Source organism: Microcaecilia unicolor, chromosome 11, assembly GCF_901765095.1.
Source record: "Microcaecilia unicolor chromosome 11, aMicUni1.1, whole genome shotgun sequence".
NCBI classification, from domain to species: Eukaryota; Metazoa; Chordata; class Amphibia; order Gymnophiona; family Siphonopidae; genus Microcaecilia; species Microcaecilia unicolor.
Genome location: NC_044041.1, coordinates 116,551,082 through 116,809,872, shown reverse-complemented (window position 1 = coordinate 116,809,872; position 258,791 = coordinate 116,551,082). Strand labels below are relative to the sequence as shown.

At 46.6% G+C, this 258,791-nt stretch overlaps 1 protein-coding gene across 1 annotated transcript; it reads left to right on the top strand.

Annotated features, from left to right (window-relative positions):
• Nucleotides 1-37,447: 37,447 nt before the first annotated feature.
• RTN3 (reticulon 3) lies at nucleotides 37,448-240,505 on the top strand. The gene is made up of 8 exons (XM_030217330.1): nucleotides 37,448-37,796; nucleotides 111,212-113,395; nucleotides 130,676-130,883; nucleotides 184,586-184,724; nucleotides 227,979-228,048; nucleotides 228,528-228,574; nucleotides 229,402-229,460; nucleotides 238,679-240,505. Exons 1-8 carry the CDS (start codon nucleotides 37,688-37,690, stop codon nucleotides 238,722-238,724), a joined length of 2,862 nt encoding a protein of 953 aa, XP_030073190.1. The 5' UTR covers nucleotides 37,448-37,687; the 3' UTR covers nucleotides 238,725-240,505.
• Nucleotides 240,506-258,791: the final 18,286 nt, after the last annotated feature.

Here is a 258,791-nt window from a genome sequence, read left to right as displayed (position 1 = left end):
ATTGTGCCTGAGCACCTTCCACACTCGTTTAACAGGTGTGGGCTGTCAAAAACCCAGACCTGTCAAAAACAGGGGCTGGAGGTCCATGGGACCACCACACCCCAATTACCCCTGCCCGAGCCAAGTGAAACACAGGTTCAGGGGGGGGCTGGAGATCTAGTGGGTCTCCAGCCCCCCCAACCCCTCTCAACATCACTCAGATGTCCCTGGTGACCTAGTGGGCTGCAGGTGAATCCGCCCCCCCCCCAAGATTTTCTAGCAGCCCTTCCCCACCCCCCTACCTTGTTGGAGAAAGGAGATGGCCTCCCTCCTGTTCCATCGGCGGCGCCTGCAGGAAGCACTGGGCAGGGCTGGGCACTGCCATTTTGCAAGCGGCGCTGATGGAAGAGGAGGGAGGCCACCTCCCTCCTCCAACTTAAGGTAGGGGGGTGTGGAAGGGCCGCTAGACCACCAGATAGGGGGATTCGCCCGCAGCCCACTGGGCCACCAGGGACATCTGAGAGATGTTGGGGGGGGGGGGTTAGAGGGGGCTGGAGACCCACCAGATCTCCAGCCCCCCCTGAACCTGTGTTGGGGGGCAGAAGGACCAGCGGTCTGCCGGACCTCCAGCCCCCTGTTGCTGGGGGGGGGGGGAGTCAGTCGGTTCGGGTTGGGGTTTCTGCAGGGGCTCCTGCATTGGGGAATGGGGGCCTGCTAGCATGCAAATGCATGCTGGACAGGGCTCACCATTCCTCCCCAATGGTCTGCAAACCCTAACTCCAGCTCTTAAGTTGACGTAGGGTTTGCTTCAGCCAGTGAGTTAATCTTTGGGGATTAATATGTTTAGCCCTGTTTTGCTCCACACTCATCTCTCCCTACATTCCTCCCCGGGAACGCTGTTCACAGGGTAAATCTCTCTTATCTGCACCCTTCTCCTCCACCGCTAACTCCAGACTCCGTTCCTTTTATCTTGCTGCACCATATGCCTGGAATAGGCTTCCTGAGCCGGTACATCAAGCTCCATCTCTGGCCGTCTTCAAATCTAAGCTAAAAGCCCACCTTTTTGATGCTGCTTTTAACTCCTAACCCTTATTCACTTGTTCAGAACCCTTATTTCATCATCCTCACTTTAATATTCCCTTATCTCTTGTTTGTCCTGTTTGTCCTAATTGGATTGTAAGCTATGTCGAGCACGGATTGTCTCTTCATGTTCAGGTGTACAGCGCTGCATACGTCTAGTAGCGCTATAGAAATGATGAGTAGTAGTAGTAGTAACATAGTAGATGACGGCAGAAAAAGACCTGCACGGTCCATCCAGTCTGCCCAACAAGACAACTCATGTGTGCTACTTTTGTGTATATCCTACTTTGATTTGTACCTGTGCTCTTCAGGGCACAGACCGTATAAGTCTGCCCAGCACTAGCCCCGCCTCCCAACCACCAGCCCCGCCTCCCAACCACCGGCTCTGGCACAGACCGTATAAGTCTGCCCAGCACTATCCCCGCCTCCCACCACCGGCTCTGGCACAGACCGTATAAGTCTGCCCCGCACTATCCCCGCCTCCCAACATCCAGCCCCGCCTCCCACTACCGGCTCTGCTATCCAATCTCGGTTAAGCTCCTGAGGATCCTTTCCTTCTGAACAGGATTCCTTTATGTTTATCCCACGCATGTTTGAATTCCGTTACCGTTTTCCTCTCCACCACCTCCCGCGGGAGGGCATTCCAAGCATCCACCACTCTCTCCGTGAAGAAATACTTCCTGACATTTTTCTTGAGTCTGCCCCCCTTCAATCTCATTTCATGTCCTCTCGTTCTATCGCCTTCGTATCTCCGGAAAAGTTTCGTTTGCGGATTAATACCTTTCAAATATTTGAACGTCTGTATCATATCACCCCTGTTTCTCCTTTCCTCCAGGGTATACATGTTCAGGTCAGCAAGTCTCTCCTCATACGTCTTGTTACGCAAATCTCATACCATTCTCGTAGCTTTTCTTTGCACCACTTCGATTCTTTTTACATCCTTAGCAAGATACGGCCTGCAAAACTGAACACTAGATGGGGCCTCACCAACGACTTATACAGGGGCATCAACACTCCCTTTCTTCTGCTGGTCACACCTCTCTCTATACAGCCCAGCAACCTTCTAGATACAGCCACCGCCTTGTCACACTGTTTCGTCGCCTTCAAATCCTCAGATACTATCACCCCAAGGTCCCTCTCCCCGTCCGAACCTATCAGACTCTCGCCACCTAACACATACGTCTCCCGTGGATTTCTATTCCCTAAGTGCATCACTTTGCATTTCTTCGCATTGAATTTTAATTGCCAGACCTTAGACCATTGTTCTAGCTTCTTCAGATCCTTTTTCATGCAAGTTGTGTTCAGAGCCCGCAAGCACGTTTCACGCACTCGGGGGCTGTGATCATGGGGCGGTAGCAAACGCAGGCGCTAGTATGGCACTAACAGCCTCTAGCGCCCGCATTTGCTTCTGATCATTGGCCCATTTGTGTCATCCGTAAAAAGGCAAATTTTTCCTTCTAATCTTCAACAATGTCTCTCATTTGTTCACCTGCAGGACAGCTACCTTCCTGTGTCTGCAGCAGCATCACAAAGAAACTACGTCCTTCCCCTCCTTGCAACCTACCCGTTCCCTCACCCGCTGCCTCCCCAACTCTGTAGCTGCACACTGCAAACAAATTGAAATGAGACACGGGGCCATAGCCTTGTGTGTACTGCTAGCAGCTCGTCAGTCCTGCCCCTCCGAAACAAAGTTACATCATAGAGGGCAGGACTGACAGCAGTGCGGGACTGGGGGGTAAAAAGGAGGTCATGCTGAATAGTGGGGGATGGGAGAAAAGAGAGGACAATGGTGGGAGGGAAAGAGGGGTGATACTAGATGTGGGGGGAGGAGAGAAACTGCAATGATGAAGGGAGAGAAAGATAGGGCAATGTTGGAGGGTAGCAGGAGAAAGGCAGAAGGAAAAATGTTGGATGGGGGGGGGGGGGAAGACAGACATGAGATCCTGGATGGGCAGGGGAGAGGAAGGAATAGAGGGCTGATATCAAATAGCAGGGGGTGGGGGGAGACAGAGGCAATTCTGCATGGCTGGGGGGGGGGGGGCACAGAGGAAATGCTACAGGGCTAGGAAAAAAGACAGCGGAGGTGCTGCATGGCTGGGGGAGAGAGAGACACACACACACAGCAGAGACACTGGGAATGGGGAAAGACTGAGACAGTGAAAAAGGAGATGGATATGGAGAGAGAATTAGTAAATGGACAGAAGACCTTAGCAAGAGAGTTAAGGCAGAAACCAGATATCTGGGCCAACATGATTAGAAAGATAAAATGACCAGAAGCCAAAGTTAGAAAGAGTAATTTTATTTTCTGTTTTGTCATTAGAATACGTCAAATTTTGGAATGTACATATACTAGAGCTGATCAGAGCTCGAGAGTACTCGGTTGAAATTTGACTTAAGGGTACTTGGCTTGAAGAAGCTGGGAAAAACTGCTGTAATGCACTCTACAGTGGTCTGAATAAAGGGTTTGCACCAGCTCCAGTTGAGTGACAATGCTGTAGCAAGACTGGTCACAGGTGTGTTCTGCTCTCTGTCCGGATAGGCTCTGTCTACTCAGGAGATTAGCATACAGTTAACCGGAATACAAAACATCACTGTGAAGACTCAGAACTCTTGAACCAAAATCTTCTTTAATGCAACTCAAACAAAGGGAAATAACTTTTGAGCGACTGTCGGCCTTCCCCCCGTTTCTAGCAGCTTTTAAACTAGAAACGGGGGGAAGGCCGACAGTCATTCAAAAGCGCATAGTTTGGGATAAGGTATCTTTCAAAGATATCACCAAAACAGGGAAGATAGGGTATCCTGATAGTGAGGTTGCAAAAGAGACTGTAGTAGATCAGGTGTCCTTCAATAAAAATCAGACAGAAGATTGCAAATTAATACTGTCAAGTAAATGGGAACAACATATACACTGATTCATGGTCTGTGGCAAATGGATTAGCCATGCGGCTACCTATTTGGTATAAAAACAACTGGAAAATTAATATCAAGGATTTTTGGGGCAGAGAATTGTGGCAAGATATTTGGAATTGTGTAAAATACTAATGTTATTGTTTTTTATGTAGATGCTCATTGCAAGGGTGGCTGATGACTGTGGAAGAGCCAGATAATTGCTCAGGTTTGGCAAAATGGGTGCACCAAAAATGTGAACATCTGGGAAGAAAGGCCACTTACAGGTGGGCAACAGTTCTATTCCCGGCACAGGCAGCTCCTTGTGACTCTGGGCAAGTCACTTAACCCTCCATTGCCTGCCGCATAGAGCCTGCCATGAGTGGGAAAGCGCGGGGTACAAATGTAACAAAAATTAAAAAAAAAATAAAATAAAATTAGTTTAATTATGGGTGTTATTAAAATTGTTATTGTTGAATGTCTGGTCTTTTAATACCAGACTAGGCGATCGGTTCACCACATATCTAAGGGGTAATTAAAAAGGGGAAAATTACCTGAACAAATTTGGTAGATGGATTAGATAGGACCTTTACTTAATTTGCAAGGATGTAAATATGTGTGCACAGCAGTAGATAATTATTCTAGATATGTAATTGCACATCCTTGCAGGCAACACTATTAAAACTTTAGAATTGATAATTGATAATGGTTCCCATTTTGAAGGCTAATTAGTATAACAATGTGCCTTAAGTCATAATATAACCTTGTCTTGATCCTCCGATCTGGGCAAGAATGGACTTATGTCCCAGCAAATAAGTATTATAGAGAATAACTGATCTGTATATGCTTTATTCATAGATCCTTGTAACATTCAGTGTAATCCTTCTTACAGTGTCTTTGGGTATGGTTATTACCCCTGGTGGACATTTATGACTCACAGCCAAGAGTCAGGGCAAGCTGATTGGGAGATGGAGGAATCATAGTGAAATTTGACAAGATAATTGCACATGTTCAGCTAACTAGATGTGTCCTGTGGCAACTGTCAACAACACTCAAATATGGAAAGAAGTCCTGTCACACGAATGAGTTTAATATGACTTGCACAAGTCAGAGACAGACAATACAGCATTATTGACCCAAAAATGCAGACATTGTTGATATTTACACCACCAATGTGTTATTAGCAAATGTTTATATTCTTCTTGTGTGAACAATACACCTATGAAGACCTGTGTAAATACTGTAGTACCCTTAATTGCCTTGTAGAGTAAAATGAACTTGGTATGATACACTGTTACGTAGGAGCTTTTAGTACAAGTGTAGAGATAATAAAGGCTATTGATGCTGAAACTTTAGACAAAACAAAATGTATTAGAACTGACATTAATCAGCTTATTACTTTGCAATATGATAAAGTTTTTTTATTATACTCAGATAGTTTACAAGTAGAAATTAATATAGCATAATTTACTACTTGCATGTTGTAACATTTATTTGCCCTTATACAAAGGAATAAGGCTCGAGATGACTAACTCTGAACACTTGTGGAGGTGAATTTCACCGGTGGGTTCCTTCCACAACCTGATTAATCATTTTAAATACTGCCTTGTGCACTGACCTCTTTTGTTATGGGCAAATTGTATAGTTTAATGCAACTAAGCAGTGTGTAAGGATTTGTAATACTGAATTTTGACTTCCTATTAATTTTAGTAAGTTTGTTGAAATTAGTGCTCAGTATATTATCCATTTGTATTATCTGTCTTGTTACTTTTTTTTGTTATTTTATCTGATGTAGACTAATAACTTATGTATGGACTGTCGTTCAGACAGAGTTGAAAATCAAGCGCCCCTCACGACTCACGTCGCGAGGATAACGGGGATGAGCTGCAGTCGCAACTCACGGCTCCGAGCAGCCACTCCGGCAGCGAGACCGACCCGCCTGGCAGGGTCGCGAGGCAGCGGCGAGTTCGGCCACGCAGCCGCACGGTGAGATGGCTGAGGTCCCCCGGGCGAGTGAGGATCCGTGGCGCTGACTGCAGCGGGCAGCGAGGGAGAGTCGAGGCCACATTGCGCGGCTTCAGGCGGTCATCCTTGGCCGCTCCATCCACCCAGCACTGGGATCTTCCCTGTGGTGTTGGCCTCGAGACCTGGCTGGGAGCAGCAGAGCCCACTTCGTCCCGGCGTGCACGGACCCGGGAGGAGGCCAGGGCTCGGGGAGCCAGAGACGACGGACTGATTCCCCTGTGGCGAAGGGGAGGACGAGCCAGCACCAGCACGGATTCGCTACCCAGGGTGAGTGCCGATTGCTGCAGCCGAGCGGGGGGAGAGAGGCAGGTTCCGGGGGCCCAGGTTGCGAGACGGTCTCTTGCGCTGTCAACGGCCCGTGAGCCAATCTCGCCTGGTCCGGGAGCCTACCCTCGGCCGTCGCGCTCCCTGGCAGGAATTGCCCGGGACCGTGTTGGCCGAGAGTTCCAGGTGACCCAGGTGGAGTCGGAGGGGGTTCGTCTGCGGCCTGTGGTCCCGGGCCCAGCTACCCTTCCCGCCACGTGGCAGTGCAGTGACGCGGTCTTCCCCGGGCGGCCTGGTTGCTCTGCTACTTTGGTGGCGGCCCTGCTCGGTCGCCCTGAGACCAGCCCAGCTGCTCCAGCTTTCCCGAACCGGCTTCTCTCTGCCTGCTTGCTTGCTCGCTCCAGGCCGGCAGCTCCAGCTTCCCCCTGCTTGTTCCAGTTCATCTGCTCCAGCCTGCTTGTTCCCAGCTGAGCCCAGCTGCTCCAGCTTTCCCGAACCAGCTTCTCTCTGCCTGCTTGCTTACTCGCTCCAGACCGGGGGCTCCAGCTTTCCGCCTACTTGTTCCGGTTCATCTGCTCCAGCCTGCTTGTTCCAGTCCAGATGCCCCAGCGTGTTCCAGTCCGCCTGATCCCAGCTTGTTCCAGTCAGATGCCCCAACGTGTTCCAGTCCGCCTAATCCCAGCGTGTTCCAGTCCACCTGATCCCAGCGTGTTCCAGTCCGCCTGATCTCAGCTTGTTCCGGTCCGCCTGATCCCAGCTTGTTCCAGCTTGTTCTCAGCTTGTTCCAGTCCGCCGATCCAGCTTCCCCCTTGCTTGTTCCGGTCCAACTGCTCTAGTGTGTTCCAATCTGCCTGATCCACCTGCTCCAAGCTCGTTCCAGTCTGCATGATCCAGCTTCCCCTAGCTTGTTCCAGTCCAAATCCTCTAGTGTGTTCCAGTCCGCCTGATCCGCCTGCTCCAAGCTCATCCCAGTCCGCCCGATCCCAGCTTGTTCCAGTCCACCGATCCAGCTTCCCATGCTTGCTCCAGTGTTCCAGTCCATCTGCTCCAGCCTACTTGCCCCGGTACACCTGCCCAGCCTGCCTGCTCCAGTACATCTGCTCCAGCGTGCTCCAGTCCACCTGATCCGCTGTGAGCCTCTCTGCCATTGACTTACCTGCCTGCCTGCTGCTACTACCTTGTCAACCATTGACTTATCTGCTTGCCTGCCTGCCTGCGAGCCTCTCATCCATTTACTTATCTGCCTGCCTGCTGCTAGCTTGTCAACTATTAACATACCAGTCCATCAATTCCAAACCTCCAACCCAGCTCTCCATTCTATCTATCTGCCTAACACCTTAGTCACCACACAGTCTCCTGCTACACCCAGTCACTACATATGGCTCCTATCCACATTCTCTTCCTTGCCCTGTCCCCTCCTAATCTCTTCTCCTCCCCACCCCCACTGTCCACCATTGGAACTCGTTGCCCTCCCGCCTGGCCCGCCACGACAATACCCCTTTCACCCCCATCCCTCACCACCTCACCATTCCTCTTATCCCCTTCCTCCATCCTAGCTCTCAACCTTCAACACTTCCTTCCTGCTATTAACCCATCCCCATTCCTCCTAAATGCACCCCGTCTTCGTCGCCTTCGTCGCCCATCCTCCCCCTCCCTCCTCCGCTCTCTCTTGCTCCTCCTCCTACTATCCACCGGAGACATTAACCCTAACCCAGGTCCCCCTCATCTCTCCCCGTCCTATCCACGCAGACGATCCCGGGACGTCTCCAATCTCGTCTCTATTCCCCTCCTCCCCCCTTCTTCCCTTCCCTTCTCTTGCGCCTTGTGGAATGCCCATTCAGTCTGCAACAAACTGCCCTTCACCCACCATCTCTTCATCTCCCACTCCCTTCAACTGCTCGCCCTAACCGAAACCTGGATCTCCCCGGACGACTCTGCCTCAGTCGCAGCCCTTTGCCATGGTGGTCACCTCTTCTCACACACTCCCCGCCCAGTTGGCCGCGATGGAGGCGTTGGGTTACTACTCTCACCCTCCTGTAGTTTCCAACCCCTCCTCCTACCGCAGTCTCACTGTTTCTCTTCCTTTGAAGCCCACTCCATCCGACTATTCAACCCGCTACCACTCAGAGTAGCAGTCATCTACCGCCCCCCTGATAAATCCTTCTCTTCCTTCCTTACCGACTTCGATGCCTGGCTCTGTCTTTCATGAACCCTCATCTCCATCTCTCATTCTCGGAGACTTCAATATACATGTTGATGACCCATCCGACCCTCACGCTTCTAAGTTCCTCACCCTAACTTTCTCCTTCAACCTCCAGCTGTGCTCTACCACCCCTACTCACCGTGATGGCCATTGTCTTGACCTCGTCCTTTCCTCATCCGGCTCACCCTCCAATTTCCAAGCTTCAGTTCTTCCTCTCTCCGATCACCACCTGATCACATTCACACTTCTTCACCCCCCCCCCCCCCGCCCCGCCCAACCTTAACCACCACCTCCAGGAATCTCCAGGCCATTGACCCCCTCACCTTATCCGCTAGCATCTCTAATCTCCTCCCATCCATCATGTCCTCCGAGACTGTCGACAAAGCGGTCTCCGCTTACAATGCTGCTCTCTCCTCTGCTCTGGACACCCTCGCACCATCCACCTCCCGTCCCACAAAGCGTACCAATCCCCAGCCCTGGCTGACCCCTTGCATCCGTTACCTTCGCTCCTGCGCACGATCTGCCGAACGCCTCTGGAGGAAATCTCGTACTCATTCAGACTTCCTTCACTACAAACTCATGCTATCCTCCTTCCACTCCTCCCTATTCCTTGCAAAACAGGACTATTACACCCAATTGACCAATTCTCTCAGCTCCAACCCTCGTCGTCTCTTCGCCACCCTTAACTCTCTCCTCAAGGTGCCCCCCGCTCCCACTCCCCCCTCACTCTCTCCTCAATCACTGGCTGATTACTTCCACAACAAAGTGCAAAAGATCAACCTTGAATTCACTACCAAGCCATCACCCCCCCCCCCTCTTCACCCATTAATCCTCTCCCTCAACCAACCAACCCAGGCCTCCTTCTCCTCCTTTCCTGAGATCACCGAGGATGAAACCTCCCGCCTTCTTTCCTCCTTGAAATGCACCACCTGTTCCTCTGATCCCATCCCCACCAACCTACTTAACACCATCGCCCATACTGTCAACCCCTCCATCTGTCGCATCCTTAACCTCTCTCTCTCCACTGCAACTGTCCCTGACACCTTCAAGCACGCCGTAGTCACACCTCTCCTCAAAAAAACATCACTCGACCCTACCTGACCCTCCAACTATCGCCCCATCTCTCTCCTACCCTTCCTCTCCAAAATACTTGAGCGCGCCGTTCACAGCCGCTGTCTTGATTTTCTCTCCTCTCATGCCATCCTCGACCCACTCCAATCCGGTTTCCGCCCTCTCCACTCGACAGAAACAGCACTCTCTAAAGTCTGCAATGACCTGCTCCTGGCCAAATCCAGAGGCCACTACTCCATCCTCATCCTCCTCGATCTTTCTGCCGCTTTTGACCAGGGGCGTATCTGGAATCCGGCGATAGGGGGGGGCCAGAGCCAGAGAGGGGGGGCACATTTTTGCCTCCCTCCCCCCCCCCCCCCCCCGCCGCCACCGCCTCCTCTCTCCACCCCCTCCCCGCCGTCAACCCTCCCCCGCTGCTTACTTTTGCCAGCCGAGGTCCAACCCGCAATCTCCATATTTCGTCTTCCTCCGTGGCCATGTGCTTCAAGGAAGTAACGCTGCAGTGCTGATTGGTTGAATCCAGTTCGGCGTCTGACGTCGCAGCGACGTCAGACACCGAACTGGATTCAACCAATCAGCACTGCAGGCTGCAGCGTTACTTCCTTGAAGCACATGGCCACGGAGGAAGACGAAATATGGAGATTGCGGGTCGGACCTCGGCTGGCAAAAGTAAGCAGCGGGGGAGGGTTGACGGCGGGGAGGGGGGCCAGGGCAAAATCTGCGGGGGCCCAGGCCCCTGTGGCCCCACGCAGATACGCCCCTGCTTTTGACACTGTCAATCATGATTTACTTCTCACCACACTGGCCTCATTTGGGTTCCAGGGCTCTGTGCTCTCCTGGTTCTCCTCCTATCTCTCCCACCGCACATTCAGGGTGCACTCTCATGGATCTTCCTCCACTCCCATCCCGCTATCTGTTGGAGTTCCCCAGGGATCTGTTCTTGGACCCCTTCTCTTCTCTATCTACACCTCTTCCCTAGGCTCACTGATCTCATCTCATGGCTTCCAGTATCATCTTTACGCTGATGACACCCAACTCTATCTCTCCACACCAGACATCACCGCAGAGACCCAGGCCAAGGTATCGGCCTGCCTATCTGACATTGCTGCCTGGATGTCCAACCGCCACCTGAAGCTGAACATGTTCAAGGCCAAGCTCCTTGTCTTTCCACTTAAGCCCACTTCTCCTCTTCCCCCACTCTCTATCTCAGTTGACGGCACCCTCATCCTCCCCGTCTCATCTGCCCGCAACCTGGGGGTCATCTTCGACTCCTCCCTCTCCTTCTCTGCGCATATCCAGCAGACTGCCAAAATCTGTCGCTTCTTCCTTTTCAACATCAACAAAATTCGCCCTTTCCTCTCTGAGCAAACCACCCGAACTCTCGTCCACGCTCTCATTACCTCTCGTCTCGAGTACTGCAACTTGCTCCTCACTGGCCTCCCACTCAGCCATCTATCCCCCCTTCAATCCATTCAGAACTCTGCCGCACGTCTCATATTCCGCCAGAACCGATATTCTCATATCACCCCTCTCCTCAAGTCGCTTCACTGGCTTCCGATCAGATACCGCATCCAATTCAAGCTTCTCCTCCTTACTTACAAATGCACTCACTCTGCTGCTCCACCCTACCTCTCTACCCTCATCTCCCCCTACGTTCCTGCCCGTAACCTCCGCTCACATGACAAATCCCTCCTCTCAGTACCCTTCTCCACCATTGCCAACTCCAGGCTCCGCTCATTTTCCCTTGCCTCACCATATGCCTGGAACAGTCTTCCTGAATCCCTAAGCCAAGCCCCCTCCCTACCCATCTTCAAATCCTTGCTTAAAGCTCACCTCTTCAATGCTGCTTTCGGAACCTAACCTTTCGAACACATAGGTTGCCCCAATCTGTCTGATCTATCTGATTAACTGTACATTTGTCTTTTTAGATTGTAAGCTCTTCGAACAGGGACTGTCCTTCCATGTTAAATTGTACAGCGCTGCGTAACCCTAGTAGCGCTTTAGAAATGTTAAGTAGTAGTAGTAGTAGTAATACAAGTTAATTTTAAAGATTGTTTTTCAACTCTGTCTTGACCGACCAGTGCACTCGGGGTCTGTATTGTTGATTAGAAGTAATTCTGTTTCAAAATTATTGTTTAACTTTGATTGTGTGAAAATAAGTTGGAATGCAGAAGATAAGTTACAGGTCTAATTTGGTATGTGAAGGGGAGGATGGTGCTTGTTTTCGGAAGTTCAACTTGGCCACCTGGACTTGGAAAACATGTGACCATGTTCCCACAGTATGGCTTGTTTACATAAACAGAGAAGCATTCTGTAATTTTCCTTAGCTCTGAACATGAGCTCTAAGCCTAATAAAAAGGGGAGCTTGTTACAGCAGAGTGGGGGCTCATCTGTGAGTGGATGCGCTGTGCAGAGGATCTGTTCCTGGTCAAAGAAGCTCCTGGCTCTTGCTGTGAACCGGGCCCCCACAGCTGATGTTAAGAGCCTGGATGATGTAAGGACCAATGATGTTGTATGTATATAATGTATTATTGCTTCCTTTCCTGGTCTAAGAACTCTTAGCATTGCTTAGATGTAGAGACCAGTGATGTAATGATTGTTTATATAGCTAATCATTGTGTGTATATAGCTAATCATGGTCTATATCTTAATCATTATAGATTTTAGCACCTCTAATAAAGGTTTCATTTATCTAATATGAATCCAAAAGAATCCACGGTAATTATTGAGTAGTCTGTGTCAGTGAGACAGGCTGTAAATCCATAGCAGTACAGGATGTTATAATGCCTTTGTATCACTCCATGGTGCAACCGCACCTCGAATACTGTGTTCAATTCTGGTCGCCGCATCTCAAAAAAGATATAGTGGAATTAAAAAAGGTGCAGAGAAGGGCGACGAAAATGATTAAGGGGATGGGACGACTTCCCTATGAGGAAAGGCTAAAGCGGCTAGGGCTCTTCAGCTTGGAGAAAAGGCAGCTGAGGGGATATATGATAGAGGTCTATAAAATAATGAGTGGAGTTGAATGATTAGATGTGAAGCGTCTGTTTACGCTTTCCAAAAATTCTAGGACTAGGGGGCATGCGATGAAGCTACAATGTAGTAAATAAATAAATAAAATGAATTGGAGAAACTTTTTCTTCACTCAACGTGCAATTAAACTCTGGAATTCGTTGCCAGAGAATGTGGTAAAGGTGGTTAGCTTAGCGGAGCTTAAAAAGATTTGGACGGCTTTCTAAAGGAAAAGTCCATAGACCATTATTAAATGGACTTGGGGGAAAATTCACTATTTCTGGGATAAGCAGTATAAAATGTTTTGTATTTTTTTGGGATATTGCCAGGTATTTGTGGCCTGGATTGGCCACTGTTGGAAACAGGATGCTGGGCTTGATGGACCTTTGGTCTTTCCCAGTATGGCAATACTTATGTACTTATGTAACTTACAATTAGAAGCGCTGGACAAGAGTCTCTGCCTTGCAGACTGGGAGTCTGTTCTCACCAACTCACCCTGTACACCAGGAGAGCTAGGAGTAAATTAAATGCTGTGAATACTTTTAAAATGGTAAAAACTTGGTCATTTACAGTAGCTTGAAAGGGGGGTATGCAACAGGTACAGCAAAGTTAGCTTACAGTTCTTAGAAAACCATGCTGCAAATGCACACTCAACCCTAAAATGGAAAGAGAAGGGGTAGACTCCAGCCCACATGCACAGGGACAAGGCCAACCAATAGGAAAAGTCCCACAAAGCATAGGGAACAGGGGCAAGTGCTCAGGAAGAGCCTATCACAAGAGAACTACAATTATATCACTTGATAGTCCTATCCTATTTACAAAGCACAGGACACACATAAACAATAAACACCCTGCCTCCAGGCAGAACACTCCCCGCCTGGTATTTAAATTCTCAACTTATAAATACCACAAAGTCCATACAAAATCCATAATTAAAACTGGATCTTGAAGGTTGACAACTTCTTGTTTGTCACCGGTTCACTGTTGCTCTGGTGACTTGTCTCGTAGGAGCTGAAATTAGAGACAGGCAACACAAACAGCAAACATAACAAAGAGAGAGAAAAGTCTCTGGAGTGGACTACAGTCCACGTTGTCCTCTTCATGGTGTGGATCACTGGCTCAGTGATGGCTCTGCTGAACAAATTCCTCGTCTTCCAGGGAATTCTTGTGTTGAAGTTCCCAGGTGGTGCCAGTGATCTGTAGTTCTGTATCTCTGATGGCACTTTGGTGGTAGATGTCTGCTGTTTCATCAGCTGGTTGATGAGATGAAGATGCAATGTGGTGGCAAGAATGGTCATCTCTGGACGTATCTCTGTGTAAAAGTCAGGATTTATGAGTTCAAATTATTTCTCTGTCCTGGAGATGTGTGGTCTGGTTTTAGAAGAAAGTCTGGTCCTGACAACCACGTGGTTTCCATTAGACAAGATGCTGGCACAGCTCTGGTGGCACAATCTGCTGGATTTTGGTCAGTAGGCTGTTGCTGATGTACACATAAAATCTCCTGGTCTGGTTATAAATGTAGCCCAAGATGACTTTACTGTAGGTATAGAATTTGATATCTATTTGAATGTCCATTTAATTGAGTATCATTTTTGCTATCTCTACTGCTAGCACTGCTCCACACATTTCTTAGCGTGGAATGGTATGATTGGGTTGTGGTGCTAACTTGGCTTTGCCAAAGATGAAACCCATATGAGATAGCCCATCTGTGTTTGTAGCTTTCAAGTAGGCCTCCGCTGCTATGGCCTTTTCAGAAGCATCTGAGAAGATGCAGATTTCTTTATAAGAGGCAGTACTGATTGCTGCAGGGATATAAGTGTGTGGGATGTGCAGTTGTACTAGAGTCTTTAGCAGTGTGTTTTTTCTAGCAAAAAAGGTGCCGGTACTCAAATGCTAGGTCATCCTTCAGGGGTGGGGTGATCACTGAGGGACTCATCCCACAATAGCCAGGCCCCCTGCAACCTGTCACAGAACCTATGACAACGCAGAATTGGTGTGTAGAGCCTTAGCTCTTTTTTTATTATTATTATTATTGATAGATTTTAATTTTACATTCACATAATAAACATAAATGTATGGCAATTTGAGCACTAATAATATAAGCAATTTAATAAACAGAAACTTTCTTATTCAACTTTGTCCACAAATTGTGATCCAGATACTAGGAAAATAGATAAAAAGAAAAAGGTAAAATGTAAAATAAAACTCATCTTAATCAATGGAGCAGAAGGAGCTGCTAATACTCGCAGCCAAAATATAGCATTCTTTAACTAATGGGTGCAACCAAGGAAAGCTTTCTTTCTTCCTCCTTATTGGTAATAAGTTCCTGTAGTTTCTTAGGGTTCCAGAGGGAACAGAGGTTCAATAAGACCAGCTGTGGTAACAATGGAAGTGCTGTGGGATGCAATTCCAGGTTTGAATTCCTCCCTGCAGCAGATATCCAACTCCTTCAGGGGAGAGGTTTTGGAATTAAAACAAACTTATCAACAACTGTCTGGTAAGATTGAAGCTCCAGTAAATAAAACGGAATCACTAGAATGTGAAGTTAAATGTCTTCAGAACTTTGCATCAACAGTTGTAAAGGATAATAATATTCAAGCTCGTAAGCTTGAATATTTGGAAAATCAGGCTAGAAGGAATAATCTAAGATTCTTTAATTTTCCTGAATCGCCGCTTATTCCAGCATTGGAGATGTTAAAAAATACTTTTGTGAAGTACTGGGCATTCCAGCTGAAGGCTATCCGCCTATAGTTAGCGCCCAGTATATAATGGGAATTCCAAGAGTACTAACAGATCAATGTCAGCCTGATTTAAATTTGACTGAATTCTTAGAAAGTTCTTTAGAAGTTATATCAGAACGGACTACTCTTCTGGTGACTTTTGCTCTAGAGCCAGACAAAAACAATATATTTCGCTCTTACTTTCGCCATATTAATGCTCTTTTTCTGGGATCAAAAATTCAAATATTTCCTAATTTAGCCAGGGAAACACAAAAAAGGAGAGAATTCTTGGCCTTAAAATCAAGAGTTCTCAACCTAGGTGATGTATTGTGTCTCTAAATTCAATAAATTATGGGGGTTTTTATTACCCTAAGAGCCTGAGCTCTTTTTTTAAAACCTGGGGTCCATGGGTCAATTTTAGCAGACAATGGAAAAGGTGGTGGTACTCAGTACCCCTAAGTACCCCCTCAAAAAGAGCCCTGGTCTTTAGAGAATCTTTCTCCCATTCTTGCCACATTTCTGGTGGCAATGGAACATTCCACTCATCAGTACTTTGGGAAAGTTCTCTCAATAGGGATCTTCCTTGAATGGTGACTGGAGCACAGACCCCAGTAGGTTGTTCAAACTATTGACTGTGGGCAAGACACCTCTGCATGTTTATGGTTTCTCTTGGAGAACTTGAAAGGTAAAAATGTCTTTCCTTAGATCCCAATATAATCCAAGGCTTCTCTGAAGCAGAGAAGTGACTACTCTTAGATCCAGGTCTTTTAAATCTTTAGCATGAATCTTCTGCAGGAAATGTTGTAATTACTTCGGTACTGTTGGAGGCTATTTTATGAAGTCTCAGATTAGCCTCTGCCAGCATTGTTTGTGTTCTCTTTAGCAAGTCAATGTCCTCTCCTGCAGTAGGCAACAATTTCAAATCATCATCACCAAGAAAGTCTCTTTCAATGAATGTCTGGCATCTGTGCCATATTCTCTTTCTCCCTCTTGGGCTGTCCTTCCAAGCCTATAGGTTGCTACTGAAGGTGATGGACTGTTACCAAAGACATGAACTCTCATTCTATATTCCACGATTTCCTGATTGATGTCATTGTCACAGTACCACAGGAATTTCAAGTAGTTTCTGTAGTCTGGGTATACGACAAAGCAATAGAATATTTGCTGGACATCTGCTGTTACGGTGATGGAGTCTTTTCTGAAGCGAATCAAGACTCCTATTAGGCTGTTGATCATGGCAGGTCCAGAAAGCCAGCACATTGTTAAGTGAGATTCCTTGAAATTGAACACTGAAATCAAATGCAAATCTGATCTGGCCTGCTTTTTGTGGGTGATACACCCCAAAGGTAGGTAAGTACCAACATTCTTCATTGTCTTAACGGTGGAGCTGGCTCTGCATGGCTATTATCCAGCATGTTCTGCATGAATGTTGTAAAGTGCTGTTTTTTTCTCTGGTTTCCTTCTCAGAGTCTGTTGCAATGAACTGAGATAAGAGAGAGCTTGATCTTTGTTGTCAGGTAGTTGTGTTCTGGGTGTCTGGAATGATAGCGAAGCTACTCAGCTGTTGGATTCATCCTTGTAGAATTCCTTATCCATTAATTCTCAAGAACTCTCTGTCTTCTACTGAAATAGTTGGTTTGTCATCATCCCTGGTGACTTGGAACACCGAATTCCCCAGATGTCCTCCTAAATCTGGTGGAGAGGTGTCCTGACAAATGCTTGAGCCAGGATCTGGTTCTTCCCAACTGTAAACCTCCTTCACTTGCAGATGGTTAGGACAATGCTTAAACAAGGTGGTGCACCCATTTTCCATGACTCACATTTTGTAGACATCTACAGTTGGTCTCCTCAATCTGTTAAGGCATACGCTACCTATTATCTCTCATCCCAGGGCAAGCCAGTAGGCATATGGGGCATTGGGTGGACCTGTACGTGACCCACAAACTCTGATCAATGTTGGTGCATCTTTTCCTAACAAGAGCAAGATCTTGGCCTTTGGGTCCAAAGGCTGCAGATACTCCGCTATAGGTTAGAGATGATGATGGTGTTGTGCAAACTCTGGCATGGGAATTTCTTCTCAGTTATCAGGTATCTGATTACATTCAATAAGAGTCAGTAGATGTGTATTGTTATTACCATCCATCGCTTCTATCACGTATCTACTTGCTTTTCTCCCTGTCCTTTTTCTCATCCCTGAATTGGTCTTGAGGTGGTAGGACTAGCAAACTCCTTGGATATCAAATAGGTCAAAGAACTCCATACATTTTCACTGCCTTTTCTGGTTGCTCTTTTGGAAATATTTTAGTTAGACATAGCTTGGTGCATGACCGCCACCTCCTAACACTTGTGTACAGTTTGGAGTAATGTTCGGTGGTGACATTGCTCTACCTCCTTCTCCCCACCTTGGCTTGACTCTGGGGCTAGGGTTCCTGTAGATTTAGGCTTACTCTTGTCAGGGTGTAAGGCACTAAAATTCTGGTCACTATTGCACTCCGTACACTTAATGACTGCTTTACAGTCTTAAGCCATGTGTTTGGATGAAGAGCAACATTTGTAGCAGGATTCTGTACCTTTTCAACAGATCTTTACATTCTCTTAAGGGTTTATCACTAAAACCTCTACATTTCTTAAAGGAATTAGGTTTCTTGTGTATAGGACGCTGTCTGGATCCTCTGCTTTCTCTGTATTAGGAGGATGATCAGTTGGTGAGATTGCTGTTGGTGACATATCTGTCATGTGTACAGCTATAGGCTTCTTGGTGTTGCTGTATTTCTTGACTGGCCTTTCACTCGGGAAGTAGCGTATCTTGACTGCTTCAGGCACATCAAACATGAAGCTGGAGTCTATTTTTCCTCTTTGCCAGATCCCAGATGAACTTCACAAAGACAGTGAAGGGAGGAAACCTCTCTTGGTGGCTGTCTTTATACTTGGCACCCACTGTGAAAATGATGAGGCTATTGTGAAGATGAAGCTCCCACCTCAGGATCCCAGGTCCCTCTTTCACTCAGGTTGAGCTGGTTCTCAGTATGCAGATTTTATGCAAATTAGTATCCTACCCCTTTCTACTCGGGGTGACCTGGCTCTCAAAAAGGCAAACATAGCCAGGTCTTAACAGGATTTTTCTCATACAAATCTTTATTCCCGCCTCTGGGGCACACTTCTTCTTGCACAGTTCAAACCCAACAGATTTCTTCCCCCTGAGCCCTCTCACACAGGCCTTTGGGCTCAGTACTTCTCATGGGGATCCTTCTGCTTCAGCTACCAGCCCTCTTCTGCAGCGGCTAGCTCTCCTCTTGCCTCACCACTCAGGTGGGGTATTAAGTGGTTAATGGCCAAACAGGACCCAGCCCATAACCTGCTGCACCTGTTTCTATCCCCAGGACTCCCCTCGGTCCTAGCGACCTCCTGCTATACACCCCTTACTGGCTCCCTTTAGTGACTCACCCAGCCCTTCTCCCTGGACATTTTAGGGGAACAGCGCCCTCTAGGGGCCTAACCAGGGTAGGACAGCCTTTTCCTTCTCACACCACTGATGACCATTTTTCTCTTGTCATGTGGCAGCTTTGATATAATCTCATTTATGCCCCAAGCTGTGTCCAAATAGTACAAGACAAGAAGGTTTGGATCAGCTTTGAGTGCTTCCAATTCCTGAAGGAGGTCGCCCAATGCCTGTAACTTGTTATTATCTTTGTGACATTTGGGGAAACTCCGTATTCTTTACATCAGTGCCTGTTGGTTAGCTTCTGGGCTGCCATAGTACTGGTCAAGTCTCTCCTACATTTCTTTCAATCCTCTGGAGGGGGGTCATGCAAATATGCATCTGATATTCCCTGCACACGCTCAGCTGACTCTGTTTCCAGCCATTTTATCAGCATGTTCATTTCATGGTTTGGGGTAGGCTTCATGATTGTCATGGCCTCTTTAAAGTTATATTTCCATCTTCTATACTTTTCAGGGCAGTCATTGAGCTGAGTGAGCCCCATGTTTACCATCTTTTTGCGAGACATGTACATTGCAAAATCTCTCTCTGAAGTTTCTAGCATGCTGCCTGTAGCTGGCTGTGTGCTGGGGTTGGTCTGAAGTCAGGCTTGAAGTGTGGCTGGTCAGGTGGCTCTTGCTTTTCACAGGGAGTTTTGCTGGGTGTAACTGCTCAACTTTTGTCTGAGCTCAGTTCCTGGGTAGTGCCAGAGTCTGTGGTTGAAATGAAGAGTTTCCCTTGGTGTGCTTTCCTGAAGTGAGTGTTAGTGCATCCATTTGCGTACAAGTGAGTGGATCACTATGGTGGTGGTTTGCCTCCATGGTGTGCTTTACCTTAGACTTGCTTTTTTCAAGTGAGGGAGACTCTGGTATGGTGGAACATGCTTGCTCAGAATCTGATGACAATTCTGAGTCAGAGTGTGACTATGTGCTTTTGTGAACCAGGGTATGAGCCTTCACATATTCTGCTGTCCACTGCACAGAATATTTAGCGGTGATGTGGCTGAGCTGACTCTCCCCGCCTTGTGGCATCCAAGTACTTTTACTTGGGGCTCGAGGACAGCTACTTCTTCCTTTCGCTGGAGCAGCTCGAATGCAATGTCTAACTCTACCTCCCTGTGTTCAGAGGCGGCAGCAGCAGTGGCAGCATTAGTCTTAGCAGTGGCAGCAGCAACATCAGCAGCTGCTTTCTTTCTCTCTTCTTCTAATTTAAGTTTCTACATTTTTATAGCTGCTTCTTGCTGACTATAAAGAATCTTTGATTTGGCAGCCACCCATTTGCAATTTAAAAGCAAGAGAGCTTGAAGTGGACCTGCTAGAATGGCTTGTCCTGTGTGATTCAGGGACTTAGAACTTCTAGCACTGCCAGAGTATTGGAGGAGATTCTGCTCTGTAGGAGATGTGTGTTTCTGTGCCTTTAATTACTTCAGCCATTTGGCTTGGCATGTGAGGTGTGTGGTTTCTTGTCTCTCTCTGGGCAAGACTATCTGCTGTATTTTTCCTGCTTAGAAACTGACAGTACTCCTAATGAATTTTACTGATACTGCTTATAGGTTACTTGCAATTGGTCTACATAGTGGCTCTCAGTCTGGCCTCTTTCTGATACGTCACTTATTTTCTGCACTACTTTGAGCCAGAGTTTGTTCAAAAGAGAGACATATTTTTCTAGTTCAGTTTCATACACCTCTGGATTTCACTGTGAGTATGTGTGGTCTTCCATACTTTGAACCCTTTTCACTGTTATTGCTGGGTTGTGTTGTGTGCTGTTCAGTCACTTCAGCCTCCTCAGTTACTTTGAAGGGGGGGGGGGTTGTCCCAAAAGGATACGTTTGCTTGAGACTGAAAGAAGCTGGAAGCCCTATATGGCAATCCTTCTTTTATCTTCCTTTGACTAGCTTTGAAGGCAATGTCTTAGGTCTGTGCCCACTTTAAACTTTGTTTATCTCTATAGCAACGGTGGGAAGGTTTGCTGCATGAATGGATACTTTTGCCATCACTGTGCCAGCTAATTAACTATGCAGCCTGAGCAGCAGTTGGGAATTTATTCACAGATATGTCTATTTACTTAGCGGCCCAGCAACTAGGAGTCTGTTCTCTCCAACTCACCCTGTATACCAGGGGAGCTAGGAGTAGATGCTGTGAATACTTTTACACTGGTAAAATCGTGGTCATTTACAATAGCTTGAAAGGGGAGTATGCAACAGGTACAGCAAAGTTAGCTGACAATTCTTATAAAACCATGGTGCAGACACACTCTAAACCCCAAAATGGAAAGAGAAGGAGAGGCTCCAACCCATATACACAGGGACAAGGCCAATCAATAGGAAAAGTCCCACAAGGCATAAGGAAAAGGGGCAGGTGCTCAGGAAGAGCCTATCACAAGAGAACTGCAATTGCATCACTTTCAGGCTCATTTTCAAAAGAGAAGGGCGTCCAAAAAGTGACACAAAAAGCACATGGTCGTCCCTGTGAAAGAAGGTCATCCAACTCCGATAATCGAAACAGGGCCGTAAAGACGTCCTCAGTGCGAGGACGCCCATCTATGGTCGTCCCCACAGGGGGCGTGTTCTGGGCGGCGTTAGGAGATGGGCGCCTCCAACGTATAACGGCTAGCGAAATGGGTTTGCATGGACCAAAATGATTAAGGGGATGGAATTCCTCTCATATGAGGAAAGGCTAAATAGGTTGGGGCTCCTTCAGCCTGGAAAAGAGACAGCTGAGGGGGATATGACTGAAGTCTACAAAATCCTAAATGGTGTAGAACAGATACAAAGATTAGGGAACACTCAATGAAATTACATGGAAATACTTTTAAAACAAATACGAGGAAATATTTTTTTCACTCTAAGCTCTGGAACTTGTTGCCGGAGGATGTGGTAACAGCAGTTAGCGTATCTGGGTTTAAAAAAGGTTTGGACAAGTTCCTGGAGGAAACGTCCATAGTCTGCTATTGAGATTGACATGGGGGAAGCCACTGCTTACCCTTGGTAGAATGGAAAGTAGCTACTATTTGGGTTTCTGCCAGGTACTTGTGACCTGGATTGGCCATTGCTGAAAGCAGGATACTGGGCTAGATGGACCACTGGTCTGACCCAGCATGGCTATTCTTCTTATGGATGGACCATGCAGGTTTTATATGCCGTCACCTACTACGTTACTATATAAACAGGATGGAGTCGGTCTAACAGGCAGCTACTAAAATGCTCAGTGGTCTTTGTCATAAAGCATAGGCAACAGATTTAAAGATCTCAATATGAATACTTTGGAAGAAAGGCACGAGAGGGGAGATATGATAGAGACATTTAAATACCACTGTGGCATAAATGTACAGGTGAGTCTCTTTCAATTGAAAGGAAGCTCTAGAATGAGGGGACATAAGATGAAGGTGAAAGGGGACAGACTCAGAAGTAATCTAAGGAAATGCTTCATTATGGAAAATGTTGTGGAACAGCCTCCTGGTGGAGGTGGTGGAGACAAAGACTGTATCTGAATTCAATAAAGCATGGGACAAGCACATAGAGTCTCTAAGGGAAAGGAAGGGATAGTAGACAGTGTGGATGGGCAGACAATGGGCCAAATGGTCTTTATCTGCTATCATTTTCTATTTTTCTATATATGATATAGAAGTAGGGAGTTGTGAATTAGGTTAGGAAATAGTTGAGGTACTGCGGATGATCTAGTTCATCTGACTACTTTCTTCACCTGCCTTAGCGGTCAACTCTGGAGGTCACCAAGACCTATATCAAACTGGATTGATGCTACCCTATACTCCTTGAGCTCCCAGCCAGGTACTTAGGAGGATGCAGTTCATCTGCGTACTTTGGTGGTAGACTTCAGAGGAAACCACAACCCACTTGGGCTCCCACCAGGAGGCATGCCCCATACCATTCCCTCAGGGTAGTAGGTTCTCTGTGTTTTGATTTCTTGTTACTCTGCTTAGTCATCTTCCTGATTGTAGTTTATCCCAAACTAATTCCCTCTTGCAGACCACTACTAGCATCAAGTCCACTGTACCCATTTTCTACCTTCTTCACCTCCACTGGTCATCCTGCCTTCTGGCTTGTCTAAGTTGTTTGAATTTCAACATTTTCTTCTCAATAGCAGAATAAGGAGATTAGGAACTACAGGTCAGATAGTCTGACCTCAGTGTTACGTGAATTAATACAATTGCTGCTAAAACAAAGGATAGTGCAGTTTCTGGAATCCAATAGATTACAAGATGTGAGGCAACATGGTTTTACCAGAGGTAGGTGGTGTCCAATAAATTAGTCAGATTTAATCTAAGAAGGTGATCACAGAGTTGCATCAGAGGAGAGTGCTAAATGTGAGGATCTTAGTTTTCAGAAAGGCCTTTAACATAATTCCACATAGGCAACACTGAGTGCCTTTGGTATAGGCCCTAATGTGACTGCCTAGGTTAAAAACTGGTTGAGTGGGAGGCAATAAATGGAACAATAAACTGAGCACACTGAACAAAAGGGTGTGCCGCAAGGATCGGTCTTGTTATATAAGTATTTTTTTCCCCTGTGGATGATTCAAAAATTTGCAACAGGGTAGACATTTTGGAAGGTGTGGAAAACATGAGAGATCTAGTGAAGTCTGAAGAATGATTCTGAATGTAGCAGCTAAGACGTAATGCAAAAAAATGCAGAGCCTTGTATTTGGATTGCAGAAGCTCAAGGGAATGGTACGGTCTGGGAGTAAAGTACTTCTGAGCAGAAGAGTGGGACTTGGGGGTGATTGTACCTGATGATTTTAAGGTAGCCGAACAATAGAAAAGTCAACGGAATAAGCTAGATGGATGCTTGGGTGCATAGGAAGAAGAGTAGCCAGCAGGAGAAAAGAGGTGATAGTGTCTACAGGTCTTACCAAATACCTTATTTATAGTACTGTTTACAGTTCTAGAGACCAGACTTTCAAAAAGATATAAACAGGATGAAGTTTGTCTAGAGGGCAGCTAATAGTCAGTGATTTTATAGGGACACACTTAAAGATGAACATTTATGATTTTGCAGTATAAATACATATTTGTATTTTGGAAGAAAGGCAGGATGGAGAGATATGATAGAGTCATTTCAATAAATCCAAAGTATAAATACATAGCGGTCAGGCCTCTTTCAATTGAAAGGAAGATCTGGAATGAGGGGTCACTGAATGAAAGTGAAGGGAGATAAACTCAAGAATAATTTAAGGAACACTTCTTTGTGGAAAGGGTAATGGATATGTTGATCAGTCTCCTAGGAGAAGTGATGGAGGTGAGTATTGTATCTGAATTTAAGAAAAGATCTCGGAGAGAGAAGGATTGTTGAGCTTCGTATGGACTGGCAGACTGCATAGGCCATGTGGAGGGGCATTTTCGAACTGGGATGCCCATCTCTAAGGGCGCCCAACTCCGAGGATGGCGTCGCAAAGGGGCAGGCCCGACCGTATTTTCGAAATGAGATGGTTGGCCATCTTTTGTTTCGATAATACGGTTGAGGCCAGCCAAATGTCAGAGATGGCTGGCCTCGGTTTTCGCCGATAATGGAAACCGAGGCCGGCCATCTCAAACCCAGCCAAATCTAAGGCATTTGGTCGTGGGAGGAGCCAGCATTTGTAGTGCACTGGTTCCCCTGACATGGCAGGACACCAACCAGGCACCCTAGGGGGCACTTCTAAAAATAAAAAACAAAATAAAATAAAATAGCTCCCAGGTGCATAGCTCCCTTACCTTGGGTGCTGAGCCCCCCAAACCCACTCCCCACAACTCTACACCATTATCATAGCCCTTATGGGTGAAGGGGGGCACCTACATGTGGGTACAGTGGGTTTGGGGGGGGGTTGGAGGGCTCCCATTTACCACCACAAGTGTAACAGGTGGGGGGGGGGGGAGTGTGGGCCTGGGTCCACCTGCCTGAAGTGCACTGCACCCACTAAAAACTCCAGGGATCTGGGTATGACATTTGAGGCTGGCAAAAAAAGTTTTTAAAGTTGATTTTTTTGAGGGTGGGAGGTGGTTAGTGACCACTGAGGGAGTCAGAGGAGGTCATCCCCGATTCCCTCCGGTGGTCATCTGGTCAGTTCGGGCATTTTGAGAGTTGGACCTGAAAAAAAAGGGACCAAATAAAGTGGACCAAATTCTCGCCAGGGACACCCTTCTTTTTTCCATTATCGGCTGAGAGCACCCTGGCATGCCCCTGTCCCGCCTTCACTACCCTTCCGACACGTCCTGTTGAAGTTTGGCCGGCTCCGCGACGGACTGCAGTTGAGGCCGGCCAAAATCGGCTTTTGATTATGCTGATTTCGCCGGCCATCTCCCGATTTGTGTCGGAAGATGGCCGGCCTTCTCTTTCAAAAATAAGCTGGATGGTCTTTATTCTGCCATCATGTTTCTGTGGCTCCACTGGTACTAGAGAATTAAGTGTAGTTTACCTATTTCCTTGACTTTAACCACAATCTAGCTCTTGCTATTTTGCAGAAAAAGGTCTTCTCTCCCTGAGCCCTCTCCTCTTTCCTTCTACTGCCCTCTGGTTCACTTTCAGCTTTTCTTTTAATCTGGGCCCATCCAGAGTTGGTGTTACAAAAACAAAAAGGTTTTGTCAAAAAAAGCAGTAACCACTTTTAGCTATAAAGGGAAAGGACCTCAGAAACCACTGCTGTTGACTAGTCTTCATACATAAACCTCTTGGTATTCATTCGTTCTTACAATATTCTACCAAAAATGCACTATTCATCTCCGTTTTAATTAGTGTTTTAAACTTATTAAAAATATTGTCCCATGCTGAAACATCCTTAGCTGTGGATGATACTTCAAACATAGACGGAACATTTAACAATTGATTTGCTTGTTCATTAGTAAAGCTCATTAGATGCCATCTCAACTCAGTAACTAATACTAAAACCAAAAAGAGATATCAAGAACACAAAGTTCAACAACAACAACAACAAAAAAGGTCTTGTAAAAAAAAAAGCAGTAACCGCTTTTAGTTATAAAGGGAAAGGACCTCAGAAACCACCGTTGTTGACCAGTCTTCATATGTAACCCTCTTGGTATTCGTTTATTCTTACAATATTCTACCATCACTCACCTGCCCTAGATCATCTTCTGCAGCTGCTCCTACATCCCTTTGCACCTTGCTGCCTACAGACACCTGCTTCTTCCTTACCCTTGTCTCCTTACCATGCCTGGACTTCCTTTTCTATCCCATCCGCTCAGTTATTGCCACAAGGAGATCTCTACACTCCCCAGATCCAGACCTCTCTGTATACAAGCAGAGGAGAAGGCAGAAGTCTGTGCGGTGCAGGCAACTGATGTGGTTAGTTAACTGCTTGGACTTCAGAGCTCCACTGACTGCATATACCGCTGCTCTCAACATTCCATGTGCACATTCTCCCCATCTCACTTGACATGATGATAAGAAGCAGAATGAAAAGTTTAGGAGGCAGCTTAACTCAAAGCAGGGTCTGTCTGTCTATGCCCTACAGGCTCATGCTGCAGCTAGGAAGGAGATGAAAACTTCCAGAAAGGTAGCCATGTTAGTCTGAAGCAGGAAAATTGCTAAAGGAGAGGTACAGTGCCTGCGACAGGGCAGAAATTGGGGAGGGAGCTCTGAAGCTTGCCAGCAGACTACGCCTCCTTAAGCTTTTGGCACATTTGGGGGCCAGGGCTGGATTTAAAATGTTGGAATCCATAGACAAGACCAAACAGCAGATCCCAGAGAGTGGAAGGGTGGGGTCTGCAAGAGATTCCACAAGTTGGAGAGCCAGAAGAACCATTCTGCTTCTCTATTAATCCTCATATAAGCTTTTCCAGAGGAAGACCATGGTGTCACAGTGGCGCTCTTTTGAAACAGCACAGGCACATGGCCTTAACTCAGAACAGGTGCAAGGGCAGTGGCCCGCTTGCACAGCATATGAATCGGGTGTAGCCAGACCTCGTGGTGGGAGGGGGCCAGAGCCCAAGGTGCGGGGGGGGGGGCACATTTTGGTCTGCCACCACCTCACTGCCTCCCCTGCCGCCCTGCCACTCTCCACCACTGCTGCAGCAAATACCTTGGCTGGTGGGGATCCCCAACTCCCACCAGCTGAAGTGTTGTCCAGCACTGGTCTTCGGCGACGCCACCGCATTGCCTGCCCTGCTCTGTCTTCCCCTTACGTCCTGCATGCTCCTTTTAATGAAATTGAGCATGCCCAGTTTTACTACAAGGAATGTGCCGGACGTGAGGGGAAGACAGAGCAGGGCAGGCAACGCAGCGGCGCCGGAGACCAGTGCTGGACAACACTTCAGCTGGCGGGGGTTGGAGACCCCTGCCAGCAAAACCAGGGGCCCACAGGAAATTTGGGGGGCCCAGGCCCCTGTGGCCCCATGTAGCTATGCCACTGATATGAATTCACAGCTGTGTCACACATGGCACAACAGTGCAAGAAAACCTTACAGACAGATACTATTCAGTTTCTTATGAGACTCCTAGCTGCTTGAGCTGAGGACCCAACAGTCACTCTCTCACATTTTGCATGCCTGTTCACAAGATAATTTAACCATGCTTACGGTTACCATATTTGTAGAGACAAAAAAGAAGACAGAGAAAAATAAAAATGGTTGCTACTTTTGCTAAAGAAATATTTAATTGTAGCCTTTAGTCAGGGGTGTGCTGGTAAATTTTTAACAACAGGCTCTTTCTCCGGACGTAGCCAGCTCTGGGTGGCCGGGGTGGGGGGGGAGCAACACTTGCCTCTCTCTCCTCCCTCCCTTCGTGGGGCACGCTAGGCATACCTTTGCTGGCAGCCAATAAATGGACTGCCACCACTCCCAACGTCTTGCTCTGAAGCAGCATGCTGAAACTTCTCACACATGCTGGAGAAGTCCCAGCCTGCTGCTCAGAGCTGGAAACAAGGAGTGGGGAGCAGCAGCAGTCTATTTACTTGGCTGGCAGGGATCAGCATCCCCACCAGCAAAGTAAAAGATAATTCAGCAGGGGGCCCAAGCCCACATTTTGGGAGCCAGTTGTTAAAATAGCCATGGAGGGCCCTACTTTAACAACCGGCTCCCAAAATTCTTAAAAACTTAACAACCGGCTCTTGCGAGCCTGTGAGAGCCTGCTCCAGCACACCACTGCCTTTAGTTAATTAACACATATCAAACAGTGACTGACTTGCAGTACAGTAGTAGACAATCTACTTTACAAGAACATCCGGATTTGAGTTTGACTGAGTCTGAGCCTAAGCGTACTTATCAGAAGAACGGATATCCCTCAACAACTTTGGTTGGGTTCTGAGATATGTGTGAAAGTCTTTGTATGACATATGCTTAAATTTGTGCTGCACAAACAAAATTCCTTTGACACATTCAACCAGTAGGGGAACAGAGAGGGGATCAGCATTCAGCAATGCCTTTCTCTCTCTTTAGCACCCTCATGTGTCCAGACTGTCTAACAGGTCAGAAATGGTTTCTCTCATTATGTGGGTAGGTATGTTGGTCATAGGCACAAAAGAAAAAGAGGATATTTTCCTAAAAATTTAAAATCTCGGAGGGCATATCTGAAGACAACCAAAAAGAGGACATATGGCAACCCTATCCATGCTTATGTACTTTCACAATTGCCCTTCACTGACTTTCTGATGATCCATGCCTTACTGAACCTTTAATATTTGCAATCTCATTGCTTCCAATTTATTGTGAACCATTAATACTTGCATTTGAATTGGTAATAGGGTTCCAAGTATTGTTACTAACATGCATTTCTGATGTCCTTTTTCAGTAATGTATTGTTTTTTTACAAGTTATCATGTTTTCTAATAAAGCTGGTTATTTTTCCTTTCAGTGTGCACTTAACCTGTGTTCATGCATAAGTGGGCCAGCTTATCCTGCTGCAAGTGCCAAAAAGGGAACTTACTCACAGTCACAGCTGCCGCTTTTGAGGTACAAGATTTAAACGCAGAGTGGTAGGAATAAAAAGTGGGCTGTTGCGGGAGCTGAGGGTGAGGTGGGGACCAGGGGGCTGCGGCTGGAACTGTGAGCCGGTGGCGGCGGTAAGCATGGCTTGTGGCACTCTCCAGAGGTTGGCGCCCCCCTGCCATGCTTACCACGCTTACTGGGTGGCGCCGGCCCTGCTGCCCACCTGACCGGAGCAGATGAACGGTTACCGGTTGGATGTGGGATTGCCTGGGCTTGCTCTGCAGAGATGCCTACCAAGCATGCTCAGAGGGATTTAAAAAAACCCCCAAAACCACTCACTGAACTATTGGAGAGCATCTCCATCCAATAGGAGACGATGTGTGTAACTTATCCTGCTGTTCATGGAGAACTCCCGTTGCAGGTAGGTAACTTTGTTTTATACATGTGCTCAGAAAAAAGCCGCTGCACATTTGAGAGCTGCCATTGGTTTATGTTTATTTAAAATTTCCTATCCCGCCTTAACTAACTAGGAGATCTAGGCAATCTACAATCTAAAACCATAACAACCAAAAGGAAGAAAAGAACTACAATATAAATAGGAGAGGGTAAAACATTACTTCAGATGCATTCAAAACCCAGTAAGACAGAGGGAGAATAGGGAGGAAAATAGGAGGGAAAGAAAGGGAGATTGGGTGGGGAGGGAATGACACTGGAAGAGACGGATGATGCTAAAACCAAACAGTCCTACATTAACTTATATGCTTGGTGAAAGAGCCAAGATTTTATGGCAGTTTACATTTTTGAACAACAATTCAGCACGGATATCGAGGGGAAGAGAATTCCAATAGAAAGGGGCTGTGAAATAGAAAGGATTGGGAAGAACCAGATGGTATCATTGATGGAGCGAAGAAAATGGATTGGGGGAGTATGGAATAGTAAGATTTGCTAAGTAATGTGGTAGGCCCATTCTAAAGGCCTTAAAAGTAAGTGTCAAAAGCTTGTAGATTATTCTTTGCTCAATGGGGAGCCAATGGTGATCTTGAAACAAAGGGGACACATAATCAAATCTTTTTGCATGACACAGTAACCTAATGGCAACATGGGTGTAGTTTGACTGTTTAATTTGTTGGGGGGGAGGGCATGGCATATTAGTTTATTAATTTGCATACATACATCTTATACATATTCATTATGGTTATTCAAAACACACACACACACAGAAGCCTAAAACACTGAATATGAAGCCAGCATATATATTTTCTTTAACTGAAATAAGCCAGAACCTTGGGAAAATATCTCCTCCTCTCACATTCACATAAATTAACAAGGGGAGAGTGCACTTTCCCTTTCCTCTTACCTAGGCTTGACACCACCCATTTTCTCCTTCTCCAAATCCCAGCTCTTTCTCCCTTCCTACTTCCCCATACCATGCATATGGATAGAAAAACATACCCCCCCCCCCCAACAGGCAAAATTTTTTTCCTTGGGTCATCCACAGGCAGCACTTTTTCCTCCTCCCCCCCCCTCCCCCAGAGGCAGTTATTTTCTTTCTTTCTATCTCTTCTCTCCCAAAGGCAGCACTTACCTCCCAGGCATAACTTTTTTCTCTTGACCCCCTCCACTGACAGCATTTTTCCTCAGGGGCAACTCATAGCAATCTGCTGCCTGAGGCTAGGGATGAGGTGGCATTCCCCTAGGCACCCAAAAGCGAAGGCCCCCTAAAAACTTGGATCAGGAAGGAGGGTGAGGAGCTTCCCTAACATTAAACACTAGATAGGCAGTTGCCCCGAGAAAATAAAAATGCAATTTATATATTTCCAAGCAGTAGAAAACAAATATCTGCTAAACATTGGTTATAATCAACAAAAATTATCTGAGTTAAATTATGTTGCCTGGAACTCTATTATAAAAAAAAAAAATACTGACTCCTGACTTTGCATTGTCACAGTGTTCATAGGAGTCAACTTTTCAAAATTATTGGAGGTGCTAAGCCCAGTGGAAATAACCCATCCCTGGACACATACAACTACTACTACTACTATTTAACATTTCTAGAGCGCTACAAAGTGTACGCAGCGCTGTACAAACACAGAAGAAAGACAGTCCCTGCTCAAAGAGCTTACAATCTAAATAGACAAAAAGTAAAGCATTTAATATTTAAGCAGTCAAGCTCAAGAGAACAGTCACAGAAGGACTGGAATTTTCTCAATACTGGGGGTGCTCAAGAATCCACAGAGCTGGCTTCTACGACAGTGTTAAATGCAAGCATGTATTCTGCATCCACAGGAGCCTTCCTCATGCGACAATGGGTGCAGTGTGAACTAGAGCATTTCTTTTTTTTTTTTTAATTCTTTATTTATTGATTTTTACATTCATAATATATACTTATGAGTGAAAATACACAAAAAGAAATGTCATCAATCAATACATATATATAATCAATTCCTCAAGAATATTTAACTATCGCCCACAAAATTAGGTAATTGATCCAAGAACTAGAGCATTTCTGCCGACTTTATTCCCAGATATTCAATGCCAGGCCATGTCCAGGCACCGGAATACCTGGGCACACGCAGTCAGATAAAGCATAGCTGGTTATGTGTGTATTCAGCACTTAACCGGCTAGAATGAAGCACATAAAGATAGTACTGTGTTTTATGCAGTTAATCCTAGCAGGTTAAGTGCTTTATCCCCTTACAACTCACTAGACAAAAATATTCAAATTGTGATTATCACCTCAGGAACAGCATACGCTCCTTCCACTGCCAGATACTTTGTTTAAAGTAGATGGGTTTTTGTTTGCGTGATCACTATATAAGATGTTTAGATCACTGGTGTTAAGTATATTTATTTTGAGTGGTGGGGGCCTTTGCCCCAGAGACTGTTTTAAAATACGGTCAGACACTTTATAAAATAACACAAAACCCTACAAAAAGTAACTGAAAATCTATAAAGAACACTTAACATACCATAACAGCCCTAACCCACATAGTGCAATAAATATTACACTGGACCCTATAGCACTAATATACCTGCTACTGGGAAACTGGAACAAGATGGATTATTACACATTCTGACACAGACACTACATGCCAGCAGAATCCTTCACCTCAGTTGCACATGCAGTACATAGACAGACCCTCAACCGATACAAACTAGAGGACCACAAAAAAAAAACATGCAGACACAAACTGAAATGGTCTTTCCACCCAAGAAAGTCAGACTCTAGAAGCAGGGCAATACTGGCAAGAGAGAAACAGAAATGTTTTCTTCTCCTGTACTCTGCAAAATACAAAACTAACTAAATAAAAATTTACATTTCACAAAACAGGCACATCACAATCCTTAAAAAGTACTATAGAAAAATAATTGTTTATTTTCTACCTTTTTTTCTGAGCACTATTTTTCTGATTGGGCTGGTCCCACTCTCTTCCACTTTCCATGTGTCAGTTTTCTACATTATTTTCCAGGTTGGCTTTTCCATGTCTTCTCTTTCCTCTTGTCATCTTCCTTTCCTGTTCTACATCTGCCTTGTGCTGATCTTTTGTTTTATCAGTCCTAGCTCCATCCCTGTCTCTCCTTCCTTCCCTTTCCTCCAAGGCCATTCTTCCATCTCTTACCTTATACCCCATGTCACATTGCCTCTCTTTCACAATCTTTTCAGCCCCATTTCCACTCTCACTCAACCCATTCAGAGACCCATCCTCTTTCTCCCATGCCCCTCCCAAGTACCTCCATCTCCTTTCAATGCCTCATCCTCTCTCCAGTCTTCCAGGTCATTCGCATTATGTCTCAACCGTTCCCCACAATGAAACCCTTTTCTCTTATCCCTCATTTAACACCTTCACTCGTTCTCCCAACCCATCAATATACCCCCACTCATACTTAAAATTGCCAAGTATTCACTATCTCCTTGAAACTCCCACTCCCATTTCTCCTATCCATAATTCCCTGCTCTGCTCCCCAACACTCTCCCATTCAATCACCAAGTTCCTCTCATCTTCTGCTCTGTTCCCCTCCCCCCCATACCCCTAGTCCCATCCATTCTTCTGCTCCTTCTCCCTCCCGTCCAACCACACACACCCCTAGTCTCAATCATCTTCTGCTCCTTCTCCCTCCCTCCCCCCACCCACACCCGTGTCCTATCCATCTTTTGCTCCCTGTCCCTCCTCCTCCCCCTACACCCACACCTCCTAGTACCATCCATCTTCTGCTCCTTCTCCCTCACCCCACCCATCCCTCTAGTCCTATCCATCTGCTCCTTCCCCCTCCCTCCCCTCACACCCACACCTAGTTCCATCCATCTTCTGCCTTCAGTTTCTCCTGTCCATTCTCCTCTCTTCGTGTCCACCATCATTCCTTTTGTGTCCCTAGCTGTCCTGCCCAGCACTTCCCCTCTGCCTCTATCCCTATTCCCTCCATATTCAGTATCTGCCCTCTGTGTCCCCATCCTTCCCGTGTTCACGTTCCACCTTCTATCCAGCTCCTCCCTCTTTTTTCCCCTTTCTCCTGAACCCCCACCCCAGGTCCAGAATCTCTCCCTCTCCGCACCCCTGCCCCCTCCCCATGGTACTGCATGTCTCTCTCTAGATCCAGCGTCTTTTCAACACACACACATGTCCCATCATTGTCTACCCCCATTCCAGCATGTCTCTCACTCTCTCGCCACACGCATCCTATTGTTCTCTGCCCCCATTCCAGCATGTCTTTCCCTCTCCCCCACCCCTGTGGGTCCAGCTTCTCTCCCCCATCGAAGCTGTCACTTCCTCCTCCCTCTCCCCTGCAGTCTGACATCTCTCCCTCTTTAACCCCCACCCAGTGATGTCCCATCTTTTTTACCCTCTCCGCCCCCTCCAAATCTGCAGGTACGCATCTGTGTGTCTTCCATCCCTGTGGGGCCCAGTATTGCACCCCCCCTGCAGTCTGGCATCTTTCTCCCTTCCCCTTCCCAGTAGTCTCATCTTTTTGACCCTTCCCCACCTCCTTCAAATCTGCAGGTACACGTATCTGTCTCCCCCCCCATTCCAACCCCTAGGGGCCCAATATCACCCCTCCCCTGCAGTCTGCATCTCTCTCTCTTACTGCCCCCCCCCCCCCCCCCCCGTGGTCTAATTTATTTTACCCTTCCCTGGCCCCTGGTCTCTCTTGCTTCTCCTCCAGCCCCACAGGGCCCATTATCGGCCCCTACCCACTACAGCAGCAGCACTGGAGTCTTCCAATCTGTCTTTCTCTCCTCCCCCACCCCCCCAAATCTTCCAAGCGCCGGCAGACTCAGCAAGAAAGCAGTACTTCAGACCTGTCCCTGGAAGCCTCTCTCCTTCAGCTTCCTGTTCCTGCGTAGGCTGGAAGCTGTGAGGGAGAGAGAAGGGCTTCCGGGGCAGGTTTAAAGCAGCGTGCATACTGCTTTCTCGCTAAAGCTGCTGGCGACTCGGGCGATTGGAAGACTCGAAGGGGGGGGGGGGGAGGGATGGGAAGCGATACCGGGTTCCACGGGGCTGGAAGGAGAGAAAGAGTTGCTGCTGCTGCTGCACCACTCAGTCGGGGGGATGGCAGGCAGAAAAATGGGGTGGCAGTCTAGAGGCTTTTCACTTAGGTGGCAGCTCGTTTGGGGAGGGCAATGCCCCCAAAATTACAGCCCCCAAACTAAACTCCCCAAACTACGCCCACAGGCCCCTTATCCCCAAACTACACCCCCACCCCCACACTATGCCCTAGCCCCCCAAACTACACCCACTGCCCCTAAGCAATGCCCCCCAAACTACACCCCTCAGCCTCCAAACTACACCCTGTAATGGAAGTGAATTTTAAAGATTGTTTTTCAACTGTCTTTGACCAAAAGTAACTTTTCTTGTAAATACAAAAATAAGTTGGAATGCAGAAGATAAGACACAGCTCTAATTTGGTATGCAAAGGGGAGGATGGCACTTGTTTTTCCAGGTCCAGCCTGGCCACCTGGAGTTGGAAATCCTGTGATGACGTTCCCACAGTATGGCTTGTTTGCCTAAACAGAGAAGCATTCTGTAATTTTCCTTAGCTCTGAACATGAGCTCAGAGCCTAATAAAAAGGGAGGGCTTGTCACAGCAGAGTGAGGGCTCATCTGTGAGTAGACGTACTCTAATCCCTTCCTTCACCCTTCCCTCTTTGCTTCACTCATTCCTTCTCTCCATTTTTGACCCTTCCCACTCTTACTGCAGCTCTTCTCCCCTCCCCTTTCATCTCTCTCCTTTACCTCTTCCCTCCCACCTTCTCACCCTCCTTTATCTTCCCCTCTCTATAATCTTTCATTCCCCTCTTATCTTTCTCCCATCGCTCATCTACCCTCTTCTCAGCACAGTTTTTTCGCTCTCTCCTTTCGATTCCTTTCCCCAGAAAACTCTCCCTCCTTCATCATTCCCAGAGCTCACGCTCCCTCTTCTTTCATTCCCAGAGCCCACTCAGTCTCTCATCCTCCAACCCATTCTGGCATAAGTGCTATCTCTGTGGGTGCAGTGCTCCTTAATTGTATCCAGGAGTAACTTGTTTTGTTTAGCACTTCCAGCCATTTTGAAAAGTTGATGCCTATGCCTCCTGGCACAACTTCTCTTCCCTTCTCTCCTCCAAGCCCTCTCCCCTCCCCCTGACACACTCTTTCTCTATCACCAGCCACTGTGTGAAGCAACATGAAACCCTGTCCCTTCTCCCAGCCCCAGCATCAGACCCTTCTAACATGATACCCCCTTCTCTCACTCTACTATCTACTGGTGTTGGCTTCCTTACCTCTTTCCCATTCCAGCATATCTACTCTCTTTTCCCTCCTACTACCAACACAGTCCAGCATCCTCCTTTTTGCCCCCTCCCAACACGGTCCGATATTTTCTCTCCTATCCTCTCCACTCCACTTCCTTACTCCCATCTGGTCTTGCATCTACCCCTCTTGCCCTACCCCAACAAAGTCCAGCATCACCTTTCTAATCTCCTTTTCATACTGTTCCCCTTAATTAACTAGCACCCATCTTGCCCACCCCATGTGGTCCAGCATCTTCCAGCTCCTTTTCTGCCCCCCTCTTCCACATGCTCCAGCATCTGCCTCTTTCTCCCCATCCCCCTGTGATATGGTATATTTCCTAGGGTTACCATACGTCCGGATTTCCCCGGACATGTCCTCTTTTTCAGGACATGTCCAGGGCGTCCGGGGGGTTTTGGCTGCCCGTCCATTTGTCCGGATTTGCGGGCGGGTGCGCCGAGACCGAGAAGGATGCAGGGCAAGGCAGCGCTCCAGGCAGGAAAGAGGGGGTTCTTTCCTGCCCCGAAGAAGTTACTAGACCACCAGGGCAGTAGACAGTAAGGGGAGGGGAATGTGACAGGGGGTGGGGTGTGGGCGGGACAGGGGTGTGGGGAGATGCAAAAAGGGCGGGGTGTGGGCGGGACATGTCCTCTTTTTAAGATGACAAAAAATATGGTAACCCTATTCACACCCCCACCTCCAAACTACACCCCAGCCCCTCTTGCCCCCCACTACACCTCTCCCAGCCCCCCCCCCCCCCACTACACCCATGAATGGCAGAATTCTGGTGCCTTATTTCTGCATGGTTCTGAAAGCTGAGTCATGGTGCCTGTCTGGACCTGAGCATCTGGCAGCAAGCAAGGACTTTTCTGCTGCAAGTGTAGGAGTGTTCTCTTGTGCTCCTATAATAGGTACATTGGTACTTTTTATTTATGCATGTGTAGAAAAGCAAACAGAGAACATGACAGAAAAAAAAATAGCAGTCTGGTTTCACCAACATCATCAGCTACTCGGTTATACTCTATAAACCCTTCACGGGTGGGGGACTTCAGTTGCAATGGGGGAAAGGGAGCAAGTTAAAAAGCCACTAACTATAGGCTTGGCTACATTGGGAAAATCACATTTACCACTGGAACAAATTATGCAAGTTAAGCCTGAAAAAGATATCCTATGCTAGCAAAATCAATTACCCATGGAAAATTATTCACTGAATGCACTCTTGTGTGCTACGATATAATTCTAGACTTACCAACAAAGTTCATTTTGCAAAAAAAAAGAAAACAGGGATAAAAGTTAAACTTGAATTAAAACGACCTTTTTGTTGTGAAAATCTGGAGAGTTCCTTCTTCTTGTTTTTTTTTTTTTCCGGAGATTGGGACGCCTAAACAAAAAGGGAATTTGAGTGGCCGGTAGCGCTATAGAAATGGTAAGTAGTAGTAGGGGACGGTGTAAAAGCCAGATCTGCGGGTAGTAGTAGTAGTTAACCTTGATCCGCTACCTGCTATGGACAAAGGAAGATTATACCTTGCACTAAAATCGGCCCTGGCTTAGCCATTCAGGGAGAAAAAGATCCGGGCAGAGCAATAATAGATATAACTTATATCATATAAGGAACAATAAATATAAGGAAGTAATACTTGCAATCAACCCTGTTCAATAGCCACATAATTCAAATTATATACATATGATTATTTTAATAAAATGTTCACAATTTGACGTGAATACAATCTCCATACCTATGCCACCCCCCCCACCCTACTCCCGAGTCCCAAACCAACTCACAAACCAGTCCACCACCACCTTTTCTCTGCGCCTGCACACTCCCCCCCCCCCCCCCCCCCCTTCATTCAGCCAGAAGATTCGAAGCTGAGGAAATGTGAGGGCGGGCGCACGGCGGCGATTGGGTCTATCGTTCAGTGGGCGTGCACGCTGAGCTGTGCACGGCAGCGGAGGTTGGGCGGTTGGCGGAGGGGCGGAGATTTAGGCGGTATCGTTAGACCCAAAACGCTGTGGCGGTTGGTGGGCAGGGCGCTGAGCAGTGTACATAGCACCGATTGGCCGGTTGACGGGTAGGCTAGTCCACCGTGAAGAGCGCGCGCCCAGAGAAATGGATGGGTGGGGCTACTATGTAATGCGCGCGCCCAGCTGCTAAGGTGGGCGTGTGCAGGCGCATTGGAAACAAGTAACCATCGCGGCCGCGGCGCCTCCTTCCTTGGACTAGAGTAGGGCTGTGGCGCGGCGGTTGTTTGCGTGTGTTTTGTGGTGCTGAGTAAGGGGAAGCAGGGCTTCGAGGGACTTCTTGTCGTCGCTGCTGCAGTTGTGAGAAGCTTCCATGGCGGATAACGCCGCTCAGTCCCCTTATATCTCCTCGTCACATGGAGCAGGTGGAGAGCCCAGTTCGCGGCCTGCCCCGGCTTCTCATTGTGATGCACCATGCGCCGGTAAGCAAGGTCTCCCGGTCTCGGATTATAATTTATAATTATGGTTTAGATAAAGTGGAACCTGAGCAACCTTAGGGGATTACCGTACTATTATAGAAACCTGGATCCTAGTAGCCATATATTCCCCTTATTATAGATCAGTAAAAGGGGGAACTCCTAGAGCCAGAAGGTATCTTGAACACCTTACGCTTCCCAAAACCTACCTTCCCGTCTCCCACTGTAGAAATATCTCTGAATCAGGAGTAAATCTTTAGTAATTTAACTCTTGAAGGGAATTCAAGAAATTAGCCGTCTTGTATCCTTAATTTCAGATTCTGTTGCCCATTTATTTCAGAAATACGTACTGCTAGTATCTCTGAACCCAGTAAGAAGGTCACGCTCAGAATCCTCAACCATGTAACGCAGTCTTTTCCAATTGGTTTAAGCTGCTAAACTATTCATCTGCAAGCTCCTCTCCATAAATGCTTCAGTTCTTTGGTTTTACCTTTGACCCGAGAAAGCCTTGTTTCTGTTTAACAGATCCGGCTCAGCCCCTTAAACGGTTACTGTCATGCATGAACTAGTCTGTTCCTCGATTGTTCAGGGCCCGTAAAACGATCCTACAATCCTCTTGAGCTGAGTAACGAGAGGACGCAGATCTTGAACATCAAAACCCTTTTGTCTCTTCCCCCCCCCCCCCCCCCACTCTATACACACCCTTGACACACCTGAACCTTTTTGCCCTGCCCCACAGAAAATCTTCCTTTTGCTGGTTGCTGGAATTCTTTCTATATAGAAAGCGTATATAATAAACGGGAAAACGTAAGACTACTAATGTGGGAAAGGAACTGATATTGAATAATCTTAAAACTGTTTGTTTTTCACTGGATTTGGGGGACTCTGAATGCTTGCTGTTTGCATTGGCTGCTTTGTTTAGCTGTTAACTTTTTCTTTTTTTGTGTGTATGTATTTCTTTTTGTATGTTATCACTGTATTTGTTTGCTTTATCTGTGCAAAAAACCTGATTGATTCAGGGACAAGATGGACCTTCCCTATGCTTTTAGCCGTGCTGTTTTCCCCTCCTCCCCATCCATTCTAAAGGGAATGACATAATTTGTTTTCACGTTTCCCACCCTATTGCCGTATATGCTGTATTTTAATTGAAAGGATATATGAGGAGTCAGTGAACCCCCCCCCCCCCACACACACACACACACACTCTATTTTTCTTTTTTTAGGGGGCTTGTATCAACTCTGTTTAAAAATCATTCAAAACTCTTCTTAATTCATTGTATCCTAATATGCAGCACAGTACCATAGTCGAAGTATGTCTGACCTAAAAGCTGAATCTTTAGAGAATATTTTTGTAGGGGGCGGGGGTATTTTATGCTCTTGGGTTCTGTTTTGTAGCAGGCAGCTTTAGTCTGCAGTGCAGATCCTTTTCTGGAAGGAGCTCCAGCTCTTAAGGGGATTGAAAGCATTACTATATCTCATGTAAAAGCCAGAGACTATCCCACTGGATTCAGTCCTGAGGAATAGGTTATTTAAACTTAAACATGGATAATCTTGAGCAGTGTATACAAAAACTAGTTTATACAGAAGGTTATTTGTTTTTAGTACAGTAGACTTCCCTGTAAAAACTTCATAAAGTCCAGCTACACTTTTTTTTTAATAATTATAATGCTGTTCCTAGTGTTTGCAGAAATAAACCTGCCTTCATGATGGTCCTTCCTTGTCTGAATAGCCATGTACGCTTCATGCCATATAAGCAAAACAGCAGTATAAGCTTCATGTCTCTGGCCAGGGTGTGGCCTTTGGAGTTTGAAGCATCCATATTAGCTGGAAGGTGTTGTTTGTCAGGATTTGGTTCTTTGAGCTCTTAAGTGTGTACCTTTCTAGAAACAGCTTAGAATTGCAACATAGTTGAGACAGACCATTAGTCAGCAGCTTGATACGAAAGAGGGTTGCTTCAGTAGTGCATCCTCTTGTGTCAGAGCTGCAAAGCCACTGCCTTTCACCCAGTAGCATAAGGCCTCATTGTTCACTGCTCCTAAAGGTCACTGTATACAAGCCCTGCTGTTTTGGAAGCATCTCGTGTATCTTTGTCCTTGAGTACTTTGGCCATCACTTTAGATTCCAAAAGTCAATCAGTGACAGACTTATTTGCCCGTGTCCAAATAAATGTATGCTGTAATGCCCAGCTCTTTCCTTAACTTTTAAGGAGTCAGTTGGTTTGGGAGATAGTTGAAGCTCGTATCAACAAAAAGACCAAGAGAGCTCATGGCTCAGTTGTCTTTAGCAAGGAGACTGAATATTTTCCTAATTTTTTGGCTGCCGTTGGTATGCAAAAGACTTCATTTTTGTTAAGGTAGCATTTTAGGTACGATATTGCTACAGAGAAAATTGGAATATGAGAGGTCTGAGAAGCTCATGTACCATAACACCTATTTTCTTTTCCATTTTAGGTCCTTGAAACTGTGTTGCTGCTTAATACACAAGTTATTTTACTTGAAATGTTTTGCCACTATGGCACTTAATTTCAAAGCATATGGATGTCTGCATGCCTGGAATGTCCAAATCCCAATTTTGCAAAGGTAGAAAAGGATGTGTAGCACTGCAGTACGTCCTAATAGCAAGGGGACATGCTTTAGGTGGGACTAGGGAGGGCCCAAAATCATGATGTCTAACTGATAACTGAACAGGAAGAAATGTCCAAGTCTAAAAAAGGATGTCCTTACCTGTTTCAGTCGTATCTAGGGTACAAAAAGGTGCTCTGAGGAGCTGGCCAATTGAAGGGATTAAAGTATGACACCTTAATCCCCATCTGGTTGCTGTCTTCCCCACTCCCAAAAGTGAGACTAGAATAGAATGCCAGGCTCTGTGACAGTGTCAGGTATTATGGGCATTCTGAGGAGTAGCCTAGTGGTTAAGTGCAGTGGACTAAACCAAGGGACCCAGGTACAGATCCCACTGATCTGTTCCTGTATTAAAAAAGAAAAAAAAAAAAAAAAAGTAAAATACCTACTGTGCCTAAATATATAAACCACCTGCAAGCCCTGAAGGCTGTTGAAGTGGTGTACAATCAGGCACAGTGTATTTCTGTTCCTGTAAGGCTCAAAAAGTTGTGTGATTTTTAAACCTGGGTCCCTTGGTTTGCAGGCCACTGCACTAACCACAAGGTGCCTCTCAGCTCTGCAGAGACGTCTGTGTAGCCATTCTGCTAAGAATGCTGCCAGATAGACATCCTTGTTCTGCTTTGCCATTCATATGTTGGATGTTTAAGCTTGTACAATGGCTGTTCACACTTGGCATCCGTTTTGGATGTTATGAGCTGGATGTCTCTATTTTGGTTTGTATGTCTTTTTGAAAATGCCCCTCCATGTATAAATCTGTGTTGCCCCTTTTTATTGAAAAAGACTTGTACAGATTCTGTAGGGCAGTGTCCCCTAATGTAGAAATCTGTTATTGGAGTGTTTGTCATAAACATAGATGATAAAGACCATATGACCTATCCAGTCTGCCTGTCCATACCAACTACTCTCTTCTCTTACTATAGTTATGAACCCAAACCCTGTGCTAAGTTGTCAAAAATGAGAGGCCAACTGAAACTGCTTTTTTCCCAGTTTTGGCCGAAACTGGCTAACCGGTTTTTGGTTGAAGCTGAAACGTATCACCTGGTTTTGGCTGAAAACTAAAGTTATTTGTGTGAATATGAACTAATGAGGCCCACTGGGGATTGTCAGAGATTGCAGTCAACAGCACTCTGCTAAACCCATAGGAGATTATTCCCAGTAGCTGCAAGCACAGGCTGACAACTAGGAAAGCCATTTTAACAAATACTTCTCAAGTCTGGCATGTTTAGGTTCCCAAATGATTACCATATTTTTGATTACCCAAACTGTGCACAAATTACAAGAGAAGGTAGCATTGAGATTTCCCGTTTCATATTTAGTTAAAGGACAAGCATAATATAGATTCTTACTAATACAGGATAAAAGAGTCCAGACACTGGTCTATGCTTCTCACATTATACCAGCCTGATGCACAATCCAGAATAAAAAAAGCATATTGATATTATTGAGTGTGAGGACTATAATTTTTCAGAGCATAATTAAGAGCAATATATTTCTCAAATTATTTTCTAATATATAAACTTAATTTAATTGTAATATCGTTTCCCTAAAAACACTATAAGCTTGACCAGTACTTGTGCTAGAAAACAATAGCTGCAGGTTCCTTTTTCATAGAATCTAGATTCTGCATGTCACAAGTTTGATGAAAATGCTGCATCTTCATCATACCCAACAGACCCTGGATGATATTTAGAATCACCCAAATAGTATCCAAGCCAGAATATATATAATTTAAATAGAGACCATATTTTACCTCCAAGCAAAATAGTATCTGCACACATAGACTTCAGCTAATAAAAACAAACTAAAAGCCGCAGTGCTTTTACAGTGGCTGACTTTACGACACATTTGGAGTGACCAGTGCCGTAGCGGGGGCGGCTGACACCCGGGGCGGGTCGCCGCTGTGTACCCCCCCCCCCTCGGGTGCAGCACGACGCACCCCTCCCCCCCCGGAGCGCATTCTTACTTGAATTAGGAAGCAAGGGGTGGGCGAGAGGGCCAATCCGTCCCTGAGTGCATGTCGCTGGGAGCTGCGTCAGCTCCGCTGGTTCCCTGCTCTCTCTGCCACGCAACAGGAAGTAACCTGTTCCGGGGCAGAGGGAGCAGGGAACCAGTGGAGCTGACACCCCCCCCCACCCAGCTGCGTGCACCCAGGGCGAACCGCCCCCTCCTTCTTACGCCACTGGGAGTGACAGCTGATGTCTTGTCTCCACAGAGGCTAATTCCTAAGGAGTTTATCCCAAATGTACACACTTAAATTCTTGCTAAAGTCTTGTGTCAAAAGTATTTACCCCAGTTTCTCTTGCCCGTGTTAGCTTTATGCTCAAAATGGCTGCCATTACCTCTTGTGGCAGTCTCGCAAAATTTCTACTAGAGGTCATGGTAGCCGTTTTGAGAGCAGAGGCAGCATGGACGTGAGCAACTGGGGATCACTCCTAGACCGCCAAGGCTTGTAAGATTAGGCCTGAGGAGGGCACCTACAAGTGGACAGGAGAGAAGGGTAACTCCTGTTTGGAGGGGAGTGGGAGGGAGACAAATGGATCAATGCACAAATTTTCAGCTTCCACTGAAAACACGTGGTCAGTTTCGATCAAAACAGAATCCATGGCCTTAGCCTTTTGGCCAAAACCAAATCCAAGCAGAAAAATGATTTGGGGCCAATTTGGACACGTAATCAAAATTTGGTTGGCCTCTATCGGCAATAGTTACCCCACTCAACCTCTGGTCCATAGAAATAAATACATTTTTAAAATTAAATTTGAATTTATATTTAAAAACCTTAACATTTTGTTACAATTAAACAAAAAAATAATTTTACATTCATCTAGATTACTGCAACGCACTCTACGCCAGCTGCAAAGAGCAAATAATCAAGAAACTTCAGACAGCCCAGAACACTGCAGCTAGACTCATATTCGACAAAACAAAATACGAAAGTGTTAAGCCCTTATGAGAAAAACTAAACTGGCTCCCACTCAAAGAACGCATCACGTTCAAAATTTGCTCCCTAGTTCACAAAATCATTCACGGAGATGCACCAGCCTACATATCAGACCTTATAGACTTACCACCCAGAAATGCCAAAAGATCATCCCGAACATTCCTTGATCTGCATTTCCCTAACTGCAAAGGTCTAAAATACAAATTAATGCATGCGTCAAACTTTACCTATTTAAGCACACAGTTATGGAACGCACTACCGCGCAACTTAAAAAAGATCGACAAACTAATGAACTTCCGCAAACTACTGAAGACCCATCACTTTAACAAGGCTTACCACGAAGATCAACCAATATGAATATACACAACTCATCCACACACATTCAGAATTATCTTATAATACACTAAATGTCTATTTTCTAATATATTTCCATCACTCATGATGTATTGTAAGCCACATTGAGCCTTCAGGTTCAGACTTCCGTTAGAAACTGCTTGTTACCTCTGCCAGGTAGAAAATCTCTCTGTGTTGAAGGCATAGACCAATATGATCAGCCTTGCCATTACCGTAACCTGTGTTCTCCGAGGACAAGCAGGCTGCTTGTTCTCACGACTGGGTGACGTCCGCGGCAGCCCCCACCAACCGGAAAAAGCTTCGCGGGACGGTCGGCACGCAGGGCACGCCCACCGCGCATGCACGGCCGTCTTCCCGCCCGTGCGCGACCGCTCCCGCCAGTTCCTTTTTTTCCGCTTCTGGAGAGAGTCGTGCTTTGCCGCTCTCTCTATTCTCAGCCGCCGGAAAGTCGATCGTGTTTACGCGAATCGTTTATTTTTTCGTTTCTTTTTTCTATTTGGTTTGTACACCGCCCGGTTTTCTTTTAAAAAAAAAAAAAAAAAAACCTGAGCGTGTGGAGCACGCGCTCCCCTTTTTCCCTCGCTTCTAGCGGGGACGCCGCGTTGCGGCCTAGTGGCCGCACGGTCGTTTTCCCCTTTTTCGAGGTGTGATTTCCGCCACCATCGACGACTTTGACTTCGCCGACGCGATTTTTCCGTCGATGTCCTCGAAGGTCCCGAGTGGATTTAAAAAGTGTGGTCGGTGCGGCCGGCCGATCTCGCAGACCGACACCCACGCTTGGTGCCTCCAGTGCCTCGGGCCGGAGCACAATCTCAAGTCGTGTCCCCTGTGTCTCGGTCTCCGGAAACGGACTCAGGTTGCGAGGCAAGTTCTACGGGACCGTCTTTTTGGAACTTGCGCCGGCCCCTCGACGTCGACCTCGACGGCATCGGTACCGACGCTCGGTCCTTCGGTACCGGTATCGATGCCCGAGACATCGGCACCGATGGCATCGACCCCAGGAGAACAGGGCCCGCCGGTCCTCCGGTGAGGGTAGAGGTGAGAGGCCGCGTGGGCAGTCGGCCCCGGTCACTCCCTCAGCCCGTGGTCCACGGGACCGAACCCTGTCTGACCCGGCTCCTCGAGACCGAGGGGGATCGTCCTCCTCCTCCTCCATACCTCCCGGCGCCGGTGACGTGCATCGCAAGAAGGATAAGAAGCGTCGTCACTGGTCGCCCTCGGTGCATCCGGACATCGGAGAGGAGGCGACGCCGAAGCGTCCACGTCGAGAGGAGAGGTCCCCGTCGGTTGTGGAGGTACCGATGCGTCAGGGTTCCGGCACCTCGGTGCCGTCTCCTGGCCCCCATCAGCTTCTGGCGCCGACACCCCTACCGGCCCCACCGCCTTTCCCGGCAGCGGGCCTGGACGAGTGCCTCAGAGCCATCCTTTCCGGGGATCCTGGAAGGGCTGATGCGCCAGGCTGTGCCGCCGATGTCTGTGGCGCCGGCGAGCTCTAGCCCGGCGCCGGGGCCGTCGACACCGCCGCCGCTTGCGGCGCCGGTCTCGACTGCTACGCAGGTGGAGTCCCCGTCGACATCGATGGAGGGAGCTCCGTCCCCGCCGGCGCGGGAGTCCACCGCTCGACGACACCGAGACCTCGGTGCCTCGACGTCGAGCCGGGCCCGGTTCAGGACAGCTACATGAGCTTATGTCCGATACCGAGGATGAGGCCTCGTGGGGGGAAGAGGAGGACCCTAGATATTTCTCCTCAGAGGAGTCTACGGGCCTTCCCTCGGACCCCACGCCTTCACCGGAGAGGAAGCTCTCACCTCCTGAGAGTCTCTCCTTTGCCTCCTTTGTGCGGGATATGTCTATCAGCATTCCCTTCCCCGTGGTCTCTGTGGAAGGGCCGAGATGCTCGAGGTCCTCGACTATCCATCACCACCTAGAGAGTCCTCCACGGTACCGCTGCACAATGTCCTCAAGGAGACACTGCTTCGGAACTGGGTGCGACCGTTAACTAACCCCACCATTCCCAAGAAAGCAGAGTCCCAGTACAGGATCCACTCTGACCCAGAGTTAATGCGGCCCCAACTGCCCCATGACTCGGCGGTCGTGGATTCTGCTCTCAAGAGGGCACGGAGTTCGAGGGATACCGCCTCGGCGCCCCCGGGGCGGGAGTCTCGCACTCTGGACTCGTTTGGGAGGAAGGCCTACCAATCCTCCATGCTCGTGACCCGCATCCAGTCATACCTGCTCTATATGAGCATCCACATGCGGACCAATGTGCAGCAACTGGCGGACCTGGTCGATAAGCTCCCGCCGGAGCAGTCCAGGCCTTATCAGGAGGTGGTCAGGCAGCTGAAGGCGTGCAGAAAGTTCCTGTCCAGGGGTATCTATGACACCTGTGACGTGGCTTCTCGTGCTGCGGCCCAAGGTATAGTGATGCGCAGGCTCTCATGGCTGCGTGCCTCTGACCTGGACAACCGCACCCAGCAGAGACTGGCCGACGTCCCTTGCCGGGGGGATAATATTTTTGGTGAGAAGGTCGAGCAGCTGGTGGACCAACTGCATCAGCGGGAAACCGCCCTCGACAAGCTCTCCCACCGGGCGCCTTCAGCATCCACCTCAGCAGGTGGACGTTTTTCCCGGGCACGGCAGGCTGCACCCTATTCTTTTGCAAAGCGTAGGTACAACCAGCCGGCCCGAAGGCCTCGTCAGGCACAGGGACAGACCCAGCGCGCTCGTTCTCGTCAACAGCGTGCGCCTAAGCAGCCCCCTGTGCCTCCACAGCAAAAGCCGGGGACGGGCTTTTGACTGGATCCACGGGAACATAGCCGCCCTCAAAGTGTCCGTACCGGACGATCTGCCGGTCGGGGGGAGGTTAAAATTTTTTCACCAAAGGTGGCCTCTCATAACCTCCGACCAGTGGGTTCTCCAAATAGTGCGGTGCGGATACGCCCTGAATTTGGCCTCCCTGCCACCAAATTGTCCTCCGGGAGCTCAATCTTTCAGCTCCCATCACAAGCAGGTACTTGCAGAGGAGCTCTCCGCCCTTCTCAGCGCCAATGCGGTCGAGCCCGTACCACCCGGGCAGGAAGGGCAGGGATTCTATTCCAGGTACTTCCTTGTGGAAAAGAAAACAGGGGGGATGCGTCCCATCCTAGACCTGAGAGGCCTGAACAAATTCCTGGTCAAAGAAAAGTTCAGGATGCTTTCCTTGGGCACCCTTCTGCCAATGATTCAGAAAAACGATTGGCTATGTTCCCTGGATTTAAAGGACGCATACACTCACATCCCGATACTGCCAGCTCACAGACAGTATCTCAGATTCCGCCTGGGCGCACGGCACTTTCAGTATTGTGTGCTGCCCTTTGGGCTCGCCTCTGCCCCACGAGTGTTTACAAAGTGCCTCGTGGTGGTAGCGGCCTACCTACGCAAGCTGGGAGTGCACGTGTTCCCATATCTCGACGATTGGCTGGTCAAGAACACCTCGGAGGCGGGAGCCCTCCGGTCTATGCAGTGCACTACTCGACTTCTGGAGCTGCTGGGGTTTGTGATAAATTACCCAAAGTCCCATCTCCAGCCAACACAGTCTCTGGAATTCATAGGAGCTCTGCTGAATGCCCAGACGGGTCAGGCCTACCTTCCCGAAGCGAGGGCCACCAATCTCCTGGCCCTGGCCTCGCAGACCAGAGCGTCTCAGCAGGTCACAGCTCGGCAGATGTTGAGACTTCTGGGTCATATGGCCTCCACAGTTCATGTGACTCCCATGGCTCGTCTTCACATGAGATCTGCTCAACGGACCCTAGCTTCCCAGTGGTTCCAAGCCACCGGGAATCTAGAAGATGTCATCCGCCTCTCCACCAGTTGCCGCACTTCACTGCTCTGGTGGACCATTCGGACCAATTTGACCCTGGGACGTCCATTCCAAATTCCGCAGCCCACGAAAGTGCTGACGACGGATGCATCTCGCCTGGGGTGGGGAGCTCATGTCGATGGGCTTCACACCCAGGGTCTGTGGTCCCTCCAGGAAAAGGATCTGCAGATCAGGTTGCAATGTATTACGTCAACAAGCAGGGGGGCACCGGATCTCGCCCCCTGTGTCAGGAAGCCGTCGGGATGTGGCGTTGGACGTGCCGGTTCGGCATGCTTCTCCAAGCCATGTACCTGGCAGGCGTAAACAACAGTCTGGCCGACAGACTGAGCAGAGTCATGCAACCGCACGAGTGGTCGCTCCATTCCAGAGTGGTACGCAAGATCTTCCGAGAGTGGGGCACCTCCTCGGTGGACCTTTTCGCCTCTCGGACCAACCACAAGCTGCCTCTGTTCTGTTCCAGACTTCAGACACACGGCAGGCTGGCGTCAGATGCCTTTCTCCTTCATTGGGGGACCGGCCTCCTGTATGCTTATCCTCCCATACCTTTGGTGGGGAAGACCTTACTGAAGCTCAAGCAAGACCGCGGCACCATGATTCTGATCGCGCCCTTTTGGCCTCGTCAGATCTGGTTTCCTCTTCTTCTGGAGTTGTCCTCCGAAGAACCGTGGAGATTGGAGTGTTTTCCGACTCTCATCTCGCAGAACGATGGAGCGTTGCTGCACCCCAACCTTCAATCCCTGGCTCTCACGGCCTGGATGTTGAGGGCGTAGACTTCGCTGCGTTGGGTCTGTCTGAGGGTGTCTCCCGTGTCTTGCTTGCCTCTAGGAAGGATTCCACTAAAAAGAGTTACTTTTTCAAGTGGAGGTTTGTCGTTTGGTGTGAGAGCAAGGCCCTAGAACCTCGTTCTTGTCCTGCACAGAACCTGCTTGAATACCTTCTGCACTTATCAGAGTCTGGTCTCAAGACCAACTCAGTAAGGAATCACCTTAGTGCGATTAGTGCTTACCATTATCGTGTGGAAGGTAAAGCCATCTCTGGAGAGCCCTTAGTAGTTCGATTCATGAGAGGCTTGCTCTTGTCAAAGCCCCCTATCAAGCCTCCCACAGTGTCATGGGATCTCAACGTCGTCCTCACCCAGCTGATGAAACCTCCTTTTGAGCCACTGAATACCTGCCATCTGAAGTACTTGACCTGGAAGGTCATGTTCTTGGTGGCAGTTACTTCAGCTCGTAGGGTCAGTGAGCTTCAAGCCCTAGTAGCTCATGCTCCATATACCAAATTTCATCACAACAGAGTAGTGCTCCGCACCCACCCAAAGTTCCTGCCGAAGGTGGTGTCGGAGTTCCATCTTAACCAGTCAATTGTCTTGCCAACATTCTTCCCCAGGCCGCATACCCGCCCTGCTGAACGTCAGTTGCACACATTGGACTGCAAGAGAGCATTGGCCTTCTACTTGGAGCGGACACAGCCCCACAGACAGTCCGTCCAATTGTTTGTTTCTTTCGACCCTAACAGGCTAGGGGTCGCTGTCGGGAAACGCACCATCTCCAATTGGCTAGCAGATTGCATTTCCTTCACTTACGCCCAGGCTGGGCTGGCTCTTGAGGGTCATGTCACGGCTCATAGTGTTAGAGCCATGGCAGCGTCGGTGGCCCACTTGAAGTCAGCCACTATTGAAGAGATTTGCAAGGCTGCGACGTGGTCATCTGTCCACACATTCACATCACATTACTGCCTCCAGCAGGATACCCGACGCGACAGTCGGTTCGGGCAGTCGGTGCTGCAGAATCTGTTTGGGGTGTAAATCCAACTCCACCCTCCAGGACCCGAATTTATTCTGGTCAGGCTGCACTCTCAGTTAGTTGTTCTTCGTAGGTCAATTTTCTGTTGTACCCTCGCCGTTGCGAGGTTCAATTGACCTGGGTTCTTGTTTTGAGTGAACCTGAGAGCTAGGGATACCCCAGTCGTGAGAACAAGCAGCCTGCTTGTCCTCGGAGAAAGTGAATGATACATACCTGTAGCAGGTGTTCTCCGAGGACAGCAGGCTGATTGTTCTCACCTACCCTCCCTCCTCCCCTTTGGAGTTGTGTGTTTCATCTTTTTTGCTAGTCATTCAACTGGTGGGAGCGGTCGCGCACGGGCGGGAAGACGGCCGCGCATGTGCGGTGGGCGTGCCCTGCGTGCCGACCGTCCCGCGAAGCTTTTTCCGGTTGGTGGGGGCTGCCGCGGACGTCACCCAGTCGTGAGAACAATCAGCCTGCTGTCCTCGGAGAACAACTGCTACAGGTATGTATCATTCACTAACAATTAATGCCCTGTACATTTGCCTACAAAATTTGCACCAACTCCATTTAATTCAGGATGCTATAGTATGAGTTGCAAGAATATGAACACATCCATGCCCTTCCCAAGTTAAAAACCCTATCTATGTTTAAATCATTTTTCTTGAAACGTTCATCAGTAAATTCCACAGAAGCAAAACAGAACAGACCTTTAAGCCATGAAAAAAACTCCATGTAAATACTATATTATACTATTCAACATGCATGAAAATGAAACCTTGCCCCTTTCCAATATCAATTCACATGCTGTGTCAATTCAAGAGTGCTGCTGGCTGAAGTGTCGTCCAAAACCGCTCCCAAACTCTCTGGAAGCACTCCCCCTGCAAAGAGGAAATATCAGGTGTCTCGTCGTTCCATAGAAAATAGAGAAATCATTTGTGTCATCCACATCGCCAAGGTTGGTGCGACAGGTGATCTCCATTGTTTTAATATCAACCACTGCGCCATCAGCACCAAACAGGCCAGAAACCCCTGTAAATCCTGGAAGACTGGCTTTGCAAGTCGTAATCTGTAAGCAGCCTCAAGGCCTGCATAGGAAACTGCTGTCCGTCTTAAAATTTGTCTCCAAAAGATGCGCACAGTAGGACAGCTCCAAAACATGTAGCCTAGGGAGGCCCTCAGTCGGCCGCATTTGGGGCAAGCTGAAATGACTCTATTTACAACAGAGGCATGAAACTGGGTTCCAGATAAGTCTGCCAACCGAGCACGTGCCACTTCCTCAAAATGAAAATATTCCGTCGTGTACTGCAAGTATTTGTGGTGATATGACGATGACACTCTGTTCTGCAAGCTCAATGTCAACGCCTCTGCACGAGTGTCTTGCACATCCTCCCTCAGATCTTGCCAGGGGAGCCTATGCACACAATGACAGAGCTGGAAATAGGCAAAATAGTCTGATTTAGGTAAGGAATAGGCTGACTTTGCAAATCCAAAAATGGTTTGACCGTCCCATCCTTCGAAATCACATGATAAAGGAATTTGATTCCTGCTGTCTGCCAGTGTGCAAAAGCTGCAGTGTATCCCTGGCGAGAAATCAGGGTTACCTTTGAGGGAGAGAAATGGCGTTATTGCAGATGAAAAGTGGTGTCTCCAACATAACCAATACCATGCAGGTCGCAGAACTAAGTTATGTCAAGTTACACGGAGATCGTCCCCGCATATTATGAATATTCCAACTAAAATGATTTGTAGAGAATATAGTAGTCTTCAGTAGGGTAGCTGAAAAGTCCGAGGTTACCCAATACCAGTCATTTATATGTCTCATTGCACAGCAATCCTAGTCCCCATGATCTTGTGGCTCCTGTAGTACTGAAGTCGAGCGCTCTGTCCCAACCACAATTGTCTGTAGCTCTCTATGTAGCAAGCACTTGTCCTTTGCTTTTAAGTGCAAAGAGAGCATTTGAAACACACAGCCACTGTGGTGCTATTATCGTATTAGATCAATACAACCTAACAATGAGAGGGGATAGCAGCGCCAGAGACCCAATGTACCACGCAGTTGAGAATGCAGTGGGTGTACATTTAATGCATATAGCTTATACAGAGCTATTGGGGTCAACACCCCTAGGCATTTAATATCAGTAGCCCATGACAGAGGGAAAGCCCCCGTCCAGCTATGACATACACTACTTGAGTGTGTGGGGAGAGCCTGAGATTCTGATAAATTTAGTTGGAACCCGGATAATGCTCCATATCCGTCAATAGCCTGAGGTAAAGCAGGTAATAGACTGGGGCTGCGAAAGAATAACCAGCAGATCATCTTTAAAAGCTGGGATTTTAAGTTTCACCCTGAATCTCCAGTCCCTGAACTGCAGCCTTACTCCACAATGTACATATCAGGGGTTCCAGGGTAAATAAGAGTAGCAGTGAGAGGCAGCAGCCCTAACAGGTTCCACGGTGGATGGAAAAGGCCTCTGCGCACACCCCATTGACCAGCAGAGATGCACTAGGACCTGAGTAGAGGGCTGTCATGGCTTGGTAAAACCAGTGAGAAATTTCCACATAGGTTAGTCTGAAATAGGACCACACACCACTCTGTCAAAGGAGCATTCCACATCCAGACTAATCAAGAGAAGAAGCACCTTTTTCCAACCCCTGTATGGCATTGCCAACAGTAGACTACACACATTGAGTACAGATTGGCAGCCTCTCAAATCCCACCTGATCTGTATGTATTAAATCTGGCAGAACCCCAGCCAGTCGGTCTGCCATGATTCTGGAAAAAATCTTGAGGTCCACATTAATAAGAGAGATGGGACGATATGAACTTGGCTGTTCTGGGGGCCTACCCCACTTTGGTATTAGACTGAGTGCCACGTTTTCATATTGGGGGAAATTGTTTATTCTCCACCACAACATCAAAATAGTCGACCAGAGAGCCAGTCAACTTCGTTTGTAGGAGCTTACTCACCAGAGAATCCGTCAGTGCAAGGGGCTGAATATAGCCTTGATGGCCTTTTGGGTTTTCTAGCTGTGATCGACTGGTTTAGAGATTGTATAGCCATATCTGAAAGCTTGGGCATGACAGAACTATGAAGGTAGTTGTGTATCTTGGCTATTGGGGGTGTTCTTCCAACGGGTTCACTGTGTAAGTCCCTGAAGTGAGTAAAGAAAACTTGTGCTATACATTTGTCCACTTGGGCCCTGGATAGCAGGAATAAATTTAGAACCTCGCCAAGTCTGTTGCTTGGGCCAATAAACGGCCGGACTTATTACTGTGTTTAAAACAATTTTGTATTTATGGTATGTCATGTGGGAGGTGCACTCATGCAGTACAGCATTCAGTGTGGCCTGAGTGGCTGCCAGATTTTCAAAAGCCTCTGAGTTAGGATTAATTATGCACTTGTGTTGAATATGCTATTATAGCTCCTCGCATTACGGCCTTAGTAGGCCAAAACAGGGTGGGTGCCTCCGTGTGCTGCTGCTTGATTTACAAATTAATCCTATTGTTTATGCAAATATGCAGAGAGATCCGACAATGAATAAGGGTAATCCAGAAAGTGCCAGTTTGCCCGCTCCTAGAAGCACTATTCCAGCTCCAGATTCAGCCAGATCAGAGCATCGTCAGATATTTCCTCTGGGCCAATTACTGTGGAGGAGAGCTGCTCACAAAAATGTATTCTATTCCTTGTCATCAAGCAGATGAAGCCATTACGTACGGGTTGTGTCCATCAACCAGAAGGGGGAGATAGAGAATACTGAAGAGGCAGTGGAGCTAGCTGGCCATGAGGCACTGTGAAAAGTTGAGTGCTCTCTATCTCCCCAAGCAGGGTGGCTGCAGCTTCTTTGAGCTGCATCAAAAATCTGCCTGGGGATGGCTCCTGGCTTGCCAGTTGTTAGCTGGGGTGTTAGAGGCTATAGCAGCTTCACTTTGAAGGCACATAGGTCAGCCCGTTCCCTGCCTTACCCATGCCCCAGTGGATGTGGACATATTAGCTTGCTTTTCCCTGTCCTTTATTTACCTCTTTTGCCTCTGCTTTCCTCACAGCGTTAAAAAAAATAATAATAATAAAGTCGCGTCGCGCTTTAGCGCAGCGATCTTGGAAAAGAGGTTTTTTTTTCTTGAGATTCTTCTGCAGGACCAGAGCTGTGATACTCGGTCTAGTAAGGTAAGAGTGTTTTCTGACTCCTCCGGGGTGGGCCCGCGATCGGCACATTTTTGGCGTGAACCGCCATTTTTGAATTTTACCGCCGTTTTCAGCGATGGCTGCGGAGACCGTAAAGCGCTGTTCTAAATGTGGCAAGCGCAAATCAGCGGCCCGAGCATGGCGAGCGGCGATCTTTTGCGCTCTGAGTTGGTAGCGGACGCCATTTTGGATTTTCCACATGGTGCGGCCTCCGTTGCGACGGAGAGCTCTGAATCCGGGGGGGGGGGGGGGAGGTTCCTCTGAATGAGGCTAATAATAGAGCTGATAGCCCTGGGCAGGATCCGGATGGTCAGGGAGCGGTTTTCTCCCCTGATTTTGTTTTAATGCTGCATAGGGCATACATGCTTAAAAGAGCTCTTCCAGAGGGATCTTTGGACCTTCTGCCTCCCCCCCCCCCCCCCCCGGTGGATCCTGGCCTTCTGGAGTTGGCTTTGCCTGTTTCTTATCCTCCTGATAAACCCGGAAGGGCTAATTCCCCTTCTGACCTGAAAGAAGCTTACTTGCACATACCAATTTGGCCCCCGCACCAGAAGTTTCTGCGGTTTGCGGTGTTGGGAAAGCATTTCCAGTTTTGGGCCTTGCCTTTTGGCCTTGCCACAGCTCCCCGAACCTTCTCCAAGGTAATGGTGGTAGTAGTTGCCTTTCTCAGGCGAGAGGGTATCCGGGTTCACCCGTACCTAGACGACTGGCTCATCAGAGCAGACTCAGAAAAAGAGTCATCTAGCTACAGCCAGGGTGGTTTCAGTTCTTCAATCTCTGGGCTGGGTCGTCAATATTGCCAAACGTTACCTGACCCTCTCACAATCTCTAGAATATTTGGGGGCTATGTGTTTCTTCCCGAGCAAAGGCGGTGCAAGCTTCAGAATCAGGTCCGTCTGCTCCTGAGGATGCCCCGCTCGCGAGCTTGGGACATTGTCCAGCTGTTGGGATCGATGACGGCCACCTTGGAAGTGATGCCCTGGGCGAGAGCGCACCTGAGACCTCTACAGTATTCTCTACTTCAACGATGGTCTCCAGTATCTCAGGATTATCAGTGCAGACTTTCTTGGCTCCCTGCGGCCCGCCTCAGTAAGGAGTGGTGGCTCTCAGACAGCATGTTGCGGCGGGGAATGCCGCTGGCACTCCCCGATTGGTGCCTAGTGGTGACAGATGCCAGCCTGAAGGGCTGGGGCACACATTGCCAGGGGAAGCATGCCCAGGGTCTGTGGACGCCCGAGGAGTCGGAGTGGTCTATCAACCGCCTGGATTTGAAAGCGGTGTTTCTGGCTCTTCTGACCTTTCAAGTGACCCTGGAAGGATTGGCTGTCCGAGTGATGTCGGACAACACGACAGCAGTGGCCTACATAAATCGACAAGGCGGCACTCAGTGCAGAGCTCTAGCTGCGCAGGCCGAACAAATTTGCCACTGGACTGAGCTGCATCTACATTCCCTGTCAGCAGCTCACATTGCAGGTCAGAGCAACGTGCAAGCCGACTATCTAAGCAGGCATCAGATCGATCCAGCGGAGTGGGAACTAGCAGACGATGTATTCCTGCAGATATGTGCCAAATGGGGCAAGCCAGTGATGGATCTTATGGCGACCAGTTCCAATGCCAAAGTCCCGTGCTTCTTCAGCAGACGGAGGGATCCTCGCTCTGCCGGGTTGGATGCCTTGGCTCAACCCTGGCCCCTGGGCTTGCTGTATGTCTTCCCTCCGTGGCCCTTGATAGGGCGAGTGCTCCTGCGGATTCGGCTGCATCCAGGAGAAGTGGTGCTCATCGCCCCGGATTGGCCCAGGAGGCCTTGGTATGCGGACCTCCGACAGATGCTGTTGGAGGCTCCCTTTCCGTTACCTCTGGTTCCGCACCTGTTGTCACAGGGTCCGGTGGCCATGGAGGACGCCTGCCGCTTTGGTCTTATGGCATGGCGATTGAGAGATAAAGGGTACTCAAATAAGGTAATTTCCACTCTCCTGCAGGCCCGTAAGCATTCCACTTCCGTGGCTTATGCCATGATTTGGCGCCAGTTTGAAGTCTGGTGTGTTTCAAGAGTGCTTTCTCCATTGCGGGCTCCTGTCTCGCCGATTCTGGACTTTTTGCAGGATGGTGTACACAAGGGCTTGGCCTATAATTCCCTGCGGGTGCAAGTGGCAGCATTGGCCTCCCTGCATGGCAAGGTTGAAGGCGTGTCCTTAGCTGCTCATCCGGATGTGGCACGGTTTCTTAGAGGGGTGCTTCGGCTCCGTCCTCCCATGCGGGCACCTTGTCCAGCTTGGAACCTGGGGTTAGTATTGAAGGCTCTTCAGGGGGCTCCCTTTGAACCGCTTCAGCGTGCTTCAGAGAAAGATTTGACACTTGAAGAGTTATGCTAGCCCTTGCTCTCAGTAAAATACAGGCCAATGGCTCATAATAAGAGCTAGGCTTCTTAAAATCAAAATCATCTCTGATAACAAAAGAGAGCTAGCCTGTAAAAATCAGAGATCACCTTTGACACAGTTACATTTCACTGTGGCAAGTGCTGAAATGAGGTAATTGCCCCCACCCTTGCCAGTTCTCAATCTATAAACAATCCTGAGACTGGCACCTGCAAGACATCATGCGCAAGAGTTGCTATGGTTATGTATAGATAGTACTGGGTCAGCTGCACCCTGGGTGAGAACATCCAAAGGGGGGGGGGGGCTAGAGGAAGGTTTGGGAACATATGAAGTCATTCTGATCAACTGATAAGAACCAAGAGCCCTGGTGAGAGACTGGGGTCCATTGAAATGAATAGGGCCAAAATTGTATATAAGGAGCAGTTTGAGGAGTATTAGAGCAGACGAGAGGAGAAGACCAGAGAAGGAAGACTCCAGAAGGCTAGAGAGAGAGGACGTGCCATGATATGCGGTTCCATTATGTGAATGCTTGACTCGCCTGTACTACCATTGGTAAGATTGTAATAAACTATCTTATTATATCTACTACAAACTGGGTTCCTTTCTAATTACAAGGGTCTATACTGCCTTGACGGTGTAAGCCTGTCATGAGCAGATTTAAGGTTGGGGTAATTAAGCATCTAGAGGGGATTTGCAGTTCTCTCTAGGATAGTACAGAGAGCCCATGGCTTCCGCTGCCCAAATGGGTGAGGCAGACCTAATTATAAACACACTGAAGGCCGTCTTTTTAGTGGCCATTACCTCGGCGAGACGGGTGTCAGAGCTCCAGGCGCTGTCCTGTAGAGACCCTTTTCTGCAATTCTCAGAGTCAGGGGTCACGGTTCGGACCGTGCCTTCCTTCATGCCTAAGGTGGTTTCAGCGTTTCACCTGAACCAGCCTGTTTTTCTTCCCTCCTTTGTTGAGGAGGAGTTTCCAGCTTCATTTGGGCAGTTGCACCTTTTGGATGTGCGCAGGACTCTGTTGCAGTATCTGCGAATTACAAATTCTTTCAGGACCTCTGATCATCTTTTTGTGCTGTTTGCAGGTCCTCGCAGAGGGTCTTCAGCGTCTAAAGCCACTATTGCCCGTTGGCTCAAAGAAGCTATCTTTTCAGCATATCTGCTGTCTTGCCAGGCTCCACCTGAAGCCTTTAAGGCACATTCCACGAGCGATTTCCTCTTCCTGGGCGGAAACTGGAGCACTGTCTCTTCATGAGATTTGCAGTGCTGCAACATGGGCTTCTAAGCTCTCTTTTGCCCGACATTACAGGCTGGATGTGGCTGCCAGGAGGGATGCGTGTTTTGGAGTACAGGTGCTAGCGCGTGGTGTGGCTTGTTCCCACCCTATTTAGGTATTGCTTTGTTACATCCCATATGTAATGGCTTCATCTGCTTGATGACAAGGAAGGGAAAATTAGGTTATTACCATGATAATTTTCTTTCATTTAGGCATAGCAGATGAAGCCATGAGCCCTCCCTGTATGATTGTCTGTCTGTATTGCAGTGATTCTGATTTTAGGGGCTGTTCTTGTTTCCTGAAGTTACATTCCTTCTTTGGAGAGTTGGAAAACAGTTCAGGATTCTTGCTACAGTTATAGGAGGATGAGTTCATTCCCTCCAGTTCATGTTTTGGGAGGATGAGTTTATTCCCTCCAGGAGGATGCAAGTATTCCCTCCGTTTATACAAAGTGGAGGTCGAGTATATTCCCTCCTTTTTTGAGTTTATGCCCTTGTTAAGGGGCCATCGTTCGCTGTGGAAAGTTCATGTTATTCCCATTGCGGTTTGCCATACTGCTTTGGAAGCTTCAAATACTGAAGAGGCAGTGGAGCTAGCTGGCCATGAGGCACTGTGAAAAGTTGAGTGTTCTCTATCTCCCCCTGCTGGTTGATGGACACAACCCATACGTAATGGCTTAATCTAAAGGAAAGAAAATTATCATGGTAAGAACCTAATTTTCCCATCTGGGCAGAGTTTTGTGCCTGAGAGGTATGTAAGTAGTCTCTTTCGTCTGGGTGTAGTACCCGCCAGCCGTCCACTACATCTAATGATTTACAAAAATTCACCAACACCCCGTGATTGCCCCCAATCCCTGTTCTAGGTGTTTTGAATCTATCTAAGAAGGGATTTATCACTGTATTCACATCTCCAGCTGTTATCAATAGCTTATCTAGATGTTGCATGCAAGATCGGAGCAAGTGTTGTTGAAAAAAAATTAGTGTTGCTGGTTGTCGGGCCATACACTCCTACCAGTTCATGGCCCTGGATATTGAAGTGGACCCCTACATGTGACCCTCATCATCATGGAAATGTAATTTACTTATGCAATTGTAAAGATTTGCACAGCAAAATCACTAGTCCTCATTCATCAGCAGAAGGAGATTCATGCACTTCCTCCACCCATTGTCTGGCTGACATTTGATGCTAGGTGGATGCTCAGTGAAGGACAGCCTTGTCTCCTGAAGACAGATCACATCTGCTTTGTGGCGCTTGAATGCACCAAGGATCTTGGACCGCTTCAAGGTTGATGTAATCCTCCCCCACATTCCAGAAGAGAAAATATACTGTCCCCTGAGAGGGACTACCCATCAGGTTTCAGTTGCATGTTCAACCCAAAATCCTGTGATATGCTAAGTGCACCGCACCCCCCCCCCCTCCAATGCCCAGCCTCATCTTGGGGGAGTATAAGAACCATTCAATCTGGCAAGCCCCACAATAGTTAAAGGTCTCCCAGCCTAGCAGCTACAGCAGATGAATAAACTACCACCCAATTCCCCCCTTCCCTTCCCCAATACGTGCCTCTTTCTTCCAACCTCCCCACCCCCACAGATTGCCCTGTTGGTACCCCCGCTCACATGTTGCAGGGGAACTGGAGGCTCCCCGTCTCACTTGAAAAGTTAAACCAAGACTTTACTCGTTCAAATTCTGGCAGTACACCTTATAAAAACCCAATCCATAATTAAGACACTTAGAGGGAACAACCCAAAATGTTTAAAATGTCAGTGCTTTTCATAGAAACAGAGAATCATGATGGCAGATAAGGGCTAAATGGCCCATCCAGTCTGCCCTTCCTCAGTAACCACTACTTCCCTTTTTTCCTAAGGGATCCCACGTGCCTATCCCACGCTTTCTTAAATTCTGACACAGTCCTTGTCTCCACAACCTCCACCAGGAGGCCATTCCACGCATCCACCACCCTTTCCGTGAAATAGTATTTTCTTAGGTTCTGCCTAAGGCTATTTCCTCTTAACTTCATCCTGTGCTTTCTCATTCAACAGTTTTCTGGAGGCTTTGGACAGATTTTCAGGATCACCACAATGAAAACATATTAAGTATAATTTGCATACAGTGGACATAACGTTAAGGTCCTATAGCCTGCTACAACCAACAAGTTCTAAGTGGGTAACATCAAGAAAAGGAGCATACTCCAGGTAGTTGCACAAAATGATTAGTCTTCGAGGCAAACAAAATCCTATATAATAAAAAGCACCTCCAACATTCTGAAGCTGACTGCACGGCTGAGGCATTTCTGCTCTCTGTATCCATCTCCTGAATTGACATCACGTACTTCCGGATTCGTCACAAGCAGAAGTGACCAACCACATGGGGTTTCTCGGCTTCAGAATGTTGGAGGTGCATTCTATTAAATAGGATTGGTCAATTCCGTGAAGCACAGCCAGAGCTCAGCGTCCTGCACAGTAACGTTCAGACACCAGAGAGAGGGGGGGAGGTATCTCTGTCACACACACACACACACACACACACACACACACACACTCTCTCTCCCTCTCTCTCTCTCTCTCATATTCAATGTCTTTCTCACTCTCACACACTCTGTCTCACACTGTATCACATTCACTCTCTTTGTCACACAGTCACTCGCACACTCTCTTGGTCTTATACACTCAGTCTCAGAGAGAGTCTGTGTCTCATACACTCTCACACTCTCACATACGCACTTGCACACACACTCTCATTCTCACACACACACTCGCACATACACACTCCGAGGAAAACCTTGCTAGCGCTCGTTTCATTTGTGTCAGAAACGGGCCTTTTTTTTTTTACTAGTCTTTTAATAATTTCCAAAACTTTTAATGTTCTATTTGCTTAAGAGAAGAAGGAAGGGAATCCCAATTGGAGGCTGCCTGGTAAGTTAATAAAGACTGTAAAAAAAATAAAAAAAAAAATAGAGCCTTTCCGAACAGTAGGAAATCCTAACATAAAAAGATCTCTAGTAACTCTTCCATGATTCTTAAGAAAAAACAAAATGATCAATTAAATAGCCTGGGGAGTCTCCATGAAAAGTTAAAACCAGAACCGTAAACTGTAATTTGGCCTCTGCTGGCAACCAATGCAACTGTGACATAAAAGGGGACATAGACTCATTTACTTGCTGAAAAAAAACCCCCTAACTGTGGCATTTTGCACTCTGCAGCTTAATTTTTAAAGATTTTGTACAACCAATGTAAATAGAATTACTATAATCTAATAATGACAAGATTAGACTGCACCACTAAATGAAAGATACTGGTTCAAAAAATGTACAGATGACCCATTACTTTTTGAGCAAATAGATTTACTGACCACCTTATTAAAAATGAGTATTATGACTGTTTAGTTCCACACCTAATATTCTCGAAACTGAATCAAGGCTTAAATCAAAATTGCTAGTCTTAACAATAGAATTATCTTTCAGAAAGGTCAAAGGACCAAGCCAAAGAAACTTTTTTTTTTTCTTTTTAATTTCAGCCTAAATGAACGTACCCAGGCATCAACCGCCTGTAAGCAATGCAATAAATTATCCTCATGAAGTAGATTGGCATAAAAGGTATCAACACTGTAATGTCATCCGCATATCTATAAAACTGCAGCTGTCCAAATAATTTGCTAAGGGTTGCATCAGGATGTTTAGACAATGTGGGTGAAAGGGGAGACACTGAGGCACACTACAGACTGCATCCCATGGATTAGAGAATTCACCCTGGATCTTTACCTTGTATGATCCAGTTAAAAATCCTTGAAACTTGGATTGTTCATTGTCAAGAAGGGAAAGCAAGACACTGATCCACCAGGTTGAATGCACTGGACAAGTCAAATTGAACTAGTGGTTAGGGTGGTGGACTTTGGTCCTGGGGAACTGAGGAACTGAGTTTGATTCCCACTTCAGGCACAGGCAGCTCCTTGTGACTCTGGGCAAGTCACTTAACCCTCCATTGCCCCAGGTACAAATAAGTACCTGTATACAATGTGTAAGCCGCATTGAGCCTGCCATGAGTGGGAAAGCGCGGGGTACAAATGTAACAAAAATAAAATAAAATTCCTTAGCGTCCCTCCGGACCGGACCAGGATTGGACTGATGGGTTGTGCTCGCCTACCAGCAGGTGGAGACTGAGAAAAAAACTCTGACTCTAGAGAGCCAATAGGAGCCCTGGCCATGTGACCTTAGCCCCAGTATTTTCTCAGTCTCCCAGCAGGTAGGAAGTGAGCCCATTAGTCTCTCTCCTTTTCTCTTTAGATATTACAGATATTTGTGATAATTCTTCTGTGCTTGGAATCTTATTTAAAGGCTTGACAGGGTTTCCTTTCTCTTCTTTCTTTGATAGCCTCGGGGGTGTTAAACTCGGGTGTCTCGAGTCCACCCCCCTTCCTCCCCATCTCCCTGGCTTAGCAGGGAAGGGCCGTCCCTTTCTCTGGAAAGGTGTACCGTCTTTGGGAGAGGCAGCCACTTTTAACAGGCAGCTGCTTTAAAAGAATTAAATCAAATAAAAGGAAATTCAAAGAAGCAGCCTTTCTTTCCCCAGACTTCTATGGAGCAGGCAGCTCCAGTGTTTTATTATGATTGAGGGGTTATAAAAAAAAAAAAAAAAGACAAACAGAAGAAAATAATTGTGTCTGTGACTTTAAACAGCGATTTTTCTTGTCAGATTTAATTTCCTCCATTTTCTTGCGTTTTGGCGGCGGCAGTTTAAACAAATGAAAAAAAAAAAAAAGAAAGGTGCGAACCGCGTAAGCGCGGCCACCTGTTTTTTCCGATATGGCTTAAAAGTTCAAACAGCTGCTGTCGGTCAGCGTCGCGCAGTTCACGCAGCCGGAACGTGTAAATTTTGCTCTCCCTTCAAGGTTTCTTCGGGTCCGGTGCTGCCTCCGTTTTTTTTTTTTTTTTTTTTTTTTTTTCGGGGCCTTTTTTGCCGGCTGTTGTTTCTTCGCCGTTCCATTGGGCTCCGCTTGTTCGGAGGTGTCGGGCGCGCTGTCGACGATCGCCACGGGGCCAGTGGCGCGAACGGCGGCCATTTTGTTTCTCCCTCCGTCTTTTCAGTCAGGGATCTCTCTGCTGAAGGTAAGGCTGCAGTTCATAGAGCAGTTCGGCTCCAAGATGTGTACACTTTTGTATGTGCTGAACGGCGTATTCTAAAATGCTCTTCACATCAGCAGGCAATATTTGGTTGAAAAGGGGGCTCCTTTCATATATGGATATATAACAAGCTTTTCTTGTTTTAAATTTCTATGTATCACGGGGCTGTTAACACTAGTTTTTTCTGGTGCTCAGTCATTTTTCATTGCCTGGTGGAAAATCTACATCTTATCATAATATCATAATTCATTTCAAGCATTTTCCTCAATAGCTGTAGTATTATACAGTGTTTTAAGAACTTTGGAAACTTTCTCTATAGGCATAGAGTAAATTTCTGTCTTTCTCATTCCCTGGTGGATAGGACTACATTGTCTAAGAGTCAATTGATTGGTACTTTGCACTTCTGACCATAATATCTTAGTTCCTTTCACGCATTTTACTCCATGCCTATGATGTTATATAGTGTTTTAAGAACTTAACAGACAATCACTCTCAATGGCTGTAGTGTTATACAGTGTTTTCTTTTTCAGACTTTAAGAAGCCTTCTCTAGAGGCATACAGTAGATTGTTCAGATGCCATGGGGATATATCAGCTTTTTCATATTCTCTGAGGGACAGTCCTGTCTACCAAGCTCCCAATCACTCAGCTGCCTTAGCAGGCATGCTTTATTCATGTCTTCCCTTCTTTTCCTACTGCCTTGAAGCCTCTCATATTTCATTTTAGCTTTCTTCTGGGTTTTACAGGACATATGGTCACTTAGAGAATAAAGTCATCCTTTCATTTTGCATATTTCCCACTTAAAGATAGTGGAAGGTCCTCAAACCATCTACTCGTATTTGTCTCTACTCTATCAGTGCAGCATTGGCAGATTATAAACATCCTGGTTTGGTCCAGTATGCCTATACATACCATCTGCTATCTCTTCCTCTTCCTTAGAGAACTGATGTTATATCAAGCTTTCTTGAATTCAGATACAGTCTTGTCTACACTGCCTTCACCAAGTGGCTGTGGCACAACTTCACTTTTTTCGTTACAGGTATTTTCCAAGTTTGTCCTTTCATTTTCATTCTATGCGCCTTCACTCCAGAGTGTTCTTTCAATTGGAAGGGGATTCACTCACTTCCTATGTATTTATGCCATAGGTACATAAGTGTGGTTATGCTGGGTAAGGCCTAAAGTCCATCAAGTCCAGCATTCATATCTAATGGGCATAGGTACATACGTTTTGCCATTCTGGGAAAGCTCAAATGTCCACCTGTCTACAACCAGAACAGCATTAAAAAAAAAAAAAAAAAAAAACCTCTCACGAGAGTATCGAACAGAAATCTCTGCTCCAAAAGCAAGGCTTTGCAGTAATTCTGCAAACTAACGCATATAATATTTGCCATGGCTGTTCACCACTAGGAACACCGGGGACCCTGGGCCTAGGTTCGGTGTTTTAACCTGAAACAAGCTCAACATTCATATCTATTGGGTGTGAGTCTGGTACTACTACTACTTAACATTTCTAGAGCGCTACTAGGGTTACGCAGTGCTGTACAAATTAACAAAGAAGGACGTTCCCTGCTCAAAGGAGCTTACAATCTACATCTCAGTGAGGGAGGACGCATGACCGTGGAAAGTGGATTAGTGGTATGTGAATTAGGGAGATCCAAGAAATTACAGGCCGGTGAATCAGACGTTCATACTGGGACAATTTTTTTCTGTCCGGAGCGTACTACCATAGCTGGTGGACTTCTATATTCAGAACTTACCCAACTATGGAACGCCATAGAGATAGGGTTGGAGTTTGTAGCCCTATTTAACTGGTGTCCTTGGTCACCCTTCCTCTTCTCCTCAGGATCCAGAGAATGGCTAGTTTTTTGCTTATGCATTAACCGGTCATTTTCAGCAGTACTCTCTCTTCCATTCTTTTATAGATCTAAGAGGATGTTCATTGCGCTCTTAGGGTCATTTCATTCTTACCTAGACGACTGCCTAATTGGAGAAAGTCTTATCAGCAGAGTTCTCAGGTCACGCACCGGGTGTTGCATTTCTTACAGTCTCTAGGTTGGGTGGTGATTGTAGCCAGGCCTCTCTTTTGATCTCTCATTTGATCTCTCATCAGATATCTCTGATTTTCTCTTTGTTTAGTCAGGTGGGCGCACAGTCTTTTGTCTCCTCTGCAAACATCCTAGTTTATATTTTTCTTGGTGACCTTGGGCCTTCGGCCATTTCCTCGCTCTATTCTGCAGAATGCAATTTTACTTTCTAATGCCCAAGAAGGAATTTTCCTTCATCCTATTGCGAATCTCAGGGTCATCAATCGCGCTATTTAAGTGTCATCTAGTTATCTCAAGAACCTTAGTTCTGTCATTGGGATGCTTCGTGCAGTACACGTGCAGTACACTTTTTGGCAGAAGCTTGTTTGTATATATTTTTTTCTGGGGGACCTCAGCAATTCGTTTTACCTTCAGGTGAATTTTGTTTTCCCTACTGACAAACAAGGCGGAGAGAGCTATGTTGGTCCTTGCCATGGCAATGGGTTATGTCATCCGCCAAGGAGGAGTTGAGTATACTCTTGAGTTTGTAGTCATTTTTTCTTAGTTGTCTCACCCTGCATTTAGGTGAATGGACTCTCATTTTTTCAGCCTTACTTCCTCACTGTGACACTTCAGGGCTATCTCTTTTTGCCTTCAGGCTCACGAACATTTCTTGCTTCTTCCGTTCAGCAACAGTCTTGACGGAGACAGGGACAGATGCCAACGTCCAGCAGGGGTTTTTCAACCTTCTATATGCATTTCTTCCGTCATCTCACTAGGTGTTCACGCAGAACCAAGGCACCTTTCTACATCCGGACCCCCAGTCACTCAAACTTATGGCGTGGTTACTGGGTCCGCAACGTCTTTGATATTTTCGCAGGAAGTACTTCAAGTTTTAATTGCTTCCAGACAGAAATCTACATTAAAGTCCTATGAATCAAAGGGGCGACGGTTCACTCTGTGGTGCTCCTCTCGCCACTTCATTCCACAAACAGTATCCATTTCGCAAGTTTTGGAATATCTTCTGCATCTGGCGAAATCTGGTATATCTTACTCATCCATTAGAGTTCATTTGGCAGCTCTATCAGTGATGCATGATACTGTTGACAACCGCAAGCTTATGCAGCATCCACTGTCAAAGCGGTTTTCTTAAAGGAGTCCAGCACCTGTACCCCCCGCTTCGTCCACCAGCTAGGTGAACTACGTGAACAGACTCTTAAAGTTCTGATTTCTAGTAGCCATAACTTTTTCTATAAAGTTTTCCTCTTCAAGCAGTGTTTCCTAGTAGCCATTGCAGCAAGTAGATCTATGTGTGGAATACTTCTACGGTTGGTAACTTCTTTTCAGTCTGCTGTAGTTTAAAGTTTTCACCTTTCCCAATCGTTTTTTTCTTATTGGTTTTGTCCTTCTAGCCAGTAGGTGTAAAAGTTTTTCATTGTTTCTAACCCGCTATATCTCGAAGGATCAAGGAAATGAGAATGTCTATTTCTCTTCTCGCTGAGAGGGCAGTTCCACAGAGTATTACAACATATTCCACAACTTCAGAAGCGGGCTCTATTACTACAGCGATTTTTGGTGATCTCGGTGCACATTGGTAAGTTGGCAACTTAGTCCTAGTTTCATTTTATTTTGCTCATTGGGACACACTACATGTTAGTTGTCGCCAGGTGGCCTATGCAGCATGAACATTTCTCTGCAGTTTTCATAGGGTCCCTCCCTTCAGATTACTGCTTTGGTACTTCCCATCAGTCCAATCCTGGTCCGGTCCGGAGGGATGCTAAGGAAGGAGAAATTAGATCTTACCTGCTAATTTGCTTTCCTTTAGTCCCTCCGGACCGGACCAGGACCCTCCCATGTTTTCTCTACTCTTTAGCTTCTTTTATTAAGTAGGAAGTGTATTCATTCCTTTACGATTTGTGGAACAATACTATATATATACAGAACTTTACGTGGTCTATACCACTTCTCTGGTGGTTGCTGGTGAGCTCAATTGCTGGAATCTATCTATAAAACCTTAAATACGCCATACCACTTCTCTGGTGAGAGTTGTGGCTGAGCTCAGTTGCTGGAATATCTATAAAACCTTAAATATGATTTACCACTTTTCTGGTGAGAGTTGCTGGTAAGCTCAGTTGTTGGAATATATATAAAATCTTAAGTGGGCCATACCACTTCTCTGGTGAGAGTTGCTGGTGAGCTATAAGACAAGTGAGCCATACCACTTTGCTGGTGAGCTATATTATACGTGAGCCATACCACTTCTCTGGGGAGAGTTGCTGGTGAGCTATGTTACATGTGAGCCATATCGCTTCTCTGGTGAGAGTTGCTGGTGAGCTATAGTACAAGTGAGCCATACCACTTCTCTGGTGAGAGTTGCTGGTGAGCTGTAATACATATCGGGCCATACCACTTCTCTGGTGAGAGTTGCTGGTGAGCTCTGATACTTGGCATTGCCGAGTGCTTTGTGGCTGCTAGGATTCCATACGGCACAGAAGGTCTTTCTTTCTTTCCTGCTTTGTTATTCAAATACTGAGGCTAAGGTCACATGGCCAGGGCTCCTATTGGCTCTCTAGAGTCAGAGTTTTTTTCTCAGTCTCCACCTGCTGGTAGGCGAGCACAACCCATCAGTCCAATCCTGGTCCGGTCCGGAGGGACTAAAGGAAAGCAAATTAGCAGGTAAGATCTAATTTCTCCATAAAATGTAACCTAAGAGCAGACCACGGTGTCCGTGATGAAACCCCGACAACAACCTGTCCATTATCATGCGCTAAGCTTTAATAAAAGGACCCCCTTCTTGGTGTCTGTTCTGCTGTGCTTAGCAATAGGTGTTGTCCATTCCTACCAGCAGGTGGAAGTAGAGAGAACTGAATTCTGACACTGGGCGCAGATGTGGCTTCCAAGAAGCTTTTGTCAGCTGCCCTTTAGGGACAGTTGCTCTTCAACTTGAGATGTTGGTGAAGGATATGGGGGAGGCGTGGTGCTCTGTCTCCTTGAACTGTGGCAAGGGTGTGCAACGATCCTCGGCCTCAAGGGGGCAGGCCACTTCAGGTCCACTTGGTGCCCTTTAGCCCAGGGCGGGGGGCAGAATAGTTCCTTCAAGCGGTTGTCCTTTCAAGGCCCCAAGTGAGCAGATCCCGTGGATGGTACTGTAGCCCAATGAGGGTGTGCCAGGCCCCTCATTTCCAGTGGGAGGCAGGCTTCTCTTCCGCAATGAGTGGGTCCACATTACCTCAAATCAATGGGTTTTGGAGGTGGTTCCAAATGCCTTTGTGACCTGTCCTGCGGCTCAGTACTAAAGCCACCAAGCTGTCGTCGTTATCCTTCAGCATATCTGCAATAAGGAGCGGCAGAACCTGTTCTGGCGGATTGCGGCCTAGACAGGTACTCCATCTATTTTATAATCCTACAGAAGGGTGGCTTCTTCAGGCCCATCTTGGACCTCAAAGGGGTCAATGCTTGTCTCGGAGTCCAACACTTTCTGATGGATGCTCTATGGTCAGTCATCATGTCGGTGTGGCCAGGGGAGTTTTTGACTTCCCTGGACCTCATGGAGGATAATCTCCCCATTCCCATTGTGATTCATCATAGGTGTCTGTGCTTCTGTGTGCTGGGGCCTTGCCTTTTGGCCTGGCTACATCACTGCATGTTCTCCAAAGTGATTGTGATGGTGGCTGCATGTCTTTGGCGCCAGGGGGTTTGTGTTCACCCATACCTGGACAACTGGTTGATTTGAGCGGATTTAGTGATGGCGGCCAGTCAGGCCGCCGCTCAGGTCAACTCTCATGAAGTCTCTGGGCTGTATCGTGATTTGATACAAGAGCTACATCGCTCATCTCGGCTTCTGGAGTATCTAGGAGTCTGTTTTGACATGAGCCAGAGGATGGTTTTCCATCCAGAGAATTGGGCGCAGAGGCACCAGATGTGCAAGCTTCTGTAGCCCATGGTCTGGGACTATTTGCAGCTCCTGTGCTCCATGGCTGCAACTCTGGAGGTGGTGCTGTGGGTGAGGTTGCACATGTTCCCTCTACAGCGGGCCCTGTTGTCCTGGTGGTCGTCAGCCTCTCGGGACTTCCATCGTTCTCTCATGCTTAGGGCAAGGATCAGTCTGGTCTGGGAACCAGTCCTGAGAACCTTTTGAAAGGGGTCCCTCTGGATCCTCCTCAGTGGGTGCTGATCACCACAGATATGAGTCTCCTTGGTTGGGGAGCTCACTGTCTTGGGTATGTAGCACAGGGCACCTGGTCAACACAGGAGACGTCCTGGTTCTATCAACTATCTAGAGACCCAGGTGGTCCATCCAGCTCTGCAGGAGTTTCAGCTGCTCTTGGAAGAGAGCGGTCATCGGAGAGTGCCACTGTGGTGGTGTACAAGCAGGGTGGAACCAGGAGTCTTGCAGTGGTCCTGGAGGTGGCAAGTCTGTCGGTGGGGGAGGGGTGGGGAGACATCCGCATGCTCTCTCAGCAGTTTGTATTGTGGGCAGTGGGACTGTGAAGGTGGAGTTTTATTTATTTATTTTACATTTGTATCCCACATTTTCCCACCTTTTTGCAGGTTCAATGTGGCTTATATAATACCGTGAAGGCGTTCGCCAAAACCGGTAGAGAAATAATTTAAGGTGTGGTCGAATAAGGTTTATGTGTACAGACACATTTAGGAATCATAAGAGGAACAGAAGTTAGTTTATGACCATTACGAGTTTTGGTTTCATTGTGTTGCAGGGTTCAGGCATTTAAGTTGGGTCGGTAGGGTATGCCTTTTTGAACATATTGGTTTTTAATAGTTTTCGGAAGTTTAGATAGTTATACGTTTTCACGGCTTTTGGTAGTGCGTTCCATAATTGTGTGCTTATGTAGGAGAAGCTGGATGCATATGTTGATTTGTATTAGTCCTTTGCAGTTTGGGTAGTGGAGATTTAGATATGCTTGTGTTGATCCGATTGTGTTTCTGGATGGTAGGTCTATGAGGTCGGTCATGTATCCCGGGGCTTCGCCGTAGATAATTCTGTGAACCAGGGTGCAGATTTTGAAAGCAATACGTTCTTTGGGAGCCAGTGCAGTTTTTCTCGGAGGGAGTTGGCGCTTTCGAATTGCGTTTTTCCAAATAGCCTGGCTGCCAAGTTTTGAGCGGTCTGAAGTTTTTTTATGAGTTCTTTGCATCCTGCATAGATTCCTTTGCAGTAGTCAGCATGGCTTAGTACCATTGATTGTATCAAATTATGAAATGTTTCCCTGGGGAAGAATGGTTTCACGCGTTTGAGTTTCCACATTGAGTGGAACATTTTCTTGTAGATTTCACTTGGCTCTCAAGTGTAAGGTTTTGGTCGATTGTAACGCTGAGGATTTTCAGGCTATCTGAGCTTATGAGCTCTACATGAGGATGCAGAACATGTGGCAGTTTGCAAACAGTCTGCCCTTCTCCCCCCCCCCCCCCCCCCCTAGATCAAGCTGCTGATCTCTGCCAGCTAGTAGCCATCAACAGATTGCTTCAGTTTTTCTTTTCTCTTTGATTGTGGGAAGAGCCTTCTGTGTACACTTTTTCCCATACCTCTGGAAAACTCTTCTGAAACTCAAACAAGATAAGGAATCGTGATCCTCATTGCACTGACTATGACTATGGTTCCCCCCTACTTTTAGAGTTAGCCTCAAGGGATCCATGGAGACTGGACTGTTTCCAATCCTCACCACCCAAAACGAGGGGTGTCTTCTGCATCCCAACCTCCAGATCCTGGCTCTCGGGGCTTGAATGTTGAGAGCTTAGAACTATGCACCCTCCAACTGCATGAGGGTGTCTTCAGAATCCTGCTTGCTTCTAGGAAAGACTTTCACTAAGTGGTCATACAACTTCAAGTGGAAGAGGTTTGCTGTCTTGTGTGAGGGATAAGGCCCTAGATCTTTTCTCTTGCCCAACATAAATACTGCGTGAATACCTTCTGCAACTTTTCTGCAGCATATATGCATTGACATGCAGATGTGTGTACACACACGCAAAGCACTCACAGTACAGATGCAAATAATAAGAGTTTGCTTATGTGCACACAGAGGGGTTGAATTGAAGCCTAAGTCTACACCATCACAGAATGTTTTAGCTTGTGTAACCTAGCTTGCATCTTGTTAAGACTTGCAAGCTTTGCCAAGGTCTGGCTGCCTTTGAAACTTGTGGACACTTCCTTTTAGTTGCAAGAGAAGACAAAAGTGGCAGTTAAATCTGAAACTGGTATCAAATCTTCTTTTTAAATCCTTCTATGCTACCCAAGATGTCGAAAATTTAACGTGTATGCGTGTCAGAAACTCCTCTGCATTGCACAGAATAGTTAAACTCATTACATTTTAATAACAATTGTGGCCATGTTGTACGCTCAACTTCTTTGTTCTGCTCCTAATGTGCTTGCACATCCTGCAGTAACCGTGCAGTTGTCATCACAATAGCTTTCTGCTTTAGCCCCTTGAAAGGCTGAGGGCTATATAGGGTCACTTTGTGAGGATTTTATTTTTCCTTCTCTAAAGCGGGAGATCTCCTTTTATTCAAAGATGAATTTCAGTCTTTTTTTTTTTGTCTGAAATGCTTCATATGCTGCTTAGCGAAATGGGAAGATGGAGTTGAGCTTGAGCCAGTCAAAACTTGATTTGATTTTCATTTGTTAAAACTTGATTGATTGCCTTTCCTCAACGATGATAAAGCTATGTTTGCATTCCATAAAATAAGAGCATAAAAACACCACATTTTAAAAAGTAAAAGGAAGACAGGAATAGAGAGACAACTGCAGAGCTAGTGGAGAGCTGTCCGATTCAAGCGAATAGAAAAGGCCTTTTGAAAGAGATATTTCAGAAGTACTTTGTTTTAACGGTTTTTATTGATGATACAATGCTTGACAAAACGTAAAATTTAACATGTGACCTTGAAACAACATCTTAGACTTGTGTTCAAACATCAAAAATGCCATCATCAATAGTTTATCAATTTCACCCCTCCTCCCCCCCTCATCCCCCCCACTCCCCCCTCCCCCCCTTCAAACAACCCACTAACCTTTATGTACCATATCTTAACCTTTTAACCTTCGTTCCCCATTCTCCCCTCTCCTTCACCCTTTGAGCTTAGTAAGTATTCACTCAGCCCTTGTGCATTTAGCCTTTCCAGGGTAACCCTATTATCCATAATATCCTAGCCTATGTTAACCATGGTCCTTTTCCTCTTAGGACCGTTAATATGGTACCCTGGGACAAAGATCTGCACTCGAATCGGGGGCGGTTTTCCCTGCACACCCCTCGCTTGTCTGCGTCACCCTTTGAGTGAATCCCTCTGTTCCCTCTTACTAAAAAAAAAAAAAAAACCCCTTTCTTTTATAGGCTATTCAATATTAAGCTTCGCGCACGCGGCGCCAGGGATTGAATGTAAGGTCTCCAAATCTCCAGAAATTGTGCTCTCTTCTTCGGGGAAGTTCCCACCATCCTACGCTCATGCACTAAGAGCTCGTGAAATCTGTTTCTCCAATGCCAGAACTCTGGTGGGTCTACACTCAACCACCCAGTCATAATCAATTTTTTCCCCAGCAGGCAGGCCTTGCGCACCAATGTCTTCTGACTTCCTCTTTGGAGGACGAAGAGCTCGTGTTTATCAAAGATAATCCCCATGAAAGAACAGTTGATTCGAGATTCCACTAAGCCCTCCAAGTATTGTATTTTCCATATCATCAAGCTGATCAATCCATAGACTGGTGGGTTGTGTCCATCTACCAGCAGGTGGAGATAGAGAGCAAACTTTTGCCTCCCTATATGTGGTCATGTGCTGCCGGAAACTCCTCAGTATGTTCTCTATCTCAGCAGGTGGTGGTCACACACAGCAGCAGCTCTGGCTAGGCCTCCAAGCCTAATCCTTAGGTTTTGTTGAGGCCTGGGGTTGAGGGCTCTTTTGAGCAAGTGCAAACCTGGTGGTGCCAGGTCCCTCCTTTTCTCCCCCCTCCCGCTGGCTCCGTTTAAAAAAAAAAAAAAAAAAAATTTAAACGTCTTTAAAGGCGTTTAATTCGACGTTTCTTTAAACGTTCATTGCAGCTACTCACTGGGACACCAGTTCGTTACAGCTCGGAGCGGCAAGCAGGTAATTTTACCTTTTTATAGCGGGCAGGGGGTTCCCCGATTCTTCTCCTCGTGGCTTATGGCGTCGGAGGGCGAGGGCGCAAAGGGTCGCTCCCCGGATCGCTGGAGCGCTTCTAGAGGGGATGCGGGGGTTTTACAACCTGATTCGCCCTTGATGGGTGACAGTTTAGTGACCGATGAATGTCCCGGTCGTTCCTCCGGCGTGGCGGTTTTTTCCCGCCATAAACGCCCATCCCCCGCTCCTCGCCTCCGCCATCTTGGCCGGCCACGCGGCTCGGACGGCTTCTTCGTGGGCCGCCCTTGAGGTTGGAGACATTAATGCCATGAACGCCCTTAATTTGGGCGACGGCACAAGCGGCTAAAGTTAAGCGCCGTTCTCCCGCGCGGCTCCTTCGCGGAGTTTCGCGCCGGACGCCATTTTGGATGCGCAGCATGTCTCTCCCCCGCTATTGCGAGCGCCGGTTGAGAGTGCGTCTAGGGCTGTTGCCCAGGCTGCGGAAGTGCACAGTCTGGGGGGTTTCTCCCCCGAGTTTGTTTTGCTGCTGCATCAGGCTTTCCTCATGCAAAACGCTGCCCCTGCTCCCTCTTCTGATAAAGAGGTTGAGGTTCCCAGAGGTAAACGCCCTCGGGTTGATTTCCAGGCCTTGGAGGACTTTGTCTCCTCCGATGTAGATGAGGGCAGCGTGTCTGAGGTCTCCCAACGGTCCTTTGCGGATTCCTTGGAGGAGATAGATCCCCGCTCGGATGGAGCGGATGACCCCTCTGCAGCGCGGCTTTTTAGCCCAGAGGATTTGCCCAACCTGTTTTTACAGGCCATGGACACTTTGAAGATTTCCTCTCCGGAGGACGTCTCTCCCTCAGCCCCTGTTGGCTCTGCCATTATGCTGGGGACGAAGCGCCCGCCTAGATCCTTCCACGTGCATGATGCCATGCACACCTTAATTGCGGCTCAATGGGATGTCCCGGAAACGAGCCTTAAAGTGGCTAGGGCTATGTCCCGCCTCTATCCTTTGGCTGTGAGTGAACGTGAGGCCTATCTGTGGCCTACCGTGGATTCTTTAATCACTGCGGTGACTAAGAAAACGGCGTTGCCGGTGGAAGGTGGCACGGCCCTAAAGGACGCCCAAGACAGAAGATTGGAGGCGGCCTTAAGGTCGTCCTTTGAGGCAGCTGCTTTAAGTTTGCAGGCCTCAGTTTGCGGCTCCTATGTGGCCAGGGCGTGCCTGACTATGGTGCAGCGGGCTTCCCCCTCGGATCTTTCCTTGAGGGCTGATTGGCCGGCCCTGGAATCGGGCTTAGCCTATTTGGCAGACTTGCTGTATGATGTCTTGAGAGCCTCAGCTAAAGGCATGGCTCAGACAGTCTCTGCGCGGCGGTGGCTTTGGCTGAAACATTGGTCTGCTGACCACGCCTCTAAATCCCGCCTGGCTAGATTGCCTTTTAAAGGCAAGCTGCTCTTTGGGGTCGAGCTGGACAAAATCGTGACCGATCTCAGCACGTCTAAGGGCAAGAAATTACCAGAGGTCAGGGCTCGGGCTAGTACTCGTCCCGGTACCTCCAGAGGACGGCTGCTGGAAGCCCGTCGGTACCGCCCGGGCAAGTCGGGTTCCTCTGCCCCCTCTTCCTTCAAGAGGAATTTCTCCCCCAAGCAGCATTCCTTTCGCAGAGACCGCCGTCCCGGAGGTGCTCCCTCCGGTCCTCCCCCAGGGTCTCGTACCCAATGACGGGGCCTTGGTCCACGCCCCAGTGCAGATTGGAGGACGGCTGTCCTCGTTTCTGGGCGAGTGGACCGCTATAACTTCAGACGCGTGGGTGCTGGAAGTCATCAGAGACGGCTACAAGCTAGAGTTTTGCCAACCCTTAAGAGACGGGTTTGTACTCTCTCCCTGCAAGTCTCCGGTCAAGCTGTGGCAGTGCAGCAGACCTTGGACAACCTGATCCGCCTGGGTGCGGTCGTTCCGGTGCCAAAAAATCAGATTGGCAAGGGACGTTACTCCATTTACTTTGTGGTTCCAAAGAAAGGAGGTTCTGTCCGGCCTATCCTCGACCTCAAAGGGGTCAATCGGGCCTTGAAAGTGCGGCACTTTCGCATGGAGACTCTCCGCTCTGTTATAGCGGCAGTGAAGGCAGGAGAGTTCCTGGCATCCTTGGACATCAAGGAAGCGTACCTGCATATTCCCATCTGGCCTCCTCATCAACGCTTTCTGCGTTTTGCAGTCCTGGGACGACACTTCCAGTTCAGAGCCCTCCCTTTCGGGTTGGCTACTGCTCCGCGGACCTTTTCCAAAGTAATGGTGGTCATCGCGGCCTTCCTACGAAAGGAAGGGGTACAAGTCCATCCTTATCTGGACGACTGGTTGATCCGAGCCCCCTCTTATGCAGAGTGCGGCAAAGCTATGGACCGGGTAGTTGCTCTTGTGAGCTCCCTGGGATGGATCATCAACTGGAAGAAGAGCCAGCTGCGCCCGACTCAGTCCCTGGAGTATCTGGGAGTTCGATTCGACACCCAAGTGGGCAGAGTGTTCCTGCCAGACAATCGGATTGTCAAGCTTCAGGCTCAGGTGGACTAGTTCCTAGTAGCCTCTCCTATTCGGGCTTGGGACTACGTGCAGCTGTTGGGCTCTATGACGGCCATGATGGAAGTAGTGCCCTGGGCCAGGGCTCATATGAGACCACTACAGCTATCTCTGCTGCTGCGCTGGACTCCGATGTCGGAGGATTATACTGTGCGCCTTCCCGTGGACCCAGCAGTGCGCAAGGCGCTGAGCTGGTGGACGCAGACAGACAAGTTGTCTGCAGGATTGCCTCTGGTGACCCCGGAGTGGATTGTCGTCACGACAGACGCCTCTTTGATGGGCTGGGGAGCCCACTGCTTGGGAAGGACAGCGCAGGGGCTCTAGTCTCCTGCAGAGGCAAGTGGTCTATCAACCTCCTGGAACTCAGAGCCATTCGGTTGGTGTTATTGGAGTTCATCCCGGTACTGATGTTGTAGCCTGTACGGGTCCTGTCGGACAATGCCACGGCTGTGGCCTATATCAACCGCCAGGGAGGTACCAAGAGCGCCCCTCTAGCCAAGGAGGCTATGAGTCTTTGCCAGTGGGCGGAAGCGAACCTGGAGCAGCTTTCAGCGGCCCACATTGCCGGAGTCATGAATGTCAAGGCGGACTTTCTCAGTCGCCATACCTTGGAGCCCGGAGAGTGGCAACTATCTGCTCAGGCGTTCTTGGACATCACGAAGCGCTGGGGCCAGCCGAGCCTAGATCTGATGGCGTCATCGGCCAATTGCCAAGTGCCGCGCTTTTTCAGCAGAGGACGGGACCCTCGATCCCTGGGAGTAGATGCTCTTCTCCAACAGTGGCCGACACAAGAGCTCCTCTATGTGTTCCCGCCCTGGCCCATGTTGGGCAGGGTGCTAGACCGGGTGGCAAAGCATCCCGGCAGGGTAATCCTGGTGGGTCCGGATTGGCCCAGACGTCCCTGGTATGCGGACTTGATCAGGCTCTCAGTCGACGATCCTCTGCGGCTGTCAGTGGAGCAGGGCCGGTTACATCAGGGTCCCGTGGTGATGGAGGATCCCTCTCCCTTTGGTCTTACGGCCTGGCTATTGAGCGGCAGCGTCTGAGGAAGAAGGGCTTCTCAGACAAGGTCATCGCCACTATGCTGAGAGCGAGGAAACGCTCTACTTCTACTGCTTACGCCAGGGTTTGGCGTATCTTTGCAGCATGGTGTGAAGCAGGCTCACTTTCTCCCTTCACTGCTCCAATTTCTTCAGTGTTGGCGTTCCTGCAAGAAGGTCTGGAGAAAGGCCTGTCGCTCAGTTCCCTTAAAGTCCAGGTAGCGGCTCTGGCTTGCTTCAGGGGCCGCCTGAAGGGTGCTTCCCTGGCTTCGCAGCCAGATGTGGTGCGCTTTCTCAAGGGAGTTAATCACCTGCGCCCTCCTCTGCACTCAGTGGTGCCTGCGTGGAATCTCAACCTGGTGCTAAGAGCATTGCAGAAGCCGCCTTTTGAACCCTTGTCGAGGGCATCTCTGAAAGACCTGACGTTGAAAGCAGTCTTTTTGGTGGCTATCACTTCAGCCAGAAGAGTTTCCGAGCTCCAGGCGCTCTCATGTCGAGAGCCTTTTCTGCAGTTCACTGAGGCAGGAGTGACTATTCGCACAGTGCCTTCCTTCCTGCCCAAGATTGTTTCTCGCTTCCATGTGAATCAGCAGCTCTGTCTCCCTTCCTTTCGTAGGGAGGACTACCCAGAGGAGTACTCTGCTCTTAAATATCTGGATGTGAGACGAGTCATCTTCAGATACTTGGAAGTGACCAATGATTTCCGGAAATTGGATCATCTGTTTGTCTTGTTTGCAGGTCCTCGTAAGGGTCTGCAGGCTGCTAAGCCTACAGTGGCAAGATGGGTCAAGGAAGCCATTGCAGCGGCTTATGTGGCCGCGGGGAAGGTGCCGCCTATCCAGCTGAAGGCTCACGCCACGAGAGCTCAGGCGGCCTCGATGGCAGAGGCCGGATCCGTCTCCTTGGAAGAGATATGCAAGGCGGCAACTTGGGCTTCGGCTCATACATTCTCCAAGCATTACCGTTTGACTGTGGCTGCACGGGCGGAGGCCCGGTTTGGAGCTTCAGTGTTGAGGTCAGGGATTTCAATGTCCCGCCCTGGGTGAGTACTGCTTCGGTACATCCCACCAGTCTATGGATTGATCAGCTTGATGATATGGAAGGTAAAATTATGTATAATCATACCTGATAATTTTCTTTCCATTAATCATAGCTGATCAATCCATAGCCCCTCCCAGATATCTGTTCTGTTTTTATTCTGGTTGCATTTCAGGTTCAAGTTTAGTCTTCAGTTATTTCAGAAAGACTTCGTGTTCAAGTTCTTTCACTTGGATTCTTCAAGAGTTGAGACGAGTTTGTGTTACAGTGAGCTGCTGCATTCCTCTCCCCTCCGTTTTACGGGGCTGGATTGAGACATAAATTCTGCCGGCACTCCCTCCCGCTTCGTACGGCTGTAGGGCAGCTTTGTACCCCTCCCGCTTCGGCGGTGTTAGGGTCAGTCAGCTCCTCCCGCGGTTGCGGTTGCAGGATAAGCCAGATCCCCCCGCATCGGCGGGTGTGGTGTCCCTCCCCCGCTCCGCGGGGATGAGCTGGACGGATTCCCCTCCCCCACTTGTGTGGGGATGAGCTGGGTTAATTCCCCTCCCCCGTTTCGGCGGTGGTGAGCTGGGCAGAGTGTCCCTTCGTGGGTGTAATTCTCTAAGTGCTGAGTCCTGCGGATGGAGCTTTGATATCGACATACTGAGGAGTTTCCGGCAGCACATGACCACATATAGGGAGGCAAAAGTTTGCTCTCTATCTCCACCTGCTGGTAGATGGACACAACCCACCAGTCTATGGATTGATCAGCTATGATTAATGGAAAGAAAATTATCAGGTATGATTATACATAATTTTACCATATTGTGCCAAAACCTTTGCACTCCGGGGCATTCCCACAAACAATGATAAAGTGTGCTCTCCCGTTGCCTGCACTTAGAACATAGTGGGTCCGGCACTCCTCCCATCTTAAATATCTGTAGTTTGGTCATGTATGCACGGTGTAAAATTCGATATTGACATTCCCGTAGTGTCGCATTGATCGATATCTCAGGTATTCGAGATGTCAACTTATTATAATCCAGTACTAAACTGGGCTTCTGCATATCTCGTGCCCAGCGTGCGGTAATTGCTTCAGTTTTTTTCTGTGGGCCCACCGCCCACAGAGCCTTGTGTAGTTTCGATACTGTGAACCTCTCCCCAGTTACTGTTTTGAAAAATTCCCTGATTTTCTTCCCATGCCCACTAGACAGCTTTTCAATATTAAGGGATCTAACATAATGAGCTAATTGCTGATAAGTGAATATGTGACTAGTAGTGAAACCAACCCCCAGAGCACCCAAATTTAACAGATCTCCTCTGGTCCCTAATACGTGTTCCAACCTCGTAATCCCCTGTGAGGCCCACCTTCGGAACACCCTGTTCTCTGACCCAGGTGAGAAGTTTGGGTTACCTTGTAATGGCAGGATATCCGACAAATCTCCCTCCATCCCCCAGTAGCCATTGAGATCTCGCCAAATCGCCCGCATTGGTTCCAATAGCAAACTTCCCTTAAACTTATTGGGTAACTTGTTCTCTGCCTCGTGTAGTAAGTAATGCGGGTGAAATGGCAGGAAATATACCTGTTCCAATCTCCATGGGGTAAAGTCTTGTTTATTTAATAACCAGTCTCCCAGATGCCTCAACAGACACGCCTGGTTATATTTTTTAATATCTGGGAGCCCTATGCCTCCTAATTTCCAAGGGCCTATCAGTATGTCTAAAGGCATTTTAGGTTTTTTCCCCCCCCCATAGAAACTGACTTAAGTACTTATAGAACTGCTTAATATCTTTGTTTTTTAAGCGCAGCGGTAAGACCTGTAGTGTGTAGAGCCATCGGGGAAACTCCACCATGCGAAATAACTGGACCCTCCCATGTAACGTCAGCGACAAGGCCTCCCATTGCTTCAGCCGACCTCTCATATTATCCAGCAATTTAGTGAAGTTGAGAGTGTAAAAAAGCTTTGTGTTCATGGCCACTTGTACTCCTAGGTATTTGAGGCTCTCCCTGACCCACTTTAACGGAAAATCATTCCCCCACTCCATTCTTACGCTATCTGTATCTGTCAACGCCAAAGACTTGGAGTAGTTTATTTTAAAACCAGTAAAATCTCCATATTCTTGAAACAATTCCAATAGGGCTCCCAATGATCTCTTGGGTTCTGTGAGATGCACTAATAAGTCATCCGCAAATGCAGATATTTTAAAACCAACAGAACCCCAGTTAACCCCCACTATCTCCGGGTGAGACTCAATCTCTCGTATTAATGGGTCTAAAGATAGTACAAATAGTAGCGGAGAGAGAGGACACCCCTGCCTTACTCCCCTCCTTATCAAAAACGGTTGCGACCCCACCCCATTTATCCACATGTACGCTTGGGGGTCTGAGTAGAGAGCCTCCACTGCATTCCTAAAAAATCCCCCGATACCCACTCTCTGCAAAACTTTAAACATAAAGGGCCATACCACCCGATCAAAGGCCTTCTCTGCATCAAAACTTATTAGCAGAGAAGGCCTTTGTTGCTCCCTCACTTTCTCCAAGGAAGCAATAAGCGCTCTGACATTACCCACCACCGACCTTCCCTTTACAAACCCAACTTGCGGAGGGGCCACCAAATCTGGCAGCACTCGGGCCAATCTATTTGCCAAAATTTTTGCATATAATTTGACATCACAATTTAGTAGGGAGATCGGTCTATATGATCCCATGTCCCCTGGATCCTTACCGGGCTTAGGTAGAACAATAATTTTAGCTAGTCCAAGAGTCTCTGGCATCGTGGCAGTACTAGCCATATGGTTAAATAAATTTAATAGAGGTAAAGTCACCTGTTCCTGTAGAATCTTATAAAAAGCCATACTAAAACCATCTGGTCCTGGTGCCTTATGCGCCTCACTCTGTTGCAAGGCCAACATTAATTCCCCCTCCTCAATAGGGGCGTCAAGAATCTCCCCCTGTTTCGTCGATATCTGTGGCAGGTCAATATTTTCCAAAAACAATGCGCTATCTGGTATTATCCCCGATGGCTCCCCATACAGGTCCGCATAGTATCTGCAAAAACTCTGTCCTTTTCACGTCTGACTGCTATGCCATCCTGTTTTTTTATTTGTAATATTCGGGTCATCCCTTTTTTTCCCTTAGCCAAACGACTCAACAACGTTCCTGCCTTGTTCCAATATTGGAACAACTGATGTTTATAGTACATTATGGATTTCTTAGCCCTCTCATGCAGGAGCTCATTTAAATCTCTCTGTGTTGTCAGGTAGACTAATTTCTGTTCTTCTGTTTGTGTAGCCCCATATTGCTGCCTGTGTGTTCGGACTTCTTTTTCTAAACGTAATATTTCTTTATCCCTTCGCTTCCGCGTCCAGGCCTTATAATTTATAATTTCTCCTCTCAGGACTGCCTTTGCCGTTTCCCAGTACAACCCATATTGATTTTTGTGTTCTTTGTTATTGTTTTCATAGTCTTTCCATTTGCTCTGCAACATTTCTCGAAATTTCGCATCTTTGTACAGCTCAAATGGAAAAGACCACCCTCTATACCCACTCCGGTCCCCTCCCAATTCCAGCCTTACCCATATGGGGGAATGATCCGAGATTTCACTCGGACCAATCTCTGCCTCCACAGTTTTAGCAAAAAGGGGATGTGAGATAAGTATGTAATCTATTCTGGATAGTGAAGAGTGTGCCCGAGATAAATGAGTATAGTCCTTGCATCCTGGGTGTAGCAACTTCCAAGCATCCACCAGTTCCAATGTAGAACATAAGAATGGTAGCCCCCTCTGATAGTGTCGTGGCCCCGAGCCCCCTTTGCTAGTTTTATCCATCTCCGGGTCATATACCATGTTAAAGTCTCCTCCCAGCACTACGTTGCCCACCTGATATGGGGCCAACAGATTTATAATTTCTTTGTAGAAATTTTTTTCATATACGTTCGGTGCATATATGTTACAGAAAACGTAGGGAATTCCCCCCAACTCCACCTCTATCAGGACATATCTACCCATTGCGCTCCTCCTGACCGCTTTTATAGTTATTGGTAGCCCCTTACGAAATAGAACCAATACTCCCGCCTTTTTATTATGAGCGGGAACGCCCACTACCGCACTTACTACTAAACATTTCTAGTGCGCTACTAGGGTTACGCAGCGCTGTACAATTTAACAAAGAGACAGTCCCTGCTCAAAGAGCTTACAATCTAATAGACAAGTGAACGGTCGGTCCGATAGGGGCAGTCAAATTGGGGCAGTCTGGATTCACTGAACGGTAAGGGTTAGGTGCCGAACGCAGCATTGAAGAGGTGGGCTTTAAGCAAAGACTTGAAGACGGGCAGGGAGGGGGCTTGGCGTAAGGGTTCAGGAAGGTTGTTCCAAGCATAGGGTGAGGCGAGGCAGAATGAGCACCTACCCAGCCCTGTTGGAATTTATCATGTTCTTGCGTCGTTAAATGTGTCTCTTGAAGAAACACAATATCAGCCGCCTGGCGCTGCAAAGCCTGCAAGATTTTTTTCGTTTTATGGGCGAGGAAACTCCCCCTACGTTCCAAGACAACAATTTAAGTGACCCCAACACTCCACTTCATCCATTTCCCTTGTCTCGGCCTTTTCTTGTTAAGCAGAGAACGTACCTCCCAGCCCTTAGGTACCCCTCTTTTTATCCGTAATAACCTCCCCTGCCGCTCTTCGGTGCGCGAAGCCAACAATGACGAAACATTTAAATAAAATATCGTAAACCAAATTAATTAAAAAAAAAACAAATTACAAATCCCCTTCTCCTCTACCCGCTGCTCACTCCCCCCCTCCCTCCCCCCCTCCCTCCCCCTCTTCCATACTCTATACATTGTGTTCTCTAAGAACCGGTCGCGCTACCGCCCTGCCCCTCCCCCCTGCAGCTCCCTCTTTACCAAAGTGTTCGGGGCCCACTCCCCTGTGCCCCTTTATATTGCCAACTCTCCTCTTTCGTTTACTTATTTAGGAACTCCCATTTCAAACAACATACAGATTAAACATCTTTATCTTGAAAACTCCCTCCTCCCTTAAACATTTGAGGCATTCCCTTCTGGTTAACCTTCAATTAAAATCTCAACCTTGTCTCTTAAACCAACTTGTTATGCATATTTAACTTTTGCCTCTCCACAAGTCCCCAACTCACATGGAATTTATTGTCCAAAATGTCTCACAACAGTAGCGCTCTCAAAGCTCTGCTCCCGCTACTGCTTTGAAAATCCTCTGCCTCTTCGGCAGAACACTGTGAAAATTCTTAGCCCTCGTTCTTGCAATAGTTTCCACTGTTTCCTTCAGTGCCTTTCATCCTCGCCAGTCTGTTCCGTGCCTTCTTTTATCTGCTTGGCAAACTGCAGCGCTTCCTTTGCGGTGTCAAAAAAGCGGGTCCGGCCTTCATGTTGGACCCTTAATCTTGCCGGGTAGAGCAGTGCGAACCGGATCCGTCTGTTGTGGAATTCTGTGCATGCTTCTACAAATTGTTTTCGCTGTGCCGCCACTGCAGTCGAAAAATCTTGAAAGCACAACACCTTGTGCTTTTCGTAGTTCACCGTGCCCTGGGAACGCCATAGCCTCAAAATCTCCTGTTTGTGGTTATAGTTTAATATTTTGCAAATTACCACTCGAGGTCTTTGCGCTTCAGGTCTCAGCTGACCCAGACGGTGCGCTCGTTCAATTTTTAAATTATTCGCCAACTCCTGCGCTTCAAGCGCTTTCGGCAACCAGGTTTCCAGCATGGCCCTCAGATCTACTTCCCTTACAGCCTCTGGGATCCCCACCAGCCTGATATTATTTCTGCGTGATCTATTTTCTAGATCGTCCACTTTGGACTCCAACTGGGTGATCCTCTGCTGCCATTCTTTATGTTGACCCTCCTGCTGGGTACTCCTGTCTTCCAGCTCCGATAGCCGCTGCTGGAATCCCGTCAGGTCAGTTTTTAAAACTTCTAGTTTCTCATCCATAACATCGAGTTTCTCCGAAATTCTCTGCTATTTCAAATCCACGGAGGATTCCAGTAATTGCGATACCTCCATTGCTATTTCATTGGCCCAAGCGGAGCTCACTGTTTCCCCCGAGGGGCCGGGATCCGCCATTTTATTTTCTCCCGTTCTCCCTCGTGCTCCGTCTTTTCTCATCGTTTTGGAGGACATATTGTTGGTTTTCGCCTTTTAAATTCCACAGTTCGCTAGTTTGGGATGTCCCGTCTGTCTACTGTCTTTTATAGCTTCCGAATTCACCGATTTAAGCTGCTAGGGGGGCGATCTTACAACGGGGCCTCAGAGCTCAGTCTTGCGGCGTCCTACCCCTCGCCTAGCATCACGTGACCCTCTCAGAAGTACTTTAAATTTAGGATAGGAGCACTGGAAGTGAATAGTGGAAAGAAGAGTTCCAAATCGATGGAGCAAGCCAGAAAAAAAAAAATCATGAGCTCAAGTAAAGGGAATTCGCAAACAATTATTAAGAGAACGAAAGGCTCTAGTTGGAGTATAAGGGATGAGGAAAGGAAGAAGGGATTACTGGAATAGTATATTTTATGGGTAAGAGCTAAGGTCTTATAGTGAATATGAGACGTGATAGTTAACCAGTGTTTGAATAAGAAGAGGGTGAATATGATTGAATCTAGTGGCGCAAATAAGAATTTGAACTGCTGTATCTTGAATTGTTTGAAGACTAATAGAATGTTGTGGGAGACCTGAATAGATATTATTGTAATAGTCAAGAAGTGGATATGAAGTGCATAAAGGAGTATCATTTGAGAAGTATCAAGATAGGATCTGACACTTGATGTAGAGAAAAGAAACTGGTTCAGGCTAAGGACAAGATTTCTTTTTTTTTTTTTTTTTTTTTTTGAGTAAAATGTTCTTGGTCAAAGAACATGGAGCACTGAATGCTTGTAATGGAGGGACATGCAGGAGGAGATAAGATTGTGGCTGTAAAGGTGTAGGTTAGCCTCATGACTTTTGACTTAACTGTTCTACCATTCTTTCCCTCTTAACACTAAATGTTTGAAAAGTATTGATCCACAAACATTGAATTCATTGGTTTCTAGCTTTCCTCAAGATTTCACCTCTCTACTGTTAGAGGAAATGTTCTCTGTATGGACTGAGCCCTTAAGAATGTATTGGATACAGTTGCAAAAACAAAAAAGAAAGGGGAAGACCAATTGAATTCCTACCCAAGGACAAACATTCATATTAAAATATACAGTAGATACTTAGACTCAACGCTGTTTGGTGAAAAATAAACTTTTACTTTAATTGCTGATGATTTCTTCAAAGAGCACCCCCCCCCCCCAAACTTTTTGCTGTTCTTACAAACCTCACCTCATTGAGGCCTAATGCAGAACTTCCTACTCCTGTGTCTACAGCAGACAATCTTGCTCAAGTGTTTAGGTTTAAGGTGACTACACTTAGATCCAGCTCACTAACACATGATTCCAAATATTCAGTTCGAGAGCCGCAGTGGCCGTTGGCTGAGAGAAGCTATTTCTTCGGCTGGCCTCTATATGGGGCGGTCTCTCCCATTGCGGGTGGCAGTGTTTTTTCTTCCAGAGCGGAATAGACTTTTTCCTGAGTCCCATCTAGCTTCCATGGCTGCCTTTTTCAGTTCGGCCACTTGGTCTTCTGTCCTGCCGTGGATGACTTTTGCAGATTGTCCACTTGGTCTGCAGTCCTTCCTTTTCTAGGCTTGATGTGGTAGCGTGGGTGACTGCGACTTGTGGAGCATCGCTGCAGTGTGCTGAGGTTGTAGTACCCTACCCCACTTGACTGCTTTGGTACATCTCTGGATTGATCTGTGGGACGCTATGGAAGGTAAAGCTAGTCCTTATATAATTTTCTTTCTATTAGTTCCAACAGATCAATCCAGAGGCTCGCCCTTTGTTTTGGGTTGAGTGTTTTCTTCTAGTTGCTTCAGTTTAATCAGATTCCTTTTTTTTATTTTGGCTACAACCAACAAAAAAACAAAACACACACACACACAAAGGAATCTTCTGTTACCCTCGCGCAGGAACGGTTGAGGAGCCTACACGGACTTTATGCGGGCAGGAGGGGACTTGTTGGATTTCTTCTTTCTTATTCCACTGCTTTGGTATCTACAATACTGAGGTTAAGGTGGCTGCACATGATCACATATAGTAAATTCTTGAAGTTCTCTCTATCTCTACCTGCTGGTAGAGGGACATAACTTACAAGTCTCTGGATTGATCTGTTGGGACTAATAGACAAAAATATGATCAGGTAAGGACTAATTTTACCATATGCATGACCATACAGTATAATAAAACACTTGGTAATGAATCCATTAGGTAGTCCAAAGCAATGGACAAAGTGGTTAACATGCACACAAAGCAAGAAATTCACCATCAGCCCTGAGGCAGTGTAGAAGAGCCAGTCAAGATTTACTGGTAGGTTGCCCCCCCCCCCCCCCCCCCCAATAAACTGAAAACTCCAAGATAATTTATAATTCTTGATATATTGCGAATTGTAGAACATCTAAGTGGTTTACAATTAGACATGAAATGCATTATGGCCACATACTGAACGGGGATGACATAAACACAAGAGGGTTATTAAAAAAGGGTAGATATGATTTATAATCTATTAGGAAGAGAGGATAGAAGCAAGAGGAAAGGTCCAATATGGATTATGGTTGCGGGTATGCCTAGGTAAAGAGAATTTTTAAGTGCCTTAAATTGTAAGAATGAGGGTGCCATCCAAAGAGTAAGAGGAAGACTGTTCCAAATGGATGGGACAACACTAAAGCAGGATGTTCAGATTGTATATAGCCAAATGTGAAAATGAGATGGAACTATAAGGAGATTTTGATTATAAGGCTACAAAGCACGTGTTGCATATGGTATGAGTAGGTCAGATAAGAATGAAAGACTTCTTTCTGTACAATACCTGACGCGTAATGGCTGAATATTTGTAGATATGAGAGGGTACTGGTGTAAGAATGGAAGAGATGGGAAATATGGTCAAACTTTAACTTTATAGCCGTTTTCTATACGAGTTGTAATCTCCTTACTTGAGAGAGAGGAAGGGCAAGAGGCCTTCCCAACATTTAACTATTGGCTTGATAAAGTGAACACAGGTCCCTGAAGCATGTTACAAAATGAAGACCCAATTTATAAGCCTTTAGTTGCATTGGACTCTGCTCATAGCTAAGTGTGAAATTTGATTTTGAACATTAGTTTGCTTTTCACAACTGGAATTCACAAGGGCTTTTTGAGTTGGATTATCATTTTTATTAGCACAAACGCATTTTTGTGATGCACATAGAGACCTGTGATTGCAGCCGCCATGAGCAATGTGGGCAACTGTACAACATTCAACGGGTTACAGTCATTTTGTCTGATGCCATACTCAGTGTTTCAGCAATGTTGCAATTATAGTAGCCTGAAAAACAGTGCTTTACATAGCTAACAGTCTCAAAAATAATTCATTATTGCTATCTGTGTTGTGCAGTTAGGTCTTGGAGTTTTGGGGCATTTTTGTTCTTGGTATTAGTTTCTCCTTTAAAAAAAGTTTTTTTGCCAGTAGTGGAGACTGATGAATATGCCTACCTTCAATTGCATCATTTCCTTAAAACATGGGCAGTCCGTGAAGTGATGCTTAGGGAAAAGTCAGTATTAGAGCACCTTTGTGAGGGCACAGAAACGAACAGTGGACTGATATCACGTCTCCACAATGTCATCATACAGCAAGCACCCCGATACACTCTTCATAGGAGGAGTTGGCAGCGGGAGTTGGGCATGGAGGTGGAGGAGGTGGTATGGGAGAGGATGGAGAGAGATGCGGCGAAGGTGTCGTCTCATGTTCCTTTTAAGGAGAATGCCATTAAAGTCCTATTTAGGTGGTATATGTCACCTGATCGCCTTCAGCGCATTTACCCAGCGTTGTCGGGGTTGTGCTGGAGGGGTTGTGGGGTTAAGGGTTCTATGGGGCATGTTTGGTGGAACTGTAGGAAAATCAGGGCTTTCTGGAAAGTGGTCCGCAGCAGACTGCAGGTGTGGTTGGGAAGCCCTGTCCCGTGGCACCCCACAGTCTTTCTCTTCTCAGCAAAAGTGGTGGGATTTTCCCCCGCTCAATACCACCTTTTACGTTATGCCACATGTGCTGCTAGAATTGTCATAGCCGCATGTTGGAAACAACCTGCAGTCCCACCATTAGCTCGGTGGCTTAAGAAACTGGGATACGTCTGTGAGATGGAAAAATTAATAGCTGAGAGGTGTAACCAACTCAGTAGGTGGCACTCAATATGGGATCCTTTTCTCATAACTACAAAACCTGCAGAATGATACGAGTACTAGTTGTGCAAGTTCAAATAGGGAGGGGGTAAGGGGGGAGGGGTGGGTTAGGGGGTGGGGTGTTGTTCTATAAAGATTGAAGTGTTGGAGGCTTTGTTTGTACATGTACAGTGGCAAGCCAGTATATGGATCTGGGCTTACTTGGCTGGCAATGTGGGGTTTTGCTTATGCTATGTGGTATGACATTCTATGTAACATATGGATGGATTACTCGCGAAACCTGGAAAAACTGGCCGAGAGGTTCCTGGCCAAGACCCGCAGTGCCAAAGACCAGCAGTTCAAGTAGGTTATAAATACATCTTCTGATTTTAGGTTTCAGCTTGGAAAACGCCAATAAAACACTCGAGGAAGTTGCATGGAAATACTTTTAAAACAAATAGGAGGAAATATTTTTTCACTCAATGAATAGTTAAGCTCTGGAGGAGGTGGTAACAGGGGTTAGCGTATCTGGGTTTAAAAAAGGTTCATTCCTGGAGGAAAAATCCGTAGTCTGCTATTGAGACAGAAGTAGGGGAAGCCACTGCTCGCCCTGGGATTGGAGTGTTGCCACAATTTGGGTTTCTGCCAGGTACTTGTGACCTGGCTTGGCCACTGTTGGAAAACAGGTTACTGGGCTAGATGGACCATTGGTCTGACCCAGTATGGCTACTCTTATGTTCTTATGTTCTTATATAAGGTCCATTCTTGTTATGTTTTGTTGGACAATTGTTCATATTTTTTTCAATAAAGACTTCATATAAATTTAAAAAAAAGTGTTTTGCATTGTAGGGTTTTTTTTTTTTCCTGCAAATAGCAAATACCTGCAACTTTAAAGAAGTAATAGCTGTGTGCAGAGGTAAGCAGTTTCATGTGCATACCCAAAGAGTACTAGCATATATCTGCACATGCTACTTGTGTTTCTTTTGGTTTGTTGCACATATATTAGCTTCTCAAATTTTTATGTGCAAGAAATGTTTGTAAGGCTGATAACTTATGTGCAGAACATGCACAGATGTGTACTCGTACTTCCATTTTCTTATTTATTCAGGCTTGATATACCACCTTTATATGTAGAGCATATCAATTCAGTATACAGTGTGTAAAGTAAAATTAAAAGAATAAGATTCATGAAATAAATGGAAAGGTGGTAAAACATAGAGCAATCAATCCCATGTTCTAGGACAGAACATCTGGGCTTATCCAGTCAATAGCACAGCCATCTGGTAGACAAGATACAGACTTCAGAGGGACTGTTTACCTGTCTTTAGTTTAATTAGGAAATGCAGTCTGAAAAATATTTTAAGGGCTGACCTAGACCATGTGTAGGAAGGCATATGGACAGAGAGAGTGCATTCCAGAGTGACAGTTCTAGGAAAGAAGGCACTATAGCGGATTCCCAGCTGGCTCAGGAGGGGCTGGAAAGTACCAACCTGTAATTTATGTAGTGGAGAAAAAGTATGGGAACATATGGAATAATAAGAGTAGGTAGGTGGGAGTACCAGTGTGTAGAGCGCTGTCAGTTCTGAATTCAACGAGTAATCGTGATCATAGAAGCAGTGTCGTGGCATGATCTCATCATTTGGCATAACAACACATGTGCCTCTCTGCTTTTCAAGGTTTGCAGTCTCCAACTCGCACTTTGGAACTCCTCTATATATAGAATTGTAGTAATCGAGACGGAATGTGATATGATGAACGCATGAAGTAAGATATGCAATGAGTCATCTAGATAGCTGCAGATGGACCACAGCTGCTGTAGTACTAAGGAACCTGTGCATAAGACAGATACCTTTTGTGAGAAGGATGACCTAGAATCAAGAATGGTCCCCAAGTAATGGAAAAAATCGACGAGGGATACAGGCAAATTGAATAGTGGGACAAAGATGGAGTAGAGGGGAATGTCCTGTCAGCCAGAAGACAGTCTGTCTTGGGTATAGAGCAAGATGGTGAACTTGAATTCAAGTTAGCCACATCCTTTAGACAAGATGGAAGGAGGAGAAGGTCAAGGGGAATCGGAGGTAGTATAGTGAATAAGAAGGATGTAGTAAGCGCTGATGCCGTGTGGCTAAGGGACTGAGGAAAAGGTTGAACATGTTGGAGAGAGGATGGAACCCAGAGGGACTCCAGTGAGAGGATATGTACTGGAGAGTGATGAAGAAATGGAAACTTGAAAGGAACGATCTTGTAAAGAGGCAAGCCAATCTAAAACAGAACCTGCAACACCTATGGAGGATAGACAACAGAGTAACAAGGTGTGACTGACCAGGTCAAATGCATCAGAGAGATCTAACATAAGCTTTGTGCGTGTACACCCATCAACTTTACAGTTGGGGTCTTACAAGTCCAGATCTTTTAAGAGATGCAAACTATATTTAATTTTTTCCTTAACTTTATTAGAACACAGCTTTTGAACATCTGTCCTGGTGAAACCTCACAGTTGAGGCTTCAAGATATTCACAGTAAATATATATGGAAGCTTCTTATTTCTCCATTAGCAAGCAAGATAGATCAGCTGTATGAATGGATGATGTCATCCAGCAATGCTGATATGGAATGCTCAGAGCTCAAACTCTCTTGGGTTTTCTGAGCATGTTAGGAAGTTCATACAGTTGTTGCCTTATGTGACCCCTTGGTCTTCATCTGAGCAGACTTGGCTCTATTTTGTGAATATCCTGAAAATGACTGGGTGCGAGGTCACTGATTAGCTTCAGGAAGCCCTGCTCCAAAACTGTGAAAATGTAACTATGTTACTATGTTAGAAGCCTTGGAATCTTTGGAGCATGTCCTTATTTGTAAAAAGTGTACATGAGTAATCATGGCACTAGTTACTGCATTTTATGGAAGAAAGGATGCAACTGCTTCATTAATTCATTGAAAGTTGGAACTAAAGAACTTGATGCTTGTTCTGAAATGGTAACAACTGAGACCTTTATGCCTAGTGTTCTCTCAGAAGTGTAGGAATGGTCAGGCAACAGACTTAGTTGCTGATCTGTAGTGCTTTTATAGTATCTGCACTCACCAAATGTTTCTTACTTACAGCTTGCTCTTCTTTGTTTGACCTATTGAACCTTGAAGGTAATTAGTACAATTTGATGTCACTTGGTGGCTTAAAGATAATTGGCACCTGTGGGGCTCAGGGTGGCACATGTAGGCACAGTAATGCACTTGGGAAGTGGAGACTATACGTACTAGATGTCTTAATACACCAAAATTGAGACCAGGATGCTTTCTTATGATGTAAGATCACATTGGGGATTCTGTACTGAGGGCTCTGTTCGTCTCTTTACCAGTTTCAAATACATATTCTGTTGTACATTGGAAAGAATTGTAGATTATGCAGTGTATGTATGTGTGTGTGTGTGTGTATATATATATATATATATATATATATATATATATAATTTTATAAATACTGTTCCAGAAGATGACATTGTTATTGGGGGGGGGGGGGGGGAGGCTTAAATGTTGAAAGCTGCAATATCTTGGAGCAGGTTGCAGAGGTACTGTCACAGTATGCCTCGTCCAAAGCAGTAGGAAGCTGAAGAGAAGCCTGCAGCAGATTGAGGAACTGGAGTCAACTGCAGAAGCAGTATAGAACAGCCAAAGCCAAGAAGGCTATGGTGGTTTCCAGGTGTTGGGAGGTTGCTGATAACCAGCTTTCTCCATGGCCATAGCCAGGTCTAGCATGACCCACTTGGACTTTTCACTGTTGTTAGCCTGCACTTCATCCAGTGGTTTACCAGAAGGCATGTGATACCATCACCTTAAGCATAGTAGTATGGTCTTCAGAAAGAGATTCTATTCATGTTCTACACTTTTCACCTCACCAACCATTTTCCTTCTGTCTTGTCCTTCTTGAGATTCATGGGGTTTTTTTTTTTCTACATCTTATTCTGTCATCTCCTTTTTCCTTGGGAGCATATCATTCTCATCGCACCTCCCATTTATTCCTAACTGGCCCTTTAAGGCAACCCATCTATTCATATTACATAATACCCTCTGGTCTTTTATCCCTTTCCTTCCAGTCCTCTTTCTCATACTGTTTGTAGAATGTTTGCTGTATCCAATAAGTATACCTATATTTAATGACCTCTTTCTGCGTCATGCTCTATTTTTTTCTTTAACTGAAACCTGGCTTCCAAAGCGTCCTCAAGATCAATCCAGAGATGTACGAGTTGTCTGTCTACCAGCAGGTGGCGATAGAGAGAACACCAGAGCTATGCCGTATAGGACCCTGTGCAGCAGCCTCTCTTTCAGTATTCTCTTTATCTAGCAGGTGGACAGACATCTCCTGTGTAGCTCTGTATTGGTGCTGCCTCCTACCCTTCCCTGGGTAAGTTGCGGTCAGCATTGAGGGGGCCCGGTGGGCTTCAGGGTACACCTGGTGGTGCCAGGTTCCTCCTCCCCTGTTCTGCCGGGCTCTCCTGCTGGGTTAAAATCTCTTGCCGCCATCTCTTTAAAAAATTTAAAAAAATAAGCATTGGGTAGCAGTTTTCATAGTTAGGCACAGTGGTTTTCTGCTTGTGGCAGTGGGGCCAACTGTTAACACAGGGTTCTGTCCTGCATTGGAATCTGTAAGTACTGGCGAAGAGCAGTTTCGGGAGTCTATGGTGTGTGCATTCGCGTCCCTTCGCAAGAAGGCTCCATCAGACACCATTCCTTCTCTGTCCAGGTCAGTGGTTGAACTGCTGGGAGAGGTTTTGGCAAGCTTCACAGACATGCACTCATCTTGTGGTTCGGCGGCTGCCATTTTGGGTGGATTGCCATGTGCGGCTTTGGGTGACGTAGCAATAGAATTACCACAGGGAGCAGCTGTTTCATCTGCGGAGGGCTCACATTTTCAGCAGCCATATGCCAGTATTTGAGAGAACCAGATATTGACAACAGTTGGCCCCATGGCCCAGATGCCCCACTGGCTGCCCCAAATAGAAAACCGCTGTGCCTGACTGGGGAAACCACTACCCAATACATTTTGTTTTATTTATTTTTTTTAAAGAGGAGGCAGGAGATTTTAACCCAGCAGGAGAGCCCAGCGCAAAGACAAAACAGAGGAAGGCATATCTACAAAAAAATTAAAAATCCCCACTCTAAGCAGGCAACCGACCTGCATTTTCTCATACACGTCCAAGCAGTGCTGGACCTGCTGGGCTTTCTGTAGTAGGATGGCCGTCCTTTGCTAGTGTTGCGGCTTTGGCTCGCTGGCTGTTTCAAGTTTCCTGTTCCAGTTGGCTTGTTGCCTGGTTGGTTTTTTCTTATTCAGTGGTATTTCGAGAGGCAGGGCATTTTTTTTGCTCCTTTGGTTGTGTGCTTCTGCTTTGGTATCGACCATACTGAAAGGGAGGCTGCTGTACAAGGTCCTATATGGCAGAGCTCTGGTGTTCTCTTTCTTGCCACCTGCTGGTAGATGGACATAACCTATATGTCACTGGATTGATCTGAGGGGACTAATGGAAAGAAAATTATCAGGTAAGAAACTAATTTTTCCTTTCTCTTGAAGATTCTGCTTTAATTGCAGTCCTCTGAGTTCCTCTCCCCCCCCCCCACCCCCCCATATACCTTGTTTGTTGACTATAGTTTGGTGGTGGGCTGCTACTGTCCGCTTCTGTAGGTTTCAGTCCCTTCCACCCAAGTCTTCCCCCCACCCTTGAGATCCACACTGTCTGTATTTTTTTCTGCAGACAGGCAGGGGGTTTCAAGCACACTATAGTAATGTCATGCTGACTGCCTGTGGGATGGAGCTCTCTCTAACCTCGGATATCTTTTTGACTTAAGAGCTTGTTCACAGGTGTTCCCATACTATTCTCCCTTTAGTCTGTCGGGAACAGATGCTCTCTCTCTCTTCACCATACAAGGTAAAAACAAAGAAATAATCATCTTGCAAGGCTGCTCAGTTACAGGCAGACCAGGGAGAGGCTATTGAGGATTTTGATATTTTATAAAGGTTGGAATACTGATACCTCAAACTATTGAGCAAACCAGAAAGAAATGGACAAAACACCCCCTTCGGAAGCCCCCCCCCCCCCCCCCCAAAACAGATCTCATTTGGGGTGCCTTTGTGTCTTACAGTGAACCCCTCCATTGAGGTTTCCATGGCCCCCTTATACAACTTGAGAAATTGAGGGGACAGTGTCTCAAGCAAACATTTTCCTTCCTTCATTGTGGAAGAGTCAGAACCCATCTATCCCAAGATCACAACTTCCTTCTCAATGTACATGGGTTCCAGACCCATGTTCTCAAGATGACACTTACAAAGCAGGCTCTGCTCTGAAAATCAGTGGGATTCTGGTATTGGTGGGCTCGATCTCCCCAGTTTTCTGTCCTCGGAGGATCAACCTGTCACAGATGATTCAGTGAAACATGTTTCTACCCTAAGTTCTTGCAGAAGAAATCCAAAGCATTCTCAGAGTTCCACCCAGGTTTCATGGAATAAGTAGAATTTTCACTCAATTTTCCAATCTCGCAGCACACCAAAGAGATTGTAGAAATGTTGGTTTACTGACTCCTTCAAAGATCTGTGGCTTTCCATAGGAAAATTTCTAAGTACAAGGTCCTTATTATAAAATCGTTTAATTGAAAATGAAGAAATCGGCATTCTGCTGCAAACCACAATACAAGGTAAACTCAAAAACAAGTACATAGTCCTTAAAGTGCCAGTACACAATCACCTGCAACTTATCAGTCAGTGGTGTAAGAGGCAGCTGTAAAGTGAGTCAAAACTGAGGGTGTGTTTCTGGTGCTCCTGGAAAAGAGTAGAAAATGTTGGATGCCATAGACCAATGTTTATCAGAGCAAGATGCTTAATCTAAATATTGTTGTGCATCACTGTGAATCCTACATTATTAACATCTTATTCTGTAACAGCTTGGTGAATTAAGTACTGGTACCTCTTCCAGCAAACCAAGATCAATTAGAACAGGTTTGGGTGGCTTCTTTTTTTTGTTTCCCTTTTTTTAATAGCTTGCACGAATACACATAACACCTTATCTGGTCTACTTATGCCTATGACACTGCTTCCAGAACACAGCAACAGCTGCCATAGCTCACGGACTGTATGGCACATAGTGTCAGGACTCGGGGAAGGCTTCCATGATCACCTAGCTGATGCTCCTTGTTCTGGAAATGTCTTTGGAGATAAGGTCAAGCTATTTCTCAAACACAAGATCAGTACTCTGTAATCCAGGAACTGACATGCTAACAGCAGATCAAAATTCTCAGTATTGCAGAAGCCAACAAACACAGGTTGAAACCATTCACCAATATTTTCAGCAATTTTATTCTTGATGGTGATAAGTGTATACCAGATCCCAGCATCAGCTGGCCCTATCTTACCCTAAAACAGGGGTTCTCAGCCCACTCCTCAATATATACCCAGCCAGTTATTATTTATTGCATTTATATCCCACATTATCCCATCTATTTGCAGGCTCAATGTGGCTTAAGAGACTTCCAGGTTAACAGATACAGTTGGTGATTCAAAAAGATATAGGATAAGGAAAAGAGGTCTAGGTCGAGAGTTAAAGATAACTTTCAGCGCATGGGTGGATTGGCGTTGTGGTGTGGTTAAGCTATTTGTTTTCATTATAGGCCTTATTGAAGAAGTAGGTTTTCAGAGATTTATGGAAGTTAGTTGTTTCATTGTTTTCAAGTCGATTGGTAGTGCATTCCACAACTTCGTGCTCAGGTAGGAGAAGGTAGTTGCATGTGTTAGCTTGTATTTTAATCCTTTACAGCTGGGGAAGTGAAGCTTGAGAAATTTATGGGATGATGTTTTGGCATTTCTGGAAGGTAAGTCCACGAGGTCTAGCATGTAGGCCGGGGTGTCTCCGTGGCTGATTTTGTGTACAATTGTGCAAATCTTGAACGCAATGCATTCTTTAAGTGGGAGCCAGTGAAGTTTCTCTCAAGGGTTTTGCACTTTCATATTTTGTTTTTCCATATATGAGTCTGATGGCGGTATTCTGGGCTGTTTGGAGTTTCTTAATATTTTGTTCTTTGCAGCCAGTGTAGAGTGCGTTGCAGTAGTCCAGGTGACTTAATACCATAGACTATATCAGGATACGGAAGATGGATCTTGTGAAAGAAGGTTTTAGTCTTTTGAGTTTCCACATAGCGTGGAACATTTTTTTCATTGTGTTCTTCACGTGGGTTTCAAGTGTGAGGTTTCGATCAATAGTGACTCCAAGAATTTTCAGATTGTTTGAAACAGGGACTGAGAAGTCTGGTGTGGTTATGGTGGTGAAATTGCTGGTGTTATGTGGTGAGGTGAGTACCAGACATTGTGTTTTTTTCTGCATTAAGTTTTAACTGGAACGCATCCGCCAGGAGTGCATGATTTGGAGGCTTTGGTTGATCTCGGTGATGATTTCATTTAGATTGTGTTTGAACGGGATGTAGATTGTGACGTCATCTGCATATATGTAAGGATTGAGGTTTTGATTGGCTAGCAGTTTGGCTAACGGTATCATCATTAGGTTGAATAAGGTTGGTGATAGGGGGGATCCTTGGGGTACTCCACATTCGGGTGTCGACGGGGGTGATCTGTCTGCGTTCATTGTTACTTGGTATGATCTTGTGGTTAGGAATCCTTTAAACCATTTGATTACTGTGCCTCCTACTCCGAAGTATTCTAGTGTATGTAATAGTATTTCATGATTAACCATGTCGAAGGCACTGGACATGTCAAATTGTAAAAGGAGTATGTTGCCAGTTGCGATTGCTTGTTTAAATGAGTTCATTACAGACACTTGTATTGCTTCAGTGCTGTGATTTGATATGAATCCTGACTGCGATTCATGCAGGATTGAGTATTTTTCTAGGTAGTCAGAGTTGTTTCATCACTACGCCTTTGATAAGTTTGGTTATGAGCAGGATAGATGCTACTGGGCGATAGTTGGTTAGGTCCATTGTGCTTTTCTTAGCATCTTTAGGTAGAGGAGTAAGTAAGATATTTCCTTTATCCGTGGGGAAGAGGCCATTTTGTAGCATGTAGTTTAGGTGTTTTCAGGGTTTCCATAATGAATATGTATAAGCTACACTTGCATGCGCTGCTTCCCCAGTATGCCAGTCTCTCATATGCATTCATTGTGGATATCTTGAAAACCTGACTGGTAGTGTGTTCCTCGAGGACTGGGTTGAAAATCACTGCACTAAAAGATCATGGCTGAGAGAATGTAAACAGCAATTGAGTCAAACTTCCAGTTTTTGACTTTTTTGGTGTGTGTGTGGGGGGGGGGGGGGGGGGGGGGGGGGGGAGATGCAGCTTCAATACTTTTAAACATTATGGAAAGCTATTATATTAGATTGTTGGGTCCTCAGCATAATCTCTCAAGGTTACAGGTTAAATTTCACCAGAAAACCTCCCCAGCACCATAAAATCATTTTGTCAGACATTGCCTACCAACACATAGTTTTACCAGAGATCATCAATGAGCTCTTGCAAGGGACGTAGAAGTACCTACTCCCCATAAACGTCAAGGATTCTACTTGAAATTCTTCCTAATTCCAAAGAAATCAGGATTCCTGAGCTTTGTCTTGCAGGGTCTCAATTGCTATTTTAAAGAGACAAATTCAAAAACGAATTCACTGGCCTTCATAATGCCTCTGCTTGTAAAAGGCAATTGGCTTACCTCCCTTGCTCCTCAGATGCCTATTTTTTTTTTTTTTTTTTTTTTACATCTAATTCATCTCTGAAGTGGAAATTCTGCAGTTCATATTCCTTCAACATTTTCAATGTTTTTTTTTTTTTTTTCTTTTTTCCCATTCAGTCTTTCCGCCGTTCCCTCGTTTACCAAGTTCAGGTCAGATTTTTTTTTTTTTTTTTTTACCTAGACCACTAGCTTATCTTCTGTCCATCGCCGGACTCAGTGCGATACACTGAACAAAACTACAGGCTTTCTGTAGATACTGGGTTTTCTAATCAACAAAGAAAAATCTATGCTCCTTCCACCAAAGCAACTACAGATTACTGGGGCTTGTTGGCACCAGAGTTACAAAGGACTTCCTACCAAGGAAGTGGGCCCAGACAATCAAGGTGCTAGGCAGCATACATGATCCATGCATCCTCAAATTTCCCCACAATGTTCTCAGATACCTGGGAAATATGGCTGCAGCTTTTCCTGTCATCCCATTGGCCAGGCTGCCCATATAAACTCTGCAGTGATCCCCAAATCTTCAGCGGTACCAACACATCAACCTCTTTCCAAGAACTTTAGATTGTGAGCCCACTAGGGACAGAGAAAGTATAATGTGTACAGCACGGCATATGTCTAGTGTCACGTTTGTGACCGGCGTTTCCTTGTCTGTGCTCACCTCGCCCTCTGGTTGCCAGACCTGGTGGCTGCAATGGACTGTCTGTTTACTGTCACCCATTCCAGACTTCAGCCGAGTTCAGTCCAGATCTTCTGGGCTGCCAGAATTACTTTCCTTGTTTGTACCTGAACAGCACCCGTAGTTGCCATGTGATTGCTGCAGCTGAGCTTTAGCAGCTGATGGACTTTATTAATCACCTAGAAACTTCTGTGTTTGCCTTTGCATTGTCTAAGGTCCCTGGTTTGTGGGTGTGCTCTGTGCACTTCTGCCTAGTCCAGTTTTATTCTGAGTTCTTGCCTGGTTCTTTGTGTGTAGTTAGCTTTGGTTTTGTTTAGTTCCTAGTCTTGTTTCTGGTCTGCATTTCCTTGTCTTGTGTCTGTGTTCTTTATTAGTGGCGGTTTGGCAGCTTTTAGTCCTGACTCCCTCCTGTCTGTGTTTCTGTCTTAGTGGCTGCCTGGCAGCTTGTAGTCTTGACTCTGTTGTGTGTTTCCTGCTGGTATCCAGTTCCTGCCCAGTCCGGTAAGTCCTGCCGGACGCCTGTACCCAGGGGCTCAACTCCTGGGGAAGGGTGGTCAAGTGCAGGTGAAGCCTTGTTCCAGTCCAAGTGTTCTTGTCCAGTATGTTCCTGCTTTGCGTATCCCTGTCTGCAGTCCCTTCTTTGTGTGTGTGTTAGCCCAGTGCTGGTTGGGGTGGTTTTGCCTGCCACTGCTGCTCCTTGGCAGTGCCCCAAGGGCTCACAAACCTAGTTGCTGCTTTGAGACCTGACATCTAGTAGTAGCTATAGAAATGATTCATAGTAATAGAATACCACTTTGAATTTCTGTTGTAGTTCCTTCAGTGGTGGATGAGCTAAGACAATTTGTTCAAGGGGTTCCCATTTCAGATGCAAACCCTGTTAAGTAGCTGCACCATGGTTGCTTCCACACAAGGCTAGGGTGCTTATTTGCTCCATATCACCACACAGGGTGTTTGAGTGTGCAGGAGCCACTTCAGCCCTAGAACTGAGGGTAATATTCCATATAAACATTGTAGCACTTCCCATTTATACTCAGGCTGATAATGTTAATATTGCAAAACAATAGCAAGAAATAATCACGTGGCAACAATATAAATGAACTACCTAAACAACTGCTTAGTTTATTTTTGTGAACACTATCGTAAATGTTTATCAATTTGTTCTCAGGACAGAGACATCAGATGTTATCAAATTAGAGCTCTAAAGCGTGCATCAGTCATTTTGCCTGAATTGTTTCTCCTATTCTTTTGCATAAAACCATATATCCAAAAATACCACTTATGGAACAATTTTTTTTAAACATAAATCTCTGAATGTCAAAACAGCAACCAGTTAACTTATATGGATATACAAATTACAGCGCTGTAGAAACTTAAGCCCAGATGCACGAAGCCTAACGAGCCAGCAACGTGCTTGTTACACTGGTTTTAGCTGGTTTAGTGAGCAAGGAGTACAGCGAGATATACACGAAAGGGTTATCTGAATTCTCTTCCTGTCATGGTAGCAGCTAACGAAAACAGAATGCAAAGTTGTTGTTATGAGCTAATTACTATACAAATGTGCATGCAAAGCGATGTACAGCCGTTTCCCGAACGATGCACACACACACACACACAGTCCCTGCCATTTACCATGGAAAATTTAACGGGAGGTCTGGAGCCATTGGTAATGGCTGGTGCTGTTGAGAGCTGCGGACAGTCTGTTGTGCTGTTCAGATTAGGCGGAGGAATGGCTTCCGACATGTGCTGATGATAGTTAAAACAAGAAGTTCCAACTGCCTCTGCTTGAACTGTTCTTTAAAAAAAAAAAAAAAGAAATTGAAGCTCAGTGATCTGCCGGTTTTAACCTTATAGTCCACAAGGTGAGTTAAAATCCAAAGACCTCTAGTGAAATTGTGCAGTTTAAAAGGATAGGAACCATGAAAAGACAGTGCTTGCTTGGGCTTTGCTTGTTGTGTTAACCGGCACTTTCAGTTTCACCGGCAGCTCCGTATGTTAAATTACCGTGAGTTAAAAAAAAAAAAAAAAAAAAAGTGCAGCTCCAGCAAACGTCAGCAGGAAAGATGTGCATTGTAATCAACAGCTTGCTGACATCCCAGAGAGACGTTTTGGACAATAAAAGCAACGGCTGGAAATTGCTGTCGCGTGTGCACTCTTGCTTCACACTACTGCTGGCTGCGAGGGTGGGGACATCATGGAGCGCCCCACGACACCAGTTAAAAAGAGTAGGAAGATGAGGAGGCAAAAAAAAAAAAAAGGCTACCTCTACTGCTTTCTGTGTATGAAAGCTGTCTGTAGCATGCAAAAAGCAGCTGCGCTAAGTAATTGGCTGCTCTGTGCATGTTCAGCTGACTGGTGGTTCTGCTTTCATACATGCAGCTTGTCTGCATATATGAAAGCTATCTGTAGCATTCACAGAAGAGCCAACTTCTGTAGCATGCACAGAGCAGCTGCACTAAGCAGTTGGTTGCTCTGTGCATGCTCAGCTGACCTAAAGCAGTGACCAGCTCATTTGCATGTGATTCGCTTTGGGAATCCTTTTGTATTTCCAAATTGGTAATTTTTACTGAGGTGGAGATACAAAGCGATTCTTTACCAGGATCTTTGTGCATCTGTGCCTTAATCTTAACACCTGACACCCATAATCATCTTAATAGTGTTTTGGTCTTTACGACCTGCTTCCAGGGTAGTCAAACATAGTCGCTGATACTACATCACAATCGAAGAGATAAAGGAGGGTGAAAATACTACTACTACTACTACTACTACTATTTAGCATTTCTATAGCGATACAAAGCGTACGCAGCGCTTCACAAACATAGAAGAAAGACAGTCCCTGCTCAAAGAGCTTACAATCTAATAGACAAAAATAATCGTTGCCATTATAAAACACAGATTTAAGGAACTGCAATATAATTTTCTGATACAATGCCATCTTCAAAATTCTCACATTCAAATGCACTGACGAAATGTGAGTATTTTGAAGATGGCATTGATATTGTTGCTACATGATTGACTCCTGTATTTCTTGTTCTGTGGAGTTCCCCCCCCCCTTTTTTTTTTTTTAATATCTCAAAAAACAAAGCAGCCCTTAGTTCTGAAGTCACTAGCACCCCTCTGCTTTTCTGCAGGGAAAGCATAGTTGCTTGATGGGGGTTCTCCGATAAACTAGAGAATGTACTCACATTCACCCTCTTTCCTAGCCCACAAAAGAGGACATGAAGTAGTATTTCAGATTATAGCCAAAAATGTTTTCCTCTAGAATTCACTGAAGAGGGAGAAGGGGAAAGGGGATGGGTTTTGATACACCACTTTACACCCAATGGGTATGAGAGAGGAGGGGCAATGTTGTAGCATAGGAATGCCAGCATGTACTTCTCTGAGAAATTGGATTTCTCTGAGCTTAGAACTACGACACACAGGAACATTAGTGTGATGTCCTACAACTTATCAGTATACTTCAGCTGAAGCTGAAACACTGAGTAAAACGTGAATCAATCAGTCTTTGGGTGTTTATGCTACTACTACTACTATTTAGCATTTCTATAGCGCTACAAGGCGTACGCAGCGCTGCACAAACATAGAAGAAAGACAGTCCCTGCTCAAAGAGCTTACAATCTAATAGACAAAAAATAAAGTTAGCAAATCAAATCAATGTGTACAGGAAGGAGGAGGGTAGGTGGAGGCGAGTGGTTACGAGTCAAGAGCAATGTTAAAGAGGTGGGCTTTCAGTCTAGATTTAAAGGTGGCCAAGGATGGGGCAAGACGTAGGGGCTCAGGAAGTTTATTCCAGCGTAGGGTGCAGCAAGACAGAAGGCGCGAAGTCTGGAGTTGGCAGTAGCGGAGAAGGGAACAGATAAGAAGGATTTATCCATGGAGCGGAGTGCACGGGAAGGGGTGTAGGGAAGGACAAGTGTGGAGAGATACTGGGGAGCAGCAGAGTGAGTACATTTATAGGTTAGTAGAAGAAGTTTGAACAGGATGCGAAAATGGATAGGGAGCCAGTAAAGCGACTTGAGGAGAGGGGTAGTATGAGTAAAGCGACCCTGGCGGAAGACAAGATGGGCAGCAGAGTTTTGAACCGATTGTAGAGGGGAGAGGTGACTAAGTGGGAGGCCAGCAAGAAGCAGATTGCAGTAGTCTAAACGAGAGGTGACAAGGGTGTGGATGAGGGTTTTGGTAGAGTGCTCGGAAAGAAAGAGGCGGATTTTACGGATGTTCTAAAGAAAGAAACGACAGGTCTTGGCGATCTGCTGGATATGAGCAGAGAAGGAGAGAGAAGAGTCAAAGATGACCCCAAGGTTTCGAGCTGAGGAGACAGGGAGAATGAGAGAGCCATCAACAGAAATAGAAAATGTGGGGAGGTGGGTTTGGGGGGAAAAATGAGAAGCTCGGTTTTGGTCATGTTTAATTTCAGGTGGCGTTGGCATCCAGACAGCAATGACAGACAAGCACGCTGAAACTTTGGTTTGGATGCAAGGTGAGATATCAGGGGTAGAGAGGTTGATTTGGGAGTCATCAGCATAGAGATGGTAGAAAAAGCCATGGGATGAGATTAATGAACCAAGGGAAGAAGTGTAGATAGAAAAGAGGAGGGGACCAAGAACAGAACCCTGAGGTACGCCGACAGGCAGAGGGATAGAAGTAGAAGAGGATCCACCAGAGTGAACACTGAAGGTGCGGAGGGAGAGGTAGGAAGAGAACCAGGAAAGGACAGAGTCCTGGAATCCAAGTGAGGACAGGGTATCGAGAAGTATGCTATGATCGACAGTGTCAAAAGCAGCGGAAAGATCAAGAAGAATGAGGATGGAATACTCTGGATTTAGCCAGTAATAGGTCATTGGAGACTTTAGTAAGCGCAGTTTTGATTGACTGGAGAGGGCGAAAACCAGATTGTAGTGGGTCAAGAATAGCATGTGAGGAGAGAAAATCAAGGCAGCGGTGGTGAACAGCAGGCTCAAGTAATTTGGAGAGAAAAGGGAGGAGGGAGATGGGTCGGTAATTAGAGGGACAAGTAGGGTTGAGTGAAGGCTTCTTAAGGAGAGGTGTGACCACAGCATGTTTAAAGGTAGTAGGGACAGTTGCAGTGGAAAGTGAGAGGTTGAGAATGTGACAGATAAAAGGAATAAGAGCAGGTGAGATGGCATTAAGAAGGTGGGTGGGAATGGGATCAGAGGAACAGGTGGTACATTTTGAGGAAGAAAGGAGAAGTGTAGTTTCCTCTATAGTAACTTCAGGAAAGGAGGAAAAGGAATGAGGGGAACGGACTAGTGGAAGAAGAGGTGGCGAGTTAGAGAATTCAAGGTTTATCTTTTGAACCTTGTCGTGAAAGAATTCAGCAAGGGTCTGAGGAGATAATGAAGGGGGGAGTTGGGGCACCTTGAGGAGAGAGTTCAATGTGGTGAAGAGAAGTCGAGGGTTAGAGCCAAGAGAGTTGGTCAGTTGGATATAATAATCCTGTTTGGCGCGTAAAAGAGCAGATTGGGAGGCGGTCAGCATGAACTTAAAGTGTAAGAAATCAGCAAGGGCCAGAGAATTCCGCCAGAGGCGTTTGGCGGAGCGGGTACAGGAACGTAGGTAGCGGATATTAGAAGTCAGCCAAGGTTGGGGTTTTGTACCTCTTATAGGGCAGGTCATCAAAGGTGCAAGTGTGTCTAAGGCAGAGGATAGAGTATTGTTGTAAGAAGAAACAGCCTTGTTGACAGACGTGGATGGTGCCACAGTAGAGAGGAGGTTTGAAACATGGGAGGATAGAGATGAAGGGTCAATATCGTGAAGATTCCTAGATAAATTAGATAAGATAGGACGGGACTGGGAGAGAGGAGATTTAAGTGTGAAAGTTATAAGATGGTGATCAGAGAGGGGAAGATCAGAGGCAAGGAAACTAGAGGGTGAACAGTTGGAGGAGAAGATAAGATCAAGACAGTGACCATTTTGATGAGTGGGGGAGGAGGAGCATAGTTGGAGATTAAAGGAGGATGTTAAAGCAAGTAACTTGGAAATATAAGAGTTGGAAGGATCATTAGCAGGAATATTAGTCACCAAGGATGAGAGAGGGGGAGGAAGGATCATGGAAGAAGGCAAGCCAGGCATCAAAGTCACTGAGAAAGGATGAAAGGGACTTAGGGGGACGATAAATGACCGCTATTCGAAGAGGCAGAGGAGAGAAAAGGCGGATAGAGTGGACTTCAAAGGAGGAAAAACAGTGAGATTGAGGTGGAAGAAGGGGTTAAAATCTGGAGGAGGGAGAGAGAAGTAGGCCAACACCGTCCCCGCGACCAGCAGGGCGAGGAGTATGTGAAAAAAGATAACTGCCATGGCAGAGGGCAGCAACTGAAGCAGAGTCGTCAGGGCAGAGCCAGGTTTCTGTTACGGCGAGCAGATGGAGGTGACGCAAGATAGAGGTCCTGGATATAGGGGAGTTTGTTACAGATAGAGCAGGCATTCCATAGGGCGCAAGAGAAGGGCAGAGAAGAGGAGGGGAGTAGAGGAATAGAGATGAGGTTAGAGAGGTCATGGTGAGATCTGTAGAGTTGGGATAATAGTTGGTGAGGAGGGCCAGGATTGGGATTGACGTCACCGGCTGAGAGTAAGATAAGGAATAAAAGAGAGCGGAGGAGAGTAGGAGAGGTGTGGCCACGAAGGCGTCGAAGGCGAGAGGTATTTAGGTGGAATAGGGAAGAAAGAGACGGAGATTAAAAGCCAAGAGGGGAGGAAGAGGGTAGGAGAGAAGGTGAGGTGATGAAGTCGATGGATGGGTAGTGAGTTCCTGTTGCGGAGAGAGGTTAGGGGGTGAGGGAAAAAATTAGGAAGGGACAGGGCTAGGAAGAGAATGTGAATAGGGGCCATTAAAGATTGATTGAACAGAATATAACGATCAGTGTATGTAATAAGTTAGGTTTGAGGGCCCTGGAGATCTTATTAAAGATACTGTCGACATCTGGGCTCAGTATTTACTGTTACCTGTTCATTTTCTGCTGTGTTCATATTAGTCCAGAGTTCCCTCAAGCCATGAGCACGTGGAAGCCAAGGTAAGACTATCTAGCTTACCCATGTTTAATTGTCTGAATATTCTACTTTACTTCAGGCTTTGCCTGAAGATCCTAAAATTGTTTATGGGCTAAACATCAATGGGTATGAATTTTAGATTTTGTTGTCCTTTTAAACATCGGTACTATATCCTATTAAAAACTGTTTTAAATGGTTTTACCATACCTCACTGCTGACCCAGAGGACATCAGTTGGCATATAGAGAAGCATCCAGTGCTCTATTAGAAACTAGATGTGTACCATGTTCTTGAAATGACAACTGATAACTTATTTCCCAATTTATTTTTTGGCTGAAATATTAGATTCCATAGCGTCCCTCAGATCAGTCCAGAGACTTGTGGGTTGTGTCTGTCTACCGGCAGGTGGAGATAGAGAACGCCAGAGCTTAGTCATATAGGACCCTGGAAGCAGCCTCACTTTCAGCATTCTCTCTAACAGGTGGACACAAATACCCTGGCTGCTTTAAATTGATTGCTCTCCTGGCCTTCTTTGGGGGCACAATTGAGCAGTGGGGTTGAGCAGGCTTTTTTTTGGCTTGGGGGATACACCTGGTGGGGCCAGGTCTCTCCCCGTCTCCCCCTGAAATCTCCTCCCTGCTGTAGTGCTCTCTGTATTTAGGTTGAGCTGGACTCTCCTTCCTCTTTACAAAAAAAAAAGTCTGTACAGCTTTAAGGGAGCTCTGCTGCACTTGCTCTAAAGCTTGGGGCAGGCAGTGGGAGACCCCTTTAGTTGTGGAGTCTGACTGTTTCTGGTCTTATGTGCAGCTCTGCCTTGACCCTAATTCTCCCAGTTTCCTGTGAGTACTACCTTTTTTTTTTCTGCATTTAATGTCTGTGCCAGCAAACTCTGCATTGGGTGGGGGTGTATGGCCTGTGTGCACTTCTCTTCCTTTTTCCTGCTGTCGGATCGTTTGCTCAAGGGAGGAGGGGCTATCCCTGATGTTATGGCATGGAGGGAGGTGTTCCTGGGATGGGGGCTGGGTGGGGGTAGGCAGGAGGTGCCCTTCTCTCCCTGAATTCGTTCTGCTGATGCACCCAGGCGTTCTTGTTGAGGAGGCCGCAGTTGGCTCATGCCCCCACCCATGGAGACCCCAGATGGGGATTCCATGGCTCCTGGCCTGAAGAGGGCAGGGAACCACCCAGGGATTTGGATGAGCTCTCCCTGGTGTTGGTCCCAGTGTCACATGACCGTCTCTCAGTGGTGTCGGTGCTGTCCTCAGGAGACCTGCTGGAGGATGGGCAGTTGTCCCCCGGATCAGGGGAATGATCCAACAGTTACCCATATGTTCCAAAAGGAGTTGGTTTCTCTCATTGTGGAGCTGGAAGTGTTGATCTCTGCCCTGGATCAGCCTGTGTCAGAGACAACTGCTCATCTGATGATGTCTGGTATGAAGAAGACCCTGCAGAACTTTCATGTCCATCTTGTCGTGTGGGTCCTGATTTTGGATCACTGGGACACACTCCAGAGGTGGGGTTGCTGATGATTAGGGCTATGGCTAAGCTGTACCCATTACTGGCGAAGTTGGGAGTCCATTTGGCTGTCTAAGGTGGACTTGCTTATTACGGCAGTCACGGACGACCACCTGGCTGGTAGAGGGTGGTAAGGCCCTCAAAAGATGTGCAGGACAGGTGATTGGAGTCTTCCAACGAGCCAGCTTTGTCTGCTGGCCACTGTTTGTGGCTCCTACATGGCACACTCCTGCTTGATCTGGGTGCAGGTAGCCTCCGCTGGGGAAGATTTTGGTGCCTCATTCACTGTTTGGCTGATCTGTATGATCTTCTCCAGGTGTCAGCGAAGGAGATGTCCTTGGCTGTGATAGCACAGTGGTGGTTGTGGCATTGCCACTGGGCCACAGATCTGGCATCAAAGGTGCACTTGGCAAAGCTTCCCTTTAGGGGTCATCCTTCTTGTTGGGAATAACCTTGCCAAGATTTTGAAGGATCTGGGGGATTCCAAGGGGCAGCAGCTGCCAGAGGACAAGACAAAGTCTTCACGCAGGTCCCATTCCCACTCATTTATGGGAGGTGTCTGTACCATCCTGGGAAGTCTGGTTCATTTCAGTACCCATGCTATCAGCAGAAGGAGCAGCAGTTCTTGGGGACATGTAGAGGCATCAACCTGTCAACTAACCCCTGCCTTCTGCACCTTGCAATGATGGGGTCTCGGCCCATTCTTCCAGGCTTGTAATTGGAGGGTGTTTGTTCTTTCTGGAGCATTAGATCAAGATCACGTCTGATCCTGGAGATCATTCAGGACTGTACAACCTGGAGTTCAATCATGACCTGCCGGATTTTTTCCTGGAGTCCCCTAAGGTGCAGGCGGTGCGGTCCACCCTCGACAGACTGCTCTGTCTAGGGGTGGTATGGCCGGTTCCACCAGAGGATTGTTGTCTGTGCCAGTACTCTATTTTGTGGTGCTAAAGAAAATTGGCTTCTTTTTTCATCAGGCATTTGACCTCAAGTGGGTCAGTCAGGCTCTGAAGGTGTCACCTTTCACATGGAGATGTTGTTCTGTGATCACGACAGTGCAACTGCAGTAATTTCTCATATTCCTTGACCTCAAGACAGTATCTCCATAGTCCCGTCTGGCTGCTACATCAGCATTTCCTCTGGCTCACAATCCTTGGAGGGCATTATCAGTTTGAAGCTATGCTGTTTAGCTTGGCGACAGCTCCTTGTGCCTTTTCCAAGGTGATAGTGATGGTGGCAGCCTTCCTGCAGAAGGATGGCATCCGGGTGCATCCTTACCTAGAAGACTAGCTCATTTGGGTGTCTGCAATGGAGAAGAGTGTGCATGATGCGCTAGGTTGTCTTTGGTGGACGAATACCATCTTCGGCTCCTGTGGATGGCACAAGCCTGACTTGGGATGCGCCTGTGGCTTCAGGCCTGCAGTATTCAGCAGGGAGTCTCTTTGGACCCCCCCTCCCCTTAGATTTGGTGGTGGTGGTGACAACAGACGCCAGCCTGTTGGGATGGGGGGGGGGGGGGGCTCATTGCCTGCGCAGGGCTGCCAGTCTCCGGTGGAAGCATCATGGCCAATCAATCACTTGGAGTTGCGAGCAGTACACAGGACCCTGCTGGAGTTCCTTGAGTTGTTGCAGGGCCAGGCTGTTTGGGTCTTTTCCAACAACACGTATATCAATAAGCAAGGCAGCACAAGAAGCGCTGCTCTGTTGCAGTAAGCTGCTTGTCTTTGCCTCTGGATGGAGTGCCATCTGGATCAGCTCTCGGCAGCACAAATAGCTGGAGAGCCCAATATGCAAGCGGATTTTTCAATTGCACGCTGCTGGATCCGGGAGAGTGGCAGCTCTCCTGGCAGACGTTCCACCTGATAATGGACTGCTAGGAGATCCCGGAGTTGGATCTTATGATGACTTTGAAGAACGCAAAGATGTCCCGGTTCTTCAGCATGTGGAGGGAGTCTGTGGCGGAGGGCATGGATGCCCTGCTGCAGCCGTGGTCCTCTGGGAGTCTGCTCTACATCTTTATTCCCTGGCCGATCGCCAGGCTTTTGGGATGCATTGTTGGGCAGTCGGGCCCAGTGATTCTGGTAGTGCTGGGTTGGCCTCAGAGGCCCTGGTATGCGGACCTGATCCAGTTACTGGTGGATCATCTGCTTCCGTTGCTGGGTGGCAGGGGGCTTTTGGCACAGGGTCCGGGCCTCAAGGAGAATCCCTCCTCCCTTTGGTCTTATGGCCTGGCTCTTGAGCAGTCAAGATTAGGAAGAGAGGATATTCAGACTGATTACAGTGCTGCTGCAGACCTTCCATCGCATATGTGAAGATTTGCCGTACTTTCGACTCCTGGTGCGAAGCGTAGGGTGTAGCCACCTCTGCGTCGTCGATGCGCTCTTTATCCTTTTGTCCAGTCCAGCATGCAAAAAAAAAAAAAAAAGTCTGGTGCTTGGCTCCCTGAAGGTACAGATGGTGGCCTTGGCATATTTCCATGGCCGCTTGCATGGCACCTAGGTGTGATACTCTGGGCTTTCCAGTGGCTGCTGTTTGAGGCCTTGGCGAAGCTTACGCTTAAGGAGTTGACCTTGAAAGCGATGTTTCTGATGGAGTGGAGGAGTAGCCTAGTGGTTAGTGCAGTGGACTTTGATCCTGGGGAACTGAGTTCAATTCCCACTGCAGCTCCTTGGGACTCTGGGCAAGTCACTTAACCCTCCATTGCCCCTGGTACAAAATAAGTACCTGAATATATGTAAACCGCTTTGAATGTAGTTGCAAAAAACCTCAGAAAGGCGGTATATCAAGTCCCATTTCCCTTCCCATAGCGTTCACTTGTCAGGTTTCAGTGTTGCGGGCTTTTTCGTGCAGGGATGTGTTTTTCCAAAGGTAGTGACAGGGTTCCATTTGAACCTACCATGTTATTTTTAAGGGAGAATTACTTGGATGACTTCCATGTGCTTCTATGGCTGGATGTGTCTGGTCCTTCTCTGATATTTGGAGGTCGTCAATGATTTTTGGCACTCTGATCACCTGTTTGTGTTCTTTGCGAGTTAGTGTAAGAGTCAGCAGGCCTCTAAGGCTATTGTGGCCCGCTGGTTGAGGGAAGCCATTTTGTCTTAACTGTTTGGGAGTTGTTCGCTCCTCTTCTGAGGGCGCATTCCACCCGAGCACAGGTGATTTATCCTTTTCAGAGGCTCCAGGTGGTGTCGATGGATGAGATTTGCAGATTGGCAACATGGACCTTGGTGCATAAGTTTGTGAGACGTTACCATCTGGATGTGGCAGCTTGACTGGACGTGGCTTTTGGCATGGCCATGTTATATAGGCTGGGATGGTACCGCCCCACCCTACTTGAGGACTGCTTTGTTGCATCCCTCAAGTCTCTGGATTGATCTGAGGGGTGCTGTGGAAGTGAAAATTAGTTTATACCTGTTAATTTTCTTTCCATTAGTCCTGAAAAATCAATCCAGAGGCCTACCCTTTGTGTAGTCCTTCAGTTTTTTTTTGATGATTTTCTGTCTCCCTCCCCCCCGGGGGGGGGGGGGGGGATTGTGGCAGAGGTATTGCGCATATTGGAAGAAACCTTTTTGGACATGGGTCCGACTTATGCACGGCAGACTTTGCTGCAGTTCACCTTGTGCCCCCGGATGCAAGGATTCTGGCTTTGGATGTTGCATGGCTCCGGGGCGTTGGTCACGCCAGGGTCCTGGGCCCTGGTGCTAGCAGAGCCCCTTTTTGCTGTGTCAGTTGGTCCTTGGTTTTGTTCTTTCTTCTGTTTAGAGGCAGTAGATTCCTCTCTTCTTAATCATGTTCTTCACTGCTTGAGTATCGACAATATTGAAAGTGAGGGTGCTGCTAGGGTCCTATATGGCTGAGCTGTGCTCTGGCGATCTCTCCACCTGCTGGTAGATGGACACAACCCACAAGTCTGGATATCTTTCAGGACTAATGGAATTAACAGGCATAAACTAATTTTCCCATGTTTCCATCCTTTTTTTTTTTTGCCATTTTTCTCAGTAGGGATAAGAGCAGTTTTCAGAAAACAGCCAATCCTTATGGTGTGTGTGAAAGCTGTTTGACAACAAGAACTAAGAGAAAATATCCATGAGCATAGGTTGGTAATCTAGTGGTAGTAGAGCTTTCTTATATGAAATTGTTCTAAACAAGCAAGGATGGCCCTCTTGGATTCCAGGTGGAAAACATCTGGATTTGGGTTTATGGGTGTCTGCATCAGTGGGGTTTTTGTTTTTCTGTTGAAGTACAGCTGCTTATTATACTAGTAAAACTGGTTTTCTATCACTACCAGCTTGCTTGCCTGCCTGCCTTCTACCTTTTGAGCAAGTTTGACAGTGTATTATAGAACCTCCATTTTTGTAAAATACAGCAGTATATAAGTAGACTGTTTTTGTTTGCTCATCCAGGTATTCGACATATACTATTCAGATTTTGCCCAAAATATTCTGTCATTCTCTTGTAGAAACTGTGCATTCTTAAATTGGGGCCTGATTTTTCTCAAAGCCCTATACATACTAATTGATCTTACTTATTACTCCAGTAACATGGCAAAAAGCAAAGTTTCGTTCTTTTCTTTTCATATATGCACTTTAGCATGCAGCAGCATTTTTCAAGCCTACGTTTTGTTGGAGTTTTGCAGAACTCCCTTTTCTCTTGCTCTTCTAGGCTGGGAGTGCTGCTGGGAGACAGGTTGATGAATGTTTGTTTTTCTTTGTTGCAGTCTCCGTTAAGATCTTCCCCCCACCCTCCACCCCATTATTTTTGTGCATGCAGCTCAGAGCTTGGTTACAGTAGTTTTCATCTTTTCCTTTGCTTATGATAGTAAGCATGTGCTTTCACCTGCCGCCTACCTCCATTCACCAGTAGTTTATCTGTGTTTTTGTACTGTTTGAATCTCTCTCTTTTTAAACCTTGAACATAGAAGGGAAGACTTCACTCTTCTCTGATCACACGTGCTTGGATATGCATACAGTCTCATCTTCCTCTCTTGACTACTTACTGCCACTCACATCTGCAGTGAAACCACCAGATACATCTACAGTTTCAGCAAGAGATGAAGCATTAGAAAACAGGCTTGTGCTCAGAGAAGAGAGAGATTGTTTGAACAAGATTGATGTCTCCTGTTGGTCTTCAGCAAATTCTGAAACAAAAGTTGTATCCGGTGGGATGCTAGGTCTAGAATCAGTTGCTACAGGAGTAGATGCTCGCCCCTATAATCCATTTATTCCAAATCATTCTCTTGAAAATAATCAAGCTAATTGTGATCATGTGTTTTTTTTGGAGAAAGATGGAAAAACGGAGGGCATTAGGAGTCATGATCTCATGTATCCAACCACCGACAATGCTGTCCTAGAGGCAGATCAATATGCGTGGACAGAGAGAAATCGGCTCAAAGATGAGCAAATACCTACCAAACCTCTTGAGGCAATGAGCCCTGATGGGGAATCTCCTGATTCACCTTTTGAAGTCATTTCAGACAAAGCTGTGTTTGATCATGAGTTTCAAGCCACCAAGAAATCCTTAAATGACACTGGCAGTAGTTTGAAAAGTAGTGAAACAGAGTGGCTAACTGACTCGATCCACCATAGCTGCAGCCGTGAAGTTCAGCTTAGAACGCAAAGCGATGGCAGTGTCCCTGCTAGTGCTGAGTTGTATGCCAGTCCTCCTCCATATTCCGCCACTGTATATCAAGATCAATTAGGGTCCACAAGTGGCATTCAGCATTTTTCAAGTGACCTGTTGTCAAACTGGGATTTTGTTCCAAAAATTGAGAGAGAGGCAATGAAGACCTTTGATACAGTCTGTAAGTCTCTGGGGTCCAACATATCTGTATCTGGTCCTGAAAATAACATGACAGACTGCCAAACATTTGCATCTGTAAAAATTCAGGAAAGTTTATGGCATCCAAGAGACTGCAGTAGCACCAGTACTAAGGAGGTGGATGAATGGGCCGACATAAATGAAATATGTGCCTTTCGAAAATCTATGGAATTTAACATGTCTCTAAATGAGACTGATGATGGGAATCCATGTGATAGCAAGCAAAATATAGACACCTTTACAAATGCATCTGGTGCATCACTTGAAGATACTCCTCTAGAAGATAAAAGCTATGTTATAAAACCATTACCAGAGACTTCTGGAATGAAAGATTTGACCAAAGCAGACAGTTCAGGGGAATCTGAGGATACAGTTATAGAAGACTCAACAACCTATCTGGCGTTTGAAAACAAGAAAATAGAGGAGGAATTTCGCATGACTTTTAATATCTCAGGTTCAGTGAAACCAGCTTCTGTTATGACAGTAGTTGAAACTGGAGATGATTGGATTAAGGAAGATGTATCTAATGGGCTATCTAAACATAATGAAAGAGATGGACAGCTCTATGAAATACCAGAAGACCAAGTCCTTGAATTTGAGACTGTACCGGGCCCCTTAAATGTTTTTGTCAAAAACCCAGTTGGTAAAGCAGAAATTTTCACTGTAACTTCTACATTGTCTAAAGATGCAAATATAATGTGCAGCTTATATGAGGATGTACTTAATAAACCACTAGTGTGTGAAACCTCCAACACCTTTCCAACAGAGATTGCAGCTGTGGAATTGGGTAAGACCGTACATGAGATGGAGCCATTCTTGTCATTCAGTAATACAGTTCAACCAAAACAGGGAGAAGAATTGCATGGGGAGAATTTTATGGATTTCATGAAGGAGTGCCTGACTTTAATGAAGGATAAAACACAAGACAGCTTCCAAGAAACCACTTCAGGGGCAAGGCAATCTGAGGCTGAAACATGCAAAAGAGTAGAAACTTCCACAGAGGGTGATGTAGCTACTGCTGAATTTAGAGAGATGGTTGCAGTGGGCAGGAAGTATAATGCCCAATTAGAGAGAGCTCAGCTTGATTTTGAACAGGAGCAGCAGACAATCAGGGCACTCAAGGAAGTGAGCATGAGCTTGAATGTCAAGATGCCCGATGATGAGAGTGAAGGATCATCGGCTAAAGATGAAACCCTCAAAGAGCTTGAAACTGAGTCTGTTTTGGTTGCACAAAGATCATTCTGGCCAGATATGCTGGCCTGGACCGAAGAAACAAGTGAGCTGTCGCCTTGCCTTGTTGTAGAAGAGCTGTTGGTTCCTAAAGAGACTGCCTGGGAAAGTATAAGTTCCAAGGTTGAGCCTACACTAGATCATGATCTAGCAAGACATCTGGCCAGATCTTCAGGTAACATTGCTCTTCCATAAGTAATTTAGCATGTTTACTAAGTGTGTGTGTGTGGTTGTTTTTTTTTTTTTTTTTACATATTTGGCAACTTTTGCAATATAGATATTGGCCCATCTGATAGGAAAGTAAAATGAACCCTTGGGCTCCAGTGAACCTTAGTATGTGGCTTCAGGGGCAACAAATCAAATTCATTTTTCTCTAAATAAGAGCTTTGATTTTCAGTAGACCTTTCTATAATCTGTATCTATCCTGACCTACACATTTTTAAGGTGGATGTTGATTCTTGCACATATAAGACTAAAGTTCAGTCACAGAATAATGGTCTTTGTAGGCTTGCTGCAATAGTTCATCCTAGGTACTGAAGTTTTCATTCTCCTCTTTGAGGGTAGATGTGGTCCATTAAATCCCAAATAGTTTGTTCCAGCACATGTGCTTCACTGATACGCTTCAAGGATTTTCTCATTCTGCACCTTTAAAGTGCTGATATCTTGGCTCCTTTGGTCCCAGGGACCTGAGGGCATAGTTTCATAATTATACCCATTTATCTTTTAAATGGATTTGTAAGAAGAGTTCATCCTCCTCTAGCTGTTCATGAGGTTCTGCCTATGCATTATACTACTTGCTTCAGTGTTGGCCTTGACCAGAATAAAATTCTTGAGGTCCTCTTGAGTACCTGCATCAATGCCAAACTGTTTAAAAACTTTTTTTTATTCCCCACTGGCATGGAGTGATTCAATGCTAATGTCTCTTCTAGCATCGAGATGTCACATCAGCACAATCAATGGCAATGTTTGCCCAGATGACTAAAGCCAGCTTTTAGGACCCTCAGGCTTCATATACATTTTTAATTATAGATTAAGTCTGATCCATTCTGAGGGTACATTCATGGACCTGAAGAGAATTCTCCTGATCACCCCTCAGAGAAAAAGAAATCTTCCTCCCTCCTAGGAGTAACCTAGTGGTTAGTGCAGTGGACTTTGATCCTGGGGAACTGAGTTCGATTCCCACTGCAGCTCCTTGTGACTCTGGGCAAGTCACTTAACCCTCCATTGCCCCTGGTACAAAATAAGTACCTGAATATATGTAAACCGCTTTGAATGTAGTTTAAAAAACCTCAGAAAGGTGGTATATCAAGTCCCATTTCCCTTCCCTTTCCCTGAAAAATCTTGACTTTTTTTCATGGAGAATGGCTGTCTTTAATTCTAGAGACATAGGTTGAGCTTAAGGAATTAGTGGCAGTACCTGTCCAACAACTTTTATAGACAAGTGTGTTGGAAATGTTAGTGTGGCAACAGGCCTACTTTTCTTGTTCACATAATCTATAATGTTGCCTTCTAGAAGAGGCTTCTCATTTATTGGTACCTTCAGGTTGTGACTGTCAAGAAGATGAGACTTTGTAAGTTTTCAAAATGCTATCTTAAATTCCCACATAGTATTCTATCACATCTTCATGAGTATCTCCCTCGAGGGTTTTGTTTTTTTAGTGTTCAGGTGATTGGTGTTCAGTTTGATAAACTGCAGTTCATACATGCATCAGAGCAGTCTGAGGACAAAATAAAATCCATAAACTAGAAGAAAAGGCATGAAATAGTTGAGATGGTTTTTCTATACTTTTCAGCTTCAAAATCATAAGTAGGTAGTGGGCTTCTGCTATGGCAATCTGCATCTGCAAATTCACATGGCTGTAGCTTCTAGCTTTTGAGCAAATGTGCCAGAAAGGCTAACACGTGCCTTGAAGGATAGGAAGAAAGGGAGCGGCAGAGTAGCCATTAAATGTTACATATTAATGCTATAGAATCGCAGTAATTAAGAGATAAGGAAGAGGCACTGTGGGTCCAGATTCCAGAAAGAGGGAATGGAAAATGTATTTACATTGGTGTGGATGTACAGGCCACCTCCACAGACAGAAGTGGACAGATTTAAAGACATTCAAAATATAGCTGTGAAAGGGAAAGTACTAATAAGTGATCTTAGTATGCTAGTTGTTGATTGCGATATCCCTTTTGCGCAGGGTCTTCTAGCAGTAGGGAGATCTGGATTTTCTACAGGGAGAACTGTTCCAGCAGTTGGTAATAGAACCCACTCAGGATGGGGCCATGTGCTTATATATGTGTTAGTGGGTAATCTGGTGTCCAGTAAATACCAAATGTATTAAGACAGGTGTAGAGAGGGTTTGTTCAAAAGTGAAGGTTCTACACTTCAAAAAACCTAACTTTGTTGAAATGGGGGGATTACCTCAGAGTTGTTGGATCAGAAAATATGAAGAAAGAAGGCAGTGGGCAAAACGGACAGGAGCTATTTTAAGGTCAACAAACATATCTTGTAAGGAAAGGAAAAAGGAAAAAAAACTGCTTTTGTTCTCAAAAGTAGTAGCTGAAAAGGTAAGGAACAAGAGGTTAGCCTTCATAAACTACAAGAGATCGTAGAAACGAAGACAGGCAACAATATCTGGAAAACCTAAGAGAAGCTGGTAAAGTTGTCAGGAAAATAAAGATGCAGTGGAAGAAAAAATAGCCAATACAGTGAAATGGTGGGACAAGACAATTTTTTAGATGTTGGCAATAGGAGGAAGCGCAAAAATGGCATTGTGAGGCTCCAGAGTGAAGGGGAGTGAGAGAGCACAAATGCTAGGTTTTCATTGCTTTTCTTTAGTTGATCGGATAGATTAGAGGGAACGCACACCTTGTATACTAGACCCACAACTGATTGACCATCTATATATCCCCAGAGGGGTCCTCGGGGATGATGCCAGGCAGTGCAGAGATGACAGCAAGGTGCCATGGTTTACAAACTGTGTAGATCTGAGGCATGGGCAGCTCAGATCTGGGAGACAGTTCTCATGTGGTGAGCAGATAACCTCTTGCTTCCCAAGAGGCTCCTTATTTTCAGTTCTTGGATGAGAAAGTGACCCCAAAGCTATCACAGCAGTCTTGTTTCCAGATGTTATGACTTGAAGAACCACAAGACTGTCCTTTTTTATGTTCTGGAGGGTTTTCTCTGGGTTAGCTTGACCAGGAGTAATTGCTCCCAAACAATAAGCACATGCTGCTATGATTGCTTACCTATTACATCAGCCAAGTAAGTAAGCAAGCAAGGGACTTTCCTGCTGACATTGAAGATCTTGGCAAATGCTGACATAGGTTAGTCTGAATTTAATCCATGTCTATAGCATGTAATGCAATAGGCTCTTGCAGGAGAGTTTTAACTAGCCAGGTTTTGAATTTTAGTGCTATGTAGAGGTTTCATTCCCATAGGAGGAAACCGGTAAGGATAAGGCAGACTTGCTTAAATATTTGTTCTGTGTTAACAGCTGAATGGCTGGGAGTAGGACTACAGAAGACCAACACAGTAGGAATGGAGGTGTGGTAGACCCTGAAACATTTTCAGAGGACTTTTGTTCCTGGGGAGCTAGCTAAACTAAAGCTGGATGAAGCGATAGAACTGGATAGCATACATCCAAGAGTACTGAAGGAACTTTAGGAAGTTCTGGCAGCTCCGATGGCTGACCTTTTCAATGCTTCTTTTATACAGGCAGATCTTACATCTTCTTCCATACCATAAAGACAGAAGCAAAAAATTCATTGTTTCTCTGCTATGGCCTTGGCCTCCTTGAGTGCCCTTTTTGATCCTTCATGATATAACAGTCCCACAGATTCCCTGACAGGCTTTCTGCATCTTGCTTGAATTGTCTCATGCTGGTTGGAATAGACTACTTGATTCTGGAAGTTTGATTGCATCTGCTCCTCACTGTGTTCTTCACTGGACTAGACAAGATTAAGTAGGGTGCCTCAATAGCTTAAAACTATTCACAAGTACAGAGCTAAGAGAGACATCTTTTCTCTGACTTCACTTGCAATGACCTGGGAAATAGATATAATGGAAAAGGGATTAGAGCAACTGTTGAGGAAACTGGGGGCTGAGAAGATATGGTAAATCTAAGGTATAGATAGAACGCATGGTTCTGGAGGGTTAATCTAAAGACAATTCCCAAGAACCTTCCCACTGAACTGCTATGAATTTACAGCCTGCTTCACTGACACAGACTACTCAGTAATTACTGTGGATTCTTTTGGATTCGTATTAGATAAATGAAACCTTTATTAGAGGAGCTAAATTCTACAACGATTAAGGTATATACAATAATTAGCCATATACACACAATGATTATAAACAATCATTAAAATTCACTTCCATTATTCCCACGCATTTTCTACATCTGTGAGTTTTTTTTTAATTTTTTTTAATTTTTTGAGCAGTTCCATTGTAATGAACCAAAGTAAAGAGAAAGCCGCATGGCACTCAGTGTAGATAAAACTTTAAGATTTGTTTATAATCCAAGGTGACATCTTCTGCAGTAAAAATCTTTCAGCCATTAAGTGCAACAATCCCAGACAAAGAGGTACAAGATAATTTGAGGAGAGAGAGCTTCTATTACACATAGTAGCCACAATTTGCTTGTCATCAATACCAGATCAGTCCAGACTAATGGGTTATGTCCATCCATCAGCAGACGGAGAAAATGGTTCCAAATACTTTGCCCCTTAAGGATATTGTGCAACCTGGAATGCTTAGTATTTTCTCTATCTCCTATCGGATGGTGGACAGATGTGCAGCTGCTCTTGGTGCTTGCTGGCTAGCTCCTGTCCCAGCTCGACTGCGTGACTGTTGAGCAAGGGGTGTGCTGGTAACCTGGAGTTGGGTTTATTTAAGAAGACCCCCAGTGGTACTGGGTTCCTCATCTGCCAGCTAGGGTGATATCTAATGGTACTGGGTCCCTCCTCTCCCTCGCCTGGAGGCTTGGCAAGCTTGGATGTGGCATGATGCAGGATTGTATTTCCTTCTCCTCTGGGCAGGTATGATTATTTCTGCTTGCAATGTGAGCTGTGACAGGCTTTGTACACTTGTGGTGAGGTAAGCTGTTCTTTTATTTTCTTTCTGAAGCCTCCTGGGCGACAGAAAAAAAAGCCTTTAAACTAGGCTCATTTAAAAGCTCTAAGAAGCTGGGGGGTTTGTTATAGGTGGCTGGTGTCAGTGTTTTTGGTCAGTCAGGACGCTGGATTGTTTTTTTTTTTTTTCTACTTTTCATTTTGGTGGGCATTTGGTGTGTCGGTGGCAGGCTTGCTTCTCTCTGTCTGCAGTTCTGATGTGCGCTTTTCACAATGGAGCAGCATATTCCTTTGGTTCACAGTGTACTTCGGTCCATGCCTTTGGGTGTTCCTGCAGGAGTTATTGCACTTGTGATGAGCCTTGTCACTTCTGCTGGCCTGGCAGGAGGGTATTGCGGCTGCTGTCCGTGGAGCTTAGTTTGCGTCTTGCGGATGGTGCATTGATCCTGTCATCTTGTTTCTCATCTTGATTCTTGTCTCTGGGCCTGACCGCGTGGGTGCCTTCTGGAAGTCCTAGTTCCACTGTTTCCTGCCTTTGGGGGGGAATGGGTCCTTCCTTGTCACTTGCAGCAGATGAATCCAGGAACTAGTGGGTTAAGTCTGCCTACCAGCAGGTGGAGATAGAGATAAACTAAAGGCAGTGATGTCAGACGGCCAGCTCCTTCCTCAGTTAGTATGTCTCTATCTCAGCAGGTGGTGGATGGCTTTTTCTTCAGCTCCTGGGCCCAAGGCCTCTGAGGGTGCTCCTGGGCCGGTGGCCAGTTTGAGCCGGGGGTGGCGGACTGGTGGTGTCCCCTTTGGCAGCATACGGAGTTGCTGGGTCCCTGCTGCACCTCAAATTCCCTCTGAACAGGCTTTTGCTGTTCCTTTCCTTCCCTGTTTTTCTGCCTCTTCACTAAAAAAAAAAAAAAAAAAAACCACAGAATTTAAAAAAAGAAACAGAGAAGCACAGGGAAGTGTGTGTTTGCTGAGAGCAGGTTTGTGTTACTGCTGTCCGAGTCCTGTTTTCTGTTGCCTGCTTGTCTGACCCTGCCTAGAAGTGGAGTTGGAGAGTTTTTTTTTTTCTTGGGCTCAGCTGTCAGTTCCCGTGCTTTCCTGGTCCAGAGTAAGTCCTGCTGGGTTCCTGTTCAGGGACGGGCGATGGCAGCGGAGGCGGTAAAACGCTGTTCCTGATGCGGGAAACTGCGTTCGGCAGTGGGCCTTTGCAGCGCTGGGTGTGCTGATTTGACGGGATTCGACGGAGCGGTGCCCCCCCCCCCCCCCAGAGAGCGTGCTTTCCTGCCCGGAGCCTGGCGATTCTCGTGCCATTTTGCGATCTGACGTGGAGCCAGCTCCAGTAGCGGTTTTGGGCAAAGCTTCTCCACTGGTAGTGGAGTCGGGGGGGGGGGGGGGGGCGTCAGGCACTGTGGGCGGTGGTGCAGGTGCCATGGCTGCGACCTCCTCCATTGTGGGGGAGGGGTTTTTGCCAGAGTTTATTTTGCTACTCCATCAAGCGTTTTTGTTGAAAAGGGCCTTGCCCCTCCCCCACGCATCGGGGTAACCAAGAGATTTTGGGTTTTCCCCCCCAGAGGATTTCTCCTCCCTTAAAAAGTCTAGGCTTTCTTTGGGGTCTGAGGAGGGGTCCTGCATACGGTTGCGTGCAGCTTCCTCCGCGGTGGCTCTTTGAGCAGATGGTGGTAGAGGACATGGAGGGACGGTGTCCTCACTGACCAACCAGAGGACTCTTCCGCCATGAGGATTTTCCATAAGGAGAAGTTATCCTCCTTTATCTCTCAGGCGCTGGAAGCCCTGAATGTAGAAGACCCTGAGGTTGCGGCTTCTCAGGCGGTCAACCCCAAGATGGCTAGTACCAGACGACCTTCTAAGGCCTTTCCTGTACATGAAGCTATTGAAGAGTTGATTTTGGCCCAGTGGGCGGATCCGGATGGGGGGCTGAAAGTAGCCAGGGCTATGGCCAGGCTGTATCCGGTTTCAGCGGACCGTTTAGAGCAGTTTGCTCTACCTAGGGTGGATGCCCTGGTGACGGTGGTCACTAAGAAGACTGCTGTTCCAGTGGAAGGTGGTGTGGCACTTAAGGATGTGCAAGACAGATGGCTAGAGGCCTTTTTAAAACGTTCCTTTGAGGTGGCCGCTTTGAAACTCAAGCTTCTGTTTGTAGTTCTTATGCGGCTAGAGCTTGTCTCAGTTGGCTACATTCTGTCATGGATTCGATTTCGGAGTCTGATATTGCTTTCTCAGGTACGGACCTTATTGGGTCGTGGAACTATGTTCAGCTCCTCGGTTCCATGACGGCGACCTTGGAGGTCATTCCATGGGCAAGGGCTCACATGCGGCCTTTTCAAAATTTCCTTTTGAGCAGATGGTCGCCGACGTCGCTGGATTGTCAAGGACTCCTTCCTTGGTCGAGCCGGGCCAGAGAAAGTCTTGCTTGGTGGCTCCGGTCAGCCAATATGCAGTAGGGTGTTTCTCTGGCGTCTCCCAGTTGGGTGGTAGTTGACAGATGCCAGCCTTGCGGGCTGGGGAGCCCATTGTCTTCATCGAGTAGCACAGGAATTGTGGACCCCTCTCGAAGCGACTTGGCCAATAAATCGTCCTGAGTTGTGAGCAGTCGTGAATGCGCTGCAGAGTTTTCAGGACCTTCTGCAGGGGTTAGGCGGTTTGTGTATTCTCAGACAACACCATGACGGTGGCCTACATCAATTGGCAGGGGGGCACTCGCAGTCTTCCCTTGGCAGTGGAAGCGTCTCATCTTCTAGTATGGGCAGAAGCGCATGTTCAGAGTCTGTCGGCAGCGCACATTGCGGGTCAAGACAATGTTCAAGCGGATTTTCTCAACTGGACTCTTTTGGACACAGCAGAATGGACGCTGTCAGACTCGGCTTTTCGGCTGATCTGTCAACGTTGGGAAGACCAGTAATGGATCTCATGGCCATGGCTTGCAATGCCAAAGTTCCCCAGTTCTTCAACCGCAAACGGCAGCCAGGATCTGCAGGATTGGACGCTGTTCTCCTGCCATGGCCGGAACAGCTACTGTATGTTTTTCCTCTGTGACCTCTGATAGGGAGAGTTCTTTGCCGCATAGGGCGGCATCGGGGGCCGGTCGTTCTAATGGCCCCAGACTGGCTCTGACGGCTGTGGTATGTGGATCTCGTTCGAGCACTCTCGGAGCCACCATTGCGCCTTCCGGTTACTCCTGATCTGCTGCATCAAGGGCCAGTTCAGATGGAAAATCCTTCCCGCTTTGGTCTTACGGCCTGGCAATTGAGAGGCGGCAGTTGAGGAAGAAGAGATTTTCAGGACCAGTCATTGCTACTCTTGGGGGCACGGAAGCAGTCTACTTCAGCAGCGTACACGCGAGTGTGGAAAGCTTTCTTGGCGTGGTGTGCTTTGTGTACTGAATCGCCTTTTCGGGCGAACATTCTGGTTATTCTGGAGTTCCTTCAGGATGGTCTTCAAAAGGGATTGGCATATAATTCCCTTCAAGTGCAGGTGGCTGCGCTAGCTTGTTTTAGGGGCAAACTGGACGATTCCTCTTTAGCAGCTCACTCTGATGTGGTCCGTTTCGTACGCGGGGCTCTTCAGCTTCGGCCTCCTCTGCGGCAGCCATGCCCGGCGTGGCATTTGAATGTGGTACTGCGAGCCCTCCAGGCCCCACCGTTTTGAGCCATTGAATAAGGTTTCTGAGAAGGATCTAACACTTAAGACAGTGTTTTTGGTGGCCATTGCTTCGGCTAGGAGGATTTCTGAAATTCAGACTGTCTTCCAGAGATTCTTTTTTGCAGTTTTCTGAAGCAGGGGTGTCGATCCGGACGGTGCCGTTGTTTCTACCTAAAGTGGTTTCGGCTTTCCATGTCAATCAGGTGGTTTATCTTCCGTCTTTTCGAAGAGAAGATTATCTGGGGGAGTTTGTCTTGCTATGTTTCCTGGACGTGTGGAGAGCCCTGAAGGTGCATTCTACTCGGGCATAGGCGGCTTCTTGGGTGGAGGCGTCGGCCTTATCTCTGGAAGAGATTTGTCTGGCGGCTACTTGGGCATCCCGTCATACTTTTGCGAAGCATTACAGGCTAGATGTGTCTGCTCGAAGGATGTGAGCTTTGGGGCGGGAGTGTTGGCGTGGGGAGCGTCGCCTTCCCACCCTACTTAAGGAATGCTTTGGTACATCCCACTAGTTCCTGGATTCATCTGCTGCAAGTGACAAGGAAGGTAAAATTATGTCTTACCGGATAATTTTCTTTGCTTTAACGCAGCAGATGAATCCAGGATCCCTCCCTAGTTCTGCCAACGTTTTTTTTCATTTTCCGCGCAGTGTGGCTATTTTTTCCTTCTGGGTTCTCTTTTACAGAGTTCAGACAGATATGGGAACACGGAAAGGATTCTGATTTCTGGATCAAGTTGCAGTTATTTTGAAGTTCTTATTTGGTTCTCTGTTTTTCATAGTGAGGATGGTTTCTGGTTATTATTGGTTTCATATTTTTGGCCTTGGCAAATGCTTACGAATGACATACTAACTGAGGAAGGAGCTGGCTGTCTGACATCACTGCCTTTAGTTTGTTTATCTCTGGTAGACGGACTTAACCCACTAGTTCCTGAATTCATCTGCTGTGTTAAAGGAAAGAAAATTATCAGGTAAGACATAATTTTATCGTCTCGGCCTTGCAGCTTGGTGGTTCCTAGCCTCGATGTCGTCTTTGGTTGGTGACTGTATTGTGGTCCCTCTGGGGTGCTGCTGGTGCTGCTCGGGAGGGATCTGATGTTTGCCTTCATCGGTTCTCCATTTCTGCATGTTCTTTGCCAGTTTCCTCTCCCTTGGTGTGAATAGCGGAGCATTCTCCCGCATCTGTAGGATGACGTCTGTGCTGTATTAGGCTGCTTTTGGTGCTATTCTCTGAGCACAAAAAAGTTGGACAGGAATTAGAGAAAGTGTTATTACTCATCAGCACAGGATCAGATATCAGTAGCAAGTTGTGGAAAAATAATAGCAAACTTACATGATCAGTAGCTCTGGTAGTAATCCGACTAATTATATAAAGAAGAGAAAAAGGAGGAAGGACAGTTTATTCCTCTCTGTCATACAAAGGTCACAGAGCAGATTCTTAGCTATAAAGACCTAGATTTTACGAGGGAGGAAAGTACCCCCCCCCCCCCCCCCCCCCTTTGGGAAAAATAGGCCATGGGAGGATATGAAACTCTTACCAGCATGGCTATTTTCAGTTTCTTTGTTTGCAGCATACTTTTATAGGCCTGTAGTGAGCATTCGCTTCTCCTCTACCCTGGACCAATCATAGGTGCTGCATATGTGCTGGAGACTTGTAATTGGTTCCTTCATATGTGCTGGAGACTTGCAATTGGTGTCCTTGCCACACCTCTTCTCGGTAAATTACATTGTAACAAGTTATACCAGGCAGCTGAGTTGCCCTAGCAACAGGAGGCCCCATCAGAGTCTGTGACCAGCCAGAAATTCCAGCATGTGGCTGATAGTAAAGAAAGATGGTGTATGGGAAGTAGTGCAGCATACCTGAAGTAGAACATTATAGCTACAGATTTATAGACGGTGCCTGCAAGGTTGCCTCTCCGATGGCCAGTGAGGTTTTCTTCTCCTCCTACAGGCCAGGTACTACCTCTGGTCTTGTCTTTTTTTTTTTTTTGTAGTGTGGGTCTCTTTCTGTTGGCTGCACAATTGTTTCCTGTAGTTTGGGTTGCCCCTGCCTCATGATCCTGTTTGGGGCACAGTTTGGGGTCTTTAGAGTACTCTGTGGCTGCGTTTTGTATTCCATTCCTTCTCGGCCCTACTCACGGCTCCATTTTCTCTCATGGAGGTTGATGGCAGTAGCTGCACCTCAGCTGGTGTGGCGCAGCTTATCCTTTCCTTTTCTTGCAGCTTCCTTCTTGGGGTTTTACTAGCTTCTCCATTTGGTAATGGGAGCATAGCTCCCCTCTCGCTGTTGGGGCATCAGGTTGGCTTTTCTTGGCAACTTCATGGCTGGGGCTGGGTGCTCCTCTGCTTATTGCTGGGTAGTACCTCTCTATATGCTGTAGGGTGCATTACTCTCTCCCTTTCGGGTTCTCCTAGTTTCAATGCCCGCTGACCTTGTTTCGGTGGCAGCCTATCAGTCTCAGGCAAGCAGTTTAGCTTTGCGTTAGGTATAGTTTATCTTGGCCTGGGCTGCGCAGCTCGCTCGGGTGGGACATTGATCCATGTTGTTGTCTCTGGGTTACATCTCGCTCACTAGTGGTGCATTTCTTTCTGTGGGGAACAGCTCCATATCTGCAGTGGAGCATGCCTCCTTTTCTGCCAGTTCAGCACGGAGCTTGTGGTTCTTGTTCTGTCAGCCACTTAAGTGCATTTTTTTGCTCTCCACACTGTGTGTAATCCGTTTCTGCCGTTGTTTGAACTCTGGATGTTGAGTGTGAATCATTTTCATTATGTCAGGCATGGCTTCTTTTCAGTGGGCTGAGCATACCTCCCTCTCTGCTGGGCGGATGTAGCTCCATCTCTGCCTGGTGAGCCTTACTCTTGGCAGGTTGGACATTGCTCCATCGTTGCATGTCTAGTGTAGATCCTTGGCTGCATGCAGGGATTGCATGTCAGGTGTGGTTCGTTCTCTGCTCTCCAGTCAGGTTCCATCTCAGAGTGTGGAGCTTGGCTCCATCTCTGGTTGTCAGCCCTTACTCCTTTTCTGGATATCGACCCTTGCTCTATCTCTGGCTGTCTAGCCTTGCTCCTCTTGTGGATGTTTAGCTTGTTCTGTCTCTGGCTGCCGAGTCTCACTCCGTCTCTGGTTGCATGACGGGCTTCACTCCATCTCTGGCTGCCTCTAGTGAGCTCAAGCGGGGCTTCATTCCTGGATGCTTGACATCACTTCCTTGTTGTTTTCCTTGAGTTTCTTCATCTCCGGGGATGGAGCGTATTTCTATTCCTGGATGTGGGGACGTGGTTCCGTCCCTATCTGTTGTGCCTGGCTCGAAGCACCGGGCTTTCGTTTATCTCTGGTGTGTTTGTTCCTGTGTCTGGCGTTCTTGGCAGGCCTCTGTCACTGATTGGAATCTGTGGCTCTGTCTTTATCGGGTAAGTGCCCCCCCTCCTCTGGATACGGGCAGTTCATCTTGGGGGAGTCGGAGTGTTCCCAACTCCCCAGATGGTGCCAGAATTTCTGTTTTTTCCTGGTTGCCTCTGTCTCTGCCTGTGGAATTTTGACTTTGCTTTAGGGGGGGAGGGGTCATCTCCCTTTTCAAATGAGGCTACGGAATGGGTCTGCTGCTGGGCTGTGAGCCAGTTCCCATCTTAGGGGACTCACGGCTCGATTCGTATTTTTTCCATTGGCTTGGTTCAGGTAGATGGTGCATTCCTCCGTCTATATTGGTGGCGCCTCTCTGTCATGTTGGTGGGACATAGCTCTCTTGGTCCACCTGTTGGGGTCCAGACCACTTTTGGTTCTATCTCGAGGCTCCATGTCTGCTGCTACGGTGTGGGTTCCACACGACGTCAGCTTGGGAGACGGTACGTTCCTCCCTTTGTTTTCTGTGGCGTGCTTCTTCTGCCGGTGTCGTCTCGGGTGCCTGTGTGCATTTTTTTGCACTCTGCTGGGCTGTTCGCGGTCAGAGTTTGGAACGCCATGGCTGCTTTATTTGGGTTGGCTGTTGGGCTTCCACATCTTGATCTGAGCCTTTGAAGACTCCCTAGGCTCCTCTCTCGATCTGTTCTGCGACTTTGGGAAGGGGCTCCCTTTCTTGGTGACTTTGCTTTCTCTCTTTAGAGGGCTCCGATTTCTTCCCACATTTGGGAAATTCTGGACGTCTCCGCCTCTCGTGGTTCCTATCTAGAATTCTCGGCATCTTCGTGCACATTTCTTTTTCCCTAGTAGAGCATTGATATATTTCTGTTTGTGGGTTTGTTTGTTTTTTTGCCCAAATTCATGTGATTGCTTTGTTACATCCCTTTAGTCTGGACTGGTCTGGTATTGATGATAAGGAAGGATAAATTATGTTCTTACCTGGATAATTTTTTTTCCTTTAATCATACCAGACCAGTCCAGACACCCACCCTTTCGGTTTTCTTTTGGATGTCTTCATTGTTGCTTATTCTCGGACTCGCTTCGTTTGCTTATGTGACTGAGTCCCTTTTGGTATCCTGGAAACGGGGTCCCCTTCAGAGGGCGGGATTTGCCTTTACTCTCCTTGCAATCTAGCTATGCCAGCTGTACATGGCTCACGCTTGGGCTTCATTGACAAGCCACGTCTCCTGCTTTGGGGGTGGGTCTGCACGACAAAAGAGAAGACTGAATGGTGCCTCACCTCGCTCCTTGATGGATGGTATGGCTGGCCCTTAGTCACACAAGAGTATTGGAGAGTCTTCCCGGTGGACTCTGTTCCTTTTTTTGTTGTTTGTAGCAGTTGAGAGCACCATTGCTTGGCTATTTGAAATACTGAGCATTCTAGGCTGCACGATACCCTTAAGGGGCAAAGTACTTGGAACTATTTTCTCTGTCTCCTGCTAGTGGATGAACATAACCCATTAGTTTGGGCTGGTCTGGTGTGATGAAAGGAATGAAAATTATCAAGTAAGAACATAAATTTTCCACAGGCCCACTGTCTAGTGGATAATAAATTCCATGATTGACTGTAAGTGTGATCAGATTTTTCCTTGTGATGGTAAGCAAGTATCTGATAATTTGATGACGTAAACACTCCTTGCCTCTAGAGACTCATCATCTTGAGTGATTCTCAATCCTAGACAACGCAGCGGATGATTTATCGGAAGTGCTTGAATGTGCATTAGGAATGTTTGCGCTGCTTCTATTTACCAAACTTGTTTTAATTTGCCATCCTGATAAAATGCTAAAGCAAAGAGGCGCACACCTTTTTCCCGCAAATGCTGTGTCAGAGGTCTAAGGTTCACTTGGTATTTTAATGTGGCAGGAAGGTCTTGATGCAGCTTAATTCATACGTGTCCTAGTCTATTGATTTTCATCATGAATTTAGCCAAGACTGCCTCTAATCTATTTTTTTTTAATGAATTTTAAGCACGTCATGGTCTTTTGGCTGGTTTGGGCGTCTCCTTCCTAATGTGTAGTATGCTGTTAACCAGCTTGATCTCTGTTTCAGGAACCTAGTTATTTTCATCTGATAGTAGCATTGAGGCTATTTTTTGGACTATTGCCTCAGTATGTATATTCTGCTCCCTCAGGCACTCTGCATATGCGGGGGTTGCACCTTCTGCAGTTTTCAAGGTCTTCCAACTTGCCTAAAACAAGCTGTTTATATTCTTGTTACATGAGTTGAGGCCCACCAAAGCTGTGGCCTGGTCCTCCAGTCGAGACTCAACCTCGTTCACCTTTCGGGTCTGTGGATAGAGTGGCCAACTCTGTATGCACTGCCCCAATGTCTGCTTTAATCTTATAGACTAAGTGTGAAATTCTCCCCGAGTGGCTGGTATTATGTTCACAATCTAGTTGTTCTTGATCTTGTAATATTAAACTTGACCAAGCTGGAGGTTTACACACTTCATCTGTTACCAGCTTTGTGTCTGCAGCAACTAGACCTGGGATACCGGGTGACACAGGATAGATGGGAACTTAGAAGTAAACTACACTATGTATTTCAAATCCAATTTTTCAAGATTTGTGCCATTTGTGCACTCAATGTGGATGTACTAGATTGTAAAAGCTGAGTGCAGACCTCTGGACTCATTCAGCCATCTACTTTCAGTGACATCGCTTCCTCCTCCTAGCCTCTGGTTCTGCTTTGGTCCTGGGTCCCCAGTTGAGCTTTGTGGGTAGCTTGAGTCTGTAGTGTCATATTTGGAGTTTTTCAGATTCCTGTCTCTGGTGCCCTTCAAATTTACTTCTTTCCTCCCTTTACCTGTTTCCTGTGGAGCTGTCCTTTTTCCAGCACAACAACCTATGAAAAAAAAAAGGGGGGGGGGGGGGGTTGCTGGAGAAAGTGGGACAGAGTATTAGTCCTGAGCCTTTCTCATCTGTGGTAAGCCTTGTAGAGACAGCTTGGGGGGAGAAGCAGGCAATGTTAAGTCAGAGTAAAGTTTGACTCAGAACTGCTTGGACAGCTGCAAGTTCCATTTGGTGCAGGGAGGGAATCCTGACTTATCACTTTGGACACGTGCTGCACTTGTGACAACCAATCTGTGGAGCTAGTCCTTTCGCAGAGAGGACAAAGAGGCTCTGTATTCTTCCTTGAAGCTTCTTGATGTGCATAATCCTCATTTAGATATCTGGAAGTCATAAATGAGTTTCGCAAATCGGACAGACTGTGCTTTCTTGGCCTTATGGCATCCAAGCCCACATTTGCTAGATGGCTGAAGGAGACTATCGCATCAGCTTATTTTGCTTGCAGGGAAGCAGGCCCCTCAGAGCTTGTGGTCTCTTTGTACAAGGTGTATAGCAACACCTTGGGCAGAGATTACCTTACTGTCTCTGGATATTTGCAAGGCAGCAATGTGGTCGGTGCTGCATAACTTTGCCAAGCACTACAGGGTGGATGTTAACAGCATGCTTGGAAGCCTGTTTTGGTGCTTCAGTCATTAAGGTGGTGGTGCCAGGATCCCACCCACTGTAGAGATTGCCTTTGAACATCCCACAGGTTTTGGAATATTGGCAGCTATATAATGGAAGGTGAAATTAGATCTGTTTTGAAGATGATTTTTTTCCATTAGTCCTTTCCACTATTGCAGAGGCCCACTTGAGGTTTTTGAGATTAGTCTGTGCGAACTAGGTGACTATCACCTTGCATGGTACTTCCTGCATATCTCTTGTTCTCTACAAGTTGTCTAGAGATGAGAGGACCACACGTTTACTCATCTGGTTAATGTTTGGGTTAGAGAGGCATTTAAGGTGGTTGGTGGTTCTTACTTCTCGCCTTTGTAAATACTAAGGAGCTGGACTGGATGCCAAGAGATGGCTCAGTTTTCAGTTCTCTATCTCCACCTGCTGGTTGATGGACACAACTATCCCACAGGTTCTGGAATAGTGGGAAGGACTAACGGAAAGAAAATGATCAGATAAGACCTAATTTCTCTGTCTTCCTGGCCTTAAAACTTAGCTGCATACTCAAACTTTTAGTTCCATTTTTTTTTTTTGAGACGTGAGGAGAAAGACCTGTGGCACTACCTCCTGCAGTCTGCTGCATTCATAACTGTCAGTGTCCTACCTTCCCTCTTTCTCTTTTTTAGCTCTGTCTGTAGTTTTCTTCACCATTTAGTATGTTTATTCTCTCCATCTGCTTTTGTTTTCGGTGTATGTACTGTAGCTCTATTCCCTTGGCTGTTTCAAATGAAAAGGCAGTGTAGCAAAGTCATAATGAATTATAGTGGCTCCACATACCCAAAGTTGTTGACTGAGATGGTGCTTGACTTGCACCTTAATTGTCCTTGGCAGGTCACACAAAATCACAGGAAATAGCAAATCAAACAGTATAGACATCTTTTCTAGATTGTGTCCATAAAAGGGTCTTAATTCCTTGGATTGCAAAAATGGTCATCTGCATGGAGTGGACTCCAAACCCACATGTCAAAAATGGTATAAGTTGTTTCATATGAGCAGGCATTTCTGACCTTTTGAAAGATGCATTTAAGAGATTTGCAGATCTGCAGCATGGTGTTCATTCCAGACATCAACATCCCATTACAGCGTAGACCTCCAATTTAGATAGTACATTTGGACCGTTCATTCTGTTGGATAGAGCCCAGTGGTGTTTCTTGAAGAGCCAGTTCTGTACTTTTGGGTAGTTTAATTTTTTTTCCAGTATGTAACAAAAATATGCTTTTCCTATTGCCTGACCTTGTTCTGGTCCCCTCTTGACACACCTTACTTAAGGAGTTGACATGTGGCTATGTCTTTGGAGGAAGTCATTGCTTACTTGTAAAAATGTGTTCTGAAAACAGCAGTCCACATTTATCTATTGGATGAATTCTCTCTCCCCCCCCCCTCCCCCCACTTTGCCACAGCTAAATGGAGATGTTAGGGTTCTGCAATGTAGGAACTACTATTGTAAGGTTAGTGAAAGGTTAAGGACTTTACACTTACCAGAAAGCTCTGGAAGTTTTCATTTTTTGCTAAGAATGTCATTACCCACTGTGTAAACCCACACTTTTGAACACAGGTCTCTGAAAACTAGTAATTTGTGGTTTGTTTGGCCCTGTTGCTATCGCTCTGCCTCTTCTGCAGGTCAGTTACAGCCCTTAAAACAAGAATAATGCTATATTTCCTGAGAGCATCATTTAGAATCATGGTTTTCATAAAATTTCTCTTGATGTAGCCTGTCAAATAGAGGAAGGCTACAAGAAAAAGCTGGGAAACTAATGCTGCTCCCTGGTGGGAAGCTGGATGGGAAGGGAAGAGATTGTATATAATGTAATTTTATCCTGTTCTTTTTTTCCTGGCAGTTCGAGACCTGGTCTTCTGGCGAGATGTTAAGAAGACTGGTGCAGTATTCGGCACGAGCATGATCGTGCTGCTCTCTCTGGCAGCTTTCAGTGTCATCAGTGTGGTTGCTTACCTCATTCTGGCAGTGCTCTCTGTTACCATCACTTTCCGAATCTACAGGTCTGTTGTCCAGGCCGTACAGAAGTCTGAAGAAGGGCATCCTTTCAAGTAGGTGGCTCTTTCCCTCTTTTTGGGGGGTGGGGACACAAGTAGAGAGCATGCTCTAATTAGGCAGTTTGAAAAATGTTAAAACATTCTCTTGTCACTGGTACTAAGTTGTAAATATGGTGTGCATTTTGGATCCTGACACACTGCGCTTTATCTCTGCTGTTTTCTTGAACCTTTGCCTCACAAATGCTGAAGCAGAGGGATAAGACTGCAACACATTCCTCTTGACAGCCCCGTCTCATTCCCCCTACTTCGGGTCCGATGAACTCTTGTGAGAAGGGCTGGGAAGCCTTCAGGGTTGAAGGAAATCCTGCTGGAGAAATGTGAGTAGTAGTACCCCCGGCGTCTCCTGGGCTGGATGCTACCTTAAACCTTGATTCCTTGTCATCAGCAGCAGATGAATCCATTAACTGATGGGTTGTATCCGCCTACCAGCAGGTGGAGATAGAGAACACTGAAAAACCACAGTGACCCTTGGACGACTAGCCCCACCTGCCTTCAGTATTTCTCTATCTCCCAGCAGGTGTGGACGTAGCTTGATCAGCTCCTGGATTTCTGCCTGGGGTGGCTCCTGTGCTTTGCTAGTTGAGCAGGGGTATTGTGGCTGGTGGTGCCCACTTTAAAGGCATATAGGTTCGCCCTTTCCCTGCCTTACCCATTCCCCCGTTCTCCTGGAGTCCCTCTGTTGCTGCCTGCCTCCAACTTTCCTCACAGCGTTTAAAAAAAAAAAAAAAAGCCCTTTTACTGCGTGGCTGTTCTGAGGCTTTTTCCAGAGATTCTGGTTCAGTGCAGCTTGACTGGAGCTCATTGACTCGGTCTTCTGAGGTGAGAGTGGTGCCCAGCTCCGTGGACGCCATTCCGAACGGGGTAAGTTTTGGTGCATATCCTCCTCTCTCTCTTCCCCCCCCCAGTGGTCGGGCTGTGGGGAGTCTGAGGGATCTGGCAGGCCCTCAGGGACAGATGATCCAGAGGAGGATGCCAGTTTGCCACTGGATTTGGATGATCCCAGTGCGGTTCAGATTTTCCACCGCGACAAGCTGCCAGCTCTCATTACCGACGCCTTGCAGGCCCTCTCGGTTGATGATCCTGCTGAAGGCGAGGCCTCATCTGTTAATCTTAGGATGGCGAGTACTAAGAAGCCTACTCGGGCCTTGCCGGTGCATGACTCCACCCAAGAGCTTATTTCAGCTCAATGGTCTGACCCCGATGGGCCTTTGAAAGTGGCCATGGCTATGGGTGTTTGAGTGAGGAGCACTTGGCCCCTTTGGGATGCCTAAAGTGGATGCGTTGGTCACGGCGGTGACTAAAAAGACCACTCTCCCAGTAGAGGGAGGGGTCGCTTTGAAAGACATGCAGGACCGGCGGTTGGAATCCGTGCTGAAGCAGTCCTTTGAAATTGTGGACCTTGCCTTAAGGGCGTCTATTTGCAGTTCCTATGCAGCCCGGTCATGTCTTTCCTGGTTACAACAGGCGGTGGAACAGCCCGCAGATGGTGTGGGGTCCCTCTCTGAGGTTGCCCCGCGGATGGAATCGGCCCTGTCATTTTTGGCTAACGCCCTTTATGATCTGGTCAGAGCTTCGGCTAAACAGATATGTGGTGGTTTCTGCCTGCCGCCTTCTTTGGCTGCGGCATTGGGCGACTGACATGGCCTCTAAGCAAAGGCTGGTGAAGTTACCCTTTCGGGGCCTCCTGTTATTTGGAGAGGAATTGGAGAAGATTGTGAAAGACACAAGCCCCAGCGGTTACCTGAAGATAGGCCGAGGCCTTCTTCCAAGGGTCCTGTATTTCCCTCCTCTTTCAGACCTCACTTCTGTGAAGCTCGCAGGTATCGCCCGGGGCGCTCTGCTGGGTTTCTCAACGTGCCCGTTTTCAGCAGAGGAACTCCTTTCGCTCAAACGTTCCGCAGGGTCCGGTTCAAGGCCAGGAGCTCAGGGGCGTCCTCCACAATGATGGGACGCAGGTCCACTCCTCGATTCCTGCAGTAGGATGTCTATCCCTCTTTCTAGAGGAGTGGACTAAGATTACCTCGGATCAGTGGGTCCTGGACCTGATTAGAGAAGGTTACCGACTGGAATTCGGTGCCCCGGTGAGAGACGTGTTTGTGGAGTCCCGATGTGGCACTGTCGTAAAACGGGTGGCGTTAGAGGAGACCTTACAAGTCTTGCTGCACCTCGGAGCGGTGATCCCGGTGCCTCCCACCGAACGCGGCTGTGGCCGCTATTCCATTTATTTTGTCATGCTTCGAAAAGGTGGGTCTTTCAAGACCGATCCTCGACTTACGAAGAGTCAACGAGGCCCTCAGAGTATGACGCTTTTGCATGGAAACCCTGCGCGCCGTCATTGCGGCGGTACAGCCAGGAGAGTTTCTCACGTTTCTGTACCTAAAAGAAGCGTATTTGCACATTCCTATCTGGCCCCCGCATCGGCAGTTTCTCCGGTTTGAGGTGTTGGGACAACATTTCCAGTTTCGGGCCTTGCCTTTCGGCCTAGCCACACTTCCCCGTACCTTTTCCAAGGTAATGGTGGTCGTAGCTGCCTGTCTCAGACGAGAGGGTATCAGAGTTCACCCTTATCTCAAAGACTGGCTTATCAGAGCGGATTTGGCAACCGAAAGTCGTCTTGCCACTGCCAGAGTGGTAACAGTCCTGCAGGCACTAGGCTGGATGGTCAATATACCGAAAAGTCACCTGACCCCCTCTGTCTCTCGAGTATTTGGGGGGTCTGGTTCGACATGGCCTCGGTGTTTGTCTTTCTCCCCAACCAAAGGCGGTGCAAGCTTCAGAATCAGGTCCGTCTGCTCCTGCGGATGCCTCGCCTGCGAGCTTGGGACTTTGTCCAGCAGCTGGGGTCGATGACGGCCACCTTGGAGGTGGTTCTTTGGGCGAGAGCGCATATGAGGCCTCTGCAGATTGTCCTGCTTCAACAATGGTCTCCGATTTCCCAGGAATATCAACGCAGACTAATGTGGCTCCCTGCGGCCTGGCTCAGTATGGAGTGGTGGCTCTCCGACAGGATGCTGCGCCAAGGAATGCCGCTTGCGCTTCCTTTTTGGTGCCTGGTGATAACAGATGCCAGCCTTTTGGGCTGGAGAGCACATTGCCAGGGAAGCTATGCTCAGGGTCAGTGGAAGCGGGGTGGTCCATCAATCGCTTGGAACTGAGAGCGATATTCCAGGCTCTTATGGCCTTTCAAAAGACTCTGAAGGGGCTTGCTGTCCGGGTCCTGTCAGACAACACGACAGTGGTGGCCTACATAAATCGTCAGGGCAGCACTCAGTGCAGGGCCCTGGCCGCAGAGGCCGCTCAGATTTGCCACTGGGCTGAGCTCCACCTGCAGCTTCTGTCAGCAGCTCACATAGCAGGTCAGAGCAACGTGCAAGCCGATTTTCTCAGCAGGCATCAAATTGACCTGGCGGAATGGGAACTGGCAGAAGAAGTTTTTCTTCAGATTTGTGCCAAATGGGGGACACCCGGAATGGTTCTAATGGCGTCAAGTGCAAACACCAAAATGCCTCGCTTTTTCAGCAGAAGGAGAGAAGGTTGGATGCTCTGGATCAGCTCTGGCCCTCAGGCCTCCTGTATGTGTTCCCTCCTTGGCCATTGATAGGGCGAGTCCTACTTCGGATTCGACTACACCGGGGATTGGTGATTCTTATCACTCCAGACTGGCCAAGGCTTCCGTGGTATGCGGATCTCCGGATGATGGTGGAGGCTCTATTTCATTTGCCCCTGGTGCTGAACCTGTTGGTTCAGGGTCCGGTGTCTATGGAGGATCCCTGCCGATTTGGTCTTACGGTCTGGCTCTTGAGAGGTCGCAATTGAGACAAGGGCTATTCTAATAAGGTCATTTCCACTCTCTTGCAGGCCCGCAAGTGGTTCACCTCCGCCGCTTATGCTCGGATGTGGTGCAAGTTTGAGGCGTGGTGTATTTCAAAGGAGATCACTCCCACGTGGGCTTCTGTCTCGCCGGTGCTGGACTTTTTGCAGGATGGCTTACAAAAAGGCCTGGCTTACAATTCCCTGCGAGTTCAATTTGGCAGCATTGGCATGCTATCGAGGGAAAGTCTCTGGCTTGTCCCTTGCTGCTCATCCAGACATTGCCCGATTTCTCAGAGAGGTGCTTAGTCTCCGTCCTTCCGTGCGGTTGCCTTGTCTGGCCTGGAATCTGGGGCTGGTGTTGAAGGCTCTCCAGTGTTCGCCTTTCGAGCCACTTAAGCGAGCTTCGGAGAAGGGTGTGACTCTCAAGACAGTCTTTTTGGTGGCCATGACATCAGCTAGATGTGTGTCTGAGCTGCAGGCGCTGTCCTGTCGGGACCCTTTTCTACAGTTCTCAGAGTCTGGAGTAACTGTATGTACAGTGCCTTCCTTCCTGCCTAAAGTGGTTTCAGCGTTTCACCTGAACCAGCCCATTTTTCTTCCTTTTTCTAGGGAAGATTTCCCAGACTCCTTTGGGCAGTTACATCTTTTGGATGTCCGCAGGGTGCTGTTGCAGTATCTACAGATGTCAAATGACTTCAGGACCTCTGATCACCTTTTTGTATTGTTGACAGGTCCTCGACGCGGGTGTCCAGCATCTAAGGCCACTATAGCCCGTTGGCTCAAGGAAGTCATTTTTTCTGCATATCTGCTTTCAGGCCGGTCTCCGCCTGAAGCGTTTAAGGCGCATTCCATGAGAGCGATTTCCTCATCGTGGGCTGAAACGGGTGCACTCTCTCTTCAAGAGATCTGTAGTGCGGCTACTTGGGCTTCTCAGCTCTCATTTGTCCGGCATTATAGGCTGGATGTAGCAGCGAAGCAGGACGCGATTTTTGGAGCACAAGTGCTTGCTCGCGGTGTGGCCTGTTCCCACCCTAAGTAGGGATTGCTTTTGTACATCCCATCAGTTAATGGATTCATCTGCTGCTGATGACAAGGAAGGGAAAATTGGGTTCTTAACTTGGTAATTTTCTTTCCTTTAGTCACAGCAGATGAATCCATGATCCCTCCATGTCTGGCGTTGTTTTTTGTTCAGATCTTTCATGCAGATATATATCTCATTGGGAGAAGTTGGAAACCAGTTCTCAAAATTTCTACATGATGTTCTACTACAGGAGGTTGAGATCGTCCCTCCTTTGTATGGTTATTGCTCCTGTTCTGGGGTGTTTGTTCGCTGTGAGGAAAGTTTGTTGTTCTACCTTTATGGTTCATTCTGCTTTGGAAATCTCAAATACTGAAGGCAGTTGGGGCTAGCCGTCCAAGGGTCACTGTGGTTTTTCAGTATTCTCTATCTCCACCTGCTGGTAGGCGGATACAACCCATCAGTTAATGGATTCATCTGCTGTGACTAAAGGAAAGAAAATTACCAAGGTAAGAACCTAATTTTCCCCTGTAGAGCCCCTCCTCCATAGCCGCAGGGCAGTAATTCACTGCTAGCAGCAGCAGGGGCGGTTTCCCTGTGAGAACCAACTCAGCGGTATTCTGAGGAGCCTGGCAGCGTTGGGCTTCTTGAATGGATCTGCTACAGTGGAAGGAGCTTCTTTCTTTTTGTGGCTTCCCTTGAAATGAGCAATCGGATACCAATCTCTAATCCCTCACGTTTGAAATTTTTGACATTTCTGGCTACTAAGCGTATATCTGGGGAACAACCTGCTAACTCTGTGAGATGTATTTTGCAACCTGGTAGTGTCAGTGATCTATTTTTTCTCTTCTTTGTAGTCTTGGATCCTATTATGGACTTGAGTGATTTTCCTTTTGTTCATTGTCCTGTTTTAAGAATTATATTTGATTATTTTTCTGTACAAGTATTGTTTTGCTTGGTTGTAAAACTGAAATCCTATAAATAAATTTAAAAAACGAAATACTGTACACATAATGAAAAAACAGTGGAATTTAACATGTAACAAGTAGGATATCAGCCAGACAACAGAGCCAAGATGGATTATTGCTCACAGCTCAAAAACCTTCTTGCATGTGCAGGTGTTCTTTCGCTGCCTTTTGCCTTGCAGATCTGTTTTTCTTCTGCTGAATTGAATAGATTGGTTCTCTTGATTTTAACAATTTTGCTACATTGTACTACTTTAGATTTTCTCATTTTTTCCTCCTGAGTTCAGCCTCATGGATATCCATTTTGATAACTGCAAGTAGCATATGTGGCTTTAAGCACTGCCTGACGTGCAAATGGTAGATGGCAATAGTTGGACACATGGGCTCTGTCTGCAGCAGTGGCGTAGCCAGAAGGCAATTTTTGGGTGGGCCAAGAGGTTGGATGGATGGGCACCTGATATGCCCTGCCCACGCCCCTACTCCTACCGCACACCTACCCCACTCCCAATAACTTACAAATCTGTGAGTGAATAACTAATTCAAATAGGCACAGTTTTCAGGCTCTCTTAAAAGTAGCTAAAGCCCCAAGAGAAACCCCCCCCCCCCCCCCCCCCCCCCCACACACAACACACAATAAGCCAAAATAAGTCACCATAATAAAATACAATGCTGCCTCATTATTCTCCAGGAACAAGTCACTTTTCCTTTGCAGCTGTTTTCAGCAAAAACATAAAGGTAACCATACTGGGTCAGAGTTGCCATCCTGGATGCAGAAAGTATAAAACAAAACACAAACCCCCACCACCAGCAAAACTAAAATCAACTTTTACTTGTAGAAAGGTTTGCTTTTTTCGTTCCTCGGCAGCGCTGCAATTCACACAGGCACTCCACTCCCCTTTGCTGCATCTATATGGCCCTCTCTGGTGCACTTCCTGTTTACGCAGGGCCAGATGGAAGCGGTGGGGGGAGCGGAGCTGCCTGTATGAAAAAAATATTTTTAATAATAATCCATGACTCACACAACAAGGGTGTACCTACGAAAACAACCAAAATACAGAAGAACACCTAGGAAAAGGCAGCATCTTAAACGTTGCAGTGAGCACTAGAACATCAAAACACCAATTGTAAAACTACACAAGACATTAGTAAAAATGATCCTGCCAACACAAAACCATGTCCAGATACATCCTCACCAAGTATAGAATAAGTAACCACAAACTAAAAACAGAAATATGTAGACAAAAGTTAAACTGAACCCCCAATAAGTCAGATTCTGCATACAATGCAACACCACAGAAACAGTGATGCATGTCCCCTAGTACTGTGCAATATAAAGATAGCACATGTAAATGTGAAAAAACTGACAAATACCAATCACCACTTTACAAATTAACAAACAGAAATAAAACAAAAAAAATGGAAAATAAGGTACCATGTTATTATACATTTTTCAATTAGCTTTCAGAGGCCAAAACCTCCTTCCTCAGGTCAGTACAGTGTACTGCTGTTATGTTATCCTGTCCTGACCGGAGGATGGGTTTTTGGTCTCTGAAAGTTAGTCAATAATGTATTAAAGTAGTCTAATAGAAAGATCACCTTATTTTCATTTTCTATTTATCACCACAACTGTAATACTACTTTATCCTAAAGCAAAAAATAAAATATAATAATAATCTTTTTTCTACCTTTGTTGTCTCTGGTTTCTGCTTTCCTCATCTTCTCTTCACTCTCTCCCTTCTATCCAGAATCTGCTCCCTCACTTCTATCCAGCATTTGACCTCTTTCTCTGCCCCTTCCACCCAGCGTCTACCCTCTTTCTCGCTCCCTTCCATCCAGCGTCTGCCCTCTCTTTCTTTCTTTCTTCCTTCCTTCCATCCAGCGTTTGCCTGCTTTCTCTGCCCCGTCCATCCACTGTTGCCCTCTCTTCTATCCTGTGTCTGCCATATCCCCCTTTCCACGTGGTGTCTGCTTGCTTTCTCTGCCCCTTCCATCCACTGCCTGCCCTTCCCTTCAGCCTGTGCCCCCTCTCCTTTTTACATGATGCACTCCAGCATCTCCCCCTCTCTCCATCTTTATCTCTCCTCTCCCCATCCCCATCCATCTTCTGCTTTCCAGTATCTCCTGAATATTTTACTTTTCTCCTTCCCCTGTGGTCTGGTATCACTTTCCCTCCTCTTTCCACCCTTATTTCCCCTTCCCCTGAGGTCTGGGATCGCTCTCTGCCTCTCCACCCCCTCTTCCCCTTCGGTCCGGCATTGCTTTTCCTTCTCTCTCCACCCTCCTTTTCCGTTCCCCTGAGGTCTGGCATTGCTCTTCCTCTTCTTTCCACCCCTTCTTCCCCTTCAAACTCGCCCGGTGATCTTCCTCCTCTCTTCACTCCCCCGTATCCTTTCCGTGCGGTCAGGTTGACTTGGCATCGCGCTTCTACCTCGGCTCTCTCCACCCCTACCGCGCTTTGCAGACCTCCAAGCTTTCCAGGCCCATCGGCAGCATCAGCGATGTAAAAGCTGCCTTTAGCCTGCCCCGGAAGTGTTCTCTGTACAGCTTCCCGCGTAGGCGGGACGTTGTACAGAAAAGGCTTCCGGGGTTAGCCAAAGGCAGCGCTTGTATTGCTGATGTACACTCCTGAAGTTCTGGAAGTTAAAGGCCTACAGAGCGGGGCGGGCGAAGGTGGAGCGAAAAGGGAGAGCGATACATCCCACTAGTTGGAGGGAGGGGACGCCCGCCGGAACGAAACCTTCATTGCCGCACCAGCACCGAGGGATGTTGGGTTGGCAGGCCTGGAGGGAAAGTGGGTGGGCCCAGGCCCACCCGTGGCTACGCCCCTGGTCTGCAGTATGTGTCAAAGTGCAGTTTCCTTTCCTATGAAAAACTCATGTCATGGAGAGCCAGAATAATGAGAAATTGGACATGGCACAATTTCCTTGTGTGATGTCGTGTGTAGGCTTGCTCTTTTCTCAGACCTAGATGAGTGGTTAGAATCCCTGAAGAGGCACAAGGAGGAAAGCTTCTGCATCTTAATAATAATGGTGTTAAGTCCAAGGGTCTTAGTACACAAAAAGAAGAGGAAAACTCCCTTATTGTCCTACTAGACCAGTCAAAACCAGTGGCTTGTGTCTTCCTGACAACAGATGAAGATAGAGATACTGAAGTCTTCCAGTGTCATTCTGAGTATAAGGAAGGGGACTAGTGTAGGCTGGAACCCTCCAGTATTTGCTGCCTCCAGTAGATGATGTTGACTGAATCTAGGTAAGCCTGATCCCCTGGCTAGCAGTCCATGGTCTGCATTCAGGGCTGGGTCAATGGGCCATTTGATCTTGGGTTTCAGACCAATGTCCTTAACCCAGTTGAGCCTGTAGGCCTTGTAGGGGTCTCCTTGCCCTAAGCTTAAGTCTATTGGTTCTAGTTTGCTGAGCAAGCTGACACAGGTCCCTGCCGACAGAAGAGTGTTGTAGGTGTCACAAATTAACAAATGGAAACTGTGTCAACTCCACTGTTCTGAATGAATGGGATTATTATCCCCTCCCTCCAGCAGATGGAGGAAGAGAAAACTGAAGTCCACCAGTGCTCCCTGGAACAATTAGTATTTTTCTCTACCTTCCAGCAGGTGGTAGGTCTATTGTTGGTGCTCCTGGCCTTGCTCCCCACTTTGCTGGTCATTCCTAGGTTCAGTTGCTGATGGTACCTGGACAAGCGCGGAGTCGTGCTCTGCAACCCCCAGTTGCACTCCTTAGTGCCACTGAGTGAGTCTCCAGCTTGATCCCACAGGATCGTGCCGGGGGAGGGGGGAGGAGGAGTGCGGGTCTCCGTTCCCTCCACCCCTTTTGCCTGTTCACCCTGTTTGGGTGTATCCCCACAGGCTTCCTCTGCAGCTCCAAGGTGCTAAAATTGATCTAAATTGCCTGGTCAGCTTTATTCCATATTCCATATCATCATGCTGATCAATCCATAGACTGGTGGGTTGTGTCCATCTACCAGTAGGTGGAGATAGAGAGCAATCCTTTTGCCTCCCTATATGTGGTCATGTGCTGCCGGAAACTCCTCAGTATGTTCTCTATCTCAGCAGGTGGTGGTCACACACAGCAGCAGCTCTGGCTAGGTCGCCAAGCCTAATTTTTAGGTTTTGTTGAGTACCTGGGGTTGAGGGCTCTTCTTGAGGAAGTGCAAACCTGGTGGTGCCAGGTCCCTCCTTTTCTCCCCCCTCCCGCTGGCTCCGTTTAAAAAAAAAAAAAAAATTTTGGATGTCCTTAAGGGGCGTTTATTTCAACGTTTATTGCAGCTGCTCACTCGGACACCAGTTCGTTACAGCTCGGAGCGAGAAGCAGGTAATTTTACCTTTTTATAGCGGGCAGGGGGTTCCCCGTTCGGTCTCCACGTGGCTTATGGCGTCGGAGGGCGAGGGCGCGAGGATTCGCTCCCCGGACCGCGTGGGTGCATCTAGCGGGGATTTCAAAACCTGAATCGCCTTTGTTAAGCATCAGTTCGGAGGCCGGTCAGTGTCCCGGTTCTTCCTCCGGTGCGGCGGGTTTTCCCCACCATAAGCGCCCATCCCCCACTACTCGCCCACTCCATGTTGGCCGGCCACTCTGTTCGGACGGCTTCTTCTTGGGCCGACCTCGAGCTGGGAGATGTTAATACTATGGTCGCCCTTGATTCGGGCGACGGTAAGAAAGCGGCCAAAGTTAAGCGCCGTTCTTCCCGCGCGGCTCCTCGGAGTATCGCGCCAGACGCCATTTTGGATGCGCAGCATGTTTCTCCCCCGCTCTTGCGAGCGCCAGTTGAGGGTGCGGCTAGGGCCGTGGCCCAAGCTGCAGAAGTGCACTGTTCGGGGGGATTCTCCCCTGAGTTCATTTTGCTGCTGCATCAGGCCTTTCTAATGCAAAACGCTGCCCCTGCCCCCCTGTCTGATAAAGGAGTTGAGGCCTCCAGAAGCAAACGCCCTCGGGTGGATTTCCAGGCCCTAGAGGACTCTGTCTCCTCTGATGTAGATGAGGGCAGCGTATCTGAGTTCTCCCAACGGTCCTTTGGGGATTCCTTGGAGGAGATGGATTCCCGCTCGGATGGAGCGGGTGACCCCTCTGCAGCGCGGATCTTTCGCTCAGAGGATTTGCCCAACCTGTTAGTGCAGGCCATGAGCATTTTGAAGATTTCCTCTCTGGAGGACGTCTCTCCCTCAGCCTCTGTTGGCTCCGCCTAGAACCTTCCACGTGCATGAGGCCATGCGCACCTTGATTTCGGCTCAATGGGGATGTCCCAGAAGCGAGCCTCAAAGTGGCTAGGGCTATGTCCCGCCTCTATCCTCTGCCTGAAGGTGAACTGGAGGCCTTTTTTTGGCCTACCGTGGATTCTTTAATCACTGCGGTGACTAAGAAAACGGCGTTGCCGGTGGAAGGTGGCACGGCCCTAAAGGACGCCCAAGACAGAAGATTGGAGGTGGCCTTAAGGTCGTCCTTTGAGGCGGCTGCTTTGTTTGCAGGTCTCAGTTTGCGGCTCCTATGTGGCCAGGGCATGCCTGACGATTGTGCAGCGGGCTTCCCCCTCGGATCCTTCCTTGAGGGCTGATTGGCCGGCCCTGGAATCGGGCTTGGCTTATTTGGCAGACTTGGTGTATGTCGTCTTGAGAGCCTCAGCTAAAGGTATGGCTCAGACAGTCTCTGCGCGGCGGTGGCTTTGGCTGAAGCATTGGTCTGCGGACCACGCCTCTGTCTCGCCTGGCTAAGTTGTCTTTTAAAGGCAAGCTGCTTTTTGGGGTCGAGCTGGACAAAATTGTGACCAATCTCGGCACGTCTAAGGGCAAGAGGTTACCAGAGGTCAGGGCTCGGGCCAGTGGTGCTCGCCCCGGTAACTCCAAAGGACGGTTTTAGGAAGCCCGTCGGTATCGCCCGGGCAAGTCGGGCTCCTCTGCCCCCTCTTCCTTCAAGAGGAACTTCTCCCCCAAGCAGCATTCCTTTCGCAGAGACCGCCGTCCCGGAGGTGCTTCCTCCGGTCCTCCCCCAGGGTCTCGTACCCAATGACGGGGTCCTGGTCCATGGCCCAGTGCAGATTGGAGGACGCCTGTCCTCGTTTCTGGGCGAGTGGACCAGGGTAACTTCAGGCGCTTGGGTGCTGGAAGTCATCAGAGACGGCTACAAGCTAGAGTTCTGCCGACCCTTAAGAGACGGGTTTGTACTCTCTCCCTTCAAGTCTCCGGTCAAAGCTGTGGCAGGGCAGCAGACTTTGGACAATCTGATCCACCTGGGTGCGGTCGTTCCGGTGCCAGAAGATCAGCTTGGCAAGGGACGTTACTCCATTTACTTTGTGGTACCAAAGAAAGGAGGTTCTGCACGGCCTATCCTCGACCTCAAAGGGGTCAATCGGGCCTTGAAAGTTCGGCACTTCCGAATGGAGACTCTCCGCTCTGTTATAGCGGCAGTGAAGGCAGGGGAGTTCCTGGCATCCTTGGACATCAAGGAAGCTTACCTGCATATTCCCATCTGGCCTCCTCATCAACGCTTTCTGCGTTTTGCAGTCCTGGGCCGACACTTCCAGTTCAGAGCCCTCCCGTTCGGGTTGGCTACTGCTCCGCGGACCTTCTCCAAAGTAATGGTGGTCATCGCGGCCTTCCTTCGAAAGGAAGGAGTACAAGTCAATCCTTATCTGGACGACTGGTTGATCCGAGCCCCCTCTTATGCAGAGTGCGGCAGAGCTGTAGACCGGGTGATTGCTCTTCTGAGCTCCCTGGGGTGGATCATCAACTGGGAGAAAAGCCAGCTGCGCCCGACTCAGTCCCTGGAATATCTGGGAGTTCGTTTCGACACCCAAGTGGGCAGAGTGTTCCTGCCGGACAATCGAATTGTCAAGCTTCAGGCTCAGGTGGACCAGTTCCTAGTAGCCTCTCCTCTTCGGGCTTGGGACTATGTGCAGCTGTTGGGCTCTATGACGGCCACGATGGAAGTAGTGCCCTGGGCCAGGGCTCATATGAGACCACTACAACACTCTCTGCTGCAGCGCTGGACTCCAGTGTCAGAGGATTACGCTGTGCGCCTTCCCTTGGACCTAGTGGTGCGCAAGGCGCTGAGCTGGTGGCTGAGGACAGACAAGTTGTCCGCAGGGATGCCTCTTTTGACTCCGGAGTGGGTTGTCGTCACGACGGACACCTCTTTGTCGGGCTGGGGAGCCCATTGCTTGGGAAGGACAGCGCAGGGGCTCTGGTCTCCTGCAGAGGCAAAGTGGTCTATCAACCTCCTGGAACTCAGAGCCATTCGGTTGGCGCTTTTGGAGTTTCTCCCGGTACTGGCGTTGAAGCCAGTACGGGTCCTGTTGGACAATGCCACGGCTGTGGCCTATGTCAATCGCCAGGGAGGTACCAAGAGCGCCCCTCTAGCCAAGGAGGTCATGAATCTATGCCAGTGGGCGGAAGCGAACCTGGAACAGCTGTCGGCGGCCCACGTTGCAGGAGTCATGAATGTCAAGGCGGACTTTCTCAGTCGCCATACCTTGGATCCCGGAGAGTGGCAGCTATCGGCTCAGGTGTTCTTGGACATCACGAAGCGCTGGGGCCAGCCGAGTCTAGACCTGATGGCGTCATCGGCCAATTGCCAAGTGCCACGCTTTTTCAGCAGAGGACGGGACCCTCGATCTCTGGGAGTAGATGCTCTTCTCCAACAGTGGCCGACACAGGAGCTTCTCTGTGTTCCCGCCCTGGCCCATGTTGGGCAGGGTACTAGACCGGGTGGCAAAGCATCTGGGCCGGGTAATCCTGGTGGGTCCGGACTGGCCCAGACGTCCCTGGTATGCGGACTTGATCAGACTCTCAGTGGACGGACCTCTGCGACTGCCAGCGGAGCAGGGCCTGTTGCATCAGGGTCCCGTGGTGATGGAGGATCCCTCCCCCTTTGGTCTTACGGCCTGGCTATTGAGCAGCAGCGTCTGAGGAAGAAAGGCTTCTCAGACAAGGTCATCGCCACTATGCTGAGAGCGAGGAAGCGCTCTACTTCTACTGCTTACGCCAGGGTTTGGCGTACCTTTGCATCGTGGTGTGAGGCAGGCTCCCTTTCTCCCTTCACTGCTCCAATTTCTTCAGTGTTGGCGTTCCTGCAAGAAGGTCTGGAGAAAGGCCTGTCGCTCAGTTCCCTTAAAGTCCAGGTAGCGGCTCTGGTTTGCTTCAGGGGCCGTCTGAAGGGTGCTTCCCTGGCTTCGCAGCCAGATGTGGTGCGCTTTCTCAAGGGAGTTAATCACCTGCGCCCTCCTCTGCACTCAGTGGTACCTGCGTGGAATCTCAATCTAGTGCTAAGAGCCTTGCAGAAGCCGCCTTTTGAACCCTTGTCAAGGGCATCTCTGAAAGACCTGACGTTGAAAGCAGTCTTTTTGGTGGCTATCACTTCAGCCAGAAGAGTTTCCGAGCTCCAGGCGCTATCATGTCGAGAGCCCTTTCTGCAGTTCACTGAGGCAGGAGTGTCTATTCGCACAGTGCCTTCCTTCCTGCCCAAGATTGTTTCTCGCTTCCATGTGAATCAGCAGCTCTGTCTCCCATCCTTTCGTAGGGAGGACTACCCAGAGGAGTACTCTGCTCTCAAATATCTAGATGTGAGACGAGTCATCATCAGATACTTGGAAGTGACCAATGATTTCCGGAAGTCGGATCATCTGTTTGTCCTGTTTGCAGGTCCTCGTAAGGGTCTGCAGGCTGCTAAGCCTACAGTGGCAAGGTGGGTCAAGGAAGCCATTGCAGTGGCTTATGTGGCCGCGGGGAAGGTGCCGCCTATCCGGCTGAAGGCTCACTCCACTAGAGCTCAGGTGGCCTCGATGGCGGAGGCCGGGTCCGTCTCCTTGGAAGAGATTTGCAAGGCGGCAGCTTGGGCATCGGCTCATACCTTCTCCAGGCATTACCGCTTGACTGTGGCTGCTCGGGCGGAGGCCCGGTTTGGAGCTTCAGTGTTGCGGTCAGGGATTTCTATGTCCCGCCCTGGGTGAGTACTGCTTCGGTATATCCCACCAGTCTATGGATTGATCAGCATGATGATATGGAAGGTAAAATTATGTATCATACCTGATAATTTTCTTTCCGTTAATCATAGCTGATCAATCCATAGCCCCTCCCAGATATCTGTACTGTTTTTATTCTGGTTGCATTTCAGGTTCAAGTTTAGTCTTCAGTTCCTGTTCAGGAGGACTTCGTGTTCAAGTTTTTTCAATTGGATTCTTCAGGAGTTGAGACTATCTTGTGTTACAGTGAGCTGCTGCATTCCTCTCCCCTCCGTTTTAAGGGGCTGGATTGACACCTAAATTCTGCCGGCGCTCCCTCCCGCTTCGTGTGGCTGTAGGGCAGCTTTGTACCCCTCCCGCTTCGGCGGTGCTAGGGTCAGTCAGCTCCTCCCGGGGTTGCGGTTGCAGGATAAGCCAGATCCCCCCCCCCCCGCATCGGCGGGTGTGATGTCCCTCCCCCGCTCCGCGGGGATGAGCTGGACGGATTCCCCTCCCCCACTTGTGTGGGGATGAGCTGGGTTAATTCCCCTCCCCGGCGGTGGTGAGCTGGGCAGAGTGGCCCTTTGTGGGTGTAATTCTCGAAGTGCTGAGTCCTGCGGATGGAGCTTTGATATCAACATACTGAGGAGTTTCCGGTAGCACATGACCACATATAGGGAGGCAAAAGGATTGCTCTCTATCTCCACCTGCTGGTAGATGGACACAACCACCAGTCTATGGATTGATCAGCTATGATTAATGGAAAGAAAATTATCAGGTATGATACATAATTTTACCTTATATTATTCCCTGCTGCAGCTTTAAGGCTACATGTGATTTAAAATATATATTTTTTTAAAAGCCCAGAATGGGGAAATCCCTGACTCACAGTTAACTTCACTGAGACTACTACAAATCTTTTATATACATCAACCATATGTTTTCATTTATTAATTATAATATTGCACATTCCACTCCATCATACATCAAATCCCACACTTCTGACGTCAAGTCCAGATGATAGTCCATTATACAGGAAATAGAGTCCAAAAAATTCCCAACTTTATAAGATAAAACCTTGCACCGTTGATCTCCAATGTGTCCCAAATCCACGCTCTCCGTGCTTCACCAGGTTTTATCAAGTGTCATCCAATCAACTTGGGACAGTTTTTAAGAATTAAGAGGTTAAGTTCAGACCAGACCAGATACACACAACAAGCTCGTCTATTAGCAGGGAGATTTCAAGATCGTGGGTATCCCCAGTATGCCATCAGAGCAGCTTATAAGCGTGCAAAAAATGTACATCAATGTTGGCTCAATGAGAGAGAGAGGATAGAACAGGATGGGGATGGTCGTATTAATTGTGTATTACTGTTTTATAAACAGACGAGTACCATCCAACAGATCTTATTGAAGCACTGGTCTACGTTGTCTTTGCATCCATCATTGAGCATGAAACCACGGTTCTCGTGCACCCGTGATAGAAATATAGGGGAGATCTTGTCCAGGAATTAATAAATGAAAAAATATGGTTGATGTATATAAAAGATTTGTAGTAGTCTGAGTGAAGTATATTATATTTGAGACTTACTAACATTACGTGTAACCCTTGTATGGTGAAACTGACTCACAGTTAAGAGATTTCCCTGTTTAACCACTCCCAGAGAGCTGTGACTGTTCTGGAGCTGGATCCCCCAGGCTAAGGCAGGTTCATGCGTGTCTGCCCTCAGTGTGACGGGCCGTTTCCGACTTCGGAAATGGCTTGGGTGGGCGACCCGCTGGAGTTGATGTGAGACCCTCCCCGGTATTGGCAGCTATTTTCTCTTCTGCTGCATCTCAGCAGCAAGGGAATGCTCCTACCTTGGGGCTCAGGGGGAGTGGAGAGTTTTTCTCTCCTACCTCCTTCTGTTTGGGTGGGGGGGGGGCCCTGTGGGCTACTTGATGTAGTTAGTTCGATGATAGTTGTAGTCAGGCTGGGGGCTGGTATGGGCCCCAGTTTGAATACTAAAAAAGACAGGATTGAGGTGAGGATGGTGGAGGTAGGGGTGGACTCGGAGGTCTTCTTGGACTCCCAGTCCCTTCTGGAGTCAGATGTGGAGGAACCCCCCCCCCCCCCCCCCCAACCTCAGGAAGAGCGGTCTCATGTGATCTGGAGAGAGGAGCTGTCTCGTCTCATTGACAAAGTTACTAGGGCCCTCTCCATGCCCACTACATCAAACCCTATGGAGAGGTATTTGCTGCTGGAGGGCTTTGGCGGACACCCAAAGTATTTTTCCCTTACACAAGGCCCTTGTCTGCATGATGCTGGTGGTGGGTGAACCCTAATGGGCCCCATCAGGGCGCCAGGGTTCTTGATCCCCTTTATACCTTTGCTGCAGAGAAGATCGACCGTAACTGGATGTTGCCAAAGGTGGATGCCCTGCTTAAGGAAGTTACGAAGACAACTGTGCCAGTTTGGAGTGGGGGGCAGGGGTTTGGCCCTTAAAGAGCTCCATCACAAGAAGGTGGAGCAGCAGTTCCATCTGGCCTTTTCCATGGGTGCTTCCAGCATTCAGGGCCACCATCTGTTGTGGTTATGTGGCGAGGGCCATGCAATGGTTGAAGTAGCTCCTAGTATCCCCAGAGGTGGCTTTCCTGGAATCTGGGACAGCCTTTTTTTTTTTTTTAACCATTTATTTTATTATTTTCATGCACAAACATGGCAGCAAGGAAAACAGTTCTAATACAACCAAATCGCTAACCAAAAAAAAAAATTTTTTTCCATAACTGTTCCCCCTCACCATGTCCGAACGTATTCTTTTTATCTCACCCTCTCCCTCTCCCTCCCTCCCTACTTCAGTGTCTCATAATTCTATCACAGCATTGTATTTTCTCCGCGAATGTCCAGAGATGCGTTGTGAGGATTGCCATTGTTCATAAGATTTTCAGATTTTTTGATGCTGCATCAATCTACCTGTCCGCAGTGCAGTGAGTTTAGCCATCAGGCCAATGTAGTCCAGTTTCTGCAGGACCCTCGAAAGACCCGGTAGCACGGGCTGTTTCCAAGCTGCTGCCAGGACCAGCTTGCTGGCCACAAACACCTGGCCGGCAAATTGATGTATTGAATTTCGAACTTCTGCAGGTTTGAAATGCAGCAAGCAGTGGTCCATTTTCATTGGGTAGCTCACCCCAGTGACCTCATGTAGGAATCTCAGTATCTCTCCCCAGTAGGCCTGGGCATGTCTACAGGTCCACCAGATGTGAGTCATATCACCTGTAGCGTCGCACTGTCGCCAGCATTTAGCTGAGCCAGTGCGAAACATTTTTACAATGCGATGTGGAGTGTAATACCAACTATATAATAATTTATGGCCATTTTCGACCATAGCGCTAGACACTGAAACTCTGAGCAGAGATCTAATTGCTAATTTCCATTGGGGAAACGTATATGTTACCCCCATGGCATCACCCCATTTATTTAGATAGTGTTCTATTGGGTTGGTGTACAGAAGTAACGCTGCATAAAGTCGTGATATGCTACCCCTGCCTCCCCCTTTCATTAATCCATTCTCTACCTTTGTTTCTGCTAGGCTAAGTTCTCCTTTTGCCCGCCGGGTTAGAAAGTCTCGTACTTGGTAGTACTGGAAAGCCTGCAGGGGGGATAGCCCATGCTCTCTACGAAGCACTTCAAAAGATAGCGTCCCACCTTCCTCCCACATTTGGCCTAGTGTACGTAATCCCATGTTCTCCCAACTGCAATAGGTTGTGTCCTCCCTGCCTGGCCCAAAATGAGGAGCAAATCTAAGATACATGTGGCGAAAGTATCTGCGCCCGGAAAAAAAGCGCTCTCGGACCCTGCTCCAAGTGAGCAAGGGCCATTGTATCAATGGTGGGCATCGTTTTATTAATTCCTCTAACTCCTGTTTAGCCAGCCAGGGAATGGCCTTAAGCGGAAAAGGTCCCATCTAGCCTTGTTCTATTTGAGTCCCAATATTCCCTACATCCGTGAACCATGTGGCTATGGTCCTCAGGTGTGCTGCTTGGAAATATAGGGCAAAAGACGGGTCCCCCATCCCCCCTCTCTCTTTAGATTAGTACATAACTTCCCTTCGGACACGCGGGGGTCTTTTTTTCCAGATGAAGGAGAATACCTTTCGCTGGAGGTTTCGTAGGAAACTATCAGGGATTGCAATTGGTAATGCCATAAAGAGATAGAGTACCCTAGGGAGTATCACCATTTTTACTGCGCTGATTCTCCCAACCCAGGACAGTTGCAGGCCATCCCACCTTTGTAGGTCTTGGAAGAGTTTTCGTAGCGTCTCAGGGAAGTTAACTTGAAAAAGCTCATCAATGTTTCTCGGCATATTTACCCCGAGATATCTGATATAGCGCGTGGCCCATCGAAATGAGGCAACCTGTTGCAGTCGGGCTTTTTGCTCAGTAGAGATATTTATATCTAATGCCTCAGATTTGTCTAGATTAATTTTGAAACCCGAGACTCTCCCATAAGCATATAGTATTTCTAGCACTCTTGGGAAGGAGGTCTCAGGATCTCTCAGCGTTAACAGAATGTCGTCAGCGAAGAGGAGTGTCCGTGTCTCTAGGCCTCCCAACCGTGGGCCTCTAATATCAGGGTGTGCTCGAAGTCGTATCGCAAGTGGCTCCATTACGATGGCAAAGAGCAAGGGGGATAACGCACACCCTTGTCTTGTCCCCCTATGAAGGAGGAAGGGTTCTGTAAGCCTACCATTTAATTGTATTGAGGCTGTGGGAGTCTTATAGATTAGGTGGAGCCAGTTGATGAATCGCCCCGAAAATCCCATTTTAACTAACACTCCGAATAGAAAGGCCCAACTCACTCTGTCAAACGCCTTTTCAGCGTCAAGTGACAGGATGCATAGAGGGGACCGTGTGTCCTGTGCGTGGTAAATCATGTGTAGGGCTCGTCGAATGTTATCAAACGTCTGTCTCCCATGCACAAATCCCGCCTGGTCTTTGTGGATGAGAGAAGGTAGACATTTCTGTACCCGTGTTGCCAGAATTTTTGTAAAGATTTTATAGTCTACCCCTAAGAGAGAGATTGGCCTGTATGATCCGCAAAGCTGGGGGTCTTTCCCGGGTTTATGAATAACCGTTATGTTGGCCAGGTTCCACGTTGGCGGGAGCCCCGAGCTAGTCTCCAGTGAATTAAATACCCTTAACATCAAAGGGGCTAACAGTTTCCCGAATGTTTTGTAGAACTTATTGGTAAAGCCGTCAGGGCCTGGTGCTTTTCCTGTAGGTAGCCCTTTTATAGTGTCAGCAATTTCATCCAACTCAATAGGCTGTGACAACCTCTGGACGTCATTACTTGCCAATTTAGGGAGCTCCTCACCCTCTAGGTAAGCCTCCATCTCTATATCAGTTATTTCTTCCCCTCTAGCATACAGTGTGCCATAATAGTCTGTAAATGCCTCTTCTATATAATCAGGGTCTGTATGGATCTCTCCCCCCTCATCTCTCAAACTCGCGATCGTATTGCGGGTTGCCTGCTGTTTGAGTTTATAGGCTAGCAGGCGGCTAGCCTTATTACCAAATTCATATTCCATATCATCAAGCTGATCAATCCATAGACTGGTGGGTTGTGTCCATCTACCAGCAGGTGGAGATAGAGAGCAAACTTTTGCCTCCCTATATGTGGTCATGTGCTGCCGGAAACTCCTCAGTATGTTCTCTATCTCAGCAGGTGGTGGTCACACACAGCAGCAGCTCTGGCTAGGCCTCCAAGCCTAATCCTTAGGTTTTGTTGAGGCCTGGGGTTGAGGGCTCTTTTGAGCAAGTGCAAACCTGGTGGTGCCAGGTCCCTCCTTTTCTCCCCCCTCCCGCTGGCTCCGTTTAAAAAAAAAAAAAAAAAAAAAAAAAAAAATTTTTAAACGTCTTTAAAGGCGTTTAATTCGACGTTTCTTTAAACGTTCATTGCAGCTACTCACTGGGACACCAGTTCGTTACAGCTCGGAGCGGCAAGCAGGTAATTTTACCTTTTTATAGCGGGCAGGGGGTTCCCCGATTCTTCTCCTCGTGGCATATGGCGTCGGAGGGCGAGGGCACAAAGGGTCGCTCCCCGGATCGCTGGAGCGCTTCTAGAGGGGATGCGGGGGTTTTACAACCTGATTCGCCCTTGATGGGTGACAGTTTAGTGACCGATGAATGTCCCGGTCGTTCCTCCGGCGTGGCGGTTTTTTCCCGCCATAAACGCCCATCCCCCGCTCCTCGCCTCCGCCATCTTGGCCGGCCACGCGGCTCGGACGGCTTCTTCGTGGGCCGCCCTTGAGGTTGGAGACATTAATGCCATGAACGCCCTTAATTTGGGCGACGGCACAAGCGGCTAAAGTTAAGCGCCGTTCTTCCCGCGCGGCTCCTTCGCGGAGTTTCGCGCCGGACGCCATTTTGGATGCGCAGCATGTCTCTCCCCCGCTATTGCGAGCGCCGGTTGAGAGTGCGTCTAGGGCTGTTGCCCAGGCTGCGGAAGTGCACAGTCTGGGGGGTTTCTCCCCCGAGTTTGTTTGCTGCTGCATCAGGCTTTCCTCATGCAAAACGCTGCCCCTGCTCCCTCTTCTGATAAAGAGGTTGAGGTTCCCAGAGGTAAACGCCCTCGGGTTGATTTCCAGGCCTTGGAGGACTTTGTCTCCTCCGATGTAGATGAGGGCAGCGTGTCTGAGGTCTCCCAACGGTCCTTTGCGGATTCCTTGGAGGAGATAGATCCCCGCTCGGATGGAGCGGATGACCCCTCTGCAGCGCGGCTTTTTAGCCCAGAGGATTTGCCCAACCTGTTTTTACAGGCCATGGACACTTTGAAGATTTCCTCTCCGGAGGACGTCTCTCCCTCAGCCCCTGTTGGCTCTGCCATTATGCTGGGGACGAAGCGCCCGCCTAGATCCTTCCACGTGCATGATGCCATGCACACCTTAATTGCGGCTCAATGGGATGTCCCGGAAACGAGCCTTAAAGTGGCTAGGGCTATGTCCCGCCTCTATCCTTTGGCTGTGAGTGAACGTGAGGCCTATCTGTGGCCTACCGTGGATTCTTTAATCACTGCGGTGACTAAGAAAACGGCGTTGCCGGTGGAAGGTGGCACGGCCCTAAAGGACGCCCAAGACAGAAGATTGGAGGCGGCCTTAAGGTCGTCCTTTGAGGCAGCTGCTTTAAGTTTGCAGGCCTCAGTTTGCGGCTCCTATGTGGCCAGGGCGTGCCTGACTATGGTGCAGCGGGCTTCCCCCTCGGATCTTTCCTTGAGGGCTGATTGGCCGGCCCTGGAATCGGGCTTAGCCTATTTGGCAGACTTGCTGTATGATGTCTTGAGAGCCTCAGCTAAAGGCATGGCTCAGACAGTCTCTGCGCGGCGGTGGCTTTGGCTGAAACATTGGTCTGCTGACCACGCCTCTAAATCCCGCCTGGCTAGATTGCCTTTTAAAGGCAAGCTGCTCTTTGGGGTCGAGCTGGACAAAATCGTGACCGATCTCGGCACGTCTAAGGGCAAGAAATTACCAGAGGTCAGGGCTAGTACTCGTCCCGGTACCTCCAGAGGACGGTTGCTGGAAGCCCGTCGGTACCGCCCGGGCAAGTCGGGTTCCTCTGCCCCCTCTTCCTTCAAGAGGAATTTCTCCCCCAAGCAGCATTCCTTTCGCAGAGACCGCCGTCCCGGAGGTGCTCCCTCCGGTCCTCCCCCAGGGTCTCGTACCCAATGACGGGGCCTTGGTCCACGCCCCAGTGCAGATTGGAGGACGGCTGTCCTCGTTTCTGGGCGAGTGGACCACTATAACTTCAGACGCGTGGGTGCTGGAAGTCATCAGGGACGGCTACAAGCTAGAGTTCTGCCAACCCTTAAGAGACGGGTTTGTACTCTCTCCCTGCAAGTCTCCGGTCAAGCTGTGGCAGTGCAGCAGACCTTGGACAACCTGATCCGCCTGGGTGCGGTCGTTCCGGTGCCAAAAAATCAGATTGGCAAGGGACGTTACTCCATTTACTTTGTGGTTCCAAAGAAAGGAGGTTCTGTCCGGCCTATCCTCGACCTCAAAGGGGTCAATCGGGCCTGGAAAGTGAGGCACTTTCGCATGGAGACTCTCCGCTCTGTTATAGCGGCAGTGAAGGCAGGAGAGTTCTTGGCTTCCTTGGACATCAAGGAAGCGTACCTGCATATTCCCATCTGGCCTCCTCTCCAACGCTTTCTGCGTTTTACAGTCCTGAGACGACACTTCCAGTTCAGAGCCCTCCCTTTCGGGTTGGCTACTGCTCCGCGGACCTTTTCCAAAGTAATGGGGGTCATAGCGGCCTTCCTGCTAAAGGAAGGAGTACAAGTCCATCCTTATCTGGACGACTGGTTGATCCGAGCCCCCTCTTATGCAGAGTGCGGCAAAGCTATGGACCGGGTAGTTGCTCTTGTGAGCTCCCTGGGATGGATCATCAACTGGAAGAAGAGCCAGCTGCGCCCGACTCAGTCCCTGGAGTATCTGGGAGTTCGATTCGACACCCAAGTGGGCAGAGTGTTCCTGCCAGACAATCGGATTGTCAAGCTTCAGGCTCAGGTGGACTAGTTCCTAGTAGCCTCTCCTATTCGGGCTTGGGACTACGTGCAGCTGTTGGGCTCTGACGGCCATGATGGAAGTAGTGCCCTGGGCCAGGGCTCATATGAGACCACTACAGCTATCTCTGCTGCTGCGCTGGACTCCGATGTCGGAGGATTATGCTGTGCGCCTTCCCGTGGACCCAGCAGTGCGCAAGGCGCTGGGCTGGTGGACGCAGACAGACAAGTTGTCTGCAGGATTGCCTCTGGTGACCCCGGAGTGGATTGTCGTCACGACAGACGCCTCTTTGATGGGCTGGGGAGCCCACTGCTTGGGAAGGACAGCGCAGGGGCTCTAGTCTCCTGCAGAGGCAAGTGGTCTATCAACCTCCTGGAACTCAGAGCCATTCGGTTGGTGTTATTGGAGTTCATCCCGGTACTGGTGTTGTAGCCTGTACGGGTCCTGTCGGACAAGGCCACGGCTGTGGCCTATATCAACCGCCAGGGAGGTACCAAGAGCGCCCCTCTAGCCAAGGAGGCTATGAGTCTTTGCCAGTGGGCGGAAGCGAACCTGGAGCAGCTTTCAGCGGCCCACATTGCCGGAGTCATGAATGTCAAGGCGGACTTTCTCAGTCGCCATACCTTGGAGCCCGGAGAGTGGCAACTATCTGCTCAGGCGTTCTTGGACATCACGAAGCGCTGGGGCCAGCCGAGCCTAGATCTGATGGCGTCATCGGCCAATTGCCAAGTGCCGCGCTTTTTCAGCAGAGGACGGGACCCTCGATCCCTGGGAGTAGATGCTCTTCTCCAACAGTGGCCGACACAAGAGCTCCTCTATGTGTTCCCGCCCTGGCCCATGTTGGGCAGGGTGCTAGACCGGGTGGCAAAGCATCCCGGCAGGGTAATCCTGGTGGGTCCGGATTGGCCCAGACGTCCCTGGTATGCGGACTTGATCAGGCTCTCAGTCGACGATCCTCTGCGGCTGTCAGTGGAGCAGGTCCTGTTACATCAGGGTCCCGTGGTGATGGAGGATCCCTCTCCCTTTGGTCTTACGGCCTGGCTATTGAGCGGCAGCGTCTGAGGAAGAAGGGCTTCTCAGACAAGGTCATCGCCACTATGCTGAGAGCGAGGAAGCGCTCTACTGCTACTGCTTACGCCAGGGTTTGGCGTATCTTTGCAGCATGGTGTGAAGCAGGCTCACTTTCTCCCTTCACTGCTCCAATTTCTTCAGTGTTGGCGTTCCTGCAAGAAGGTCTGGAGAAAGGCCTGTCGCTCAGTTCCCTTAAAGTCCAGGTAGCGGCTCTGGCTTGCTTCAGGGGCCGCCTGAAGGGTGCTTCCCTGGCTTCGCAGCCAGATGTGGTGCGCTTTCTCAAGGGAGTTAATCACCTGCGCCCTCCTCTGCACTCAGTGGTGCCTGCGTGGAATCTCAACCTGGTGCTAAGAGCATTGCAGAAGCCGCCTTTTGAACCCTTGTCGAGGGCATCTCTGAAAGACCTGACGTTGAAAGCAGTCTTTTTGGTGGCTATCACTTCAGCCAGAAGAGTTTCCGAGCTCCAGGCGCTCTCATGTCGAGAGCCTTTTCTGCAGTTCACTGAGGCAGGAGTGACTATTCGCACAGTGCCTTCCTTCCTGCCCAAGATTGTTTCTCGCTTCCATGTGAATCAGCAGCTCTGTCTCCCTTCCTTTCGTAGGGAGGACTACCCAGAGGAGTACTCTGCTCTTAAATATCTGGATGTGAGACGAGTCATCTTCAGATACTTGGAAGTGACCAATGATTTCCGGAAATCGGATCATCTGTTTGTCCTGTTTGCAGGTCCTCGTAAGGGTCTGCAGGCTGCTAAGCCTACAGTGGCAAGATGGGTCAAGGAAGCCATTGCAGCGGCTTATGTGGCCGCGGGGAAGGTGCCGCCTATCCAGCTGAAGGCTCACTCCACGAGAGCTCAGGCGGCCTCGATGGCAGAGGCCGGATCCGTCTCCTTGGAAGAGATATGCAAGGCGGCAACTTGGGCTTCGGCTCATACATTCTCCAAGCATTACTGTTTGACTGTGGCTGCACGGGCGGAGGCCCGGTTTGGAGCTTCAGTGTTGAGGTCAGGGATTTCAATGTCCCGCCCTGGGTGAGTACTGCTTCGGTACATCCCACCAGTCTATGGATTGATCAGCTTGATGATATGGAAGGTAAAATTATGTATAATCATACCTGATAATTTTCTTTCCATTAATCATAGCTGATCAATCCATAGCCCCTCCCAGATATCTGTTCTGTTTTTATTCTGGTTGCATTTCAGGTTCAAGTTTAGTCTTCAGTTATTTCAGAAAGACTTCGTGTTCAAGTTCTTTCACTTGGATTCTTCAAGAGTTGAGACGAGTTTGTGTTACAGTGAGCTGCTGCATTCCTCTCCCCTCCGTTTTACGGGGCTGGATTGAGACATAAATTCTGCCGGCACTCCCTCCCGCTTCGTGCGGCTGTAGGGCAGCTTTGTACCCCTCCCGCTTCGGCGGTGTTAGGGTCAGTCAGCTCCTCCCGCGGTTGCGGTTGCAGGATAAGCCAGATCCCCCCGCATCGGCGGGTGTGGTGTCCCTCCCCCGCTCCGCGGGGATGAGCTGGACGGATTCCCCTCCCCCACTTGTGTGGGGATGAGCTGGGTTAATTCCCCTCCCCCGTTTCGGCGGTGGTGAGCTGGGCAGAGTGTCCCTTCGTGGGTGTAATTCTCTAAGTGCTGAGTCCTGCGGATGGAGCTTTGATATCGACATACTGAGGAGTTTCCGGCAGCACATGACCACATATAGGGAGGCAAAAGTTTGCTCTCTATCTCCACCTGCTGGTAGATGGACACAACCCACCAGTCTATGGATTGATCAGCTATGATTAATGGAAAGAAAATTATCAGGTATGATTATACATAATTTTACCATGGGACTGCTGGGCTCTCTGTAAATCCTCGGCTAGATCCGCCAGCTCTAGATCACAAATTTGATTCCGGAGCCGACGGATCCCGTCCATAATTGTCTGCGAGTCACTCAGACTGTCCCGATGAAGTTTGGATTCCTCCTGCTCTAATTGACTCCGGAGTGTAGCCTCCTTGGACATTCTCTGCTTTCTAACATGTGCCTTAAGCACTATTAGGTGGCCTCTCATGGTTGCTTTAAATCCCTCCCAAACTGTAATGGGTGAGACCTCTCCATTATCATTGAACTGGATATATTCATTAATATTTTTTTCTATGCTCGTAACATTAAGCGGATCTTGCAAGAGAGCATCATCTAAGCGCCACTCCTTCCTCCCTCCTCGGGCTTTGGGCAGCATCAATTGCATCAGTACTGGGGAATGGTCTGACCAGGTTCTGGGCAGTATCTGGTGGGTCCCCATCTTTCCTGCTACTGATATTTCCCCTAGCCAAAAATCTATCCGGGAGAACGACTGGTGGACTGCAGAGTAGTACGTGTAAGTTTGCTCTTGTGGATATAGCTGGCGCCACAAATCTATTAAATGCCAATGGGCAATAAATTCTTGCAGTCGTATTCTATCTCTATGACCATAATGTGTGTTACCCGAAGAGTTATCGAGGCGAGGCTGTAAGGTAAGGTTGAAATCTCCCCCGACTATTAGAGAGCCCTCTTTGTGTTGTTGAATGACCTGATCTAGTTCAGAAAAGAATCCCTCTTGCTGCATATTGGGGCCGTAAACATTCACTATAGTGTAAACCTGCCCCATTAATGAGAAAATCACTAGGAGGTATCTTCCTCGTTTATCCCTGACCACTTTTAAAATATTCCATGATTTATCTCCCGCGAATGCTATGAGCACTCCTTTACTCTTCGTATTATCCCCATTGGACGCAAAATATATAATTGGAAACTTTTTATGGCGACACAGGTATTCAGATTTGGGCAATAGATGGGTTTCCTGCACCAGGACCACGTCCGCCCGAAGGCGAAGCATTTCTCTAAACAGGAGTTGCCGCTTCCTTGGGATATTCAGCCCTCTCACATTGAGCAGCAATAAATTAAGTTCAGACATATTTCCTCTTAGTATAACTTTCCATAGCATTCTGGAATTTTAGCTGGCTCCTCATTTTCTGCCATCCCTGTTGGGCCTGTCCCCTAATTTCTCTGAAGTAGGCCTTCCCACCCTTCCCCCCCTGTCTCCACCCCTCCTCCCACCCACCCCCCTGATTTTTAAAGCTGCCCCTGTGAACCATCAAGGGCATCTAGGGAAGGAGTGTGAACTAAGTGTACGTCATGTCAAGACCCCGCTAGCACTCATATAATATAAACAATCAAAGCCCCATATTGGTTTTAAGTCACATAACATTCTTATTAAACCGTTTAACTTTGTAACAATCGAACTTGAAAAACATAGTGCCAACACATTGAGGTATCGCTCCTGACCACATCACATAGTCATCCAGAACTGTACCTGTGCCCCTCAGCAGTGCAACAAGCACCTTGATGATCTGTAGCCTGAAATCTCTGCCAGGGCAAATCCGCCTCTCTGAAAGGCGTAAACAGATGGGATATCCTGTCTCCTAATCTGGCTCCCTTCAGGAGACTTTAGTTGCCGACTGCTGGCGCTTCAAACGTTTCTGGCCATTTCCCACTCGTTGCCATTTTGGTGGTATCATCCGCGCTGTGCCTTGCTTCGCTGTTACTCCTAAGTTAGATGCCTTGCCCGTATCTTCTTCTGGCAGAATCTCCTTCGCCTCTGAGAGTGATCTTATTTGCTGCATCTTTCCCTCTTTATAAAATACTAGGGCGAAGGGGTGCCTCCATTTGTATCGGATTCCAAGTTCCTGAAGGCGTCTGGTGACCGGTCTAAGATCTGCTCTGCGTTTGAGTAGTGGCCGCAAGATCTTGATATATTTCTACTGCATATGTGTCCCAGGTAAAGTTTGGAGTCTGCCGTGCCGCTTTTGCCACTTGTTCTTTCAACTTATAGTCTCTAAAGCAGACTATTATGTCCTTTGGGAGGTTAGCCCGCGGGGATCCGAGCGCTCGGTGGGCCCGTTCTAGTTGGATCGAAGCTGGGTCCATCACTGTGCCGCCCACCGCCAGGAGCTCACTCACCAATTTTTGGACCGTGGATTCGCAGTCAAGGTAGGCAGGGGATTCCGGTAGCCCTCTAAACCGCAAATTGCACCTACGGCTCCGATTCTCCAGGTCCTCCAGCTTGTCTAAGACCTGATGGTGTGCCGATTCAGTTGCCGTGGTTCGCTGGTCCAGGGCTTCGATCGTCTCTGACTGGGCATCCAATCTAGTCTCCACTTCCTCTATTCTGGACCCCAGCTCTCGTATTTCGCCTTTTAAGTCAGCTCCCATTGTTACCAGATCATTGCGCATTGCTTTTAGATCTGCTCTGATTTCTTGGAGCCATTGCTGCCATTCGGGTCCCATTTCCTCCGCGGGCTTCCCCCGGTCTGTGCTAGCCTCTGCTTCCATCGGAGGTGTTGCCTCGCTGGGAGACGCCGGCTGCTCTCGCTCCTGGCGGTTTTGCTGTGCGGCCGCCATTTTGTTTTTTCCCCCTCGCGGCTCCGAGGAGTATGCAAAGCGGGCGAAATCTACCTTCCTCGCCTCTTCCCGCATCAAAATCGCCTTCAGCCGCTGTCACTTGGGTCTCCACTCTCCGATGGCGCTTAATACGCTTTCCAGAGCGGGCTTTCGATCGTTTAATCGCTACGAGTCATGCGGAGCTCAGCTCTTAAGCGACCATGCCGCTCGATGACGTCACTTCCTCCCTGGGACAGCCTTTTTGACATTTTGGTTTGCCTGGCTTCCCGTTCTGTGGGTGCTTTGGTAGTTGGTCACTGATGGTTACAGCTATATCACTGGGTGGCAAGTGCAGCTTCTAAGAAGCGTTGAGTCAGCTGCCTTTTAGAGGGGAACTTGCTCTTTGGAGAAAACCTAGAGAAGTTGGTGAAAGACATGAGGGAGGTGTGTCCTCTCTGGTTACTGGAGATGAAACAGAAGGGTACACAGCTCTCCTCAGCCTCCAAGAGGTGCTGTTGGGGTGGGGAGTCATTTTCAGTCTGCTCGATGCTCTTCAGCTCAGAGAAGTAGCCAAGGCAGATCTTTCAAGCAGGTCTCCTTTCACAACTCCAAGAGTTATTGCCACAAGCCCTTCGGGTGGCTTGGGTAGATGGGGGGGGGGGGGGGGGGTGGAGACAGTGGCTGCCTGTTCGGTCTAATTAGGGTGCACCAGGCCTGTTGTGCATCCAGGTAGGAGGCAGGCTCTCTCTTGTCCTGGACAAGTGGGCCCTTAGATCAGTGAGTCCTGGAGGTGGTCAGGCAGGGGTTACTCTCTGGAGTTTGCCCTGTTGGTGCCAGATACCTTTATGGCCTTTCCATGTGACTCAGTCTTGAAGCAGCAGGCTGTTGTCTCCATCTTGCAGAATCTGTGCACTCAGAGTGGTGAAAACTATGCCTCCGGTGGAGCACGGCCTGGGATGGTATCTTTCGTGGTCCCAAAGAAAGGCGGCTCTTTCGTCCCTTCTTGGACCTCAAAACGGGTCAATGCTTGCCTTAAAAAGTCCAGCACTTTTGAATGGAGAATGCTTGGTGGTCATATCTGTGCAGCTGAGAGTTTTTTTTTTTTTTTTTAATTGTTTTTATTTTTTACTTCCCTGGACCTCACAGAGGCTTGTCACCATATTCCCGGTGTGGTTCACCACAGGAGAGAATTTGTGCTTCTGTGTCCTGAGGCAGCATCTTTATTTTCAGGCCTGGCTATGGTCCTGCATACATTCTCCAATGTGATGATGACTGCACATCTTTGGCACCGGTTGTTCAGGTTTACCTGGATGGCTTGAGCAGATTCAGTGACAGAGGCCAATTGGGCCACTGCTCAGGTCATCTCTCTTGGTGTCTCTGGGCTGGGTCGTGAATTGGCCCAAGAGTCATCCCACTCTTTCTCAGATTCTGGAGTACCTAGGAGTTTATTTCAACGATAGGCCAGGGGTGGATTTCCTTCTGGAGGAGCAGGCGGAGAAGCTGCAGGCACAAAACCACCAGTTGTGTGAGCTTTGGTCTGGGACTATTTGCAGTTTCTGGGTTCCATGGCTATGACTGGAGATGATGGTGTGGGTGATGGCTCACATACATCCTCTACAGCACGGGCCCTGTTACCTTGGTGGCCTCTGGTCTCTCAGGACTTCAATCATTCTCTTCTGCTCTTGCCCAGGGTGATGCTTAGTCTGGCCTGGTGGCACAGTCAATGAACCTTTCGAGAAGGATCCCTCTAGAACCCTCTCAGTGAATTCTTGTCACCACCAATGTAAGTCTCCTTAGTTGGGGAACTCGCTTTCTTGGAAGTGTGGCACAGGGCACCTGGTCAAGCCAGGAGGTGTTCTGGTCCATCAACCACCTGGAGACCCGGGTGGGCGGTTTAGCCCTGCAGGAGTTCTGCTGCTCCTGGAAGGGGAAGCAGTTAAGGTGATGTCAGAACAGCGGTAGCGAACATCAACAAGCAGAGCGGCATCAGGAGTCAGGTGGTAACCCTGGAGGTAGTGAGTCTGTCAGTGGATACATGGCATCTGCAAGCTGTTGGCGGTCTATATTGCGGGCAAAGAATGTGCAAGCGGACTTTCTCAGTCACGCTTTCCTGGATCTGGGAAAATAGGAGCTGGGGCTTCAGGCCTTTCAACTCATTGTGGACTGCTGAGAGCCTCCTCAGTTCAACTTGATGGTATCCAGAGCCAATGTGAAGATGGAGCACTTTTTTCTGTCACCGGAGGGACCCAGCCTCTCAAGGGATAGATGCTGTGGTACATATTTGGCTGGTAGTGGGGCCTCCTCCCTGCGTGGCCTCTCATTGGCTGCTTGTTGTGCAGGTTTGCGCATCATCATCATCTGGTCTTGCTGGTGGTGCCAGATTGGCCTTGCAAACCTTGGTATGTGGATCTCGGGGGGGGGGGGGGGGGGGTTTGCTGATGGAGGACCCGCTTCCACTGCGGGATGGGGTTTGCTCCAGTAAGGACTGGTAGTGATGGAAGATTTGGATCCCTTTTGGCTTGTGGTATGGCCATTAAGAGGCAGCGTTCAGGGAAACTGAGATTCTCCCCCCCCCCCCCCCCACTGAGAGTTCTACCCTGCTTTGCGCCAGGAAGTGTTCTGTGTCCCTGGCTTTTGTCAGGGTCTGACATGTTTGAAACCTGGTGCAGAGAATGGTCCCTTTCTCCCTGCGGGGCTCGGGTTCCTAATGTCTTAGGTTTTCTGCAGCAGGGGCTGGCCTTGGGCTCCCTAAGGGTCCTGGTGGCTGCATTTGTCCAGCTTTTGGGGGAAGCTGAAGGGAATATCAGGCTTTGCATAGAGAGGTGGCTTAATTTCTGAAGGGAGTGGCATGCGTCCCCCTCTTTGTCCCTTTCCTTCTTGGGACCCCAATCTAGTCTCTGGGTGCTGTCAAAGCTCCATTCGAGCCTCTTCACTTGGCTTCCATCAAGGATCTTACCCTCAAGTCTGTGTTTTTGGTGACTGTCACCTCTGCTAGGAGGGCTTCAGAATTGCAGGCCCTGTTTAGTCAGGATCCCTATCTCTTCTTCTCAGAGGATGCCACGTCCTTGCACACAGTTCCATCCTTCTGAAGGTGGTGTCTCCGTTCCATGTGAACCAGAAGGTTTGTTTGCCCTCTTTCATGGCACAGGGATCATCACCAGAGGATTGGAGACTTCACAAGCTGGATTTCCGGAGGACGTTGCTCCAGGTACCTCAAGGAGATGAAAATTTTGTCTCAGATGTAAGCACATCTGATTCGTTCAGAATAGTGGAGCTGATGCATGTGGTAAAGAGGAACTCTAACTATAGCTACGTAATGCAAGGTTCCACGTTAGGAGTCACCGACCAAGAAAGGGATCTCTGTGTCATTGTTGATAGCACATTGAAACCCTCTGCTCAGTGTGCTGTGGTGGCTAAGAAAGCAAATGGAATGTTAGGTGTTATTAGGAAAGGAATGGAAAACAAGTGAGGATGTTATAATGCCTTTGTATCAGTCCATGGTGCGACTGCATCTCGGATATTGTGTTCAATTCTGGTCACCGCATCTCAAAGATATAGTGGAATTAGAAAAGGTACAGAGAAGGGCAACGAAAATGATAGTGGATTAGATGACTTCCTTATGAGGAAAGGCTGAAGTGTCTAGAGCTCTTCAGCCAAGGTTGGGGTTTTGTACGCCTTATAGGGCGGGTCATCAAAGGTGCAAGAGTGTCTAAGGCAGTGGATAGAATATTGTTGTAAGAAGAAACAGCCTCGTTGACAGACGTGGATGGTGTCACAGTAGAGAGGAGGTTTGAAACATGGGAGGATAGAGATGAAGGGTCAATATCGTGAAGATTCCTAGAAAAATTAGATAAGATAGGACGGGACTGGGAGGGAGGAGATTTAAGTGTGAAAGTTATAAGATGGTGATCAGAGAGGGGAAGATCAGAGGCAAGGAAACTAGAGGGTGAACAGTTGGAGGAGAAAATGAGATCAAGACAGTGACCATTTTGATGAGTGGGGGAGGTGGAGCATAGTTGGAGATTAAAGGAGGATGTTAAAGCGAGTAACTTGGAAATATAAGAGTTGGAAGGATCATTAGCAGGAATATTAGTCACCAAGGATGAGAGAGGGGGAGGAAGGATCATGGAAGAAGGCAAGCCAGGCATCAAAGTCACTGAGAAAGGATGAAAGGGGCTTATCAGGGGGACGATAAATGACCGCTATTCGAAGAGGCAGAGGAGAGAAAAGGCAGAGTGGACTTCAAAGGAGGAAAAACAGTGAGATTGAGGTGGAAGAAGGGGCAGAGGAGGGAGAGAGAAGTAGTCCAACACCGCCCCCGCGACCAGCAGGGCGAGGAGTATGTGAAAAAAGATAACCACCATGGCAGAGGGCAGCAACTGAAGCAGAGTCGTCAGGGCAGAGCCAGGTTTCTGTTACGGCGAGCAGATGGAGGTGACGCAAGATAGAGGTCCTGGATATAGGGGAGTTTGTTACAGATCAGGCATTCCATAGGGCGCAAGAGAAGGGCAGAGAAGAGGAGGGGAGTAGAGGAATAGAGATGAGGTTAGAGAGGTCACGGTGAGATCTGTAGAGTTGGGATAATTGTTGGTGAGGAGGGCCAGGATTCGGATTGATGTCACCGGCTGAGAGTTAGAGAAGGAGTAAAAGAGAGCGGAGGAGAGTAGGAGAGGTGTGGCCACGAAGGCGTCGAAGGCGAGAGGTATTTAGGTGGAATGGGGAAGGCAAAATGGAGGGAAGAAAGAGACAGATTAAAAGCCAAGAGGGAGGAAGAGGGTAGGAGAGAAGGTGAGGTGATGAAGTCAATGGATGGGCAGTGAGTTCCTGTAGCGGAGAGAGGTAGGGGGTGAGGGAAAAGATTAGGAAGAGAATGTGAATAGGGGCCATAAACGATTGAGGTACTTTAGCAATTGGGAAGAAGATTAGATGTAAAGAGAAAAATGCCCCACGTGCCGTTAGGCGCACGGCACCTAGAGCGGAGGCCCTGAGTGGATCGGAGTGGACCTGGGTGTCGCCCAGAGAAGGCTGTAAGGATATGCAGATGAGCTGCAAGTTCTCCACAGCACCTGAAAGGCAGCCGGTGGTAGAGCTGGGCACCTCTCAGCTGAGGAAAGGCTTACCAGGGGTTAGGCCGAAGCCAGCATTCCTCCCCCTGAGGGTCGCCTGATCTCAGGCCCTTGCTGATTTCTTACACTTTAAGTTCATGCTGACCTCCTTCCAATCTGTTCTTTTACGCACCAAACAGGATTATTATATCCAACTGACCAACTCTCTAACCCTCGACTTCTCTTCACCACATTGAACTCTCTCCTCAATGTGCCACCTCCCCCAACTCCCCCTTCATTATCTCCTCAGACCCTTGCTGAATTCTTTCACGAGAAGGTTCAAAAGATGAACCTTGAATTCTCTACCTTGCCACCTCTCCCTCCACTAGTCTTTTCCCCTCTCTCTCCTCCCCCTCATTCCCTTTCCTCCTTTCCTGAAGTTACTATTGAGGAAACTACACTTCTCCTTTCTTCCTCAAAATGTACCACCTGTTCCTCTAATCTCATTCCCACCCACCTTCTTAATGCCATCTCTCCTGCTCTTATTCCTTTTATAAGTCACATTCTTAACCTCTCAATTTCCACTGCGACTGTCCCTGCTGCCTTTAAACATGCTGTGGTCACACCTCTCCTTAAGAAGCCTTCATTCAACCCTACTTGTCCCTCTAATTACCGACCCATCTCCCTCCTTCCCTTTCTCTCCAAATTACTTGAGCATGCTGTTCACCGCCGCTGCCTTGATTTTCTCTCCTCACATGCTATTCTTGACCCACTACAATCTGGTTTTTGCCCTCTTCACTCAACCGAAACTGTGCTTACTAAAGTCTCAAATGACCTATTACTGGCTAAATCCAGAGGTCTCTATTCCATCCTCATTCTTCTTGATCTTTCCGCGGCTTTTGACACTGTCGATCACAGCATACTCCTCGATACCCTGTCCTCACTTGGATTCCAGGGCTCTGTCCTTTCCTGGTTCTCTTCCTACCTCTCCCTCCGCACCTTCAGTGTTCACTCTGGTGGATCCTCTTGTACTTCTATCCCTCTGCCTGTCGGCGTACCTCAGGGTTCTGTTCTTAATCCCCTCCTCTTTTCTATCTACACTTCTTCCCTTGGTTCATTAATCTCATCCCATGGCTTTTCCTACCATCTCTATGCTGATGACTCCCAAATCTACCTTTCTACCCCTGATATCTCACCTTGCATCCAAACCAAAGTTTCAGCATGCTTGTCTGACATTGCTGTCTGGATGTCTCAACGCCACCTGAAATTAAACATGACCAAAACTGAGCTTCTCAATTTTCCCCCCAAACCCACCTCCCCACTCCCCCCATTTTCTATTTCTGTTGATGGCTCTCGCATTCTCCCTGTCTCCTCAGCTCGAAACCTTGGGGTCATCTTTGACTCTTCTCTCTCCTTCTCTGCTCATATCCAGCAGATCGCCAAGACCTGTTGTTTCTTTCTTTACAACATCCGTAAAATCCGCCCCTTTCTTTCCGAGCACTCTACCAAAACCCTCATCCACACCCTTGTCACCTCTCGTTTAGACTACTGCAATCTGCTTCTTGCTGGCCTCCCACTTAGTCACTTCTCCCCTCTCCAATCGGTTCAAAACTCTGCTGCCTGTCTCGTCTTCCGCCAGGGTCGCTTTACTCATACTACCCCTCTCAAGTCGCTTCACTGGCTCCCTATCCGTTTTCATATCCTGTTCAAACTTCTTCTACTAACCTATAAATGTACTCACTCTGCTGCTCCCCAGTATCTCTCCACACTCGTCCTTCCCGTGCACTCTGCTCCATGGATAAATCCTTCTTATCTGTTCCCTTCTCCACTACTGCCAACTCCAGACTTCGCGCCTTCTGTCTCGCTGCACCCTACACCTGGAATAAACTTCCTGAGCCCCTACGTCTTGCCCCATCCTTGGCCACCTTTAAATCTAGACTGAAAGCCCACCTCTTTAACATTTGCTTTTGACTCTTAATCACTTGTAACCACTCTCCTCCACCTACCCTCCTCTCCTCCTTCCTGTACACATTAATTGATTTGATTTGCTTACTTTATTTTTGTCTATTAGATTGTAAGCTCTTTGAACAGGGACTGTCTTTCTTCTATGTTTGTGCAGCGCTGCGTACGCCTTGTAGCGCTATAGAAATGCTAAATAGTAGTAGTAGTAGTCTTCAGCTTGGAGAAAAGACGGCTGAGATATAGAGGTCTATAAAATAATGAGTGGAGTGGATTGGGTAGATGTGAATCGTTTATTTACTCTTTCCAAAAATGCTAGGACTAGGGGGCATGCGATGAAGCTACAAAATAGTAAATTTAATACGAAACTGAGAAAATGTTTCTTCACTCAATGTGTAATTAAACTCTGGAATTCATTGCCAGAGAATGTGGTAAAGGCGGTTAGCTTAGTGGTGTTTAAAAAAAGGTCTGGACGGCTTCTTAAAGTCCATAGACCATTATTAAATTGACTTGGAGAAAATTCACTGCTTATTTCTGGGACATGCAGCTTAAAACGTATTGAATTTTTTTGGAATCTTGCCAGGTATTTGTGACCTGGGTTGGCCGCTGTTGGAGACAGGATGCTGGGCTTAATGGACCTTTGGTCTGTTCCAGTGTGGCAATACTTATGTAGAACAGACTACCTCTTTGTACTCTTCTATGGGCCTCCATGCAAGGTAGATTAAGGCGGCTGCCAAGTGGAAATAGTCCGGTGCCTCGGGCTCAAGGCCTATTCTACTAGTGCTCAGTCTGCTTTTTGAGTGGGGGCCCGGGCAATAACCCTGAGGAAATCTGCAGTGCGGTGATTTGGTCATTGCTTCGTTCCTTTGCTAAGCATTACAGATTGGATATGCTGGCCAGAGCCTGTCTGGACTTTGGCAGAGCCATCATTTGGGGGGAGGGGGGCTTGTCTTCCCCCACCCGATAGATTTGGTTCGGTACATCTTATTCGTTCAGAATAGTGGAGCTCATGCTAAGAAAGGAGAAATTGTATTACCTGGTAATTTTTCTTTGGCTAGTGACACTGTTCTGAAATCCTGCCCTAAGATGACCTCAGCCCTGGCTTCTGGGTGTGCTCTGTTCCCTTTCAATTCATTGGGGAAAAAACCCCTAAAACCAATTATTTTGATTAGCAGTCATATGTGGTTTCCGTAGAGATAGCTATTCACTAGTATATGCAGGGTAGTGAGTGCCACTCTGTGGTGGTTTGCTCTCTTGCTTATTGCAGCTGCGGTGGTTGATGGCGCGTGTTGGGTGTGTTACAAAAAGGGACCGTCTGCTGCTTGGGCATATGCATACTGCATTGTTCCAGGGAGCACCACAGCTTATACAGTGATGTCGCTGGTAGAATTCAGTTTTCTCTACCTCCATCTGCTGTTAGGCAAGCTAAGGGAACAAAGTTGTAGGGGAGAGGCAGCACAGAGGCTTGATGCTGAGGGCTTGAGGGGGCAAAGCAGCCAATGTTTTCAGCGGCAGATGACCTGGTCCCAACCTCAGTCCCAGAAAAAGAGCTGGTCAGTCGGGTTGGGACCATGAAGGGTAGATGGAGGCCCTGATACCAGTGTTGCTGGCTTCTTGTGCCCAGCTTGTGTCAGGGCTGTGTCTGAAAGTTCACTGCCAGCTCCCAACATGAGAGCCTGAGAACAAATCACTCCTGGCTCTGTGGTGCAGGGCAGTCTTGTTCCTGTGGCTGTCCCATCTTTGTCAACATTCCAAAGTGTGTGGTGGATAGACCTAGTGATACAGTTGCTATTGTGGGGAGAGATTTGCGAGTCCTCCGCATTCCTTAGATGTGCATAGGAGGTGTCTGTATCTGGACCAAGAGGGTTTGGCAGATTGGCTTTTGTCATGGAGGTTCCTGTGGAGGATACCTGGGACTCTGAAGACTCTCCTTCCCAGAGGGCAATGAATTTGGGACAGAGGTTGAGTCGGTAATGCTGTTCTGGAGAGAGGAACTGAATCCAGCTGACTGATTCAGTCTCCTCCTGTCCTACAGATTGCAGCCTTCTGATGGAAATCCCATATTGGAAGGGGTCTGTAAGCGCGCCCCCCCCCTCCCAGCCTTTCTCTTGATCCCCAGAACTCTGTCTCAATTGGTGTTGACTGAGTGGAAGTTGCCAGGCAGCCACTTCAGAGGTGTGAGGTGCCTAGGCAAACTTACAGTGGTGGAAATAAGTATTTGATCCCTTGCTGATTTTGTAAGTTTGCCCACTGACAAAGACATGAGCAGCCCATAATTGAAGGGTAGGTTATTGGTAACAGTGAGAGATAGCACATCACAAATTAAATCCGGAAAATCACATTGTGGAAAGTATATGAATTTATTTGCATTCTGCAGAGGGAAATAAGTATTTAATCCCTCTGGCAAACAAGACCTAATACTTGGTGGCAAAATCCTTGTTGGCAAGCACAGCGGTCAGACGTCTTCTGTAGTTGATGATGAGGTTTGCACACATGTCAGGAGGAATTTTGGTCCACTCCTCTTTGCAGATCATCTCTAAATCATTAAGAGTTCTGGGCTGTCACTTGGCAACTCGCAGCTTCAGCTCCCTCCATAAGTTTTCAATGGGATTAAGGTCTGGTGACTGGCTAGGCCACTCCATGACCCTAATATGCTTCTTCCTGAGCCACTCCTTTGTTGCCTTGGCTGTATGTTTTGGGTCATTGTCGTGCTGGAAGACCCAGCCACGACCCATTTTTAAGGCCCTGGCGGAGGGAAGGAGGTTGTCACTCAGAATTGTACGGTACATGGCCCCATCCATTCTCCCATTGATGCGGTGAAGTAGTCCTGTGCCCTTAGCAGAGAAACACCCCCAAAACATAACATTTCCACCTCCATGCTTGACAGTGGGGACGGTGTTCTTTGGGTCATAGGCAGCATTTCTCTTCCTCCAAACACGGCGAGTTGAGTTCATGCCAAAGAGCTCAATTTTTGTCTCATCTGACCACAGCACCTTCTCCCAATCACTCTCGGCATCATCCAGGTGTTCACTGGCAAACTTCAGACGGGCCGTCACATGTGCCTTCCGGAGCAGGGGGACCTTGCGGGCACTGCAGGATTGCAATCCGTTATGTCGTAATGTGTTACCAATGGTTTTCGTGGTGACAGTGGTCCCAGCTGCCTTGAGATCATTGACAAGTTCCCCCCTTGTAGTTGTAGGCTGATTTCTAACCTTCCTCATGATCAAGGATACCCCACGAGGTGAGATTTTGCGTGGAGCCCCAGATCTTTGTCGATTGACAGTCATTTTGTACTTCTTCCATTTTCTTACTATGGCACCAACAGTTGTCTCCTTCTCGCCCAGCGTCTTACTGATGGTTTTGTAGCCCATTCCAGCCTTGTGCAGGTGTATGATCTTGTCCCTGACATCCTTAGACAGCTCCTTGCTCTTGGCCATTTTGTAGAGGTTAGAGTCTGACTGATTCACTGAGTCTGTGGACAGGTGTCTTTCATACAGGTGACCATTGCCGACAGCTGTCTGTCATGCAGGTAACGAGTTGATTTGGAGCATCTACCTGGTCTGTAGGGGCCAGATCTCTTACTGGTTGGTGGGGGATCAAATACTTATTTCCCTCTGCAGAATGCAAATAAATTCATATACTTTCCACAATGTGATTTTCCGGATTTAATTTGTGATGTGCTATCTCTCACTGTTACCAATAACCTACCCTTCAATTATGGGCTGCTCATGTCTTTGTCAGTGGGCAAACTTACAAAATCAGCAAGGGATCAAATACTTATTTCCACCACTGTACCTCTTACTATAGGATGACCTAGAGAGGTTATTTGCCTTTCAAGGGTGTATGCAGCAGTCACTGCTGTGACCAAGATGATGACATCCCAGTTGGAGGGTCTGCATTGAAGGAAACTCAGGACAGGCAGGTAGAGCAGCTCCTCAAGCAGATTTTCTCCTCAGCAGCACTGGGGTTGTACTTCTCGGACAGTGCAGGTTATATTGCCTGAGCTGTCCTAGGGGCATAGCAGCTCCTGTCTTTGGAAAGGGTGGAAAAATCTATCACACAGAGCTTGAGGATAACTATCTTCAAACAATGTAAATTCTCACTCAATTCTTATAATCTAGTAGTATACCTGCATACTTCATAAATAGCAAAAATTTGAAGGAAAATGCCTCAGCAGACTCCATTCTTTTGGGCACACAGTCCATCAAATCAAGGAGCTCTTGCTGTCATTGGCAAAAAAAAATCTCCAGATTCAATCCCATGCTTATGATAAATCAAAAAATCAGCAAAAACATCAGGATGCCCAGCGTTTTTCCTCTAGCCAAGGTCGACTGGCCAATGTTTTGGAGCTTCCTCAGGGTCTGCGGCAGGTATCGCTGTTAAAACCAAAACATCACATTAGTATTTCATAACCAAGCTGCAGCTAATACTCTCAAACATTAAACCTCACTTCACTGCTATCCGGCTTAACTTCTCTGGTCCAAACCTTAGAAAATGGCGTTTCCTCTTATATACTGACATCAAGACGCCAGCAGAACATTTTATCCAATCAGAGAAGACTCTGTGCGGAATCCTGTCCATTGAATTGTCTTATTATTTTTTTATTTGTTACATTTGTATCCCACATTTTCCCACCTATTTGTAGGCTGAATGTAAGTACTGGAGAGGTGTTTGCAGACTCTGGGGTAAACAAATACAAAGTGATGTTATGGTAGGATAAGGTTCATGTGGTAAGACCACATAAAGGAATCGTACAACGGGAGAGTGGTGTAATGCCCATTAAATTACTTTAGTGTTGTTGTGTTGCAGAGGTCAGGCATTTATGTTGGATCAGTAGGGTATGCCTTTTTAAACAGGTGAGTTTTTAGAGTTTTCCTGAAGTGTAGGTGGTCGTACGTAGTGTTCAAGGCTTTTGGTAGTGCATTCCACAGTTGTGTGCTGATGTAGGAAAAACTAGATGCGTAAGTTGATTTTTTTGAAACCTTTGCAGCTTGGGTAGTGCAGATTTAGGTACATTTTGTGTTGATTCGGGTGTGTTTCTGGTAGGTCGGTCAAGTCTGTCATGTATCCCGGAGCTTCACCGTAGATAATTTTGTGAACCACAATGCAGATTTTGAAAGCGATGCATTCTTTGATTGGGAGCCAGCGCAGTTTTTCACGGAGGGGTTTTGCACTTTCAAATTGTGTTTTTCAGAAGATGAGCCTTGCTGCCGTGTTTTCAGCGGTCTGAAGTTTCTGAAGTCTTAGGGAATATCTCTTTAGAAAAAATGACACCATTCCAATCTAGAATTTAAGCCCTTTGCATCATCTGTAAAAGGAAAATCCATTTCTGTTCCTGTTGAACTAGCAAGTGTTTGCTGTTACCTCCTCTGTCATTTAACTTAAGTTGTTGTAAAACCACACAGCACAAAGACTCAAAGCTAGGTTGTTCTTGATCACAATGTGCTGCCAAGGGAACCGAGGTCGTCATAATATTGACATTACTCATGTTCAATTAAACGTGTTGCTAACTTTCTTGCTGTCTGTCTTGTATATAGTTTCTTACAAGGACATAAAATACAATAGACTACATAACTCGAGGTACATGAAGTCCTGAATCGCAACCTAAACCTTCTGCCAGACTAAGGATCCTCAAATTCTTCAGTGGACAACATAATGTCACACATCTGACAGTCACCACAACCTGAACGTCCAAGGCATTCCTCTCTTTCCTCCGGGATTGTCCTTAAAACTGCTGGTGATAAGGTCTCTTTTAGGTTACTGCCTCTACTATAGGCAAACCTCAATCTAGCTTCCGCTAGCATCAGTATTGTTTGTATAATGTGCCAATGTTTCCTTATCACCTTTAACTTTGAGATAGTAGCCGTAAATTTCATCACACAAGTTAGAACATTTTCTTCATCATCCTTTGAGTCAAAAGGTAATCCCGATTCTTGAATCTTGCTCGCTTATAAGCCTTATTAATTACTTGCTTTGGGTAACCTCTCTCCCTTAATCTTCTCTTCACATCTGAAATCTCCTTCATTTGAACAGATCCTCCTGTATCTCAAAATTTGGAAGAGGGGTAGGCTTTCAATCTTCTTGGATGACAACTGCTGTACTTTTTTTTGAGTATTCCTGTCTGTATTTTTACGGAAAACTGTTGTTACAAACCTCATCTCATGTTTCTTGACCAGGACATCAAAGTATGTAATCGCCACATTTGTCACATTGTACAGTGAACCTCAATTTGGAGTGACATCCATTAAGATATTGAACAAATCTCATCAACTCAGTTTCTGAACCACTCCATATATATATATATATATATATATATATATATATATATATATATATATAAAATGTCATCAATAAACCTGACCCACATCTTCATATGTTCAACAAACCTGGAACAGTAAACAAACCATTCCTCAAACTGGGCCATGAAGAAATTTGCTACAGAGGGAGCCATGGTTCTTGGAAGGGGTGGCACACCTACAGTCAGGCACTCGCTTCTTCCCAGGCACTCTATATGACTTTATGCATGACTCCTCTCAGATGGTGGTTTCTTCAGTGGGCAACAGTTTTGGCCTCCAAGGCTCACCTAAGCAAGCTACCGTTCAGGAGCCTATCGAGGAGTTAGGGGAGGCTAAACCTCTTCAGTTGTCTGAAGATCTCCCCTCTAGGTCCTCCATTCGCATCTCAAAGACTGGGCATTTTCAACAGGCTAGATGGGCCCTCTTGAGGAGCTTGTCTAGTGTTAAGGGCCATAAGAACCTGCTTTTCTATGGCACCAGGCAACCTAAGGACACAGGGTATCCCCTCTGGCACCTCCAGCCTCTAAAGGGTGTCTGGGTCCGCCACCCCTTGGAGGTGGCGGCGGACCCAGATACCCTCGGACCAGTGGGACCTGGAAGGAATTCAGAAAATATTCCCTAGAGTTCACCAGCCCCATTTCAGATTCTTTATGGTATCTCCCTACAGGTTGTCCAGGAAGGCAGAGGTAGTACACCTAACCCTAGAATGCTTCATCCAGCTGGGAACAGTAGAGCCAGTCCTGCCTCCTGGAGTGGACTTGACCAGTATAATATCTACTTTAAAGTCCCAAAGAAGGGAGGCTTCTTTCACCCCATTTTGGGTCTGTGTAGAGGTGTTGCGCTCTGGATCTGAAAGAAGCACGTAGCTATTCAGCAGCACCACAAGCACTTCCTGTAGTTTTTTAATCTTGGGCAACCATTTTCAATTCAGATCCCTGATTTTTTTTTTTTTTAAGTTGCCAGCAGCCCCACATACCTTTTCCAAGGTGGTGGTGGCAACATAAGTATTGCCATACTGGGAAAGACCAAAGGTCCATCAAGCCCAGCATCCTGTTTCCAATTGTGGCCAATCCAGGTCAAATACCTGGCAAGATCCCAAAAAAGTACGAAACATTTTAAGCAGAGAACAAGTCCAACCCTGGTGAGATTGGCTGATCCAGGCAGGCTCAAGAAGTCAGGGATGTTACTGCCAGGTTGATGCCTTACGGGAGCACATCGGCTGGGTAGTGAATTTTGACCAAGAGTCAACTGTGATTCCATTACAAATCATGGAGTACCTCAAGGGATGGCTTCCCTCCCAGAGAAGCAGATGCACCATTGACAATACCAGCTGCAAGCCTTTTGCATACAGGATACCTCAAAAGTATGGGACTTCTACAGCTGCTGAAGTTGGTAGTAGCTGTGATCAAGGTTGGGCCTTGGGTAAGGGCTCCCATGAGACCAATGCAGAGGGTGCTGCTGTCCAGGTGAGCTCTCCTGAGGGAAATTCTTGACGGGATCAATTGTCTCACCTTTGGAAAGGGGTGAGGGAGATTAGTTGAATCCTCCTGAGCAGATAGGGGGGGGGGGGGGGGGGGGGGGGGGCAGCCTGGTACAGGCAGATGTTCAACCTTGGCAGTATCTTGGTCCATCAGCCAACCAGAGATGAGGGCCATGCAGCTGGATCTCCAGCACCCACTCCCAGCTGGCAAGGAAGGCAAGTTAAGGGATGTCAGACATTGGGGGAGGGGTGGCTTACTCATTGTTTGATCTTTGATGTATTGCAGTGGCGCAGAATGGCAGAATTCTACCTGATGGCGCTCTCAGCTGTGCACCTAACTGGGACCAACATCCAGATTGACTTCTTGAACCAGTGTTCCCTGGATCTGGAAGAATGGGAACTGAACCTGGAAGCATTTCAGAAGCTGGACGACTGCAATCGCCCTGCTACGCCTTTATGGCCTCATGACAAAATGCAAAGTGGACTTGCTTCTATACCCAGTGCAGAGAACCCAGCTCGGATGGCATGGATGCACTAGTGCAGCCCTGGCCAAGTCAAATTGCTTTGTTTCCTTTGTGGTTACTGGTGGCTCTAGATTGGTATGCTGTCCTGATTCACCTGATGGCAGACGCTCCACACTTCTGTGTGTGTTTTGGGGGGGGGTCCTTCATCATGTCTGGGAATTGATGGGATGTGTTTAAGGGGCTTTGACGTTATCTTCAGAACTTTTAGTACAAGAACAGTGCTGGGCAGACTTCTATGGTCTGTGCCCTGAGAATAGCAAGGACAAATCAAACTCTGGTATACATAAGTATCACATACCAAGGGGGCGTGGCAAGATGGCAGTGTGATCCTGGTGGTGTGTGAGACGCTGATCTTTTGCTGGGTTTTTTCCTGGTTTACCTATCCTTGAAAATATGCCTCATACAAAGAGAAAAGGGACTGTGAGGTTTGTTCCCCCGCCTACCTCAGCATCGTCCCCAATCCAGCAAAGATTGGAGCGTTTCCTCACTGGAGCCTCTCCTTGTGAGTCGAGGGAGGTGAGCCCTGTTGCGGAGGAATTCGGAATAGCGAAACCTCTGCTGGGACATGAAACATCTTTCTCCCCCCTCTGCTTCCAACATCCCTCCATGTTCAGTGTCGGCTGCTTTGCTGGGAGATAGCCTGCTTGTTTCCGGAAGTGTGGCATGCGGGGTCTCTGGCAAGGGTCCAGTGTCCCAGTGAAAGAGCCCGGAGAATGAGACACAGGGTATGACCGGAGTCTCAGATACATCTATGGAGGTTAATCTTGGAAGGATTTGGTTGATGCTCAATAAGATGGACACAACTCTCCAGAAATCCTCAGGTGAGGTAACAGCTTTATATCTTAAGTTTGAAGATCTGGTTAAGACAGTTGAGTCAGTGAAAGAGGACCTCTCCACTCAGGTCAAGCAAATTCAAAATGAAGTGAAACAACTTCAGGATTTCAAGTTTACTACGGTTAAAGATAAACTGGCTCTCCATAAAAGGATAGAGTAGATAGAGAACTTTAATAGCCGTTTGAATCTTAACCTTCTGAATTTTCCTAAAGTCCCTGGGACTCTGCCTATGGATTTATTTAGAAGATATTTGGTTGAAAACTTGAAAATACCACAGGACGCTATTCCTCCTATTAAGGTTTTCTTTCTGCCCAAGAGTCCAAGGAAGAAAGAAGAAGGCGGAGAAGATATAAGCACTGACGTGAACAATATATCTGCCATTTTGAAGCAATCGATAGAAAATGCTACAGAGAGAGCCACACTCCTAGTTTCTTTTGTGCTTGAACAAGATCTCAGTGCCGTTTTAAGGCTTTACTTTAAATACTCAAGTGTTTTCTTTGGAGAGGAAAAAATTTGGATTTATCCGGATGTTACTAAATTAACTCAAGAACGGAGAAAAATGTTTTTGGCTATGAAACAGGAAACATTGAAATTAGGGGGAACTTTTTCCTTGATTACCCATGTAAATGTTTGGTCCGATTTGGAGAGATGAAATACATTTTTTATTCACCAGAGCAATTAAAAGCTTTTCTAGATTTAAAAAAGTTAAAATAATGTTGGAAATAGTAATATAGGTTAGGTATTCACACGTAGCCTTTGTCTATATTTTGTATTACCTATGAATAATCTCCTATGATCTAGCCACGCCTCCCAATTAACTGTGGTCTAAAAGTTGACTTTAATTTTGATATACGATTCTTCTATTTGCTTTGGCTTCTACTGTGTTTCTGAATGACAAGTGTATGGCTTGTAAAAAGTTCTGTAAAATTATTATAAACTAGTAAAAAAGCCCAGTTTCTGATGCAAATGAAACGGGGGGCTAGCAAGGTTTTCTTCAGAGTGTGCATGTGGGAGTGTGTGTCCCTGCCCTCTGCCCTCTCTCCCTCCCCCTCCCTCCTTGGAGTCCAGTCCTTCAGTGTTAAGTTTCCTGCTGTTCTGTGTTACAGAGAGAGTGAGGGCATCTCTCTCCCCTCCCCCTCTGAGTCCTTCACTGTTACAGAGAGAGGGATTTCGTGCTGTGCTGTTTTCCTTCACTCATGGGGAAACCGGATATCTCTGGCGCTTCACACTTCCGGCTGGAGGCTTCAGAACGTTGGTCTTGCCTTTTATATATATATAGATATTTTTTTTAAAAACCTCATTTTACATGGTATGTGATACTATCTTGTTGGGCAGACTGGATAGACTATTCAGGTCTTTTTTCTGCAGTCATTTACTATGTTACTGTGTTACCTGGCTTATGGCTTGGCCCTTGGAGCACTCGCATCAGGTCGTTTCCACCCTACTACAGGCCTGTCAGAGGTCCACGTCCCTGGTGTTTGCAATGGTTTGGAAACTCTTTGAAAAATAGTGTACAGAAAGCAGCTGTTCTCTTCTTGGTCAACTCATTTGGCTGACATTCTTGCCTTCCTGAGAAGGGAGGCTTAGAACAGTGCTTGGCTTTCAGTTCCCTGATGGTGCTGTTGGCAGTTCTTTCCTGCTATTGAGGGGAAGCTTCAAGGGGTCTCTTTGGCTGTCTACCTGCAGATGTAGCAAGGTTCTTGTGTGGTAGACAGGGGTCATATGTTTGCTCCCCTATATCAGGTGGTTCTGCCCCAATATGACCAAGGATCTAGATCAGGAGAGGGCATCCTTTATACACAGAGAGCTGCGTGAATGTTGTTACTACTCCAAGCGGGCCGCAACCTTTTGTACTGTTGGAACCAGAAATAAATAGAGCTCCATAGACTTTCTGTAATATGGAAAAATTTAACTAAAAACAATGGGAACAAACTGATAAGTGGCTATTCTGAAAATATTTGCAAAATACAGTATGCAAAATCACCAACACTCTGGTTTCTGGTATACTTCCTGTGGTCTCAGGGGCCACCTGTTCTAGAGGTCCCCCTGTTCAGCTCCAGGCCATGTCTTGCAGAGATCCATACTTCTTTTTTGGAGGACAGATATTTGATTTAGGAAGCTCTATCCTTCTTGTCTAAAGTGATTTCTTCCTTTTCACCTCAGTTGGGCAATGATCGACTTGGAGAGGTGGGTTTGAGGTGGCAGAGAGCATCCACAAATTGGATGTTGAAGAGTTCTCTATCTGGAAGTCACTTTTGCTTGCATGTCTGATTTTGTTCATAAAAGAAGCAACCTCCAAACCTTCACTGGCAAGGTAGATCAAGGCAGCTATTGAAGCAGCTTATGTATTTTGGGGGAAATGGTCCCTAAGGGAGCATGCTCATATTCTATTTACACATACATAGTAAACATAGAGGCATATTTTCAAAGCACTTTGGGAGGCTAAGTTCCATAGGTTTCTATGGAACTTTGGGAGGCTAAGTGCTTTGAAAATGAGCTTGATAGTAACATAGTAGATGATGGCAGAAAAAGACCTGCACGGTCCATCCATTCTGCCCAACAAGACAAACATATGTGTATACCTTACCTTGATTTGTACCTTCCTTATTCAGGGTACAGACCGTACAAGTCTGCCCAGCAGTACGTCCCGCCTCCCATCACCGGCTCTGGCACAGACCGTATAAGTCTGCCCTCCACTATCCTCACCTCCCAACCACCAACCCCTCTTCCCCCCACCTGCTCCGCCACCCAATTTCGGCTAAGCTTCTGAGGATCCATTCCTTCTGCACAGGATTCCTTTATGCATATCCCACGCATGTTTGAATTCAGGCAACCTCCTGGGCTGTAACACCAGAAGATATATTCAGGGCAGAAATGGTCATTCTTTCACTCTTTTTGTGAACTACAAACTGGATGTCCATTCTAACTGTGCCTTTTACTACTAATCATTTCTATAGTGCTACCAGACATACTTAGCGCTGACAGCAGTCATTTAGAGGGCCTTTCCTTCCTCCCTTTAAGGGACTGCGCTTGTGTATCCCATTGGTTCAGACTGGTCTAGTGGGATAACGGATATCAATCGAATTTCACCTTAATTTCCTATCCTTGAGCCCTGCTAAGACAGTCTGTGTCCCACCCTGAAAGACTGCAGTGCAGCGTTGGGATACCATTCCTTGGTCTGCTTTCCTGGTCTGGGTTGGGGGTAGTTTATATTGTGTTGTTTTTTCTGCATAGGTCTCAAAAAAAAAAAAAAAAGTGTCATGTGGTAAACAAAAAGTACTAAAAAAACCAGTACCCATTCTGCTTTTGGCATTCACATAAAGGATTCCAGCCTGCACTAGTCCCATTAGTGAATTAAAGTGACATTACTGATAATCTTTACCGCCGGAGGTGGCGGGACTGGTGGTGTCCCCTTTGGCAGCATCCGCAGTTGCTGGGTCCCTGCTGCACCTCAAATTCCCTCTGAACAGGCTTTTGCTGTTCCTTTCCTTCCCTGTTTTTCTGCCTCCTCACTAAAAAAAAGAGAACCATAGAATTTATTTAAAAGAGAAACAGAAGCACAGGGAAGTGTTCTTGCTGAGAGCAGGTTTGTGTTACTGCTGTCCGAGTCCTGTTTTCTGTTGCCTGCTTGTCTGAGCCTGCCTTGAAGTGGAGTTGGAGAGGTTTTTTTTCTTGGGCTCAGCTGTCAGTTCCCAAGCTTTCCCGGTCCGGGGTAAGTCCTGCTGGGTTCCTGTTCGGGGGCGGGCGATGGCAGCGGAGGTGGTAAAACGCTGTTCCCGATGCGGGAAACGTTTGGCAGCGGGCCTTTGCAGCGCAGGGTGCACTGATTTGGCGGGACTCAAGGGAGCGGTGCCCCCCCCCCCCCCCCCCCCCCCGAGAGCATGCTTTCCCGCCCAGAGCCTGGCAATTCTCGTGCCATTTTGTGATTGGTCGTGGAGCCGGCTCCGGTAGTGGTTTTGGGCAAAGCCTTCTCCGCTGGTAGGGGGGGGGCGGGGGACCATCAGGCACTGTGGGCGGTGGTGCAGGTGTCATGGCTGCGACCTCCGGCGAGGGCTTTTCGCCAGAGTTTATTTTGCTACTCCATTAGGCGTTTTTGTTGGAAAGGGACTTGCCCCCCCCCCCCCCCCCCCCCATCACGCGGCTGCGACAGCTTCGGCCTTTGATTCTCTCGGGGTCAGGGGGTAACCAAGAGATTTGGGGTTTTTCCCCAGAGAATTTCTCCTCCCATTAAAAAGCCTAGGCTTTTTTGGGGGGGAGGGGGTCTGAGGAGGGGTCCTGCATACGGTCGCCTGCAGCTTCCTCCGTGATGGCTCTGAGTAGACGGGGGTGGAGGATGGTATCCTCACTGACCAACCGGAGGACTCTTCTGCCGTGAGGATTTTCCATAAGGAGGAGTTATCCTCCTTTATCTCTCAGGCGCTGGAAGCCCTGAATATAGAGGACCCTGAGGTTGCGGCTTCTCAGGCAGTCAACTCCAAGATGACCTTCTAAGGCCTTTCCGGTACATGAAGCTATTGAAGAGTTGATTTCGGCCCAGTGGGCGGATCCGGGGGGGGGGGGGGGGGGCTGAAAGTAGCCAGGGCTATGGCCAGGCTGTATCCGGTTTCAGCTGACCGTTTAGAGCAGTGTTTGCTCTACCTAGGGTGGATGCCCTGGTGACAGCGGTCACTAAGAAGACTACTCTTCCAGTGGATTGTGGTGTGGCACTTAAGGATATGCAAGACAGATGGCTAGAGGCCTCTTTAAAACGTTCCTTTGAGGTGGCCGCTTTGACACTTCAAGCTTCCATATCATCAAGCAGATCAATCCATAGACTGGTGGGTTGTGTCCATCTACCAATAGGTGGAGATAGCAATCTTTTGCCTCTCTATATGTGGTCATGTGCTACCAGGAAATCCTCAGTATTCTCTCTATCTAGCAGGTGTGTGGTCACACGCAGCAGCTCTGGCTTGGTCTCCACGCCTATTTACTTAGGCTTTGAGTACCTGGGGTTGAGGGCTCTTCATGAGCAAGTGCAAACCTGGTGGTGCCAGGTCCCTCCTTTTCTCTCCCCTCCCGCTGGCTCCGTTAAAAACGAAAACATAACAATCTTGAAGCAGAAAAGATTTTACTTGCAGCTGCTCACTGGGACACAATTCGTTGTAGCTCGGAGCAAGTAATTTTACCTTTTCCTAGCGGGCAGGGGGTTCCCCGAACGCTTCTCTTGTGGATCATGGCATCGGATGGTAAGGGCGCAAAAAAGCTCTCCCCGGACCGCGATCGCGCGGCTAGTGGGGAGGCGTGGGGATCGGAGGCAGAGAAGCCCGTTTTGGGTGCCCTTCCGGACTTTGCTGATTTAGCCAGTTTTTCCTCTGCTGGGGCGTCTGCGGCCTTTCCCGCCTTAGGTGCCCATCCCCTATGTCCGCCCTTCCGACGTCGGCCGCCCATGCAGCTCGGACGGCCTCTGGTATGGCCGCCTTTTGAGTTGGGCGGCGGTAAGAAGATGGCAAAGTTTAAGCGCCATGCTTCCTGTGTGGCTCCTTCGCGGAGTGATGCGCCGGACGCCATTTTGGATGCGCAGCGCGCCTCTCCCCCGCTCAATGGAGTGGAGGTTGAGAGTTCCTCTAGGGCTGTGGCCCAGGTTGCAGAGGTGCACAAACAGGGGGGTTTCTCTCCCGAGTTTATTTTGTTGCTGCATCAGGCCTTTCAACTGCAAAACGCTGCTCCTGCTCCCCTGTCAGATATGGGGGAAGAGGCTTCCCTGATCAAGCGTCCTCGGGTGGATCTTCAGGTCTTGGGGGACTCTGTCTCCTCTGATGTAGATGAGGGCAGCGTTTGAGTTCTCCCAAAGGTCCCTTGGGGATTCTTTGGAGGAGGCTGATCCTTGCCCTGATGGGGGAGATGACCCCTCTGCAGCGCAGCTTTTTCGCTCAGAGGAATTGCCAAACCTGTTAGTTCAAGCTATGAGCATCTTGAGTATTTCCTCTCCGGAGGAAGGCCCTCCTTCAGCCTCGGCGGGTTCCGCTATTATGTTGGGAACCAAGCACCCTTCCAGGACCTTCCACATCCATGAAGCCATGAAAACTCTAATTTCGGCTCAATGGGATTCTCCTGAGGCGAGCCTCAAGGTAGCCAGGGCCATGACTCGTCTGTACCCTCTGGCAGAGGGTGAACAGGAGGCCTTGCGCTGGTTGGCAGTGGACTCTCTAATCACTGCTGTGACAAAAAAGATGGCTTTGCCGGTGGAAGGTGGCTCTGCCCTTAAGGATTCACAGGACAGGAAATTGGAAGCGGCCTTAAAGTTAGCCTTTGAAGCGGCCGCCTTGAGTTTGCAGGCCTCGGTTTGCGGCTCCTATGTGGCCAGGGCATGCCTGACGGTGGTGCAGCGGGCCTCCCCCTCGGATCCTTCCTTGAGGGCGGATTGGCCGGTCCTGGAGTCGGGCTTGGCTTACTTGGCAGACTTGCTGTATAATGTTTTGAGAGCCTCGGCTAAAGGTATGTCTCAGACAGTCTCTGCCCGTCGATGGCTGTGGCTTAAGCATTGGTCAGCTGACCATGCCTCCAAATCCCACTTAGCCAAGTTGCCTTTTAATGGCAAGCTGCTCTTCAGGGATGAGCTGGACAAGATCGTGACGGATCTCGGCAGTTCTAAAGGCAAGAGGTTGCCGGAGGTCAAGGCAAGGGCCAGCAATGCTCGCCCTGGTTCCTCTAAGGGCCGTTTTCAAGAAGCCCGTCGGGCAAGTCGGGCTCCTCCTCCTCCTCCAAACAGAGGTTCTCCCCGAAGCAGCATTCCTTTCACAGAGACTGCCGCTCAGGATGTTCTTCCTCTGGTCCTCCCCCAGGGTCTCGTACCCAATGACGGGGCCGTGGTCCATGGCCCAGAGCAGATAGGAGGAAGGCAACACCCAAGTGGGCACAGTGTTCCTGCCGGGCAACTGGAGCCTCAAGCTTCAGGCCCAGGTGGGCCGGTTCCTACTCTCAGCTCCTCAGGCTTGGGATTATGTGCAACTGTTAGGCTCCATGACGGCCACGATGGAGGTAGTGCCCTGGGCCAGGGCCCATATGAGGCCACTACAGCACTCTCTCTTCTGCGGCGCTGCATTGTTCATTCAGACAGTATTAAAAAACAAAAAAAATTAGAAGTAGAGTTGTCAGCTTCTAGTTGTACAAAGCGCTTGCCAATCTCTTATAGTGGAGGCTCCTTTGAATAAAGCATGGAATCCGGTCTCAAATACCCTTCCAGGGAAAGACCAAAAAACTTGGATTCTCTGGGGACAAGCAAGGTTATGAATCATGGGTGACGTCACTGATGGAGCCCCAGTGCAGAGATGCTGCCCAGTGTTCCATTTTCTAGAAGCTTTTGGAAGCAGTCTGCCACACACGCATGCATCTACCCTCCATTGTCATGCAGGACCGGGTTAGTCTTCAGTTTTCCGTGGAGCCGTGAGGGTTTCTCTCTCCTTTCAGCTCGCTCAAATGTATTGATGGTTTGCCTTGTTCTTTCTTTTGCCTACTTGTGTAAGTGTTGTTTGGGGCCACAGCTGCCTTTGCCCTTTTTCCCTGTTTTTTGGCATTTATAAGTTTCCTTTATTTTCTATGGCTCACCAGGCCCCCTTAGGCCTAGAGCTTCCTGGTTGGTGTTTCTTTTTAACAATTGAGTCTCGGCTATTTTTCCAGTTACGTCCCTTAAAACTCTCAGTGGTTTTAAGAAGTGCACTCGGTATAGCAGAGACATGTCCTTTTAGACATCCACAATTGGTGGTTGCTATACAGGGGCCTGATCATAATCTCTTTTTGAATTGAAAATTAATATACATATTAAAAAAAATCTAACATTTTCCTAGTTAATCACTCAAATTTTCCTGTGTTGCACATCCTCACAAAAGAGAGGAAAAAAATAACTGGCAGCTTACTTATAAATGGTTCTCTGTAGACATGCACAACATATCACTTTTCTTCAGTATGCAGTTCAAGCTGGCTATGTAAAAGAGATCAAAGCAGGCAGTAATCGTGCTCAGAAAAACCTACTCCTAGTTTTTTTTTTCTGAGCACTAATCCATCTTGGAGCTGTCAGATGTCCACGTGTGGCTCTTTTATCCTGCTGTCTGCAGACATCTGTTACAGGTAAAGCAACTTTGCTGTGTCTAGAGATGTGTAATTGCCAACTTTGGCATACAGACTGTAGTGTGTTTTTAGTCATGTGTTTTTATTAAATAGCAGTACCAGCTGAACGCCATGCTAATTTTACAAGTGCAGTCAGCATGTAAAAAAACAGATCACAGTATGTATGTTGGGTTTTATTGAATGCTTGTGTGAGGGAATTTTATAATTATGTTGTCACTGATTTCTTTTTATTGAGTATTTTTATTTTTTTTTAAATTTTTGTTACATTTGTACCCCGCACTTTCCCACTCATGGCAGGCTCAATGCGGCTTACATGGGGCAATGGAGGGTTAAGTGACTTGCCCAGAGTCACAAGGAGCTGCCTGTGCCTGAAGTGGGAATCGAACTCAGTTCCTCAGTTCCCCAGGACCAAAGTCCACCACCCTAACCACTAGGCTGCTACTCCATTCCATTTCAAAAGTTTAAAAAAAAAAAAAAAAAACCCTGAACGCAAACTGTTTTTGAGAGTTGGGGTTTTGACATAAAATGAGCCTGTGACTTATTCTGTATCCAGTCAGGAAGTTTTCAGACTGCCATCTCCTCTGCTCATTTTCTGTCTAATGTTAAAGTTCTGTTGAGATACTTTATGATAAGTTGCGGTAGTAACTGTCATTTTGAGTGCTTGGCATTTACTCCATGAAGTGATTGTGTATTTTTCCCTTTATCATGCAGGTCCCTGCTGGATATGGACATAACTATGTCTTCTGAGGCATTTCATAAGCACGTGAACGCTTCTCTGGTGCACGTTAACAATATTCTGAAGGTAGTGGTCCGCCTCTTCTTGGTGGAAGACCTTGTTGATTCCTTAAAGGTAGGTAGACTCAGCTTTGCTGTCTTACTTCCAGCTGTAACTTCATTCACTGGTTCAAAGCCTACATGTTTTCAAAATGGTAGATTCCCAGGGGTAGTTTCTGTAGTAAAAAGATGTAAGACTTGAGAAAAAAATGATTTCATTTCAACCTATTTTGACCTAATGGAGAAGGAAGTGGAGGAGTAGCCTAGTGGTTAGTGCAGCAGACTTTGATCCTGGGAAACTGTTTGATTCCCACTGCAGCTCCTTGTAACTCTGGGCAAGTCACTTAACCCTCCATTGCCTCAGGTACAAATAAGTACCTGTATATACTATGTAAACCGCTTTGAATGTAATTGCAAAAACCACAGAAAGGCAGTATGTCAAGTCCCATTCCCTTTCCCCCTTAATGCAGTCACTCTTGATGTTTGGTAATCAGGCTTGTACTTGGCTGCCTTTTTTAATTATCCTGTTTTTTTGTTTTTGTTTTTTTCATTCACTGTTTAAATCTGGTGGCTGCTGCAATCTTGCAGCTCAGTGACTCTTACGATTGTTTAAATCTTGTGTTAAACACAAATTACAGTACCAAGATAGCAATTATGAATAAAACAACCTTCTCACCACACACACATATTAACCCGCTTCAAAAATGTGCCTTAAAAGCTGTTAAAACATTTTCAAAAATTTTAAATATGTATTTCCCCCAAAGCAGCCCATTCCACAAGTAAAGCACCATCATCTGCTAAGCTTTTAGAACACGGCCTGCAAACACATGCCCTGTGTTGGGATCGCAAGCCTGCAATTTTCAAGTTTATTTACTAGTTGAGATGAGAGCTCATTGATAACTCATCTTAATTAAGTTGTGTGCGCAAATCCAAAATATGACCAGATTGGCGCACGCAATTTAGCTCGTACTATATAGAATCCGGGGAATATTCTATAATGGCCTCTGGGCCCCCAAAACCTTACATCGTATTGGACATTATATATTCCTTATTTCCTTGACCCTTATTGTACTTGTATGCCTTTACCTTACCTGACCATTATTTTATACTGTATTTGTTTAACATCTACTGGACCTGGTGATTGCCTTTTCAGTATTATGTAAGCCACATTGAGCCTGCTAATGGGTGGGGAAATGTGGGATACAAATGTTACAAATAAGAGATAAAAGGAAAAAAAACAATGTTTTAGTGAAGGAGAGATGGTAAAAAAGGAAACAGCCATTCTACTGCAAGCTCCAGGCCCACTCCTCTCATACTCCATCTGGGATTCATTCGCCAGCTATAACTGACTCAAGCAGAGAGACTTACAAGTTGAAAGCATTGACAGACGTGTTTTGAGGCTTTTGTAAAGGATAGAAGCCTGGTATGTCTGAATAAAGGGGTCATTAAGTAGGTTCTGATAGGAGAATCTAACAGCTTTAGAGGAACTATAAGGCATTAATGGGTGAAAGATACTTTAAGCTATATTTATCTTGTATACCAAGGTCAAGATCTTGAAAGGTAGCCAGCACTCATTTTTCAATAAAAGTTTACAAGATTGAATTTGAGTGCCTGTGATCTTAATTGCTAGATGCCTTATTTTCTTCTAGGACAAGCACAATCCATCTGCCACATGTAGGTGATGTCAACCAGCAGCTCCTATTGGATGTGCTTTCCGGTAGCTCTGTGTGGGATGTCTTTTGTGTGTTTTATTTATTTATTTTTTTAATTTAAAGATTCCTCTGAGCATGTGTAGTAGGCACCCAGGACATAATGTTCGGTCAGTATGTCCTCAGAAACCTATTTGCCTACTAAGGGACTTTCCAATTACCCAGCACATTTTTTCAGCTAGACTCAAGTATGCCTGCATCTCCCCTCCCCTGCTTGTATCTGAAGAAAGTGGAGTGGCTTACCTGTCAAAGGATTCTCCATAGTCAGCAGGGGAAAGCAGCCGTACTTACCCACCCTCCAGCTCCATTTACTCACACGCTCAGCCAGCTAAGCTCAAAACTGTAGTGGGTATGTGGTCTTGCACCAAGTGCAGGAACTCCTGTGCATGCCCGGTAATTCAAAAAAGACTTGGTTTGGCTAAAGGAGGGCTCTAGCATATTAGATCTGTCAGATGATCACCAAAAATGTGTGGCTGCATTCCCCTGTGAAAACTAGTTTGGTGTGAATACAAGGTGTTGGCCTTTCCTAGGTAGTCCAGAAGTTGGGTAGCCACTATACTCTGCTACCTTGGAGGTAAAAAGTAGGTTAGGAATTGGACAATTTGACACTAATGTTCTATTGTCATTTTGGTTCTTTAGTCGAGGGCAAATATAGGTGGATTTCAAAAGAATGGGTGCTACACCATATTCTAAGCTAGGAGAGACCATATGTAGATAGGGTGCCTGAAGATTTCACACTTTTAATTAAAATTCAGAGTTCTGGGATCATGTGATGCAGTTGTAGATTTTTATTTTGCAACAGTGAGGGTGGATGGTAAGTTAAACATCAGAAGAATTATGTGGAAGCTCCTAGTCAGATTCTACACTAGTTTTTTGGGAGGGATTTTGCTTTTTATGTAGGAACTAATGTTGCTTGTGTGTGTAGTTTCAAAAATGGGAGGCTAGCTCCTTAGCAGCAATTTCCTCAGTTTAAAAACCTTACAGGCTCATCATAGAACTTAATTATCCCAAAAAGCCTAGTTGGGCCGAGGGTTATTTTCTATTCATTCTTGAATAATAACTTTTCTTCCATTATGTAGCTTCCCACTATTTCAGAACCTGTGGGATAAGTACATAAGTATTGCCATACTGGGAAAGACCGAAGGTCCATCAAGCCCAGCATCTTGTTTCCAACAGTGGCCAATCCAGGTCACAAATACCTGACAAGATCCCAAAATAGTGCAATATATTTTATGCTGCTCTGATTTGTTTCAAATTTACTTCTTTGTAGCTTCATTGCGTGCCCCCTAATCCTAGTATTTTTGGGAAGAGTAAACAATTGATTCACGTCTACCCATTCCATTCCACTCCACTCATTATTTTGTAGACCTGTATCATATCTTCCCTCAGCCGTTTCGTCTCTAAGCTGAAGAGCCCTAGATGCGTTAGCCTTTCCTCATAGGGAAGTCGTCCCATCCCCTTTATTATTTTCGTCGCCCTTTTCTGTACCTCTTCTAATTCTACCTTATCTTTTTTGAGATGTGGTGACCAGAACTGCACACAAAATTTGAGGTGCAGTCACACCATGGAGCAATACAAAGGCGTTATAACGTGCTTGTTTTTGTTTTCTATTCCTTCTTAATAGCTAACATTCTATTTGCTTTCTTAGCCGCTGCCGCCACATACTGTGTAGAAGGTTTCAACGTATCATTAACATGACACCTAGATCCCTTTCTTGGTCAGTGATTCCTAATGTGGAACCTTGCATAACATAGCTATAGTTCGGGTTCCTCTTTCCCACATGCATCAGTTTGCAATTGCTCACATTAAAAACATCTGCCATTTGGATTCCCAGTCTTGTAAGGTCCTTTTGTAATTTTTCACAATCTTGCAATTTAACAACTTTGAATAACTTTGTGTCATCAGCAAATTTAATTACCTCACTAGTTACTCCCATCTCTAGATCATTTATAAGTATGTTAGAAAGCAACAGTCCTAGCGCAGACCCCCGGGGAACCCCACTATCTACCCTTCTCCATTGAGAATACTGACCATTTAACCTTACTCTTTTAACCACTTTTTAATCCACAATAGAACACTACCTCCTATCCCATGACTCTCCAATTTCCTCTGGAGTCTTTCGTGAGGTACTTTGTCACACGGCTTTTGAAAATCCAGGTATCTACCGGCTCACCTTTATCCGTATATTTGTTCACCCCTTCAAAGAAATGTAATAGATTGGTGAGGCAAGATTTCCCTTCACTAAATCCATTCTTTTGAATATGCTCTGTAATTTTGTTCTTTATAATAGTCTGCCCGGCACAGACGTCAGGCTCACCGGTCTATAATTTCCTGGATCACTTCTGGAACCTTTTAAAAAAAATCAGCGTTAGGAGGAAGTGACGTCACGCTAGCAAATGGAGCAGTGAAAATGGAGCTCCCGTCTACCAGCCTAATAATAGCGCTTATCTAGCTCACCTACCCCGGGAAAAAGGTGGAAGAAACTGCATTCGATAGGCGAAAAGAAGCGGAGTCGAGCAATGTCACACTCAAAGCTCAAAACACCGGATTTAGCAGCGTTCTTGTACCAGCAGAAAGGCAGAAATGGAGGGCTGCAGGCGGAAGAAGATGGCACCCAGACTACGAGAACGGAGCAGAAAGATCCAGAGCAAGCACGAGGTGAATCGCCAATAGAAATAACGGAGGTAGAGCCTGAGGTCTGGACGAAACTATGCACGTGGTTTCAGGAAATTAAAACGGACCTCAAGGAAGTGCACAAGGACTTTGCCCAATTGAGCTCGGAGCTAAGAGGAGAAATATCAGAGCTGGGCAACCGCGTGATGGAGGTTGAAAATGGCCAGGAAGAACAATCGGAAGCGATTAGGGCCATGGACCAGCAACTCAGTGAGAGAAAAACAGAAGCCAGGTACCTTATGGATAAAATTGAGGACTTGGAAAATAGGAGCAGGCGCTCCAATATTAGAATCCGTGGGGTGCCTGAGACTCCAAAGTTTGACTAATCGCAGCGCAAATACTGTCAACGGAGGAGATGCCATATGATAAAACCACAGTCCGACTAGAGCGAGCGTATCGCGCGCTGGGCATGAGGAAATCAAACCAGCCTAAAGACATTGTGGCATGCTTCACAGAATTCAAAGTTAAAGAGGCTGTGATGAAGAAGGCGAGAGCGGTGAACCCACTGATATGGGAAAGCTACTCGATAGAGCTATATCAAGATATATCAGCCATAACCTTAAAAAGACGGGGTGAACTGTGGCCATTAACAGCGCAGTTAAGAGAGGAGGGTGTACCATACAAATGGCAGTACCCATTTGTGCTAACCTTTTTCCAAGAGGGAAAACAGAGGAGAGTGGCATCGCTGGAGGAAGCACAGGAATATTTAAAGCAAGCAGAGGCAGCAGAAGACAATCACCACCATGAACAAGGAGGCGTAGCACGGGCCGCCAAGCCCAAATGGCAGAGAATATCTGGGAAGCAACTGGATCCACAAGTGGGAAAATGAAGGGATCAACAATGTGTCCTGAGGGGACGAATGAAACCGAGTAGCGGAGCAGAAAAATGGTGCGAAGAATCATTCCACGGGGGAGGAAATCTAGAACAGGCTGAGAGGCGATGGGGACATCACCCCTCTCAGGAATAGACATGGCTCAAGAAGTTAGTGGGATATGTCTTCAATGGAAGTGGGAAGGAGGGGAAGGGATGGGGAAAATACCAAAGTATCTGGTGGTTGCTGAATAGGTTAGAAAGTTGGGGAAGAATATATAGAGAATGTGTAATTTGGAATGTTAAAGGTCTCAATTCACCAGTAAAGCGCAAGCGAATGTTTACTGGTATGTTGAGGCTAAACAGTGATATAATTATGTTGCAAGAAACACACTTAAAAAAATGTCATGAGAAATTGATAATCCCATAGGCGATACCCAGTGGTAATACACTCAACAAATCAAAATTTAAAAAAAAGGGGGGGGGGGGTACTCATGGCCTTCTCGGACTCATTACCCTGGGAAATTATCAAAACTGTAACAGATAAGACGGGCAGGTTTCTATTGGTAATAGCCTCACTCTATAAAATACAGTATACATTTGTCACAATATATGCACCCAGTGAAGGGCAGGGCGAATTCCTGGAGGAAATAGAACAAAAGCTTTGACAGAATGTGCAAGGCAAGATATTAATGGGTGGAGATTTTAATCTGACAATAGATCCCCCCCCCCCTTAGATAACTCAGCGGGGCAAGTGGGGTATGCTAGGAAAGACAGAGAGGTCTTGAAAAGCTTTATGAGTAGGTGGGGCCTGATTGATCTATGGAGGGTAACACATGGACAGGAAAAAGATTATACTTTTCAGCCACACACAATTCGTACTCGAGGATAGATCTCTGGTTGGGGGATGGGGTAGTGGCTAAAGCTATGCAGAAAATACAAATAGAACTCTGTACATGGTCAGACCACGCCCTGGTTCTCCTGAGGTTAAGGATTGGAAGGGAAGCGGGACCATGACATTGGCGTTTAGATGAGGCACTCCTAAACGAACCAGAAAATGTGGGCAGGATAGAACAATATATAAAGGACTACCTGGAATTTAATGATGTGGAAGATGTCCACCCAGTGAACCTATGGGAGGGCCTAAAGGCTGTGCTGAGGGGGCAGCTAATCGCTCTCAAAGCTCACTTGAATAAAACAAAAAAAGCTCAAGAACAGGTACTAAGGGATAGGATAGAGCAGGCAGAGCGGCAGCATAAAGCAGACCATACGGATAGGACAGCTATGGAGGAGCTTCATAAAAATAGACTACAACTTAATGAACTACAGATGGCGGAGGTGGCCAGTCAGCTGCAGCAAGTGCAACAGGAATACTATGAGCTGGGGGATAAAGCGAGTAGGTTACTAGCGAATAAGCTGAAAAAATAGGTCCACCGCAATCATATCAATAGTCTCATTAATCAGCAAGGCCAAACTGTCACTCAAATAGGAGATATCCAAGCAACCTGTCATGCCTTTTATACAAGCCTGTATAAATCCGAAGTGGAGGTAACCCCCAGTAATATAGAAGAGTACATACAAGGGATAGAGACACCCCAGATGTTGCAGGGGGAAAGGGAAAACCTATCGGCACCTATAAGGCTGGATGAGATCAAGGAAGCGGATCAGAGAGTTACCACATGCCAAGGCACCGGGACCAGATGGGTTCCCCGCCAGAGTATACAAGCTATATGTATCCATACTGGCACCGCTCTTAAGGCTTTTCCAATCCTGTGATCAGGCGCAAGAGCTGCCCTACTCATGGTGCTTGGCGGCGGTGGCCCTATTGCTTAAACTCGGGAAGGATCCGCAGCACTGTGGGTCCTATAGACCGATATCCCTCCTAAATGTAGACTATAAAATCTTTACAAAAATCTTAGCAAAAAGACTGCAAATAGTATTGCCCAAGCTAATTCATGAAGATCAGGTGGGTTTCATAGCGGGGCGCCAGGCCTTTGATAACACTAGATGCTTTATTCCTGTGCTGAAACAGGTGAGGGACAAACAGGAACCGACAGTAGTACTTTCGGTCGATGCAGAAAAAGCATTTGATCGAGTGGAATGGCCATTCCTGTTTGCAATGGTGCAAAAGGTAGGGATAGGGGGGTGCTATTTGAAATGGCTACAACTATTATATCAGGCCCCATTAGCGGTACTAAAAATCAACGGAACATATTCAGAGCCCATAAAACTCCAAAGAGGCACAAGGCAGGGGTGAGCAGTATCTCCGCTACTGTTTGCTTTATCTATTGAACCACTGGTCTGTATTATTAGAGCAGATTCAGGAATTAAAGGAGTGGTGAGAGGGAAGAGGGAGCATAAGCTGATGCTATTCGCAGACGATATCCTAATGACGCTGACGAGCCATGAGCCATCTGTGAGGAGGGCAGTAGAACTAATGAGGCAATATGGGGAAAGGTCGGGATTTAAGGTAAATATTAACAAGACAGAATTACTTAATATCACGGTACCTAGGCAGGAGATATCCCAGATGAAAGCAGCGTTCCCTCTTGTTTGGGCCACTAAATCTACCCAATACTTGGGGGTACAGATTACTCCCAAAGTGGAAGAACTGTATGAGGCAAATTTTCCAATGAAAATAACTATTAGCTGAGCTTGACAGATGGGAAGGTCTAAATGTCTCGTGGATAGGGCGCATCAATGCAATTAAAATGATGTTGCCTAAATTGCTTTATCTTTTTATGGCTCTTCCCGTCCCAATTCCTCGGAACTTCTTTGCCCGCCTCAATAGAAAGATGTTTGCGTTTATCTGGAGGAAAAGACCACCACTGGTGAGATGAGCCATAATGTTTCAACCACAGGCGAGGGGAGGGATGGGAGTACCAAACTTCTTCCTATATTATCAGGCGGCCCAACTGAGAATCCTAGCAGATTGGCATCCGGCAGTTAACAAAAAATGGTTACACTGGGAAAGGGCATGGTTGGGGATGAGAGAGGTGGGAGATATACTGTGGATACCGAATAAGGAGTTGAGGAACATAGGGCGAGGGGTGCCCATAGGAGTAAGGCATATTCTGCTCACCTGGTACCAAATAAGGAAACGATGGTTCCCAGAGCGGAAATACTTCCATCAGACAGGGATACGTAGGGCCCTGTGGTTTCCACTAGGAGCCACAGAGGCAGCCTACACGCACTGGGCACGAGCAGGATTGCACACACTGGGACAACTATGGGACAATGACAAGGTAATCGGATTTGCAGAATTACAAGAGGAATATGGACTGCAGGCTAGAGATCAAGTGTTTTATTGCTGTGTACGTAATTATATACGCTCCAGGGCCCGAGAAGAGTTAGAACTGGGGGAAACCTCCTTGGAAGTAGCATTGAGAAAGGGAGGGGGCAGAGGAAGTGTGTCGCACATATATATGGCACTGCTACAGCGAACAGACCCCCAGATATGTTAGCAGATGGGCGGAAGCGCTGCAATGCACATTCTCAAAGGAGAGTTGGAAGAGAGGATACCAATATTTGTTTAAACCATCTGTGGCCCAGGGAGCAATAGAGAATGGTTTCAAAATATACTACTGGTGGTATTATACACCAGAGAGACTGCAGCGCATTTACCTAGAGAACTCTGCAGAGTGCTGGCGGACATGTGGAGCCAGAGTAACGTTCATGCATATCTGGTGGGACTGTCCAAGGATACTAGACTATTGGAGGACTGTGGTAACATTGATAACTAAGGTTCTTCAACGTCCTTACCCGTGCCAGCCGGAAAATTGTCTTCTACATCTTAAGCCGGCTTCAATGACAGTAACCCAACATAAACTGAGTATTCAATACCTGGTGACAGACAAAATAGTGGCAGCCAAAATAGCAATAGCCAGAGAATGGAAAAAACAGCCGCCGGGAATACAGAGGGTGTTGCAAAGAGTGGATTTTATGTACCAGATGGCAAAACTGACAGCCATAAAAAAGGGCGAATGGGAGCCTTTAACAAGGTATGGCAACCCTATGAACAATATCAAGAACAGAAATCAGCACCACCATGATACAGGGGAGGGGGGGATAGGGGAGAGGAAATGTAGATAGGAGGTGAAACCGGAGTGTGTTAAGATTCGTAATGATGTTGAAGGAGAACATGAGAAGATGTAACTCAAGGTTAAATGTTATGCATTTCAGAGAATTAATAAAAATGTTTTTTAAAAAATCAGCGTTACATTGGCCACCCTCCAATCTTCGATACCATGCTTGATTTTAAAGATAAATTACATATTACTAACAATAGTTTTGCAAGTTCATTTTTCAACTCTATCAGTACTCTGGGATGAATACCATTCGGACCAGGTGATTTGCTACTCTTCAAGTTGTCAAATTGCGCCATTACGTCTTCCAGGTTTATAGAGATTGCATTCAGTTTCTCTGACTCATTAGTTTTGCATATCTTTTCAGGCACTGGTATCTCTCCCAAATCTTCCTCAGTGAAGACCGAAGCAAATAATTTAATCTCTGCTATGGCTTTGTTTTCCTAAGTGCCCCCTTTACCCCTCGATCATCTAGTGTCCAACTGATTCTTTTGCTGGCTTATTGCTTTTTAATATACCTAAAAAAGTTTTTACTATGTGTGTTTTTTTTTTTTTTTTTTTTTTTTGCCTCCAATGCAGTCTTTTTTTTTTTTTTTTTTTTTTTTTTTTTTTTTTATAAAGTCCCTCTTTGCCTTCCTTATCAGCACTTTGCATTTGACTTGCTATTCCTTATGCTGTTTCTTATTTTCAGTCTGATCAGTCTTCCATTTTTCTGAAGGATTTTCTTTTAGCTCTAATAGCTTCCTTCACCTCACTTTTTAACCACGTTGGCTGTCATTTTGTCTTCCTTCTTTCCTTTTTTAATACACGGATTATATTTGGCCTGGTCTTTCAGGAAGGTATTTTTGAACAGCATCCATGCCTGATATAAATGTTTGACCTTCACAGCTGCTCCTCTAAGCTTTTTTTTTTTTTTTTTTTTTTTCACCATTCTTCTCATTTTATCAGTTTCCTTGCTAACGGATTTCCTGCGGGCATTTACTCCAAAGCTGATATGAAATTTCATCATATTATGATCACTGTTATCAAGAGGCCCCATCACCATTATCTCCTGCACCAGATCATGCACTCCACTAAGGACTGGGTCTAGAATTTTTCCTCCTCTTGTTGGCTCCTGTACTAGCTGCTCCATAAAGCAGCCCTTGATTTCGTCGAGAAATTTTACCTCCCTAGCATGCCCTGATGTTGTAATTACCCAGTCAATATCATGGTAATTAAAACCACCCATTATTACTGTGTTGCCCAGTTTGTTAGCCTCCTTAATTTCTGATAACATCCGTCTGTTCATCCTATCAACCAGCAGTTGATAGAGACAACTGAAATGTCTTTCTTGGCATCCAGTTCAGCTCCTCATTATTTTTCAGCACAGCAGGTGGATGAACACTTCTCCTTCTGGTTCTGAGTGATTTGCTCCTGGTCCAATTGCTCAACCAGTCCCCAGTTGAGCTTTGCGGTTGGCTTGAGTCTGCAGAGTCACATCTGGAGGTCTTCAGATCCTTTTCGCCCTGTGAATTTATATCTTTCCTCCTTCACTTCACCTCTCCCCTGGTTCCTGCAGAGCTCTCCTTTTCCAGCACAAGAACCTCCAAAAGGGAAAAAAAGTAAGGTTTACTGGAGAGCGTGGGACAGAGGATGTCCTGATTCTCTCAGCTGGGGCGAGACTTTCTCTCAGCTGGGGCGAGACTTGGGGGGAGCAGCCAGCAGTTGTAAGTCTGACTAAAGTTCGACTCAAAACCGCTTGGAGGGCTTCAAGTTCTACTTGGTGCAAGAGAGGAACTCACCAATTGGGGCTGCATTTGTGCCAGTCAGGATGAGTGGCAACTCCCATGGAGACAGTTAAGTGGTTTTCCTGCTGTGGCACCCACCGGTCGGTGTCGGGGCATTGCACTGCATGCAAGCCAGGACTCCCGTAGGATGTGGGGGAAATGGTCGACTGCAGCACATCTTTGAATTTGACGCAACATCTGAATGTATCATGATATCCTTACAAAGTTACTTGACAAACTTGGAATCGGCGGAAACATCATCAAATGGATAAAAGGTTTCATCACCTCAAGATCCTATCGAGTCAAATCAGCCACATCAACCTCGTCTCCCTGGTCATCAAAATACGGGGTACCCCAAGGATTGCCTCTTTCCCCGATCCTTTTCAACCTTATGATCTCTCTAGCCAAATCCCTATCTAAATTTGGCCTCAATCCCTTCATTTATGCAGATGATGTTACTATTTTCATCCCCTTCAAATCCAACTTAGCAGAAATCTCCGATAAAATAATCAATGGAATGAACATCTTAGCCTCTTGGGCCAACGCTTTTAAGATGAAATTGAATAAGGAGAAAACACAATGTTTAATCCTTGCATCCCAGTACTCTACACTCACTCTGACTACACTCAACACTCCTGATGTCAACATCCCCATATCTGACAACCTAAAAACTTTAGGAGTATTAGACAAACACCTAACTCTGGAAAATCACGCAAAAGCTACGACAAAGAAAATGTTCAAGATGATGCGGATGTTGCAAGCGCGTGAAATCCTATCTTCCCCTAAAAACCTTCTGCAATTTGGTCCAATCCACTGTACTTACCCATGTTGACTACTGCAATAGCATTTTCATTGGATGCAAGGCCCAAATCCTGAAAAAACTCCAAACCGCCCAAAACACGGCAGCCAGTCGCGGTTTGAGAGCGCAACACCTCTCTGTGTAAAGCTTCATTGGCTCCCTATTACAGAACAAATTAATTTCAAAGTTCATACGCTGATTCATAAGATTATCTACGGAGAATCCCCAGGCTACGTGTACAATCTGATTGACCTTCCAACCAGGAACGGCTCTAGATCTTCTCGAACTTATTTAGATTTACATCTTCCCAACTGTAAAGGAATTAAGTACAAAACATATTATGCATCCAACTTCTCCGTCATAGGCAGCCAAATCTGGAATGCCTTACCTAGATCTATTCGAATAGTCAATGACCACTTACCCTTCCGGAAGCTGCTAAAAACTTACCTCTTCAAGCAAGCCTATACAAATGACTTTTCTTAAATTAGAAGTCCATCTGCGCTACCCGGTTCAGACTGTAAGACAGAACCTGAAATATGCTTCCCTACTTAATCCTTTCTGAATTCATCCCTCTTCCAACCCTCATTATACATTCTTCCTTAATTAACAACACACTATCCCAATATACACCCTCTCCCACTTCCTACCTCTACCACCCTCTTCCCTTACCCATCTTACTTACCCACATCTAATTGTCCACCTCTTTATACACTATATTACAGCTGTTATCCATTCTATGTTATCTTGTAAACCTGTTATATTATGTAAGTCGCATTGAACCTGCTAGTAAGTGGGAAAGTGCGGGGTATAAGTGTTACAAATAAATATGCCGGGTATTTCAGGTTCTCTGTTAGAGCCAGTGTACAGTTTGATGCAGGAGTGCACGGGAATGGGCACCATTTTGTCAGGGCCTACAGTGAGGAACAGTCTGATGTGTGGAGCACAGTCGCCATTTATAACCTAAGGCCTGACAGCATTCAGCTGCATTGGGTTCTTTGTTTTCTCTTTATATTGCTCTTACATCAGGCCTATTTACTGAAGCAGGGACAGTCAGAGTTTACCGCAGGGTGTTTGATTTTCTCGCTCCACTATCCCTCGGCTCCTAAGAGGGCTCATTTAGCCTCATCTGTCCACTCTTGGAGGTCTATCTCTGCTTCTCCCTCCTCATCTGATTTGGCCTTGGTCTGTTCAGAGGAGCCATCATTGCAGGAGCTATTAGAAGAGGGAGATGACCTGAAAGTACTGAGGTTTCATAAAGAGGAGCTCAGTACTCTTATTTCTGAGGCATTGTCTGTTCTTTCTATTGATGAGCCTTCTGCTTTGGTGTCAGGAGTTTGATCTTTATCACTCATGAGAGGGCTGAGGTTCTTCTAAGGCCTTGATGCATACAAGCATTCAAGACCTGATTACAGCACAGTGTGTCTCGCCGGACATGGGACTGAGAGAATGCCTTGTGTGTTGCTCCCTTTCTGGCAGAGGCCCTGGTTCAAGTTTTCTCCAACAATGTGCTGATGGTGGCTTATATCAGCAAGCAAGGCGGGAGTCACAGCTGTCTGATGGCAGTGGAAGTGGCTTCCCTGATGAGTTGGGGCAGAGAAACGTCTCTGCTCGTCAGCAGCTTACATAGCTGAGTCCTTGAATGTGGAGGTGAACTTTCTCAGTAGGCACTCCTTGGATCCAAGAAAATGGGAACTATCCAGCCAGGGTTTCAGCTGATGGTGGATCGATGGGGATCACTGCTTCTGGACTTGATGGCAATGAAAAAATGCCAGTGTCCAAGTTCTTCAGCTGTCGGGCTTGATGGGGATCACTGCCTATTGCAGCCCTGGCCAGAGACACATCTACTGTACGTATTCTCTCCTTGGCTCATGGTAGGTTGCTTGTCAAAAAGGATCACATTGCACCAGGGTTGAATAATTCTTGTAGCCCCAGATTGGCTACTTCAGTGATCTTATGAAAGGAGCATTAAAGTGTCGTCATTTCAAGTTGTCTTTCTGGCTATACTGCAGTCCCTGAGGTGACTTTATTCCCTGTGGATTTGGGGGGTAGGGGTACCTTTGTAATTCTGGCTGGTTGAGTAGGGGTCCTTAGTGTCATGAGAAAAAGGTCAGACATCTTGCTACAGGAGTTTGATGCAATTATGTATTCCAAAGAGTAGCCAAACTTGATCATGACGGTTGGACAGAAGGAGACCCAGGTGTCCTCACTGGAAACCTGTCATCCTTGCAAGTCACAGGAGTGGCCAACGTGTTAAGTAACTTTACTATATCATAATGAGTGAATGGAAAATGTTCTGTAGCTTTTGATTTTTCCAGGGATTATTGTCGTCTGGAACTGCTTAAATATTTTTGTGAAGCTCACATTCTTCCAAGTACTGAAGCTTTCAGCATATCATTCCTTGTCATCAAGCAGATGAAGCCATTACGTATGGGTTATGTCCATCAACCAGCAGGGGAGATAGAGAGCACTCAAACTTTCACAGTGCCCTCTTGGCCAGCTAGCTCCACTGCCTCTTCAGTATTCTCTATCTCCCCTAGCAGGGTGGCTGCAGCTTGTTCGAGCTCCAGAAAAATCTGCCGGGAGGTGGTTCCTGGCTTGCCAGTTGTTAACCGGGGTGTTGGAGGCTATAGCAGCTTCACTTTAAAGGCACATAGGTTAGCCCTTTCCCTGCCTTACCCATACCTCTGTGGATGTGGACATATTGCCTTGCTTTCCCTGTCCTTTCCCACCAACAGTGGATGCAGGCATATAGGTTCGCCCTTTCTCTGCCTTTCCCACTCATCTGAGGCTCCGGAGTCTTCAATACCTCTGCTTTCCTCACAGCTTTAAAAAAAAAAAGAACAGAGGTTTTTGACCTGATTTTCAGCAGGATCGTAGTTGTACACTAGATCCTTTGAGGTAAGAGTATTTTCCAACTCCTCCGGGGTGGGCCCGCGATTGGGGCGATTTTGGCGCGAAACCGCCATTTTGGATTTTACCGCCGTTTTTCGGTGATGGCTGCGGACAATGTAAAGCGCTGTTCCACTTGTGGCAAGCGCAAATCAGCAGCAGGGCTCTGTAAATCATGCTGTACTGGCGTAGGAGCCGGCCCGAGCATGGCGAGCGATGTTTCTTCCCGCTCTGAGCTGGCAGCGTGCGCCATTTTGCTTACACCGCATGGCGTGGCCTCCGTGGACACGGAGAGACCTGAGCCGGGTGGGGCACCTCGAGATGAGGTTATTTCAGGAGTGGCTGGCACCGGACAGGATTTGGGTGCCCAGGGTGAGATTTTCTCCCCGGATTTTGTGCTTTTGCTGCATAAAGCATACATGATGAAAAGAGCCCTTCCTCAGGGGTCGCCTGAGGCTCCTCTGATTGCCCCCCCCCAATGGATTCTGGCCTGGGACTGCCCAGTGAGGCTTTTTTCCCCGGATGCTTGGCCTAAAGATAAGCGCAGAAGGGTTAATTCCCCTTCAGATTGTGGTGCACCTTTTCCCCCCTGTGGTCGGGGTGTGAGGATTCGGAGAACTCTGACAGACGTTCTTGATCTGAGGAACCAGAGTCAGGTGTGGATTTACCACAGGATCTGGATGATCCCTCCGCGGTGAGGATTTTCCACCGTGATGAGCTGCCAGCGCTTATTTCAGATACCCTGCAGGCCCTCTCGATTGAAGATCCTGACAGTGGCATGGCCTCGGGTAATCCCAGGATGGCTAGTACCAAGAAAGCTGCTCGGGCCTTCCCTTTGACTCCATCCTAGAGCTTGTTTCAGCTCAGTGGGCTGACCCCGAGGGACCTTTGAGAGTTTCCAGGGCTATGGGGCAGTTATACCCTCTGCGTGAGGGGCATTTGGCTCGTTTTCAAATGCCTTCAGTGGATGCCCTAGTCACTGCGGTGACAAAGAGAACTACCCTCCCTGTTGAAGGAGGTGTTGCCCTGAAGGATGTTCAAGACCGTAGGCTGGAAACAGCATTGAAATGGTCCTTTGAAATTGCAGGTCTCACTGTTCGGGCGTCTGCATGCAGCTGTTATGCTGTGAGAGCCTGCCTAGCTTGGCTGCAACAGGCAGTGGCTCAGCCCGGAGATGGAGCGGAGCCCTTCTTGGATGTGGCTCCGCGGATGGAGGTGGCCTTGTCCTTTCTGGCTGATGCCCTTTATGACCTTGTCAGAGCTTCGGCTAAACAAATGGCAGTAGCAGTGGCGGCTCGCCGTAGTCTGTGGCTACGACACTGGGCAGCGGACATGGCCTCTAAGCAAAGGTTGGTGAAGTTGCCTTTTCAAGGACTTCTCCTATTTGGTGAGGAGTTGGAGAAAATTGTGAAAGGCCTGGGTGATCCTAAACCCCAGCGCTTGCCCGAAGATAGGCAGAGGCCTTCCTCTAAGGGCCAGGCGGTCCACTCCTCGTACAGACCTCGCTTCCGTGAAGCTAGAAGGTACCGCCCGGGGCGTTCTGCTGGGTTCACGTCACGTGCCCGTGGTCAGCAGAGGAACTCCTTTTGCTCGGACAAGCGTTCCGCAGCCGGTGGCTCAAGACCAGGAGTTCAGGGGCGACCCTCTCAATGATGGTGCGCCGGCCCTCTCCTCGATGCCTGTCATCGGAGGACGGCTTTCCCTCTTTGCCGAGGAGTGGGTCAAGATTTCCTCAGATCAATGGGTTCTGGACCTGATCAGAGATGGATACAGAATAGAATTCAATGCCCCAGTAAGAGACGTGTTTGTGGAGTCCCGATGCGGTTCTGCCGTCAAATGGGCGGCGGTGGAGGAGACTTTGCAAGGTCTGATTCTGTTAGGGGCTGTGACCCCGGTGCCTCCCGCCGAGCAAGGCTGTGGCCGATACTCCATCTACTTTGTGGTGCTGCGAAAAGTTGGGTCCTTTCGCCCTATTCTGGACTTAAAAGAAGTGAACAAGTCCCTGAGAGTGCGGCATTTCCACATGGAATCCCTGCGCTCCGTCATTGCGGCGGTACAGCCAGGAGAGTTTCTCACGTCTCTAGACCTGAAAGAAGCTTACTTGCACATACCGATTTGGCCCCCGCACCAGAAGTTTCTGAGGTTTGCGGTGTTGGGAAAGCATTTCCAGTTCAGGGCCTTGCCTTTTGGCCTCGCCACAGCTCCCCGAACCTTTTCGAAGGTAATGGTGGTAGTAGCTGCTTTTCTCAGGCGAGAGAGTGTCAGGGTTCACCCGTACCTAGACGACTGGCTCATCAGAGCAGACTCTGCAACAGAGAGCTTACAAGCTACAGCCAGAGTGGTCTCAGTACTGCAATCTCTAGGCTGGGTCGTCAATATGGCCAAAAGTCACCTGACCCCTTCTCAATCTCTAGAATTTTTGGGGGCCAGGTTCGACACAGTCTCGGGCTATGTGTTCCTACCCGAGCTAAGGCGGTGCAAGCTTCAGAATCAGGTCCGTCTGCTCCTGAGGATGCCCTGCCCGCGAGCTTGGGACATTGTCCAGCTGCTGGGATCGATGACAGCCACGATGGAAGTGGTACCCTGGGCGAGAGCGCACCTGGGACCTCTACAGTATTCCCTACTCCGGAGATGGTCTCCTATTTCTCAGGATTACTAATGCAGACTTACTTGGCTCCCTGCGGCCCGATTCAGCATGGAGTGGTGGCTCTCGGACAGCATGCTGCGGCGAGGAATGCCGCTGACGCTCCCCGTTTGGTGCCTAGTGGTAACAGATGCCAGCTGAAGGGCTGGGGCGCACATTGCAAGGGGAAGCATGCCCAGGGTCTATGGACACCCGAGGAGTCGGAGTGGTCCATCAACCGCCTAGAGTTGAAAGCGGTGTTTCAGGCGCTTCTGGCCTTTCAAGTGACCCTGGAAGGATTGGCTGTCAGAGTGATGTCGGACAACACGACAACGGTGGCCTAAATAAATTGACAAGGCGGAACATGGTGCAGAGCACTAGCCGCACAGGCCGAACTGATTTGCCACTGGGCCGAGCTGCATCTTCAGTGTCTGTCGGCAGCTCATATTGCAGGTCAGAGCAATGTGCAGGCCGATTATCTGAGCAGGCATCAGATCGATCCAGCAGAATGGAATCTGGCAGACGAAGTATTCCTGCAGATCTGTGCCAAATGGGGCAAGCCCGTGATGGATCTAATGGCGACAAGTGCCAATACCAAAGTCTCGTGCTTCTTCAGCAGACGGAGAGATCCTCGCTCGGCGGGGTTGGATGCCTTGGCTCAACCCTGGCCTCCGGGTCTACTTTATGTGTTTCCCCCATGGCCCTTGATAGGGCGCCTGCTCTTGCGGATTCGGCTGCACCCAGGAGAAGTGGTCCTCATCGCCCCGGATTGGCCAAGGAGACCTTGGTATGCAGACCTCCGACAGATGCTCCTGGAGGCTCCTCTGCCGTTACCTCTGGTACCGAACCTGTTGACTCAGGGACCGGTAGCCATGGAGGACGCCGGCCGCTTTGGTCTTACGGCATGGCTATTGAGAGGGCGCAATTGAGGGATAAAGGTTATTCCAATAAAGTTATTTCCACTCTCCTTCAAGCCCGCAAGCGGTCCACTTCCGTGGCTTATGCCAGGATTTGGTGCCTGTTTGAGTCTTGGTGTGCTTCCAGAGCCATTGCTCCAATGCGGGCTCCTGTCTCGCCGATTCTGGACTTTTTGCAGGAAGGTGTACAAAAAGGCTTGGCCTATAATTCCCTGCGGGTGCAGGTGGCAGCGTTGGCCTCCCTTCGTGGTAAGGTGGAAGGCGTGTCTTTGGCTGCTCACCCAGATGTGGCACGGTTTCTTAGAGGGGTGCTTCGGCTCCGACCTCCAGTGCGAGCACCCTGTCCAGCTTGGAACCTGGGGCTAGTTTTGAAAACCCTGCAGGCATCTCCTTTTGAGCCGCTTCGGCGAGCATCGGAGAAAGATTTGACACTGAAGGCCGTTTTTCTGGTGGCCATTACCTCGGCGAGACGGGTGTCAGAGCTCCAGGCGCTGTCCTGTAGAGACCCATTTCTGCAATTTTCAGAGTCCGGAGTCACGGTTCGGACCGTGCCTTCCTTTATGCCTAAGGTGGTTTCAGCCTTTCACCTAAACCAGCCCATTTTCTTGCCCTCTTTTTCAGAGGAAGAGTTTCCAGAATCTTTTGGGCAGCTGCACCTTTTGGATGTGCGCAGGACTCTGCTGCAGTATCTGCGAGTTACTAACTCTTTCAGGACTTCTGATCATCTGTTTGTTTTGCTATCCGGTTCTCGCAGAGGGTCTCCAGCGTCTAAAGCCACTATTGCCCGCTGGCTCAAAGAAACTATCTTTTCAGCTTATCTGCTGGCCAGCAGGGTTCCGCCTGTAGCCTGTAAGGCGCATTCTACTAGAGCGATTTCTTCCTCTTGGGCTGAAACTGGAGCACTCTCTCTTCAAGAGATATGCAGTGCAGCAACATGGGCTTCTAAGCTCTCCTTTGCCCGACATTACAGGCTGGATGTGGCTGCCAGGAGGGATGCGCGTTTTGGTGCACAAGTGCTAGCGCGTGGTGTGGCTTGTTCCCACCCTATCTAGGGATTGCTTTGTTACATCCCATACGTAATGGCTTCATCTGCTTGATGACAAGGAAGGGAAAATTAGGTTCTTACCTTGGTAATTTTATTTCCTTTAGTCATAGCAGATGAAGCCATGAGCCCTTCCTGTATGATTGTCTGTATGCTGTGAATCTGTTTTTCAGGTTCTGTTCTAATTTCCTGAAGTTCCTTCCTTGGGAGAAAGTTGGAAAACAATCTTCAGGATTCATGTTCAGTTTAAATTTAGGAGGATGTGTTCATTCCCTCCAGTGTGTTGGGAGGATGTGTGATTCCCTCCAGGAGGCGCGTGTGTTCCCCTCCAGTTCTATAAATAGGAGGATGAGTTTATTCCCTCCAGGAGGATGTGCATTCCCTCCTTTATGAGTTCATGCCCTTGTGATGGGCCATCGTTCGCTGTGAGGAAAGCTCTTGTGATTCCCATTGCGGTTTGCCATACTGCTTTGGAAGCTTCAAATACTGAAGAGGCAGTGGAGCTAGCTGGCCAAGAGGGCATAAGTACATAAGTACATAAGTAGTGCCATACTGGGAAAGACCAAAGGTCCATCTAGCCCAGCATCCTGTCACCGACAGTGGCCAATCCAGGTCAAGGGCACCTGGCACGCTCCCCAAACGTAAAAACATTCCAGACAAGTTATACCTAAAAATGCGGAATTTTTCCAAGTCCATTTAATAGCGGTCTATGGACTTGTCCTTTAGGAATCTATCTAACCCCTTTTTAAACTCCGTCAAGCTAACCGCCCGTACCACGTTCTCCGGCAACGAATTCCAGAGTCTAATTACACGTTGGGTGAAGAAAAATTTTCTCCGATTCGTTTTAAATTTACCACACTGTAGCTTCAACTCATGCCCTCTAGTCCTAGTATTTTTGGATAGCGTGAACAGTCGCTTCACATCCACCCGATCCATTCCACTCATTATTTTATACACTTCTATCATATCTCCCCTCAGCCGTCTCTTCTCCAAGCTGAAAAGCCCTAGCCTTCTCAGCCTCTCTTCGTAGGAAAGTCGTCCCATCCCCACTATCATTTTCGTCGCCCTTCGCTGTACCTTTTCCAATTCTACTATATCTTTTTTGAGATACGGAGACCAGTACCGAACACAATACTCCAGGTGCGGTCGCACCATGGAGCGATACAACGGCATTATAACATCCGCACACCTGGACTCCATACCCTTCCTAATAACACCCAACATTCTATTCGCTTTCCTAGCCGCAGCAGCACACTGAGCAGAAGGTTTCAGCGTATCATCGACGACGACACCCAGATCCCTTTCTTGATCCGTAACTCCTAACGCGGAACCTTGCAAGACGTAGCTATAATTCGGGTTCCTCTTACCCACACGCATCACTTTGCACTTGTCAACATTGAACTTCATCTGCCACTTGCACGCCCATTCTCCCAGTCTCGCAAGGTCCTCCTGTAATCGTTCACATTCCTCCTGCGACTTGACGACCCTGAATAATTTTGTGTCATCGGCGAATTTAGTTACCTCACTAGTTATTCCCATCTCTAGGTCATTTATAAATACATTAAAAAGCAACGGACCCAGCACAGACCCCTGCGGGACCCCACTAACTACCCTCCTCCACTGAGAATACTGGCCACACAATCCTACTCTCTGCTTCCTATCTTTCAACCAGTTCTTAATCCATAATAATACCCTACCTCTGATTCCATGACTCTGCAATTTCTTCAGGAGTCTTTCGTGCGGCACTTTGTCAAACGCCTTCTGAAAATCCAGATATACAATATCAACCGGCTCCCCATTGTCCACATGTTTGCTTACCCCCTCAAAAAAATGCATTAGATTGGTGAGGCAAGACTTCCCTTCACTAAATCCGTGCTGACTTTGTCTCATCAGTCCATGTTTTTGTATATGCTTTGCAATTTTATTCTTAATAATAGCCTCCACCATCTTGCCCGGCACCGACGTCAGACTCACCGGTCTATAATTTCCCGGATCTCCTCTGGAACCCTTCTTAAAAATCGGAGTAACATTGGCTACCCTCCAGTCTTCCGGTACTACACTCGATTTTAGGGACAGATTGCATATTTCTAACAGTAGCTCCGCAAGTTCATGTTTTAGTTCTATTAATACTCTGGGATGAATACCATCAGGTCCCGGTGATTTACTACTCTTCAGCTGTGAAAGTTTGAGTGCTCTCTATCTCCCCTGCTGGTTGATGGACATAACCCATACGTAATGGCTTCATCTGCTATGACTAAAGGAAAGAAAATTACCAAGGTAAGACCCTAATTTTCCCTTATATTTCCTCTAATATATTGTTGGAAGGGGGGTGGCCTCACTGCTTTCTTCTGTTGGTTCAGTCTTATCAGCTTCTTTATAGAGACCAAAAGATTATGGTGGTAACACAGTGATGGCCATATTTTCTTGAAGAGGTTTGAGTGTTATGAATGGGTTGAATGATGTTAACTTTAGTGGTTGTAATTAGATTAGGTTTGGGATCCTTATATGATGTTTATTTCCATTCATTGATGTCTTGGGAGTCTCTTGAGGTTGACCAGATGGTGACTACTTTGGGACTGCAGGAACATGGGAAGCTAGAAGCTTGCTCAGGAAAGACGTAAGTCTTTCTCCATTGCCAAAACTGATGTTGCTCTTAGTGATATCTATTACTAGTTTAAATTCAGGTTTATTTGATATACTGCCTGTTTTAGTCCCAGTTAAGCAGTGAACATAGAAAAGCTTAGATGGCTTTTCTGCTCATGTTTGATGGTACTATGCAACATTCCCTTCCCCACAGTCATTAAATTTCATACAATAAACCTCTGTTCCCACATCCTCCGGTAACAAGTTTCAGAGCTCAACTATTGTTTGAGGGGGGGGGGGGGGAATTACTTCCTCCTCTTTGTTTTGAAAGTATTTCCATGTAACTTCATTGAGTCCCCCCTTAGCTGTCTCTTTTCCAAGCTGAAGAGTCCTAACCTCTGTTGCAGTTCGCAGTTCTGATGCATGTCATGGATATGAGACATCAGTGGTAATATGTGCTTTCCATATATTTTGTTGTTGGTGCTCTATATGTATTTTGCTTTGCATGTTTTTTGTAACCGCTTTGATTTAAGCGTTCTATAAATGTGTAAAATAAATGTGATCACAAAACAGAGGGAAAGCAGCATACAAAAGCAACCAAACAAACAGAAAAAGTAAACACTGGGCCTTCAGGAATGAGAAAAATGCAATCCTTTATTAATGATGAATACCCGACACGGGCCGTGTTTCGGCGTACAAACGCCTGCATCAGGGGTCTAACGTAAAAAATACATAAACATATATCATTAAAAATTATATATATTACAATAATGCAGAACCAACATCAAAATCAAAAATGCATATGCATGCTTACATAAACATACATACACATGTATATTATAAAAAAATTTTAAAACAAAACATAGTTATCATGGTTACAAGAATATACATATAAAGAATGATAAAACATAATAACATATGATATAAAACATCATCATCATGACCTGAGAAATATTAACCAACAATCCATACATATATCGTCATATATCTATCTCCCCATTTACATGTACTTATTCACAAACTTAAAAAAACTTACTCATACATACATATACCTACATACCATAATGTTATATTTCAAACTCATGTGTGCAGGTCTGTGAAGACATTACCATCTGGGGTAAGTGTTGCAAAAAATGAGTGCAACAGGGGCTTATGAACTTGTAGTGCACGCTTTCAAACACTCATACCATATAAGTAACTTTACTGATTACAGACTCTGCATAGAAAATAGAGCATAAAAGTAATGATAATAAATAAAAATCAAACCTTACCAAAAAGCTCTTCTAGGTCAGCTAGTTAGCTAGTAGATAAAGATGATTAACAAACAGCTTATATTTCCTAATATAAAAAAAGGGACAGAGTTTTCAAAATTAATAAATACTTTCCAGATCCATAAATAACATTGAAACATCCTTCAAAATTGATCACTATTTGTCAAATTCATAAAAAACATTAAAGTGTTCAAAAGCATTCCCATGCATCCACATACAATAAATGAGCAATCGGGTAAAATAAATATCAGTTTTAAACCACTTAACAGTCGAAAAAAACCAACAGTCCGACATCACCTGAAGCAATATTAGCACAGAATCTATCATCCTAAAATATCTTGTCAAAGGAGAACTTAAAATCTTACCTGCTGTTCGGGCAGCCCGTTTGTGGGACGCCTACAGTCGCGTCAACCACCAAAGATTAAAAGCATGCGCAGCACAACGTTTGAAAAAGACATCACGGGGTATATTCTAATATTTAAAACAACTCCACATTTATGAATCATAAGCGCAATAAAATTAGATATTATCCCCCAAAACAAAGATTCATTCACGTCATATCCTAAGTATCGTACGTCAGACAAATTACTGATCGTGGGAATATGTGAAAGTCCAAACGGATATCTATGTGCGCTGCGTAAAGGATGATAAATAACTGAAATGGTACGAATCATAAAATTATATTATCTTTTCCTTAAAGAAACCGATAATCTTACCCGGTGTTTGAACAGCTCATAGATAAAACGCCTGACTGACTGTGTGACACATAGAGAGTGAATGTGATAGTGTGAGACATAGAGTGTGTGAGAGACAGTGAGTGAGAGAGAGAGAGACATTGACTGTGAGAGAGAGTGTGTGTGTGACAGAGATACCTCCCCCCCTCTCTGGTGTCAGGCCCCCCCCCCTCCCTCTCTCTGGTCAGCCCCCCCCCCCCCTCTCTCTCTGGTGTCTGAGTGTTACTGTGCAGGACGCTGAGCTCTGGCTGTGCTTCAAGGAACTGACCAATCCTATTTAATAGAATGCACCTCCAACATTCTGAAGCCGAGAAACCTCGTGTGGTTGGTCACTTCTGTTTGTGACGAACCCGGAAGTACGTGATGTCAATTCAGGAGATGGATACAGAGAGCAGGAATGCCTCAGCCATGCAGTCAGCTTCAGAATGTTGAAGGTGCGTTTTATTATATAGGATTCTTGTAACCATGATAACTATGTTTTGTTTTTAAAATTTTTTATAATATACATGTGTATGTATGTTTATGTAAGCATGCATATGCATTTTTGATTTTGATGTTGGTTCTGCATTATTGTATTATATATAATTTTTAATGATATATGTTTATGTATTTTTTACGTTAAACCCCTGTTGCAGGCGTTTGTACGCCGAAACACGGCCCGTGTCGGGTATTCATCATTAATAAAGGATTGCATTTTTCTCATTCCTGAAGGCCCAGTGTTTACTTTTTCTGTTTGTAAAATAAATATGAGGCATTCATCCCCTTTATCATTTTGGCTGCTTTTCTTTGAACCTTTTCTGTTTTCACTGTTTAAAAACATTTTTTTTTTTGAGATACAGCAACCAGAATTGAATGCAATTCTCAAGGTGAGGTCGCACAGTGGAGCGATACAGAGGCATTATAATGTTGTTTTGCATCCCTTTCCTAATAATTCTTAACATCCTGTTTGCTTTTTTGGCTGCCACCGCACACTGGGCAGAAGATTTCAGCGTATTATCTGCAATGACACCTAGATCTTTTTCTTGAGTGCTGAGTCTTAAGGTGGACCCTAGTATCGGGTAACTACGATTTGGATTATTCTTCCTAATGTGCATCACTTTGCGTTTGTCCACATTAAATGTCATCTGCCATTTGGATGCCCAATCTTAGTTTTCTAAGGTATCCCTGCAATTTTTCACAGTCATCTTGTGTTTTGACAACTTTCAGTAGTTTTGTGTCATCTGCAGATTTAATCACCTTACTTGTTGTCCCGATTTCCAGTTCATTTATAAATGTTAACTAGCACCGGTCCCAATTCAGGTCCCTATGTCACTCCATTATTCACCCTCTGCCATTGAGAAAAATGGCAACTTAACTCTACCCTCTGTTTTCTGTCCATTAACCAATTCCTACTCCACAAAATTCTAAATTGTACTTCTAATTGGCTGACTGCACACCCTACAGTGGCTGACAGAGTTTGTGGTGCTGTACATGTAACAGACTGAGTCTGTATTGTCTAGGACTTGTGTGTTCTAAATTTTAAATGATCTATTATATTCATACTCAGCCCATAAAATCAATGGTTTCATGATCTGTTCCTTAGAGAATATGAGGTGGCACACGGATGATCACATTCCACAGCGTGAGGATGGGCAAACTAACCCAGTGCTCAGAACTAATGTAAAATTAAGAGCAGATGTGGTCTTCCTTTGTGCAGTGGTAGTCTGTCCCTCAGTATTCAGGGTTCAACAAATTATAGCTTTCTCGTACTTTAGTGGTGGAGGAAGCATCTGTGCGAAAATCTAAGAAAGGTAGAAACTTTTATAACACGTTTCCTAGAAAAGATACCAGGTTGCTAGACCACTTTGTAAAAGCAAGTGCTCCAGGGATCCCGGTTTCCTGTAAGAATTGCAACCCAAATCAGTTGTACATGGTACAGTATATGCCAGTGGTTCCCAAACTTGTTACTGGAGGCACCCTAGCCAGTCAAATTTTCAGGATATCCACAATGAATATTCATGAGAGATTTGGAGGCAGTGCATGCAAATCTCTCTCATGAATATTCATTGTGGATATACTAAAACCTGACTGGTTGGGGTGCCTCCGGGACCAAGTTTGGGAACCACTGATATATGCATACCATCAAAGGCTACAGGGGGTTTCCTCTAGTCTATCCTAGACTGGCAGCTGCTCTTTCTGAGGCACCAGCTTGGGCGTTTGACCTCTTCTAGAATTTCATCCTCTGCTGTTGCTTCCAGACAACTTGCATGGTTTTGTGTCCTAATTACAAGAAGAGGTATATAAACTATGATTTCTGAGGATTCAATTGTCCCCCCCCCCCCCCCCTCCCCAAGAAAATCTCAATTCAAGATCAGGATGTATTAGAGAACCTCTTCTGTATGCCAAGTGAAATATATTAAGTATGCTTTACTTAAAGGAACTTTTTTTTGTTTTGAGGTTTAAAAAAACAAAGTGGGTAATCAAATCTAAAGCTCTCAAAACTGTGAGTTTTTATCCTATCTTGGACCTTACAGCACTAAGCTTTCTCCACAAGGTGAAACTTGAGATGGTCACAATGCTATCGTGCTTCAGTTAGACTTTGGAGATGGACATTGTTGAAACACTGAATGATAGAATATGTTGAAAATGGAAATATTCAAGTATGATCAAGGACCTTCTTACCTTGAGAGTCAAAGAGCAAAGTACCTTGCATCCTTGAAACACATATATTTAGAAAATGCAGGGTTTATCTCATTTTTCCATACCCAGACTACCTGATCAAGAGCAGTCCACACACCACAATGAAAATTTTAAAATACCATGGCCCTCATTTTACAAGCCCTGTTAATATAAATTTATTTATTTAGGCATTTATATACCACACTTTCCCGCCCATGGGCAGGCTCAATGTGGCTTACATTCATTCAAAAGGCTAACAGCGGTATAAAAGGACACTTCAATCTAGTAATAGACAAACAGACACATTAAGGGTGAGGTAGTTGGTGGAGAGAGACAGAGGGAGAGAAGTGAGAGAGGAGGTAAGGAATGCAGTATGGTCGCATAACATAATGGGTCAGAAAACATTAAGGCAGTGCGGAGCTGCAGTGTAAGCTGTCCTGAATAAAGTGGTCTTCAGGGAGATTCTGAAAGCCTGTTGTTCAGAGGTAGCTTTTACTAAGTTTGGTAAACCATTCCACAAATGTGCACTGATGTAGGGAAAGGTAGATGCGTGGCTGGTTTTATACTTGAGGCCATTGCATGAGGGGTAGTGGAGATGTAAATAGGATCGGGAAGATTTACTCAAGTTCCTTGGTGGCAAGAGGATAAGATTATCCATATAAGCTGGAGCTTCGCCGTGTAGGAGTTTGTGTACCAGGGCGCAAATTTTGAATGTTATATATTCCTTGACAGGTAGCCAGTGCAGTTTTTCTCGTAGTGGTCTGGAGCTGACGAACTTTGATTTACCATAGATTAATCTTGCAGCGGTATTTTGGGCAGCCTGTAATTTTTTAAGTAGTAGTTCCATGCACCCTGCATAAATACCATTGCAGTGATCAAGATGACTCAAAACAAGAGACCACACTAAATTGCAAAATACTTCTCTAGGGAAAAAGGTTTTATACGCTTCAGTTTCCAAAGAGAGAAGAATGCTTTTTTTTTCACGGCTGCATTAGTGTGATCTACTAGAGTTAGATTTGTGTCAAGTATTACTCCTAGAATTTTCAAAGACGTAGAGATTGGCAGGTCAAGCCCAGGTGCAGTTAAGGTGGTAGGATTGTACTTGTAAGGTGATGTGAGTAGAAGGCAATGAGTTTTCTCTGTGTTGAGCTTCAATTTAAAGGAGTTTGCCCAGGCACGTACAGTTTGTAGCCCAATGCTGATGTTGGCAGCTATTTCAGCTAAGTCTTTTTTGAAAGGAACGTAGATGGTGTCATCCGCGTAAATGAATGGTTGGAGACCAAGTTTAGAAAGAGCTGCGGCTAGAGGAATGAGCATCAAGTTAAACAGTGTAGGAGAAAGCGGCGAACCCTGTGGTACACCACAGACAGCTGGCCAAGAAGGTAATAAACTTCCTCCGGAGATGACTCAGTAGGTTCTGGTGGTCAGGAAGCCCTTTAACCAATTCAGTACATTGCCACTGGTCCCAAAATAATCAAGGAGCTGCAGTAGAATAGTGTGGTTCACCATGTCGAAGGCATTTGACATGTCAAATTGCAGCAATAGAATGCTTTTCCCGACAGCTATCTCACGCTTAAAGTTCTGTGCAGCAGAAAATATCAGACCCAGAGGAACCGATAAAATTGCGAGCTACAGCAGTCTTAGAACATAAGGATCTGTAGTTTAAAAGGCTGATTGAGAGACATTTGTCAAAAGGGAAAGTTACAGAATTAGGAAGTAATGGGGACAGAAAGTGTACCTGTGGCACTAAACAAGGTCAAGGAAAAAAAAACTCCTGTTGTGTGGCAATAAGTACTGGAATAGGGAATTCCTATAGGATGTTGGGCAATTTTACAAATGCAGATTGACCACCAGGTAGCAACCACAAAAGGATTAAAAAAAAAAAAAAACACAGAAGAGGCTGTAGTTGAAAAGCCATAGTAAACTGACCATGACTAGACTTGAAAAACTGAAGAGAATGAAAAACAAGGCGTGCGCTGTCCCACCGCAAGATGCCAAACAGAGCCTGCAGATATACTACTACTACTATACTCTGGGAGAAGTCAGTGCGCCAAAAGGTGTGTGCTTACATCACACAGGCATGTGATCCGGGGCACGGGAGGGAACTACAGGAATAGTAGAGTACAATTTATCACTGGGAAGCCTAAAAGACACAAACAGGATGACAACACAGCATTGAGCACATAGGTACAAGACATTCACACAGGAGTTAGAACTTCATGAGCCATGCTCTGCATGCTTTCTCCACTTGTTTAACTATTATTAATATTATAGCAGTATTTATTTCCCACATTTTCCAAACATGTTTGGTTCAATGTGGCTTTCAAAGGATGATAGAGGTAGAGAATTACATTTAAGATGAACAGTAGGTAACATCAATGGTAACCAACAATCGATAACCATCGCAAGTGATTTGAGTAGGCAGAGAATGGAAGGGGGAGCAGGGGATCCAGAGAGAGGTCTTGGTTGGTCGAGTCTGCGTGGTTGGGGATTTGGTTAATCGAGATGTTGGGAGATAGGTTTGGGTGTATTGATGTCTTGAGCTTAATTTGTGTGAAGGGGGGATTAGGATTCATGTCATCCATGAAGATGGTTTGTTTTTGTTGTCTGTGGGTAGGAACTTTTTGAACAAGTAGGTCTTCAGGTGTTTCCAAAATTTAGTGTAGTATGTTAAGGACCGAGATTTTGGCAGGGCATTCCACATCTTGGAATGTATGTATGGGAAGTTCGCAGAGTGAACAGACTTGTATATGAGTTTGTGACATCTGGGGTAGTGAAGGGTCAAGTAGTTCCTCGCTTCTTTCAGTATGTTCTTGAGGGGTAGGATAATCATTTCTGAGAAGTAGGCAGACACTTTGCTGTGGATTATGAGCCAGACCATGGTACAGAGCTTGAAGGTTATACAGACTTTGATTGGGAGCCAGTGTAGTACTTGTACTAGGCTTCCTGAAAATGAGTCTGGCTGCTGTATTTTGAACCGTTTGGAGTCTTTGTAATTTGCTCTTTACAACCTGCGTAGAGTGTGTTGTAGTAGTCTGTGTGTAAGAACTGTAGATTGCACAATGAGTCAGAATACTTTTGTTGGGAAGTTGTTTCTGATTCTCCTCAGTTTCCACATCATGTGGAATGTGTTCGTTACGACCTTTGTAACCTGGGATTTGAAGGTCCATTTTTGATCAATGATTACTCACAGGAGTTTTAGGTTATCTAAGAAAGGGGGTATGTGGGTCCCATCAATGGTTATATTGGGTATGATAGTTTGTGCAGTGCTGTTACTATTGGGTCTTGTCTCTGAGTTTGATCTTAACTGGTGGCCCAGTTTTCTAGTGTGTTAAGGCTTCTTCTGATTTTCTCCGAGATGTCTTTAATGTCTTTTTCGAATGGGATAAATATGGTCACATAGTCTGTGTAGATGAAAGGGTTGAGGCCTTGTTTGTTGAGTGTTTTGCCTAGCGGAGTCATCATGATGTTGAAGAGAATTGGAGAAATTGAGAATCCCTGTTGGACTCTTGATTGTGCTTTCTAAGTGGAGGATAGTTCGCTTTTTCATTTTGACTTGATATCTCTTGGTCAGGAATTTCTCAAACCATTGGAGTACTGCTCCACTTATGCCGATCTTGTCGAGTATTCATATTAAGGTGCAGTGGTTGATCATGTCGAAGGCCATGGACATGTCAAATTGTAGTAGTAGTATGTTTCTGCTTGACTGATTTCTGTTCTGAAGTTAACAATGAGTGCGGTTAGTCTCGTTTCTGTGCTGAGATCTAAAGCCTGATTGAGAGTCATGAAGTGTTGAGAAGTTGTGCAGGTATTCAGTGAGTTGTTTATTGATTGACTATACATTCTAATAATTTGGCAATGAGGGGTATGGAGGCCACTGATCTGTAGTTTTTTATGTTGCTTTTGCTTGATTTGGGATTTTTGGAGATAGATGTTAGAATGATATCTTTTTCCTCAGGGAAAGATGTCTGCGGTTAGTAGGTCAGCTAAGTAGGCTGTGATGCTTCCTAGCAATTGGTCAGGAGGTTCTTTTAATAGGTAACTGGGGCAAATGTCCAATGAGCATTTGGGATTTCGTTGTTTTGAGAAATAAATGTGTAACTCGTGTATTTGGAGGTGAGAATGCTGACCATGGTGTTGTATGGCTTGTTGCTTCTGGTGAGTTCATCCAAGTCTGGGCCATCATTTTTGAAGGTGACCCTCGTTATTTTATCTTTGAAATAGCTAGTTCTTGTGCTCCAGGAGAGCTGTTATGTTCTTTTTCACAGTGACAAATTAGACTATAATTAACATACAAGACAATATAAAGCAAATTTATGCCCTTGGCCAACAAACACCAAACATAAAACTTACACAATCAATCAACTTTAAAATGAAATGTAAACAAGAAACACAGGACAAAATCAAATGAATCGGTGAAATCTGATCTAGCAGTCAAAAAACATACTAATTGCAAATTGAATTTTGAAATATATCTTTGCTGTACAAAGCAGGTCTCTCGGAGGGTTGTGTGGAAAGCTCACAGAGCAATAATAGCTACTTAGTAAACCTTGACTGTGTGTCCATTGAAGGAATATAAATCTGCTACATGAAGTTCACTGCATATATTTGCCTCCGTACTGCTCACACTTCCAACCATAGTAGCAAATTTGGGCAGTTGGTACCAAAGTTGTTCAAAAAGTTAACTCAGATTTTGTTAGCGCCATCTTCTAGAATGCTCATTTATGCAGGTTGTCTTAGGAGAGTGGTTGGAACTTCAAGACAAATCTTGATTTGGGGAGTCCCAGCTTTGATTCAATATGTCTGATAAGAGTTTAAGGGGAAAATTTCTGTCGGACATAAGAACATAATTGCTACCATACTGGGTAAGACTGAAGGTCCATCAAGCCCAGTATCCCGTTTCCAACATTAGCCGGTTTAGGTCACAAAGTACCTGGCAAGATCCCAAAATAGTAAAACAAATTTTATGCTGCTTATCCTGGGAATAAGCAGTGGATTTTCCCAAGTCCATCCTAATAATGCCTTTGGACTCTTAGGAAATTATCCAAACTTTGTTAAAAACCTGCTAAGCTAACTGCTTTTACCACATTCTCTGGCAACGAATTCCAGAGTTTACTTACACGTTGAATGAAGAAATATTTTCTCTGATTTGTTTTAAATTGATTACGTAGTAGCTTCATTGCGTTCCCTCTAGTCCTAGTATTTTTAGAAAGAGTAAACAAGTGATTCATGTCTACCTGTTCCACTCCACTCGGTATTTTCTAGACCTCTGTCATATCTCTCCTCAACCATCTCTTCTCCAGGCTGAAGAGCCCTAGCCGCTTTAGCCTTTCCTCATAGTGAAGTCATCCCATCCCCTATCATTTTCATCACCCTTCTCTGTACTTTTTCTATTTCTGCTATATCTTGTTTTGAGATGTGGTGACCAGAATTGCACACGGTATTCAAGGTGCAGTCACAAAATAAATCAATACAAAGGCATTATAACGTTCTCATTTCCATTCCTTTCCTGATAATTCCTAACATTCTATTTGCTTTTGTAGGCGCCGCTTTACTCTGAGCACAGGATTTCAACATATCAATAATACCTAGATCCTTCTCCTGGGCGTTGAGTCCTAATGTGAAATCTTACATCATTCACTTTGGTTTGGATTCCTCTTTCCCAGATGCTTCACTTTGCACTTGTGCGCTCACATTTCAGCCAAGTGACAGTTGGTCTGAGACATCAATCTAATTGTTCCTTCATCTGAAGGACAAGTCTTCTAATGTTGGAGATAAAAGTGTAAATGTGCTATATCACCTTATAGATGGACCATCCAGGCGGTTTACAAAACAATAGTAAAATTATAAAAGTAGAAGGATGAATTGCAAATCTTGAATAGGAAAGAGAAGAAAGAAAGCTACTTTATTTCCGCGTCAACAAGGTTGTCTTGAATCTTCATCTTCTCCCACACGCCAGGCATGGAGAAAAGGATAGTGAAATCAGCAATGCTTTTTTGAAAGTTTTGAGTGGCTTTTACATTTTTTTTTGTTTGTTTTTTTGAAAAACCTCAAGACACAGACAGGGGAAGTCGGTTCAATAGTGTGGAAAGTAACTAGGAAAATCTGACGAAGTGATAGAACTAAGATTTTGTTAGGATGATTGAAGAGTGTGCAAAATAGATTCTCCGAGGACAAGCAGGCTGCTTGTTCTCACTGATGGGTGACGTCCACGGCAGCCCCTCCAATCGGAATCTTCACTAGCAAAAGCCTTTGCTAGCCCTCGCGCGCCGATGCGCACTGCGCATGCGCAGCCGTCTTCCCGCCCGAAACCGACTCATGCCGGCCAGTCTTCTTTTGTCCGCGCTCGGTACGGTCGTGTTTCGCCGTTTGCGCCCCTTAAGTTGACCTCGCGCGTCTCCTTTTTGGTTTCGCTACAAAAAAAAAAAAAAAAAAAAAGGATTTGGAAAAGGACCTTTTCGGTCTTTTTCCTTTTTTCCGCTACTTCCAGTTTTTGCCCCGGTAAGTTTTCTTTCGTTTTCGGGGTAGGCCCTTTTCAGGCCTCGGGTCGATTTTTTTCTTCCCCTCGTTTTTTGGTGCCTAACGCAATTATGAGTTTCGATTTCGCCGGCGAGATTTTTCCGCCCATGTCATCGAAGTCTCCCAGCGACTTCAAGAAGTGCACCCAGTGCGCCCGGGTAATCTCGCTCACTGACAGGCATGCGTCGTGTCTTCAGTGTCTGGGGGCTGGGCACCGCCCGCAGGCCTGTAGTCTGTGCTCCCTTTTACAAAAGCAGGACTCAGGTAGCGAGATTGGCCCAGTGGAACGTTTTGTTCTCGGGCTCTTCGTCGGAATCGGCACCGGGGGTATCGAGTGCATCGACGTCGCCAGCGTCCAGACCTTCATCCTCGGCCGCGATTGCATCGAGGCATCGACCCTCTGCATCGGGGCTGAGACATCGGAAGGCTGCGTCGGCGTCGGTGGTACCGGGACCTCGTCTGCTGATGTCGTCGGACGGTGGTGCTTGGTCTGGAGTGCAGGTGAGGGCTGTCCATTCCCCTGCTGGTGGCGGTGAGCCTTCGGGTGGGTCTCCCCCTACCCTGAGGGCTCCTGCGGTACAGCCCCCCCCCCCCCCCCCCCGAGACCGACCTTCTTCAGTCTCGGCCCCGAGGAAGAGATGGCTGGATTCTACGTCCTCCTCGTCGGTGCCGGGAAGCTCCGGTGACGTGCTTCATCCCAAGAAGTCAAAGAAGCATCGACACCGGTCCCCTTCCCGTGTCGGCACCGAGAGCTCTGGGTCGCCGAGGAAGTCGGCACCCAGCAGGCATCGGCACCGAGAGGACCGCTCACCCTCTGTTCAGGAGGTGTCGATGCGCTCCACTCTGGACAGCCCGGAACAGCCTCCACGCCCGGAACAGACTCTGACATCGACACCTGCATCGGCTTCCACGTCTTTCTCCACAGCCGCTCTGCACGAGAGTCTCCGGGCTGTTCCCCTCCGGTACCGGGGGTGCTTGCGCCACCGGTACCGTCGAGTGAGGCGCCGGCTGGCCCCTTGCCCGGGGTGAGGTCTCCGACATCGGTGCTGCTTGCGGTACCGACTGCGGTCGCCTCCCAGGAAGGCTCCCCGACAACGTCGGCGGAGGGAGCTTCGCCGGTGTGGGCGAGGGAGTCTACCTCTCGACGCTCCCACCGTGGCCGTGGTTCCACGGAGTCGAGCCGGGCACGGCTTCAGACACAGGTTCGTGAACTTGTCTGATACCGATGGTGAGGCCTCGTGGGAGGAAGAGGACATCAGATATTTCTCTGACGAGGAGTCTGATGGTCTTCCCTCTGATCCCACTCCCTCTCCTGAAAGGCAGCTTTCTCCCCCCGAGAGTCTGTCTTTCGCTTCCTTTGTCCGGGAGATGTCTACGGCCATCCCCTTCCCGGTGGTTGTGGAGGACGAGCCCAGGGCTGAAATGTTTGAGCTCCTGGACTATCCTTCTCCACCTAAGGAAGCGTCCACAGTACCCATGCATCATGTACTCAAAAAGACATTGCTGGCGAACTGGACCAAGCCATTAAATAATCCCCACATTCCCAAGAAGATTGAGTCCCAGTACCGGATCCATGGGGACCCAGAGCTGATGCGCACTCAGTTGCCTCACGACTCTGGAGTTGTGGATTTGGCCCTAAAGAAGGCTAAGAGTTCTAGGGAGCATGCTTCAGCGCCCCCGGGCAAGGACTCTAGAACCTTAGACTCCTTTGGGAGGAAGGCCTACCATTCCTCTATGCTCGTGGCCAAAATTGTCTTACCAGCTCTACACGAGCATACACATGCGGAACAATGTGCGGCAGTTGGCGGGCTTGGTGGACAAGCTCCCCCCTGAGCAAGCCAGGCCTTTTCAGGAGGTGGTCAGGCAGCTGAAGGCGTGCAGAAAATTCCTGGCCAGAGGGGTGTATGACACCTTTGATGTTGCGTCCAGGGCCGCTGCTCAAGGTGTGGTGATGCGCAGACTCTCATGCCTGCGTGCCTCCAACCTGGAGAATAGAATCCAGCAGCGGATTGCGGACTCGCCTTGCCGTGCGGATAACATTTTTGGAGAAAAAGTCGAGCAGGTGGTAGAGCAGCTCCACCAGCGGGATACCGCTTTCGACAAGTTCTCCCGCCGGCAGCCTTCAGCTTCTACCTCTACAGGTAGACGATTTTTTGGGGGAAGGAGGACTGTTCCCTACTCTTCTGATAAGCGTAGGTACAATCCTCCTCCTCGACAGCCTGCGGCCCAGGCTAAGCCCCAGCGCGCTCGCTCTCGTCAGCAGCGTGCGCCTCAGCAAGGCCCCTCGGCTCCCCAGCAAAAGCAAGGGACGAGCTTTTGACTGGCTCCAGCAGAGCATAGCCGACATCCAAGTGTCAGTGCCGGGCGACCTGCCAGTCGGAGGGAGGTTTAAAGCTTTTCACCAAAGGTGGCCTCTCATAATCTCCGATCAGTGGGTTCTCCAAATAGTCCGGCAAGGATACACCCTCAATTTGGCCTCAAAACCTCCAAATTGTCCACCGGGAGCTCAGTCTTACAGCTTCCAACACAAGCAGGTACTTGCAGAGGAACTCTCCGCCCTTCTCAGCGCCAATGCGGTCGAGCCCGGGCCAGAAGGGCTGGGATTCTATTCCAGGTACTTCCTTGTGGAAAAGAAAACAGGGGGGAGATGCGTCCCATCCTAGACCTAAGGGCCCTGAACAAATATCTGGTCAAAGAAAAGTTCAGGATGCTTTCCCTGGGCACCCTTCTCCCCATGATTCAGGAAAACGATTGGCTATGCTCTCTGGACTTGAAGGACGCCTACACACACATCCCGATACTGCCAGCTCACAGACAGTATCTGCGATTTCAGCTGGGCACACGTCACTTCCAGTACTGTGTGCTACCCTTTGGGCTCGCCTCTGCGCCCAGAGTGTTCACGTAGTGCTTGGCTGTAGTAGCAGCGGCGCTTCGCAGACTTGGGGGTACACGTGTTCCCATATCTCGACGATTGGCTGGTGAAGAACACATCCGAGGCAGGAGCTCTGCAGTCCATGCAGATGACTATTAGCCTCCTGGAGCTACTGGGGTTTGTGATAAATTATCCAAAGTCCCACCTTCTCCCAGTACAGAGACTCGAATTCATAGGAGCTCTGCTGGATTCTCGGACGGCTCGCGCCTATCTTCCAGAGACGAGAGCCAACAACTTGTTGTCCCTCGTCTCGCGGGTGCGAGCGTCCCAGCAGATCACAGCTCGTCAGATGTTGAGATTGCTGGGCCACATGGCCTCCACAGTTCATGTGACTCCCATGGCCCGCCTTCACATGAGATCTGCCCAATGGACCCTAGCTTCCCAGTGGTTTCAGGCTGCTGGGGATCTAGAAGACGTGATCCACCTGTCCACGAGTTTTCTCAAATCCCTGTATTGGTGGACGATTTGGTCCAATTTGACTCTGGGACGTCCTTTCCAAATTCCTCAGCCACAAAAAGTGCTGACTACAGATGCGTCTCTCCTGGGGTGGGGAGCTCATGTCGATGGGCTTCACACCCAAGGAAGCTGGTCCCTCCAGGAACGCGATCTGCAGATCAGTCTTCTGGAGTTACGAGCGGTCTGGAACGCTCTGAAGGCTTTCAGAGATCGGCTGTCCCACCAAATTGTCCAAATTCAGACAGACAACCAGGTTGCCATGTATTACATCAACAAGCAGGGGGGCACCGGATCTCGCCCCCTGTGTCAGGAAGCCGTCAGCATGTGGCTCTGGGCTCGCCGTCACGGCATGGTGCTCCAAGCCACATATCTGGCAGGCGTAAACAGTCTGGCTGACAGGTTGAGCAGGATTATGCAACCTCACGAGTGGTCGCTCAATTCCCGTGTAGTGCGACAGATCTTCCAGGTGTGGGGCACCCCCTTGGTAGATCTCTTCGCATCTCGAGCCAACCACAAAGTCCCTCAGTTCTGTTCCAGGCTTCAGGCCCACGGCAGACTGGCATCGGATGCCTTCCTCCTGGACTGGGGGGAGGGTCTGCTGTATGCTTATCCTCCCATACCTCTGGTGGGGAAGACTTTGCTGAAACTTAAGCAGGACCGAGGCACCATGATTCTGATTGCTCCTTTTTGGCCGCGTCAGATCTGGTTCCCTCTTCTTCTGGAGTTGTCCTCCGAAGAACCGTGGAGATTGGAGTGTTTTCCGACCCTCATCACACAGGACGAAGGGGCGCTTCTGCATCCCAACCTCCGGTCCCTGGCTCTCATGGCCTTGGATGTTGAGAGCGTAGACTTTGCCTCTTTGGGTCTGTCAGAGGGTGTCTCCTGCATCTTGCTTGCTTCCAGGAAAGATTCCACTAAGAGGAGTTACTTCTTTCTATGGAGGAGGTTTGCCGTCTGGTGTGACAGCAAGGCCCTAGATCCTCGCTCTTGTCCTACACAGACCCTGCTTGAATACCTTCTGCACTTGTCTGAGTCTAGTCTCAAGACCAACTCTGTAAGGGTTCACCTTAGTGCGATCAGTGCATACCATTACCATGTGGAAGGTAAGCCGATCTCAGGACAGCCTTTAGTTGTTCGCTTCATGAGAGGTTTGCTTTTGTCAAAGCCCCCTGTCAAGCCTCCTACAGTGTCATGGGATCTCAATGTCGTTCTCACCCAGCTGATGAAACCTCCTTTTGAGCCACTGAATTCCTGCCATCTGAAGTACTTGACCTGGAAGGTCATTTTCTTGGTGGCAGTTACTTCAGCTCGTAGAGTCAGTGAGCTTCAGGCCCTGGTAGCCCAGGCCCCTTACACCAAATTTCATCATAACAGAGTAGTCCTCCGCACTCACCCTAAGTTCTTGCCAAGGTTGTGTCGGAGTTCCATCTGAACCAGTCAATTGTCTTGCCAACATTCTTTCCCCGTCCTCATTCCTGCCCTGCTGAACGTCAGCTGCACACATTGGACTGCAAGAGAGCATTGGCCTTCTATCTGGAGCGGACACAGCCCAACAGACAGTCCGCCCAATTGTTTGTTTCTTTTGATCCCAACAGGAGGGGAGTGGCTGTGGGGAAACGCACCATATCCAATTGGCTAGCAGATTGCATTTCCTTCACTTACACCCAGGCTGGGCTGGCTCTTGAGGGTCATGTCACGGCTCATAATGTTAGAGCCATGGCAGCGTCGGTAGCCCACTTGAAGTCAGCCACTATTGAAGAGATTTGCAAAGCTGCGACGTGGTCAACTGTCCACACATTCGCATCTCATTACTGCCTGCAGCAGGATACCCGACGCGACAGTCGGTTCGGGCAGTCAGTGCTTCAGAATCTGTTCGGGGTTTAGAATCCAACTCCACCCCCCTAGGCCCATGTTTATTCTGTTCCAGGCTGCACTCTCAGTTAGTTGGATAAATTGTTAGGTCAATCTCAGTTATGTCCTCACCGTTGCGAGGCCCAATTGACCATGGTGGTTGTTTTGAGTGAGCCTGGGGGCTAGGGATACTCCAGCAGCCTGCTTGTCCTCGGAGAAAGCGAATGCTACATACCTGTAGAAGGTATTCTCCGAGGACAGCAGGCTGATTGTTCTCACAAACCCGCCCGCCTCCCCTTTGGAGTTGTCTTCCCTTCTCTTTGTCTTGCTACATATGAGACTGGTCGGCACGAGCCGGTTTCGGGCGGGAAGACGGCCGCGCATCGGCGCGCGAGGGCTAGCAAAGGCTTTTGCTAGTGAAGATTCCGATTGGAGGGGCTGCCGTGGACGTCACCCATCAGTGAGAACAATCAGCCTGCTGTCCTCGGAGAATACCTTCTACAGGTATGTAGCATTCGCTATATGGAACCAGATGATGGGATAGGAAAAGAGGTACCCTGTACGATAAAAGGTATGTACTAGTATTAATATCTTGTATCTTATACAATATTCAACGGGTAACCAGTGCATAATTTCCCTACTACAGAGGAAGTGTGTGGGTGAAAGGTTCAGGTCACAATCTGACATCTGTTTTTTTTTTTTTTTTAAATAGTCCTACTAATAGGAATATAGAGACGTCTGCAAGCTTAATAGAACCTTGGTGAACAGCAAGGCTTTCATTTGTTGTTAGTTGTATTTGATTTTAATGTGCAATTATAGCCAATTTTATATTATGATGCCAAATCCTGTGAGTTACTAGGATTTACAGTAACCATGATTTGTACATCATCTGCATGGATGTATGGCGTTTAATTCTAAAGTTTGTATTAATGTTGCAAGTGGGGCCAGAAAAATAAACCGGGGCCAAGAGGGATCCGTGTGGTACCCCGCAAGAAAAATTATGAAACTGTCTTGCCATGACATATAACATTCTATTAAAGATAAGAGCAGATTCCTGCGTGCGTCTGGTAGCGCTATACAAATGCTAATAATAATTCCTGTAGCCTGGTGAGTAAAATGCAGTGGTGCACTAAGTCAAATGCTGCAGAGACTGGGGGATAAGAAGTACAGTCTTATCTTGATCTTTAAATGCCTGGATAGTTGTTAAAATACCTAGAAGAGCTGCCTCAGTGGTAAATTTGTGACATCCTGTTTGATAAGGACTGTATGCTGTGAAAATGGTATTTGACAGGCCTATGTCAAGAATACTTGTTCTTTGGTAAAGTGGTTGAGCAAATATGACTGAAAATATCAAGAGATGCATTTAAATCATATGACATAGTAAGCTGTGAACAAAAGCATTGTGACCGTTGTTACAATATCTAGCTTTCTGCAATTATTGTAAAACAAATTGCCAAAGGCTGCCTGTTCTGTCTGACACACAAGCAAATTAGGAAGGCTACAGGAGAAACGACTTACTACTGGTGATGTGAGGCTAGAAATAATAATGGGTCAGCAGTAGCCATCGTTGACAGCAGACAACAGTTGTAAGTTGCAGATCATCCAATGCATGTTGCCGCTGTGAATTCAACTGGAAGTTGCCTGAGTGAAGGTGGCCATGAAGCAAAGTGCCACAACCAGCAAAAATTGTCCAAGCAACACTTGTAACCATCTTCCAATAACAGTATCTCTCAAGCAAACAGTCAAATGAGACTGCAAAGAGTTGATGTAAACTCTGGAGGAGTAATAGACTTTTTTTCTTGTTAAGAATTCAAATTTTGGATTTTAAAAAGTCCTCTTCACAACGGTTGCCAATGTTTGAAAGCTAAACAAGGCTCTGTAACAGATTATAGATTGTACTTTCAAAACAGTTTCCACCATCTTTACTTATGGTCCCTTGAATGTTCAGGATTTTAACAATTTTGCTGCTGCTGATGGTCTTGCTGTGATTCCGATTTTGAGCAGGTGGTCATAAAAGCTTCTGAGGAGGAATCCCAGAAACAGCTCATAATGGCTGCTTTTTTTTTTTTTTTGGTTGGTTTTCTTTTAAATCTGGGATAAAGCATCTATAGGGAAGATACAAGGACTTGGGCTCGTGAATGAATAGGCAACCAAAAAGGATTTTAGCATAAAATTTGGTAACTTACAGCACAGGCATTTCTATAACTGACTGACTGAAATTGCACCAACTTCTCTTGAGCTGATAAGAACTTCTTGTAGAAGCAGACCACTTCAGTCCAGTGGTTGGATGAAAATTATATTCATGGACAGGTACGCAGAACTCTTTGACCAGCAGATTCAATCACTTCCATTTTTCCCTTTTCTCTTTGGTAGGTTAGTGCTCATGGTGAGCTGGGTGTACCATAAACCCAGAATACCATTGAATCTGGCATTGAAGACTCAAAGGTTGGTCGTGCTCATGTTGGTTTCTTTAAATTGGTTAGCAAAGTGCAGAAGGAGCAGGAAGAGGTAAAAGGCCAGATTGAAGCAAGCCAAACAAGAAAGATGAATGAAAAAATACCATGAAGGTTGGATCTTTTCCATATTTGCACAAAGAACCTCTTATTGAACTTGGTTTCATTCATGGCATCATTCATAATCTACGATTTTAATTTGCCATCATGGACTTTTTAAGACTTCCATCTAGAACTGACATGTACATATGTTTCTGCTTGTGTGTGATTTTAGACCAGATGTCTTAGGCCAATTGTATAGCTGTTGTGTACTTTAGATGAATAGCTGTCAAACAAATTGTCCATTAGATGAACTGTAATTAGACCAGTTATTGCAGAACTAGTAAAAAAGGCCCGTTTCCGAAACCAATGAAACGGGCGCTAGCATGTGGTTTTTTTTGTGTGTATGTGTCACAGAGTTATTTTGTGTGTGTGTGTGAGGGTGCGGTGTGTGTGCAGGTTGTTGATGTGTGTCTTTTTTTGTTTTGTTTTGTTTTTTGCTTGGGGGATGTGCTGTGCTGTGCTGGCAAAGTGGGTTGGATTGGTGTGTGGCTTTGAGGGTGTGTTTCTGTTGTATTGTGTGTGTGTGGTTTTGTCAAGGAGGTTTGTGGAGGGGGGTCTTTCTGTTGGTGAAATGTAAATGTTGTAGGGGGTGTCAGCCTTTGTTGAGTGTTGTTTTTTTTCCATGTTTTTTTTTTTGTGTTGTGCTGAGGCAGCAGTGTTGTTTTAGATGGGTGGAAGGTTTTTCTGTTGGTGAAATGTAAATGTGGTTGTAGGGGGTGTCAGCCTTTGTTGAGTGTTTTTTTTTTCCATGTTTTTTTTTTTTGTGTTGTGCTGAGGCAGCAGTGTTGTTTTAGATGGGCGGAAGGTTGAGGAGCACGTTCTTTGTCTGTCGGTATTTTTTGGCCGTTTCAGGACTGCTGTAGGGGAATGCTGGAAGAGAAATGTGCTGTTGGAAGCAGCGCCATCTTTTTCCATTGGGCTGGGGTTCTGGGCATCCTGGAGGTGGGTGACAGCTTGCCAGAGGACGGGGATGGTTGTTTTAAGTTGGCGGAAGGGAGAAGAGCACGGTCTTGGGCCGTCGGGGGGTGATCCGGTATGTTTGGCCCATTTCAGGCCGGCTGCAGGGGAATGCTGGAACATTTATGCGCTGCAGGAATCAGCGCCGTCTTTTTCCGGGTGCTCGGAGAATCCCCGAGGTGGGAGACAGCTTGCCTGAGGCTGGGGATGGTTGGGCACGTCCTTGGCCGCTTCGGCAAAAGGGGAAGAGGAAGGGGGTGGGGAGTTACCTGCAGCCGCCAGAGAAACCATGTATTCTTTGTTTGTTTTGTATTATTAGTTTGCATTTCTGTTGAAGAAAGAGTGGATGCCTTTCTAATGATGGAGGTGGTGCGTCGGTGTGCGGTTGTTTCGTTAGTTTGGCAGCCAGTCTCCAGCGATTCCTAGGCAGGGAAGGAGTAGGGAAACACGCTCCGCGTGTTTCCCTACTCCTCCCCCTTCCTTGGTCGCTGTTTGCTGCTGGCTGGGTCGTGGGTAATCCTTCCAGCTGGGCCGCAGCTTGTCCTTGTCCCAGATGGTGACGGGCACGTTGTTTTCCGGCTCCTCTGACTCCATGTCAAGCGATCCCAAATATAGTCTGTGCTATAGGCCCTCTGGCACTCTTCAGTACTGGCATTAGGCATTTAAAAATTTCCCTCCCCCCCTCTCCCCTGGTCTATTTTTACACATACCCACAGCAGGAATATTCTTCTCTCGTTCCAGCGGTGGTTCTGTGCTCTCCGTGCTGCACAGATGAGCCATTCTGCTGGGGAATGCTCCTCCCTTATTGTCACGTAGTTTCCTCTGATTAGTCCGTCTTACGTTGCCTAGTGTTGCCTGGGAACGGTGTTGTGATGGTCCTTTGTGTTTCAGAATGTTGAGGGTGTTTTTTCTGATTGGTCCGTCATGCGAGGGCGGGGCAGAGAGACATGGTCAGTGTTGTGGCTTCACCACCATGAATCCATGAACCCTTCAGTGAGTGACTAAGTGACTTCAGAATGTTGTCTTCAGAATGTTGAGGGTGAGTTTTTTTATAGTAGATGATTGGCTTATCCCTGAGGAAAGCGAAGTCGCTTTACCTTAACTGATTACCTCCACTATGGCCAAAATAAATCAGTCCACCTGTTCCCTTCTGCCTCCCCTTAGCCAATGATCGAGACTGCTTCATGTGGTTGTGTGGTACCAGCTGTGTATATGCAGAAAAGCCTCCTAGATTTCCCTGGCTCTAACTAGTAAATGTTCTGTCCTGACAAAATTACCAGGAAGTATTACTTAAAAGAAAAAAAAAATCCTGTTGGGCAACAGTAACCTGATCCAATTGTGACTGGTTGATTTTCTGTCTCCAGAGAATGTTACAGGTAAATGTCATCTCTTGCTAATTAATAATGAGAATCGTATAAAATAAAACAGGTTAGGGGTTTGGATGGAAATAAGACATTAATCATTTCTAGTTTTTCATACTAGCTTCTCTTGTCCCCTGCAGCTGGCTGTCTTCATGTGGCTTATGACATACGTTGGAGCAGTTTTCAATGGCATCACTTTGCTCATTCTTGGTAAGGGGGTGGGTTTTTGATAATAAGTGATTCTTCAGAATCTCATGAATGCTTTCATCTAGACCCATGGTATCAATGTCTCCTGTCTCTGCATGTGCAGAAGACCCATCAGGATGCATGGAGGAGCAGGAAATCTGTTGCTGGAATACTAGTCCAGTGCCATATAATCCTGCCTTTATTGTTTCCACTAGCTGTAAGTGGAAAAGATCATATATAAGTTAATAAAACATGTGCAAAATGTAAGGAAAATATCCCCCAGCTTTGAAAGTGTTAAAATGTCTGGTGGTAAGAATGGTGGTGGTCGTCTTCATTGACTAGCTACACCTGTAAGAATCCATGTTCTGCAGTTTTATTTATTTATTTATGTATTTATTAATTTGTATCCCGCGCTTTCCCACACAGTTAGTTGCATGTTTAAAACACTTCAGATTGCATGAGCAGAACATACCTTGCCTGATCTCTTTTCTTCTTTCTTTCAGGTGAAATACTGACATTCAGCCTCCCAGTTGTATATGAGAAATATCAGGTAAGTCTGCATAGAGAAGTTATAAGGTTTAATTGATCTACCTTGATATTCCTCAGTGTTGCTTGGACAGGCACATGCAACTTGGGGGCCCCTTGCCATAGAGTTGCATGTGTCCTGCAAAGTGGCTGATGGGAGCTGAGCCAAACTGGAGGCAGAAGCTTATGAATCTCTCCTTCCGGACAGCACGCCAGCTATGGGCAGAAAAAGAAGCAGCTCGAGGTGCTGTACCATACAGTTCTCTGATCACCAAGCCCAGATTTGATTTTGAAGGGGGTTGGGGGGGGGGGGGGGGGGTCAAAGGCGAGTAGATGAATTGCTAGGGGATGGGATGCAGATGTGATTATAAAAGGTCTTCATAAATAGACTTCATTCACACTTCTTTACCCATCCCTTTTACCTTCGTCATTTCCTTCATTAACTTTCCCTTTGGTCTGTCCTTCTGGACAGCTTACAAAATGTCTAATTGTATAAAGTTAAATTAACACACAGATTTTTACAGGCATGCCATAGGATTCTAACACTGCAGAATCTACATGAGAGAATCAGGAGTGGGATAGTTGTTACACCCTGGATTCCTGAGGATGAAGTTTTTTTTTTTTGTTTTTTTTCAAGTTGCACTTTAATTTTCTTATATTTTTATATTTAACATGTGAGTGTAGGTGCTTACTTAGAGATGCTTTGTAAGCAGCTTTGCTGTAAATTTAAAATATTTTAGCAAAGTTAATTTTGGGGGGGGAAACTGGGGGCTGTGCTTCTGAGATGTAGCAGTGATCAGTTCAAGTTGATCAGTGTTTGAACTTGTTTAATGTTGCTCTCTTCTTCCTTAGACTCAAATTGATCACTATGTCGCCCTTGTGCATGATCAGACCAAGTCCATTATTGACAAGTAAGTCTCCTGTTGGTCCCTCTATAGTTACTGGTGCATAAGTATTTCCAATTTTCATGCCAAAGGAGTCAGCATTAGGAGTGCTGTCTTACCTGTTTGACCCCCAGCTGATGATTTTTATTGCAAGAAATGAGGTGGTGTCTTAAAAAGTTTTAAAGCAGTTCTGTATTTGAAAATCTGAACAGCAGATGGGTGCATTGGCAGAATTGAGCGGTGGAGGTCTGAAGTGGACTAAGGGGAACTGCTCAGCCGGAGTAAGATGTATTAGAACCTGATGTGCTGGGAGGGATTTCTTAGTAGTGGAATAGCAGTTTCATTTTCATCCATACCAGACCCCAAATCAGAATGTTCATTTGTTCAGTTTGTCCTATTTAAAGACACATTTTCAATTTAGCTTTTAATTTCTTAGGTCGGGCCTGGCTGTTCGGATGTTCCAGCTCACAGCTCAACACATCCCCCTTCTCCCTCCCCCCTTCTTTTTACCAAATGTTTGTTTTTGAGAGACTCTAGCTGTCCTTTCACTTGTAGTTTTTCTCACATGATTTTATTGACTTGTAAATCAATTTGATTCAAGCCCTGACAGGTGGTTTTTTTTGTTGTTGTTTTTTTTTAATAGTCCAGAACAAATGGGTTATGTCCATCCACAAATGGAAGGAAACCGAGAAAATAGTTCTAAGTAATCTGCCTCTTGAGAGTATTGTGCATCCTGGAATGTCCAGTATTTTCTCTGTCTTCAAGCAGATGGTGGACGGACTGTGCAATTCTCTGTGGTGCTTCTGTCAGCTCCTGACCCAGTTTGTCCCGGGTGTCAGTTGAGCAGAGGTGCTGGTTAACATTAGCTCATTTTTGACTGCACTTTCTTAATTGAGCTGGGATGGCACTTGGTGGCACCATGTCCCTCATCCCCCCCCCCCCCCCCCCCCCCCAGCCTGGGTGACACCCAGTGGTGCCAGGTCCAGTGTTATATAGTAGTAACTAAGTAAATGTAACTAATTACTGAGGTAAATGTTTTGTCATTTTTCCTTGTGAAGTACTGAATAACATTTATTACTTGTATTGAAGTAGTAATTTTGCCAATTTTTACTAATATTCGGCTACATTTGATGCTTGCAGTTAGAAGTAAAAGCAGAAGTGAGATGTAAATGACGATTCTTCAGTAAACCAAATGAAATAGCAAAACTAGGAACAGAATTTTGCTGTTGCAAACCTCATCACCCAAACTGGATCATATCTTAAATTTGCTGTTTATCGAATATAGCCTATAAGAACATTGGAGAGTTGCCTGTTTGTTGAACTGGTTACTGGTCTCCAGTCAAACAGAACAGTGATGAGTTGGATCACTTTAAAGCGGAGATGAAGCGGACACTAGTAACAATTTTTGGTAAACAGACATGTCTCTACCACAACAGACTCCTGGACATCCCATGGAAAATTTTTACATTGGGGTGATAATCTTAAGGCCAAACAGGCTTCCTCTCTGTAGACTGAGTTCCTACACATTTGATGATGCTTCAGTTCTCAAAGACTAGCCGTTGAGCCCGTGAAAACGGGCTACTTTTGGAATGGGGGGGGGGGGTCTGAGCCCCCCCCCCCCCCCCCCCCCCCCCCCCCCCGGAGTCGCTGCCGCCGCCCGTCCACCCGGCCCGAGCAGCACTAAACTTACATCAGCAGGCACATCAGCAAAGCTGCCGTCGGGGCGGGCTTCCTTCTCTGCCTGTGTCCCGCCCTCGTGTGACGTAACGTCAGCGAGGGCGGGACAAAGGCAGAGAAGGAAGCCCGACGGCAGCTTTGCTGATGTGCATGCTGATGTAACTTCACAGTGCTCGGGCCAGATGGAGGGGCGGCGGCGACTCCGGGGGAGGGGGAGCGGTTCCGACGTCTGCAGCATACCAGTAGAGACTTCCCTCTCTGTCCCGCCCCCATCATCACGTATTGGGGCGGGGCAGAGAGGGAAGTCTCTACTGTGCATTTGTGAGTGAGTACGGTCACTTGCCGTTTATATGTTTGATATTCAGTTTGCCATCAGTTGAACATTATTAGAAAAACAGACAATGGTTCCAGTTTTGAAATCAGCCTTTGTAATTGGACATCATGATCATATTGAAGACAAAAATGAAGATGCAAGTGATGAATTGGACAGCACTATTTTAATGCAGATAACGACAATGATGGTAAAGTATTCTTTGCTATATGAGAGTCTAGTGTGCAGAGATTCCCTTAATCAAAACCTGCTGATCAAGTCAGAAGACATCAGTAATATTGCAACCTGATCCGATTTGAAGGAACATTTTCAGACTGAACAATCCACTTTCTGCTAGTTTTAGTTATTGAACTCCTTTTTAAGCTGTGCTGGATTGATGACTCACAATTTCACTTGCATAAGTGATGGGTCATTTTCAAAAATTTAGTTTTACTAAAAGCAAAGTGAATTATAGTACTTTTTACTCAAAATAGGTTAGATATATTTTTATTTTACTTTCACTAAATTTTTTTAAATGTGTTCGTCACCGAACCTAAGTATTCAAGTATACATTTATTATTTTTACTTAAATACATTGATCTAATACTTTGAACAACACTGGCTGGGTTCTACAAAATTATTCAGGGTCGTCAAGTCGCAGGAGGAATGTGAACGATTACAGGAGGACCTTGCGAGACTGGGAGAATGGGCGTGCAAGTGGCAGATGAAGTTCAATGTTGACAAGTGCAAAGTGATGCATGTGGGTAAGAGGAACCCGAATTATAGCTACGTCTTGCAAGGTTCCGCGTTAGGAGTTACGGATCAAGAAAGGGATCTGGGTGTCGTCGTCGATGATACGCTGAAACCTTCTGCTCAGTGTGCTGCTGCGGCTAGGAAAGCGAATAGAATGTTGGGTGTTATTAGGAAGGGTATGGAGTCCAGGTGTGCGGATGTTATAATGCCGTTGTATCGCTCCATGGTGCGACCGCACCTGGAGTATTGTGTTCAGTACTGGTCTCCGTATCTCAAAAAAGATATAGTAGAATTGGAAAAGGTACAGCGAAGGGCGACGAAAATGATAGTGGGGATGGGACGACTTTCCTATGAAGAGAGGCTGAGAAGGCTAGGGCTTTTCAGCTTGGAGAAGAGACGGCTGAGGGGAGATATGATAGAAGTGTATAAAATAATGAGTGGAATGGATCGGGTGGATGTGAAGCGACTGTTCACGCTATCCAAAAATACTAGGACTAGAGGGCATGAGTTGAAGCTACAGTGTGGTAAATTTAAAACGAATCGGAGAAAATTTTTCTTCACCCAACGTGTAATTAGACTCTGGAATTCATTGCCGGAGAACGTGGTACGGGCGGTTAGCTTGACGGAGTTTAAAAAGGGGTTAGATAGATTCCTAAAGGACAAGTCCATAGACCGCTATTAAATGGACTTGGAAAAATTCCGCATTTTTAGGTATAACTTGTCTGGAATGTTTTTACGTTTGGGGAGCGTGCCAGGTGCCCTTGACCTGGATTGGCCACTGTCGGTGACAGGATGCTGGGCTAGATGGACCTTTGGTCTTTCCCAGTATGGCACTACTTATGTACTTATGTACTTAAGAAGTGAGGCTGAAGTTTAATGTTTCTTGCCCTCCACTGTGCGACGATCTCCAACTGCCATCAAGTATGTAGTTTCTATTTTTCCCCACTTCAGGCAACATGTTTAGCTGTGTCTGAGGTAAATGCTTTTGTATTTCATAATAGTCGGAATTTTCAAGTGAAGAAACTGGTCTTCTGTGATCTTGTCTTATACCTTGGTTCTAGCTCCCAGCTGGTGTCAAGCAGTGGGAAGACTTTCTAGGCTAAGCCCTGCTCTGCAGCTAGCAGAGTGGGTGGTATTTATTTCTCTTCTAAACTTTGGAATGGGTTTTTTCTTTTCCCTGTGGCGATGCTCTGTCTTCCCACAGGAGTTTTTTTAGTTGCACCGGAGCCTCCTTACAGCAGTCTGCATTCTTTAGTTCTGGTGAGCTTCCTACCCTGTTCCACCCTAAGTTGTGAGAAGAGTTCTCAGGCTTGCCATTTTTATTCTATAATTTCCCTGGGGCCTTCTCTGTCCATGTTCTATTATGTTACATATTAATTTAAAAAAACAAAACACCCTTGTGGTTTCTTTCAGAGGAACTTGTGTTTAACTCTCTTATTCTTGTGTGGCTAGTCTCAAGCATGTTCCTTTTTCTCCTCTTTAACCGTTTGCTCAATTCATAACACACATAGGGGAAGGGACGTTCTTTCTTTTCTTTCAGTTTTCATGTGCTGTGGGAAGAAATCTTTTATTTCCCCTTCTTCCTCCCTTGGTGTGGAGTTCCACAGTTGGAATTTACTCTTCTGAGTTTGGTGGTTGAAGATGGTAAATTCTTAAGCTTACTGCAGCCTGTTTAGCTGTTTCACTTTGGGTTACTGTCGTCAGGATATGCAGTGATCAGCAGTTCCCTGCTGTGACCCTGGGTGAAATTTGTGTGCTTGGACGCAGAGTTTTATTTCATCCATGCCTGGTGCTGCAGAAAGGAAGGCCTGTAGTGGGACCAGTCTCAGCTACTCCACTGTAGGAGTATCCATAGCTGTTTGAAGGTGGCACGTATCATATTGCACTTCGCTGACACTGTCCACATTGATTCTATTGGGCACTGACTGCAGTAGTTGTGCAGAGGCTGTGTTTGTGTGGATTCTGTAGTCATAATCTTTTGGCATGGCAGCATTCACTATTTACTGTGATTTTCCATCTCACATTTTCCATTTTCCATTTTCCATTTTCCATCTCACAGATAGGCTGCAGAGAATACCTTCTCCTGCTTTAGACTTAGCCTGGCCTCAGAATGACATCCTATAGTATATCTCCTATCAAACTGAGCTCTCTTTTTCATCAAGCACTGCCATTTCCTCCCCTCACCCTCCCCACTGACAGTTTGAACTTCGTGGGTGTGGCTTGGATCTCTTTCAGGGAGAGAAAACTAACAACTTATAGCAGCAGCTTCAGAGAGCATTTTCCATCTCACAGATAGGCTGCAGAGAATACCTTCTCCTGCTTTAGACTTAGCCTGGCCTCAGAATGACATCCTATAGTATATCTCCTATCAAACTGAGCTCTCTTTTTCATCAAGCACTGCCATTTCCTCCCCTCACCCTCCCCACTGACAGTTTGAACTTCGTGGGTGTGGCTTGGATCTCTTTCAGGGAGAGAAAACTAACAACTTATAGCAGCAGCTTCAGAGAGCATTTTCCATCTCACAGATAGGCTGCAGAGAATACCTTCTCCTGCTTTAGACTTAGCCTGGCCTCAGAATGACATCCTATAGTATATCTCCTATCACCTTCTCCCACTACTCCAACCAGAGTTACACCTAATCACACTGACCACCCTTCAACATCTTCTGTCCTTCTGTGACTGTTCTCTTGTGCTTGACTGCTTAAATATTTTAAATTTAAATGCTTTACTTTTTGTCTATTAGATTGTAAGCTCTTTGAGCAGGGACTGTCTTTCTTCTGTGTTTGTACAGCGCTGCGTACACTTTGTAGCGCTCTAGAAATGTTAAATAGTAGTAGTAGTAGTATATGTGCTGTTCAGGGGCAACATTCACATGGACTCTGCTGTGCTGGCATCCGCATTGAGTAGTGACCTATCTACATGGGCCACACGGTGGCAGTGGGTGTGGTGCTGTAGCTGCAGCAACAGATGTTCCGCTCTGGCAGGAGCTATGTGGAAATGGCATTGGCTTGCTTAGGAGCTGTGCCACAGCTGTTTAGCTGTGACCTTGCACACATGTCGCATTGGGGCAGTGTGCTTGGACTTTACCTTGACAAGACCTCGGCCATTGCACAGGAGTGACTGCCTCAGGTGCTTCATAGTTCCAGTAACATTGCTTCTGTTCAGTGTTTCCATTGTTTTCTGTTTCTCCATAGCAGCAGCCTTTTTGGCTCTGGTGCAGTTGGAGGTTATTTTGTACTAATCTGTGTCAGCATCTTATTCTACACATGGTCAGCAGCCTTGGGGCTACACATTGATTCCAGCCTTGGTCTTGAGCGAGGATGGTAGTCTATTGAGCAGCACAAGACGGCATTCTTAGGGATGCGCAAGGCTGTTAAAGTGGCGCTAGTGCTGTACTAATGAGAGCTGCACATGGCCAACACCTTTGGATTTGCGGGAATACTTCTATAGGTGGCTCTCTAATGGCTGCTTTTAGGCAGCTTGGTGATAGCTGCCTTTTAGGCTGTTATTGTGGCAACAGCTGTCATACAGGTTTTGTTCCCCAGGTGCTATAGGCTGGTATCCTTCATTGTTGCACAGCAGTGGCCTTGAGGCACTGCCAATTTGCTCCTGTATTGCAGTTACTCAGTTTTTTATTCATTTAAGAATTTATAACTTACATCTACAATCCTCAGCAGGGAACAATTCATAATCATAGTACATATTTCACAGACATACATCAAAATCCAGCAGTAATCAAACAGTCCAAGACTTGCCCTAAGAAGAATTATCAAACACTCGCCGAAACAAATTTTTAGTCTCTTTAAATTCGTCCTTATTTCGTAAGACACAAAGCTGAGTAAGCAAAGAATTCCACAGTCTTGGACCTGCAATATAAAAAATTGTTGTTCTTGACAAGTATAGGAACTGTATCTTAAAAGAAGGAACATCAAGCATATTAGAAGAAATTGATCGCAAGGATGAGAAGGATGATGTAAGTGCAAACTTGCTGAAATCACTGGAGAAATCTTATTAGTTATCACTTTGAATACCAGTAATAAAAACTTATATTGCACAGTGTACGCAGTGGGCAGCCAGTGTAGAAAGATGAGAGCAGAAGTATTATGTTCAAAATGGCTCATTCCTAGAAGCACATGAGCAGCAGCACTTTGTGCAGTATAATGATTGTAAATCATATTTTGGTAACTCTAGAAACAGAGCGTTACAATAATCAAAATGAGGCATTACTATGTTTTGAACCACTAAACGAAATTTCTCGGATATATAATCCTTCATCCTTCTGTCAAGTCTTACTTTACAAAATACAGTACTAACCACCTTAGCTACTTGTGATTTCAGATTCAGTAATGAATCTAACACCCCCAAGCATAGAATTTTCTTACTAAAGACAATCTCAATACTGTCTATGGAAAAAATATCTGGAACGTCAGCCAGTTCAAAACAAGATACAACAATGACCTTTTTTTGTTGTTGTTGCCATATTCAGACTAAGATGGTTAGCTCTCAACCATTGCTTGTTTTCAAATATAGGCATACCACCTGGATGTTTTCTTTCACCGAATTCTCAGTTTCAAAGAAAAATTGAATATTATTTGTATAAATACGATACTGAATTCCTAAACCTTTAAGAAGATTGCATAATGAGAGAACGTTAAACAAAATTGTAGATAAAGCAGACTGTTGAAAACCAGTAGTCAACCCACTCATCTTAGATCTTTTACCTGCACTTCACAGAAATTATGTTCTAAAAATGAGAACCACTTCCCAACTACTACTGCAATCCCCTATCCCTCTTAACTGCAGCAACAAAATTGAATGATTAATAGAATCAAACCACAGCTGAAATATCCGCGACTAGAAAAAAAAATTGCCTTTATTAAATCCAACTCGAATAAGTTCAGTCATAGAAAGCAATAATGTTTCTGTATCATGTTTGCTGCCGAATCAAAATTGATATTGATCCAGAACTTGATGTTCATTCATAAACTCAACAAATTGAGATAATACAGCCTTTTCAATCACTTTTGCTAAACAGAAGTGAGGTGAGAGGTCTGAAGCTCTTTACATTAGAAGCATCCAACTTTTCATTATTAAGCAAAGGTCTCACTGAGGCCTGTCCTTTTGATGCAGATCTTCACTGAATTCCACCGCCTTTTCACATGTAGCAGCTGTGTTTCTTGGAGCATCAATTTTGTCGTGCTCCTAGGTGTTCCTGAATTCTTTTCTTTTGGCTCTATTGTCTTTGAGCTGGATTCAGCGTATTTGGCCACCTTCTATCTTGGCTGTAGGTCCTGCTTACCCCAAACGCCTGCTCTTGGCTTGCTCCTTTTGTTGATTCAGTACCCAATTATTTTGATACCGCCTTTCTGTTGCCCCACTCACCGTGGCATGCTCTATAATTGATCTCTCCTGAATGAAACTATGCTTTTGGTCCGTTGTGGAATTTTTTTTCATTTTCTGGTTCCACCCTACTAGAGATGCTGTTTTGCTACATCCCTTTTGTTCTGGACTGGTCTGGTATGGATTGAAAGTAAGGAATAATTCTTACCTGATGATTTTCTTTCTTTTAGTTTTACGAGGCCAATCCATACCCCCTCACTGTCTGGTTTTTGCATTGTGCTATATTTATTCATACAGTAGATCTTGCTTCTTCGCCTTTCCATTTCGTTCTCTTACATATCATGTTTTCCTGACTGTCAGTTGAGTGTAAGCCTCACTACCTGACTAAGCTCAGGCCTCATCTCCTGACTCAGAAGTGTCTCTTGTCAGTTGAGTGTACACCTCACTTCATCTTCCAGCTAAGACTGAGTGGTTTCATTGCATCTTGAATGTCCACTGGTATTCGTTGTAAATGTCAGGAGCAGCATTGCTTGGCTGTTTGAAATACTGAACGTTCCAGGCTGCACAATACCCTTAAGGGGTGAATTACTTGGAACTATTTTCTGTCTCCTTTTGCTGGTAGATTGACATAACCCATTCTGGTCTGGTAGGACTAAGACTAAAGGAAAGAAAATTATCAGGTAAGACAATTTTTTCATGTGCTGCAGGATAGGAGTGAGGTTCACTTAGCAGAGCTATGTGACAGTCTTAGGACTGGAACAGCAGGGAGTACTGCATGTAATAGGTGTGTTATAGAAGGGAGTGTCATTTCTGAAGAAGTACTAGGTGCTGCAGAACAGAGGTGAAGTGCATTGACAGTGTTAGGGAGGATCTTAATGCTGGGTTTGAGATTATGTAGAGTAAGGGCAGTGTATTAGAGCTAAGTATGTTTGGAGGGCTGGGGGGGGGGGAGGGAGTCTCTGGGCTGGCATTGCAAGTCCAGTAAGATAATAGTATGTATTGTCAGAGCTTTACATTTCTATTTTGCTCATGTTTTTGTGTAACCATGCAGTTACTACTGGATTATAGATACTATCAGCACTCAGATATAGACATGAACATGCATATTAGCAGTCACTGTTGAAGAAAAGGGTCTTATGGCATATTCCTTCTGTTTCTCCCTCAGGGTCCAAGCGAAAGTTCCTGGGATTGGGAAGAAAAAGGCAGAGTAACTCCCCAGTTGGAAGGGAGGGGGAAGAAACCTGGCTCACTCAATTAAGCCCCAGTTCCATTGCTCTGCCAGTCATTGTTCCCATGAAGGAACATGCCTGCATTCCAAGCTTTTTACTCCATTCTAAAGCCACTTTGTTAAGCCTGTGCATCTTGGGGTTATGACAGACTAACCCCAGAATTTGTCTTCTGGGGAGAAGTTAAAACTGCACCCTGCATCCCACCCTGGAGCAACTGGCTTTTCTAGTTCAGGGGTGTGTGTATTTTCAGTTGTAAGGAGAGGTGTGGGACGTGGGCAATCCCTCACTGCTGCCTCACACTGGGCCTTGTTCCCTCCACAGCTCTTCCAGTTTTTCCTGGCATTGGAGTGAGGGTGGGAGAGCTTTTTGTCATCCTGATAGTGTTGTAATATTATTATGTGTGATATCCCTTTTGCCTTCACTGGCACTAACGGGCTTTCCTCCCATCCTTCTGGAGTGCTGAGTACATGAAACTGCACATCTTGCTCTTCAAAGTTCTGCTTACCTCTTCGTGTGACATTCTGCTCTTCTTCCTGCACAGCTTTAATAAAGGTTGTATGTACGTTTTGGTTATCTATTATGGAATAAATTAAATGAAAATGTCTGTAACTGCTGTAAAACTTAGTTTGATAACTAGTTTAAAATTTGCAAACACATTAGTGCATTAGGATTCTTTTTATACCTCTGTCATCCCTTATGGGCAAAAAAAAGGGGAGAATTTTAATCCTGAGATCCTCCTGATCCCTCCTCAAACCTGCTTTAAAGAAGATACGTCAAGAGTGAAATGAACATAACCAGCTCCTAGAAAAATGGTGCTTCTGGAATGTGGAGGTGGAAATAGTTCAGAGAAAATGTTTTTATTCCTCTGAATGTGTGGGGGCTCCTGAGCTTTTTTTTTTTCCACTTCTACTACCACTCAGCCTGTTTTTCTTGGATTGGTTGGCCTGCTGTCACTGGATTTCTCTAGGCTAGAGGAACCTAGTCTGTCTTCTCTGGCTGGTTCCTGCAGCTGGAGGAAGATTGCTTAGATGGCTAAGGTATAAGGGGGCTGTTAAGAGACCTGAGTTTTACATTCAGCCAGGATTATTTTTTCCCTGGTGCTAAGCTGCCTATATAGTACTGATGTTTGTGGGGCAGTATTTTAGTACTAGAGGATAAGGACTGCAAGGAAGGGGATGAGATTTTTAAACCTGTAAAATAATAGGAATTATAAGAACCCAAAGAAGAAGGAACACTTAGGCTGCACAGCTTATGTAGGTGAGCTGTGAATGGTTTTCATTGCAGAAAGCATAGCGTGGCCCTTATATCAGTTGCTGATGCTCCTTCCATCTGGCTTTGTGTTCATCGAGCAGGGACTTGGGTTTTTTCGTTGGAGCTTAAAATCAAGTGACTCTTTCATGTTCAAATTCTGGTAACTGATTCCCATATAGGATCTTTTCATTTGCCTCCCTTACACTTTGTCTATGCACTGACTTGTCCAACCCTGGAGTAGGGTTTAATGTCAGCTCCAGCCTGCTCCCCTTAACTACTACTGTTTAAAGAAATTTTCCATGCTACATCTGTGAAAGCCACCCATCTTTCCTTCCTGACTTTTTTTTTTTTACACAACCAATGTAGACCACAATGTATTAATGATGTCCCCAGTATGTGTGTCTGTGTATGCATTATCAATATAGTAATGCCTGCAGAAATGGGAATTGCTTTCTTCATTTTCTGTGTAATGGCAAATTGATGTGATAATAAACATTGTCTGAGAAATGGTGTGACAAGTCTCTGCTCTTTTTCATTGCAAGTATGCTCTTTATACTTTATATAACATATATAACTCCTGTTTCCCTCCTAAATCCTACTCCTGTCCTCTTGGTTACAGTCACTGGCCTTAGAATAGACAATAATAAAGCAATAACCATAACAGCAAGCATAAGTTGACAAGCCATATATTAGGGGCTGCCTTCACACACAGTGTTGACAAAATACTCAAGAAGTTCCCTTATTGCTGGCCTACTAAAGGAATGGGGCTTATTCTTCATCAAATTATTCCAGTTTGCCTTGTTTAAGTGCAGTTAACTAACTTTGAGTAACCATTTCACAATATACTATCTCAGTGAGAGGGAAGACAGGCTCCTCCACAACTGTGATCTCTCATACCTGATGGCTGTCTCACTGTTCAGTCTTCTGGCCAGCTCTGGAGACTTACTGAAAATAAAAATCCTGTGTTTTCTCTGAACAATGCCCCTATGAATTAGTCCAGAATGGCTGGAGAACTGGGCATTCCCACCATATTACATAAATGAGCTGCCTTGTCCACATCTCCTACAGCACTGGCTGGAGGCAGATGACACATGTAGGACTGCATAAAATCTATAGACCTATAGAGGATCTAGTTGGTTCTCCACCATATTGGCCAAAAGCCACCCTAGCCATGGAAGGCCTGCCAGAACAACCCAAGGTTGCTTTTCCACTAAGTGCTGCATTTTAATCTCTAAACTTGACAGAAGCCCCTTAGCCCTGGTTCCTCCTCAATCAACAACTCAAAAGTAGATAGATACTTGATTGTCTCTCTTCAATTACCCATGTGTGAGACCCCGGGTGAGGGTTATGGGGTGGGTTGTCAATAACAGCAAGAAGGATTGCAAACATGAATTAAGTGATTTTATTAGCTTAACTGAGGCCTGTTCCTTTGCAGGTCTAGAACAAAGGTAAAGTCTCATCTTCAGAGGGAAAAAAGGGTTTGCATTGGCCTGTGGCCAACAGGACCCAAAACAAGTCTATGGCCTGTGACAACCACACCCCTTTGTATTTCCAGGTCTGGCTCCAGCCAGACCTCAACAAGGCTCACAATTCTTCAAATAAAAGATTGGCTTAACCTCATCCAGATTACAGCAGCTAGGTGTATTCTGGGGTTTAAGTTCTTCCTTCCGTGAGCCTCTTTAACCTCAGCCTGGCCATGTCTCTCAAACTCCCTGGTATTGACTCCACCCCTCCCAGCTCACTTCCTCCTGGGGGTGGGATCAGTGCTCTTAAGGTGGCCCCAGGTAGTTAGAGGGACTTTCTTAAGGGTGAGGGGCAGTGTTCTATAAACCTCATCACACCATGTTTCAGAAAATGTCTCCATTACATATACTCAAAGAATCCCTTGACTTCAAGTCTTACAGGACTACAAAATTACCCTTTCACTAGGAATCAATTGTCCCAGCAAAGTGAAACCCTTAAGTTCCCATCTTCTAAAAACATATAAGGGGTAGCTGTTAGTCTGATGTAACAAAATTGATAGAGGAAGGTGGCACCTTAGAGACTAATCAATTTGAGAATTGAGGTGTCAAGAATTACTCTTATCAGATGCATTCATTTAAAGAATCCTTGGTGGGTGGTAATTGGGGAATGGAGTGGATTAGTATTAACTTAGAAATCGAAGTTGTTTACCTATAATGGATAGAATGCAGCTACTCTTATTTGTGATGTCTTTTGATGGTTCCTGTATTCCATAGCTCTCTTTTAGCTAAGTAAGCTTTTTTTGTTTACTTTGCATGTGAGAGAGTTCCTATACTTGGTGCAGATTTCCCTGTACTTACAGTTGTGTCCCAAGCTCCTCCAGTTGTGGAACATATGTGATAGTGGAGATGACAGGCAGGCAAGTGTGTCTACATTCCCTTGCTGTCTATGGAGAACCCCTGTTAAAAGTAAGGAACTCTAGAGATGAGTAGGGGAGATGCAGGCACACTTGGTGTGTTTTCAATTAACATAGTGATGTCGGATGGACACTTTCAGTAAGCAAATAGTTTCTAAATAATGGACTGCCCAAATGCCATGGCAGTAGTGTTTGAACCTATGGCTGAAACTCAAGTTGCAGCTTTACAGATTATCCTGCAAAGGGATCACTCTAAAGTGGGCCACTGAGGAATCAGTGGTCCTGATTTGAGAGCCTATACAGCCTTGGGGATATAATACATTTCTTGTATCAAAAGTCAATAAAATCAAGATCCATGCACATATAGATTGCATTGGGGTTGAAAAACACAAAGATTTGAGTGGATTTGTGGGTAGATTCAGTGCTCTTCAAATACAGCAGGGATGACCTGCAGTTTAGAGTGCAAAGTTTTTTTTTTAAATTTTTTTCCTGCTGGTACTACTGCTACTACTACTTATCATTCCTATAGCACTACTAGACTTGCATTGGGGGTTGGGAAGAAGGATGGAAGAACAAACTGATGTGGAAAATCTGAGACAGCATTTGGGAGGAACCTGGAAGAACTGCTTGTATAGGAAGTACAGGGTGAGGCAAAAAGTAACCCCCAAAAGTTGTTGGATTTTTTTTTTTTTTGTTTGCAACTATTTTGAATTTCAATGAGATTTTATGTACGTATTTAGCCATCATACTTATGTATTACTATTAAAGATTTAATTATCAAGCTATATTATGACATTTTAGTGTCACTACCTCATGATTTTTGCATGTTACAAATGTTCACGCTAAAACACAGCGAAATAACATAAGAATAGCCAGTAAAATAAGAACATAAGAGTAGCCATACTGAGTCAGACCAGTGGTCCATGTAGCCCAATATCCTGCTTCCAATGGTTGACAATCTAGGTCACAAGTACCTGGCAGAAACCCAAATAGCATCATTCCATGCTACCAATCAAAGCAAGCAGTGACTTCCCCTTCCCCTATGTCTACATCTCAATAGCAACTTATGGCCTTTTCTCCAGGAAATAAGATATCACCTTATTTCTATTTTCTGCTTCTGTTAACTTGCACTACTTTATCCTAAACCAGAAATAAAATTGATTATTTACTTTTTCTAATTGTGTTGGTACCAGTCTGATTTCTGCTTACATCATCTTCCTGGCCATTTGTCATTTCTTTCCTCCTTTTCCTTTAAGCTTTCTTCAGTTTATTTTATTGTTCTGCCTGTGTCCAGGTTTATGGATTCTTCTACAAAGCCACATTAGCAACCACTGCACGCCAAATGTGACAAAAGCCAATCATTCAAACAATGCAATGATCATTCAGTCACTGTGAATGCTCATTAGCCACACCCAGTTCTTAAAGGCCTTGCAGATTGGTCCCTGTGGCAGGCTCTCCCAAGATCATCTGCTGATATCTTGGCCATGATTGCCATTCTGATCTGAAATGCTTTTAAAGAAATTTTATGTATATTATATCAAATACAAATTCAAATTGTTTACAAAAGTCTACATTGTGATATCAACAGTAAGCTGGACCCCCCTTTTTTTTTCTTGCTTTCTTTCACGTAATGGTAATTTTACAGTGTAAACATTTTTGAAGACATGAAAATTGCTGGATGGTTATGCTAAAGAGTCTAATGATTGTGCTTAAAGATGATCTCATTCCACTCACATAAATATAGATAGTAACAATAAATAAAGCTGTAAAATTTCACATTCACATTCCAAGTAGTTTCTGAGAAAATGGCAAAAAAATCTAGGGGGTTACTTTTTTTTTTTTTTTGCCTTACCCTGTAGGTGACCAGGCCGTAGAGCTTACTGACTCTTCTTGCTGAGGTGATGGCAAAAAGAGACTCTCTCAGGTAAGGTATTTCAGGGAGAATAGACCTAGTGGTTTAAAGGCTCTCCAAGGTCCCATGATTCGATTAGGTCTCAAAGTAGAGGGTGTATGAAATGAGAGACTGTATTGACAGTACATTGCAACTGCTGAGAGGTGAAGACACAGTGAGGTTTTCTTGAAGCCCAAATCAGGTAAAGAAGATTGGCATGTAAGGGGAAGTTGGGCAGGTGATGGTTTCTTAGACCCTTGGGTTGAGTCCAGTGAGTGAATGTCCATTTGGATTGGTAGGATTTCCTAGTACTAGGCTCTCCGGCTGCTAAAAGAACAGATTTGACTTCTTGTGACACTGAGCAGTGCCCAATCTCCATGCTGTCAGTGAAAGACTGGGAAGGTAGAGGAGTAGTAGCGGATCCTATTGTGTGATGAGGGATGGATGAAGGTCCAGTGGGACAGCTATATCCTGCAGAGGGAAAGAACCACAGTTGCTTTGGCCAGCATGGTGCAATTAGTATGATGTCCACATAATAATGACTTATCTTCTGCAGCACTCTGGAGACAAGTGGAAATAATGGGAAGGTGTAGAGGAGCCAGGTCTCCCAAGATACGGTGAATGCATGGGCAAAGAACAATACAGCACATGTTATGCATTGTCTGGAGCTGCAAACAGGACAATCTGGGGGGAATCTGTAGGTGCAATCCAGCCAACATACTTTTTGGGGTGTTATTGGGGTACCTGACACAATATAAATTCTGTAAGAAATGGGTCCCAAACAAGACTAACATTAGTAAGATAAGTGCTGGGTGCAAATGTATTCCCCTTATCCTTACATCCAAGCCCACTGTGCCAAAATAATACAAGGAACTAAGTCCACACCCAAGTATTATAAATAAGGCAATTACTTTATTTACAATAGCAACAAATATAATACAAGAAAGGCAAGAATAAAGACAAAGCCAATCTCATTACAGAAATAACTTTAGAGTAAATGCACATAAATCCCTAACAAGACTCTGAAGTGCAAAGTGACCCACAGAGCACTAATACAAAGGTACACAGCACATATAACCTGATGCAGGCCTCCAGCTGTCAGTGTGTCCCTCAAATGGTCAGTCTGGTCCAATGCAGGTCTGCTCTAATGGGTGGAATGTTGACATAGCAGCCCCTTTCTCTGTAGAGAAATCACAAGCTGTAGCTGTACTACTGGTACTTTCTGTCATAGCAATGATGTGAATTATAATAACAAACTTGTTATTCTGGAACATTGGGAACCTTGGCCATGTGCCAGGTTGCAGCCTCATGAAGCAGCAGGCTTTATAGATGAAACATTTGAGTTTTCATATTATAATCAGGTTGTCAATGCTAGATAGTGCCATGTATTTATGAATCCATATACTTTGCATAGGTACATACGGTCCTGTACATAGTGCATCATAGTGCTTGTTTTGCTCCTACATTCCCCCCCTTTTCAAGGGTTCAGCTCTAAAGAGTTGCTGAGCAGCTTGAAAAATTAAGCAATAATAGTGTGTTTACTCCATCACACTAAATGTCATTACAATGTTTCACCAAGCATGTTAGACTACTGGACAACCCTACATCTACTGGGGGGGGGGGGGGGGGAATACAGTTTAGTATAATAGTTATGAAATATATTACAAATCTCATCAGTATGAACTCTCAACCCTTGACTGTTACTTATTGCCATGTTTATAGAGCTCAAATTTAAAATAAGCCTAGGATTTACTGGACCATTGATGAATCTGTTCATTAAGGACTGTTTCCAAAAGTATACTGCCTACGAAGGGTGTTGAGTTGATGTTCTAGTCTAAGTAGTTCTCTAACTTTGTTTCCTCAAGGAGCTGATATTTTCGCCACGCAACATAGCTTTCACGGTTTCCCAAATTATCTTCGTGGAATTGGTTTGTATGTTTATAAGTTCGCCAATACTCCAGCAAATGTTCCCTAAATTTGGGATCATGATATAAAACTATTGGGAAAGCCCATCAGAACTCCCCTGGTTGCTGAGGTCCCAGTTGCTAGTCTAATCAAACCAAAGTGCGGTCCAATACCACCTATGGCCCAATTTCTGCCTTATGAATCAAGGTCAAAAGCCAGTAGAAACTAATAATTAGTCAATGCAAGACAATCAATTTGGCTCTTGAAAGGTGGGTAAAGGCCTCGGTAGGATGAAGAACTTGCCATACATCAATCAAATCTAAGGTTTGACACACTGCTGGCAATTCTTGTGCCGGGAAGGGCCCCCATCGCTTCGGGGGACAGGATATCCATATCTGGATCCCAAGCCATATTGAAATCCTTCCCCCCCCCCCCCAAAGAAAAAATGGGTAGAATGGGTTTATTATGAAAAAAATGAGGTCAGAGTTCGATAAAAGTTTTTATCCAAGCAGTTTGGTGCATAGGCACTACAAAGTAACAGTTCCTGATGATTTAGAGTCACCTGGCAAAGAACATATCTGCCTCCTGGATCAGAACAAGGGTAATAATTATGCCCCCAAAACCTTTACAAAATGTCCACTCCCTTTTTTATGCTGGGCTGCTGCCGTCACACAGTCACCCACCTACCAGCATTTTAATTTAAGGCGTTCTTCAGCTGTAAAGTATGTTTCTTATAAAAAGGCAATATGTTTTTGATGTTCCAATTGCTGCAGAATTTTTGATCTCTTAATTGGTGAATTAATACCTCCTTCCAAGTCGCCACTCTCATTTAGAAAACTCCCTCTCAACAGGTCGTCTAAACGAATACAAGAGTATCTGAATCCAAGAGGACCAGCCCAGCCATTGGTCCTGTCTTTATCTGTAACAGATCAGATCAGAAACTGTGCAGACACCACGGTAAGAAGGATCTAGTAGATAGTATGAGATCTGAGTCTGATACCAAAGCCTCCCAATAATCTCTCCTTTCTTTCTACTACCATTCAAATATTGACTTTCTGCCCTCAGCCTTTCCCACACAAAGTGAACCCTCTCCCCACTACAAAACCTGTCCCCACCCTGGCTATCTCCTAATAGGATTGGTCACTTCTCAACACCAATTCCCCATCCCCCACCTCTGGAACAAGAAGGATTTTTTTTTTTTGAGTCTCTGACCCCTACAAGATTGAGAAAGAAAACCATTATATATCCAATGTGTATAAAGAAATAAAAACTGTGCAGTGAGCAAACACAACCCAGAGGACTGAAGAGGATAAGGCCCTCCACAGCATGGAACAAGGTACTCTAATAGCATGAAACAAATGCCATTTCAGGAAAACAACAGAGGTGCTCAAGCCCTAAACAACTAAGAGCGCCTATAACAATTTCAAAGGAGCCTATGCTAACGAGGTCAAAAATCATGGGTAGGCTTAAAGAACATAATGAAGATACTACTGTCAAACCCTCAAGTGTAATATCTTTAAAGAGGCTTCAGGTGTGTGCTGAGGTTATCTTGGATATTAAAGCTTTATTTTCTGAAATTTACTTTATTGATTAAATGTAGCTAGTTTACTCACAGTTAGTAGTTCCTCCGAAGTTATTGCCCCAAGGCAAGACTCCTTGTAGTTCTGAGAGCTGTATCAGTGGGTGGAGATAGAAATCTGAAGAAAGGAAGCTTTTTTGCAGAGGTAGGAGAGTGGCCAGGTAGGTGAACAGTTCAGAGATGGGGTGCTGGGTTTGTGTAATATCTTGAGAAAAAGAATGGATGAGGTAAAAAGAGTTCACTGTAGGGGGGTAGTAGGACATGTGCTGTCTGAAGCACGGTGGAGAATGTCTGCCTCATGGGCTAGATGGGTCGAGAAGAACACCCACACACACAGGAGAGAGAAAGGACCGTTACGTCTCAAGGGGGGATGCACTAAAGTCGTCATTTCAGCCTTTCCCTACCGAATTCCATAGTGAATTGGTAGGGAATGGCTATGCATGAAGGAAAGGGAATGCAAATGACCTGCTCGTTGCAGCTCACTTGCATTCTCTAGCCCTTGGTAAAACCGTCGGATAATCGGCCGGTAGAGCATGCACTGAGCAGCCAAGTGTTATGCTGGCTGCTCTGCGCATCCCAAAGACGTCAAAAAAAACCCAAACCTCCTTTATGGACGTCCTTTATTGACAGCCTTGCCCCCCCCCCCCCCCCCCCCCCCCGGTCGTCGCCGCTCCCCCTTCCCCCTGCATTGAAATCAGAACTTTTACGCAGCCCCTGCCCCCCTTCCTCCCTCCCTTCCTCCCTTGAAATGACAGCTTCCCCGCCCCCCCTGAGGCCGCCGCTTCCCCCTCCGTCTGCCACCGGGCCCTCGCAGCGCCTCTCACCTCCGTGTGAAGGCACTGCACCGGCATTTTTGGGATCTTGCCGGGTATTTGTGACCAGGATTGGCCAGTTGGAAACGGGATGCTGGGCTCAATGGACCTTTGGTCTTTCCCAGTATGGCAGTACTTATGTACCTTCCGGAAACATCTATGTCTCCTCCAAGGACGGCATTTCCTGGTCCAAATCAGAAGAAAAATCCTCTTCTAAATCTTAAAACTGCCTGGGCCGCTTAGCAGCCGCTGCTTAGCCCTCCTGAGACCTCTTCACGGAAGCCTCTCCTGGAGCAGCTTTGTGCAATAAAAAAGCTTAGTACATTTGTACCACAAAGTCAGGTGGGAAGTCACCTTCACCCGCTGAAGAAACAGGAGTCTGAGGCAGAGCCAGTAGAGAGGCTGATAAAGCAGGCAGGAATGCAGCATTTAGAGGGGAAGACAAAATGGCGGCGTTTCCCGCCAAAATCGGCGCTGCCAGCGAGGCTGACCCGACCGCACTTACAAACTGCCAAATCAGACCCCCCCCCCCCCCCACCTGCTAACGGCGCCGACATTTTTACAGCCCCTGCTCCGACAAAGCATCTGCTGCAGTGCAAAACTTACAAGCACCGCTTGAGCTGACTCCCTGCCGCTGACAGACTGAACAACAGTGGAGCTTCTCTGCCATCGCGTCTGCCTAAGCCAACTGCAAACCAAAACAGGAGCCAGAAAAAACAACAGCAAACCATCACAGAGAGAAAACAAAAGCTGTCTTGCTCGTTTAAAGATAAAGTAAAGGGCAGTGAACCAAAATCAAACCTTGTCATTTTTTTTTCTCTTGGCTGCTTCTCCCTGCCTATATTAAAAAAAAAAAAGTTCTTCCCCTGAAGAGCTTGAGGAAACTACCTTTCTGTGCAGAGATTTCCTCTTTTTTTTTTTTACTTAAGCACAGCTTAAAGGAATACCAGGGAGGACATGGGGGGAGGGACCCGGCCACACGAGTTTGACACCCCCAAGGCGCTAAAAGACCCCCACGGGCCTCTGCCTCTAAATAATAGGCTTTTATATATATATATATATATATACGGATGCACAGAAGAAATAAATTCACCCAAACCAAGATATTAAAACCAATTAAAAAAATTACAGCAAAAAATAGAAAATATATAAAGAATATAACATAAATATAATATAAAGAATGAGACTGAAGGGCTCACCATCTTCTACCTGCTGGAGACTGAGATTACTGGATCTTTCTCTTGTTTGCCAACTTATTGGCTCTCTCTAGTGTCACAGTTTTTTTTCTCAGTCTCCACCTGCTGGAAGGCGTGCACAACCCATCAGTCACAATCTGGGCCGGTCCGGAGGGACGCTAAGGAATGTGGCCTTAAATTGGCCACACTTTTAAGCAGCTGCCATCAGCACCAAATTTTGCTTTGAATGCTCTCCAAGGGGAAATATACGCTTTATTCTACTTTTTTTCAATAACATATTACTTGAAATGAATGGGATATCTCTAAGATTTTGTTGATGACATTCTAACTCCTCACCCCATATCTTTGTTAAAATGTTGAAATTAATTCTGGGGAGGTGACCCGACAAGCATAATAATATTTCAGTTTTACCTTCTCAATATCTTGTAATTGGAGACATTGGGCCAAAGATTGTGCTATTGGAACTGATACTCCTTCCCCCTTTACACTGCAAATATAATGATGGGCTTGAAAATAGGCAAATTTGTCTGAGAGAGGTAAATCATATAATGCTTGAAGGGTGTCAAAAGAAAAGACTTCCCCTTTATCATCCATCATATCCCCCACCCATTGCAGTCCACGAAGGTATCATCGTTTAAATTTAGATTTCCAGCCTGGATTAGACTCGGCTATATTACCAAGAAAAGGTAAGAGGGGAGATACCAATGGGAATCCCCTCATTCTATGTCGTGGAGGGGCATAATCGAACGAAAACGTCTATCTCCAAGAACGGGTCCGTGAAGGGGCGGACCGAACCGTATTTTCGAAAAAAAATAGACGTCCATGTTTTATTCGACAATTTGTGAGCTGGGCGTTTTTGCTTTTCAGCGATAATGGAAAATGAAAGCGCCCGGCTCAAAAACGAATAAATCCAAGGCATTTGTTCGTGGGAGGGGCCAGGATTCGTAGTGCACTGGTCCCCCTCACATGCCAGGACACCAACCGGGCACCCTAGGGTGCACTTTTACAAAAAAAAAAAAAAAAAAAAAAGGTAAAGAGCTCCCAGGTGCATAGCACCCTTCCCTTGTGTGTTGAGCCCCCCCAAATCCCCCTCAAAACCCACTGCCCACAAGTCTACACCATTACTATAGCCCTAAGGGGTGAAGGGGGGCACCTACATGTGGGTACAGTGGGTTTGGGGGGGGGGGGGTTGGACGACTAAGCATTAAGCAGCACAATTGTAACAGGTAGGGGGGGGGATGGGCCTGGGCCTGGGTCCACCTGCCTGATGTCCACTGCACCCCCTAACAACTGCTCCAGGGACCTGCATACTGCTGCCAGGAAGGTGGGTATGACATTTGAGGGTGAAAATAAAAAGTTGTGAAACATCATTTTTTGTGGTGGGAGGGGGGTTAGTGACCACTGGGGGAGTCAGGGGAGGTCATCCCCGATTCCCTCTGGTGGTAATCTGCTCATTTAGGGCACTTTTTGGGGCCTTATTCATGAAAAAACAGGGTCCAGGAAAAGTGCCCTAAATTCTAGCTACAAATGCATACTTTTTTTCCATTATCGGCGAAAGGCGCCCATCTCTGTTTGGGTGATAACCATGCCCCAGTCCCGCCTCCAACAGGCCCCCGTCAACTTTGTACGCTTCTGCAATGGAGTGCAGTTGAACACGTCCAAGTTCGGCTTTCGATTATACCGTGTTATTCGTTTTTGTGCGATAAACGTCCATCTCCCGATTTAGGTCGGAACTTGGGCGTTTTTCTCATTCGATTATAAGCAGGTTAGTATCCTCCAGCAGCCTTTCATATATTTCCACACAACATGGCCATTCAAATGATTGCTAAGATTAATAGATTTATCATGCAACAAGTAAGGCCCTGATAATGGCTCTAGAATCAACTGTTCCAAGGCAAATGGGGTAAAAGCAGACATAGATTGAAACCAAAGTCCAAAAGTCAAATTATACATTTTTGGGTCCTTCAAACCCCAGCCCCCCCTTCTCCCGGGGGTTCTCAAACCAGTCCTCGGGACACACACAGCCAGTCAGATTTGTAGGATACTCACAATGAATCTGCATGAGATAGATTTGCATACAATGGAGGTAGTGCATGCAAACCTATCTCATGCAGATTCATTGTGGATATCCTGAAAACCTAACTGGGTAGGTGTGTCCTGAGGACTGGGTTAAGAACTCCTGATTTAGACAGAGATTCTGAGCTGTGAATACACTCAAAGCAACTTTCAATTGCTTTATAAAGCCGAGTGTTTCTATGTCGCACAAAGAGAGGCGGGGACTGAAGAAGAAAAAGCCACCTGGGAATTATCAATGTTATAAAAATATATATATTTTACCCAAAAGAGAGAGAGAGGTTAATGTTATGGGAAGCCCTACCAATCAACTGTGTTTTTTTAGCAGAGATGTTAAATTAGCTTTATACAAATCAGCAAGATTTGGGATTTATGTTAGCACCTAAGTAACAAATCATATCCTTTGCCTCCTTTAAGGGGAAAGCACTCCATTCTTGGTCTATACATACATGTAGAGGTGTAGGGCCTCTGATTTCGATACATTTAGTTTCAATCCTGACATAGAGCCAAAATCCGAAAATAATGTTAGTACATAAGGCAACATATCACCTAAGGTAGTAAGTAGCAAAAGAATATCATCAGCAAATACCAACATTTTAACAATTCCCTCTTCCACCGCCACCCTTGAAATTTCTCTATCCCTCGTCAGGTGGGCTAAAAGAGGCTCTAGAAACCATAAGTAGAGTACAAAGTGACGAGGCATCCTTGTCTCGTACCTCTACACAATGAAAAAGAGGAAGTTGCCACCTCATTCACCAATATCACCACCATTGGGTTAGTGTAAAGAATTTGAATGGCTGCCAGAAAAAAAAACCTTGAAAACCCAACTGTGCCATAAGTGGGAAGAGGTATGACCACTCAATGTGATCAAATGCTTTTTATGAATCAAATCCAATAACTAGAGCTGGTAATGATTGCTGTTGACAGCATTCAATAGCTAAAAACAACTTCCTAATATTAACAACTGCTTGTCGGCCTTTAACAAAGCCCACTTGTTCTTTATTGACCAACCTGGGCATGATTTTCGCCAGTCTTTCCACGAGTACCCTAGCAAGCAATTTCAAGTCGACACTAATCAGTGAAATAGGTCAATATGATTTTGGTAATAGATGATCTTTTCCAGGTTTTGGCAATACAGTGACTAGGGCATGATTAGAGTATTTTGGAAAATGTCCCTCAGAAATGATCTGAGTGAAATAAGCCTCAAGGGGACCCATTAACTGTTGCTGTAACAGGTTAAAAAATTATCCACTAAATTGATCAGGGCCCGGGGGTTTACCCAGTTTCAGATGTGCAATGGCCTGCCAGATCTCCTCACCCGAGATTGGCACATTCAGCTGTGATTGATCCTTCGACAAAGAAGGTAGAGAGATAGAGCCCAACCACTCGTCAAGGACAACCTTGGAGCAAGTAACCTCATATGAGCAAATTTTTGTGTAAAAATATAAAGACCTGCTGTACATCTTTCTGTGTGGTCACAGTCTGTCCAATAGAGGCTTTAAGGGCTGCAATTACCTCTTATTTTTCCAAGAGTTAGTAAGATTTATCAAAGGTTTACTAGGTTTATTACCATATTTGTGTAATCTGTATTTATGGAACTGAATATTTTTCATAGTCTTTTCATGGATTTCAGCATTAAGAGCAAATTGTGCCCTAAAATATGCATTGTTGTTTGTGACAGTAGGAAATTGTTGGTATCGACCTTTCAGCTCCCTACATTGAACTTGCAATGTCAACATTTGAGAAACCAATTGTTTGTTCCATTTACTTATGTAGGCCATTATGAGGGGCATAATCGAACGCGAACGCCTATCTCCATGGGCGTCTATGTCCGAAAACGGGTACATGAAGAGGAGGGACAGACCATATTATCGAAAAAATTGACGTTTTTCAGATGGGTGTTTGTTTTTTTTAGCGATAATGGAAACTAAAAACGCCCAGCTCAAAAATGTCCTAATCCGAGGCATTTAGTCATGGGAGGGGCCAGGATTTGTAGTACACTGGCCCCCCTGATATGCCAGGACACCAACTGGGCACCCTAGAGGTCAGTGCGGTGGACTTCAGAAAAAGCTCCCACATGCATAGCTCCCTTACCACGGGTGCTGAGCCCCCAACCCCCCTCCCTCAAAACCCACTACCCACAAATGTACAACACTACCATAGCTCTTAGGGGTGATGGGGGCACCTACATGTGGGTACAGTGGGTTTTGAAGACCTCCCATTTACCAGCACAAGTGTTACAGGTAGGGGGGGATGGGCCTGGGTCCACCTGGCTGAAGTGCACTGCGATACCCACTAAAAGTGCTCCAGGGACTTGCATACACGCAGACCTCTAGGACTTGTTGCTGCTATATAACATTGGCACACCAGTTGACACCTGAAGACTAATCTCTCCAAAAACGTCCTTTATTGGAATAAGCACGCTTACTCACAGTTAACTGCAGATCAGAGGTTGTGCCCCACTGGCAACGAGTCTCCCTGGTACTGAGATGAGCAGTAGGTCAGAGCTGGCAGAATGGTGTACAATGCCCTCTTTCAGCCACATTCAAGGTAAGAACTAAGTTCTGTAACATGGCTAACACGTGAAAGGGATCTAAAACTGGCTTACAAAAATGGCCACTACCTCATGGACTACCGGAAACAAAACAGGGCACACTCTGACCCAGTAAGCAGAGGGAAAAGCACCATGGGAGTAGAGCCTACCAACTACCAACATCGTGAGCATGTAACACAAGCTAGTGGAATCACAGAGCCCAATACCCTACACCCACCACAATGCACTGCTGATGTGACTCTGCAGTACCCTTAACAGAAAAGGTGTCACACTCACCCGAGACCCACATCAGAACCAGGGAAAGGCTGTCAGAGGATAGAACACATTCTGCTGTCATGGAGGTGGGTACGGCATTTGAGGCTGGCATAAAGGCTGGGAAAAAAGTTTTTAAAATGTTTTTTTTTTTGGTGGGAGGGGGTTAGTGACCACTGGGGGAGTCTGGGTAGGTCATCCCCGATTCCCTCCAGTGGTCATCTGGGCAGTTGGTGTACTTTTTTGGGACTTGTTCGTGAAAAAAAAGGGTCCAAAAAAAAAAAAGTGACCCAAAATCGAGGTCAAAACGCCTTTTTTTTCGATTATCAGCTAAAGACGCCCATCTCTCCTCGGCCGATAACCACACCCCAGTTCCGCCTTCACCACGCCTCTGACAACTTTACCCATTTCCGCGATGGATTGCAGTTGGAAACGCCCAAAATCGGCTTTTCATTATACCGATTTGGGTGCCCACAGGAGAAAGACGCCCATCTCCCGATTTGGGTCGCAATATAGGCGTTTTTCTATTTCGATTATAAGCAGGTATATCTCCTCTGTTTCACAGCCTTAGCTGCTTCCCAAAATTATTAAATGTTTGCTGGCATACTGTCTTGTCTTCAACGTCAGTGAGCCCTTAGGTCCCGCAAGGCCCCGAAGGACCTCAGAGGACAGCCGTGCAACCCCAATCTTCACCCGCGGCGACCGCCGTTCACCAGGGGTTGAGCCCCCAGCTGCAGGCGGTCAGCAGGACTGCTGGAACCGCGGGGTTGACAGACTGACCTGGCTAGAGTCGGGAGTAACGGGCAATCAGCAAACAGCAGTCAGGTGCAGGGCAACTCTCTGGGCAGGCGGCTAGCAATCAGTAGTCAAATACAAAGCACAGTCTCTGGATAGGCGGCTAGCAATCCGGTCAAGTACAAGCACAGTCTCTGGATAGGCGGCTAGCAATCCGTAGTCAAGTACAAGCACAGTCTCTGGATAGGCGGCTAGCAATCCGTAGTTAAGTACAAGCACAGTCTCTACACCGTAGACGGGTTCAGTCTCTGGGCAGGTCCAAGAAGACGCAACACGGAACCACTGCGCAGGCTTCGGGAACAGAACCTGAAGCAAGGGTGTCAGCTAGATTCCATATTTAAATATCGCGCCACCCCGCCCTCGTGGGAGAAACCCACCAATCCGGCCCTGGGAGTCGGCAGAGCCCCTCGGATTGGCTCTGCCCGATCTCCCAGGCGGAGTCACAGCCTTGGTCCTCCAATCCGGTGCTAGGTAGGCGGAGCTCCAGAGCCCCCGGCTCTGGAGCGAAGAAAACGTCAGCCCCAGCGTACCAGCGCCGCCATCTTGGGCAGCGCGAACCTCGTCCTGACCTCCTGCAACCAAGAGACCGGCGTTCGCCGTCGCCGGTCCTGGCCTGACCTGCCAGTCCCGCGGCAGCGCTGGCCCCCACGCAGGAACCCCCAGGCCGTCCTCTCGCACCGCGGAGGCCGCTGGCTCCCGCCCCCCGCGGCGGGAGAACAGGTAGGAGCGCGGGACGCGACAGTATCCCCCCCAGATGCCCCTTTTCCCCCGGGGCCAGGTTTAAGAGGAAAAAGTTCGTGGAAAGCCCTTACCAAGTCTGGAGCATGTATGTTGGTAGCGGGTTCCCAGGAGTTGTCTTCGGAACCGAAATGCTTCCAAGATAGCAGATAGTACAGCTTCCCCCGCCGCCTCTTGGAGTCCAGAATGTCCTCAACTTCATATTCCGGATCAGGATCCGCCTCTGGAACTACCGTCTCCTGATTCTGTGGATGCCACCAGGAACCCCGGAAACTCTTCAACAAGGAAATATGGAAGGCATTATGCACCCGTAGAGTACTAGGTAGCCGCAACCGGTATGTCACTGCTCCAATCCGAGACTGGATTGTAAACGGCCCAATGTACCGTGGTCCCAACCTCCGCGAGGGTACTCGGAGGCTTAGGTATTTCGTACTGTTATGGTATAAGCCAATCATCAGAATTAAATGTGTAGCATGATGTTGTGTTGGATCAGATACATATATATACACCAATATATTTGTGCAGCTTTTAAATATATATATATTGACACTGCAGCAGAGAAATAGTCTCATTCCAAAAGCCCTCTTCCCTCTCCCTTTGGGGAATATTTACAAGACAGAGGTACTGCTGCAGTGGCAGGGACCTCACCTTGCCTTTTCTCATTCCTTAAACAAAAGACTTAAGACTGCTTTAAAGTTTTAAATTGACTCTATTCCTCTGATCAACACAACAAAGATTGGACCTAACCAGAGGATGCAAGGAGACAAGCAAGTGGGAAAGGTGTGAATACCCCATTGAAAACAAAGACTTCAGAGGGGAAACCATAAACAGGACATTTGCTTGTCAAAGGTATACCTGCCCCTCCCATCAGCTTTCAGACATGTGCAGAAAGGAAGGACTTGTAATGTGTATCTGCTCCAGAGACTGAGCAGGAAGCCCTGTAAGTCTCGTGATGTCATAAGACATGAGACCAAGACTCAGGGGTCGTGTGCAGACATGAGACCAAGATACCACAATGCTTTGCAAATGCCCAAGGGTCGTGTGGAAACCAGGAAATCAGGACAAAGATCCACATGGTATATCCTCCTGCAGCTTGCAAGATATAAAAGCAAAAGCTGTTTCCCAAGAGTCAGATTCTCTTCAACTGCCAGCAAACTCAGGAATCCACTCACTGCAGAAGCCCTCTTGCTCCTGAAACATGTGCTCATCAATCAGCTGGACCACAGCATGCTTGTAACAAGGACTTGTAAGTTAACCTACCTGCTACTTTGTTCTATTTTATGCACAGATTATCTGTAAAGATCTCTTAAAACCTACCTCTCGTGTGCAATTGTATATTAAATCAATCTTTTTGAAGCTAAAAATACGGTCTCCTTGTGTTTTGAGTATATGGTATCTTTTATATATACTTAATCTATTTAATTTATTGCAATTATCACCTTTGGTGATTGGTGGAGAAATTAATATCCTAAAACTTATAAATACAGCGCCTGCTCTTAAATTATAAACAGTGGCGAGTTGCTCTAGAGCTATTTTCCCCAAAATAAATAATTTCTTGTAACATACAGTGGGGGAAATAAGTATTTGATCCCTTGCTGATTTTGTAAGTTTGCCCACTGACAAAGACATGAGCAGCCCATAATTGAAGGGTAGGTTATTGGTAACAGTGAGAGATAGCACATCACAAATTAAATCCGGAAAATCACATTGTGGAAAGTATATGAATTTATTTGCATTCTGCAGAGGGAAATAAGTATTTGATCCCCCACCAACCAGTAAGAGATCTGGCCCCTACAGACCAGGTAGATGCTCCAAATCAACTCGTTACCTGCATGACAGGACAGCTGTCGGCAATGGTCACCTGTATGAAAGACACCTGTCCACAGACTCAGTTGAATCAGTCAGACTCTAACCTCTACAAAATGGCCAAGAGCAAGGAGCTGTCTAAGGATGTCAGGGACAAGATCATACACCTGCACAAGGCTGGAATGGGCTACAAAACCATCAGTAAGACGCTGGGCGAGAAGGAGACAACTGTTGGTGCCATAGTAAGAAAATGGAAGAAGTACAAAATGACTGTCAATCGACAAAGATCTGGGGCTCCACGCAAAATCTCACCTCGTGGGGTATCCTTGATCATGAGGAAGGTTAGAAATCAGCCTACAACTACAAGGGGGGAACTTGTCAATGATCTCAAGGCAGCTGGGACCACTGTCACCACGAAAACCATTGGTAACACATTACGACATAACGGATTGCAATCCTGCAGTGCCCGCAAGGTCCCCCTGCTCCGGAAGGCACATGTGACGGCCCGTCTGAAGTTTGCCAGTGAACACCTGGATGATGCCGAGAGTGATTGGGAGAAGGTGCTGTGGTCAGATGAGACAAAAATTGAGCTCTTTGGCATGAACTCAACTCGCCGTGTTTGGAGGAAGAGAAATGCTGCCTATGACCCAAAGAACACCGTCCCCACTGTCAAGCATGGAGGTGGAAATGTTATGTTTTGGGGGTGTTTCTCTGCTAAGGGCACAGGACTACTTCACCGCATCAATGGGAGAATGGATGGGGCCATTGTACCGTACAATTCTGAGTGACAACCTCCTTCCCTCCGCCAGGGCCTTAAAAA

Coding starts and splice junctions, on each gene's coding strand:
- RTN3 (XM_030217330.1), top strand. CDS start 37,688: ATGGCGGATAACGCCGCTCAGTCCCCTTATATCTCCTCGTCACATGGA. Junction 37,797..111,211: donor TTGTGATGCACCATGCGCCG/GTAAGCAAGGTC, acceptor ATACATCTACAG/TTTCAGCAAGAGATGAAGCA. Junction 228,049..228,527: donor CATCACTTTGCTCATTCTTG/GTAAGGGGGTGG, acceptor TCTTTCTTTCAG/GTGAAATACTGACATTCAGC.